The following is a 288,358-nucleotide window of genomic DNA, read 5'->3' on the forward strand; positions in this document are numbered from 1 at the left end:
ATTTCCTGACATGGGGGCTCATTGGCATTGAGCTCCTAAAGACAAGAATGCTAACCCTTGAACATGATTTTGAAAACATTTTACCAGCAGCCCTTAACGATTGTGCTGGCAAGAGAATTAAACCAGCAGTGATGCTGTAAAGAATCTCATTTCGGATGCAGAGAGATACATTTGAGGCAAAGACAAAACCGACAGAACTTAAGCACAGTCTGTAGTTTCTTGTTACTTGTTAGTACTTACAAAAACAAACCAGTCGTTTAACTTTCAAAAAATATCATCACAGAATCCCAAAGCTAACAAAATGTGCATTATCGGGCGTTGTCTGTGGTGTTCCACTGGGCTAGGTCCCTTGCTGGTCCCTTGCTGTTTTCATTATATATGCTACCGTTGGGTGACATTATCCGCAAACACAGAGTGAACTTCCATTGCTATGCTGATGATACCCAACTATATCTGTCCCTAAAGCTAGGATTTTTTTTTTCTTCATGGGTGTTATTAGCTACTTGTCTTACAGACATCAAGCATTGGATGTCACAGAATTTTCTAGTGTTGAATTCAGATAAAACCAAGGTTATGCTAGTGGGCATCATAGAACCAACTAAAGGGAAGTGTGGGATTACATGAGCTTGACCCTTGCAGTCTCTCATCAAAACTTAAACTAGCAATTAAGAGCTTGGGCTAATCTTTGATCCTGATCTATCATTTGAGACTCATATTAGGGAAGTTACTAAAGTATCTTTTAGACCAATTATTTCTGTATCTGATGCCGAGAGTCTAATGCATGCCTTTGTTTCACCTAGAATTGATTATTGTAGGATGTGTTTTTTTAATCCTCCACCAGTTTTATTGTCATTATTTAATACAGTTTTGTAAGTTCTTTTTAAATGTCTCCATTTTTGTCACGTATCTGGAGTTGCAAAACTGTATCCAACCGCCTGAATGTTACAGGAAGTCTGGTCCGAGACACGTTTTTCTTTCTGGCCAGGTGTGTGGAACTGCTCCTTATGACGTCATAATTAAATCGTCACGATGACCTCACAAGACACAGAGATTAATGTTAGTATTATTATTGTTGTTTTTCAGGGCCATTTTGGTTTCTTTAATGGTTGCTAGGGAAACACAAATCAAAGCCCGACTAATTAATATATAGATTAGCTCTGCTTGTAATTTTATTCAAATCAATAATTTTCGATTTTTATTTCGTTGGCTCTTTAGAAGTAAACTTAATTACTTGCCCCCACCTCATTCGTCTCTTTGCTTTGCCTTCACTGACTCGGGTAATATGTGTTTGCTGTTTGTATTGTATTAAAGCAGATACGACCTTAAAACTTGAGAGACTTGAGAAAAAATCCTTTACGCATCAGCCTACCTCACATCACCGGCGCTATTTAAACAGAAAGAGCAGAAGAAACGCATTGTGCCAGATCTCAAAACAGTGAATGATACAAAAACTGGAACTGGCGGGATTGGAGGAGACGCACCACTAGAAAACTCCATCTGCTTGAATTTCTACATAACAGTTCACTAAAAAAAAAAAAAAAAAAATTAAAAAAAAAAGTAACACAAAAACCCGACCGCAATATTCTTTAATAAACCAGATAAATCATGTGGAGCTTGGCTGTCAAAAAACGATTAAGACTAACGCTCTATTTCCCCAAGCCCACGGGTGTGCATTTAGATTGCGAAACTTTCTGACAGTTGGGAATGGGCTGAGAGGATTACAATTGAATTGTGGAGACACTTTCCTAACGCGTGGGCACCCAAAAAACTAACATGCACACGCACTCGCACACGCACACAAAATCACTGCGAGAAAAAAAAGATTTTACGTTATCGCCAATTTTTGTAGTATTGTGAAAAAAATCTTGACTTATTTTTAGTCACCGCTATTTAATTAGCCGAACTTAAAAGCCTCTTTAAGAATAGCCGCACTTTTATTTATTTGTAATCCTTGGCTACGTGTTCAGCTTTTCCCGGGTATTGATTCTTGAAACTGCTACCTTGACTTGCTGCAACCAAACCACCCACTTTATATTGGCAGTCTAGCTATAAAGGAAGCATGGCGTTTGTTAGTTGACCAAGCCAAGCGCTACACTTTATACACGCCTGTTGCATAGGAGTGTAATAAGACCACAGCACACGAACGCTGAAATGCTGCTGTGTCTGATAATGGTTTCTGGGTCCAGTGTACAAACATACACTGCCTGGCCACTGTGTTAGGACACGTCAACATGGCTGGATTTGGCATCGCTCTGAACTGAAGATGCCAAACAGGCTGACAATGGAATCTGGTTTCTGCAGCACTATGATGCTGTTGGAGCAGCACAACTGCAAACAGCACTCCAAAGAGGCATGATAGTGGGGCACAATGCCACGCTGCCTTAAGGCTGTGATCAGGGCAAACGCAACAGGGACCCAACACCATATTTAGTACAGGTCTTAATCAAGTGACCAGGCAGCGGCAGTGTATTATTATTGTTATTATTATTATTATTATTATTATTAGTAGTAGTAGTATTTATTAGCAGATGTCCTTACCTTACCCAAAAAATACATATCAAAAATTACAGCACAATTAAGAGCAAGCTACTAAATACAATGACTTAATTCCTAATAAGAGCAAATACAAAACACAGTGTGATTTGATATCGGGGCAGTTCAAGAGCAGATAACAGTGCTGATAGTTACAGCAGGGTTAGATACAAGTGCAGGTGAAATACAAGATACTACAGATTGGTTCAGTGCAGGATTAAATACAGTAACATAAGGAGCAGATAAGTGCAAGTTAGAGTGCATTAAAGGCAGAGTGCTATATTGTCCAGAAGGGAAGTGTTGCGTTTTCAAGGTGTTGTCTGAAGAGGTGTGTCTTGAGGAGGCCCCGGAAGGTGGTCAGGGACTGGGCAGTCCTGACTCCCGTAGGAAGGTCATTCCACCACTGCGGGGCGATATGCTTTGTTTTATTAAAGCTGCAATTTAGAAATGAGCTGAACAATTTATAGAGATAGAGAAAGAGAGAGAAAGTGTGTGTCCTTCTTTCCTAATGTTCCCGTATTCATGTTTTGTATTTATAGTTCCATTAGAGTAGTGTCATATGCTTAAATACCATATAACTCAATAGTCCTTGGTCCACCAGGCTGGGACTGTACCTCAGACACATTCCCCTGTAATGGAAATGTGTGATTGGTTGGAGTATGTACATTGTTAGATATACATGTCTGATGTGTTTTTAGAGACGGAGTGATCATTGAGTTCCACTGTAGTAAGTATAGGGATTTAGGAGCTCACTAGTACAGAAAGGCCCCAAAAAAAGATTTGTGGTTGACTTGGTAAATTCTTTTGGGACAACTAAAAAGAGCTCCTGTTTACACCTCTTCTTATCACAGCGGTGCATTGAAGCTTTTAATGGCCCAGAAACATATATTATTTCCATCAGGTCCCACAGCTTTGATTGATAACACCATGTAACAATTTTTTTTTTTTTTTTTTGGTTCCTGGGTAGTAAGTGTTATTTCCTAATTGCTTATGCCTCAAAAGTATAGAAAATGGCTATTATTCCCCACAAACTTTGCTTTTGTGACCAGGACAGTGATATTTTTAAATTTACCTATTTTCCAGAACATTCCAGATAGATTCAGTGCTGAGTAAACTCGAAGTAACTTCTAGAACTTTCAAGAACTTTCCAGTAATATAAATAGTAGTATAAATACAGGGACCTTAAGCCCACCAGTTCAGTTTAGTTCCAGCTGCCTAAGTGGATATATATCTGCATTTTTCTGAGATGGCATCAAGAGGCTGCAATGGTGGCATTCCTGATGGGTCTCCAAGGCGGTTTTACCAAGTTTCCCTGCTATCTTTGCCTTTGGGACAGCAGGGACACCAAGGCACACTACCACAGGCGGGACTGGCCACAGCGGACCGAGTTCTCTGTGGGGAGGAACAACGTCAAGTGGGAGCCACTGGTGGACCCCCGGAAGGTGCTGGTGCCACCACTGCCCATAAAATTGGGCCTTATGAAACAATTTGTCAGAGCTCTAGATAAGGAGTCGACAGTGTTTAAGTACCTTCAAGACTTCTTCCCTAAGCTGTCTGAGGCAAAGGTCAAAGCTGGTGTCTTCGTTGGACCACAGATAAAGAAGATCCTGGAGTGCAATGAATTCCCCATGAAGCTCACTAGTAAGGAGAAAGCAGCTTGGAACAGCTTTGTCTCAGTGGTTCGGGGCTTCCTGGGCAATCACAAGGCCGAAAACTATGTGGAGCTGGTTGAGACTCTGGTGAAGAACTACGGCACAATGGGCTGTAGGATGTCCCTCAAAGTCCATATCCTTGATGCTCATCTTGATAAATTCAAGGAGAACATGGGAGTGTACTCGGAGGAGCAAGGCGAGCGCTTCCACCAGGATATACTGGACTTTGAACGCCTCTACCAAGGACAGTATAACGAGAACATGATGGGAGACTACATTTGGGGGCTGATTCGTGAAAGTGATTTACAGTATAATCGTAAAGCCCGAAAAACTACTCACTTCTAAATCTTTTGTAGTCATTGTTGTATTACTTTAGTATAAATACATGTTAATTTCGATTCATATGTTGTTTTTTTCTGACTTTATGTGAATGAAAAGACACAAATTCGCCCGTTTTCTCATTAGAAATAGGTCCTGGTCACTATCCTGGTCACAAAAGCAAAGTTTGTGGGGAATAATAGCCATTTTCTATACTTTTGAGGCATAAGCAATTAGGAAATAACACTTACTACCCAGGAATAAAAATTGTGTTACATAGTGTAATGTGTGAGCAGGACAGGGCATTAATGCCAATGTGAGCTGCGGCACATTTTAAAAGAAACAAAGTTCATCAAACATAACATTTACTGCAAGTACAACTATTTTTAAGGTAAAACTAGACAATTCCAGCAATAGATGGTGACCTTCTTTAAGAATTGGAATGCAGATCTACCAACCTATTACTGGACACCCAGCAGGTTTGTAAAATCACAGCCAAGGTCTATGGAAAATGTAGCACCGCTTTAGAACTTTACAATAACGTGTTTTGTTTTTTTAAAGGGAACAAGTCTCCTGAACCACTGAACCACCAGCTGAGACCATCTGAGCTGAATCAGTGTACACTGACCTACTGGACTGAGCAGAAGCCTGTCCCACAGACCCTGTAACAGGGCAGTGGGCCTGAATGGGTTACAGCTTCTCAAGAGAAGACAAATGGTGAAAAGCTTCGAGAAGCACCCACACTCCAGAGCCAGCAGCTGCTGGTTATCTCTGCCTAACGAGATAAAAGGCTGTCAGAGGCCACCTTGTGCGCCGGAAGGAATGCTTGTGGGCTGCCAGTGTGGCAAGAGCTGGGAAAAACAAAAGCAGCTTTTCAAACAAATGAGAATTTCCTCCAGCATCCTCACCAAAATGGAAAAGTTGGAGAAACAAGATAGAATTTACTAAATCACTTTGTCTTTCTCATTTCCTACCTGGGAGCGACTGTGTAAAAGTGAAGCAGCTCACATTATCCTCCCTCCTCCCTCCTCATCTACCAAGAACCTCTGTGTCACCCTCGACCCCTCCCTCTCTTACTCTCAGCACTTCTACTCTGGCACTCTCCTGTTGCTTCTTGCTCAGCAACAGACTCAGAATTCGCCCCTTCCTCACCGATGACTCCATGCAGCTCCTAGTTCAGGCCCTGGTACTGTCCCGCCTTGACTACTGGAACTCCCTCCTGGCCGGCCTCCCTGCTTCTGCCATTCATCCATTCCAGCTCATCCAAAACTCTGCGCTTTGCTGGTTCCCTATCCCTGATTGCATCCAATTCAAAACTTGTATTTATCTATCGCTGTCTTGACCTTTCTGCTCCCTCCTATCTCCAAACTATTATTTCTCCCTACACCCCCTCTCACCCCCCTCCCCCCCACTGACAGATCAACTGTAAACGTCCCCTCCGCTCCTTCTCCACCCTCGCCCCTCAGTGGTGGAACGACCTACCCACGGATATCAGGACTCCTCAGCCCCTGACCACCTTCCACCGCTTCCTCAAGACACATCTATTCAGAGAGCATCTGTAAACCTCACAACTCTATACTGGACTAAATGGCACCCAACTGTACCAGTACTTGCATCAGCTTGTACTTGCACTGAACTGTTCCATACCTTGCTGTATTCTACTATTGCTCTTAATTATATCTACTTCCTGTATCTTGTATTTGATTTTACTTTTATAGGTATTCATGTTTTTTGTAATCGATTTTATTTGAAATCATTCTCATCCATTCATCATACTTACTGGACTTGTATAAGCAAATGTTTTTTATATAAGTTAACTGTTCTCAGTCGAACCCACTCTTGCATGAAATTATTTACTGTATTCTCTATTTTGTGTTCTTATTTGAATTTGATCTTTTGCTACTGGTTTTATTGTACTGTGCAACTACTCTTATCTGTAATATGATACTCTGCAAAGTGATATTCTGAAATGTGATTCTTCACAATGTGATAATGAACGATGTGATTTCCCATCGCGTACCTTAAACCCTGTAACTGTATGTGCCTTATTAGCAGCCTGTTTGGATTATAAAATAAAGCTTGTTTTTCACGAAAGGGTCTGTGACAGTTGTTGGTTGGTTTCTATTCTTAAACAATTGTCTAAAAATACATGTGTGCAAAGCTTTGACATTCAATAACAATGTTTAAAGGGGGGGTGGAGGGGGTTCTAGCAGTACTTCAGTATTGCACAGTCAGCTGATAAGAGAACCCCACAAGGGGAATTGATCAGATTGCCTTCTTCAACAGCAATAAAACACAGTCCAAGGAGATACTTTGCCCCTTTAAACAAACAGCACTGAGTTAATATTTACCTGAGATGAAAGGTCAAGGCCACTGGCACTCTTGCAAGACAGCAAGATCTCTGCGCCAACCCTCAGAGCTTTCTTTCTTTCTTTCTTTCCGTTTCTTGCAGGTAACAGCAATGGCAGACCTGGCGTTTTACCCAGCTGCAGCGCTCGTTTACTTTTTCTCTGTGCAGAAGGGAAGCCAGGAGAAGCGTCTCCTGTTGGAGAACAGTGCCTCCATCAATGTGTTCTGCCTGTTTGTGATAGCCCAGCCTCTCTGCCTGGTCCTGGGCGGCTACACTGGGATGACAGCCTTTCTCATCCTCGCACTCCTCTCCTACAACCACCTACCCTGGCAAGAACCACAACAGGCCAAGGAGAGGGTTGACAAGGAGAAGGGATTGTCTCCCAAACAGAGAAAGAAGACAAACTGATGTGTACTGAAATCATTATATGGGGCTGCCATGCTGTTAAATATACTATACTGAGTGACTGAGAACCAGACAGCCAAGAACAGATTTTCTTGTTTTCAGTTGTTCAGAGATTTGAATGCATTAATAGGGAAGGGCATACATTAGCAGTGGAACTAGGGGCCCAGAATGCAGATGCTCCTATGTCTCCTTGCTTTGTGTCATGGATCCGTGTGGTTCAGACCCTCTCTTCAGTTGCCTGAGGCTTTGCATTATTTGCACCTGTTTCAATTTTTTTTTTTTTTACGGCTTCCAGGTAACGTTACCTGCTCTTCTTTTGCAGAAGGACTTTGCTGTTTTGTTAAACCCTGCTGTTTTGTAGTAAGAGTAGGTGGGGAAAGTTCTTCTGATCGAGACTCAATATGAGTTGGGACATCTACAGTATGCTGGACAATCAAGATATAAGCAGCTAGACGGTAACCTGTACTTTAATTAAAGCATTCATTGTGACTAAACCCTTGTGATGCATTGTACCATGAGCCCTAACCTCAGCCCAGCCCAGTCTTACACAGATAATCACTGGCTTATGGATTCATACTGGTTACTGTGATCTGATTAGGAGAACCCAATACTGTACAAGCTGAATTCAGTGTTAATTGAATCAGATCTTTTCGATCAACCTAAACTACAGTGCATTTAAATTACAACTGTTTAGGTAATGAAAATTGAATAGACATTTAGCATTGATTTTTGTATCAATTAATACAAGCATTCTCCAGTGTGTGTATTTCAGCAGTAGTGTAATTGCAATGTTGTAGGTGTAATGCTATGTACAAGTGCTGCTTTTGACATCTCAATTCCAAATGAACTACAGTAATGCACATTTCTGTTCTTACACACCAGCAACCTCTTGTATGCCTTGCATTCATTCTGGAGTACTGAACTATATTCATGTGGTGAAGCATATTAATAAACATGGCAAACCTGCATAAACTATGGGGAATGCACAGTATAACCATGGGAAAAGTATGGGAAAACTGCAAAAATACCATGCAGAAATACCACGGTAAACTCATAAGGGGCCTCCCATCGTTCAAAAAATAAAGCAGCTCTTTAAAAAGCTGACCCAAACGGATGGCTTAGTATCCCTAACAGGAAAGTGTGGAATTCAAGCATTGAAATGTTTGACTGCTGCCCAGAGGCCCTAGTCAGGGATATAAAAGGATTACCTTCTTAGCATGTAATGTGATGTTCATAAACAAGGGATGACAAATGTTAAAACAGTAAATTCTAACTAATTGAATACGGTTATGAACAAACACACTCTAGGGAGGTGGATGGTTTCAAAGTTATTATTGAGCATGAATCCCTGCCTGGGGTGGAGGTAAAGCAAGGCAATCCTGCCTGCCTACAGAAGCCAAGCTCGGGATGCCTGCAGGGTGCCACTGCCGTGGTGCAAGTAGATCGATTGAGTAATTAAAACTGTGTTGTTTTGGGCTATGGAAATGAATTGTAATGAATAAAATAGCTATTAGCTGCTTGTCTTACTGGTTTCAAAGCTGTGTGTCCCTTCAATATACATATTCTGCGCAAACAGTGACTTGAAACTCTCCAAACCACACAAGCAGTCTGTTTTTGCAGTATACACTGGCACAGTCTGGCTGTAGAAAATGAAGATGAATGATTAATGAGATTTTTTTCTTTGTTTTCAATTTAAACAATGAAGGCGTGTATGTTAGAGCACGTGAAGTCTAACACCTGCCCCAGGGTATGTTTGCACAGCTGTATCTGTGGTTAAACCAATTTAAAATAAATAAACAAATAAATAAACACAATTCCATTTCTTTTTTTGAGCAGCAGCCAAACAGACAGACACATCCATCAGACTCTCAATATTCCAGAACTTAGACTCTGCTGTACATTCTGATATGAGAGTTCTCCCTTAGTGTAGAGGAGAGTTCTGCAGCTAAACCTATTATAAAACAATGGAATAGAAAAGGCTGACAGGAGCACTGAGGTGCTGTGCAGGTTAAGCTGCAGCTACACTCAAAGCCTCGATTTCACATCGTTTGAAAGGTTCATCTTGTCTGTTGTGTTTGCAGGAGTCCCTGGAAAGACATCACCTACAGTGGCATACCCGGCCACTCCCTGTCTGTCTATGGGTCATTTCTGTACTGTCTGCTGCGCAGGGTCCACACATGGACGCCTCAGAAATCTAATTTTGTGAGCAGGTAGTTTATACTATTTTGTGAAACATGTAGAAATAAGGCAGCCAAGATTCGCTATTTAGAAGCCTGCAAAGTGTCACCTTAAACACTCTACAGCACAGTACATTCAAGCTCTACACACCTGACTCCTGTACCAATAAGCAGAACACACTTCTGTTAACTCAAGGTGTTTTCTTTATTTCACATCAGCAACAATGAACATTCAAAAAGGTTTCACATTTTCATTTTTTTCTTCTTTTTTTTTTAAATAGGAGCTTTTTTACAACATTTACAGCTGTGTATGTTAAAAGGACAGTTTAAAACATTCTGTCACACGCACACATAAAAAAAAAAAAAAATCTTTACAAACATTTACATTCCTAAAACAATTCTGTGCAATAAAAGACACCTCTGACCCTGTTATTGTGACCAGTGCACAGCACTTAATCTGTTTACAAGCCAACGTGAAGTGCCCTCCATTAAAGAACAGTCTCTCTAGAGTGAGGGGCTGGGGCTAAACCGACAGCGGTGCCATAATAAATAAAGAATAGCGCCATAAACTGTGCTTTCATTCAGGCTGGATTGCTTTTTTTAATACATCAATGTTGCTGCAATAGCAGGACAGCAGCTATTAAAACCAGTGATTTCTCTAAACAAAGCTGGTAAAAAAAAAAAAAAAAAGGATGCCTTAATATACCAGAGTAAAACGTTACTGTCATTTAAAAGTACGAAAGAAAAACAACAGCTGCCTTCCCTGTTCCCGATGTTTGCGATCGCAGTGTCTCTCCTTGCTTCTTACTCTGAATCCCCTTGTTTTTTATGGTATAGTTTAGAAGCAGCCGGGGTCAACAGAGTGCAAAGGGCACAAGATCACATGGTTTCTCAAAACCATGAAGCAGAAAAAAATATGAAAAAAGCCATTCAGAACGACAAGAAACATCTTAGAATGGTAAAGGATTACACAAAGAAAAGGGAGTGCTGCAGCTGTGTGTCCCTTGAGTACTTTTACAACCAGTTAATATTTCAAATTGATCTGCAGTACAGTTACAAGCTTGAAAAAGACCCTTTCAGGAGTAAAAAGTTACATCATAATCTCCTCTAGACATTTTCTAGAGCAACATCATCGTTTGGAAACACGTCTAAAAGTGAGCATGCACTACAGGGATTGGAGAATGACAGCAGGTGTCAGTGCAGAAAAGCACACAGCCCGTTTCGAAACTTCACTTCAAACCCTTTGGGCAATGGCACAGTTCGGCTGTGAAACACACATGCACGCATGCACACACGCACACACGCACGCATGCACACTTCAACGCTGAGGTCCCTTGTTTGTACTGGCCACTGTCAAGCCCTGTCTTGTGTGTCTTGCACTACAGCAAGATAACTCACACCTTCTTTCTATTAAAGTATAGCAAAGACTCCATGTATAGATACAGGAGTGGCATTGACACACACATACACTGCTCTTATATCAACATACAGATTACATCTAGTTGTTCGGTTAGGGAAGCTACTGGCTCCCACTACAGTACTGGCTGATAACTGGCTCACTAAACAAACACAAAAATACTGAGATAACAATTCAAGTCTTGTACAGTAGGTGTTGCATTTGCCGGCATGTCTTTCAAGTTTTTATTATCATTATTTAGTATTTTGACTAAGCACCCACACATATGTAGGCATTAAGGTAAGAGATCAGCTGTTTGTGCCAATGGCTCTACCCCGCTCTTCTGGCATCCTGCTGACAATTCTAGCTCTTGATGGTGCCACTCAATGAAGATCAATGAATTGTCACACTCCTCTGCACCTGGCATGTTGAGCAGAAGCAACACTACAAAACAAGTTTTCATGTAAAATATCCATGTAGTTCAAGTTTCCTTCCACTGATCAGGCCTATCTAAGAATAATTTACACCAGCAGATACTGGAAGTCAGTCAACAGGCTAGAAAAAAACAACAAATCATTGCTCCAGGTGAGGTCATGGGTCAGTGAGTAATTTACTCTCCAATTTAGACGCCAGGTGAGTAAAAGGTATTTCAGGTGAGTAAAATGCAACACTACCTTGAATAAATAAATACTGTACCGATGTACGGGGTATGCATTAACTACAGCCTTACATTTGAACTGTAATGCTACTTTGAACTACTGTACAAAAACTTGGACTTACAATAAAAACAAAAACCATTACTATTATTATTTGCTTTATTTACCACAAACAATGTGGCTATGAAGCAAATAAACACAGAAACAGAATGATTTTATACTCGAACACTGCAAGTGGAATATACTTAACAAAAAGCCTGTAGGCACATCATACAGATTTCTAATGCAATGATACCATTGTGCTTTTGATTGATCGTTTTACTGTAGTAATATAAAAGCACTCACTTTAAACACAGAACAGTGTATATATTATATAGATTTACCTTCCACAAATTCGGTTGACAGATAGGTAAATAGCTAGGTTAGGTTGAGGGGGGACTAAGACGGTGCCTAGAAATCCAGAATCCAAATATCAAGAATCCAGTCGATTTTTCACTAGTCACAAACACACACCGCAAGTGAGGTGGTCTTTTTAACTGAAAATTGAGACTTTTTGGTCACATGTTTCTGGCAATTCCCAGGCAGGCTCCACTGGCCATTGAGATGCTGGAAACTATTGAAGCACAAGAAGCTTGCTCGCATGCGATTCACGCTGTGCAGGCAAATTGCTGCACGTGTTTGTCACGCATTCCATTTAAATATCATAAGGAATTCATCTTTTTTCAGTGTTTGTGCAGCACTGGTTGTGTGATAAAGCTACACTTATTGAATCTAACTGGCCTGTGTTCTCTACTGCAATCTGTTTAATAGGTGTCGTATTCAATATGTTAAGCATTTATTTTCAGTTGAAGAACAGTCTAGCCCAGGGGGAGGCAACCTTTGCAACTCCATCCCAGGTCTTTGTTCCAACCATGTACTAATTCATAAATTGAAGCAATAAATTCAGCCTGTTAAAACTGGAATGGAACAGCAATTCAAGATCGGAGTTGCATACCTCTGACCTAGCCAATGAGTTTAGTTCATGTGACAGCTAACACACCAGTGTGTTACTAAGAACATTTCAAGTTTGAGAAGGATCAGTACCTTATGGTTCATTGCCTGCTTGAGGCAGCTAAAATAAAAAAAGAAATTGCCACCTGGACTGGTTGTTTTTATTGTATTTCCAGAGTTAACTGTGAAAGTGAAGGCCTTTATGCTTTGCAGCTTTAAAGGGGGCCTGTACCCAAAAATAACAAAGCGCTCTTTGTGCTTCGCACATCCAATAAACGCTTCTCACTGCACCGATTTGGTCAACAAATCATGGTTTAGCGATATTTTCAATTTCTTTGTCCACTTTCTGGGTCAAGTAACACTTGAGGGAGCTGGTTTATGGGATACAGGGGTGAAAACCCACAGTGTGCAACATGGGGAGTGCAAAGCTTTCAGGTGCAAGAGTGAAAACAAGACGAAAAAGTTAGTGTGTGCCAAAGCCTATTAATTCAGAACGGGTGATCATAGCAAAAAAAAGGGCTACATAATTTGAGAATGAGGCATACACTGAAATTCTTTCAGGTGTCAGGACTGGAACCTGAATGAAATGCTAAGGAGTGTCTGGAATATGAAGGCAAGACGAGGTTAAAAGCCAATACGATGAGCACAATATTTACCATAAAACAAGAAGAAACGTCACACAGCAAAGGCTGGCATCATCGTTTAGCGAGGTGAAATCATCAGAAAGGTAGATACAATCGTATATAACTCAATTATATTTATCAACACTAAGGAATAAACTACATCAAAGTGGGCAAGATAAATGACGAGACCAGAGGGCAATGTCACCAGAAGCCTGAGATACTAGTGTTACAGGCTTTTTATTGCACACTTTGATGCACTTTATTTGTTATCAGTTGTACAAAATCTTGAAAAAGTAGAACACTTGTATGAATTCCAGAAAAAAAGAGAAGTATTGTGCTTTCTGTGTATTATCATTTTCCAATTTGGAAATTGTTAACTTCAGTTTGTCGCTGTTTTCTCATGTGTGTGCAGTGGCTCGCAATGCTGTTTTCTCGTTCGTGTGTGTGTGTGTGTCTGCAGTGGCTCACAATGTTGTTTTCTCGTGTGTTTGTGTGCAGTGGTTCGCAATGCTGTTTTCTCGTGTGTGTGTGTGCAGTGGCTCGCAATGCTGTTTTCTCATGTGTGTGTGTGCAGTGGCTCGCAATGCTGTTTTCTCGTTCGTGTGTGTGTGTGTGTGCAGTGGCTCACAATGTTGTTTTCTCGTGTGTTTGTGTGCAGTGGCTCGCAATGCTGTTTTCTCGTGTGTGTGTGTGCAGTGGCTCGCAATGCTGTTTTCTCATGTGTGTGTGTGCAGTGGCTCGCAATGCTGTTTTCTCGTGTGTGTGTGTGCAGTGGCTCGCAATGCTGTTTTCTCGTGTGTGTGTGTGCAGTGGCTCGCAATGCTGTTCTCTCGTGTGTGTGTGTGCAGTGGCTCGCAATACTGTTTTCTCATGTGTTTGTGTGCAGTGGTTCGCAATGCTGTTTTCTCGTGTGTGTGTGTGCAGTGGCTCGCAATACTGTTTTCTCATGTGTTTGTGTGCAGTGGTTCGCAATGCTGTTTTCTCATGTGTTTGTGTGCAGTGGTTCACAATGCTGTTCTCTCGTGTGTGTGTATGCAGTGGTTCGCAATGCTGTTTTCTCGTGTGTGTGTGTGCAGTGGCTCGCAATGCTGTTTTCTCGTGTGTGTGTGTGCAGTGGCTCGCAATGCTGTTTTCTCGTGTGTGTGTGTGCAGTGGCTCGCAATGCTGTTTTCTAAATTGTGCAGTGGCTCGCAATGCTGTTTTTCCGTGTGTGTGTGTGCAGTGGCTCGCAATGCTGTTTTCTAAATTGTGCAGTGGCTCGCAATGCTGTTTTTCCGTGTGTTTGTGTGCAGTGGCTCGCAATGCTGTTTTCTCGTCTGTTGAAACTGCCTGTTTGTGTGTTTCCTCCTTTCTCTTTCTGACTGGTACTGCTCCCTTTCTCTTCGTTTCAGGATAATAAACCTACACTCTTACTAGGTAGCCTTAAGGCTGTAAACTCCGGGAGTTCTAATAGATTGTATAATAATAATAATAGTATGGAGGTTTTGTATATAAACAATTGACACAGACAATTGACGCAGCGATTTTTCCATAAAACACATTTACTGCAAGTGATGAAGTATCTGGAGCCTTTTTGGTTCAGTTTTCTCAGATTAGGCTGATTGCAGCTCCTTGTTACTGAATATTCACTATCGCTGCCTGACAACGCTAAACTGGGGCAGTCGGACCTCCACGCTTCATATAAGTAACCTTCTACTGGACTTTATTTCATCCATAATAATCGGATCAATGCCGTCGCAAATAATTTTGTTAGCTGCAGCCATAGACTATCAGTGCTCTGAAACAGGGAAATCAACGACCCGACGTCATGAGAGACCCAACACACAGAAGCAGAACGTTGTTTTATTGCTTTTATATCGTAAACTGGCCGAGCTGGGGCTTTAAATTGTGTCAAAAGTTTTCAGCCACATGTTTTCTATTGAAATGATTCTAGATTCACTGCCACTACAGGTACCCCTTTAATACACAATGTTTGTAGGCACCAGCTTGAAAAGGTCAGCTGATTTCAAAGTGACAGCTCGTCAAAGTGTACCATGGCAACAGTCCAGTGACCTTGATCATGTCTATTAGTTTAGTCTTCTGTGCCCTCTGCTGGAACAAAAAGAAAGAAGCATTCCTTCCATTCCCTTAAGGGGTGTTAAGCTGGCAAGACCCAATCTTCACTCCTCTTTGAAACCTGCCTGCCTTCAGCCCGCGGATTCAGTATTAATAATAAACCAGGAGCTGCAACAGGGGTCCTCTGCAAGGGCATTATGGGAGCTCAACAGGCAGGATAAAAGCATGCAAAAAAAAAAAAAAAAAAAATATTTAAAAGCATGTTTTGGGACACTGCCCCTTTAAGAGTGGGATCACATGAAACCCAGACTTCCTTGTTGCTATTTAAACAGCCCTTTCATCTATTCTATGAAGCTAGCATGGGCACTTTTAAAGCATACAAATTCTAAAAGGATTTCCACTTCTCAGTGTTGGGTGTCTTTGCCTCTGAAAGAATGTCAGTCTGTATAGTTGACCACTGTTCAAGAAGCATCCAAGAAAAGACACACTTAGGTTGGCACTGATACATTTCGAAGGCAGTATTAACCTCCTCTTGCTGCAGGGAGGACGGGCACTTTGAGCAGGCACACTGTCCTGTAAACTAGACATAGAGCTTCACAATCACAATTGAAGCTTTCCTCAGCATTACAGTGCAGCGCCAAGCCCCCCCCCCCCCCCCCCCTCGCCAATTGTTTTTACTCCAGAGGCCTTTCATAAAATGCTAACAAGGCAACAGGATGGGCCTTGCAACATCAAAAGCAGCGATGTTCAGTTTCAAGTAGTTGATTGATCAAAGTGCTGCTGTGGGAAGCAAGATGAGGTGGATACTGCACCCGGCTGGAGCTGCACAGAGTCTGTGTCCGGCAAGTCCTGCACTCCTCCACCACGGCAGCAAATCAGCTAATCTTCCCGATTCTCGCATGCCAGATCTTCACACTCAGATCACTAAAAAGAAAAAGGAAAAGGAAAGGGTGGGGGGGGGGGGGGGGGGGGAGACATGGAGAGAGAGAGAGAAAGAGAGATACCATTCGCCAGTCAGCCAGTGATTTGAGGAGCACCTGTACATAAAACCCCTAATGAAAAAGGGTCCCTTAGAATCCATTTATAAAACCTGTTATAAATGCACCATTGAGGGTTCTGACGATTATTACAAGGAACAGCAGAGAATACATAAGTACAGTGTGAGTGCATGCAGCACAGTGTACATGAAGGACAGCATTCAGGACTCACCCGTGCATGCAGCACAGTGTACACGAAGGACAGCATTCAGGACTCATCCATGCATGCAGCACAGTGTACATGAAGAAGAGCATTCAGGACTCACCCGTGCATGCAGCACAGTGTACATGAAGGACAGCATTCAGGACTCACCCGTGCATGCAGCACAGTGTACATGAAGGACAGCATTCAGGACTCACCCGTGCATGCAGCACAGTGTACATGAAGGACAGCATTCAGGACTCATCCATGCATGCAGCACAGTGTACATGAAGGACAGCATTCAGGACTCACCCGTGCATGCAGCACAGTGTACATGAAGGACAGCATTCAGGACTCATCCATGCATGCAGCACAGTGTACATGAAGGACAGCATTCAGGACTCATCCATGCATGCAGCACAGTGTACATGAAGGACAGCATTCAGGACTCATCCATGCATGCAGCACAGTGTACATGAAGAACAGCATTCAGGACTTATCCGTGCATGCTTCTGTCGACCCCATCGGCTTGGAGTTAAATGACATTTTTAGAACCCCAAAATCTTTTTGTGTTCGGCCTGGGGTTGCCTTGTAACCCCATCATGAAGCACAAGATTTACTTTACCTATCCGCTTTTGTACTTTTGAAATGTAAATAAATGAAGACATTTGGTCAAGGCTACACAATTGGGACTACCCAGAGTATAATTCCAACTAGTCTCTCTTTTACATGAAGGGATACAACTGAATAAACATGGTCTATGAGTAGAATTGTACACAGTTATTGTTTTTTTTACGTGAGATTTTAGGTACTTCAGTGTTTAAAGCTGAGGATGAACATACTCTAAATACAATACAGTACATTCCTTTCTTAAAGTAAGCTAGCGTTCAATTCTCCTCATACCAGGATCATCTTCTGTTTTAAACAATATTAATAAATAAAGAAAGAAAGAAAGAAAGAAAGAAAGAAAGAAAGAAAGAAAGAAAGAAAGAAAGAAAGAAAGAAAGAAAGACGATTTGCAATTTTAATTAAAAAATATAGGCATGCAATGTATTCATTAACGTTTCTGGTTTGCTTTTTTATATTTCCAAAGTAGCCTAGTTTGACATATTTGGGTCTACCCGGGGAATAATTTAAACTATCAAATTCAAAACTCAAATTGATCATTCAAAGTAGTGTCACTTTGACATGAAGTTACTGTCGGATCCTTTGGTATCAGGCCTTCTTCTGCAGATCGGCTTCAGGTAAAGTGAATTTTCTGCATCGCAGTGGGGTCACTTGCAACACGACAAGATTTTGGGGTTCCCAATGGGGTCGTATTTTGGCTTGGGGGTCTTAACACACAGACATATAAAACCGAACCCCCAGATATGGTGTCACATAATATATATATATATATATATATATATATATATATATATATAATAAATATTATAATATATTATATATAGATATATAGTTTATTATAATATAAATATTATTATCTGGGGATATTTTTTTAGTAACAACGAAGCAACATGAACCAATATTGTTGATCTGTCATAATTATCATCTTTCAAATAAAATAAAATGAAATTAAAATACATTTCACGGTAAAATATAAATAGCCCAGGTCCGGCTGGATTTGTCGCTAGTGAGCTCTAGGGTAAAGAGGCATGCCAGAGAGAGGGGGACTGTACCGCAGAGCAGAGAAGCAGGGACAGTGAAGGAGGAGGCTCAGGGCAGGGTCGTGGCACGGCCCTTGATGGCTAGGACCCGGCGCGGGAGGCAGGGAGTGAGGCCAGGAACATAATTCCATAACTTTACCCAACAATCACTGGAGGAGCGAGAGAGAGAGAGAGAGAGAGAGCAAGAGAGGATGAGAGAGAGAGAGAAAGAGAGTGAGGGAGAAAGAAAGAAAGGTTAGTAGAGGAAACTAGAAAGACCTGGAGGAGTCACTTCTTTGCTGAGGTGCCACAACGGCAGGTTAAAAGCAAAAGCGAGATTCAAAAGAAATCTCAAAACCTGGTGTCACTTTAACACACAAGGGCTTCTTTGCAAAAATGTTCCTGCTTTAAATCAGCTCTCCAGGTTCACTAATCCAGTATTAGACTTCAAACATTCAGATGAATCTGGGGAGGGATTCAGCAGTGCTTTTAAAGGATGAAGGTAATTAGAGAATCTCGATACAGTCAAAAACAGTTTCTGGAGTCTAATTGGTTCCTCCTGCCCCCATTGTGGTGGCACCACTGCAGATCAGAGATCTGGTTAACAAGCGCTGTTAGCTGTTGATGGTTTTCCCAAGTGTTCAAGTCTCCACTTGCGATCTGAATGTGCTCTGATGAGCTCTGGGAGCTAAAGAGTTTGCAAGACTGTCAGGGATGGTTTACAGAATAACACTTGAGGGTACAGTAACCTGGCTGCTTTGGAAATGTTAAAACCATGGAGTAGAATTGCTTCTGCAGGTCTGGCAATGCACAATTCCTTGGTTACATCCAATGTGTTCACAGCACAGTAAAAGGCTGGTGTGGCAGTTTTACCGAATGATTACACTATAGATGAATTAACAACTATACTGCAGCTAATATAACCTTAGTCGGAAAATATAAGCATTAAAATAATAACTTGTGCAACGTCATGGATGCATTTACTGGGGGAAAAAGAGTTCAACTTTTCTAATTGCATTTAATGCAAAAGGTGATGCTGAACTGCAGCCTGTGCTATGAAGATCTGCTGAAGTAGGGACAGAAAGTTTTGCCACGAAACAGCTCTGTTTCTACAGAAGCCATCAAACATCAGCAGATTAAAAAGTTCGATGTGTCATCCCAGTTCTACTGCAGCTATCGGCGCATTTAGTTTTATGGCAGTTTTGCACTATATGTATTATTAATGGATTCTGGGAATGTCAAGGCAGGTTGATGAAAGCTGTGAGAACAGTAATATATAACTGAGAGGGAGATGGGCGCCTTGTATCGTATTCCCTTTCAAATAGCTACTCCCACACCTCACACAGATGAGATCAGAGGGTGTCACAGCTTCTGGCATTTATTACTGACAACTCCATCGCTTCTTTGAGTTGGAACCTAGCTTCCAATTTCGAGATCAATAATTACATTTCACCTGGGAAATGTGTCTTTGTTTTTGGTTATGAATAGAAAATATGACAAAACATGTAAGAGTGTCCTGGCTCTGGAGAGTCTCAGGACGTTGTCTCAACGGGCTCTACTTCTATCCTTAAAACAGCAGCAGAACTAAATACTGACACTCCCCTTGCCCCCCACCCCTCAAGGATGACAACATCCGTATTAATGAAAATAAAAAATAAAAAAACAGCACATCGGGGTACATGTGAGAGAAGGCTTAGAAAATGTTAGTTGCGGTATTAAAATCTGCCAGAGTTTAGATCATTAACACAGATAAAAGGGGTCCCTCTCTCTCTCTCTCTCTCTCTCTCTTCTCCCACTCCCTCTCCCTCCTTCCTTCCCTCCTCCACACCTGGATGCAGTGAAGATCTGCTTGGAATTGGTACAGATGGCGTTGATGGGGCTGTCATGCCCTTTGATCTCTCCAATGGGGGTGAAGTTGTCCACGTTCCACACCTTGAGCATGCCTCCTCGGCAGCCACTGAGAAGCATGGGCCGGCCGGGCACGTACGCCAGGGCACTCACCCAGTCCTTGTGAGCATTTGGGATTTGCTATGCAAAAACAAACAAACAAGAAAAACACAAACTTCTAAAAACCTGATCATCCTCAAATCGTGTCCTAAGCGCTGACAGTTGTGTTGGATTATATATATATATATATATATATATATATATATATATATATATATATATATATATATATATATATATAAAAACACACACACACACACAGTGCCTTGGAAAAGTATTCGGCCCCCATCTCTTTTTTCACATTTAAGAGTCTCAGATTCAGAATTTGAAATAGATTAAATTAGGATTTTTTCCCACTGATCTACAAAGCCTTGAGCACCATGTCAAATCAAAAGAAAAATTCCAAAAGCTTTCAACAATTTACTAAAAATGAAAAATAGAAATTATCAGATTAAAAAAAGTATTCACACCCTTTGTAATTGCAAGCCTAAATTTGCTCAGGTGCAATATATTACCTCAAAAAGTCACATAATTTGTTGATGGACTCCACCTGTGTAAGAAATTAGTGGATCACCTGCTTTAAATTAATCTGTGAGGGTTCGGGTAGGGCTGTAGTAAAGGCGAGGGTTAGGGCAGGGCTGTAGTAAAGGCGAGGGTTAGGGCAGGGCTGTAGTAAAGGAGAGGGTTAGGGCAGGGCTGTAGTAAAGGCGAGGGTTAGGGCAGGGCTGTAGTAAAGGCGAGGGTTCGGGCAGGGCTGTAGTAAAGGCGAGGGTTAGGGCAGGGCTGTAGTAAAGGTGAGGGTTCGGGCAGGGCTGTAGTAAAGGCGAGGGTTCGGGCAGGGCTGTAGTAAAGGCGAGGGTTAGGGCAGGGCTGTAGTAATGGCAGGGTTCGGACAGGGCTGTAGTAAAGGCGAAGGTTCGGGCAGGGCTGTAGTAAAGGCGAGGGTTCGGGCAGGGCTGTAGTAAAGGCGAGGGTTCGGGCAGGGCTGTAGTAAAGGCGAGGGTTCGGGCAGGGCTGTAGTAAAGGCGAGGGTTCGGGCAGGGCTGTAGTAAAGGTGAGGGTTAGGGCAGGGCTGTAGTAAAGGCGAGGGTTCGGGCAGGGCTGTAGTAAAGGCGGGGTTCGGGCAGGGCTGTAGTAAAGGCGAGGGTTCGGGCAGGGCTATAGTAAAGGTGAGGGTTCGGGCAGGGCTGTAGTAAAGGTGAGGGTTCGGGCAGGGCTGTAGTAAAGGTGAGGGTATCTGAGTGCACACACATTGTTAAAGGGGTTTGCAGACCTAAACGTGAGCACCCCCTTCACTCTCACCAACACAAAACTCTAATGAGTGATGTGCTACACTCAGGCTTGCTGCTTCCAGGTCATTACTGACAGACAGCTTTTGACAACACGGGTGGGCACAGCCAGTGAAGTACCACACTTTAACACACAGTGTTGCAAGAATCCCTTTCAGAATGCTAGCTGCAGTCTTCAGCAAAGCACCCGGACATGCAAAATACCCAAAACACATCAAACAGTGCAGACAAGCCTTTCAGCACAAGACTGAAAGAAAGACAAAATGACATTTCAGAGAGGGCTCTATTGATGTGCCGCTGTTCTGAGCAACTGAATAGATCTCTTATTCTATATATAGGCTGCCATCCAAAAGCTGTTACCAATACAATTACTCTCCACAAACAGTGCAGAAATAAATAAATGGCAAGATATATATTGAGGTTTGACTCAATTATTATCAACAGCATCTTGCCTTTGGTTTGTTTTTAACAGCTCTGTGTCAATCAAATCATTCAGTACACTCTGTTCCAATCCCCCGGGAGATCGTTACTGCGGTACCCATATCTCATACACTGTATACACACATAATATACATAGGGTTTCTTATCTGATGAGTACTAGCTAAAAAAACGAGATTGTCCCGAATATAACAACATCACAACATCCTATGTAGAGACAATCCAGGAATGAAAGCCAGGCAGCTGCTTCAATAGCCCGGGTGCACCAGCACAGGCAGTGTCTCTGTGTGTGTAGTGTGTAACAGCACAGGCAGTGTCTCTGTGAGTGCAGTGTGTAACAGCACAGGCAGGGTCTCTGTGAGTGCAGTGTGTAACAGCACAGGCAGGGTCTCTGTGAGTGCAGTGTGTAACAGCACAGGCAGGGTCTCTGTGAGTGTTGTGTGTAACAGCACAGGCAGTGTCTCTGTGAGTGCAGTGTGTAACAGCACAGGCAGTGTCTCTGTGAGTGTTGTGTGTAACAGCACAGGCAGTGTCTCTGTGAGTGTAGTGTGTGTAACAGCACAGGCAGTGTCTCTGTTATTGCTCTAGGCTGTGGTGCCGTTTAGTCTCCGAAGATCAAACCCCATACCTGTAGGAGCTCCTGCTGCTCCAGATCCCATTTCTTAATCCCGTTGTCCCTGGACCCGCTGAACAGGATGTCCCCCTGGATCGCCAGGCACTCAATGCCATCGTAGTGGGGGGGCTCGAAGTTGTGAGTGGGGCCCACGTTCCCCACTGTCCCCTCAGCGTTATCAAACATCTGCAATGAGAGCGACAATGACCGTTACTCTGACATCCAGACTTTACAAAAACAAAACAAAAAAAGACAAACGCAGAAAGTGTGCACTGTATAATTCCTACAAGGGTTCAAAAGCGTGCCCGGTTTCTTGTAACACGGTCTGGGGCATTAAGACTTTTTTAAGTTTTGTATTTTATGCTAAAGTGTCATTTATTACAATAAGAATGTGTAATGTTACACAACTAGTCAAAATAAACTGGCCACACACATGTAGCCTTCCCAGAAAATCCAGACCAATAGGAAGTGAGTGCTCACTGCACCTTGACATAGTGGTCCTTGGATCCAGTGATGACCTGGTCATGGTTTCCAGCTGTCTGGCCCACAGTCAGGCACATCACAGAGCCAATGTGTCCGGTCAGCTTCCCCATCGCCTGCATCCTGCAAGAGAAACAACCAATACATATCAATACGAACAGAACATATAGAGCCGGGTATCACAGGCAAGATCATCTATTCATCCAATCAGGGTGTTAAACAGGAGACAGCCCCGCGGGCTAACTGCACCCCACATCAATACCACCTTAATCCGTTCCACTTTGCACAAAGACATTTCACACCTAAACAAACAGAGACAGCCAATGAACCTATATACCTGTGATGCCCAACGCTCCCCGTACTAGATATCAAAAAAGAGCGGAAGATAATATAGTAAAAAAAAAACTATAGTGCAATATAGGGTTTATATATTGCAAAAATGTGTAGATTACTAAATAGCATATGCAAGAAATATATACAATACATACATATAAAATCCTTTACATCAGACTGGACCATCTCACCGTGGATTTCGTGGATCTGCTGCCCTGACACACATTATGTTTGCTTGTTTATACAGACTCTGCTGACAGAGTGCTCAATGGCAGCTTGCTGTAATGTACTGCACAGGGTGTGCATTTAACAAGGACGTGCTTTTATACCATCTGAATTGATTTAAACTGTCTACTTATTTCCGCACTGCATTTTGCCAACACAGTCAAAACCTTTCAATATATCTTCAGAGGGAGTGAAAACCAGTCAACAGCTGAAGCTGACTTTATCAGGAGATCAGCAAAGACCTGGCAAGATAAGCACTAAAACACAGAGCAGAAGGGTTCATAAAACAAAACAATACAGGTAGCCTGATCCAGTCCTGGATTTACTATGACTTTAAAAAGACACACCGTGAGTTTGCTGCCTATACACAGTGGTTATTCACGCTGGTATTAAGACCTGGAATGTGTGAAACTGCTGTGCAGTAGGAGTCTTATTTCCATCCCTGCACTGTACATGCAGTACACATTGTCGTGGGCATAAACACACTGTGTGCTGTATCATGCTACTTCATATTGTATATAAACTTCTCACTCACATGCAAAAAAGTGTCCAGTAGCTGTTGCATGGATTTCCTGAGTGATATTAAGTTGGGTTGCTGATAAATGCCTGCTGAATGAAAGTCTGATATCAGGAGTGTTACCTGTTGAGGTCCCAGGTGCGGACAGTGTTCCCCGCAGCAGCGTAGAGCATGGATCCGGAGGGGTTGAGAGCAATCTGGTTGATCTGGAACTCGCCCTGCGCAGTGGTGACGGTTCGAGTGGTGTTGCTGGCACAGGCGTCTCCCGAAATGACCTGACCGGACGACCTAGAACAGAAGCCAGGATACACATCACATTACAGCAGCCTTCAGGATACACATCGCATTACAGCAGCCTTCAGGACACACATCACATAGAGCAGCCTTCAGGAATCAGGTCACACTCACATGAGTGTGCGCACACACTTGGAGGTGTCCCGGATGTCCCACACTTTGATGTACGAGGTGGAGACGGTGAAGACCAGGCAGGCGCTGCTGCAGTACTTCACTGAGACCACGTTGTTGGGGTGGCCTCTCAGAGTGATGATCTCCTGTCCCGTCACCAGGTTCCACATCTTACAGGTCCGATCTGTAGAAAAAACGTTAATTCAGGGAAACATCACTCTTGCAAAAAGACCTGGCAATGGTTAGCGAACTTCTGTTCCCAATCTCTGTATTATTATTGAAATCCTTTCTCCATCAGGTATTTGAATCTGTGCATACTGAGGTTGACTTTTAATATTTCAGATTTGAGTTCACTAAATACCGCAGACGGCCCAGCGGCAATTGCAACCTTCACATATCACAAGATCTTACTTTGCAGAGTTTGTGTTTCTTCTGTATGTGAATTTCTATTTCTGTACAGGATGACAGAACCACTGTGTTACTGCTGTGCAAGCCAGCTAACAACGGGTTTCATCGTGTGTAGATTACTGCTTCAGAATCGTCACATGGTTAAGAAAACAAACCACTGCACTGCAGGATAAGCTGCAGACTCATCGTGCATAATTATTTTTAATTAGGTTCATTTGCCATTCAAATTCAAGCAATGGAAGAACAGGTGTTTGGACTGGTGCAGACTATCACACATGGAGAGAGCTAAAATACCAGTACTTACACACATACTGCACAGTGGGTTTATGGAAGGTCCTCATTTCAAACATCATTTCACCAGGTGGAGTGGAACAGACGGACACATGGATCACCATGTGGAGCGGAACAGACGGACGAACGGACGCTATCAGCACATAAGGGTCCCCAGTTTTTGAAAGAGGACCTCCCAAAAACAACACAGATTCTGAGATTCTCAGTTTCAGAGATATTCTTTGAAAATGAAGCATGTGATCTGTTTAACAGTTTGAATAATACTGCAGGTTTCCACAACTTCCCTCCCCTTCTAAAGGGCTGGCACTGCTGCCAGGCCACTGGAACACCTTCCCTCCCCCTTCTAAAGCTCACCTTTGGATCCGGTGAAGAGCAGCTCATCGGTGGCGTCCAGACACAGCACTGGTTTGGAGTGCCCCTCTGCCACTGACACACACTGCAGAGGGGCTGTCCTGGCACCTTTGATACCCCCAATGGGATTAATGGCACCCCTAGTGACACCAAAGACAATGCATTCAGTGACAGACTTCGAAAAGACTTTCCCTTGGTGTTCACAAATCTCCCATTAAAATACTCTGCTTGGGTATTCAAGAGGTAGGACAAAGTTAGGTTGTGCCCTAGTTTTTTTGTGTGTGTTTTTTTTAACTTCCCAAAGTGCATTACAAAGCCTGTTCAAAAAGCATGTATTTTTCTCCTGATAACAATTCAAAGGCAGGCAATGTTCTTGCACTGACAGGTTCCCTGCACTCTGCCTTAGAGGAGAGGAGGAGGGAGGGGAAAGGGAGGACGCTCTTCCCAATTAAACTGCAATGAGTTCTGAAGCCAAGTCCCAGCTGACACTTCAAACGCTTCCCAGAATCAATAGCTCTGCTTTAACATGGCTAACTGCAGAGCAAGGAAGATCTGCAATGACACACTTTCCAGATGTTTCTAGACCGTAATGCATTTTGAAAGGACTGAGGAGTCAGTACATTTACAAGAGAACGCAGCTTTCTATGCAGGGACAATAACGATACTGTTATGCAACACTTCCTTTGTGGCCTGACCTTCAAAGAAAACTACACTTCACTTTTTAGATTTTTGGTCATCATATAAATTACACAACTCATTAAGGGAAAGCCCAGAGCAAGTTTTTTGTAGATTGCACTTCCTTGGAAAGCAGTTTCAAAGAAGTCAATGTTTTCAGCATTCAGAGAACACGGCTCTTACCAATAATGCCCTCTACAGGGCACTGCTAGAACTACAACACAGTGAAGACCAGGCTCTGTCAGAATCTATATGCCGAATGGTGCCAGAGATAAGTACTGTAGTCACATCTGCCACAGCTAGGATAGGATGTACTATATAAAAAACACAGCTTTTATTTTTAGAAAGGGAGCATGTTAGTTGTGTCTCATCTTCTAGCCGATCTCGTCTGCTTGTATAGTGTGCGATTCCCTCTCGAGTTCGCCCCAGTGGAAGCGTCATCACGTTAACAGATAGCTGTCCCCTGGCTGGCTGCCCAAGCCTGGCTTTCTATTTACTGAGCCCAGGAGGCAGGCAAAACATACCTGTTCTGACATAAATAGATCTCCTCGAACAGGGGCATATTCCCAACTAACAATGTAAAAATAGTAAACGTACAGTGGTTGGATAAATAACCAGAAACACCTGCCATAACACTGTCATTAGGGAGTAGAGCCACCGATGCCTCTCTTCTACTGTCTTGCCTATCATGACTGAAACCAACAGTGTACAAATTCAATGGTACTTGCTTAACAAATCGTTATGGTGAAGGACATCCCATGTCTGTGAAAGTGTGTGCTAGACATGACAGGTGTTTTTTTTGTCAAACTGCTGTATGCAGCGTACTGCAGGTGTTTCCATTCTTCTTCACCCCTTCAAACATCCCTAAACAAAACAGTGATTTCACAATAAAAAATATACAAAAAATAAAGTTTCCAAATTTCCAAAAACTGAAAAGTATAAAAGCTACATGCAGGTCAGCCAAATCAAATAATCCAGACAGACGAAAAAAAAAAAAAAAGGATCATAAAATATCCAGCCCAAAAACAAAAGTACAAAAAAGGAGGATGTGTTCATGCAGCATCGACTCTTTCAGCTGATGTAGTTCATGTCAAAACTTGAAATGGCCGATGCTAGCATGGCGTCAATCGTTTAATTCGGTCCCTGAATCGCAGTTCAATCAAAGTGGAAGAAGATAAAGGGACCAATTAAGCAATTCTGTGTACCCTGAATGAACCTTCTCAGTTTCATATTGCAAAACGGCCCTAGCAGGCTTCCATAGTGCGCTACAAAGGAACGGCTGGCAGGACAGTAATCGAGAAAAGCTGCTGCAGCCTTCAGTCTCTGGAGAAAATGAAGCATGCAGTTCAGCGCCACCCTGGCAAGCACTGCAAAGGGTTTGGAACAAGGGATTGTGAGGAGCCCGTCACTGCTGCCTGCCACAGATAAAACCAAAAGGAAACATGTTTTACTCTTGCAAATGGGTTTACTTGACTGGGTATTGAGAAGGGACCCCTTCTAGATGTCAGGTTTCCAGGTCATACAGAAACAAGTTCAAATAAATAAATAAATAAATTCAAAAACAACCACATACAATAATGGAACTTAAATGTAGTGTGACCCCTCAAAACTCAGCTGAAATGTTTTCAGCAAAGAATTATTGTAAAAAAAAGAAAAAAAAAGAAAAAAAAAGAAAAAAGTCACAATACAGTACAGTAATCCATCGCGTATCCGACTGCGATGGGACCAGAGTAAGGGCGGGTATGTAAAAAGGCAGAAGAATGAATCCTGTTTTAAATCCCATTACACACAGCTATAGCAATTACTATATTCACACAATTCTTTTTTTGAGATTCAGCTTTTATTAGGGAGCTCCCCTAAATCCCTTGTTAATAATTAATACCCTGTATCTTTCTAATGACAGAGTAGCCGTCTGCCGTGTGGGTGCGTGCATTCGCTGCTGAGTGACAGGCAGGAGATCGAGACTGAGGCCCCCTGCAGGCGAACAGGATTTATTTACATATCAACATACTGAACAGCTCACGTGACACTACCAGCAATGGCAGAACACGGAGCACATACAACACAGTGTATGAAAACTTTGGTGGGATCTCCAATCTCTGAGCTAATCTTCTCTGTTCAATAATAAACTAACACTGCTGAAATGCTTGAGCATGGCAGATAAACTGTTATAGTGGATATGTGATGGGTGGATACTGTATATTCAAATAACTTTACCTCACCCTTTGATAATAATAATAATAATAATAATAATAATAACAACATTATATTTTACAATGTTATGGTAACCAATTTCAAAACTAAAATGTCGACATACAGCATGTTCAACAATTACAAGTTTGATGATAGAAATTGATAACTGGAACCACGGCTTCTTTAATTTCGGAAGTTCGCGCCTGCGCAGTAAGAGCGATATTTATTTATTTTTCCACGTTAAAATTCTTCTCTGTTTATCAATAATAACTAACCACTGCTGAAAGCGCTTGAGCATGGCAGAAAAAACTGTTATAGTGGATCTGTGATGGGGTGGTCTTGCGAAGGATTACTGTATCTCATAGAGATCAATAATAATAATAATAATAATAATAATAATAATAATAATAATAATAATAATACAAAGAAAACTAATAATTTAACAGACTCTAAACTTATGGAAAGCGTTCGAGGTCAGAGCCTTGCAGTAAGTATATCAATAGAAATTTTTTTCACTTTTGTCATCCTGAGGATTCTTTTATTTGTGAATGATGAAGGTTCATTCAGCTCGCTATCGTGAGAACACACACAAAACTGGTTAGACAAAACACAAAAGGTGAACATGCAAACAGCAATGCATGGGCAGAGCAGCCCTGGGAGGCTTTAACACAGGCCTGCACGGTGTGAGACAGTAAGAGAAATACCTATACCTCAGCACCTCCGAGAGAGAGGAGTCACTGTCGTCAGACCTATGGACAGAAACAGCAGCAGGGTTACAGGAGAGAAGCAGAGTCCTAACACAAGAGGAGGGGAGAGGGAGGGGGACAGGTCCAGCAGAGAGGAATCCCAATACAAGGAGGGGAAAGCAAATCCGTCAGGTTAGCAGCAGGTATGCTAGGATTAAGGACCAGACAGACACTGAGACAGCAAGTTCTACACAGCATCCCATCTCTGCTTTGTTGGGCAATAGCAACGCTGGCTGTTTCTTTAATAATCACTACAGTAGATAGAAAGGGATACAGGCACTGTCTGTACACAGCCCTGTGAGAAGAAGCTATGAGTCCGTCCGCCCCTGGATGCACAAGGCTTGCATATCCTTGTTGTTTTCTGCGTCGGGTCCCGTTTTTCAATTCCAATTCTTTTTTTAAACCAATTCCCAATTCAAATTCAAATTCCCTTTTAATCAATTCTAACACATCACTGGTCAAACTTGCAGTGGTCTGTTAAAAGGAGCTATTCAGAGTGGCAACAAAGTGCTTAAACTGAAAAACAGGCAGGCACTGGAGATCCCAGTCTGTGTGCTTTGGACACAGGAGTTTCTCGTGGCATACCCGACACGGAAAGGTTCCAACACAGCAAAGGGGGGCGACAAGAGAAATGCACAGAGACGGGACGGTTACAGGACGAGGAACAAACAAAAACACATCCAGGCAGGCGAGCTCTGAGAGGATTTCAAATCTCATGCTTCTCATCCAGCGGATTTAGATCCGAATTCTTGAACTCCGCCAACGTATGGAGCTGAATAGGATTGTTGATTTAACACATGTGTGTAATAGCTGGGACTGGTAGATAGCTACACATTAAGTGTGCAGAAACAGAACAGCCACTGAAGAGTCTGACTTGGGGACCACTTCAAGCACAGCACTGAAGAGCCGTTCTTTCATTGTCAACAGGTACAAATAAAAGAACCGTAAGCATTTAACAAGTGCATGCTATAGTTTTCATTTAGCAATGCACGGATATCCCCAGCCACTTTATCGTTTCTACATTCAATCTATTACTGATCCTTTTCATTGGCCCAATATCTTGCCACACAGGTTAATGATAGCAATGTGCTATAAGTGAATACTCATTTGCTACTCTTATGCATTGAAAAAAAAAATCTGCAAAAAAAGTGATGATGGTAATCAATGCATATACAGAGGGGTTGGAAGGTAACTTTAGCATTGCTGCTGTAGAACAAAAAACATGACTGGAGAACCAAGGCACATGCACTTCCATTGGCCTCTATTTATCAGGACCTGTCTGTCTGTGTCCTTGACTGGACTTGACATCGCCCTGGTGTGGGCTGCAGTAGCGCAAAGTATCCCAGTGACTTTACAATCTCGACACAGACATGAAACTGAAATCAAGAGTCAACAAAAACAAGTGACCAGGCGATCAGAGTCCCTCGCAGTGAGGGAGGGCCTGGGATGATGGTCAGACACATGGAGAGGGAGGGTGTGTGGACGATGGTCAGACACATGGAGAGGGAGGGTGTGTGGATGATGGTCAGACACATTGAGAGGGAGGTTGTGGAGACAATGGTCAGACACATGGAGAGGGAGGGCCTGGGGACGATGGTCAGACACACAGAGAGGGAGGGCGTGTGGACGACGGTCAGACACATTGAGAGGGAGGTTGTGGGGACGATGGTCGGTACTCACTTGTCCAGCGCAGAACCCTGGCTCTGGTTACTGGTGAGACGGGAGAAGACATTCCTGTCATTGCGGGGTCTCAGAGGGGGGGAGGACGGAGGGGTGTACCCCCCTTCTGGAGACCTGGTGAACAAAGAAAGCTATTCTTTAAAATGTTTGGCACATTCCCCAAGTACTGTACAGTATAAACCCAAGATAATATCACCTAAATCCAACTTACAATTTATTTTATATGTGAATAACATTAATGTTGCTGAACACATATGCATCTCTAATGCATCCTAGCCCATATCCACCACCTTACCCAGGAATACAATTCCCTGCTCCCTGTTACCTGTAGGGCTGTCCCCGGTCATAGGACTTTCTTCTGTTTAGTGGTGAAGTCTCAGGTCCCCTTGACTGCCTAGGACTGATATCATTCAAAAGGCTACATTTAAAAATATGTTTTATGTTTTTTATTATTATCAAGTGTGCCAAATGTTAAAAACACATGCAATTACTTTGAGCTTACTAGAACAGGGATCTATTGCATTTTAAACAGGGATCCATTGCATTTGAACTAAACAGATGACACATCAGTCTGTCAGCTTCACATTTTCAGTACCTGGGTACTTCTTTTTGATTTTATCACAGTCAGTTTGTGTCACAGGAGAGGTTTAGTTCAGTATAGTTTCTGTTATTTTATCACAGTCAGTTTGTTTCAGAGGAGAGGTTTAGTTCAGTATAGTTTCTGTTATTTTATCACAGTCAGTTTGTTTCAGAGGAGAGGTTTAGTTCAGTATAGTTTCTGTTATTTTATCACAGTCAGTTTGTTTCAGAGGAGAGGTTTAGTTCAGTATAGTTTCTGTTATTTTATCACAGTCAGTTTGTTTCAGAGGAGAGGTTTAGTTCAGTATAGTTTCTGTTATTTTATCACAGTCAGTTTGTATCAGAGGAGAGGTTTAGTTGAGTACACGTTCTGTTGCACAATTGTAAAGTGTCTTTGTTTGCTATGAACCAGTAAGAGGATGAATAAACAGGTTCTGGCGTCACTCACAAGGTGTTCCCCCTGGTGGGGAGGCTGATGGTGCGGGACACCTTGTCTCTGCTGTACGAGTCCCTGATGGAGAAGCTGACTCCGTTCTCTCGGATCTCGCTGAGAGATGCCATGGACCTGGCCATGTTCTTGGAGGACACGTCCAGAGGCGGGCCCAGGTACTCTGCAGAGACAGCTTTCATCTGGACAGACAGCTTGGGCTCAGTCTGAAATGCACAGGGACACCATCAGGCTCTGGGGTTTCACACAATCCACCCCACAGTCACACTGTGCCACCCTTCAAACAGTGCAGGAACATTATTTTTGACTTTTAGCCTTTGCTTCTAACACTCCATGTATAAATAAATACATCTCAGAAGCACTGGATTATTTAACTTTTGCAAAAAAGATATGTGCATTCCTATAATTCTGTAATAAGGATCACAGTCTGTGTGTGTGTGTGTGTGTGTGTGTGTGTGTGTGTGTGTGTGTGTGTGTGTGTGTGTGTGTGTGTAACTTAGATTGACAGTTTGTCAAACTAGATCAAGCACTAATGAACATCATCACATCCTGGTTTTTATAATATAGGGTCACACTGTAAAGTTCCTACCTTCCGCTTAAAATCATCTTGGCTTGCAGACACCTTCAAGGTGAAGGACTGTGAGAAACTGAAAGAATAGAATAGGCATTAGGGTCCCTGAATTGCAGAGCTTAGAATCCAAACAGACAGTATGCCCTGCTGTTAAACAGACACCCACCTCCCCTCAGAAGCTTGGCTGAACTCAGACACCTCCTCGTCTGTGCTGGCATATCCGTTTTCTGGCAAGACACACGCAAACGGTCATGGAATACACAGTCAACACATATGCACAATACTGTCACATATTTATAACCACTAGATGGCAGTGTTTCCAACTTGTTATGCCACATGGCGGCTACAGTACCATAGGTAAGTAATGTAAAGCCCAGAGGTGTGGTAAGTTGAATTGTACAGCATGGTAAACTATGGTATCTGCATGTTTTTACCATGGGAAAACTGCAAAAGGGATTGCACTATTTATTTGGTCCTGTTTATGAATTGTTGTATTTTGTATTACACTGGTTTCATTGAAGGCGCTGGTGCTAATAGAAATAACCCCACCTTGCTGCACGTTGTGGATGAGTGCTTGCAGCTCCGGCATGCACTCTGCCTTCTCCCGCAATGCGTCCAGGATCATGTGGTTCTGAGCAGAGCCGGTCATGTCCGTCTGTCTGAGCCGACCCTCCAGCAGTCTGATCTGAGTTTCCTTCTGGGCCACCTGCAGACCCTGAGCATACCAGAGGGGGGCAGCACTTACAATGGGACCAATATAAAACCATATCATCAGTGCTGTTCACCTGCTCTATACTATAAGACACCATGAATAGCAGGGCCTCACTAGCCAGTCAATGCTGGAGAATATATGCCCATGCAGGGCACAGAAATCCTTCAGTAATGACCTCCAGCAGCAGCTATATATAGATGCATGAGGCACATTACCTTGTCAATATACAGATTTGAGCAGTCTTACCTTCTCAATTGACGCCTTGAGGAAGTGATCCAGCAAGTGGCGCGCTTCTGCCAGGGAGCAGGAGCTGATGACAACCGAGGTGTCCACAGAATCCAGCTCGTCCTGCAAAACCAATCGATTCAAACAATCAGATCAGACCAAACACAGGGCCTGATCTCAAATCGGTAGTAACTCGTTCATTATAACCTTGTTACTTAATTATAAAGCTCAGGGATGCAAGCATTTGAAATAGTCTTCAAAACAGAACTAAAATCTGGCTCCTAATAGCATTCGTTTCCTCCTAGATAACTGGCCTGCAGTGCAAGGTCTGGTACCATGGGCTGTAAAGGGCATGCAGCAGATACAGTCATGACCACTGAATGGTATCACTGACCTTGGTCTCCTCAATCTGCATGATGGTGGCCTGGCAGTCAGAGAGGCTGTCGTTGATGTAGTCGATGTTGGCGTTCAGGACCTCGATCTCCTCATTCATCTCCTGCAGGGGCTTCTCGTCCTCCAGCGGGTCATTCAGGAATTTCTCCCGCTTCCTCAGCAGCGCCTCCTGCTGCACCGCCAGCTCCTCCCGTTTCTGGAAAGCACATAGTTTACACGCATCAGCTCTGGAGCTTCACAGCACCAGGAGGTGCTCAATAACAGGGTAGTCCTGGACAGAATCAGCTTTAGAGCTTCACAGCACCAGGAGGTGCTGAATGTGCAGGAGCCCTGAACAGAGACAGATACCTTGATGAGCCGGTCCATGTCTGCCTCCATGTTAGTTATGGTCATTCTCTGCATGACAATGTCCATGATCCGGCGCTCCAGAGCCTGCCACTTCTGCCGAGCCACTTTGGCAAAGCTGCCACCCACCCCCTTCCTCTGGAACTTCTTCCTGCAAAGAGGAACACAGGTAGAGAAAGGGGGTTTGATTCCTCTAACTTCATGCTTGCAAGGAGCAATCTTGGGTCATGTAAAAAATGAGCAAAGATCTCATGGAGGAAGAGATGGGAGAAATATAGTAATGGTAAAAGGAAATATACAAAAAGAAGGACTGAAAAGGGATAGGAAAAAGAATAAATAAAAGAAAGGGTTACCAAATGACAGAAAGAAAGGAGTGTTGAAAGCACAGAGAAAAAGACTGAGTGAGTGAGTGAGTGTGCAGGGCAGTCCTCCTGACCTGGGGGTGCGGGCTCCGTTAACTGCTCCGTTGACCGCTGGCTCGGGCTCCCCCAGGTATCCATTGATCTTCTTGTTCCACTGCCGCACGATGTTGGAGACCGAGCGCGCAGATTCGGGCTCTGAGGAGGTGGTGCTGGCAGACAGCTCCGCACCAGAGTCCAGGGTGTTGATGCGCCGACTGACACGCCCTGCAACCCGGTCTGACATGGGCTTGGTGAGCCGGCGCAGAGCGGAGACCTGCAGAGCAATCCATTCACACAAAACACTGTTAAAAAACTTAATGCAGTAGGTATTCATTCAATTAAAGACTGTCTTCCCTTTTGAACAAGCTTAGCGCTTGTTAATAGTTCAATCTCACCTCCTGAGTTTTCCTCTTCAGAACTATTTCTTGTTGCCTCTTTTGTGACTCCAGAGTTCGAATTTGATACTAAATAATAAAATCAGAAATGCAAAGTTAAACAGCTGATTTTGAATTCACAGTCAGAACATCAATGGCATTCACACATGCATTCCCAAGAGGTGGATAGGACCATGTTCTGCATGGGCCCCTCCAGGGCAGGCAGGAATACAATGAGTACAAATTCCAAAAAAGCTGCCCTCGACTCACATAAATTCTCACACTATTCTGCCTTCTTTTGAATCTGGAAAGTAGGGCTCAGGGGAGTGGGGCTCAGGGGAGTGGGGCTCTCTCAACATTCCCCGGGGGGTCTGTGAGCTCACCTCCTGCCTGCGCTGCTCCTTCTTCAGCTGGGCGATCTCACGATTTCGCTTGGCCTCGATCAGCCGCCTCCTCTGCTGCTCCTCCTTCATCTGCTTCATCAAAGCGACCTGCGTAACAAGCACAGCCGTTCAGAGAGCTCCCAGCAGCAGGCAGGGCTTGATCACACATCTCTGGAGCTCCAGCATTACTTCACTGGCTTTCAGTATGTTCACATTCTTTCTTTGAACTTATAATACTTTATCCTCAATCAATACCTAGCCACCCAGTCTCGCTCAGCCTCACCTTGGCTTTCTTCATCTCAGCCACTTCTCCCTGCAGCTTCTTGAGCTCCCTCTCGTAGCGGGTCTGGTTCTTGAGGAGCCGCGCATGCTCCTTCTGCGCCGCCTGCAGCTTCTGCAGGTCGCGGTTCATCTCCTTTAGCCGCTTCTCGTAGTCCGACTTGATCTTACTGGCCTTCTCCTCTGTGTAGTTCTCCATAGACACTGGGCAGCAGCAGAAAAACAACGCACATGTTAGAGACACCAGAGACCAGAGTTCAATGTGACTGTGACTAATGCAGCTAGAAGAGAAGCTTAATGTGCAAAGCACTCGTCTGGTCACATGGGGGGAGGGGGGGGGTGTCAGTACGTAGCATTATACTGAAGTCAAGCGTGCATCTTATAACAAAGGAGAGACACCAATGCATGGAGAGTCCATTGCTCTCCCTTATAATGCTGCAGTCAGGAGCCATAGTTAAGAGACTGTGCCTAACTAATGACAATTAAAGTGTTAGTGGAATGGAATCACGTTATGGGCAACTGGAAGCCACTGCTACATTATTAACCTGTTTTCAAAATCTGTACAACGAGCACTACACTTTAAACAAGCTTCTGCACGAGCTATTTAAGAGCCCCCCCCCCCAACCCACCCCGCCCTGCTCCCTCCTTCCTCACTGAGGTTGTGCAGCACCCGGTCCCTCTCCAGCTGGGTGTCTCGGATCTTGTTTTGCAGCATGATGAGTTTCTGCTCGTACTGCAGCTTCAGCGTGTGGAGCCTCTTCTGGCTGTTCTCCAGCTCATCAATCAGCTTCTGCTTGATCTCGATCTCGCACGTCAGCTCAGCCAGGTCCGCCTGGTAATTCTCTGGGAGAGACGAAGAACGAAGCACATGAACAACAGCCAATAACGTGACACGGTGCTCCGTATCAGTGTGGCACAAGGAACCAGCTACCGATCTGAACCAGACGGCTGTCCTCAAATAGCCTGAACGTCAGTGACTGCTTATTCATAGACACGCTCTCTTGGAGGAGGAGGCAGCACAAAACAGTGCAAGACAATCTCTTATCACCCACAGTTTAGGATGTCCTCAGTTTACAGGGTTCCTGTGTGTTTGGGTTGGGATTGTCATCCCACAGTAACTGCTCACCTTTCTCTTCGGAGTCGGAGTCGGAGTCCTGCAGGCTCTCCTCACTCTCGTACTCCTCCTCCTCTCTCCCCTCCCCATCTTCTTCCTCCTCCTCACAGCCACTCTCCTCCTGCTCTTCCTCCTGCGGGCAAAGCACAGCACACAGTTCAGGACCACTCCTCACACTAATGCTTTATTTTTTAAACAAACTGTTAAATTTCTTAATCACTTTAGAGGTTTCATTCAGAAAAAAATTGCGCTCATGACGATTTAGAGTAAATAGCTTTGAGAATCTAGCCCCACCTCCCCAGACGGTCCCAAACATTCTAATGGGACTGTCAAGGTCATGAAACTATTAGAAACAATGCAGGACCACCTGGAGCTCATTATGTAACATGCAGGACTGTTTAGTTCAAGGGAGTTGTGATAAACACTGTGTGTGGAATAGGAGGTTCACATGAAGGGTGTAAAAAAGGTTCTGACTGATTTTCTAGCATGTGTATCACTGGCAAGGCACTGCAGCGCTCCACCCAGACCAGTTACCTCCTCCGCTTCATCGGACTCCGCCTCCCCGTTCTCATGCTGGAGTTTAGCTCTCTTGTTGAATCCCTCCTTCTCCGGACTGCGGACAACAACATGAGTGACAGTTAAGCCCTGGGAACGCAAAGCCACTTCTTTACGAACAGTGGCTTGAAACCTGGCTCCAGGATTCTTCAGAACCGACTATAAACCACACCCACTGTATGATCTCACACAATGTTATCCTCTGGTAGATGTCTTCTAAGCTAACCGGGCTTAAAAATCTTTTAACTCTGCATATCAAAAACCTACAAAATGAAAAGGACAAACAAACATTTGGGTTCTTAGTAGCATTAATAACTTCAGCAGAGGGCATTACTAGAGTGACAACTGACCTTGTTTTTCTTTAACAACACTAAGCCAAAATCTACCAGCTACCGTGAGATCTTTAATAACCCTGAGCCAAAGTTTACCAGCTACCGTAAGATCTTTAACAACCCTGAGCCAAAATCTACCAGCTACCGTGTGATCTTTAACAACCCTGTGCCAAAGTCTTCCAGTTACTGTACGATTATTGTGCATTTAAAATATGAATAAACTGATATAGATCCTCCTCCAAGGTTACCATGCAAATTTCTTGCAATAACTTCATGCATGCTAGAATGTGCTCTTCAGGTTCAAGTAATGGAATGACAGTGCAGCCTGCAATAATCACTGACAGTAACAGCTCACAGATTTATGACAGGGTGTTGAGAATTTACCAAAGTCCAAACTGGATTCTCGTGGCTGGCAAGGGAGGAGACATGGCAGGTGATAATTATAATAACAGGCACTTTCAGGCTCACGATACTTTGCTGTGCTCGGCTGTAAATCTAAAATGAAATTGAGAATGTGTGACACCCTGAGAATCAGTTAAACCACAGGACAGTGTGGCGTGCAGCCCACTGTGCCAGCAACAGTCCAGTACACCACGTGGATATCCAGTGTCCATGCATAACCGAATCGGGTTCAAGCTACCAGTTCAATGAATGGATTCCCAAATCATCTGTATAGTCTGCATGTAAGCACTTTCAAGCTGAAATCAGATTGGAGTTATACTGGGATTCAAGTCCATAGAGGTTCAGAACGGCACGTGAACATTTCATTTCAGTTTCTAAACTATTCATTCCGAAAGGTTTGATAGTGTATCTTGCTGTTTCTGTTTCGCATCTCCAAAAAAAAAACGTACCTTTTCCTTCGCTGCTTCTTTTCTTTCTTCTTCAGCTTCTCGATGTCTTGCTTCGCCCTCCTGATGACGTCAGAGGCCTGTGTCTCCATGGAGACGGTGGGGCTGCCCGGGGTTCCTGTGGGGGCCAGTCCGGCTGCGTAGGGCGATCGGGAGGACAGACGAGAGACGCTGCGCCGCAGAGACTCGTTCATCGCCTCACTCTCCAGCAGTTTGCTCCTGCAAAACAAGTCCGCCCGGCGCCGCTTTCACAATGAATATCTCACGGGCAGCATGCTCGTGAATGTAGATGGAGGTAGATCTGACAGGCAACATGCTTGCGAATGTGCTTTAGATGGAGGTGTTGTTTACCTGAGCTCCTCGATTTCTCTGATGTAGTTCTGGATTAACGCACCTATTTCTTCATTGCCATCGCCTGTTTTATTTTTTTAAACGAGAAAGAGAAAACCTTTTAAAATGAAAGAAAAAAGGGAATTCATCTTTAGAAACTACTTAGAACTTCATAAAAAGGGCCCGATTCAATTAACTGTTGCATGTATAAATTGATACTTACAATGAAGAAAGCGAATGCAGAGCAAGACTTATTTTTTAATTAAACAAGATCCTATCTTACACGTCCATGCAACGTACAGAGCATTTCCTATAGCTAAGAGTTAATTGAGGCTGACAGGTAGCTCAGTTCAGTGAGGTTGGCAGGTAGCTCACCGGCTTTGGCTAGGACCTGACAGATCTCGTTGGACAGCAGCTGTGTGATGCGGTTGTTGAGTGCGTCGATGGTCTCCTGCATGGCCTTGACCCTCATCCTCAGGGTGTCGCATTCCTTCTGCAGCATCGAGTTCTCTTGGAACAGGTCGCTAAAACCCTCTGAACCATCCTCCCCAACCACACGCTTCCCCTACACAAGGAAGACAGCAGCGATGGGAATAAGACTCCTATTGCAGAGCAGCTCGTCCTAGTCCAGCTTTTAAAATTAGCCTGATTAGCCACAGTGTGCACAGGTAACAAGTTTAGGTGTGTCTTATTAAACTCATAGTAAAACCAGGAATGGATCAAACTGCTATGCAGTGTGGGTTTTATTTCCATTCCTGGACACGCCAAGGTTCTCTGTAATAGTTTAGAGCAGGGCTGTCCAGCAGATAGCTCTTGAGCCATATATGGCTGTGGAGCAGTATACCTCACCCCTGTGTGTATTTTTTGTTGTGTTGGGTTATTATTATTTAAATGCACAGATGTATTTCTGTATGGATGTTTTAGGTCGGCAGGGAAGGATTAATTTGCCTTCCTGCCAAAACAGTTCACATGCAGACTGTGCCTGGGCCGGATTGAGTGATTAACAAGCAATGGAGCCCAGGCAGAGCTGTGTAAAGGAGGCAGGGATCTCTCACTGGCGCCCAGGCAGAGCTGTGCAAAAGAAGCCGGGACCTCTCACTGGAGCCCAGGCAGAGCTGTGTAAAGGAGGCAGGGATCTCTCACTGGCGCCCATGCAGAGCTGTGCAAAAGAGGCAGGGATCTCTCACTGCAGCCCAGGTACAGCTGTGTAAAGGATGCAGGGATCTCTCATTGGAGCCCAGGCAGAGCTGTGTAAAAGAAGCTGGGACCTCTCACTGCAGCCCAGGCAGAGCTGTGTAAAAGAGGCAGGGATCTCTCACTGGAGCCCAGGCAGAGCTGTGCAAAAGAGGCAGGGATCTCTCACTGGAGCCCAGGCAGAGCTGTGCAAAAGAGGCCGGGACCTCTCACTGGAGCCCAGGCAGAGCTGTGTAAAAGAAGCCGGGACCTCTCACTGGAGCCCAGGCAGAGCTGTGTAAAAGAAGCCGGGACCTCTCACTGGAGCCCAGGCAGAGCTGTGCAAAAGAGGCAGGGATCTCTCGCTGGAGCTCAGGCAGAGCTGTGTAAAAGAGGCAGGGGTCTCTCGCTGGAGCCCAGGCAGAGCTGTGTAAAAGAGGCAGGGGTCTCTCACTCATGGTTGGGTTTTGTTCAGAGGAGGAACAGAAGTTAAAGATACACAAAGATAATAACAACTGCTACTCGTGCTGGATTTACACTTGTTCGCTGTGTTTGTCTGTTTGTTTTGGACGTCGTGCCCTTTTCTTTTGGTGTAATGTGTTTTGCTTTTATAAATATTGCATTTATAATGTAATAAACAGGTGCATCAGCGTTTCACACCCCGTAGAGTCTGTCTCTTCCTGGTCTGACGTCACCACCGAGCTATCCGTGACAAGGGCTCACTGAGTTTCAAAGCCTCTTTTAAGGTTTGTTACTGGTTGGTAACCTGCCTATCCGTTACAAGGGTCACCTGAGTTTTCAAAGACCTGATTTTAAGGTGTGTTACTGGTTGCGTAACCTGCAGTCTTAGGCTGAACTAGGTAAAGCACAACTATTCCAATTTGTTAACCATCGTGAAATAACCTTTTGGCATGGAAGAAGAACTCACTGGTCACGCGATTGCTGGTAATTACGTCACCACCGAGCTATCAGGCTGAAGCTAGTAAAGCAAAAATTATATTATTTTCCACTCGTGCTAAATCTACTTTTTGCATGGAAGAACTCCCTGGTCATCGATTGGGCTCTTTCATTCAGAACAGTTGGGAAGCTCTGGTTTAGAGTTCACAAACTGCTTCGGGAACAAAGCTGCATGTCCATGTGGTAAATATACTGTAATGCTAGTTTCCTGATAATTACACACCTCCTTTTATCTTCATTTAGGATCTGTGCCGACACTTCATCCATGTCCCTTCTTTGCTAGCGTGTGCTGCCCTGCTGATGGTAGGGCACACAGAGAAGCCCCATGAGGTGTGTGAGCAGTGTGCTGCTAGTTATTCTGGGGTCCCCTGTTCTGGCGTGTGCTACCCTGCTGATGGTAGGGCACACAGAGAAGCCCCAGGAGGTGTGTGAGCAGTGTGCTGCTAGTTATTCTGGGGTCCCCTGTGCTGGTGTATGTTACCCTGCTGATGGCAGGGCACACAGAGAAGCCCCCGGAGATGTGTGAGCAGTGTGCTGCTAGTTATTCTGGGGTCCCCTGTGCTGGCATGTGTTACCCTGCTGACGGTAGGGCACACTGTGAGCTCTGTGTCCCTGCGGAGCTCCACTCACCGCCTTGTACTCCATGAGCTCCATCTGTAGCCGTGCGATCTCGGCCCGCAGAGCACTGATCTGCTGGCTCGTCTTGTCCTGGTTCACTACCACCTTGTTCTTGATGTTGCGCGCACGGTTGGCATAATTCAGCGCATTCAGGGTCTCCATGAAGTCCCGGTCCGACGGGCTCACACACGCGATCATCACCGTCCGACTGCGGGGGGGGGGGGCGGTCAGAGCATGGGCAAGAGCATACTGTACACATACATACACAGGCACACACCACATATTTCACACACAAGCACACACAGAAGAGTACAGATTGTGTGCTAGGATATCTTAGGCACACCCACATTCACACATGTCAAAATCAAATACACAGATCCTGTTACACATTACTTTGTTTTTAAATCACTTGAGATGCAAGATCCCGTACTCATGGCAGGTACTGCACTCGGACGTGCACACAGCAATGCAGTATAAAGCTTTACAGTGAGACTGTCCAGTCGCAGATGGAAAATCAGCGGGTTTTGTTTCACGGTACCTGTTGCCGCCCAGCGAGTCCTGCAAAAGTCTCGTCAGTTTGGAGTCCCTGTAAGGCACGTGGCAGCTCTTCTTACTCTGATCCCCCAGCGCACTGATGACATTCCCCAGGGCAAGCTGGAGGGCAAGCAAAGTAGTTCAGTCAGTCAGCAGCTGCAGTGCTGATATGCAAACACCCTAACCCTCGCAGTGAGCACTCATCTTGGGAAGCTCAGCTGCCCCCACAGCCCCTTTCAGATATCACCACATTGTGAAGCTGATATTACTACACATAGTTACCAGCCCGCAGTTGATGGAGATGCCCTCCTTGGCCCGCTCTCCTGTAGCCCCGGTTCTTTTTAAGCGCTCCGATCCCGCCAGGTCCACGAAGTGAAACTTTGCGGTGAGAGTCTCGTATTCACTCACGGGCTGGGAGAGCGGGCCGTTCGGAACGCCATTCATCTCACCATCGGCCTGAAACAAAAAGAATGATACATCCAGCCCAATGTACAGGAATGGGAAAAGAAATAACTGCAATTATATGTTGCTTCCTGCGTGCCTGTGTGTCTATGTACAATGTATACAATGGTGCTATGTGTATGGTGTGTTCAATTTATACAATGCGAGTCTGTGCACAATGTGTGCTCAGTCCTCCTTGACTCTTACCAGCTCCGGCCGTTTGCAGACTCTCATCTGGCACAGCTGGATTGTGAAGATGGCATGCGAGCGGGAGCTCTGAGCGTTCATCTGCGTGCTGGCCGTGGTGCGGGACAGAGCACCTAGCTTCAGACACTGAATCAGCTGCAAGCAGGTTCAAAACAATAAGGCAAATATTAACAGACTTGTATTTCTATGGTTTGTTCTTATATAAAATTAACAGTTATTCTAAGAGCTGTTCTCCTTTAAAAAAAAAAAGTTATATATATAGTATATATATAATATATTTTTATTTATATATATATATATATATTATATATATATATATATATATATATATATATATATATATATATATATAAAAAATAAAAGTAAGTTATTTCAAGACTGGAAAAAATGAGGAAAAGCCTACATTTTATAATAAAAAACCCCAAAAGAAATAGCTATTTCTGAACAGCAGAGGGTGCTAGTGCCACATCAAAGGATGAAGTAGGTTATCCTGTTATCTGTCAATGAATCAATGTATATGTTATTCAAACAATGAGCAAGTCTGGGATCTGCCTCCTTATCTATTAGCGTGCACGTTCAATAAGACTTTTCTTGGAGGTCCTGTCAGAAACGTGGTGCTTGGGGAGCTGAGCTTTGGCCCTCGTCATGGCTCTCACAACGACACTCGCCTCGTCCTCAGACTGAACCAGGCGTGACGTCACCCCGCTGGTGTAGATTCCTCCGCTGCTGTCCTCATGGATTTTAATGTTGGACTTCCTGTGACGGGCATCTGGGTCCCGCGCACTGTCAAACAGGTCCAGGATCTCCTCATTGTAGAGCTGGCGGCACAAGAACGCCAAGGGAGACCATGAATATCCAGAGGAGACTGATCAGCATCACAATCAGCATTTATTCTCACTGCCAACATCCCCAAGCACGGCCATATTTTACAGGTTTTTTTTTTCTAGGGAATTAACTTTAGGGATATAGCAAAATTTCTAAATGAGGCGTCACCACTCTCATGCAACTTCCTGCACAAAAGCCTGCATCACCTCAAAACAAACTAAATTAAGCAGATAGAACAACACCGTGCTCTTCCACGCAAAGCAATATCTGATTAAGCAGAAAAAAACAACCCAATTTCTGAATACAAAACCCTGCTTTTCAACATTAAACTAATTATGCAGGCAGACTCCTAATCACACAATTACACCCCCCCAAACAAAAAACTGTAACAGCTCTAATTCATTTTTGTGATGGGCTAAGGCCCGCCATTCCCCATTTGCAGTGCACATTTTATAATGAGTTAATCCCAGCCAGCCTGGGTGTGGAGAGGAAGAAGAAGAACTGATCTATCTGACATGTCTGCTGCTTGAGAGCTTCTCACACAATAGAAACTGCAGCCAGGCACCTGCTTCCCCCAGGAAACCAAGGCAACGCAGACAGACCATAAACACAAGCAGTACAAGGACACACAGCACCATGCCTGTAATACTCAGAATTAATTGTCCTGGCAGAACTTGGACATGACATAGTGCTGTGTCAGATGCATGCCTAAAAGCAGGGATGAAAAGATGCTGAAGAAATACTAAATTAAGACACGTGTGACTTGAACTCTGACCCAGACTAATCCTCCAAATACAAGTCTCTATCCCCCTCTCTATTCCACCGGGCAGCACAGTAACCGTCTAAAGACAGCTGGTTCACTAAAAGGAAAGAAGAAAGCTACATTAACAATGGTTTTGTCTATCCATCCATATTTCCCATTAGCTTGCAAAGTGGAAACAGAGTATCAGTAAAACCCCCCACACTCAGGACTGTCTCTCTTTCCCGGTCTTACCTCTAAGAATTGCGCGCTGACTTTGAACTCGGGTGCCTGCTCCCCACGCTGCTGCGCCTCCCTCTTGCGGTGCTCGATCCCCTGGAACAGGTGCTTGATGGCCCGCGGGATGATGCCCTGCTCCTCTGCGCTGATGTTCATGTCAAAGCCCGTCCCCATTGTGTACGTCTTCCCAGACCCGGTCTGCAGAGGGAAGGGCAACAGTGAGAGGGCAATCCAAGGTTGGGAGCAGCCAAGAGGAAAATACCGCCACGAACCAGCTTATTTAACGCAGTCGTGATCACGTCAGTGGTGGCTGCTGACTGTAAATTGATACTTTTCATGACCTTGCTTGCACTGATTACATAGACCTCTACAATGATGCTTGTGATCTTCCTGTAAGTGTGTATCTTTATTCTCAATGTAATCATTTCAACCCTACCAGCACTGTAATGGCTGAATACAATTCTACTGAGGTCTGGTTTGCCACAGAGGCAAGTGCAGCTTTCAGCGCTCACCTGCCCGTAAGCGAACACGGTGGCGTTGTAGCCCTCCAAGCAGCCCTCAATGAGCTTCTCCACACAGGCACTGTAGATCTCATGCTGCTGGGAGTCCCGGTCAAACACAAAGTCGTAGGTGAAAGCCTTGTCCTTTCCCAGCAGCACCTGGGGCTCCCCTGGGGTTACCAGCGTACAGATGTGACAGCCTTCGATCTTCTCCTTGGCCATCTGAGGCCGGATCCTGAGATAAAGAACAGGGCTCCAGGTTAGGTCACACCCACACAGACATATATCATTCACTAATATTCAGACATGTAAACGATGCACAGGGCTTACAAGCTGCTCCTAAAATTACATACAGCAACGCAACAAAGACAGACTGAGGGGGTATACAGCAAAATAACATTGCCTGCCAATGCGGGACAGCTCTGATCACCACACACCTATACGCTTTACTCCAGAGCAACACTCCCACAGACAACTGTATCTCAAAATACCAGAGCCGAGTTGCTTTAGGATTGCTACTAGGCTCTCCTGTGCTTATGCAGGTGTTTCTTGGCTTGACTAGAATATCAAATGCAGTAGTGTAGAATCTTCTTTTATGACAAGTTTTGTTATTGAAACTGCTGAGAAGAATGCGTCTGAGAGAATTCGCCGTCATGTTTTGCCCATCCTGGGTTTACTGCTCCCTTGATCCCCTGTTGCTTTACTGCCTTCCTGCACTTTGCTGAAGCACTCTAATAATGGGGCTCTTTACAATATTGTCATCTGTTGGCAACTAATGAGATGCTAAGAACAGCAGAGCAAACAGAAATCAAACCAACACAAAACCCTCAAGAAACAGCGTATTTGATGTGTATGATCAGCTTATATTTGGACAGATTTTAACTGCAGTTAGCTTCTAAAATCCTATGAAAACTGGCAGTGTCTACGGAGCTCAATATATTGATCCCATCTCCAGCAAAGGGGGCTAAAAAGAAAAACAGAGTGGTCTAAAGGCTATCAGCATTTTCAAACAAGGTCACTTTCACTTGTCCAGATCAGGTCGTACTGTGGCTCACCACTTCGTTTGAGAGCAGACCAGACCAGACAGCCTGCATCTTTAAATAATTAGCGTTGTTCTCCGATGCGTGTGGTGCTCGTTGAGATCCGAGAGCACCACCCCGAGGCTCTATTATTACGCACAGCCAGCAGGTTACAGTGGGTTGCAAAAGTATTGACCCCCCCTTGGCATTTTTCCTATTTTGTTGCCTTACAACCTGGAATTAAAATGAATTTTTATTTGGATTTCATGTAATGGACATACACAAAATAGTCCAAATTGGTGAAGTGAAATGAAAAAAATAACTTGTTTCAAAAAATTCTAAAAAATAAATAACGGAAGAGTGATGCGTGCATATGTATTCTTCCCCTTTGCTATTAAGCCTCTAAATAAGATCTGGTGCAACCAATTACCTTCAGAAGTCACATAATTAGTTAAATAAAGTCCACCTGTGTGCAATCTAAGTGTCACATGATCTGTTACATGATCTCAGTATATATACACCTGTTCTGAAAGGCCCCAGCGTCTGCAACACCACTAAGCAAGGGGCATCACCAAGCAAGCGGCACCATGAAGACCAAGGAGCTCTCCAAACAGGTCAGGGACAAAGTTGTGGAGAAGTACAGATCAGGGTTGGGTTATAAAAAAATATCCGAAACTTTGAACATCCCACGGCGCACCATTAAAGCCATTATTAAAAAATGGAAAGAATATGGCACCACAACAAACCTGGCAAGAGAGGGCCGCCCACCAAAACTCACAGACCAGGCAAGGAGGGCATTAATCAGAGAGGCAACAAAGAGACCAAAGATAACCCTGAAGGAGCTGCAAAGCTCCACAGCGGAGATTGGAGTATCTGTCCATAGGACCACTTTAAGCCATACACTCCACAGAGCTGGGCTTTACGGAAGAGTGACCAGAAAAAAGCCATTGCTTAAAGAAAAAAATAAGCAAACACGTTTGGTGTTCGCCAAAAGGCATGTGGGAGACTCCCCAAACATATGGAAGAAGGTACTCTGGTCAGATGAGACTAAAATTGAGCTTTTTGGCCATCAAGGAAAACGCTATGTCTGGCGCAAACCCAACACCTCTCATCACCCCGAGAACACCATCCCCACAGTGAAGCATGGTGGTGGCAGCATCATGCTGTGGGGATGTTTTTCATCGGCAGGGACTGGGAAACTGGTCAGAATTGAAGGAATGATGGATGGCGCTAAATACAGGGAAATTCTTGAGGGAAACCTGTTTCAGTCTTCCAGAGATTTGAGACTGGGACGGAGGTTCACCTTCCAGCAGGACAATGACCCTAAGCATACTGCTAAAGCAACACTTGAGTGGTTTAAGGGGAAACATTTAAATGTCTTGGAATGGCCTAGTCAAAGCCCAGACCTCAATCCAATTGAGAATCTGTGGTATGACTTAAAGATTGCTGTACACCAGCGGAACCCATCCAACTTGAAGGAGCTGGAGCAGTTTTGCTTTGAAGAATGGGCAAAAATCCCAGTGGCTAGAGGTGCCAAGCTTATAGATACATACCCCAAGAGCCTTGCAGCTGTAATGGCTGCAAAAGGTTGCCCTACAAAGTATTGACTTCGGGGGGGTGAATACTTATGCACGCTCAAGTTTTCTGTTTTTTTGTCTTATTTCTTAATTGTTTCACAATAAAAAATATTTAGCATCTTCAAAGTGGTAGGCATGTTGTGTAAATCAAATGATACAAACCCCCCAAAAAATCAATTTTAATTCCAGGTTGTAAGGCAACAAAATAGGAAAAATGCCAAGGGGGGTCAATACTTTCGCAAGCCACTGTATCTGTGAGATTGATTAGCTGACCAGACATAAGCTGCAGTCTGGCTGGATCTGGGCTCTGAGCAAGAAAACAAAAAGCAAGGACATCTCTTAGAGCCGCTCGGGGGGGATTAGGAAGAGGGAAAACAAATAAAAAAGGAATGAAGCAAATACAGCAATAAAGAAACTTACAGCAATGTCAATGCAAGGCAGTGATCATGCCACCTTTGTTGAAAATGTGATGCTAAGTAGAGCGGCTCGGTGGCTGATTCGCTATCCGTTCAACCCTGGAGGCCCGGGATTGACACTTCATCAGGACAAGAGTAATACAGGTTTGGAGGTCTCATCTTAATACCATTTTATAATTTTTTTTTTTTTTTTAATTTCGCCAACTGTATTTTTACCCTCTTTTCTCCCCAATTTGAAATGCCCAATTCTTTTTTAAGCCAGGTTCACCGCCCCCACCCCCCGCGCTGACTCGGGAGAGATGAAGACGGACACACGCGTCCTCCGAAACATGTGCCGTCAACCGTCCGCTTCTTTATCCTCTGCAGGCCTGCCATGCAGCCACCTCAGAGCTATAGCGTCAGAGGACCATGCAACTCTGGGCCGCTTGCAGCGACCTCCAGGCTACAAGGCGCATTCCTGCACTCCACGCGGAGTGTCTTTACTGGATGCGCCACTCGGGAGCCCCCCTTAATCCCAGTTTAACCTGCAAGCAGTAGCCTACTGGTTGTGTTCAACAAAAGACATGAAAGGCAGCAGGCACATACAGTACAGAGTAAGGGAGGGTTATTTTACACGGACACAAGTACAGTCAAAATCATCAGATTTAATCAGTAAAGATCCTTCGGGAGCAGGAAATGACTGAGCCAGGGGCTTTTCTACTGTGATCTGCTGCCCCTGTACTCTACCCAGCTAATGCCCAACAACTTCTTCCAATGCCTATCCATGAATCACTGTTCATCAAGGAGAAACAGTAGAAACAGCTCCCTGTCTAGCACAGCCAGTGCCAGCCTAGAGCAGGAGATGCTGTTCATTCTTCATCGAAAGGGGACCTCAAAAAACAGACAGTCATCACATGCCATTGCATTACATGTAAATAGGCAGACACTCCCAGATAGGATGAATTAATCCCTGTCTAAACTCTCATTCTTCATCAATAGCCCTGTCTATCCTCCCATTGGCCTGTAGCGTCTGCCTCATTCTCTTATTCTACAGGGACAAGACAACAGACCTCCGTGCTTCCCTCTTACAGTGAATGAGAACATTCAAAAGAAGCAGGGGCTGCAGGTCGAGTTTCAGGAAGTCAGTGATCTACGTAAGAAATACAGTTCTGGAAGCACAAAGCAGAAATCATGTAATCATTCATTAACTCGTGAACTTCAAACTCTTTCTTTGCATTCAAACAAAAAGTGGCATGCAACAAAGAAGGGGAGGAACTGTAAGCTACACTAATCATTTTAAGACATGGAAACACCTAACAAGGTCAGTTTACTCATCACATCAACACACGAGGGATCCCGGGTTATTATGTGAGAAACGCAAAGTAAAGGAGGCCATCTCAACAGAGACTGGAAAATGTGACAGCACTGGCCTCCAGCAGCGAGTGTGCACGACAGAGCATTAACTGCAGGTGATGTGCTGGAGAGCCTCTCAATGAACTTCTGTCTCCTCTTGGCAAGACTCAAACGCTAGGTTCGGAGGTCAGAAAGGCATGTTCCCATAGCAACCAAAACAGCCACTCGAATATGCAAACTAATAATCCGAAATAGCCCAGGCTACACATCCGCGTTTATGCAAATATAATAACCCCTCCACCCCCCACCCCCATCTAACATCCCAGTGCTTCTGAGATACAATGCCTCAGTTGTGTGACTGAGCAATTACAAGCCAACATTTGGACAGAAGAGCTAACTGGGATGAGGTCCAAGGACTCAGTTCATTAGACTGCAAGCACTCAGTTCTCAGAGATAATAAAATCAGCTTCTTACATTGCAACCTACAGGAGATTCTGCATAAGAGCCCAACTCTTCCCATTCCTTTCTGCAAGTGGAGTAGACAGAGTCCACAGGCTGCACTGTCCATCGTCAGCCTTGTTTGCACTGTAGAAATGTACTGGTTGCACAACACAGTCTTGTGTCCCCCTGTTTGTGCAAACTAATCCCCAAGCAGTACACTGCAAATGATTTCTAATTACAAATCACACGGTGGTCATTATTAAAGTGTTACTCACAAAGAGAACAAAGGATTCAGAACAAGTGATGTACAGTGGCACTGACTGGGTAGCACCCCACTACCCATTCCATTCCCCGGTGCATTGTGATAACAGTCTACATTCTCATACCATTATAGCTACCCTTGCACAGGCACTGTCCCAGTACAGAACCATTGCACTGAAGCGCAGTCAGAAGCGTATTTATTTATTTTTGCCTTTCACGTTGATGCATTCTAAAAGGTTGTAATGTTAGTCTAGGTGACTCAAGTCTGATTGCTTTACTGCCATAGTGCTACTCGTTGCTGGAGGCATATTCAATGCAAGCATTGGTGAGTCAGTGTTCTAGTGCTGTTTATCTGTTTACAAGCCATTTCTCCTTTCAAACAGGTCCCCGAAGTGACATCTCTCTGTACAAGCATTACAACACTCCGCCATGCTGCTCTGCTACACTGTCACCTTCACTACAAAGCAGAAATACATTTTAAGCACATACTACCTGTGTGATTTTCATTTCAGAATGCTGTTACCAAAAGCTACATATTACAAAGAATGACATGAATGCAATATAGCACCCATAAAGAGCATCAGACAACTATGCTCAACATGTTCATATACAGTAACAGACAAGAAAAGCACAGACTAATTCACAGATTTATATATTATTATGACAGCAGCTGCAAACAGTGCTTGAATCCCTTAGATTTAGGCTTGCTTGAAGTGCCATAGTTTCTCAAAATGTTTGAAATCTGTATGCAGGCACTCTACACTGAAACATCTTGAGTCTCTCTTTATGACTCCTGCATTGAGCAGTTAAACAAACACAAGGACGTTCACTCAGTTTAAACCCTCATCACTAGAGAACAGCCAGTGTGACCATTTAACCACTTCCTGTAACAGTCACTACTGCACGATTCAAGAAAAGCTGCAATGTTATATTTGGAAAGAGTTGCCCCTTCCCACACCCCCTAAACCCCAGCTAGTGCTAGCAGATCCTAGCTATCAGTATGAGTTTGCATGAGCTAAACTGGACACACGACCCACCTGCGGTACAGGTTAACTCTTAAACCTGGAATGGCTCAAACATTTGCACATTCTGGAGAGCTGGGAGGCTCCTTGGAGCTGATGTGTGGGCATATGGGCCCCCCGATCGTGCAGAGACTGAGAGGCAGCTGCAGGTGAGGTCACAGGGAGGAGGGAGCACTGCACACGCCATCCCCTAGGGGGGTGCAGCGGCTCATCATCAGAACTGTAGCACTGGAAACCGTTCGCTGCTGGCTGGGAATTAAGAGTTATTAATAACAATAATAATAATAATAATAATAATAATAATAATAATAATAATGTTTATATGCTTGTTTGTTTACACAGTAGATCTGTAGCTTCAGCCATGATCTAGCTGTCCTTGAAGATATCAGGAAGCAATGGATATCCTGAAGGATTGAGTGACTGAGTGACTGATAGATTGTCCCCTACTCCAAAAACACATGCCTGGTGTTCACAAATCCAGATTAACACTAAATCGCGGGCTGCTTTACCTTTAGTTTATTACACATGAATGTCCATCATACCAGCTTTCCTCTCCTCAGTGTAAAACAATAAAAACACCAGACACTCTGTCCTACCCCCCCACCCACTGGTTTTATACAGCTGGCTCTGCCCAGCCCACAAGTTCCTGCAGTGCTTCACCCGTCTGCACCCTCGACCCAGTCTTCTCAGTCTTTACTGGGCTGCTACCCAGTGGCACCGCCCAGCACAGAAGCTGGGAAAAACAACATCAATCCTCGAGTGTGAAAAAGCTAGAGGAGGAAACAGGATTTCCTCTTCTAATTCCAATTATTTATCTGTCTGGGGAAGTTTTTCCACACAAAGCGCATTCTTCGCACCCCCGTAGAAACCGGAATCTGGGCAAAGCAAGATTCACACTTCACACAGAAATGTAAAGATCCGAAATAAAAAAAAGGCCATTTGTTATTCTCTCAAACGCAAATACAGAAATAGCTATGTGCAGCCCTTGAAAGAAACTGACCTTCCATTCTTCTAACGTCTCAGAGGAGAGTGACATCCCCCAACCCCTCTGCCCCTTCCTCCTGTACCAGTGCTCACCTCATTCTTTTTGAACAGCCACAAGCAATTCTTCATGACCAATAGGGCTGAGGAGTGCAGTCAGACAGTTCTTTAGTTTTATTTGAAATGGCACAGCTGAGACCCGTTTTACAGCTGAGTCATCTTGCTTGGGGGTCTCACACAGTGCTGGACTCTGATCCCAGGAGTCGAGACGTCTTGCTCAGGGGTCTCACACAGTGCTGGACTCTGATCCCAGGAGTCGAGACGAATTGCTTGGGGGTCTCACAGAGTGCTGGACTCTGATCCAAGGAGTCGAGACGTCTTGCTCAGGGGTCTCACACAGTGCTGGACTCTGATCCCAGGAGTCGAGACGTCTTGCTCAGGGGTCTCACACAGTGCTGGACTCTGATCCCAGGAGTCGAGACGAATTGCTTGGGGGTCTCACGCAGTGCTGGACTCTGATCTCAGGAATCACTGCCTCCTTTATCACTGCCTACCTTCCACATAAACATCATTTACTGTACCAGTAAACTGCCCAGATGCTGGAGTCCAAGCTGTTAACATCCAGCTAATTAAACACGTCTCTCTTCATTGTACACTTTACTGGCACTCTAAAGCCAGACTGAATTTCACTACATCCTGTCCAGTTTGTGTCACATTGTTTTTTTGTTTAGTTTTTTTACACCAAGCCCTATAAGCAAAAAGACGTACGAGGATCACTGCTTTTCTAATCAGTAATCAGTTCAATGTAACCCAAAACCTATGAGCCCCCAAAACACATTAAAACAAAGTGATTGATTAAGCAGTGGAGAGCTAACAAAAGGTATAGGACCCAATAGCAGTAGACCTCCCACAGATTACTTGTATTGCACGAATCTATCCTTATTCAAGTGACTCGATTTGATCACAATAACTCTTTCCTAGGTATTTTACATACAGGTCCTGATAAACAAGACTTACAGACCCTCTCTTTCCCTTCCCCAACAGCCTCATTCACAGCAGCACTATTGCAATGTGTGAATTTGCATTCTGTGCCACCTGCTGTATGTAAAATGCTTCAGCTTTGCATAAACCTGGGTTATTTAAGCCACACTGGATTAACAGAACCAGCACTGCAGCGAAGCTTTTGACATCAAGAGGGTCATTTTATCTTCCGTAGAAAGAATCAGTCAAGGAATCAACAGCAACAGAAACAAACCCTGCTTGCAGAACTAGCAGCTCTGATTGCACAGCTAGCAGCTCTGACTGCACAACTAGCAGCTCTGACTGCACAGCTAGCAGCTCTGACTGCACAACTAGCAGCTCTGACTGCACAGCTAGCAGCTCTGACTGCACAACTAGCAGCTCTGACTGCACAACCAGCAGCTCTCACTGCACAACTAGCAGCTCTGACTGCACAACCAGCAGCTCTCACTGCACAACTAACAGCTCTCACTACACAACTTGCAGGTCTGATTGTGAGAGTTCCTCACTGGTTAGTTATTAATTTATTTATTAATTTATTTATTCCATTTATATAACAAACCACAATACACTGGCGCAGCATGTCACCCTGGGATCCTTCAAGAAGCTGCTTGATGAGATTCTGGGATCAATAAGCTACTAACAACCAAACGAGCAAGATGGGCCGAATGGCCTCCTATTGTTTGTAAACTTTCTTATATTCTTATGTTCTTAACTGCCATAGTCAGACCATTTAAATAACAGATTTCAATAACAGTATAAACATAATACAAGAGCAGTAACTTGAAAGTTGCATTACAACCCACTAGGATAACAAAGCCATTTCATAAAGGTACGTGTTGCTTTTGTTGACTGTAGGAATAACCAGCAGCCCCACATCCTATCATCCCAGAGTGCTGTTAGGAAGATACAGGGTCAGTAACTCCTGCAAATAACTAGGTGCTAATCCATAACAGCAAAATCTTAAAATCAATTCTATGACCAGTGTAAAGAGGCCAAAACAGGGGTAATATGTTCACTTTTCCTGGTTTTAGTCAGAATTCTAGTGGCTGTATTCTGAACAAGTTGCAAGCAGGATACCACATGTTTTGTAAACTAATATTCATAAAATCATTACATATATATATATATATATATATATATATATATATATATATATATATATATATATAATATTTTTTTTAGAGGGGCTGAGCTTTCTCGGTTTTATAGATCAGAAATAACATGTAATTAATACCAACCCTCATCTGGATTTATCTTCCTAAAACATTTCATCCTCCAGTAGAAAACCCATCACTGCATGCAGTACTAAACTGACAAAAAAGTGAAACTTGCTTTTTCGCTTAACAGAAAATGTAAACCAATTACAAAAGACTGAACTAGCTATACAATGATACTGCAATGTAAATGCGCATTCTGTAGCCAAAACTTCACCTAGACTTTCCAGGATTTGTAAAACAGTGCTGCATGCTACAAATGGGTTAAAACCACAATGAACTGGTACGAGGTTAAAAGGGACCCAACACAAAGCTTTCCTTTTTCTGTTTCTTTTGAGTGAGAAGTAAACAGAGCCAGACTCTCTGACCATTTCCTTTGCCTCACAGATTCTATAAACACAGGAACTGCGAGGTTATGGGCCTTCTGATAAATATGTCTTTGTTGCTTCACTGAGTTCAGACTAGATAGGGCTTCCTCCTTTTCAGAAAAAAAGGGATTTTATAGGAACCCACTCTAGCAAACACAGCAGCGCGCTGCACGCAGCAAGAGGGTTTTGTTTGGTTTTCCCCAGGCGTAACGTTTCTGATCTCCTAGTTATTGCCCTATTGTCGGGACTCCATGACTTCACAGCTGAATAAATCAAAAAATGGTTCATGCATTTATTAGTCTGAGGTGGCGAAGCCTTTTAGACATAGACTTAAGGCAATCGCATTGGAGGCTGCGCACAGGCTGAAACAACCCACTGAATTAAACTCACTACCCATAAGATTGGTCTTGTTTAAGAGATTAGCTATAAAACTGTTTTGTTCATTTTGTTCACTGGAAAAATCTAACTCAGAAGCACTGGCACTGGCACTGCCTCACAACCCCCCACCCCACCCCCCCTCGTGCAAGGCATTCATTACGTAGGATTAATAGCACTAAGGCAAAGTATGTTAGAGCACGTGCCCTAAGCCTACCACATTATTGTGGCAATAGCAACAATCTGAAGTAAAGAGCTTTGAGAGTCTACCTACAATGTACCAAATGTACAAGGCAAGAAGAGATGGACTGTTTACCCAGCCTGGATTGTTTTATACAGCGGGTCAATCAGCAGAAACACATTCTGCCTTCCTTATGTTGGCCAGAGACCTTCTTTCTCATCGATCCTGCAGCCCTGCTCTCAGAATACAAACAGACAGGACCGCAAGTCTGCATTAGCTCCTGATTAACCTTATAATCTCCAGTGAATTCAACAGCAATCAAAGGAATCTGGCAATTGAGCACCATTAGGCAGCGAGTTGAGGAGGTCAGGCTGCTTGTAAATGCCTGTTACTCAATCTGCCAGGCTCCAGCTCTGCAGCAGACTTAAGATACTGAGCAGAGGTCGACAGTAGCCGCTTCCTTCAATCCACTCTCCACCAGATTACACAGTGCATCAATCAAGCACCGCATCGGCCTCTGACAAACTGACCAGTACCTAATAAATCAGGAAGTCACTGCCTCTTCAAAGTGATGTAGATAATGCAGTGCTCTCCTTCTTCATACTGCTGAACCAGTTATACTGCTGCATGGTCAGCATAGCAAGGATACTGTTGTGCACTGAGTGGAATACTGTGCTTAATCATACAGCACAGCTGCTATTGGACAACCTATTTATACTGTATTTAGGTGCTGCTGGCTGACGCATGTTGATAGCCCAGACCAGCTCGAGGTCGCCCGTCTGGAACTGCCGCTCACAAACTTCAGCAATGACACTGATGTCACTTTCACCAGGACTCTGCTTTGTTAACTGTACACTGAGCGTATTGCAAAGTGCTTTGGGGTTCCTTGCTAAAATGGTGTTCCATTGACTACAAGGAAGTAAACGCGCTGTCCTTTCAGCGCTCGGCAGCAAACACAGAAGGCCAGAACCAGGAACCTTTTGTTCATGGCTGTTATTTAAGAGCCAGTCGCTGAAAGACCACTGGTGAGAACTGTTTGTGGAAACATTAAGGTTAGCTTCTACAGGAGAATGAGAACGGCATGCTGCTGTGATGCCTGTACTCTCCCCCCTCCCTCTGCAAGCTGCTTCCAATCAGTACCAGCAACAGCCTGCTTGTGAGAAAATCATTTCTAACTGGCAGCCCTTCTGGCCACCGACTGGCATCGACGAGTCTCCAAAGCAGTGAGGAGAGGCACTGGAAATGCAAAACTGAGCCCTGGCGCGGTGGGTATAGCGGTGCTATAGATTAGGGCCCATGCTTTGTTGTGGAGAGCGGAGAGCTGCCTTTGTTGTGTTTCAGTGGAGAGCTGTCAGGCATTGCAGAGCCCTAGAGGGGAACTTGACTGGCAGGACTATGGACAGCTCAGAATAAAGAGGAGGGGGCACGGGGTTCAGTCTGCAGCAGAAATACCAGACAGAGTGTAATCCAGATGCAGGATGACAGGCGAACACTTTCACATTTAAACAGTCACTGCAATCTCTTAGCAAGCTTCATGTTGCTGTTATTAAAACAAAAAAACTAAAAAAAAGAGAATGACAATTTTAAGCTGCCTGAAATCAACCCGTGCCCCCCCTCATTACTGTGCACCCTCCACAGTTCTGCCACTCAGCCTTTTTCTTTACTCAAGACCAGTTGAAACACTTGAGATGGTTCTAGTCATTCGATTCAATTGCAATTCTTTTTTTCTGAACATTTCCCTGATTTTCATTAATCATTTTCTGTAATTCTGTATCATGTTTTATCCCATCATTCTGATCAGCTCTTGCCCAGAGCTGGATTAAGCAAGTGGGAACAAAGGCAATTCAGTTTTAGCCCCCAACGCTGATGTGCGTGACAACAGAGATCGCTTGAGGCAAGGTATACACATGCATTCCTCCCCGTGTCTTCATATTCTTCAATCAATTATCAAAAGCATTCTTGTGCACTTTCATTGCCATGCCCTAAGGCACAAAGAAAACCAGTTCAATTCATAAACCCTGTAAATACTTCTCGTTATTCAGATTCATGTGCACAGGTGTGCTGCAGGTACTGTATCACAGTTACTAGGTTTTTTTTTTTTATGAATCACAAAAAGACAGATATTAAGTAATGAAGGTGCCAATTAGTGCAACCATTTCTCAGAAACTGAACTCCAGATTGGGTTAAAGGATTTGTTCCTTATTCGTGTTATGATATAAAATCGTCTTCTGGGAAACTGAAAAGGGAGGGGGACCCCAGGGAAAAGGAGGTGACATGCTCCCTCTCAGTCTAATTAAGACTCCTATGCAAGGTGAATTATATTTAAAAAAATAAATAAAACATTAGCTGTATATAAATAATTACTTTAATTGTGAGTTAAAAGCAATGATTTAACCAGGCAAGTTAACCTGACTGTGAAATGTGCACGCAGAGAAAGTTTCTGCAGCTGCTTGTTTGATGTAAGCCCTGGTAGATATTTATACATGATCTATTGCTTCTCCTCGTTTTATCTGAATCTTCTAAAATCAGGACCCGGTGTGGTCTTGCTGCAGGCTCGGTGTAGCAAAGAAAGCCATTAACATTAGCATGTAATCCAGAGGGAAGAGCTCTTTACCCTGCAAAATAAAACTGCACACAGTTCACTCCTAACACCTCCCGAATGCCACCCAGAAAAACACAATTTCCTCAGTCTTTGTATAAGCAGACGTGAAGAGCAGCTCAAACGTGCACCGGCCGTGCAAGTCCTGAAGCATCAGAAAGCATCTCTTCAAGTTCGAAGCAGTAAATGAAGGGCTCGCTGTCTCCTCTCATCCTGAAACCCAGCTGCCAGCCAGTCGCTCCCTGAGGGATTCTGTCCAGCGACAAGGCGAGGCTGTGAAACCCCAGCCTGGTCACAGTAATGCTGAGTACAGGAGGACAGGAGTCACACAAGTCCTCTGCAGACCTGTGATATAACACATTTACTGATATCAGGGCTGTATTATTCAGATTAGTCATGAATAGATCATTGAAATACACCCTTAACCTTTCTACACTATATGTAACATTAATAGGACAACTACAATGTGCTATAAAATAGATTGATCTGAAAATTGGTATATAGTTTCTTAACATTTGGTTATTATTAATAAGGTCTACGTGCATAATCATCTGCCAGCAAGTGATGGTGTGATTTGCCTTGTTAGACAAACACTATTCCAGTTGTTTTGCTGATTGAAATGCTATCAAGCAGGACGCTATCCCTGTCACATTAACACCCACTCCAGTCCAATGGATTCATGGGCTGAGAATGAAAAGCAAGGCTATTACATTGTCCGGTTTCAATAGCCGGGCTGTTCATTCAGACTCTTATCTCACTTCAGCGCCAGAAAAAAGTGAATAGGCTTCCATTATAAAAGAAATGCATGTTAAAAAAAAGAAATCTCTCCACTTGCAAAACAAATTACTAGGCTGCCGCGTTAGACGAAGATAAACCCTGCCTCGATCCCTGCCTGTTATAATCACCCACCTAGGAGTAAATCCTGCTTCGATCCCTGCCTCTTATAATACCCACCTAGGAGTAAATCCTGCTTCGATCCCTGCCTCTTATAATCACCCAGTAATATTGCAATGTGATAAATGTGCAGCGCAGAATAAAGACTCCCTTTTTTTATAAGAAGATGGGCAAATCCCAGCCTTGCAACACAGCTCTTTGTGACGGCTGTCTGAAAGACGCTCTATAAAATGCTGACTGACATTGTAAAATGAGAGTAAAGCGATCCCCTCTCCTATCAGCAATACAGCAGGACCTTCACGCCTCACGCACATCAGGAACGGGGAGGGGGTTCATAAGTCTGAAATGTTTAAGCCCCTAGCTGTAAACACATCAACAGACGCTACCCTTTGACCTGCTGCTCTGTCTGAAATAATAAACCATCCTGACATTGTTTATGAGTGTGCTTTATTAAGGGAAAGTTCATTATATAAGTTCTCGTTTGTTGCACGTGTTTTAAAGCAGCAGTGGTTTGTGCGCAGGCTATTTGAAGACAGAGGTCCTATTCCATAGACGCAGCTGCAGACTCCTTGTCCTTCCACACTGTCTCTTTAATCCACAATGCTGTTAATAATACAGAAACAAAGAGAACTCGCCTTGTTGGGCCTTTCACAATTCATGTTTATTTTCGAAGTGGCCTTTGACATCGAAACAGAGGGAGTACTTCCTCCCCTCTCTGCCCCTATGAAAGCACAATCCCTTCTTTATTGTCATCTGCAGCACGTCCTATGCCAATTAATTGGTCACAACCAGAACACAAGCCATAGGCTGCTCTCTAGAAATAATTTCTAAAAGCTAAAGGATTTGAAATATATACACTTAACTCTTTAAATGTTCACCAAAAGGAAAGAGTTCCTTCTTCAGATTATCATTTATTGTTTAACAGCATTGCACAGGGCAGCCTGTCTCTTTTTCTTCTCATGATCTGCTCTACGTTTTCCAGAGCTGCTGAGCGGCACTTTGTGGTTTTCTTCTCTGATTCAAAGAACTCTCCAGAACAGTCTGACGCCCGAGACAGTCAGCTGTACGTACAGCAGTAACCTTTATCAGGATCACACACTCCAGCATGTTTCATCAAATTTGAACAAGTAGTTTACTGGATAGATGCAAAACTCTACAGTGCGACGCCCATACTGCTCAAGCCTTACCTACAAGCTACCCCTCCTCCACTCATCTGAAACCTTACTTAACATAAGAAAAACATAAGAAAGGTTACAAACGAGAGGAGGCCATTTGGCCCATCTTGCTCGTTTGGTTGTTAGTAGCTTATTGATCCCAGAATCTCATCAAGCAGCTTCTTGAAGGATCCCAAGGTGTCAGCTTCAACAACATTACTGGGGAGTTGGTTCCAGATTCCCTCGATTCACTGTGTAAAAAAGTGCCTCCAATTTTCTGTTCGGAATGGCCCTTTATCTAATCTCCACTTGTGACCCCTGGTTCTTATTTCTCAAGCCTGGGACAGACATGCGCAGCACGGCACGCGGGGCATTTTGCCACCTGTAACATTGCCCTTTTCTTTCATATGTTGTTGGACAGATCAGCGCGGGACAATACCGCTAGTCCCGAGGTGACGCTGAGCAGTACCACTCAAATCGAAACCAGTGTTTTTTTACTAGCTGCTGTGCGGTACCATCAGTGGATTAACCAATCACATCCAAGCGCTAACAATACGTGCTTGCCAGGAAAAATCATGAACGAAACTGTTGTCTACAGAAGTGTCCAAGCACCCTGAAGTGTTTGACCCATCCCAAATTTCAACAAGGACAGGCAGACAGGCAGGTCAGTATTTTATACATCGCCCTGATAAGCATCCTTTCTGCCTTTTTTATTATTATTTCTGTAGTTCACTACTATTTTTACTAAATAAGTGCCTGTAAAAGGATATCTTTTCTAACATTTTAGTAGTGGGCTACTTGCTGTCAGCAATGTACTGTATGTTTCTTTGTTAAGCTCAGATCGTTCATTTCATACACCTGCATATAGATGATCGAAAAAAAATGTTGTAAAACAAACCAGTGTTTTTATAGTAGATTATATGGAGGCCATTACAGCTATGGCCAAAAGTTTTGCATCATGCCGGTGTGAAATCTGGTCTCCTCTGGGAATAGACCCGTGGTGGTTGAGCCTGTTGCTAAGCAAATGACGCATTGAAGTTCCTTGCGTATTAAAATGGGGCGTGGTGTTGTTGGATTTCATTTAATTACCCTCACAGCAATTCTAACACTTTAGTATTGGGCTGCTTGCTGTTTTCGTAACACATGTAAAGATTATTTAATTCTTTAAAGTTAATTCTTAAGTCAAGGAACTGCCGATAGAAAAAAGTACTGGAGGATTTGCTGTGCACGCTTACATGATCACTAACCTACACGTTTGATACCAGTTTTATAGCAGTTAAGGAACGCAATGCGATACTCTGCAAATTAAGGTACAAGAAAATATGATGTGTTAGAAGTGACCTGCGTCTCCTGTATCAATTGTTATTTATAACTCTGAGCTCATGCATGGTGGTAGAATCGATTGATCATAAATATTGTCATTGTAGAGCTGACAGGAGATGTCACTACGGTCTGTAACCTGTGCTGATTATATATTGTAAGATAGCAGGGAGGGGGTTAAAATTCCACCCTGCTAAAACCATGTGAAAATGCATTGTGGGTGAATGGGCTAAGGGTTTTTGAATTGACTAATTGTTTTTATTGTTTAAAGATAATCCCCTGCACCTGGTGCTAATTGTAAATTGGAGCCAGGTGCAGGGTATTTAAGAGAGGCAGCCAGTTTGTTCTGGGCTGCCGAGGAAAGAGCCTGACTGTGTGTGTGAGAGAGCAGTCATATCAAAGAAAGGTAGTGTGTGAGACAGGTAAACGGCTTAGCCGTCCTGTGGATTAGTCAGGAAACTATTGATGTTTAGTCAGTGCTCCAAAAGAGAGCTAGGTGTTTGTTTTGTTTTTGTTTGGTGTTTATTAAAAAGTGTGCGTCAGCACCAGAAAACTCAATTTTCTGTGTCCTGGGTCTGTTTTAAAAGGGGCAACGAACGAGTGAGTGACGAGGATCTTTCACATATGGTGGCAGTGTGCTATGACCCAAAAAGAAATGGAGAGCATAGAGGAATTGTTCACAAGAATCATCCGAAATACCGCTGCTCAAAAAGAGCAGGATAAGAAGTGGAGGCAAGTGCTAGGGCTACCGGAGCGGGAGCCAACAGAGTTGGAGCTGCTGCTCCAAAAGTGGGGACAGGCCCCGCTGGCCCCAGCGCCCAGAGAGGAGGAGCCGTCGCTCCCAGCGCCCAGAGAGGAGGAGGTGAGGTGCCCACCTCCATCAACCCAGCGAACCAGTCCGGCATTGTCAGGTGCGGTCCCTTGCCCCGTGCTCCTGGACACCCTGCCGGTATTTTCTGTGTCCTGGGTCTGTTTTAAAAGGGGCAACGAACGAGTGAGTGACAAGGATCTCTCTCTCTCTCTCTCTCTCTCTCTCTCTCTCTCTCTCTCTCTCTCTCTCTCTCTCTCTCTCTCTCTCTCTCTATATATATATATATATATATATATATATATATATATATATATATATATATATATATATATGCATTTAAAAGAAGATTGAGAAGGAAGCGCTGCAAAATTTAATTTGCCCACGGCTGCAAAAATCCTTGCGCCGGCCCTGCTTAGACAACATAAATGACGCGATCAATAAATTGACGTGCTTTCATTATTTCATTAACCTGAATGCTTGCTGCGCAGTCGTTTTCTGAAAATGTTAGTTTTAATAAAATGATAATAACATGCTATTTTAATAGCATTGCAATGGGATTTGTATAATTATTAGTTTGCAAGATGTCATTTGAATATTGTCAGGAGAATTAAGTGGTGATCAGACATTGTATCATTGTTAGTAGTTATTTCTGACATGTATTAGTTGATTGTATATCATTGTCAGTACTTATTTTTGGCATGTATTAGTTGATTGGTGCAAGTGTAGTGTTGCAGTGTTCTATTACTGTATGTACAGTATGATTGGATAGTCAGATTTTCATGACCATTTAACCAACCCCCCCACCAGTACTCGCATCTTCAGAGCCCTGTGGCCCCCCAAGGTTTGGGCATTGCCTTATATGGCCTGCCAGAGAATGGAATTGAGCAACCCTGGCCTGCAGTGTGGTACTGACAACTACTGTACCACACAGTGCATACCTCTCCTGTGTGCCCGAGTGCAGAATAGCGGTGCCGCACCACGCCTGTCTGTCTCTGGCTTTACAAACCTATGTACCCCCCTCCTGTAATCTCCAACCTTACTTACAAGCCTATGTACACCTCCTCCTCTAATCTCAAACCTTACTTACAAACCTATGCAAAACCAGCAAGATGTGTACATTTAACCCTTATCAGGAGTGTTTAAAGTCCTGGACACTGTTCTAAAAACGATGCCCAACAAAACAGGACCCAGCAGCCTGTTGGTAATGGATCCTCAGCACCCTGCCAGGCCTGTGTTTTGTTATTTAATTGTTTCCCCAGCATTTAGTGGGTTCACTTTGTGACCTACATAAATACATGCCACCCATGTGACCGCACTTAAGGGATGCCTGCACCATTAGTAGCATGAAACAAACTAATTGGCCCGATAAAGCAAATCATTTCTTCATATGTGGTGTTTACAAAGCCAAATGAAAGTGGAGGTCCAAGTGACCGAGTTTCAGACTGCAGTGCTGTTTCAACATCCTGCCTGCTGTTCCACTTCCTGCAGACTCTCAGTGCCACGCCATCGACACAGCTTCCTATATAACAAGAACAATAATAAAGATAGGGGCCAGAGCTCCAAAACGAAATCCACGGCTTTCTGACGATGCAGGAAAATAATCATGGACTGCAGCATTGCTATTAACGATGTCTTAAGGTTTATCTGCCCGTTTCTTCTCAATTGCTTGCTTTTGCATTTCCGTACTTCCATCTGCGTGTGTCATCTCTTTCGTAACTTGCCACTACTTCCCTCCTAGAGTGCACTGAAATAGACAGGGCTCTGAAAGAGGTCTTGACTGTGAATCTGCACGGGATCCACTGAGGCTTTTAATCCACAGAACCATAACTAAGGGTTCCAAACACAAAGCATCAGATTACAGAACCTTTTGCTTTTCTGATGGGTTTGCTGTTCTTAGAAACTAGACAACAGTTTCAGACAAGGTGTTTGGACAGAAACACACAATCCCACTATCTTACAAGGACAGTGCGTGCAGTTATTCATCTTAAAATCCAATAGCTAATTTATGTGCAGCCTGCTTTACTGCAGCTCTTCTGGAACGCACATCACTGTCAGGTAAACTGGGTCTGGCAGAGCATTCAGGAGCTTCCCTTGTCTTTTATTGTGAAACATCATGAGCTGCTCTCCCACTGCAATCCGGGACACAGTAGATATGTTACAAGAATGTGTTGTTATTGTAGGGTCTATATATTCTATTACACTGGCACCAGGTTAACTTGCCCTTGTTCAGTCCTGCTGCAGACCTGTGTGTATTTGCCAGCAAACTCGACGCAGTCCGTCCAATAGTGACTCTTCAGTGGTCAATATTCTAGAATCTTCACTTCTGCATTAGTCAAAGTTCTAAAGGGATACCAGGTGGGTAAGTGGGGGTCGTTTAATCACTGGCCAGACATTTACCTCTCAAACATTTCCTTAAGAAGGGTCCCCACTGCGCACAATAACCAACACACATAAAAAAAATTCTTGCTGCACCATCGTAAATTAAAAGTATTGAGATGATATGTAATTAAACAGTTCATCTGAGATCACACAGAGTGAAGGGTAGGGTCTAGCTTAAGGAAATTAAGTAATTACAAGAACATGGTCTAATGACAGGCAAGACCGCAACAGCCCAGTTTCCCACGGAAACAAACAGGCTTGACAAATCTCCATCCTAATCTGATGTTGGGTATTGGCAAAACAAAAGAAAATAAGCTGTTTTAATTGTACGTACACACACACACACACACACACACACACACACTTCAGCAGTGGTAATGATTGTGTGTGTATTTTGAAAATTGCCACTCAAAATACAAAACTGCAACTATAATGCAAGTCAGTGTGTCAATCTCATGAAATAACAATCTGACACATCATGCCTGACCTTGGTTATTGTAAGTGATATACAGCATCCACACTCAAACCAGACCCTACCTTTCTTGTGAAGGTCAAACAGCAATACCTTTGTTCCTGTGTGTTCATGTGTTTATTTAAATATGCATTTAATCACATGTAGTTGACACAGAAACAAAAGAGGATTACTGTGGTTTTTGACAGCAGGGAGCCCTTTGTGTGAAATAAATACTGCAACGCCTGTCTCTTGCCACAACGCTTTTAGACTTTAAACAAATGGTGAACAGTACAGTAAAAGCAGTTAACACACCCTCTTCGTGGAACTACCCGCAAAGCAATAATATATTTATTGCACAACAATTATTCCAGTATAGTACCATTTCGGGGTGTAACTCAGTCAATGCAGGGGAGAATCATTGTCCAGACTGTAGCATGGCTTCTTCTAATCTACTGTGCACCTGTTCTGCAGAAAAAGATGTACCCTACGTATAACTATTGCTCTCTGTTACCACATTGAGAGTCATGTAGATATTTAAACTAGAGAATATCACAATGCTGGATCACCACCTAGCAAAGGGTGCTGTCAAACCCTGGGTGCATCTACAGAATCACGCCTTTACTGTACCTGACTCCGATGCAAGCCTTGTAACGGTGTGATAAACGCTGTACTAAAATAAAGACCGGTCACTACACATGATTTGGTGACATACATCAACAGAATATAAGCGAGCATTTCACCATCCTCGCGGTTGCACAGATCGTCCGATATCCTGCTTATATACATATGCCTGTTAGGTGTGATATAAACTTCAACAACACACGATTCTCCCTTTTTCAAAATCTAAAAAGGCACTCTGTTCTAAGGCAGACGCAGTTATTACTATATTATATGCCACTTACCTCAAAGATACCTTGACACAGCAGTCATTTTGATTAGTCGCCATTCCTTCTCACTGCAAGCCCTTTTAATTTAAAATGATTACCACGAGTAAAGTCCTAATGCTTCATTAAAAAACTCGACCGCTCAGATTTAAAACAGATATCGCCTTGGCAGAGCCGAATAACGTTAAATAGACAGCATACTTCATAAATATGACACTCTCTGAGACTGGGTAGAATAGCATGCTGGGGTTGCTGTTGGCTGCCTGGTAGCTAGCAATTTGAAACCGTGTTTCATTTTTTTTCCGCTACATCCGTTTGTTATGTATCAGCAGCATCTATTGTTAAAAAGAGAACTGCATACATGCAACTGCAATCATCGTTCCGGCTACGCACTCTCTCACACTGACAGTCATTGTAGTACTGAATTGTGGACGAAGGGGGAGGGGCAGCCGCGCTTGATTGATAGCGACCTGCCCATACAGAAATGCTGACCCGCCCCAAGTCGGATAATAGACCAATTATAGCAGAAACAGGCTGGGAGTCCTTGTTTGAAGGTGTTCTGCATGAACTGAACTCGTTGAATGGGTGCACCCTATCTGATACACGTTATATGGCAATGCAATGTAAACCGAGATGGCGGTGCAAAGGTATGAGAGGACTCCGACACAGGGAAGCTCAGGCCACACTCACTATAGGGATCGGATTCTTATTTTTTTCAACATAAGTAACAACTTGTAAAACAGAGACACCCACGTCAAATACACAGTTCTGGCTTGTGCCTTCATCAGTGTCAGCTACATGTTTTTTTTTTTTTTTTGTTTTGTTTTTTTTCTGATCCACTTATATTCTGTGTTTTATCATAATTCCTGCTATGACAAAACCAATACCCCTTGCGATGGTGGGTCATGCATGCCACTCATGAAGACACGTAGTCAATGTACTATCAGCCTCTTACCGCATTTACAATGTTCTGGGTCAGCCTCTTACCTCATTTAAAATGTTCTGGGTAAAGCCACACACCCTGGATTCCGATCTCACAACAGGGTCTGCTCAGTTGGATAAGAGGCACTGTGTGGACTCCATGCCCTGTAGAAGGTAGTGCTGGTGGCTCAGTCCCTGCATGGAGTTGATGGGGTTACTGGTTCATTCTTTGGGTGGGATGGTTGACAATATCGGGTCTTGTTTGTGGACCACCGTGGCACTGTTTGAAGATGACATGTTTAGAGTTTCTTTTTTATTTCGTATTACTGGAACACTTTTTAAAGTGGGGGTGCTGAAAGCCATTGAAAAAAACTGTAACCCCTGTATATGATGGAAGTCATACAAAGCCAGGGGGTGCTGCCGCACCCCTAGTTCCAGCGTTCCTAATTATTGCTGTCCAACTGAAACTCGCTAGCTTCACTGAAAAGCACATGAAAGAGATTCTAAGCGTTAACTGTAAAGGAAGGCGAGGGATTGCTGGGATGGAAATAATACTCCAAAGTCAGTTTGAGCCTCCCCAGATTTCAATTGCAGCTCAATCCGTGAAACCTGAGACTGATTAGACAAACGGTAGAGGTCCCAAGCCCACGTGTGTCTGATTCATTTCGTAGTAAAACCTTTAATGACTCAAACTGCTGTGCCATATGGGACTGATTAGCATTTTGTGGCAGGCTATTGGGTTTATACAACTTGTGGTTTGCACCACAATGCAGTGTTTTTGTGTGTATGATATTAGCCTGCTGTAAGGGGAGGGATGTGGAACGAACAGGCTTACACTCTATAGTAATACTCCTGCAGGCAGTGGGGGCTCTTCCTTTAGCCCAGCCCTTGCTTTGAAACCAGAAGGTTGTGATTTCCAGCGCTCTAGCTGACCTTGCCTGATAGGGTCATGCTGAAATCTGTCTGTTCTGAAATCTGTTTTTTCTTCCTGTGGTGTGTGACTCCGAGTCTTGCCGTTTTAATGATTGCTGTCGAAAAATAAAGAACAGCCCATCCCTGCCTGCAGCCATCAGCATCTCACCCTCGACTCCCCCGAGAGGAAATGAAAGTCACCTTCCTCGCTTACACTAAGCTGAGCCAGGCCAGGTTTCAGCAGCCTGTTTGCAGTCCTCAGCGTGTCTGACTGGTTTTTCACGTTGTGTCATAATGCATGTTTATGAAACAAGACAAAATGCTTCCCTTTTCCTGTCTCAGCTGATGTGGACTGGGCCCAGGTGACAACGTATTGCAAAGGGACTTGAAAGACTTTGTTTGAATGATTGCAACGTCATAAAAAGGTAAGAAGCTGGAACGATTCATGGAGATCCCCTGGTCTGGCAACAAGAACGTTTAGAGGCCTTAAGTGCGCCATGTCCCCATTGTACAAATCTGGAGAATCAAAGTGAAGTTTATTTTTGGGTTTAACATCAACACTCTTGAACAGATTAATATATTGATGTAACACAGATCAGCAAAATCCTCTTTGTACTTTCAAACTGCACATAAGCTGCTTTCATCCTAAGAAAACTGCAGTGCTATACAACAGAAAATGAGGTTTGAAACTTTATTCAATCACACCATTCGATTAAAACAATCCACAAGTGTGTGTGCATGTCTTTGTGTGTTTGTGTGTCTGTGTGGTGGGTGTGTATTTCACTGCAGCTACAATAAGGGGGTGGGTGCTTCATTGCATGTGTTTGTGTGTGTGTGTGTTTATGTGTCTGTGTGTGCATGTGTGTGTGCGTTTGTGTAGACAAAATTTGGGTGGGGGGTGTGTGTGTGTTTCACTGTCAGTAAGGGGTGGGTGGGTGGGGTTTCTGAACATCTTGTGTTTTTTCATATGCTTTGCCATACCTCTCTGTGCTTTACAATGCTTCCCTATGCTTTACCATGCCTCTCTGTGCTTTACAATGCACCCATATGCTTTACCATACCTCTCTGTGCTTTACAATGCTTCCTGTGCTTTCCCATGCCTCTCTGTGCTTTATAATGCTTCCTTATGCTTTACCATAACTCTGGGGGTCAAGAAGAGCTACTTCCTTGTAGTGACCCCTGGGCAACGTCTCTGACGGCAAAAAGCTCTTCAAATTGAACTTACCATGCAATGCTTAAGCAAAGCAATGTTGGGCTTGGTTAGTATTTGAATGGGAGACCACCTGGGAATACTGATTGCTGTAGGCTGCAAGTTAAGCTCATACGAATATATATACCATAACTCTTTGTGCTTTACAATGCTTCCCTGTGCTTTACAATGCCTCTCTGTGCTTTACCACACCTTTCTGTGCTTTACAATGCTTCCCTATGCTTTACCATACCTCTCAGTGCTTTACAATGCTTCCCTATGCTTTACCATCCTTACACGGTGCTGTGCTTTTAGCTCCAGCTTGATAAGAAACCCCTTTTCCAGTTCTGCAGACCCAGAGGGGCCTAATTTATTCACTCTGCAGACAAAGGGCTTCTCAGCAGCAGAAAGGCTCTGAGACAGCTTAACGTATCACATGCTGAGGGGTTTGTTCAAGACGATCAGCTCCAGAGGACCAGAGGAGACTGCAGGCAGTTCAATTAGCTAGTTCAGACAGCAACTGGGTCAGACTGTAGAGATCAGCCCCAGGGCCAGGTCAGCGATAACACTCAACATTGAGCCCCTCTCTGGTTTAGACTTTTCTCAACGCTGCCTTTATAACCACAGACTCTCTCGAAGAACAAGCATGCTGTTTCTGCAGCTTCAGCTACATTCTCCAATAAAATCAACAAACTCTAGATGATAATGCACTCTGAAGTACAAATGCAGCCAAGGGCTTGAAGCCCTTCATGCCCAAGCCGTGTTCTTGTTCCGGGTCATTTTGTTTTTTAAGTTATGGATAAATGAGGAGGATTGTCTTATTTGCTTGTAAGTGTGAATGAAGGGATGGCTTGGGTAAGCAAATCCTCAGATCCTGCCATCACAGAGCTGCAGGAATGTGTCAGGGGATGGAGGGGGGGGGGGGGGGGGGGGAGATCCTTCGGACTAGCTTATAGGGGACGGTTTGGGGATCATCAGAATTATCTAAAACCCAGATGTATTCCAATGACTGCCATCACTGCAAGGGGGCTGCATTGGAATGCACTGTAAGTAAGTGTCCATTGTTTTTATATGGGGTATATAAAAAATAACTCAGGACACTCCAGGTGAATTTGCAGTCTTTTTAAAAAAGCTTGTAGGTGACCTGCTTTAAAATACAGTGACAAAGCTACATATCTAGAGAGGAGTGAAATATGTTTTAAGAGTATAATTCTAGCAATAAAATACACACTAGGACTATATCAATAATGTAACGGCTCCTACCTGCAACTAAGCTTTCTTGCCCCTAGCTTTGCACCTTGTGAAAGATTTCTGGGGTGCTGTTTCTTGCCTCTAGTTTTGTATCATGACATTTGATTGATTGCTCTCCACTCTGTGCCTGTACTCGTCATTGTACATGTAGTCCTGTAGAGCTTGTTTTTTAAGCTCTACCCTTGTTTCCATGGAAACCAGCACAGGCCCAGTGGTGAAGGGGGGATAAGCAGGGTTGTCAGCAGCTTCACAGAGTAATTTTTAAGGGCAGATCAGCCTTCTTCCCACTGAGAGGCTGGGAGAGCATGCTGAAAGTCCTGATTGATTATCTTCAGGGCCACTCTTTCAACTGCACTCCCAGGCTCACTCCAGTGACTGCCACAGACACATTATTTCATAAGATCTCAGCCTCAAGAATGGAATTGGATTGTGGTTTGATCATGTGAGAATGCCAGACTGGGCTGTTTCCTAACTGGTTGCACTGTTGCACTGTGCAGGTTTAAAACCCTATTGATTAACACAAGAGAACTTAATGATGTGTGTTTGTGTGTGTGTCTATATATAGGCGCCGGGATGTGAAAAATCTGTTACTCTAAACTCAACAAAGTTGTTGCTTTCTGGTATTGTAGTGTAACAATGTGGTGGTTATTTTAACAACAAATGGGGCAAATACCGAACTGTATTACATAACTGTGGTGCATCTTGAGTGCATTTCAACCTCTATTCCAACACAGATTTAGGACAGAGGGTAGGAGACACTTCTGCACACAGAGAGTGGTGAGAGGGTATGGGATGGGTAACCTAGCCGTGTTGTTTGTGCTGAATCGTTGGGACCCTCTAAGACCCGACTCGATGTTTTGAGATCAGCTGCTAGGAAGCGGATAAGCAGCCAGAGCACTTTTTAGTTGCTGGCTGATTTCTTTTTTTTTTTTTTTTTTTTTTAAAGGAATTTTGTTTGTATTTTTTATACCAATTCAAAACAACATCACATGTACACTACACAAAACTAAAGCCTGTAGGGTATGTTCAAGTGATTTATATCTCGCTGATGGATAAATCATTAAAATCAGGTCCTTCCTGACACTTCCAAATACTTATAGATGAAAATGAAAGATGAAAATACACTGGAGAGAGGAGAGAGGAGAGAGGAGAGAGGAGAGAGAGGAGAGAGGAGAGAGAGAGAGGAGAGAGGAGAGAGGAGAGAGGAGAGAGAGAGGAGAGAGGAGAGAGGAGAGAGAGTCACATGCCCAGTTAGCCTGTGCAACACAGAGCCTCATTTGCATCTAAAAGGCATCTGTATATGCATCTAACACTGATTAAATTAGCTGCCTCCAATCCGGCAGTCTCTAACAGCTCCAGTATGAGGACCAGTGTGGCAGGTTACACAATGCATGTAACTTTGTGGAGAAAATTAAAATGAAGCAGGTCAAAGGTGATAAATCCTCAGTGTATAATGACCTCCAGCAGCTCCCTGAAGAAGGTTTAGGCAAGTGAGGGCTGAGAACCCTGCTGGAACACAGCTCACCAGCCTCGGCACCATCCTGCCTTTGCTGGGACGTCAGTGACGGATCCAACCCTTGTGAAACTTTTGAAGGACAGCTGAAGCTTTTTACAGTGTGGGAATAACTGGAGTTCAGGCTGAACTTATTCATTTGAGGTTTTGTACAGGGTTATTTGGTCCTATTCACAAGACGTTAAGGATTGTTCTAAGTAAAAACATTTTAAGGACTATTTCTTGAAGGGTGATCTCTCACGTTAAACAGCCCTTTGGAAAATGAGAATATTCTTTTAAACCTTTTTAAAATATAAAATAAGGAATTTACAAACATTCCCTGATGCAGTGGTACTCCTAATACTGATCCCTGTGCTACTGATCCCTGTGCTACTGATCCCTGTGCTAATGATCCCTGTGCTACTCCTAATACTGTTTCCTGTGCTACTGATCCTTGTGCTACAACTAATACTGATCCCTGTGCTACAGATCCCTGTCCGACTCCTAATACTGATCCCTGTGCTACTCCTAATACTGATCACTGTGCTGCTGATCCCTGTGCTACTCCTAATACTGATCACTGTGCTGCTGATCCCTGTGCTACTGATCCCTGTGCTAATGATCCCTGTGCTACTCCTAATACTGTTTCCTGTGCTACTGATCCTTGTGCTACAACTAATACTGATCCCTGTGCTACAGATCCCTGTCCTACTCCTAATACTGATCCCTGTGCTACTCCTAATACTGATCACTGTGCTGCTGATCCCTGTGCTACTCCTAATACTGATCCCTGTGCAGTGCTTAAAGGTTTGTGAATAAGAGCCAATGAACCTTTAATATCTTGAGTATTTAAATGCAAAAACGGCTCTGATTACCATACTCCATGTGACTGACACATAGATATTTTTGTTCCTATTTGATGTTTTGAATGCTGTTTCAGATGCTCCTTTTCATCTAGCAGCTCCATGCAGGAGGCAGTGAGGAGAGCTTTCCTGCCCCCTTGTGTTGAAATAAGATCATCACAACTCAATTATAGATTCGGAGCTCTTGTGTTTGATTAAATATGTTTATGCTATACAGTATTGTGAGACTTTGTAATTGACCCTCGTATCACTGGGGATTACATGACTCCAGCATAGTAATTGGTGCTTGTGATCTCAGGACCCAAGTGCTGAAATATGACCCTTATTATTGTCACAACATGTCATTCCTGATGGAGTTGCTCTCTTGGGCCCATCAAATCACTCTGTTAAACAGCTTCAGTATCATTTATAAACCATCAAATGAGTGTGTCCTGGGAAAAGAACACGATAACGTGTCTTTAGATAACCTCACCTTGCTCCCGATCACCTCCCCGATACAGTGTTTCCACCACATCTTGCTCATTTGCCAGAAAACAGTTTTTTCTTGGTAATATTAAGCAACATAATGTGAATCTGAAATTGTGGGATATATGTCTTATTTTTATTTATTTTTTTGTTCAGAATTCCAAACTTACTAATACAGATTCTAAATATAAAAAAAAAGATTGTAAATATAAAGAACCGATTGTAAATATAAAGAACCTATTGTAAATATAAAGTTTGAACAATGCCACACACACTCAAACTGCTGTTTTCTTTTCATTCTCAGTCTCTTCTAAAACCACATGAACAAGTATTTGACACAAAAACACAAATGTTGTATTTGATGATTATATTTAGTTTTTGGCTCCACTATTATGAAATGCATATTTGAGTATTTTAGCATGTCTGCCTGTGACGAAGTGCCCGCCCCTGTGTGTATTTTCTGTTATATGTTACGTGTTGTGTGTTTAATGTTGGTGTATAGTCATTGGTTCTCGGGATATAAACGGGTCTGTGTAACACGAGTGTTTAAAATGTATATTTATATTTAGGCACGAGGATTGCACAATAAAATGAAATATATGAGCATGGTAAATTGCACTTTATTAATTCATGTGCAGTTGTACCGAGACTCCAATTGAATGATTGATTAGCGGTCGAGTCTCGGTACAGCTGCATAAAAGCAGCATGTTTTCACTCACTCGGGGTTGTGTGTTCGGTGAGTGGAGAACGGGATTAGAGACGGAGGAAGTAATCGTAATAATAATCGGTAGTTAAAATATCTGCTCACCGTGTTTTGTTTAGTGTTAGTCCGTTTTGTTTGTCTCTTTTGTTTTGGCGAATGTGCCGTGTCCTTGTATTTTTGTTTGTTACAACCGTTTATTTTCTGTTCTGTTTATTTATTAAATGCTGAGCGAAAGCATACGCTCAGCTCCACCAAACTCCATCTCTCTCTCTGTTCTTGTTTCCTGTTTCCTGGCTCTGGTCTGATGTTACCCACTCCGGCCGTCTTTGTGACACTGCCACATTATATAAAATTATAAGATTAGACCTATTTTAAATTTTAAATTTATATATATAAAATTATATCTATATATATATATATATAATCTGATATATATATATATATATATATATATATATTTAAATATGTACGTATACATGCAAATACCCTTTCAATGTATCCTATATATATCATATTAATCATTTGGCTGTATGTCCATTTATTCAGTAGTCTATCATCATGTTATCTTTTTGCTGTTTCTCAGAATCATTTTGCATACTATTAATTTGTTGTTGTTTATCTGGAAAGCGATTTGAGGCATTTCTTCAGGAAAGGCGTATATAAGAAATAAAGACTGATTGCTGTGTTTAGAATACATTTTAAATATATAGAACTGGCAATTATATATATATTTTTTTTTTCCATCTAAATTGACACATTATTGACCCTGCAGTAACACTCAGTAAGAAAGAGCCCGGTGCCTGCACCATACAGTAACAGATGGCACTGTCACACTGCTGAGAATTGTATTGAATTACCATTAAAGACGCAGATGCGGCGCATTGATTTGCTTTGTGTGTGCTGCTGTTTTGTTAAACAGGAGATGGCGTTTAACAAGGACGCTGGGAAAACGGCCTTCATGCGCACCGCACTGGCACCTTTGAAGACCGCTCCCAATGCAACTGCATCGCTTATTGTGCAACAGAACCCTACACTGTGACCCGCAATACGATCGAGTGCAGGCCAGCGGTATTATAGTGGCTACATGTTTAAAGATAGCTAATAATAATAATAATAATAATAATGCTAATGCTAGCTTTGCAAAACTATTTTACATAGGGGTACTTGAGGTTATTTTTATTTCTGAGAACACGCTAGGCTTCAATGTGAGCCATTTTCATTCAGCGCACGGGTGTATTTTCTTTTGCTTTTTTAATTATTATTATTATTTTTTTTTATCAATCCGACTCCCTCTGTAACACATCTTTTCGTTATGTTTTATGCCCTGGTGTTCGGCTCGTGACATTTAACGAGTCCTACCCCAGAGGCGTCACTCTGCAGAACAGAATGTATGATTCATGCTTAATTTACGCATCCAGACGGGAAAGCCCTTGGGGTTCAGCTCCGTGAAGTTGCCCACCCTACAAACAGCACAAAATTATATATCATTCGTTTGTGCCGGTTTGTGCTGTTGAAACAAACGTTTGTGTTGCTTTTTAGCTTTTAAGATATTAGCTATTCAAAACGCTGGATTCACGAAGATTCCTGAAGCCCACACAAAGTGCAGCACAGGGCGGGGGTTGTGGACTGTTGTTTGCTCGCAAAACCACGAACACCCGTGGCGCTGCCACTGCATCCACTCAACTGCTGTTAACATCAAACGGAACATGAAACCAGCACCAGCCAGAACAGAGCAAGCCGAAAGCATTCTAATGATCAGCAAGGTGGGCTGCTTAGTTACAGCCATTAGATACGAAGGTGGCGTGAAGATTTTCACGCACGTTGCCACCCAGTGGCTCGCAGTCAGTACTCTCGAGTGGAACTGGAATTCAGAGCGCACTCCTTTCTTTTGCACGTCCTGTTTTCATTTGAAACTCCACTCACTGAGCGCGCAGGGGTTCAGCTCCACTCGTCAAACTCGGAGAGCTGTTCAGTCGCGGTCAATGGCAGAAACGTTTGGCCAAAATATGCGCAAAAACGCGTTAGGCGTGCTGGTCGGTGCAGGAGCCGCCTATTTATTGTATAACGCCTTTACGTCCGGAGGAGGCCAGCTGAAAGGTACTGCTCTGTTTTTAAACAATGCGATACACTTTAACTTTGTGCTCACAACAAATAATAATCCGGGTGCGATTTGACGACCGGAAAACTACAATACATTTGGCGCTTACAAAGTCTTTCTGCTGGAAAATGTAATTTATACAGATTATATTCATGTCCAAATACCTTAAGCTGCATGTCGTGCAGCGTACAGCCTCACTGGTTCTCATAGACTGTGGACTGTTTACTAGCAACCGCATATAATTGTGTTTCTCAGCACTTCGGACCACACACACCGAGTGAGGACGCAGTTTTTAAGGGGGCGCCAATGAGACTCATCAGAACACGTGTTGTTAAAACGTCAACACCCTGCCCTGATTGTCGTTTCTGTGTGCTTGGAGAAACAATCATTTCTTCCTGCAGAAAAAATAGATCAGCATTGAATCTTCTAAAAAAAAAAGTGACGTTAAAGACTCCTGAAGAGAATTAATGGGAAATCGACCTTAGGTTGTGGCATCTTTCTGTGGGATCATGATTATTGTTCAATCACTGTCTGTGCAGGTGTGACAGTACAGTTAATACAGTACTACAATCTATACTGAACATATTTTTTGTTCTCTTAATATATTGTATGTGTATTTCAAACATATCTAACTCTCTCAAATAGAGTAGAGTATGGGGATATATTGTGTTTGTTTGTTTTTTCACATGTATTAGAGTGCGCTGGTAAAGTGAAGAAGCTGAAGAAAACTCACAATCCTGAACAATTAAGCAGGCTGTTTGAGCAGCTGGAGAACAAGAACAGCACATTCAGCAGGGCAGCTCTCCTGTGTGAGATTCTTCAGTATCTGGAGCTGTCTGATCACAGGGTGAGGCTGCAGGTGTGCCTCCTGTTAAAACCGGGAACCTGTTCACAGCTTTAAAAAGAAACCAACGCTTACGTTGGTTCGTTTTACACTATACTGTAGATTTAGCATTTAAATCTCTGCTTCCTGGTATGGTATCGCTTCCTGTGCTGCTGGTGAGCCTCACTCTCAATGTCCCAGCCTCACTCCCAGGGTCCTAGCCTAACTCCCATGATCCCAGCCTCACTCCCATGATCCCAGCCTCACTCTCATGATCCCAGCCTCACTGCCAGGGTCCCAGCCTCACTCCCAGGGTCACAACCTCACTCCCAGGGTCCCAGCCAAACTCCCAGGGTCCTAGCCTCACTCCTAGGGTCCCAGCCTCACTCCCATGATCCCATCCTCACTCCCAGGATCCCATCCTCACTCCCAGGATCCCAGCCTCACTCCCAGGGTCCCAGCCTCACTCCCAGGGTCCCAGCCTCACTCCCAGGGTCCCAACCTAACTCCCATGATCCCAGCCTCACTCTCATGGTCCCAGCCTCACTCCCAGGGTCCTAGTCTCACTCTCATGATCCCAGCCTCACTCCCAGGGTCCCAGCCTCACTCCTTCATCCCAGCCTTACTCCCAGGGTCCCAGCCTCAATCCTTCATCCCAGCCTCACTCTCATGGTCCCAGCCTCACTCCCAGGATCCTAGCCTCACTCTCATGGTTCCAGCCTCACTCCCATGATCCCAGCCTCATGTTCAGTGTAACAAATTTCTTAATTTTCATGCTGGTACTGTTGTGCACTATTTATAGACTATGTGCTTTTGTCAAGTTTATATTTTTGAATGTTCGGAACTCACTACGTGCAACGCAGGGTTAAGAATAAGAATGACAACGCTGCAGTTGACTGTTCCTCTTTTCTCCATTCAGGAAGTGGCATTGATGCCCGCTCAGATTGGCATCATTGCTGCATTGCTGGAGGATGAAGACATGGTGGTTACAACAAACTGCTTCCAGGTTCTCAACAGCTTGGCAGGAAACTTCAGCAACCAAAAAGAGATGCAGGTACTGCACAGCAATAGAGAAAGCAAGGCTTGTTGAAATTGACAAACCCAATATTGTAACCACCCCCCATGGTAAACCACCAGCTTAAAAATGAACAGCCTCTCCTCAGATAATGTGTAAAAGCAACGTTAGTAAAGACTAAAGTTTCATAGCTGGTGCAGCCAAGCTCTGGAAATAAGGCTGCCTCTGTGTAAAGATGGCTTTCCCTTGCTTTCTTTCTGTGTGTTTTTCTAGAAGTGCATCCCACGGATCATTTATTTCACAGCCCAGAGTGTGTGCCTGGAGCAGCAGATAGCTGGCCTCGGGCTGATCAGCACACTGGCGCTCTGCAGCGGGAACCATCCCGAGATCCTGAAGGGCATTCCGGAGTACCTGCGCATCCTGCAGACAGCGCGCTACACTGGCAGGGTCTCGGTAGGTGCCAGTAATAGAGATGAGGAGATGCGGGTTACAAGGCAGTCTCCTCAGTGAAATCGATGCATTACCACACATCGCTTGTTACAATTTATGTAAGGTTTCTGTTTCTTCTAATAGCCCTGTTTTTAATAGTAATAGTATCATTGCATGGTATTTTTTTGCTGATTTCCAGTGCTATTCCATTGGTTATATTATGCATTTAACATAGTGGTTTGCCATGTTTATTTATATGCTTTAGCATACCTCATTATTTATTGCAGTGCTTCCCTTTTGCTATGGGGAAACGTTTATAAGTGAAGACACCTTTTGTTTTTAGATGATTATTACAAGAATCCTATTCAGTCTGTCTACAAACCGAGGCCTCGCTTATGTTTTGCTGAACTCCAAGGTTAGTTTTGTGTCTTTTTTTCTTTTGTAAATTGTTTTGCAGATAATCTACCAGGTGACTGCGGGTGTTGACCCTCTCTTAGTGAACCCTTTCTGCATATGTAATCTCTCCTGCTTGTATTTCATGCATGTAACACAGTTCAACATGATTAAAGGACTGATTTCGGGCAATCAGTTAGGCTGCATGAATTATTGACATGTCACAAGTCTCTTAAGTGTATTTTAGCTTTGTAGCGAAATCCAAAGTTTGGTCCTATTTTAATATTCAAACAGTGGCGGTATTTAGACCCACCAGTAGTTTAGATCAATTGAATAACCCCATCTTATCAAATCGGTGCCCTATACCCGTTACTGACAGTGCTGCTTGCATGTGTGTGCGTATGCATGTGTGCATGTCTGTGTGTGTGTGCGTGCGTGCGTACATATGTGTGCACGTTTGTGTGTGTGCGTGCGTATATGTGTGTGTGTGTCTGTGTGTGTGTGTCTGTTAGTTTTGCTTTACTCTTCCATCTCGTTGGTGTAGGTCGAGCCTGCGTTCCTCCACCTCTTCAACCCCTTTGTGAATAAAGACATCATATACCAGCTCCTGGCCTTCGTGGGCAACCTGAACGAGAGCCGCATGAGCGAGAACTACTCGTGTGTGCAGTGGGAATACAACGAGGAGTCCCTGTATGTGCTTCTCTTCAACTCCGACTCCCGGCTCCTCAACAAGCTGCTGCCACTCATGAACCACAATGACTCGCAAATCAAGAGCGCAGCCATCAGCATCATCAGCAAGCTCGTGTAACACAGCGATGACTGTGCGATACATTACTATTGCAAACATAGACTCCAATAAACCAAGAAGAATGCTTACTGCTACCACATTGCTGCTCTAGTTGCTGCTCTAGATGCAAGCGATTGTTCAGCGTCACAGTGTATCAAACACAAAACTAAATTAACCTGGAATAATGTGTTTTTTTTTCTTTGTTTCTTTTGCATTAATGTTCAGTCCTATAGAAGTGCCAGTATGTCCCCCCTTTCCTTTTATACATTGAATGTACTGAGAGCTCTGTTGTTACAAATAGTGCAAATAAACAGATATAAAGTACTTTATCGTGTAGCCCTGCCAGGTAAGTACAATATGAATTATGAATATGAATCATGGAATGGAAATCCTGATTGTGTGAAACAAGAAGCATGCAGAAGGTATTTTGCAAAGTGCTGATTTATTAGATAGAGTGGGGGGGGGGGGGGGTCACTCCACTCTATTGCCATTGTTGTGGGTGCATCAAGCTGTGTGGTGTTTAAGAGAAGAGCCGTGTGCCAGTGTTAGCAGTAGAGTGCTGGGGCTGTTCAATGGGACAGGGGGTGTCTGTTTAAGGGCACCTCGTTACTGGGGTCGTAACAGACTCCGAAGTTGGTGTTTGTGATGGAGCCACCTATGCTGATGTCAGTCTTACACTTGAGACCACTTTCACAGGGACAGCGGTAGTAGGTCCCATATAGAGTCTGAAAAACACAATACAGCACGACTGTAACTCCACAAATCACATGCATGCCAGTCTTAACTATCAATAGATACATCATTTTTTGCTTATCATTGTGAGAATTACAGTAATATACAGTTATTGAATATATAATTCTATTATAGCATTCTATTCTATGCAAACTTATGGAAACTATAATAAGATCCAAAATGGAAAATTACCTATATGGTAACAGGGTCCTGGGAGACAGTCAACATGGTTTTAGGAAAGGGAGATCGTGTCTAACTAACTTGCTTGATTTTTTTGAGGATGCAACATCGATAATGGATAATTGCAAAGCATATGACATGGTTTATTTAGATTTCCAGAAAGCTTTTGACAAAGTCCTGCACAAAAGAATAATTCTCAAACTGAACGCAGTTGGGATTCAAGGAAACGCATGTACATGGATTAGGGACTGGTTAACATGTAGAAAACAGAAAGTACTGATTAGAGGAAAAACCTCAGAATGGAGTGTGGTAACCAGTGGAGTACCACAGGGATCAGTATTAGGTCCTCTGCTATTCCTAATCTACATTAATGATTTAGATTCTGGTATAGTAAGCAAACTTGTTAAATTTGCAGACGACACAAAAATAGGGGGAGTGGCAAACACCGTTGCAGCAGCAAAGGTCATTCAAAATGATCTAGACAAGATTCAGAACTGGGCAGACACATGGCAAATGACATTTAATAGATAAAAGTGTAAGGTACTGCACGCAGGAAATAAAAATGTACATTATAAATATCATATGGGAGATACTGAAATTGGAGAAGGAATCTATGAAAAAGACCTAGGAGTTTTTGTTGACTCAGAAATGTCTTCATCTAGACAATGTGGGGAAGCTATAAAAAAGGCTAACAAGATGCTTGGATACATTGTGAAAAGTGTTGAATTTAAATCAAGGGAAGTAATGTTAAAACTGTACAATGCACTAGTAAGACCTCATCTTGAATATTGTGTTCAGTTCTGGTCACCTCGCTATAAAAAAGATATTGCTGCTCTAGAAAGAGTGCAAAGAAGAGCGACCAGAATTATTCCGGGCTTAAAAGGCATGTCATATGCAGACAGGCTAAAAGAATTGAATCTGTTCAGTCTTGAACAAAGAAGACTACGTGGCGACCTAATTCAAGCATTCAAAATTCTAAAAGGTATTGACAGTGTCGACCCAAGGGACTTTTTCGACCTGAAAAAAGAAACAAGGACCAGGGGTCACAAATGGAGATTAGACAAAGGGGCATTCAGAACAGAAAATAGGAGGCACTTTTTTACACAGAGAATTGTGATGGTCTGGAATCAACTTCCCAGTAATGTTATTGAAGCTGACACCCTGGGATCCTTCAAGAAGCTGCTTGATGAGATTCTGAGATCAATAAGCTACTAACAACCAAACGAGCAAGATGGGCCGAATGGCCTCCTCTCGTTTATAAACTTTCTTATGTTCTTATATATATATATATATATATATATATATATATATATATATATATATATATATATATATATATATATATATATATATATATATATAAAACTTTTTTTAGAAAAAACTTTGTTTATCTACACCAACTGACAGTCTCATCGGCAACCTAACTGTAACAAAACCCACCTGGGTTAAAGCTTTTTAAATAGATCCCTAAGCATTGGAAGTTCCAGAGATAAATATATATCAAACAAACCACTAGAGGGCACTCTAGCCTTAATTTGCCAGGATGTGCAGAAGCATCTGTGCTAGAAGGCCCTGGTAAACAATTTGGGTTTGAATTGCAAACTGAAGTATCAGGATGTTCCAAAGCACTGGATCTGCATCTCTTGACAGCTTCAGTATAAGACTGGCTATTGATTATCTGACTGGTGTCCAAGCCACTCAGATCAGAAGGAATTCGAAAATGATTACATTTCATAGGTTATATTGTATTTCTTACCAGTCTTTGAGAATATAGTGAATATTTGCCCCATAAAAATCTCTAATAACTCACTCAGTAGATGTACCAGCATTGTATTGTATTTTATCTTTTAAAAATTAGAAAGTGTGTGTATGTTACTTCCTTGAAGCTGGAAATAGTATTTCCAATCCTAGAGCAGTTCCCTGATGGAAGAAATTTCTGAAACAGAGAGAAGTTGATTCATGGTTTAAAAGACACCAAACTTAACCAGCTCAAGGAAATCAGCACCTGTGGCTGATTTCACAAACCCAGATCTCGGACTGCCTAATGTTAGGTTATGTAATTAGTGTGAATAGTGGTCTCTGAAACCATCTGGGAACTTTCCACTGAAGCGTGAATCGGTTTTATAACCGAGAAAAGCGTTGCACCCTTGGATTGATGCCAGCCCTTATCTCCACGCTTGGCAAGATGCTCAATGCTGGTGTTTTTCTTTTATTTGATGTATTATTTAACCAGCTCCATTCCCACTGCCTGTGTGCAGCTACTGACCTGTGCCCACAGCTTTGACTTGATTTCAAGACTGTTTTAATATTCCAAACTGCTTTGCAGTGTTGTATAAAAACCTTGCAATGCTATCGGGTGGTAAGAACATGTTTTGGGAGTTACTATACCACGCTCTCTTCTACCACAGTCTTGGTTATCAGCGCTTGTTCAGCAAAGTTTACTGGTGCCCAATCAGAACAGAATTAGTCCTCCAGCCCATGTACTGGTGCAACGTGCCAGCCTAACTCCGGTCCTCACATTCAAACTACACGACATGCTGGTACAGCAAGCCCAATTTTCATTTAGAGATCTCTCAATATTTTATTATTATTAATAAAATATAATTTAATATATTTTATTATATTATATTTATTTAATATCTAAATCATTTTTTTTTTAATATTTCAAACTTTTTAAAGATATCTTAAAATACCTGAAGATATTTCTAAATTATTAATTATTTATTTCTTAAAGACACCTTTATCCAGAGCATTTTTTACATACAATTACCCATTTATACAACTGGATTTTTACCTAAGCACTCTAGGTAAAGTACCTTGTTCAAGGGTACAGCAGCAGTGTCCCCCACCTGGGACTGAAACCAGGACCCTCCTGTCAAGAGTCCAGAGCCCACTACTCCATAGTGTTGCCCATGCTTTAAACATATCTAAAATACATTTAGAGAGATCTGAAAATGATTTCCAGATATCTTTAAATGGAGCTTCAAATGAAATATCTAAAATGCATTTAAATTTAAGATATCTCGAAATGACTTCCAGTTCATTTAGAGATGTCTTGAAATGAACAGGAAGTCCATTCACAACATTTTCACAGGAGGTAATTTAGAGATATCTTAAACTAATTTAAATATATCTCTAAATGAATATGAAGTTATTTTGAAATATCTGTAAATGACAGTTTGGCATATCACGCTAGCAAAACATTGTTTAAAGATATCTGTAAATCAATTAGAGATCTCTATTTCATTTTTAAATATCTCAAAATGAAATTAAGATATCTTCAAAATGGTTTATTTACAGATATCGCAAATTCATTTACAGATATATGCATATGATTTACAGATATCTATAAATATTCTAATTTGAGATATCTCTGAATGATAATTTGGCTTGCCATATGTTGGCTGGGTATTGGCACGCTGGGGTCTTGGGGCTGTGCGCTAAGAGCATACATTCCTTTAGGCTCCGTTAGCGGACAGGTGAACTAGGTTTGCTTACCTTTGTTGAGCATTCCTGTTTGTCGGCAGCTAAATGGATACATCTAGCCAAGCTGACCCCTGAAGTCCTGTGACAACAGGAGCTTTTACACTGGAGGCTGTTTAAACACAACTCGCCGTTCTCCTGCAAACACACAATTAATCAAACAAAGCATTACAGATTGGAGATACAGATTAATCTTATTCTGAAGTTTATTTATTTGACAAACAAATACACAATGTACCACACTGGGAACAAGCTGTTCACAATATATAACGCTGATCAGGTCCAAAGCACACCCGTGACCTACATTCTAATACCACATACTGTACTGCAAGCAAGTTCAGGCGTTTTATGTAGGCATTGGTGTCAGAAATGTAGAACAAGCGACTTTGATCTACAAAAGAAAAGCAGGTATGAAAGGACCCTGTCTTACCAGATTAATGATAATGCCTTTGTTTTGAGGAGGAGCTGCCATCACAGCAGCCAATGAGCAGGCGAGGAAGACGAGGAGAGTTCTCATGGCGAAGGTGCTTCGGGTATCCTCTGGGGTGCTGTGCTGGGGATAGGATGATGTGAAGTATCCAGTTCCTCAAACTTTATCTTATATAATGTACCTGCACGTGGTAGCGCCTCTTATCTCACAGGGAACAGAAGTTTAAAACCGTGCACGTCTTATTAACAGCACATGTTGAAATCTCACCGAGAACAAACAGGATCCTTCCAGGGTCTTCTGTTTGTTGAAATTATTATTCTAGCCTATAATGTATTCCCAGTTTATTGCCATGCAGTTGCTAAGTGAATACTAGGCAAGGTAATAGATGTTAGATTACTTTAACAAAATCGACAATCCCAGGCTTCTATCTTTAATAAAAGCTTTTCCAAATGGGAACACAACTTCAATCTGATAGGAGTGCATATTTTTATTCTAGTGGTTCTTTGTTATTATTATTATTATTATTATTATTATTATTATTATTATTATTATTATTATTATTATAAATTTATTTTAACATATGAATGGAAACAGAAATGTTTGGGGTTAGGGTTTAGTTGAGCAGTCATTGCAGTTCATCCCTTTTCACTGTGTATGTAAAGAGAATGACGCGTGCTTCTGTTGCTACTCTTTTTGTACACCGACACAACATCTAAGAGACATTTAAAAATGCTCCCCTTGCATAAATACAAACTCAAATACCGGCACTGTACATTTAATTAGTAATAGCACTGCTCATTCAATTAGGAAAGCACTGCACATTCAATTAGTAAAGCACTGCATTTTCAATTAGTAATTGCACTGCACATTCAATTAGTAATAGCACTGCACAGAACACGAATGAAAACACCTGCTAGCACTACTTCCTAATGAAAACACCTGTTAGCAATGCTTCCTAATGAAAACACCTGTTAGCACTGCTTCCTAATGAAAACACCTGCTCATACTGCTTCCTAATGAAAACACCTGCTCACACTGCTTCCTAATGAAAACACCTGTTAGCACTGCTTCCTAATGAAAACACCTGCTCACTGCTTCCTACTGCTTCCTAATGAAAACACCTGCTCATACTGCTTCCTAATGAAAACACCTGCTCATACTGCTTCCTAATGAAAACACCTGCTCACACTGCTTCCTAATGAAAACACCTGCTCATACTGCTTCCTAATGAAAACACCTGCTCATACTGCTTCCTAATGAAAACACCTGCTCACACTGCTTCCTAATGAAAACACCTGTTAGCACTGCTTCCTAATGAAAACACCTGCTCATACTGCTTCCTAATGAAAACACCTGCTCAGCACTGCTTCCTAATGAAAACACCTGCTCATACTGCTTCCTAATGAAAACACCTGCTCATACTGCTTCCTAATGAAAACACCTGTTAGCACTGCTTCCTAATGAAAACACCTGCTCAGCACTGCTTCCTAATGAAAACACCTGTTAGCACTGCTTCCTAATGAAAACACCTGTCAGCACTGCTTCCTAATGAAAACACCTGCCAGCACTGCTTCCTAATGAAAACACCTGCTCATCACTGCTTCCTAATGAAAACACCTGCTAGCACTGCTTCCTAATGAAAACACCTGCTCAGCACTGCTTCCTAATGAAAACACCTGTTAGCACTGCTTCCTAATGAAAACACCTGTCAGCACTGCTTCCTAATGAAAACACCTGCTCACACTGCTTCCTAATGAAAACACCTGCTCATACTGCTTCCTAATGAAAACACCTGCTCAGCACTGCTTCCTAATGAAAACACCTGCTCACACTGCTTCCTAATGAAAACACCTGCCATACTGCTTCCTAATGCACTGCTTCCTAATGAAAACACCTGCTGGCACTGCTTCCTAATGAAAACACCTGCTCACACTGCTTCCTAATGAAAACACCTGCTCATACTGCTTCCTAATGAAAACACCTGTCAGCACTGCTTCCTAATGAAAACACCTGCTCATACTGCTTCCTAATGAAAACACCTGCTCATACTGCTTCCTAATGAAAACACCTGCTCACACTGCTTCCTAATGAAAACACCTGCTCATACTGCTTCCTAATGAAAACACCTGCTCAGACTGCTTCCTAATGAAAACACCTGCTCACACTGCTTCCTAATGAAAACACCTGCTGGCACTGCTTCCTAATGAAAACACCTGCTCATATTGCTTCCTAATGAAAACACCTGCTGAGCACTGCTTCCTAATGAAAACACCTGTTAGCACTGCTTCCTAATGAAAACACCTGCTCATACTGCTTCCTAATGAAAACACCTGCTCATACTGCTTCCTACTGCTTCCTAATGAAAACACCTGCTCATACTGCTTCCTAATGAAAACACCTGCTCACTGCTTCCTACTGCTTCCTAATGAAAACACCTGCTCAGCACTGCTTCCTAATGAAAACACCTGCCAGCACTGCTTCCTAATGAAAACACCTGTTAGCACTGCTTCCTAATGAAAACACCTGCTCACACTGCTTCCTAATGAAAACACCTGCTGGCACTGCTTCCTAATGAAAACACCTGCTCACACTACTTCTTAATGAAAAGCCTGACATTTCAGTTAGTCCAGATAGGGCCGCTGTTTGACCGTTCCTGCTGACAACCAACATCGTGCAAGTCGTTCTAGCCTCCAGACAGCAAGACAACTTTATTATGCAGAAATTAAAAACAGTCCCTAACAAAACTTTACTGAGGATTTTATACAAACTGTGCATGGTACCAGTACACAAAGAACAATAGTACTACTACTAAAGAATAATAATAATAATAATAATAATAATAATAATAATAATAATAATAAATCGTGTATTGGCCTGAATGTAAATGTTAATTATACACTAATACAAGTTTATTTCTTGTTTAACTTTTTTTAAAGACTCAGTAAGTGATAAGTTGCACTGGAAGCGTTGTTAAAGAGGCATCCTAGCCTCAGCAGCTATTCGTGTAACATTATTGTGAATGAACAGCATATTGCGTGCGGTGCAGGTGCGTGTATATTATGTACATGGGATTGTTATATACTGTAGTTGTTTGGCGTTTCAAAGACATGGATCCTGCGGTAACTCTGGAGACAAGATCTCCTGTTGACAGGCAACTTCTTCCGCCACGTCGGGAAGACGTCATTAACTATAAAAAGCTGTCCAAGGGACTGAATCGTTAGCCGACTGAGGACAGAGCGAGAGAGAAAGAGAGACAGCAAGGAAGCACGCCATTAACAAATGGCCAGTTATTATTAGATATCGCATCCCGTCATGTAGAGACATTACCAGATATATGGTGTATCTGTTGACTTTGAGAGTTCCAAGAATTAGACAAGGCTACTTAACATCTGAACTCTTTAATGAGCTTGTGAAGATACGATATGTTTTCAACTGCGGGAAGAAAAGAAGAAGATATTGTGGTACTAAAAAAAACCGAACCAGCGACGTGTGGTTCAAAAGTGGACAAGTAAAGCTGGGCTTTGAAATGGGGTGGGGGAAGTGATAACTTTTAACAGAGTCAATATAAACACACATCAACGAGCTGTAATTGTGCTGCTGTATTATTGTTAATGATATTGCATTTCATAGATTTTTATGGATTTTTCTATTTTGTAAACTCACGACTCAGTCACGTTTTCTGCCAAGATGGAAAAGATGCTACCGGCCAGTGAAGCTGCCAAGATCTACCACACTAACTACGTAAGAAACGCCCGGGCGATAGGCGCCCTTTGGGCGATTTTCACCGTATGCTTTGCCATCATATTGGTAGTTTGTTTCATACAGCCCTACTGGATAGGGGACAGCGTGAACACGCCTCAGGCGGGCTACTTCGGTCTGTTTCACTACTGTATCGGCAATGCCCTGACCTCGGAGCTGACGTGCAAAGGAAGCCCGCTGGACTTTGCCACGATTCCCTCTGCCGCGTTCAGGACCGCTATGTTCTTCGTGGGGATCGCCATGCTCCTGATTGTGGGCTGTATTGTGTGCTTCGGGCTCTTCTTCTTCTGTAACTCAGCCACAGTTTACAAAATCTGCGCCTGGATGCAGCTAGCCTCTGGTGAGCACTGGGTGTCTTTTTCTAATTGCACTGCAAATATCCGTGATGGCAATACAAGACAGAATAATCTGATTAACACATTTTCTTTTTTCCCGTTTATTTAATACTGTATATAATTTTTTACAACAGTCTGAGATTAGTTTAAGAGACTATCAAACGCCGGCTTCATTCTTAAAACGTAATCACGTGTCTTTTGAGGCACAGGATCAAAATAACCTCTTTGGAAACACTCGTATTCGCTTTCTACTGAGAAAAGTCATTATAAATAATACAAAATAGCCTGCACTGTAAATATTTATCACGTTATCATTTACTTCCCAAATCAGGATAATTATGGGGTGTTATTCAAAATGTTTACAGTGTCGAAAGCATTCACCTAAAGATACAACTATAACAACTAATAATGATGAACTTTTTTTTAAGTCAGCATAAAAATGATCTGTATAACTTTCTGTCGCTTTGCACTTTCTGTCCTCTTGTGTTTTCTTCCTTCGTTTTTCTTTTGCAAGTAAAATATATCAAACACATGTTAAACCAGCCGCTATTACTGTTACGAAAATGCTGCCGAGGTAATAACTAAAACAAAAAAACGTTAAAATATGAGTATTGTGGTTACTATGTATGTTTACCGGAGCGTTTATGCTTAAATAAATGAATAAATGAATGCAGAAACACTGTGCTTCGCTGACAGGACAAGTTAAAAACACCCAAAGATCACGAGCAGCACAGGGTCGTCATCAGAGTGGAAAGCCACGCAATCGAAATCGCGCATGCCTACAGGTGGAAAATATGGAGGATGTGATAGATTATTTATTATTATTTTTTTTTTTCATCAGCCGTTCACTTTGAGTTGCTAAACAAAAATTAAATAATTATACACAGTGGTTTAGAGAACATATAATACCGGTAAAAAATCAATTAAACATCATTATTTTCTTTTATATTCATATTTATTTCTGCATTTCTGAGTCGTCCTGCGTAATCCGTATGGCCCTTAGAAGTACCCCCAGGGGTTCGCGTACCCCCGGTTGAAAGCCCCTGCATTAGTACACCTCGACATTTACTCATACAAGGACTGTGCTTTTCCCCCCAACACGACCAATAGACCCAGGATGTTCCAGGACCCAGCCGGCCTTTGCCATTGTTCTCCGTGTCTGAAGCTCTTCTGCCAGTCTTATATTCACTTTGTTCAAGGAGAAACTCCACGTTTATATTCAAGATCAGAATCGAGTTACTTGAAATGATGTCATTTGGTTGCCTGGTTCTAATTTAGTAAAACAATAAAACAGATGCATTCGTCTCTTTTCATAACATAAACGCTTTCAAACTTATCCCACATTTATATTGACAACGTTGTAGAATTCCAAATCAGAAAACACCTAATTCAGAGTTGTTATTATTATTATTATTATTATTATTATTATTATTATTATTATTATTAATAATAATAATAATAATAATAATAATAATAATAATAATAATAATAATAATTATTTACTAATCTATTACCGCAGACGATTCTTTATGTATAAATATAAGATTATTTATATATTATCTATTATTATTATTTATTCATTATTATCTGAGGCCGTTTTATCCAAAGCGACTTACAGAGACTGTTGAGCCGCCAAGGTGATTAGATAGTGCATACTGACTGTGTAAGGGGATCCAGACAGGCAGATAGACAGACTGCAGCGCTTTCGTGAGCATTTCACCACGTACAGTCTTACAGGGTCATGCATTTTTATATTTAGGAAAATGAAAAGCAAATGCGTCAGGATAACGTCACTAAGTACTCGGAGCTGTCCGGGGTGCTGAATCGTTAGGAGCGCTCAGACACAAACCAAGAGCGAGGAGGCGCGCTAGCAACAAATGGTCAATTATTATTAAAGGCACATATGTGTTATAGAGAGCTATTACCAAACACTAAAGTGAGTTTTACAGTCGAATCAAGACGAAGACAAAGCTGCAAGAGATGTTGACTATTTAGTGAGCTTGTGGAGATTAAAGACGTCTTAAGGTCCTCAGGAGAAGAAAAGCGACGAAAGAAGAATTATTTATTTTATCAAAAGCATCGAATCAGTGGAGACGTACACGTGGTTCAGAAGAGGACGCGTACAGCTGCGTTTTGAAATGGAAAGAAGAAGCAATAAGATTTCATAGTGGATACAACGACGAACGGTAACTGTGCTGCTTACTGCTAGTGTAGTATTGTTATTGCTGTTATTTTTCACGACTCGCTCAAAATAGACAAGATGTTACCGGCTCGTGAAGCAGCTGAAATCTACCACACGAACTACGTGAGAAACGCCCGGGCGATAGGAGTCCTTTGGGCGCTTTTCACCGTATGCTTTGGCATCATTACAGTGGTCTGCTTCATACAGCCCTACTGGATAGGGGATAGCGTGAACACCCCTCAAGCGGGCTACTTCGGTCTGTTTCACTACTGTATCGGCAATGCTCTGACCTCGGAGCTGACGTGCAAAGGAAGCCCGCTGGACTTTGCCACGATTCCCTCTGCCGCGTTCAGGACCGCTATGTTCTTCGTGGGGATCGCCATGCTCCTGATCGTGTGCTGCATTATGTGCTTCGGGCTCTTCTTCTTCTGTAACGCAGCCACAGTTTACAAAATCTGCGCCTGGATGCAGCTAGCCTCTGGTGAGCACTGGGTGTCTTTTTCTATTTGCATTACGCATGAAAAAAAGTTAAATGTTAACGTCCCATTCATCTATAAGCGAGTCAGTAACAGTTACTGTCCACGAGTTTCTGGAGTCATGTACTGCAGTTCATCACTTCTCAGCAGTCGTGAATCGGATTGGTAGACAGAGACGCGGGAACGAATTTCAAACTGGGGGTGCTGAAAATGAAAGGGAGGGGGAAGGCACCTTTGGGCACTATTTAAATATATACAACATCGTCATTTTTGGTGGAGTTCACCATCAAAATATGCATACACCGAGTAAGTTTCATAAGGAATAAGACACAGAGGCACAAAGTGAAAAATCAGAAACAGGAGTCTACATTTAATGTAAGATTCAAAGCAACAAGACAACGTTATTATTATTGCAAATCAGAGGTTACATAAATAAAATGCAATGACATACCAAACACTGTGCGCCTTCTTTGGATGTGTTTTAAAAATAGTAAAATACAAACAAACTACATTATAATCTTCGGGACTAAACTGCTTTCATGCTATTCGACAGGTTTAATAGGTCTATTCAGAAACTGAACTGTTGTATAAATGCCATTGCAGACTGTACTATTAGCAGTTACTATGAAGAATATTCAGAAACAACAAGCATTTAAATACCTGCAACAACTATATAAAATATCCTGAAAGCTTACATTTTGATTTCGAACACATCAACCAAAACATCAACCCATCCATAACTGTACATGACATAGTTAACTATAGGAAGCACAGTATTCAAATCATCAAGCACATAAACATTATACATTGTCCTGGTCTCTACTGTAACACAGACAGGACTTGAAAACATGCTGCAGACACCTACGAATCGGGGCAGTTCCTCCTCCTATACCACAATCAGTAGATTCGCTCTGTAGACGCATCAGGAAGTAAAGGCTAGCATGAAAGCAGTGCACTACTAGAGGCATTTGGTAACAACTGTTACTTATTAATATAGTTTTGTAAGTATTTCTGTTCTCTCTACCTGTCTTTAAAGCTGTAATAAGCATTGTTAAACCCTGGGCTGGATTAAATAAAGCTCAGATATTTTGTAGCTCTGCATTCCTTAATGAAAACTAGCGGCTTTCCTCTCACTGTAAGGAAGATGTAGTCTGATGTAGATGTAGGCCTACAGATATTCTCTCTGGATGCACATGGCTTGTTAAACTTAACAAATAGCAACAATGATGCAAAACACATATTTTGGAACTCCCCCGTTCCCTTGCGATCAATTACAATACATTCAAATCAATGTAACGATCAACAACGGTCAATGGGAAAACTATTCAGTATTAGAGGCTAAAGATGAAAAGGGCAATTTTTCATGCCGTGGCAAGAAACACAGTTATACATCCATTAAAACAGATGTAAGCTTGTCTTGTTAATTTGACGACGTTCATCGTTTCTTGAGTTCTTACTGAAAACATCAAATATCACTTCTACTCAAAGCCATTAGTAAAATCATAAATTCCAAATACAGTACTAAGAGTCTACTAGTACTGGAAATGATTGTGCCTCACTTGCCTGGGCTGTGATTTAAATAAAAAAAAGAACATGACAGAGAAGACATCAGCACTAAAAATACAGAGTTAGAGTATGAGTTCTTTGATTTAATTAAATTAAAATAAGTGGCATCCGCAACGTGGATTGTTCCTTACTACTATACAGAAACACAGGAAGGTTATGGTTTGTTTATTAAGAAAGATATTGATATATGTTAACAGTTAAATATCCTTTATTCTCAACTGTTTTAAATGTGGTTCTGGAAGTTACAGAGATGTATTTTTAATGTTTTGCCGTCCGACATCATTAAGCACACTTATCGTAGCGAAATTAGCTGCTAGGTCAGGACCCATAAAGTAAAAGCTGTCTCTCACATGAGAGTGCTTGGTGCTGATACTGTCAATGATAGGTTGAAACAACGAATGCCCGCCCTCACATAACAATGCTTTGTGCTAATTGGTTGAAACACTAAATACCAGCAGCGACAAGGCAGTACTAATTGGTTGAAAGAATTGTTTGGTGATTTTCTTGGAGGCAGTGCAAATGTTCATTCATAAACTAAAGTTAATGAGAAAGTTGCCAGTATGTCCACACTGCCATCTCACCCCTTCCCTAGGCATGTGGGGGTGCACTGCCACCTCGCTCCTCCCTAGGCATGTGGGGGTGCGGCGATGAAAGAGAATGATTCACATGGTCTGTGGAGCACCCGTACACCTCTCGGTTATCAGAGCCAACACCCAGAAGCTGTAGCACTGGACCAGGCAGAATGTATAGCACTAGTAACTGAAGTAATTCAGAGCACCCACCTCTGCACCCCATTTATTAGACATCACAGCAGCCGTATGCACCTGCCCCCTGCCTCAGCAATGCTCTTAGCACCGACACTCACTTCAATACATTTGTAACGGCTCATTAGGACGTCAAGGGCTGCTGCTACTGTGTGTGCAAACGAGGCTTGTGGTTTAAATTATTTATTCACCCAGTGTCCTGAGGAAGTATTCGCAGAAATAAAAGTGTAGCTCTTTTCTATTAATATGCATCTTTGAGACTCACAAATTATCATCAAAACAGCTAATTAGCCTGCATGGACAGTGCTCTGTATCTGCGTTCGTGAAAATCCAGATTTAAACCAGTCAGACAGGCACTATAAGTTTCTTGATAATATTTCACCACCAGCTTCTGCAAGGTCACACATTTTGTATGTGAATCCAGCAGTTCAATATGCAGCGTATTGGGTATTATGTCTTATGCAGTGATTTTTGGATTTCTAACTTTCCGCTCGCTTGATGCGTCTTGCGTTAATGAGAGGCCTCCCCTGAAGGTAGGTATTCTAATTAAAGGTGTGAAGACGCTCAGTTAAATTGTTGTGAAATACATACACAGCTAAATAGCAGCTATTCTTATCTCTTTGAGTCATTACTCATCTCTCAGTTGCACTCGCGTACGTTTCTTCTAAATGATAATGGTGGTAGTGGAGTGGAGTGGAGTGGAGCAGGATTCTACTTTCGAGCGATTAGCTCAAGAGACCCATGTCCCATTCTTGATTATCAAGCAGTGTTCCAGTTAAATTGAAGTGTCCAGCGCAGGAAGTGTGGACAATGTGGGCGCTGACTATTTCCTAATGCAGCCTTTAGGACAACTAGATGTGCATAGACCCAGCTTAACCTAAAGGGAAAGCACCAGCCTGGAACATCAACAGAAATAAACACTTCAAGGAGGTGGGACTGTTTATTTTGTCCAGACTGCTCCCTGAGTGTGCTAACATCAGCACCTGGACACCCTCCTCTCCTCAGAGTTATTATTAAAAGAGAATCAGTTTTTCTTATAGAAAAGCTTGACATATCTGTTGTAGCTTACTGTAGTTTAACTCATAATTACATGACTGAGAATGCAGCAGGTAGCCTTTATCAGAGCTGCTGACCTTTCTAATGGGGAGTGGCATTCCCTGCCCTTACACAGAAAAATCTGCTGCCAAACACAGTGCTTTACTGCCCTCCCTATCTGCTTCTTTAATACAAATATCAAAGACTGTGCTAATGTGTTTTAGAATGGAAACTATATATATATATATATATATATATATATATATATATATATATATATATATATATATATATATATATTGGTTCCCAATTTCCCATATTTGCATATCCTATTATTCATTCCACAGCTGCTTACCCTTGAAAAGTCAGTGAAAGGCCAAGCTCAGACAAACAGACAAACAGAGGTAAAATTACCATGATATCTGAGCTCAGACAAACAGAGGTAAAGTTACTGTGATAGCTGGGCTCAGACAAACAGAGGTGAAGTTACTGTGATAGCCGGGCTCAGACAAACAGAGGTGAAGTTACTGTGATAGCCGGGCTCAGCTGTATCAGAGTGACTTTGGAAAGCAATCGTTTTTCTCTTCTCTTGGCAGGATTGAAATGGATTGATTTATCACATCACCTTCCTGCCTTGAAAGCAAACAGCAGCTTAATGCTTGCGTTTGTGACTAATCAATAACAATAGTTAGGGACCCATTCTTTATGGATTCATTATATAATCTTTATACAGCGCCTTTCATATTTCATACAAAATGCTTACAAGATATGAGACTAGGGCATGTGAACTATGCATCATCTGCAGAGTCACTTACAACAACATCTCACCCCAAAGACAGAGCACAAGGAGGTTCAGTGACTTGCTCAGGGTCACACAATGAGTCAGTGGCTGAGCTGGGATTTGAACTGGGGATCTGCTGGTTATAAGCCTGTTTCTTTAACCATTGAACCACACAACCTCCTATTTCACACTTCCCCAGTGTGTTATTTAATCTAACAAGTACCCTCAATGATTATGTATAATTTCTTTTTGACTGGTACTGAATGTAGCAGCTGCTATAATGTCACTGAAATGTTTGATGAGTTTTGACAGGACACATCCCTGTTGTGCGTCAGGACGATTTTGTCACCACTTTAGTTTTTAATCTTCTGCTTTATTTATTTGAATGTAACTGTTGGGTTAACATTCCTGTTGGTAACATGTGTTTTTTTTTGTTGGGATCAAACACCCCTGTAAAGAGATATCAGCTGTTAGGCGAGCCAGTCTGTATAAGCATTTGAGCTCCATTACATCCCTCTCAATCCAAGCCTCTCTCGATTCAGTGCAGGTACTGTTTGCAATCTGATATCGCCAAGGGGCCAGGCTTCCCAAAACAAAGGCTTTGTTCACTCTCATCTGCTGTGCACCATTTGGTTAAATATTTAAGCAGAGTGCTTGTTCAAAGTCCTGTCACAGAACAAATGGTTGATTGCCTGCCTGCATTTTATATTCCTAAAAACAGTTTGTATTATTTAATGGAGAACCATTTTAGCAGTACCGAAAAAGAAGAAAAGAGAGCAGTTAAATGATCCCTTGTAGAAAGAGAGTGATCACGACTTCTTCTCAGTGTCCATGTTGTTCACTTAGTACTGTGATGAATTGTGTGTTTAGTGCTACGGGAGATGCAGGTTTTATGGTCTGGTGTAATAAATGAACGGGTTTTGGCTGCATACTAACCCCAGTAAAGATGCTCCTCAGAATGCAGCTGCAAATCCCACCTGCACTCTAGCAGGCAGCACAGAGGTGACAAAGAGAGGTGAAAGAGTATAGGAAGGTATTAGCGTACAGGTTTCTGGAGACAGGGGCCCATTCAATTACTGTCAAAGTGACTTGGCCTTTTCCTAGCACCAGCATAACCAGCCTGAGCTGGTTCAGTATGACCAACTCTGAACTGCCTCGAGCCAGCGCTGGGAATGGCAGAATTCCTAACACAATATTGGTTTTCCTGTGTCTGAGCTTCCAAGAGAGCTCAGCTTCCTTGCAAAGGGCTGCAAATTATATTCCTGCAACTAAGCTCCATAAAACTCCTAGAGACAGCCGCCGGAGGTAGCAGCAGCATTCTTTGAGGAGCTGGATGTTCAGTTTGACAGGAGGCACAGTTAACTAGCTTGGCATTCTCTCCATCCATGCTGCAAGCAGACTTTGAGGAATCACATCAGCCTAGGAGAAGCTTTAAACTCTGATTTGCATTATAAGTGCCCCATTTGAAATACATATTGAAATGGTTGTGCCCAGTCCATTGAGCGATATTGAGCAGGCAGTCAATCTGTCTCGACCCAATGAACCCAAGTTGTTTTAGTTGCAGATGGAAGCTCAGATAGTTAGCACTAATAGACAGAGGCTGATCTGTTTCAGAGTAGACTAATGGAGCAGTCCGCCCTGGTATAAAAGCCTCTTAACCCTGCGCTCCCTTGCTCATCGTCTCTCTTCGTCCGAGTGTGTAATGAGCCAGAGACACTCTGGAGACACTATTACTGACAGCACAGGAGCATTCAGACAAGGCCAGGCAGTAATGCCTGCAGATTGTGTAGGATCTGTTCAAGGGCATCTGCTTTAAAGACACGCTCAGCAGCTTTCCAACACAACTGTTTGTTCACATATTACTGTTGCAAATTATTTTTCCTCGGGATTACTGTTAGCTCTTTTCTCATGACATAATATAACACAGCAACTTCATATCTCTAAAATGAAGAGAGAGAGAAGCAAGATTTTGCCCGTGTTTTAAAATGAAAGTTTTTTAATGAAAGTTTTGAGATAGTTTGCAATGTTCTTTTGTTATGTGACTGTAATTTCTCACAAAGCAGGGTAACAAAAGTCCAGTTCCATGCAATGCGTTGCAGTCATTGTTCTGTTGGTGCTTTTCAAGAAAACTCAGATTTTCGCATTTAAAGCCCATTATTGTGGTGCATTTAGAGTTCTTTAAGTGCTAGGCTTATTGTTGCCGGAATCAATCTATAAATCCGTTTCTAATGCATTAAAAGGAAGGCAATCGATTTATACTGCATTTGCTGTCTAAAACAGATTTGTGTTTGATTAAATCAGACTGTAATGGAGTGCTGTTTACCAGATTGCTAAATGAACAGCAAGGAAGAAAAAATACTCATGCTACAGAAACAGAAAGGGGCCTGTAAAAAATCTTTAACGACCCTTGTTTAAAATGAGTTTTCTTTTTCTTAGCACTGGGATGGACACATTTGCATATTAAGTCAGTAAACCACTTTCAACAGTGAGGTTAGAAGAAAAAATAATTCCCAACAGTGTGTTAATTAAAAGACTGTTTAACTCAGAGCATATTGCACTCAGGAACAATAAGAATACAAAGATCAGTAAGAGAAAACAATGTGAAAGTCACACATGTTAAAGGGGGATTGTCAATTTGTGCCACATCATGTTTGCAGTCACAGCCTAATCAAATACTAATAACCAAATGATCTCGTCTGAGAGGCTGCTGTTGCCAAACGACTGACAGGTGGCACACAATTGGATTACAGTGGTGTTTCCAGGAGGGTTGCCATCATTAATGAACATGGAGCTGGTTCCCAGTGCAGAAGGAGGATTAGCAGAGTGTCACGTCTGCTGCGTTTCGCAGATTCTCACGTACTCTTTTTATTCGGTCTTCTCACGTACTCTTTTTATTCGGTCTTATTTATTTTCTGTTCACTCTGCACACACTCTTAACTCAGGGGAGACGTTAGGAGGACAGAGATGTTATAAACTCCTAGTGGTTTATGTTCGAGCACTGGACGAGCTGCAAGTATGTCCATTTAACCTTTATTTAATCGGAAAGAAAGACACTCAAGACTCATTCATTTTAAGTTTTACGAATCAGAGCAATGCTCTTTCGGTTTATTAAAATGCTTTTAATATTGGAAGGGTAGGTTGATCAGACCACCAAATTCCAATACACGCGGTCTACAAGCACCCACTTCTATATTTCAGTTTCATTCAATATAACACTCTCCTAAAACCAAAACATAATTTCAAAACCTTATAGCAATACAACCAATATATGTAAGATATAACAATGTTAGTAATATGCCTACCTCCTATTATAAGGAAAAGTAGCTTGAACAAAGGAATCAGTCTGGTGGAGATCTGCAAGTGATGGACCACTTCACCCTGTCAAACAAAGGTCTTGATTGTGGTATCCCTTTGCGAAAGGTGTGAGTTTTTATAGGATTCGTCTCCATTGAAATACATGGAGAGACTTTATCAAGTCCAATTCTTATCTCTTTGGCACACAACAGCCTAAAAATTTAGAGCCTTGTGTCAGCAATTTTTCAAGATACGACACCTGGTCTACACATCCAATCATGATCTCACCAGCTCATTTCTCGACCCCTCCTCTATCTAAAAAACTAGGTGAAACAAAGAAAATAATATTATTTTGAATATATGAGTGTTGTTTGAAATATATACAACCTATTAGTTATGATTATATTGATTATATGTATTAATGTCTAATAATATATTGCCTCATGCCATTCTATTCTTCAAATTAGTTTTCCTTCTCTCTTTACAGGCGTGCGCTTAACAGATATTTTAGGGAACTTCCATCTTATGTTTTTCTAATATAGAGTTTCTCCATGGATAATCTATTTGTTTTTTATTTAAGTGTAAGATTGTAATGTCTCTGTCCTATGAGTTTCCTAACAGCACGAACTCAGCTGAACTGCGGATGACCCCCTATTTTTTCAGCTGCACACAAACCAGCTAAAACCGGCTCGCTAGCTGTGCACTTAGCTTTCCAATTTCCAGCGATAATCAAGGTTTTTTCCAACTTTTCTATGGTGAGAAGACACTCTAACCTTGACGCTGTTTGATAAGAGAACTCCGCTCTTCATGCCAACTATCCCTTCACTTTCTGGCACGACTTTAAGACAGGCTCACAGCAAGTTATACAGTTTTTAATTTCTTAAAACCCATCTTCTATTCTTTTTCTTAAAATTACTTTTTTATGTTTCAATATCATAGTAAGCACATCAGGTATTTCATTCCATTCATCTTCCCCATTCCCCAACTTCTCAATTTAGGAATAGAAGAGATGAACTAAGAGAAACCTCATAGTTGTTTAAATGTGAACTTTTCCTGATGAGAAACTGTTTTATGTATATTATTATAACAGGCTGTGTTAAGCATATGGTCTTACACGCACAAATAGTTTATAGTAAAAAGCAAGCATATTAAACCTTATTTCAACATTTAACAACATTTTCTTAGGCTAAAAAAGGTGCTGTAGAAACTTAGCATTCAATTCTGGGAATCAAGCCCATCTTGATAAGAAACCGCCTAAAAACTGGCCACTGCCCAAAAGATGGCTATGTATCAAATTATACCAGTTTCTTACTGCATTATTTTATACCAGTTTCTTACTGCATCATTTCATACCTAAAGAACGCATGATTTTCACAATTATTGATTAGAGCAGCATCAAACATTACATTTGATTACACACTTACATAATTTTCCTAACTAAAGATTATACAAACAATACAAAGGATTATAACACATATTATTGCATTAATACATTTCATTTTAAATGCTCCAATGCATGTCCGGGGTTTCAGCTCACTCCCAGCATGACTCCACTTCGGTCTCAGGTTCCTCTCAGGTTGGCTCAGCGAACACGACAATAGGCTCTTGAATCTATCGTCTCGCATCACAGGTGTGAGTCGCCATGGCCTTGACTTCGTACCTACAAGACACTTGTACACGCTTAGTAGGGACACTTACTCACATTCTAATTTTCCCAGATGAGCCCATTTTACTAAGTGACCTTTTCACAACTCATGCATTCAATCCTCTTAATATCTTTTTGGGTTTACATTTAAATGAGAGAAAGAAACGCCTACAGAATCATTGCATTCAAACAAGATTCTACAGCGTTTAGCCAAATGACTGCATGCCAGACAAAGTCTGGGCCCAGTCACTGATGACTTGCTTTGGCACATATTACGTGCACAATTCAAGAGGATTATGTTTTAATTTATGTGTCAGGGTTACATCTGCACTATGTACAATAGTTCTGGATCTGTACACATTGTTACTATACATTTATTTCTGCTCAAATAGAGACACTTTAGAAGGGATGCTATTCATCCAGAATACAGTAGGGGGCCAAAACTCACTGTTTTTCATATCAGCAGGCACCTAACTTGTAGTTTGTTTATCATCATCAGTTGGCAGACACAATACAACTGAATCTGAATCAGTCGATGAACCATGAGCCTTAGGTACTGAGATTCTCTATACAAAAGGATTCAATGTTTTACTGACCAGCCTAGCTGATTCAGCATTATTTGCGACGAGAGAGAGAGAACCAGACACCACCCTCATTCCCATCGTCGCTTCCCAGTATGCGTTCCATTCTGATATGAAATCACTGCTATCTCTCTACCCTGAGCAGTTCACTTTGCCTGCATTCATGCAGGGCTAAGTGCAGGGAACACACTGGGAAATGTCATTAGCGTTTTCAATTTTGTTTGGACAGATTAGGCATTCAGTGCTGCTTCCCAATCCTCATCCCAAGTTGTTCTCTGAATCCCTCAAGCGTACTTGCTGTCCGGATAAGGCACTGTCATTCCTCCCATGCTTTACTCTTGACTTTGGAAGGGTCTTCTGAGATAAACCCACACTTGTCCAGCTACCTCAAAAACCAACACACTGCATTCGCCAATTACCTTATAAAGCCTATAGAAACTATACTTCACCACCTCATGCATAATGCCTTGCAGTTTGCAGTTGGACATGCTTTTAACATGCTCTGATGACACTTCATACTGAAGACAGTTCACAAAGTATTTATTTAGGAGAGGAGATACTGAAAGAAACTAATAATAATCACGTGACGGGTGTTTCACCTAGAAGTGTTTGTTAATGTCTGTGTTGTGTGCGTGGTTACAAAAGGGTGATTCTAATTAATCAAAGCCTTTGCTGTGATAGAACTGCACAGTGTCAACTCCTTCCAATAAAGCCTTGGAGAATTACTGAATCTTTGAATGGTGTAGCATTGTAAGAGCTCTGGCAGATACTGGGAGAGTGGGAGCCTGCATTGAACAAACCCATTTAAAAACATTGCAAAGTGTAATGAGGCAGAGTGAAAGCATGGTAAAGTTATGGTAAATCACCAAATCATATATAAAAGAAACATGGCAAACCATGGGAAGATGCATAGTATATTATGGAAAGCATGGGAAAACTGCAAAATGACTGTGGTAAACTTTTATAAGGGAAGTTATACACCAATGTGTGCATACTGAAGTCTGACTGCTTTTTTGGAAACCCACCAGCTGTCCCCTTATTAATGTAGCATTGCTTGTTGCTGTAATTAGCTTATATATTCTATGCAGCAGACAAGCCTTTGAGAGTCAAGTCAGCTTGACAAAAAATAAGAAGCTGTTAATCTTTGGAAGAACAAATGGCCGCTCCTTCTTTCCATCTTACACACAAGACTGCAGACTCGAGATCAGTAAACAATGACCACTAGCACCCTGACCCAAAATCTCTTTAAAATTCAAAGACAGCACGGCTGCTGCACCGACAGTAATGTTACTCTGTTTCAGTTTATTCATGTACTCCCCGACAATCATCTCATTAGACATGTTGAAGTAAACAGTGAGTCACTCACACACTGTGCTCATTGTGCCATCTGGAGACTCACCCATGGAGATTGACTCTGGAGACTCACCCATGGAGGAGATTGACTCTGGAGACTCACCCATGGAGATTGACTCTGGAGACTCACCCATGGAGGTTGACTCTGGAGACTCACCCACAGAGATTGACTCTGGAGACTCACCCACAGAGATTGACTCTGGAGACTCACCTACAGAGGAGATTGACTCTGGAGACTCACCCACGGAGGTTGACTCTGAAGACTCACCCACGGAGATTGACTCTGGAGACTCACCCATGGAGATTGACTCTGGAGACTCACCCACGGAGGAGATTGACTCTGGAGGCTCACCCATGGAGGTTGACTCTGGAGACTCACCCATGGAGATTGACTCTGGAGACTCACCCATGGAGATTGACTCTGGAGACTCACCATGAGATTGACTCTGGAGACTCACCCACGGAGGAGATTGACTCTGGAGACTCACCCACGGAGGAGATTGACTCTGGAGACTCACCCACGGAGGTTGACTCTGGAGACTCACCCACGGAGGTTGACTCTGGAGACTCACCTATGGAGATTGACTCTGGAGACTCACTCATAGAGATTGACTCTGACTCACCCATGGAGGAGATTGACAGTGCCAGGCTTGATCAACATGCTGTACATGCACTGTTGCACCCGGCCATCTGCTCAGGAGAGCAGCAAGGTTATCAGGAGCAAGAGCTTCACTGATCTCCTGATTGGACCCATTCATCACACATGGGGCTGAACATTCCCAGAGGTTTTGTTTTTCACAAGCTGAAAGAAGAGATTTCTACGAGTACAAGCAAGTTCGGACACTGATAATGACTCCTCTATAAATAGGGTAGTACTAAGTGAATAGGTTCACAGTGTTGGTTTTCAGCACTGCATGGAAATTCTCAGACAGAATCGTCACAGGGTAATTCTCTTACAAGATACCAGTGCTCCGATATAGAGCATTCTAGTTCAACACTTTTTAAAAATACTTTTAAAACAATTCACTAAGACCATGAGAAAGCAGCCACATGCTCATGTAAGCATTAAACCATGATCTGGAAACCAGAGAAACCTGCACAGTTCTCATTGCAGAGTGTCTCTCTTGCTCTCTGCAATTTTAGTGTTATTGTACCTGCATGTAAATCATGCACAATAATGTGCAGCACAGTGGAGATGGACATCCTCCCAGCCAATCAGGGAATGCTCTTTCTGGCCTCACTAATTACACTGAAGATCACTTGCTCCTGAAAACTGTTGCCAGGCAACAGAAGCCTAATGCAAGATGAATGAGTGTGCCTGAAAGCAATTGGAGAAGATAAACCCAATTTATTATTCACCTGAAAGCCTCTTCAAATGTCTCCAGCTACAAGTGACAGGAGCAGAAGAAACTGGAAAGCCACATTGTTCCGAGTGGTGATGAGAATTTGAATGCATGTATTACAGCACGGCTTTCAGGCTTTACCACAACCACCTTCGTCTCTAGGCCACTCTGTAGCAGATTGCATTGCAATATTGCAATTGCCTGCAGCTGCAGTAGCAAACATTGTCCTTGTTAATCAGCTGGCTTACAAAGAGCTTCTGAACATTTACCGTACATTACATCATAGTTAAACACGCACACTGGAGGAAAGAAGAGAAAGTTGGGTTATTACTGCCACGACACGACTGCACCCTACTGCACACTAATACATATTCTAGGAGTCAGACTGTAGTCAGCTGCAATGCATTAGACAATAAGATATGAGCCACTTCATTATTAAAGCCAGACTTACTTTACTTCAATTAGGCTCTGCATGAAGTAAAAGGCCATTAACAATGCATGTAAAGACTTTGTGCCACTTAGACAGTAAACTACTCGGTGCATACATTACTGCGCTAGAAAAGGGGCGCTCTCTATCTTCTGAACTGACCCTTTTAACTCCATTTGTGTCTCTGCCAAATTTGAAACGGTGGGTTAGATTCATCCATAACTTGGCTGTACCTGGGGATTGTGAATGCTGACTAAGGAAACTAAATGATGTATTTGTGTGTGAAGAAGTGCACACAAGAAGGATTTAAACACAATTGAACAGGTATCCTTTATTGATTCCAATAATCATAGTCACACTTTTACAGCTTAATCATTATCATTAATGAGGCCCCTAGTTATTAGCAGAAATGAAGCAGTAATTAGTTACCTATCCCTAGGAGGGCACCGAACGCAGACGTGTGTTCTTGAATGCCCTCTCAAAGTACTGTCGTGAGTGTGAAGCTAAACCTTGCTTTTGCAGCTTAGTTTATCTTTGTATCAGTAATGTTCCAATGCAGGTCAAGTTGTCCCCTAACCCTTGCAGCTGTGTGGAGCAGTGTACTCAATAATACTGGCTTCAGTCCCTTCCTTGCCCATACATAGATTCTAACTACAAACATGTTGCTTTGTGTAAAAGCGGCGGGTCTGGTGATCGGGTGCCTGATCTACCCGGACGGCTGGGACTCTGACGAGGTGAGGCGCATGTGCGGGGACAAGACTGACAAGTACACCCTGGGAGCCTGCACTGTGCGCTGGGCTTACATCCTGACCATCATCGCCATCCTGGATGCACTCATCCTCTCCTTCCTGGCCTTTGTGCTGGGAAACCGGCAGGACAACCTCCTGCCAGAGGACTTCAAGGTGGAGAATAAAGGTAATCACAGCACGGGTTTCTCTAAAGAGGCAAGGTGGCATCATGACCACAGCATAAAACAGCCAGGGTCAGAATCCTTAACAGCAGTGCATCATACAACTCTGCAGTATTGTGATCACATCAGTATTTAACAAAGCAGCTACTAGACCGCTAACCAGTGTTACAGAACAGGAATTGAACATGGGCTGCAGTCCAACTTCAAGAGACCTTTTTGGATTAAAAATACATTTAAAAAACGAAGAAATCTACAAAATGTAAGCAGTCATGAGATCTCTAACCAGCCAGATCTTAAATTATAAACCTCTGCGTTCTGTATCTCAAAGGAAACATTCGAAACCCTTTGGGCACATCTGGGAATTACAGACTGCGAGCACTTATTTAATCATTGCTACTGGAGACAGATTCCCCTCTATTCACAGCGTTGCCCAGGTTCGTTTGTTCGCATGTAAAGCCGCACATTTCTAAATGGGAATTCAGAATGATGGAGGGTCATGTATATACTGAAAAGTTGTGTTTGATTTTTTTTTTTATAAGGATTAAAAATGAGTTTAAATGTTTTACTAGCTCTCAATATATAGACCACTGTCAAATATATGCATATCAAACATGCAAGCCAACTGCAGTGTTATACGGTAGGGTCTTTATTCCAAGTTTAACAACATGGGGACAAAAATACGAGAACATCTTTATTTAAAAACCAAGCTCCCCTCCCCTTGACTAGCTTCAGTTCTGCCTTTATTCCAGCATAAAGCTGGTTAGACTCCCATCTAGTGGAAAAGTGCATCACTACACTGAAACACTAGTGCAGTCAATGGCGTCACCTGACTCATTCTTCGGTATGTGGTGCACACATTACTCTCTGCAAGGTCAAGGAAGTTATTTTTATTTATTTATTTATTTAAAACGCATTTTAGGGTTTGTACTGTCCTAGTTGGTAAAGTATGGTAGTTTCTTAATTAAAAATCACATTTTTTAATTTTTTTTTTTTATTAATAACAACCAACCTGTCAGTTAAGCATACTGTAAGAATCTCTAATATTTGGGGATTTATTTTTCTATTGCAGAAGGCGATCATGCTTAGAATCCAGTTGCTATGGTAAGTACAGTAATATGTATTTTTTTTACAAAGACTAGTCAAAGTTTAAAATGTCTCTCTTCCTCAAACGAGGGCTTGCGACATCCAGATGTGTGTGGAAGTTGAAAGGCTGTCAAACAAAAGCTGCAATGAATAGTGTAGTGCAGGCATTGGCATAGGGCTATGCACTGAAAATACAATGTTACAAAGCTCTGCAATAAAAACACTGTTTAGAGAGGGCTGGGGAACTGCATTCCCACCTTCACCTGCTGATTTGATTTCAGGATTACCAGTGAATTGGGTCCGAATGTCTTCCAGCAGGCTGCTCTTCCACCACAGACCCGCTTCACTGGCCCAGGGGCCGAGCTGGTGATCCTTGCTTCATTATAAACCGGGAGGCGAGCCTGTCCCGTCCCAAACGGAATATTGTGAACGAGTCAGACAAGTTTGAGAAAAAAATGTAGGTCTGTCACCTGCTCATTTGAAATGACCTTAATATCAATTGCAGAAAGAATGTAAAAATATGTGTGTGTGTGTGTGTTTATTTGTTATGTACAAAGGGTGTTTCAAGCTCAACAGCACCACCTGGTGTTCTGTGGCAGGATTGAAATGGTGTTTGACTTGGTTACAGCACACCACATTGTATTTCATGGTAAGTAAAAGTGATTGCTCTTTATGAAGATTACAGGTGTGCATACTGGGTCTAAAATGTGGATAAACACTGAAGTAGAATTATATCGTTTACAACTTGAGAAATCAGTGTAACAGTTGTCAGGGGGTAAGTTATGTGCAAGTCATCTCATTCCAGTTTTGATCAAGTTCCTTGAATTGTAAATATTTAACTTACCTGCTAAATCAAAAGTATTATTAAAATGACAGGCTTACAGGCATAAACTGGTATACCCTTGTGAATATGCAGAAGGAACACAGCAGGCTTATTTTTTCCATTGCCCCGCCAGTTCTGGAGACGAGGTAGGGTTCAGGCTCAGGCCCGAGCTCAGTGTTAAAGCAGCAGTGATCAGCAGTATTTCAGGCAAGTGCAACAGGATCTGGATCAGCATCAGCTATGAAGGGCCCCTTTTAATTTACCATTGAAATACAACATTCCAGCATTCTATTCCAGCTCATTTCAATTGTTGTTTTGCTCAAGTTAAAACAGCTTGAATGTGACATTGATAACTTTACACTCCTGCTGCTGCTTTCAGATTGAGACAGGTAGATCCTGCTTTATTATAAAGATGAACATATTTGCCAGGGCCACTGCATGTTTGATGAATAATCATTAAGAGATTTATGGTGTATGCAGGTTATATATCTCTTCACAGCATCAGTCTGATCAGAACTGGAAAAAGGATCTGCCCCTGCAGCTGGGAGAGAGAAGCTTCCATATCAGGGCTTCTCAAACTCTGTCCTGGGGACCCCCTGTGGTTGTTGGTTTTTATTCCAACCAAGCTCTCAATTACTCAACTAGACCCTTAATTGAACTGATAATTTGCATAATTAGACCTTTTTACTTGTTTCCAGCTTGTAAACAGTTGCAGTTCAAGTTACTTATCAAATGTTATAGCTAACTTGATGTATGCAATTGTTCAAGAGCTGAAAAAAGAGTAAAAAGGTCTAATTAAGCAAATTATCAGTTTAATTAAGGGCATAATTAAGTAACTGAGAGCTCAGTTGGAACAAAAAACACCGCGACAGGGAGTCCCCCAGGACAGAGTTTGAGAAGCCCTGCCATACATTCACAGCCATGTTGTTTCGTTACTGTTAAGATTTAGATAAGATTTTACCAGAGCTAAGTCAAATTTGGTTTTCATGGACGCATTTACATTTGCAGTACGAGTGTTGAAAACGGGACCACATGTTGAAATTTGTGACAAACGTTGTTTCGCTACTATCCACACACACTACTGTCACAGTTGTCGTTTTCCACCAAATCAACAGTACGAAGGTCACTCTTTAAATCAGGACTGAAAGGATGTGTTGCAGTAAGAATACCTCTGTTAAGGGGAACAAGACTAAAAGGCTAAAATATGCACAACAACAAAGAAATTGGACTAGGGAACAATGGTCAAAGGTACTTTGGACTGTTGATGGATGGACAACGACACCTGTGCCTTCTGCCAGCTCTGTATTAGTTCAGTGTTTGTCTTCTTTCTATTCCTTAAGGCCATTATCTTCAAGTATTGCTCATCTTTGTTAGACAGCTTTTTGGGTCTTCCAGTCCTGGGTTTGTCAATTACAGATTATGTTTCTCTGTAGTTGTTGATTATGCTTCGGCTACCACACCTTGAAAATCGAGTGATGCAAGTTATTTCACTCAGTGCATTTCCTTCTTTATGCGAGTCAAGTTTGTTATCATAGTAGAAGGCTTTGAGTAAAGTGTTGATGCTCATAATGCAGAGTAGAAAAATGCAACATCCAAGACTTTTGCACAGCAGTGTGCTTATGTATGTATATATTATATACACACACACATATATATATATATATACACACACATATATATACACACACATATATATACACACACATATATATACACACACATATATATACACACACATACATATATATATATATACACACATATATATATATATATATATATATATATATATATATATATATATATATATATATATATATATATATATATATATATACACACATATATATGTAAATAAAGCACAATATGTATTTATGTCAAATAAGTTTTGCTTGTACTATTTGTGGAGGTTTTTCATTAAACTATGCCATGTTGTATACAGTTCAGAAATACACGGATGTTAAAAAGCATAATAAAAGCATGTTCCAATTTTATTGAAATTAAACTTGTAGAATTTTGACTGTTATTTTGCATCTTTTCCTGCATCATGCGTGACTTGTGTCTGATCACTCAAGTGAAGAATTTGGATCACTTCATATGGGGTGACCCAGGGGAAAAAAAAAAAAAAAGAAGGTTCATTATCACCAGCATCGCCATTGCCAGATCACTGTTCAAACTGCTAAAAACTCACTGACATGTACGGTAAGGGACTGAATGCCCTTCCTTGTTAATCCAGCATCCTTTACCAGTACTGTACACCAACACTAACACTGTGCTGCATGCTCACAGAACAAGCTTCCACGGCCCGTCTCCCAGGTCACACTGAACATTTGATCTTTTATAAACAAACAGAAAGGTGAGGCTCAGGAACTCCGAACATGGAATAAGCACTCCCAAATATCAGACTATTGGGCTCTTCATCTGGTCAACCGAAATGTGCGTTCTTAATGTCTTCACCAAGCAGGCTCCGTTTGTGTCTTGAGAACTGAAGCATGCCTAATTCTCGCAAGGTCATTGACACAAAGAACGGTAACCTTCAATGGCAGAGCATGCATTTCCGTAACAGAAAAACAAGCACACAATGCTCACTGCTAAACCAAGATAACCAAATCAAAATGAATTCTCTGCTCATTAACAATTAATGAATCTCTTACATCACCACATTATTACACTAAATTAGACAGGAATTACATTTTCCTGCTCCAGTGTAATCCCAGATTTTGTTCTTTATAAAGATTTAAAACTAACCCATTACATATTATAACAAAAAATAAATATTTAAAGATAGTTTAACATTCATGCAAACATGGTTTAGAAGGAGGACCACCGGAGATGAAAACGGTTCTGTGAAGAGGCCGAGGATAAAGGGCCGACAGTTGAAGAGTAAACAAAAGCCTGGACCATAACACAGCCAATTGTTTCAAAATTCTCTTTATTGGGAACTAAGGAAAAGTCAACTCATTTCAGTTAGTTTAGCAGTCATGGTCAAGAGCATGAAAAGAAAACTGCTGAAGACAACAGTGCTGAAAAGGGTCCTTTAAAAAAAACAACAAACAGAAAAGTGCTCTCTTACAGCTGGGCTATTGAGAGTTCAAGCAATAACTACAACAGCGTTCCAGTCTCTTCTCTTTCCTTCTTGTTTTAAAGCTACAAGAGAAGCATGGTCAGTATGAAAACAAATGTTAAAAAGCAGACTACACAGAGAAAAGCTTCCATGTTATTTAAAACTTCCTAAGCACTACTCCACTAATTTCTTAGCTAACACACACCAATATCTGGAATTCTTTACTGTACATAACCAATATACAGAACAAGGCCAACTCTTTGGTACGAGTATAAAGTCTTCATTCCCCCCTCAGCAACATCTTAACATCTGTTTCTACAGTGGTATGTAGAAGTTCTTAGTCAAAGTGTATACTCGCACGCAGGGAAGAAATATGTTTGCATGAAACAGTTAGAAACACTACTGCAGAATGTAACGTTCAACATACAGGCAAGAGATCTCTGCTAGAGATGTCACAATATGCATTACAGCAAAATCCAACTAAGAAAACACCCTTTCTTGCCATCCTGCTGATCCCACAACAGATACCCCCCCCCCATACAAAAGAACGAGGCACCTTGAACAGCAGCCATAAAAGGGCTCAGACCCCAGATTTTCAGAATAGAAAAAAAAAAAACTGCCATGCATTCCTCAGAGTTATAGGAGGAGCAGTGCAGATTTAGTAGTTCACTTTTTTTTCTCTCTCGTCTTAGTTTGGCTGTATTAACAAAAATGCTTTGAAAAGAACAAGCACTTTCATTTAAAAAAAAAAAAAACGCAGTACCCCTCACCCTAATCCTCAAATGATCCGTCACAAGTTAGTTAAAACGCATCTCACAGGACTTCAGTACAAAACAGGACTTGCACTCTCCAGTACTATCAAGTAAAAACCATACAAAAAGCAAAATCAGCAAGAATGGAGTATTCATCATATTGTGTCATCTCTAGCCCACCCTCCCCTCGCCCCAGACGCACACACAGAGCGGGGAGCTGCGGCAGGGCTGTGTCCGGAGCGGTGCTGCAGGTTGTTAGGAGTTGATCCAGGGGTGTCGGAGGCACTCTGCTGCCGTGGCCCTCTTCTCCGGGATCAGCTCCAGCATCGGCAGCAGGAAGTCCGCAAAGGTCTGCGCTTCGTCCCGCAACCACTCGTACTTCTCAACCAGGACCTCCAGCAGGCCCCAGGGCTTCAGCTTGGTGATGTGCCTCAGATCACCTGGACAGCAAGCCAAAACGTTAGGACCAGCAAGGAGTTCTCCGAGCTCCTCAGACACAAATTATACAGAAATAATAAGTGACAGAGCTGCCACTAATGATAAACTGTGCTGGATAGTTCTCATTCGATAATTCCCTACCTAAGTCAAGGTTAGGCCATCTAAGACCTACATCTCCCTGTACTAGGACCCCTTCACTAACTCACGTTTTTATAACGCTAGTGAGATGGAGAAATAAGGAGGGAGCGCTGTACTGAAATTACTCTATACTGTTATGCAGATAGTGTGGGAACTGAATAATACATCTGTATAAGCAACTTCTACATTTAATATAAAATATGTATTTAAAACTTGCAGTTTTTTTTTTTTTTTTTTTTTTTTTTTTTTGAAGGCAATGTAGATCTTTGTAGAAAAGCAACACTGTTTAGCTACCACTGCACCATACAAAGCAGCGAGAGCAATTCTACTGAATTCAGAACTTTCGCACAGCTGCAGACAAATCTAACTTCAGCATGACAGATTTGAAACCTTGCTTGTGTACTTGCTTACAACTGTACCTGTCTATCTCTTGCACTTCGCTCTTACACTGTCGAGGGAAGAACAACAGAAACTCCTGTCGGCTACAATCCTTTACCTTTCTTGGTGAAAAACTCCTTGGAGTACTTTCCTCCCGTTATGAGCTTGCGAGGTATTTTCCCCAGCAGTTCAATCATCAATGCAATGTGATCTGCGTGTTTAAAAGGTTTCCAAAAAGAGGATGGGAGGAGGAGGAGGGAAAAACATGCAACCATTTTATCAACAAATCCATGTGCAATAACCAGCAATGGGGCACAGACAAGCAGGTTGAAACAGAGCAGTGGTTGTGTAAAACTACAGAAGCTTGCTGGACATGCAAGTAACACGTCTACCGTGCTGGACATTTCTTTAGTTGCAGGTTGATTTTAGAATTGGAGTAATCGTGATTTATTGCTCATAATTTAAATGGAATTAAAAAAAAGAAGTCGGCTGGCAGAAGACCACGAGCCTGTTAACTAGTCCAAGAAAATCAACTTCAGATTTGAAATCAGTCAACAGCAAGCACTCAAAGTAGTTATGACACAAGACTCTTGTTTTGCACTGCTTGTGTTTGTGGTCCCACAGCTGCACAAAGGGAAGAGGGTTGTACCTCTGCGACTGAAGTATTCCTGTGAGTATTTCCCACAGAGAGCATAGTGGCGTGGGATTTTGCCAAGGAGCTCTACAATGAGAGCAAGGTGGTCTAAAGGAAAAGAGGGAGAAAGAGACATGGCCAGGGTATCAAGGTAAGAAAATGGGAGAATGCAAGATGACAATTTAAGTGAGGAGAAAATAAGAGAAAAAAGGGAGAAAAGAATAGTTTGACTAATGTGATATCCAAGCAAAAATACACAATTCTTAAACAAAATCAATTATTAATTTTTACATTTTGTGGGCATCAAAAGGCATAGTCCAGCATGCCAAATGCATGGGTAGCACATTGCTGTTCATGCAAGGACAAGAGAGACAGACGGTGCAGTTGGGGAGCTACAATGCATGGGTCCATGAAAAATGAAAAGCTGTCTCACTTGTTGTACAGACACCATCAAGTGTATACAGTCAGGCTTCTAAATAAAATCTACAGAAATGTGACATGAGATTACTTTATCAAGATCAACACGATGCCATTGGCAGACGCACCTGAATTATAGACCTCCAGTAAACACTGGGGTGGTGAGTGCGAGCGATGAGCCACGGATACAGATAATAATTGGGCACACTAAACTGGGGAGAAAACCAGGGTAAAAAACTGGAGACGACTAAATTAAAAATAAATTTAAAAAAATGGTGCAACTAGTGAAAATGGACGGGCTGGTAAAGGTCAAAATACCTTAGATGGTCATTGGGCTGCCCATCCAGAATTCAAATTTATAATTTATTTTAAAAGAGAAGAGGAATCCTTTGCTGGTGAAATTGAGCTCCTCACTGAAGTGGGGCTTGGCAGTGGGAGGCTTGGCAGTCAAACAGCTATGGTGAGATCTGCAGCTTCATGAGAAGAACGAGGGAGGAGTCTGCCCCACTCCCTCTCACTGCACCATTCCTGAAAGCACTGACTGCTACCTCAACACAGCTAGCTTATTGACCTGACCTTGACCCTTCTGGAGGCCACACACTGACGCAGCACCACACCTTGACCCTAGCAAAGGAGGAAGGGTAAAAAGGAGAATTTGCAATGGCTTTTAGTACTTCTTCACTCCCCCACCCATCACCGTGGAGCAGAAGTTCATAGAGCTTTGGGTCCCTGACTTGTGTCAAGCGCACACTTTTCAGATTGTTGCTGTACAATCCAATGGGGATGAGAATTTTAAACATCTAAAAATGTACAAATTCTAAAGAAGTAGTTAAATGCTGAATAATATGCTACATGTATAACCGGTCACTTGACAAAAACTTCACCAAAATGCATATTTTTTTTTATATATTAATTTTATTAAATTTATTATCACATACAGTCAGTCTGTCACATATCCTACTGCTGTGGTGCCAGAGCAAGGGCTATTATAAAAAGGAAGGGGTTTGGCAATTGCCTCCAAGCAGCTTTTCTAATTGGTGCAACAGAAAGACTGACATTGGAGTGGGTTTCATTCTCGGTTGATCTGATGCTTCATTGGTGCACTCTGTGTTCATGCTGCAGTAGGCGTGGTATGGTATCCAGTCCACGGGGTAAGAGTAAATGACAAGCGTTTTTTCTGACGTTTGTTTAGAGATGCCAGTTTATTAAATAACAAAGAAGCGAAGCCACGTTTGGAAGTATTTGAAGGAACCAGCACTGTGGTATGTACATAATTACGCCAAACAAAATTGCTGTACCACTAAAATGTAAGTTCAATGCTTCACCATTTGAAATGAAAACATTCAGAAATTACTGTGGTTGGAGCAAACATCCATAATAAACAAATACTCTAGATGGCATCTGACATTTATTAAGCACTTACATCCATGTGAATACGTATAGCATAATTTTAAAAAGGAGGGTTTTTTTTTTTCAATATTAATTTCAGGAGAACGCATAAGTGTAAATAAATTACGAAGGCTTTAATTAACCAGTACACTTTTTTGTAAATAAAAAAAAAGGTTTAATTTTGTTTAGTTTATTCACATTGTGCCCACACAATTTATTACTATGCAGGACAGCCGCTATAAGATAGTTATCTTTATTAAAAATGTGCATGGATTAATGTATCAGTTATTCAACTCGTGACAGCCCTAATTTCATTTTATACTTGGGTGTGTACTAATTTTTAATTTTTTTTTTTTTAACTTTGTAGTTAAGTCTTTGCGATGTTAAAATGTTATTTGCTTATATTTTGGGGTTTCTTTGCTTGGAAAACAGTAACCGGGGGTGTCAGTATACATCAGAATGTAATATCAAAGCGAGTGCACGCAGACATGGATGAAAAGCACACACCTGCATAGCATTTAAACCTTCATAAAAATTTGCCAAAAGCACATCCCTACAGTCTAAGGCAGGCGAGTTCAAGTGTTTGTGTTGGAGGCAGTCAATTCCTCTGCAACGGCGTGCCACGCTCTGCTGGACAGAGAAACAGGAGGAGTAGAGAGGCAGCAGACTCAAGAGAACGGGCTACATCCAAAACACATACTCTGAAGTTTAAGGATTTGTGTCTTTTGGAAACAACTTTCACAGTGGCTGAATGGAGGAGGGAAACCGGTACTAAAGATAATGAAAGCAAGCACTCCTTCAAATCCAAGTACAAAAATAAGTGAGATAGTTAGATTTCTCATCTAAAATAAAGAAATTATCAAAGTGCAATGGAGGCATGTGTTTTGGTGGGGTGAAGCATTTAGTAGGAAACACAGGATTACAGGGGCAGTGAAGAGTTTTGCCAAACTGTTCTTTTTACCAAGGGGGACAAGTGAATCTGTTTGGTGGTACAGTACACAAGTAGTGAGATGGGGGAAATACACACAGGAATGGTAGTGCAGGCATGTAAAACATCAGGTGATAGGACTCAGACATTGTAATGAAGAACAGTGCAGAAATACAAGCATTGGTGTTGCAATGAAATATTTAAAGCCAACACAGCGGTAATGAACTTGGGTCACCTAATCCCATCTGTTAATATTTAAACAGATATTTAAATTGCATTTCAAGGTGAAGTCATTGATAGCTTTTTTTTTTTTTTTTTTTAGTAATAAAACCTACAAGCTTTGCGCAACACTGATTTGCAAATCATTATTACTTATCCAACCAGAGATGGGAATAAGACTCCTATTGCACAGCAGTTTCACCCATTCCAGGTTCTACTACTAGTTAGATTACTAGTTATTAGACACTGTGTGCAAGTAACAAGTTGAGGTGTGTTGTATATATTAATAAGCTACTAACAACCAAACGAGCAAGATGGGCCGAATGGCCTCCTCTCGTTTGTAAACTTTCTTATGTTCTTATAAACGCATCGTAAAACCAGGAATGGATCAAACTGCTATGCAATGGGAGTTTTATTTCCACCCGTTTAAAACCAATAATATTTTCACTGAACGGTATGCAATATAACCAACCAAGTTCACAACCAGTTCAGTTAAATGAAAGGACTAAAACACAACTGTCACACAGTCACTCCCAAACTGATCAGTTCATTCATTGAATCATACCTCAGCAATACATCATGTGGACCTGTTGTGTCAGCTTAAGTTGAAAATGGTATCATTTAAACAGAAAAGCGCTTATCAAATTATTACAATTATTGCCAATAATTGTGTATGTTTATTGCATTTGTCCAGACAGGCTCTATACTTAACCAGAGCGGGGAGGTTTTCAGCAGTGTGAGCTCATTAAGTGTACTCTGAGAGTCCCCTCACATCAGTACTGATGGAGCACAAAATACATTTCAGAACTTTGTTTTGCAGACAACGCACTTACCTCTATAAATGCCAATATGTCGTTTTTTAAATCCAAGATTTGACCAATGCAATTTTGCAATGTGCCATCACCCTAAGGTAATGCAACATTTTTTAAATAGCGTGAATGTAAATGATCTGTAGGCCAGCACTAAAATCAAGAGAACATTATTTCCTGTTTTTGAACAGCTAAAATACAAAAGCCTACACGCATTCTTCGACATCTACTGTGAAGCTGTTTTAAAATAGCCAATTCAGCACAGCAACAGGGAATTTGAGGAAATCTCTGTGTACACAGCATATTCTTATGCACAGTGCCACTTCTGTTCTTGACGCTGGTAAACAAATTTCACAAGATTGTTGTCTTAATATATCATGTTAAAAATATCCTTGCAAAAAAATTCCATAACATTCTTCCTGACCTAAACCTAAAACAGCTAGCTTGAAGTACTATTGATTGTTCCAAGGGCGAGAAAAATGTGTATCCCTCCCTACAGTTAAAAACTACCTTTGGGTGAAGTGTAAAGAAACTGGACTGCCAAGGTGAGGTTTCTGATAAAGCAGAAAGGGAAATCCATGGAGGAATGCAGTAACAGACATCGTGTGAAGTGCAGCCTGACTGAGCCACACTCCTGCTTTAAGAAAGGAGGACTACAGCAAAGCCTGGTAGCAGCTTATTCCGAGTCATGTCCGTCAAACAAACCAACCAACCAATAGGGCAAGCAGAGAAAGAACTGAGGAAAAGAAAATACCTTCGTCTCGCGAGTAATCTTCACCAGAGTGGGGCTCGAACAAGTAATCTCCTGTCACCAGCTCAAATGCCTGCAAAGGAAAACCATTTTTTTTTTTTTTTTTTTTTTTTTTTTTAAAACATCCAAAACAACCTCTAAAATCACGGTGGTGGAGTAGCAAGAGACCCGATAAGTCTAAACTGTTTATTATGGCTGTAATTCTACACTTAACAGATTCAACGTTTAAATAGCTGTTAACGGTTCAGTAATTAAAAAAAAAAAAAAGTACACTGGAGTATGTCGTACTGTATTCATTTCATGTACAGTATCAAAGTACAGTGGTGTACAATGTATAATTTGCAGTGAGGGTGTGAAATTACTTATTGCAACTACTATCACCCCATATACTCAAAACAGACATACACACTTATTAGCTTCTGTACCGTTATCTGTTCCTCTGTGATTTTGAACTTTTTAATTTCCAACATTTTTTGTTTTTAAAATCAGAAAATTGTGAATGCCACAGAGCAGCCCTGTATTGAACACAGAATTGAACAGACATCGACACGCGGCTATTTTTAACATGTCTCAGTACGGACGATTTAGCTGGAGCGTGTCCTGCAGCAATACACTTGCAAACCCAATCAAAATGTAAAGTCTTAGGTGGATATTCTCTATGGGTTACTCAGTCCCCTGTGGGCAGAAGCATTAATTATTATGGACTAGTCCCCAACGAGGTACACAATTTTTTACCCCGGTTTTCTCCCCAATTTAATGTGCCCAATTATTATCTGTATCCTCGGCTCACCGCTCCCAACACCCCCACTGACTCAGGGAACGGAGGCTGGAGCACGCGTCCTCTGAAATGTGCTCCTGCCAATCTGTCATTTTTCACACTGCGGCTCTACAGCGAGGCCACCAGACAACACAGATCTGGAGGCTCCTCTGCAGAACCACAGGCGCCCTATCGGCTACAGGTGGCACACAATGTATTTTATTAAAGATCCCACACATATTAAATTCCAGCACAGGCCAATAACAACATGCAAGCCAGACTAAAACAGACACCACAACGTTTTAACCTCCCACAGCCCCCCCCTGAAAAAGATGTAGCAACATTTCCCTGGATCCATACTGCTTTAGATAAACACATGGATAAGCTTTGATTTCTTACCATGCAGGCGGTACTCCAGATATCAGCAGGAGTGCCGTAGCTCGCGCCGATTAACACCTCCAACGATCGGTACTGTCTCGTCTGGATGTCTTCTGTAAAGTGTTTGTGCTACAAAGTGACAAAACTCATCATCATCATCATCATCTCAGCAACGCTAATGCAGGCTCTCAAACAAAGTGACAAGAATCATCATCATCATCATCATCTCAGCAACGCTAAAGCAGGCTCTCAAACAAAGTGACAAGAATCATCATCATCTCAGCAACGCTAACGCAGGCTCCCAAACAAAGTGACAAGAATCATCATCATCATCATCATCATCTCAGCAATGCTAATGCAGGGTCTCACACAAAGTGACAAGAATCATCATCATCATCATCATCATCATCTCAGCAACGCTAACGCAGGCTCTCAAACAAAGTGACAAGAATCATCATCATCTCAGAAACGCCAACGCAGGCTCCCAAACAAAGTGACAAGAATCATCATCATCATCATCATCTCAGCAACGCTAAAGCAGGCTCTCAAACAAAGTGACAAGAATCATCATCATCTCAGCAACACTAACGTAGGTTCTCAAATTGCGTTGATTACCCCAATCAGGAGTACTTCAACAGCATAACCCTAAAAACACTCCAGTCACATTGTGATGTTTGACAACTGAAATGCACTTACAACCCAGCAAGCGTTCCCCAGGTCAGCAATCTTTACTTGTATCTTGTCTGCGTTCAGGGGCTCCAGTGGATTCACAAGAAAGCTGCCTGCATCAAGTTTTGCTGTGAGAAAAAATATAAATAAAAAATTCAACCCAACTTTCAGAAAAATGGGATGCATTTCAATATTCAAAAAGTGATGATAATAATAATAATAATAATAACAATAATAGCAACTAGATTACATACTTTAAGTTCTACACATTTATCAAGGACTGGCTAGAGTGAAAAAAAAAATAAAATAAGGGGGAGTAGCAGTATGAACTGACTGTTCTTTATATTATCTGCTTCTCCGGTCTCTTTTTCCACGTTGCTCTGCATATGGTTCATCTCTTCATTGTCATTGACCTCTTGCCCTTCAATCTGCAAATCACATGAAACTGACTCCAGCCTGCCATTATTTAAAGGTCCATATAAATCTGTAACATTGCCATCCCGGACGGGCTCTTGTGCGTTCTGCAGCATGCCATTACATTTGAGGTGCAGCTCGTTCCCCCCCTGGCAGCGGTCTCTGGGAATACAGTCATTAGCGTTGTGTTGGTCTTCCTTCTCCTCCTCCTTTTCCTTCTTCATCATGATCTCCTCGTTGCTACATTCAGATAGCTCATCCATAGCGACATGTCCATTACAGTTCACCTCCCCTGGAGACTTCTTGCAGTCATCATCTGGTGTGCGTGTGTGTTCCCTCATTTCATTTTGTTCATTGTCATCTTTATAGCAGGAAAAAAAAAAAACACATTTTGGGAGGTTTATTTATTTAAAACTGTTTTTCCACCGCATGTTTCTCGTTTATGTCTTGGAAACTACTGAGAGCAACTTGCTTACACATTGGTTTAAAAAATAATAAATGACCTGTTGGCTAATGAGAGCATGTGTGTGTGGGTGTGAAGAGAATATTTTAATTCAAGTTTGACATTAATATAACATTTTATTTTATGTTGCGCCTTTCATAGTGGACCGCCATCATAAAGCGCTTGATTTAACATCTCATTCGCAGGATGGAGCACAAGGAGGTTAAGTGACTTGCTCAGGGTCATATAGCAAGTCAGTCAGTGGCAGAGGTGAGATCTGAACTGGTGACCTTCTGGGTACAAGCCCCGGAATTTAACCACTGGAGCACACTGTCTCCATATTATAATTTTGTTAAAACATCCATTCCCCTCCACTTGGTTTCTTTAAGCATCACTACAGAGAGGATGAGCGCTCATCATACCCACATGAAAGTGTGCAGTACAGTCCCTCCCGCTCTCACCTGCGATTAACTCGTCGGCCATGTCCTGCAGCGATGCCTCCTTGAGCTGGACGCAGGGCTGATTGTCCTCCTCGCCCTCCTGCTCGTTGTCCTGCCCCCCCTCCTCCTCTTCCTCCTCTTTCCCTCGTTCCAGCTCCTCGATCTCCAGGATCCTCTTCTCCAGAAGCTCCGCCTGACGCTTCTGTTTCTTCTTCAGCTTCTTCTTCTTGTTCTTGGACATCTTCACAATCTAGCAAAACAACATCAGAGTGGGAGCAGTTCAAACTCGCTGCACAGACCCACTTCCCTGCTTTTTACAGAAGGTCAAACTGAGAACCTCGTAGTGAACTGCTTAGAGATAGTAAATAAGAGTACTAAGAAAATTACATCTTTGTTCAGATACCGAATCCCAGGTCACCCATACATCACAGTTAAGAATATGAAAGGTATTCAGGAATAACCCTTACTGAGAGAAAGAAGGGAATACTTACTTGCTTCGGCTGCGGGGCAGTGCTCACTGCAAAACAAGAAACGAAAAGTGAACGTTCTCTGCAGGAAACGAGGAATCCGGGTTTACACATTGCAGTTTGGTATTTCACTGATTCCGTGCAGACTAAAATGATCTTTCTGTTTTCAAAGTTATCTTGCTGGCATGCATTGTCTGAGTCATCGAAATGCTTTAAAATCCATTCTTACCTGTTTATTTTTACATGTAAAATCTATAGATAAACTGGTAGATGTAGGTTGCATGGTGTGATTGCAGCCAGAGCACTGGAGTGAGTTTGAACTAAAGTGCTATAATAGATTGGGCTCCAGAAAGCAGCAGCAGCCACTTCACTAAAAGCACTGTGTTTGAAATATCAGCGTACTCCCAACCAGAAGGAAGGGGGGGGATAGGGATGGGACAACAAGCATCTAGAACAATGTTTTATATTATATATAGAGAGATAGAGATATATAATTTGTATTGTATTGCAGCAACATTGCTGACAAGTGTTGGTGAGATGTGATCTGATCTCATTAACAAGCCAGCATTTATTTTTCTGGTCACACGTGCAGATTTTGAATCCCGATTAGCAGGTGTAGCAGACTGCATTCATGTGCAAGGTACAGCAAGTACAGCTACCACACATATAGCTGTTGTGGTTTACCTGCAGTGAAACCAATATAGCAATCTTCCCAACAATGTAATTCACACGCCCTTGCAGTACCCAGGCAGGGTTCCTTCTCCCACACTGTCCCAAATATTTTCCCATGTGTTCAACTGCCTACTCAATTTCAATCAACTCCAGTTGTCTCTGTTTGTAATTAGCATGCTTTCCTCAGTCTCATTAAATGCTGCCAGCAAGATTCACAGGTTTGTGGCGCATCTAAAATTCTTCCATACTGTTACACTAATCGGTGCAACCTGGCTTCCTCTCAGATTCTTCCCAGCATCACACAGGTAAGTCGCACAGGACAGATCAGCAGATGGGAGGCAATTCATTGCAGCCTCCTTGCTTGTGGCAGACTTTAGGAGGTGGCGTATATTACTTGTAAAACAAGCAAACATTTTTAAATTGAATGAAATATGCAATGAAGATGACATTACCTGCAGACCCGGATGGAGGGGGTGCCCCTGCTTTCTGCCACTCTGTCGCCTCGGCAGCTAGACGCCGGACATAAGGCTCATTGACACACAGAAGGATATTCTCTGGCTTTATATCAGTGTGGATGATCTTGCACTTGGAATGTAAGTAATCCAGGCCTTGAAGAACCTTAAATTAAAATAATATATTATTAGGGGTGGGCACCAATATGGGAAACACTAGGCAAACACTGCATATGGCGTAGTCCCATAAAAGACAGTAGCAAGTAATCTGATGAACCAAACACTTTATTAAATGAAAGCAAGTAAATTGAAGGCGTGTAAGGCAGCCATTTTATCCAACACCAACTCTGACGCAATCCTGCGTTCCTATATGTAAAATATCCTATAGATGGTGCTATACTCATTTTTAGGTACAAGGTTAAGACCAGGGATCCTAGTTTTCCGCAATAAAAATAACGAAATTCTTCCACGTTATTTCGCAATTAAAATAAAAAGCTGAAATGGAGTCCTGTCCATCCCTCGTCCCTCTACAAGCAGCACTCGGATACACGACACTCAGATACACGCCAGTCGTGTTTTACCCTCCTTGTATCAAGAGTAAAACAATCCCCATTATACATACGTAACAAATTAATGCACTTGCCCGTCACACGGGGTTTCAGACTTCGTCTCCTTTTTTTATGATACAAAGCCCATCTCTTCAATGTTACAACTGACTTGTTTAACAGCATCAGCCCGCAGTTTTTTGTTTTTGTTTCTGGGATGGCAAATCAGCGTGTCTATTGTGCACTGCAGTTACACAGCACTTCCTCCAAAAAACTAAGCGAACGAGACAAGGCACGGTAATGTAAAAGTTAATCATTAAACAGTTTCAGATACTGTAATGCATTTCTTTTTTAAACTGTGATCTTTAGTTTCACTCGCAAGTGAACTGTGACATTATGGCTTTATCAAGCACTATATTCTGTAATTTTGAATACTGACTGGATACGGTTTTAGTTCTGTAATTTTTTTAGTCTTTTGCTAAATTGCATTGTGTTTACGTTTTATACAGTTCTGTGCATGGGTGACATTTTGATTTCATTTTGCTGTTGGGTCTTTAACAGGAAATTTTACATGCTGCTACAATAAGTACCCGATTTATATGTACTGTATTACAGTCCACGTGTTCAGTCGTCTCTTTTGGCAAGTGATATTTTCAGAAGTGTATCGTTCTGAATTAAAATTCTACTTCTGTTAAAAAAAAATAGTACTGTACCAACAAAACCAACTACAGTACATCTAAATGGAAGCCTACTTATTTTAAAAAACAGTCCTTTCAGCTTTGTATGACACTATCTTTGTGTTCCCTGAAAAAACAGGACACGTTTGTTTTTTACTGCTGTTATTCCCAACTCGTGTGCTATCAAACTTCAATGAAAGAATCAACGTCTCCCTGTACAGTTCCTCAAAACGCAAGTCATATTTTTTCTTTGTAACAAATGTGTGTGCGCACGCAGGGCAGGGGGTTGTGTGTGTGGTAGGAGGCAGGTTACAACGCGCTAACCTAAATCAGATGAAATAATCAGGTGGTGTAGCGTCATCTGAAACACACTCTAAAGGAACAGACTCACCTGTTTAATGATGCTCTTTACACAGGGAATGGGGAGACCCTGGTAGTTGGATTTGATGATCCACTTGAGAAGATGATGTCCCAGAACCTCGAACACCATGCAGACGTCTAGGAATCAGGTCAAGGACGACGACGAGAACAGGATTTGCAGATCACAAATCCAACAGCCACTCACACTTCCAGTCATACAGCCAGACACACTTTTTGAGAAGGTCATTATAAATTTTAGCTCTGCAAATTCCTACAAGTATGATAATTATTGCAAATGTACTGCCGCCTTCCCTCCTGCGAGAAGAGATTGGATAAGCCCAGACGGGTACAAATATTTCAGAGCAGGGAGGCGTTGTCATACAATGCCATAGAACAGAAAGCAAAAAAAAAACAAAATAAAATTGTTTACCTTAACACAAACTAGTGCTATAGGTATTTTGTAACTAACACAATTCATTTGTATTATCTTATAGCAGAACTTATCAGAAAAAAACATTATTTACTTCTGAAAATTAACAGAACAACCTAAATTGTACATGTTAAAACCAATTCATTTGATTGTTCAACTGCTTTCATTTAAAGCCAACTGAATTGACTAACAGTGACTTCAATTTAAGTAACGCGTTGTCACTGTGAGAAGCAAATTAACAGAATACTACCAATTGCAATTTTGATCAATGTGCTGGAATTTATTTCGAAAAGCAGGAATGGTCCCGACCCTGCTGCCAACCTCACACAATAAAAACCCGTCAAGGATACGGGTTCCATTGACTCCGGAAATTTTAAAGTCGTCCAAAAGCTGAACCACCATCTCTCTGTTGGGATCATTAGGGTCTGTGTTTCGAACCTGCCAAGAAAAGAAAAAAAAAATACAATAAAAATAATTGAAATGTTAGATAACTTCTTGTTTTCACAGGGAACGCAATTCAAAAAGATAACTAAAAACAGCTATTAACAGTTTGGAATACCACAGCAAAACAAATCCCGATTTAAATCTTAAAAATCAGAAACAACTGTGCCTGAAAAACCTCTCATACAAAGAAATAACATGTTTGTTATGCATTCATCACAGTGGCTTCAAAAGGGACCAGTGTGTGAATGAAGTTATGGATGACCTACTTTTAGTGCTGCAAAAGAAATACAGTGATAGATTTACTGAAATTAGGTTTTGCTACAACTGCCAAAGAAATAAACTACCATTCAAAAGTTTGCATTTGTGATTTGGTACCTCTAAACAGCTGAAGACACAGCTGCATGACAGTTCCAATTCAATACAAGCCATTATGTCCACTTCATGCCATTACTCACCGAACTGAGCAACTTGATCTCATCCAGGGCGGTCTCTGTGTAGTGCTCTGCACTCTTCACAACCTTCATAGCGACAAACCTCTTCCCCCTGTGTCAGAAACACAAAGCAACCTGTGAGCTCTCCTCCTTCCCAGCCAACACTGCCCTACGTGAAGGGACTCCAATCCATCCTTCTGACAGCAATCCGTTCTAGCGTGTATATTCATCGGGGCAGCAGCTGTCCTCCTGTCACTGGATTTCAATGAACGTTGTGATTATAGTGGGGCCTCCATATTCATTTAAACTGATGCAAGGAATTAGATGAGACTGAAGTCAACGCCTTTCAAAATATGTGCTACGGAGCTTTGAAATCCGATTTAAGCAAGTTACAAATATGAAATATAAATAGAATAGCCGAGATGACACTGAAGAGACAGTAAAGCAATGCATTAAAAGTGAATTCACCATAGGTTACAGTACATAGAGGACACTATATTGTGCACTGTATAAATACAAACAAGCATTTGACTGTACTGGTGGGTCAGAAACTTTGCCCAGGTTTGCACTTACTGAATGTCCCAGGCTAACCACACCGTAGAAAAATGGCCCCATCCCAGCTTCCGGATAACATGGTAGCGTCCGTTAAACAGGTCTCCGATTTTAACATGATGATATCCGCCTGAAATTGAAACAGTGTGCGTGTTAAACAAACAAGCCATGATAAAACACATGTAAATGACACAAACCGATGAATTCAATATTAGGGGTGTAAAGTGGATAAAAAAAAAGAGCCTACCAAATAAATAAACAACAAGTGAATGCATCAGTTTAGTATTCCTCTAAAGCAGGGCTGCCCAAAGTTTACAGAGTAGAGGGACGCATAGCAAGGCTACTATGGGACAGTGGGACGCAATGTGACCAAATTGCATGGATTGCAAATTTCAAGCACATTTTTCAAGTGCATTTGTTTGTGTTGCTAGCCATTTCAATATTTCAGCTTAATAAATTACAAACAAATACATTTAAACCATTTCTCAGCATTTACTCCTATCATAACTTGTAAAAACTTTAACCCGTGGCATTAGCATGTATTCCTGTTGGCAGTGACAATAGCACTCAATTCAATCAATCAGTTAACAAGTGTGACGCATATCTGATCATTTCATTGTAGCCCATTCCAACCCTTGTTCATTTTTTCAGGGGAAACAAAAAAGATAATGTTAAAAATACAATTCTGAAAGAAGTGTATTTATATGTACAGTAATTGGTTTTATTGGTACAGTACTATATTTTCTATATTACAAGTGGACTGTAATACGAGGGGGCAGCTAATTTGCAAGACAGAATGTGGTAATGGACCTGATTGTGGACTGGAGAAAGGGAAGAGAGAACTCTGTAAATAATGTGTGTTTGTAAATTGTGTTCCTCTTGTTCAGATCTGTTAGCGTTCTCTGTGCATTTTGGTGCTTGTGTAACTTAGAGCTGAGCCTGGCATGGGAGAGGACGTGTTGGACTAATGCGTAACGAAGGGGAAGGGACTTGGGCGGGGAGGGGGAGCAGGACCTGTCGGCAGGAGAATTGAGAGTTGAGAGAAGCAGGGTTGCCAGATTGGGCGGGTTCATGCCCAATTGGGCTTTATTTTTTTTGATTGTGCCTAATTTTTGGGCTAGTTTTGGGCATCTGTGTGGGCATTACATTGATATATTTTGCATAGTTTTAAAAAGTGTTAACAATATTTTAAAGCAAAACACTAAGCTATATGATACACAGACCTTAGTGTTTACATCAATGTTGCCAAACACTGTTGCTAAAAACTAACAATAATATTTGGGGCTATGACGTACATTGCATTGTGGGCAACATATATTTCAGGCTCGCCTTGTAACAGAAGATATATACCGATACAAAATATATAGTGAAGTGTGGAAGTCTGATTGTTAATTAATCATAGATGGTGTTCTCTCGGAAGTACTTTCTTAAAGATGAGTTGAAATAGAATGGAAATAAAATTGCTGTCAAACACATGCTCCACATTCGATTAGGACTGCAAAGAAACAACCGAACTCCAGCCTCATTTACAGCAGGCCACTTGGAAGTGGTGGCAACGTTAGCAGCAGCATGTACAACACGGCTATGCAAACCATTGCAAGGGGACTGCACAGGTACATAGTTTAATGGAAGTTTAAAGAACATTTCAGTTCATGAAGGGAGCGTTCCTTAATTTTAAGAAAATATGCTGTTGGATATATATCTTCCTCATTAGTGGCCTAACTTGGGTTTCAAAAGTGGGCGGGACAGTTTCTGTAGCTTATGCATGCAAAAAGATTATTCTATCTGAAATAATGAAAGTGAGGGGGACATGTCCCCTATGTAAATTATGCCTATACTCCCTCACACAGACCTGTAATCAGAATTCAGGTAGCAAGGTTTATTGATGTATAGTATAAATTATAATATGGAAAGCCATTGTATTTAATTAAAAATAGCTGTGTAGCTTTACTTCGCTTAACCCTGGTTACAAAACGTTTTTTTCTTTCTTTGAAGACCCTTGCTTACGCAGTTCCAAATGCACTAACCACTCTGCTACCGGCAGCTACACAAAGTGCGTGTTTGTGCACTGCTGGGTTCTGATCCTTCTAATACCTGAAGATAAAAATGTAGCATGCATTATATAGATACCATAACACCAAGAGAGACAGAAGAGAAAAATGTGAAGCAATTTCTAAAATTAAAAGACATGAAGCAGTAGTTAAGTAAATTTGAATACAGAAAAGGTCAGCCACACAGGACCAATTAAGTTTCTAAAAATATTCATGGAACCAACCAGTCCTTACATTTATTTTTAGTCTTCCAAGATTCTGAGTAAACATACTTTCGCTGTTTCTCATTAATTATCAAAAATGTTCAATTACTACTACTATGAATGATTTTTTAAAAATTAGGTTAGCTAATTTTACCAATTTTTATTTTAAGTGCTTCGATAGGCATTAATGGATTAAGACATTCTGTGTTCAATATGCATTATGTTGTAAAATATAAAAATATGCAGAGTTAAATCAGTAAACAGTCTTTAACAAAACGACGGTTGATATAGCTAAAGGAGGAACTTAAGCTGCTGACAACAGGATTCAATTGAAGTCAAAGAAAAGACTGGTATGTACCAAAATACTAAAACAAAAACAGCGCTTCATTTATAATCGAAACAGCAAACTTTTTCAAAAAGAAAAAGAGCAAAACTTGAAAAAAAAAAAAAAGGATTCCGGTTTTTTTAACATGGAAATCTGGTGACCCTAGTTTTGATGGCAATGAGAGACCGTGCAATCAAAGAGAGTCAACGCATAAACTTACAGCTGCTGAAAGTTTGCAATAAAATGACAACTAGCAGTAAGTTGCGGTATTACTCATTTACACTGTGGGAGAAAAAAAGTGTAAATTAATGATTGATTTGATAACCGCTTCATCGTTCGGCCTTCATCACCAACATTGCTTGTAAGCTCAAAACTGATTGGACTGTTGCCATTCACGGTGTCCATGGAAACTGTCAAATTCATGCAGTATGTCACTTTGCTTGCTTTGTCATCATTACCTGAGGAATGTATTTTGGTCCAGTCTGTTTTGCTTACTAACCCCTGCACACCAGGCTGCTCTAATGTCAGTGCCTCAGCACCAACGACGCAATCTCTCTTCCGGGAGGCCTCATGGCAATAAGACAACATGGGACAATCAAAATCAGTTTTTCTGAGTCTTGTCATTTAACAAGGCTAGGCACTAGGAACAAAAAACAAATAATGGTATCCCTACATCCCAATTTTGACAACACACTTAGTCTGGACTACTTCCATAAACTAGCTGACAGTGCTGAAAATAGGGCCTTTCAGGCATTTTGTCACACAGACCATGGCTCAGACAAAGTGCTGTAGCTCCTCAATGGTAGAAGACATTTTAAATCTAGTTTTTAAAAATATTATACATTTTGTTATGATTTTTTGGGGGGCACAGTTTATAGATGAAAAAAAATTCCACTCCATAAAAAAAAGACTATCTCACTGGAATCGGCTACGCAAGGCCTTTCTGTGGATATATTGGGTTTTAACTTCCGATTTAAGTTTGCCAAACTACAAGCGCTAAAACACAAAGTGGTCATATTCATGCCCGTATATGGTCATTCTGTTTAGGCAGGAAAGGGTTAAACCAGGAGGTCTGTTTAAGTGATCTGGAATGGACACGGTTTCTGAAGGGGGGGGGTGTTATGTTATTTTTTTTATTGCTTCCTCTTTGCGAGTTCAGCACAATCAGCAAGTGGCGAAGTGTAAACAGTGGTTTGGTTTGCTGCACATCTCTCTCTAACGGCGGAAGCCCATGTTCGCTACGCGTGATGAACACAAAGAGCCGGTCACCTTTGCAGTAGTCATTGGGGTCCTCCTGCTCCTCGTCGTCCGATCCCAGGATCTCCTCCTCCTGCTCCAGGGCCTCTGACTCTGATGTGTGAGCTGCGCCTCTGTGTTGAGGCTCTGGCCTGCGAACAAAACAGATCAGACATTGGTAGGATCACCCAATATATAATGCTATTGACTCTGTCACATGCCACATACGCCAGGTCCTGTAAACCGAGCACCCACGCATCCCCCCCCAGCAGCTTTTAGAAGATACATGCTGAGATTATCATCTGAAATTGTAATGCTGTAACCCTTGTTTACATATGCCCATAGCAGTGCTTGCACTGGTTTTCTAGTTACTACACACACACACACGTTAGAACAGTCCCACAGATGTTGACTTGGCACCTTGCACTTCTGGTGGCCAGGACTAACCAATGAATGAATGTCTTTCGACAGGCAGGAGGATGAAGAGTTCTAAAATAGGCCTTTGACACAAAGCCCTACCCAGAATAATGAAAAGAAATCTCCTATTTTGCAGATCTAACTAAAGTCAGAAGAGAATAAAATAGTGCTCAGACAAATATGCAAACAAATATTTTGACATGCCATGTGCGACAATAAAAAAAAAAAAAAAAAAAAAAAAAAAAAAAAAGAGCTCTGTATAACATGCAGTTAACTTCTGCGATTATTGCGTATTCTTTTAACGCATGTTAATATCAATATTATTTCTTGACATTTACTTTCAAATTTATTGTTTTATTAATACAACAGGCTTTTATCAGCATCTAGTTTGTTTGCGCGCTGCACCGACTGCTTCCTAACTTTCCCTGGAAACAGAGGGACGGGGAAGTCTGTGCAAAAAAAAAAAAAAAAAAAAAGGTCAGGCCGTGATATGCAATGTAACAAAAGAGTCATACTGAACGTAGCATCGCCTGTTTCATACAGAATATTCATCTGGCTCGGAATTTTAGGGACCACCAGGAGATTAGCATTTTCCAACCTCGGAATGACCAGGGACATAAGGGATTTTAAAGAGAAGAAGATTCACGACCATGCAAGGCCTTATAAGTAATAAAAACTTAAATAATACAAATCATAATAGCACCATTAATAAAACAAAACTAAATGACATGAATGCAGTAATTATATCAATTAAACATGCAATTAAAACCAAGATGAACTAAGAAATTTTAAATAGCAAGATTAATCACGATTACTTCATTATTATTTTTAATACTATTGTAAGAGATCTAATGGTTTTATGTATAAATATGTATATATATATATATATATATATATATATATATATATATATATATATATATATATATATATGTATATATATATATAAAGTATGCATATGCACTCAAAGAGCCAGCTGCCCAACATTTCGATATGTTGTACATACCTTTCTCAAGGGATAAATATATAAAACAAACACAGGTTCAACACAGCAGCTCTTGAGCCTCTACTTAAAAGTTTTAGACGGCAAAATGTAAACAAACTAGATTATGTGCACGCATGCATATTGGTCTCTATGGAAAGCCACCTGGGACCAGGGTGTCCTCGGCTCACCACTCACCAGCGACCCCTGTTCTATGGAAAAAGTCTGGCCGGGCGCCTGTAGGCTTGCCTGTTAGCTGCCCGGGAGCTGCGTTGTCCTCCACGCTGTAGGCTGCGCGGCTGCATGGTGAATCCGCAGCTTGTAAAGAAGCGGTCCGCTGGAGGACAGCGTGTGTTCGTCTTCGCCGCTCCCGAGTCAGCACAGGGGTAGTAGTGGTGAACCGAGCATAAATAAATAATAATTGGCCATTTCAAATTGGGAGAAAATAAAAAAATAATTGGCAACGACTAAAATTTTTATTTTTTTTTTTAAAATCAGTTTTCATTTGCTTGTTCAGCTGCAAAAAGGCACAAGTAAACCTCATGTTTATTACTTTATGAAAACGTGTCGATGGCAGGTGTTTACTGTGCAGAAACGGCAATGGCAAGGAATGAAAAAAAAAGAAAGAAATAAAACGTGTCAACGTTATGTACTATCTATTTCAGAAATAAACAACATTTAACTTGAACAGCTACTTGGCATCCTTTGTTTTGTAGTTAATTCACTGGGGTAAAGCAAGTCCTACACAACTTATTATTTACTTCTGGGATGTTTTTCTATTTTAATTTGTTACATATTGTAAGGTCTTGCTGTAAATAAAAAGGCACACACCCACCCTGATGCTAAGATGTCTGTTTCTGCCTGCTTTCAGGGCAATATAATGGCTTTTATTACTTTTTGAAAAACGAACTTACATCCGAAAGGATATTTAAATTACGAGAGAATAGCCGAACATGAAAAAAAAAAAATCACGCTTTTGTCCCAGCACTAGGTAAAACTGAATAAAAAAGGGACACATTTAAATACTTAATATTGGTATGCATCTGGAAGTTATCACTGTGCATCTGAAACATCCAGGGATCAGTCTGAAATAGGACAAGAAAACAAGTGTGGAAAGAGTTCAGAGAAGAAGTTATGAGGAACACCCAGAGAGGCTACTTGGATGAATCATAAATATAAATCCCTTTTTGAAGTATTGTCGTCGTGCGTTAAAAATAACTGGCTTTATATAGGACACAGGAAGACATGGCCAAATCTGAGCAAAAAGTAAAAGTAGGCTGTGCTGTCCTGATCTTACCCAATATCAACTTGCCAAAAGCTTTTCTCTCTAGTATGTAAAGACACTCCAAGCTTTTGCAATTAAAATATAAAACTTTTAATGATATTGATCTCCGAGTCATTGTTGCTTGACTTTGCCTTTCTAATTTGGAAGCCGAGGGTGGAATGCACTGAATAGCAGACAAATCTTTTTTATTTATTTTTTTTAAATCACTTCAAAATAAAATGCTGAGGTGACTCATGACTTGAGACCTGACTAATCACTGCAGTAGTATTGAGTATTTTGAAAAACAAGCCGTCATTTGACAAGTGTATAAATTCTACTATAAAATAAAAGCATACCAAAAAAAAAAAAATTAAAAATAATGCATCTACTCAATATGAGAATAGTGAACAAAAATGACCCAATTAGACTATCAATTTGCTTCAGAATAGTATTGATCTATAAAAATGAAAAGTACAACAATGTGATGTTTTCTGGGCTCAAGTGGTTTGCTTTGCATTAACTAGCACTCCTTTCTGTAAACAGGTGATATTTGGAAGACTGCATTGCTACTTTTTACTTTCCTAGTGCTTCCATTTATGGTACAGTTAACCATATAGCCACTCAAGCGATACACTGAGCATAAATCTATTCCTACAGAATGTAACCCACAGAAAAGTGGATACCCCGATATCAGAAACCAGTTGTTAGACTTGGTCAGTACTGGGACCTCTATTTATATTTAAAAACAAAACAAAACACACACACACACGCTAGGAGATGCAATCTTCTTAAAACCAGCCAGCTCCTTGGCAAGCTGTTGGGAGCTGTGCTGCTGGAGTCGCCATCCTTCAAACAGCACGTTAACAGGCACTTCTCTGGCAATGTTTTACATAAGAGTGAGGGGGGGGGGGCGGGAGTAACCTCAGTTTCCAGCCGACTTTTTGTTACATAGGATAGCAAATTATTTCAATGTATTAAAGGTGTACATTAAATGTCTGTAGACATATTCTGTTTAAACCTCCCGGATACAGACATTCCATCAGGCAATTTCTAGAACTCTCCTCAAACTATACGCAGCAAAACAAAACACATGGAACCATTTTTCCAAGACACATTTAAGAGAGTAGCCGTGGTGTTGGCTTGCTATCTTAACTCTCTGCAAACCTTTCCAGAATGAGTAAATAAAATGTTAAGTAGTGTTCCTCATGCAATTACATGCAGCTACACTTCCTACATGCTTTCAGACTCTGCCCATGTTAGACAAGCATCCACTCAGCCCCGAAGCATACCTGACTGGAATAAAAAACACATCTATAAAATCTGCAGCCCCTCTGTTTCCAAGTCTAAAAAACAGCACGGAACCCACACAAAATCCACAGCAACATGTACATGAAAACAAAGGAATAGAAAGATGGACAGCAAAACAGGATTTAGCAACAGAAACAGCAATTTAAAAAACACCCACAGATAAACAAAGTACACACGCAGCCATCTGAATTCATTCTGTCTCGCTGCAGCCAGATGCTTAACATGTTGCTTTGAATTGAAATGTTCCCTGTCAAGCAGCATCCATGTTTCACACTACATGCAATTTTCCCCAATTACAAATCAAGCCGCTGATTCTCTCCCCCAAGCAAGCATTCAGCAATCTGCATTTACACTGCCCTAATTATTGTGACTGTATTACAATATTACATAACAAGCAAACATAATCTGTACTCGTCTTGAATTTGCTTTACTTACCAGAAAAAAATATATATTTTAAAAAAACTGACTCTCCTATTGATTATTTCTGTTGATGGCCTTTTCTGATGCCACTTAGATGTTTTAAATCCAAAGATTAGGATTGAAATCGCAGCAGCAGCAATAACTGAACAAGCACCACGTTATTAAAGCACAGCTGCTCTTTACATTACCTGCTTGAAGCGCGGATACCCATTTGAAATGGTAGCCCTGAAGACAGCCCGCAGGTTTTGGACAAAGCCATCTCAATGTGTTTGGGATGCCAAGCCCCAGAAAGCTCTGCAGGCAGCAGAGTATCCAGCTTTCCAACCGACAGCAGTGTCGTCAACACAAGAGCTTCCCACCTACTGGAGTGCTGGCTGCAGAAGCTCAGCTCAGCACTGCACTGCAATGCAGGTGATGCAAGGGAATTCAGTTTCACAGCTATTTACACTACTGGAGTTCAAGCCTCCGCAACAGGTTTCTACGGTAATACACCAGAATTCTAGTTAAAACTGCAGTACTCACAAGCATGTTCCATTTGTGACGTGTGTGTCCGTTTTACATACATTACCACTGTTTGACCTCATAAGATTAAAAAATAAAAATTCACCTTGCTCATGAATTGTTTTAATTACACTTCACACTTAATATTCCTAAAGTATCTTAAGATGTATTGGTTTTAACAGATCAGTTGCTGTTGTCTGTATAATAAATCTTACCAAGCCAAAAGCAATTTGTATAATAATGTAATTATACAGTAACACCGACGCGGACAAAGCAATCACAGTCCCATAGGAAAAGGGACACGTGATCTTTTTGCTGTTTCAAATTAAAAAAAAAAAAAGAGTAAAACCTGCCACTTAACCATGTGACTTTCCAGGCCACAGACTGTTCCCTTCTTCAGACAATCTGCTATGTTACCTTAAAATATGCTCCAAGATTACGCCCCCTAAAAGTGTTAAAAACGAGAACAGTGAGGCTTAGCTTTTTTTACTTAATATACCATATGAGGTTAGTTAGAAAACATTCAAAATTTCCCTGGTGCCTGAATTAAATCGACGTTTATGGCTCCCCCAATGATATACATATAATGGCTATTAATCCCGGCTAGGTTAATTTCAAAGAATACACCATGTTGTAATGTTTTTCTTCTTCATCATCACTGGTTGTGTGCACAGATCTGAACTGTTACAGTTTCCTGGAATGCAAGTGAAGTACTACAATAAAAACAGCATATAAATGTATCAGTAATACAGCAGTAGTTCTGTATGCCATATCCAAAGAAACAAAGTCTTGCACTGGGGCTCCCATTAGCACACCTGTACCCACCTAAAAATAGATCTCTAAGGGATGCAGAGAACAGCCTTCAGCAGGAAAAATGCTCAGCTATTTTTAGAAAATGTACTTAAAATGCAAACTTGCTGGTTTTTATTCCAGAGACCCCTGCTATTGTTGCAATTTCCCTTGCCACATGAAATGAAATCTTAGCTACATCTCAGCCTCTTTAAATTGACACATTAATGGCACATTAATGAAGAAATGAAATGAAGCTGGTCCTTTGCCTAGATGAAGCGTATCCTAGGAAACGGGTCAGCTGCTGAATCTTTGTTTCGGAGGTCTCTTCTCCAGTGACGTACATCATGCAGAAATACATCAAAGCGAGTATGCTACAGTGCTTACACCAATCTGTGGAGATTTATTTATTTATTTTTTTTAAACAAAGGGACTCAGTTTTAATGTAACCTTCACAATACCATTCATTCTCTGCTAACAACCTAGCCCATACACTTGTATACTTAACAATTAACATTCGTGACACACAACATAAAACAAAACAAAAGCCACAGTGGAAGTGGAAACCTGGAATTCTACAGTAATGCCTAAACCTCAGGGCGACTGTGTAACGTGTGGATGTGGGTGGAGCGAATTAATGTTGGTGATAGGGTTAGTGATTGCGAGTGCTATGCTGTGTACAATTGAACGATATAGGCACAGCAGTTTTTTGTGTTGTTTGTTTAAACAGTTTATTTTGACCACTACACCCATTTGTTTTGTTTGTTAGGGTTTTTGTTTTTAATTAAAAGTGCGTAACTGCGCTTAAAACCAGCAGCTCGTGTCTCTCCCGGACAGAAACAGTCTTGCCAGTGACGCTACCCTGTCACACGTGGGGTCAGTGTGGGATAGTGCCCCTGGAGACAGAGGCAGAGCTGCCGGTTTATTAAAGGGATTAGAGAAAAAGGGAAAATTGACCACAGCAAGGAAAACAGGGACAAGCAGCGGCACCAGTTGGGGCAGAAGGGGCTCCTACGTGTGAGGAATATGGGGACTTTGGACACGTCTACAGGAGGCCTCCTCATGACATGAGGTGGAGTCCTGTGAGGAATGGCTTTGCTTGAAGGCTCTCCAAAAGTTGGATCCCCCCTCCTTCCCAGTGCTGTGGGATGGCGATAGCAACACCTATCTCAGCTCTCAAGGCCTCAGGTTGGTGCCTCACCTATTGGGGTTGGATCATTTCTAGGAAGAGCAGCTGCCAGCCTTAGTGCCGAAGAAAAGGAGGGGTAGTCATTCCCGAAAGTCAGCAGGGAAGCTGTCTCCAGCAGCCAAGAAAGGGGGGGGGTGGGGGGGGGGGCCAAGAAAGGGGGGCCCCCCCCTGTCTCCAGCGGCCAAGAAAGGAGGGGGGCTGTCTCCAGCCAAGAAAGGAGGGGGGCTGTCTCCAGAGCCCAAGAAAGGAGGGGGGCTGTCTCCAGAGCCCAAGAAAGGAGGGGGGCTGTCTCCAGCTGCATGACCCGAGGGGCCAGCATTGCTACTGTCGGAAGGGCCCTGGGTCACTGCCAGCACTTGCACTGCCAGTGTGCCCCGCACCGCTGCCAGCAGTGCTACTGCCAAAGGAGGAGGCGAGGGGACCACCACCCCTACCTTCTGATCCGGTGCTAATGGGGTCAGAGCCCTTAATCAGGGCTCCCAGAAACCCGCCATTTGTGTCTGGATTTTTGGTCGCCACATCACCAGGCACAGTTGGTTGCCTGGTCTGCTTTGCTCCCCCTGATGGGCCAGACATCACTCCATGGTCAACTAGGCTCGCACCTCTGCCGGCTGCTTCACCTGTCCGGTTGCCAACCTGCGCTCCCAAAGCCCAGCCCCGCCCTGCCCTGTCCACGTCGCTTGGGTCCCCAAGGAGACACCAGGGTCGGGACCAACCCACCCACAAGAATCCACACTGGGAAACATGGAAATGAGGGGCAGGGTGTGTGTATGCTGTGCACAAGAAGACGTATGTGGCTGTGCAAGAGAGGAGGTCCTGTGTAACTAATCTAAAACCCTGATCTGCCGAGTCGTAATCAGCAGAAAGATCAGTAGAAACTTTTTCATAACACAGAATAGGCATTTGCTGTGAACTAGATCTGGACAACTGGCTCCACAGGACATGGCAATGTACAGAGAACTTAAACATTATAAAGATCACAGCTGAGCTGTAGCAAGAGCTGGTGAAGATATCATTGACCCATAATGTGATGCAGTCCAAGACTGGATACACTGGCAACACCTTATGAATTAGTTCTATACCTGTAACTACTGTGCAATCAGAAATACCAACGCATCAGCAAAGGTTCTTAAACCCTGAATCAATCAATCCACCACTTAGGCAGCTAAAGAGCATGCTCTTAAATTTAGTCAGATCTGTAGTAAACTAACCTCATGTAGTTACACTCATAGTCTTCATCAGCATTTGCCATTAAGATTAATTTGGTAAAAGCAAAAAACTGAAATCTGCAGCCTTGTGGGCATTACAAAGGCAGAAATGTATACAAATCTCATCAAATAATAACACTTGAGTATTACTGAAAACATGATTCAGGGAAAACAATACCACTCTTCAATGAAAACCTAAAAATAAGCAAGGAAAAGGAAGATGCCAATTAAAATGAAAATACATCTGAGAATGACAACAGGCACAGGGCTGCATGCAGCACTGGTTAATACACTGATGCAAGTTTAAATACAGCTCTCTCACCCTGAAGAAAAATTAAATTAAAACATCTCATTTATACCTACTTGTACCTTAAGCCACTGGCAAGTTTAACCACTGCTGAGTTTAAGGACACTATCCAATCCAAGAGCCACATGCTGACAATCTGCACAGCATCAGACTGGCAGAGGACTTAAAAATAAATAAATAAAGGATAAACAAAACAACAGAAGTCTTCCACCACTGCCAAAAACAGACATTCAGGTGCAGAACTACAGACGGTCTGCAGCTCAACTTGCACTTGTCAGCAAAAAATAAAAATGTTTGAATCAACTGTTTGGTTATAGTGCACATCTGTGTGTGTGTGTGTGTGCTGTGTGTGTGTGTGCCTAAGGCGGAAAAGCTTTAGATTCTCACTAGCCTGCCGCTTTCCGTTCAGTCAGATGTTCTCCGGTTCTGACCACTGGGCCTTGGAGCAAAGCACGCTATCTTCCATTTTGCTTCCTCTGCGATGGCAGGCTTATATAACAGTCCCACAGGAGCATGACTCAGTCAAGCAGATAAAAATCATGAGCAATAGCAACAGAAATTTCAGTAGGAATAGTGCTGGTTTGGTCCTGCCCCCCCCCCCCCCCCCCCCCCCCCCCCACCCCCCCCCACCCCCCCCACCCCCCCCCCCCCCCCCCCCACCCCCCCCCCCCCCCCACCCACCCCCCCCCCCACCCCCCCACCCCCCCCCCCCCACCACCCCCCCCACCCCCCCACCCCCCACCACCCCCCACCACCCCCCCACCCCCCCCCCCCCACCCCCACCACCCCCCCACCACCACCACCACCAAAAACTGGGATCAGATAAGACAGACAGAAGTAAATTCAGGCTATTAGACATGCTTACTTGCAGCAATGCAGCAGATCTAGTTAAGGGTTGCTCATGTTGTACTAGTTTCAATCTTCTTAAAAAAAAAGAAAAAAACCTGCTCACAATGCAGCTACCATAAGCAAGCTTGGTCCTGACTTCGCAGAATGTCTTTGCTTCTAATCTCCTGAGAAAAAAAATTACTTCATGGACATATGTTTTTCAATAAACAGCTGCCGTGCTTTTTTTTTTTTTTTTTTAAACTATACCTCTCCTTGATTTGAGCAGGTCACAGTAAAGAAAAAACTTGGAAGGCTTGAAAGATCAATTGAACCAGCTGTATTAAGTAGCAAGTCAATACAAGTTATTAATAAGACCATAAGATGATTGGCTTATAATGGACATTTAGAGCAGCAGCTTGGAAATAAAACGCCTGTCTCTCCAAGTTATTATAAATGGCATGTTTGTCAATAGTCAAAGACACGTGTGCTGATCAGCTCAGAGGCTGGACGACACCAAGGTCCGCAGCACAAACCGCTCGAATGCAGGTTTAACTGTGAGAGCGCAATTCATTCTTCCAACTCGGACATAAAAAAATCACTAAGATTTGTAACTACAAAATGCTACAGTGCATATCTTTAGGGCAGCTAATACTTAACCCAATTACAGAGCTATCTGTGGCACACGCATTCAAAAGACAGTACTTCATCTAACGTAATTAAATTTGCAGCGTCAGTGCGATACCTCGAAAATATGCGCTGAGCCAATAAAGAACTCTGTAGAACACACGTGTGGTTGTGCAGGAGTTCAAAGTAACACTGCAGTTAAAATGGAAGGCTCTTTCTTAATGCAACCCCATTACCATTAAAGATTGTACAGTATTTATCGATATTACTCATGACTTCAAGCTAGTGTTGAATTTTACCTCCTGAAAATACACTGTACTCTCTGTGTTAAAGTTACTCCCAGACCCAAAACCTCATCTGGAGTGCTGCATGTAAATATGATTCTCATAACTGTGCTGAACATTCGGTTTTCTGAACTGTTGTAATAATTCTTAGGTTTTCCTGCTTATTTTAATGCCAGCAATGAGCCAAGTGATGTTTATAAACATTATGACATGTTTGAAGTGTCTTCAGATGCTTTACTTACTATTACAGTAACAAGAGTTAACTGCAACATTATATGTCATGTTCAAATGCCATATTTAATTATTAATACGTTGATAAAAACTGGTACAAATTGAATTGGCCATTTTTTAAAATAAGGAATTTGGTATTCCCAAAAATGGAACAATTAGTAGTCCTAGCCCATAGGGTCAGAGAATGCTTCAAAATCAGAGGCACAGCCACAATAAATGCCTTGTTTAAATTTAAAGTAAATTGTAAAATTGTTGATGCTTGTGTTGGAATATTGTTTCAAAATTGTATAATGCAACAACAATATATTGAAAGGGTTAATGTGTGGCTGAAGGTTTCTCACTGATAATTTACCCTCTCAGTCAAAATGGCAAGTTTCTCAGTATCCAAAAAGCTTAGAGGGAAAGCTGGTCAGGACAGTATGCACAATGCCAACATAACATATGCATATGAAGATTACTCACACCTGTTTTTCTCCCAATTTGTGAACTGTGGTATTGCTTGGCATGTCAAAAATACGGGGTTCTGATCAGCATTTCCGATCTGTCCAAGCTGGTACTGTTTGTTAGAAATGCTGAAATTATAAACGCTTCTCTTGGAATGCCTCAGGAAGCTTGGATCACTTTTTCTCAGCTGTAAGTTACGCTGCTGTTTGTGTACTCTGGTAGTCATGTCTTTTGTTAGTGATTTTAATACATGCATCACTATACTGTACTCCAATTTAAGACGCAGGATATTTTTGGAAGCAAAAAATTGTTCAGAAAGTACATCTTAAATTCAAAGGAATACGGTAGTTTTTGCATGTTATTTTTCATTTTATGCATGTCAGGTAATAATTTGTTGTGTGTTATAAATTTTAAAGCACAGAAATCCCTTTGAGGTTTCTCTTTTTTGTTACCTGCCGAAATACTTGTCTGTAATTGTATGCATCACTTCTTACAGGGAATAGGAAAGCTTAATTTCAATTAAACAAACAAGTCACGCAAGTGCAGGAGAGCGTGTCCCCTCATCTCTAACCACTATCACTGCTGTTAATCACAAATTCTGAGAGCACAGAAAGACGCCAGACAAACTGGAACAGCCTTATCAAGCCACAGAGCACTGAAAGACGCCAGACAAACTGGAACAGCCTTATCAAGCCACAGAGCACTGAAAGACGCCAGACAAACTGGAACAGCCTTATCAAGCCACAGAGCACTGAAAGACGCCAGACAAACTGGAACAGCCTTATCAAACCACAGAGCACTGAAAGACGCCAGACAAACTGGAACAGCCTTATCAAGCCACAGAGCACTGAAAGACGCCAGACAAACTGGAACAGCCTTATCAAGCCACAGAGCACTGAAAGACGCCAGACAAACTGGAACAGCCTTATCAAGCCACAGAGCACTGAAAGACGCCAGACAAACTGGAACAGCCTTATCAAACCACAGAGCACTGAAAGACGCCAGACAAACTGGAACTGCCTTATCAAGCCACAGAGCACTGAAAGACGCCAGACAAACTGGAACAGCCTTATCAAGCCACAGAGCACTGAAAGACGCCAGACAAACTGGAACAGCCTTATCAAGCCACAGAGCACTGAAAGACGCCAGACAAACTGGAACAGCCTTATCAAGCCACAGAGCACTGAAAGACGCCAGACAAACTGGAACAGCCTTATCAAGCCATACGGTAAAATGAATTATGGGTTTAAAAAAATAAAAATAAAAAAATCACCAGGAAATTAAACATTTAAAAAGTTTCAATTACCTGGATTCCCAAGAGCAGATTTTAAAATAGACCAGGATTAATGCAAAGACGGAACGAGAGTGAAGGAGTAAGATAGAATAATACGGTAAAAGGACTTTTGCTTTACTTGCTGGGAACACAGACAGACAAAGAAAGAATGCAAGCTTTTGTTTGGTTTGACTTTCTTTCCCCCTCCAGAGGTAAAAAAGCTGTGTCTTTACACGATAAGAACGCAGCTAAATAGCGTTTGGCAGGTTTGCCTAATTTTAGTTAAAGGGGGGGAGGGGGGGACGGGACGTGACAGAGGCTGAATTGGCTGTTTCAGGAACAAACTGTAGCACAGTAAATAGTGAACAATTCTGATTGATTGCTTATCTTCATTCTACAGTATTTCCTGTCAAGGGCACTTCGAAAAACTACTCTATCACTGCATACAAAACAGGTCTGACGTCAGGCATGTATGTCTGTGTTTAATGACATCTGCATCATTAAAATATAAAATGATTTCACCTAAACAAGTAAAGAGGGTTTATTTATTTATTATATATATTTATTTATTTTGTTTTTTTAAAGTGGAATGTTCCCATCAGAAGAAAGGCAGCAAAACACAAACAGGTGACTCCCCCTCCCTTCCCTCTTTAATTCTGTTCTGCTTGCTTTTTAAAGGTTTAGTTCTAACCAGCTGCTGCTGCAGTATCAGACTCATGTATTTGGGATCATATCTGAAGTTGCAAGATGAGATGGCGCCTCCTTTGAGAATTGCAATATAGCAGCACAACACAGGTTGCAGAAGGTTAAACAAAACAAAAACACAGGAACACTTTGAATTAGACTGGACTAAGTAAGCATGCCCGTGGGTCACTGCAGCTTCAGTTTCTTTTCAGTTGGTAAACCCTTACCCAGGCCACATTTCATTTGTAGGCATGCAGCTGGCACACGATACCCTTAAACTGCAATGCACAGGGGTCAGACACAGCATTCACAATGTAATGCCCTAAATATTGTCAATAGGTGCAAAACAGGTTGCCACAAATCAATTTTCAGCATTCCTATTATTATTCAGTCTGAAACCCAATCGAGTCCCCCTGTTGTGAGGGGAGCTGAATTATGCATAGCAGGGAATCTGACAAAATAAATGTCAGTACCAGAACTTTTAAAAATGTCACAGGTCAACACTTTTACTCTATACATCCAGGTTGAGCGAAATATTTATCAGCTGGCTTTGCGTGTTATGTATGTGTGCACCACAATACATGTAGATGGTGTATGCAAGTAGCTGATGTGTTTTATCAGTAGCATTCATGACACGAGAAATAGTTAGGAGTACTGTACTGTACAAACTATACAACAGGTCCTGCATTCCCAGCAGACTACAGCTCTCGTTACTGTCCTTAAATTACAGTACCCTGGTCAATCCAGAAATAAAGTATTTATTTTCACTACTAAAACGGGTACAGTTGTACTTCTAAATCATAAGGATTAGTAGTGCGACACGCGCCTTCCTAAACTGTCAACTCTGCTGCGTAACAGGTACAAGACACACACATTGCATAGCGATGGAAAAGCCAAACAACTGTTATTTCTATAAATAGGCACGATTTTCATGCCGCGCTGTGCAGCCTGTACTGTAGCACAGCTGTATTGGTCAGAAATATATGAATTTTGAAAGGCAGTTTCCATGTGGGAGCGGCCTAGCGCCACCACATTCATCCCCGGGCTCAATTACACACAATGCGGCACCAAGCCCGGTGGAAGGAAGGAAGGAAAGAAAGAAAGAAAAAGAATGAAAGATTAAATCCCACTTACTTCTTACTGGCTTTTTTGTTTTTGGTCCGCTTCTTTCTGGCCTGCAGTGCTAAAACTGGATCCGAATAAAAACAAAAAGAATCGGAAAATATTAATTTGTAAGACAATGTCGCGCCTCTGGTTAAACTTTCGTGCTCAAAAGAACCTTTGTGTCCCAAACGAGCAGAATTAATATACGAGGCTTCTTTGCTTTATATAAAAATGTGCACTACTTTTAGTTTTAATTTTTTATTTGCATTTACTTGGGATGTCTTAGCAGCATGTACAGTACTACAGTGGTCTTACCCGGTACTAACAATGATAATAAACTCTTGACGTGGTAACTTCATTAACCAGGCACACAGGGACAAGAGGCTTTTGTCTACAACCAAGGAGATCATGAAGACATTCTCGCCTTGTAAAATGTAGTAACAGTAAGTCAGGGGAAATCTGAAAACAGCAAGTTTCTTGAAATCTCTTAATATAAATGCATGCTTATTAGTAGGGACAATAACAACAAAAGGTAATAATTCATACACACTTTTAAAGCACAGATTCGTCACACGCGGAATGCACACCCCAGGCGTGTCTATATGGTTGTGATTATTTTAATTTAAATGTAATTACTTATCAGAATGTGCCTGCTCACCTTTTCTATCCATGTTTAACCGGTACCTTCGGGCTGCTGCTCAGCGCTGGGTGCCTTGCGCCTGCGCTCTTAATCAAACGTCCACAAACACAATTTACAACTAACCACGCCCACGCGATTTTAGCACGCCTCTATCCACGCCTTCATGTGTCTCATCGCCCCCCCCATTTTATCATTCGTAAGCAGACTGTTATGTAGCAGGTAACGGTATGTAAGTACAGGTATACAAACACGTTAGCTATAGTATATTTGAATGCAAAACATAAAGGGTATTTCAGATTGTACAGCACATTAGGTCGTTTCAACCAATCGGAGCATAGCTAGCCATTCATGTAATTATCACCTCACCATGCAGTCACGCTGTTTAACCGCGTCATGCAGTCACGCTACAGCCGGACCGAACCCGAATTCGACGCAATGTGTGCGCCATGGTTCAGTTCGCAGCAGTACTCGGTTTCGTTACTAAAGTAACGTGGCTCCGCAGAAGGAACTGTAAAGAACCATCCAAAGCTTTGCACAAGTGATAAAAACATGCAAGTGTAACAAACTGGTTTTATCCGTCTGCCCCTGGATTCACACAAGGTCACAGTGTAGGAGCCTGCCTCTTGAAGGAAAGTGCCACCTTTCTTAATGGGGGGTCTGGACTAGACTAGACTAGATTGGACTATACTAGACTGGAATAGACTAGACTAGACTAGATTGGACTGGACTGGACTGAACTGGACTGGAAAGGGCAGCAGCAGCACTGTCTGAAGAAAAATAATTGGATAAACTGTGGGCTGCACTGGTCCCTGAGTGTGTGTGCTTTGCTGCAGAAGGATCGGGAATGGCAGTGATACATCTCAACGCAATTTGACTTGGCGGCTGTAACCATTTAGGCATGTGTTAACTGCAGGTGATACCAATTGCATGCTGAGACAAGGGCATGCTTTCTAGAGTGGGCGCACCAAGGGAGAGTTGGATCAACATGGGCAAGGCTGTGCTGGAGCTGTGAGGTACCTGAGGAACTCACACTCATAACTGGGGCTGGATCAGTGCATGCAGGACGGGGAGAGTGGAACGACCTGGGCAAGGCTGTGCTGGAGCTGTGAGGTACCTGAGGAACTCATGCCCATAACCGGAGCTGGATCAGTGCATGCAGGACGGGGAGAGTGGAACGACCTGGGCAAGGCTGTGCTGGAGCTGTGAGGTTACAGAGGAACTCATGCCCATAACCGGAGCTGGATCAGTGCGTGCAGGACGGGGAGAGTGGAACGACCTGGGCAAGGCTGTACTGGAGCTGTAAGGTACCTGAGAAACTCACGCTTATAACCGGGGCTGGATCAGTGCGTGCAGAACGGGGAGAGCCATGAAAAAACATGCCAGTATATTACCAGGGCTGTAGCCAGCGTTTAAATTTCTGGGGGGTTTTTTGGATGAGAAATTGAAATGGACACAGCAGATAGACAAAATAGTTGTTAGATGTAAAGGAAGGATGAGTTTGTTAAGGAGTATATCAGGGAATGTATGGGGAGCAAGTGTGGAAACTTTGCTAACGATTTATAGAGCATTGATTAGGCCTATACTGGATTATGGATGCAATGTATGAGCAGGATTTGGGAAAATTGGATGTGGTACAAGCTAGGGCTCTTAGAGTATGTAGTGGAGCACTATGTTAATCTCTGGTTCTAGCACTGCAAGTAGATACTGGGGAAATGTCACTTTATTTAAGAAGGAAAATGGTGAGAATTTGGCACTGGGTGAAGGCAATGAATGGAGGAGATGGAAATCCTGTACAAAGTATTTCTGAGCCTTGTTGGGAGTAATGATTTCCATTTCCATTAAAACTTCATGCTCATTTGAACTCGGCTCTCACCAAGATAAGCACCAACTATGATGTAGCTTTACAGTAAACTAATGTGATCCATTTGAGTCTCCATCCATTTGCGTTTCCTTCCATCTGATGATGTAGCTATCCTTCTGCCTGATGTTGATGGCTGAACTGTAATGTTGGCTTCAGGGATCAGTTTATTTTGCTTACCCAGTGCATCAGCACACACAACGGCTGCGATGCTGGCTCCGGGGATCAACCACAGTGCGGTCTCCCCAGTGCATCAGCATGACAACCATCTGGATTGAGCTAAGTAGGGTACATCTCTGGTGTCCACAAGTGGGTACCTTCCATCCTCGGTGTTTCGTTGACTAGCCCACGACACCTCAGTAGGGCTCAACAGTGATTCTGGCGTCCCAGCATCACCCCCTCCATCCCTCACTCAGCTCAACCCAGCTTACTTACCTGTACATCAGCATTTCTTTCTTTCTATTGTGCTTGATCTCCCCAGCCAGAATCTCAAGCACAGAAGCTGCTGCTCCTCTCTGCTGCTTCAGATAAGTTATTGGTAATGAAGAGAAAATGTGTGTGATTAAACTATTGGGGTAAGAATTCAAAAAGATACTGAGGATCAGGAAACACTGAGATATTGTCTAGGAAGGGTGAGATTAAAAAGAGCATATTCTAATATGAGTCCATGGTGTCTTAGAACTGATTGATTGATTCTTATTGAAAGAAAAAGAGAAAGGGACGGACAGGGGTGGATTTTGTAAAGGGCATTGAGAGGGGTAAATAATGAGTGGGAAAATTATTGTAAGTTGTTTACAGGTCGGTCAAACAATACAGGTAATGACAGCTTATTATATACCAGAATTTGAGGTGGGAAAGCATTTTCTTAATACAGATGATGTGTCAATTATGACAGCAGAATTGATAGGGATTATTTTGGCATTGCAATGGATTGTAGATGTCAAGGTGCAAAGAGCAGTCATCTTTTCAGATTCCTTATCGGGATTACAGGCGATTAAAGATGGAGGGGAGGGTGATAGAATAGATTTAGTGCACGAAATAATGTATTTATTATCAGAATGATGCTGTTTATGTTTATATGTAGTTTCAGTATGGGTTCCGGCTCATATAGGAATAGATGTGAATGACAGGCTGGATAAGTTAGCTAAAACAGCAGTGAAGAGAGAGGAAGCGGACATGGATGGGCTGTGGTTCAAGTGAATATTATAGAATTATTGAGAAACAGTTTATTAACGCATGGCAGAATAAATGGGATAAAGAAAAACGGGAAGGACGTTTTCTAAGGCTCAGAGTAAGGTTACAATAAGGGAAGGTGGTAAGGGTGGAATAGGAAGGAGGAAGCAGCATTAACAAGGCTTCTTATAGGGTATTTAGCATTAAAGGAACACCTGTATAGAATTGGAGCGCATGAGAATGGGTTACATGTGGAATGTAGTGTAAAGGAAACAGTGGAGCATCTGATGGTTGAATGTGTTGGATATAGGAAGGTGAAATTCCAATTTTTTTTTTTAAACGGTATAGGTGATGGAAGAAAAATAGAAAAAGGTATTATTGGATGTATTGTAAAATATATCAGGAAAACTGGAAGATTCAAGAATATTTCACATGCAGCGCAGTGGCGTAGCCACGGGTGGGTCTGGGTGGGCCACGGTTCACCCAGTTTGCATGCAGGTAGGCCCACCTAAATCTACGTCTATGTGAATGCCAAGTTTAAGTACATTTATAAAAAAAAATAATAATAAACTTCATTTGTGTGCTCCGAAGGCAGGTGTTTAAATTTAGGTCAAATAGGCTAATTTTTAAATTCTCAGGCTTTAGTCAATCAAATCAATGTAGTAATTGTGATTCAATATTTGGGATGGATCTTCCTCTCACATAATGAATCATGTGGAGGTCACGTTTGATTGACAGCTTGCGAGGCAGTTGGCGCGGATTTATTCAAAATAGAAGTTTATTTTAATGTGCATTTTTAAAGTAAGTTACTAGCAGTGCGGGGGTCAACATGGCAAAATATATATGCACACAATTTTAAGAGTTTAGTTTAGTAGAAAGGCTCGAGTGAACAGGATTAATACAGCTGACCGAATGCTGACAAATAGCTTACAATTGTTTGAAGAGATATGTGCGATTTTCTGGTGTCATGACTATATAACTGCAAGCCCCGACGCTTTATCCTGTTGCAAGGAAGGTGGCGCGGAGACGGGAGGATACTTACTAGGCAATGGTAAGTAATTGACTTACTTTCATTGTATTTAGTAATTACTCATTGGTTTGGTGACGCTGCCTGTATGACTTTGTAAAGTACATTCACTACGAGTATATGTAAGTACATGTATTTATGTCTAACATTTGAAATGGTTGACATGGGAAATACAGTAGTTGGGAGTGATCCATATAGACAGTTTTCCGTCTGTATGCGGGCATTGTCAAAAAAAAAGTTGCTTTCAGCTTCTTGTAATTTACCGTGAAAAAATAGGCATTTTATTTTCCTTCGAGTATTTCACATTGTGAATTCATACATTTATAAGCGCCGCGCATTTGGTTACTATGCAACGTCAAACAAACACCGATTTCGTGATTGGTGTTCGGGTCACATTACTGTACAATGACGTAGCGAATCAGTGATATGTATGATTTTACAATTTATTGATAATTTGAAGGTATCTATGGTTTTAAAACCTCATAATTATTTCTACGTAGTAAAGCAATACAAAACGTGTGTTTTGTCTTCATGTTTTGCAGTTAACTTTTCTCTCGTGTATAAGATTTATGGAAATTGCTTCATTAGCGTATCAACATAAGTTTCAAAGTTTTACAAAACTTGAAAAATGTTGCTGAATGTGTCACTCAAGGCTGTTTAAAAAAAAATCTATTTTTGTCTGCTTGTTACGTTTTTTTGCAGCCAACGCAATGTCTTTGTTTAGCTGTACCTGAGAAAGTGCAGTAAAAACGAAAGCAGCCGTATTTAGCTGCAAACGAGGTATTCTCAACACAGCTAAGATTTTAGTTTTGGTTTGAAGGCAGCAGGAGCTTAGCCTGACTTGTAATTTTTGCTTGTCATACGCCGTTATGCATGGCGAGTTACAGAGGTAACACGTTATTACAATATAGCTATGAGATTACAGTACAACTAAGAAAGCTGTGTTCGCAGCTTTTTTAATAGCCAAATCTGAATAGTAGGTGGCGACATTATGTTTCGACAGAAACTTGGTGGACAACATTAACACATCCGAAGAAGTGAGGTGGGGGCTATACAGAGACAGACCTGTCAACTCTCCTGTATTCACCGTGAGTAAATCCCTTATTTTGGGCCCTTCTCCCGGTACAGATTTAATCCTGTATTTTGGTCAAAAGCCTACTGTTAAACACCCTCATGTCAGCAAACCTTTAATGTTTGCAAAGGTCATTGAGGTTACAATCCCCGCCTGTACATGGCAGGGTTTAGGACCCAGGGGAGCCCTGTGGCAGGCATGCATTCAGTGCGCAAGGCAAGTTCACATACTTAGCTAGTCACCTGCACCCCCTGCTGTTGATTCGCCTTTAATGGGACTACCGCAAGATATATTTTCACAATTGAACTTCTGTATTTTCACTTTGTTGTTTTTGACACATGTACTTAAGGTACATGTGTCAAAAACTTATGGAAGCGACTTATGGAAGCGTCCTTGTGCCAATTAAAAAACAAAACAAAAACTAGCGCAAGGACGCTTCCGTAAGGACCACTTGTGCAGTAAACACACATTCTGACTGTGCTCCATCTTTAAAGAACATTATTAAATATTTAAATATGGACACAAAGTAAACTGACCTTCGAATGATCCAAACATAATTTGATAGATTTGATTGAATGCTCAATACACTCATTTAATTAATTATACATAAAATAATAAATGGAATTAAACTCAATAATTAAAATGGGAAGTTAAAATCTTAAATAAATTGATTACAGTTCAAATTTCCAACCGATTTCTGTTTAATCTATTCTAAATCAATAGCGAGCACTGTATTTCAAGTTAAGCACTGTACCTTCTGTTCTGGTCATTCTATTCCACAGGGACTTCTCCTGTCATGGCAAATTTGACACGCTAAAGAGATGCTCTGCACTGTTTCTTAAATCAAGCGGCCTCGAATAAATTGTGTACTTTAATGCCTGCTTAGCCTAGCTATCAGAAAATTGTAAAAATAGACAATTGACTTGTGGATGTTAACATCAGAACTCGAGTTGCCATTATCATACCTTCAATCTTGCGCAAGCAACACTTGTACCTCGATTCCTGCATGAGATAAATGTGCTTCTTCATTTGCGCTGCTTCTTTTTATTATTCCCTGGTGTTTGTTTACTACCTTTCACATAGCTGAGCCTTTGTCAGACAGTCCATTTTGTTCCGCAGGTACTTCTCTGCCAAATTTAAACTCAAAGTATAATCTTCTAAATGGGTTGTAATATAATTTTAAAAGTATTATTATTATTATTATTTATTATTATTATTATTATTATTATTATTATTATTATTAATTATAATAATATAATAATAATAATAATAATAATAATAATAATAATAATAATAATAAACGTACTGATTGAAAATTAGAGGACTAACAGCTGCATGCATCAATTGCAGCTAATCAGCTCATATTGGCACCTGAACCTATTTATAAACTCATTCTGCACTAAGGAACACCAAACTCAGCTACTGCCTGGTTTTTCTTTTCTATTCTTTAGAGTGAAAAAAAACGTTCACGGTTTTGGATTTAATGACGCCATGTTGTCCTAGATTTGGGTAATTGATCTTTTCTTTACTTTAGAAACGTTAATTTTATTGTGTGTATGTCTCACTTTTTTGTCTATTTTTTTTCCCAATGCAGAATAACATTGCTATTGCCAGCGTTAGCAACTGAAGTTTGGACGCAGAACCCCCCCCCTCTAGGTATGATAATGGTAGCTTCAGCAGAAATGTCCTTTTTTAGCTTCTTATTCGTCGGTTGTATTTTTCAAGTATCGTTGTCTTCTGTGAGAACAGAATGTCAAGGTAGTGTTATGATAATGATATGGATAAGTCTTTTGTGGGGAAAATATTCCCATAGAAGTGATTGGTGAGTGAGCATTTTTTCTTTTGAATGGAAAGCTTTTGATGTACAAAGCCTGTTGATTTGTAATTGAATGACCTAAATTTAGAGTACTCCTGCACTGTATGGCATCAATCAGGCTTCATTTTTGCAAAATGCAGGGTAGAAAAGGCTCTTGCGTTGGCTTTGAAAGCATGTTGCTGATCACACTAAACATATGCTGCTACAACCTTTGTTAGATTTGTTGACTGCAAGTTCCCAGGAATAGGAACCATTTACTCTAAACTTACTGTTCTGCACAGGTGTCTATTTCTACTAATATAAATCGTTCTTACCAAATTGCAAGCAGTGGGGGTGTTAACTTTGTTATCTCTCTACCTTGCTTGATGACATGTACAGTTTCTTAAAAAGCCAAGAAAATGTCTCTTTCCATAAACAGTAAGGGGGCGCTTGTGTCCCTCTCCCCAAGACTGGCCAAACAGTGTGGATATAGCTTAACCGTTGACTTCTTGGGAAATGCCAAGTTCCTTACTTCTGTGCTCAGCTGCTTTGCTCGGAACACAGGAAATCCATTTTTCTTGTAAACTTGTTTCTAATGGTGACATGTTGTGATTAACTTTAGCCTTTGTTTCCAGAATGATGAGACCTACAAGCTGACAGTACAAATCAGTGTCTTCTCAAACAGTGCTATGACTTCAGCTTCCTTCTATGTTCAGAGCATGACATGCCCATATTCTACAGGAGCAGAGAGGGAAATTCTGTGTGAAAGAAACTACATGGAGGTAAGGGCTTTCGGGGTTTGAGTGTTGGGTGTAACTTGTTTGTGTGGGGGTTTTAGTATTTAATTGTTACTACAGAGGTGTTTCATTCCTGACTAATCTCAATTCTCTTGGTTTCTGTGAGAAGAGGGGGGCCACTTATTGAGCCAGACTTTGTTCAAGATGGTCCTGATTGGTCCCTTGCATTCCTGGAGGTAAAATAATGTAACTTTGCATCCGATTCATTCATGTCCCCTTGGTCATGCCTACTGAGGTCTACTCTGTCATCTAGTTGAAGCAAAGTCTAACGGCCCCCTTAACTAATCTGTCTCATAAAAGATGGCTGCCATATTGAAATTGTGTGACATTTTAAGGTCTTGGCTTTGTGTACATGTATTCTGTGATTCCATTGGTAAAATTTGATTGTGGAGAAATGAACCCTTTCTGCCAGTTTTTGCAATGCTGTCACTGCCAGTGTGTAGGCCTTGTATTTCAACCATTGAGGTAGTGACTTCATATGTACAGGGTCTAGAGACATATACACACACACACCCACACACCAAGTCTGTGGTCCTCTTTGTCAGATGTTCTTCACAGAAGAGATGATTACATGGAACGTTCCCAGTGTTCTACAATCCAACCTGTTCAACCATCCAATTGCCCTTTTAAAAATGCTTGCTTCCTGTGGATGTTAGCTGTCTGACTTTGGGTTTAATCTCCAAACCCTTGCTTGGTTTCTTTTCAGGTAACTCCTCCAGACACCAGAACCTAGATTCTGCCCCTGACCTACTTGCTGAATAGTGCCAGAAAATACAACCTGTACTCATCCTGCTGTAGTTGAAGCCATTCTCCAATAGTAAGTGACTATTTGTGGTCTACAACTACCCTTTTCTAACCAATCCAGTCCATTGCAATGACAACTGCTCTTCCTCTTGTTGTTGCTCGGACAGTAAGTGGCTAGTGTGATGGTGCTGCATTCTATACTATGGTAACATGGCAAAATGGGTCGCAACTGGATTCCTTTTGTGGGCTCAAGAGAACTTGGAAGTCTGCTTGCCCTGTACAATGCCAACTCAACCCATTTCTGGATGACTCTGCCATACAATTTAATTGATGCCACATATAAAGTAAGTAATCTAGCAGTTTGGGTTCAACACATTACTGACCTGATGTATTGTCTCTATAGGTGATCAGTTCTTCAGGCATCAGAAGCAGACTTGACTTGACTTGACCTTGAAGGATTTGCATGCATTTCTTTTGTTTACTAGACTCATTCCTCCTGTAGGTCGCAGTGCTGAAGGGAGGGCTGGTGGTGCAGTAAAGGCATTTGTCTTCTGGCCCAGTTGAGCTGAAGAGAGATCAATCCCTTCACTTTATGCCTAGAAGCAGTAATATGCATAATGTGAACATGATTGTAGTTCAAGTAAAATGAACTTTACATGGTGTGGGTTCACTTTGTACTCCTGTTTTTGTGTTTAACATTTTTTTTTTTTTTTTGTTCTCTTGCAGCTCAGGTCAATGTGTGGTCTCTTCTGAGCGCTGCAATGGGAGTGTGTTCAGTGGCTGCCTTTGTAACAGGAGTTGTATTTTTTTTTTTTTAAAGTTTATTAAATCTTGTTTTGTAAAGCTGTTTGGGTGTCTTTTTTTTTTTTTTGTAGGTCCCTAAATAGTAAATGTGTTAATGGATTCTCACCCATTGCTGCATTGCTTATTTCCTCATTTGACAATTCCTGATCAGGCCATGCTCCAATATGGTGTCATTTCTAAGGACCCTTCACTAATTCACTGTGTGAACCCACAGGCAAAGACTTTCCTCCTCTATTGAGGCACAACCCTATCTTTATGAAGCTGTTTCTATTGAACAATAACAGGGTAATTGCTGTACTAAAATATAATGAACACCCCTGCCCCCTGTGTCCCTTTTAAAATACATTTTAGGTAATATATTTTTTCTTTAGTATATATTCCACCACAGTATACAAATGTAATGTATTGGCATGACCCAGGCTTTAACAAGAAACCAACCAGAGCCCTACTTTTATTGATTTATGAATAAATCTTATATATTTAACTTATTTGACAACCTCGTGTGCAAATGAGAATGAGGGGATGTCCTGTTTGCATGTTTAGGTTTTAAACTTACTTAATTTGAAAACAAAAGCTGGTGCAAAGTGTGTGTTTATATATGATTTTCTTTATTTTTCTAAAAATATATATATTGTTATATTTTAGGGTAAATGCTCTGTCACTCATCCCTTATTTTGGACCCTTCTTTATAAATTTAATTTATATATAAAAAAGTAATTCTCTAACATTTCAGTCTCTCAAATCATTAATTTCTTCCTGCCGTGCAATTCCTGTTTATCATACTTTAGGACCCAAGGGAAGCCTGTGGCAGGCATGCATTCAGGTTACCATGCGACTCCTTGTTCATTGGGATCATTCAGGCTTTTCCACTTGCAAGGCACTCTGGTACGTATTTCACCTCAGGTCTACACTTCCCAGAATGTATTGTGGTGTGGATTGAAGCTCCTAAACTATCCCAAGACTGTTCTAGTGTGCATGAAGTCATGTGGTAACCCTGCCCGTGAAGGCCTGTTTTCGAGTTCTTCCCCATGCAGTCTCCCTTATTTTGAAAGCTCAGTGTTGACAGGTATGACAGAGACTCGACATAAGTAAATAGACACCATGTAAGCGTACAGTGTCGAGCTGCACCCTGCTGGACTCAACACGAAACGACAATGATTTTAACCAAGGCCTGTGCCTCAAAGAGTGCTACAGATTTTTTTTTAAATGTTTTTTTTAGCAGAAGAGTATATAGAGTGTGTTTTTTTCCCTCTTGCACCATCTAGTGGTTACATTGCAAACCTGCAAGATATTTTATTAATAGAAAAAAGGTTTTAATTTATGTGTAAAAGATGTATCCAGTGTGACCGAGGCCTCATTTTCAAGGGGGTCCTGTTAGATAATAAAACAAATACAAACAAGACAATAAGTATATGTGTGCTTCAAACTTATCCAGCAGCCTACACACAAAAACAACACAAACAAGACAGCTATGTGTTAATGTGGACTGAAGTAAAAACAATGGCAAGAGGTTCTAAGCAATTCCGTAATACGATCTTCATAGCCAGAAAAGGAGAGCGTGCCAAACTCCCTCTTCATACTATAAGAGTTCTACTTTGGGAGCTGATCGGTGAAAGGTAGTTCTCCTAAACGTGCGCGAACCCCCGGGCTACCAAACTAACAGAATCCTGGGAGCGTAAACTATAGCCAGCGTTAACCCTTTCCACCAGAACATTCAGATACCAAGCCTTTAAGAAACTGAAAAACTAAATGGGGCCCAGGAAAAAGCTTACGATTAATGAGAGCCAGCCTAGTTTTATATACATGTGACAATGGTGTGTCAAAGAGGGACAACCTAGAGCAACTCTGCAGCAGAAATGATACATTCCGTCCAATTTGTGTATGGACTGCTTGAAAGCAAACTGATAGATATAGTCACCATGATCTAGGATAGGAAGCATAGTAGCGCCACTAACTTTAGTCTGCGAGACTGAGAAAAAGCCTTCTTATTCCTAAAAGGGAAACCTGATTTAGGTCCTAATTGAAAAGCCAATGTATTAATATTGTAGTTAAATGTAAATTGCTCATCAATCCATGTGCCTCAATATTTCTGAGAAGAAACTTTCTTAAATATCTCCATGCAAGGCAACAATAACCCAGGGCAGATTTCTAACCTTCTTCCTATCAGAACGGAACAGCACTGTTTGTGTCTTAGATACATTAAGTAGGAATCTATCTTGAAATAGTTGTTGCTGTCCAATATCAAATGCAGTCTGCAGATCCATCTGCACTGTCTATATAGCACACCCTACCATGTTCAAAATAGTGTCACCAGCATATACATGGATATTTGTGTTAGCGTTCCCCGAATCAGATCTTAGGTCATTAACATAAGTGTAAAGAGGATTGGTCCTAGGACTGAACCCTGAGGTATCTCTTTGCATAGAGGTAAAAAGGTTGAAATAATGCCATCCGCTCTTATTGCTTAAGTACAATTTGTTTGGTAACCCTTGAACCAATCCACAGACCTCACTACATCCTAAACAGCATCATTTTGCACACATGACTGTATGATCTACTGAATCAAAGGCTTTACATCCAGTAATAAGGCTAGTGATATGTCATGAATCAGGATACGAAGAGCAGTGTGTGCTGTGATTGGATTGAAATCCTGACAGGTGATCTACTAGGATGTTGTTCTGTTGTAAGAAACTCTTTAATTTACTAAACTCTCAATTATTTTAGCAATAACTGGTGAAACAGATATAGGTCTATAATTATTAAGACCTGAATGATCGCCTCCCTTGACAACAGGGACAATGCTTTTCCACATTGATGGCATTTAGTAAGAGAGATTCAATGAATTAGCTAAAGGCTGAGCTAATGGTTGAGCAATAAGCCTAGTTGCTACTTAACAATAAATAAATAAATAAATAAATAAATAAATACAGCTCCAGACTATCTGGACCGGTTGACTTTTCATGACCAAGATTCGTTAAAGTACGTCTGCTGTTTTTAGACAGTAGTATGGAAGTACAAGTAGTCTAGTGCTATCTTAGATTAGTTAGAATCAATATGTAACAGAGTCCAGTGTTACAGAATGTTCAAATGCTTGGCCAGCCCTAATAAAATGCTTTTTAAAGCAATCAATACCGTCTTTACTCTCAGTATAATTACAATCATTAAATGTCACGTGTTGAGAGCTGATGATAACCCAGCACATTGTATACCTTTCACGTTTCCAGAATGTGTGTGGGTCATTCACATTGCCAGTAGTTAGTCTCAAAACGTAATCTGATTTAGTTTTCTGAATTAAATACGTACATTTATTCCTCAAAGTACGAAACTGCTTTCAATCACGTTCACATTTTTTGATTTTGGATGAATGCTGGTTGTTGTACTGTCGTTGCTCGGAAACAGACCTGGCAGCGATAGCGGATTTGGGGAGTTTGCAAAAATTCCTCATGCGTTTACGCTCGCAGGAAATTCCCACATTGCAGGCTTTTAAATAATTTCCCTGTTCATCCTTACTCCGCCCAGGGAAGCTTTGTATATGTCAACCATCGATGAGTTAGTGGAGCTCCCGCGAGAAGCGCTTTTGTACGCGAGAGTGGCGTGTAGAGGAGCGAGTTCCACTGGGAGCTCCAGACCGGCTGTGCGCGATAAAGGCATTGCAGCAGATCAGCTGCTGACCGAGTGGACAAACCAGAGATAAAAAAATAAATAAAAAAAAAAAACACACAAAAAAACAAAAATTGGGCTTCGCTGCAACCACCGTCTATCCGATCTACTGTTTGATTTTCAAACGCGCGTGGATCTTTGCAACTGAGGGCGCCTGCATGTAATTTTTTAGGTTTAAATTGTTTTAAAAAGCAGAAGTTCAGAAGTTGGCGTGTTACTGCTAGTGCAGGGGATTCGTTTCTGTAGGAATGTCGCACAAGGAGAGACCCACTTTTTACCGACAGGAGGTCAACAAAACAATCTGGGAAGTCCCGGAGCGGTATCAGAGTCTGTCTCCGGTTGGGTCTGGTGCTTACGGAACAGTATGGTAAATATATGTTTTATTGCATTTAGCGATTGGGTTATAGCACAAGTCATTGCGTTATGTTGGCATTGCAGGCTTGCTTATGTGCAGGCCCGTGTTCTTGCTCAATCAAAGCTGACACGCAAACCACGAACAGGCCCGCCTCGCTGCACTGAGACACGCTCGGTCCAGTTGTTCACTCCATACATATAAATACAGCTATGCCTGCAGAGAAGGTGCGCCAAAAACGAATGCCTGGACTGAACAACAGGTTTGCAGTTGTGAGCTGCAGCCCTCTTATAAAAATAGTGAAGGATGCCAGTGTTGCATGCAGTTGTACCCCTTGATGCTGTGTAAATGTAAAACAAACATGCTTTGCATTGAGGCACGGTACATGCTGTTTTGTCCAGAGTTAGTGTGTCAGTCGCAGCCAGTTCTCTTTTGTTGTACCTATTTGCTTACTCAGCAATATAGACCAAAATGGAAACTGTCCAAATTCATTTTTATAAGTGTTTTATTACATAATTAATATATGATTTTTAGACAACAGGCATGTCCTGTATGCAGTTTCTCCAGTCATTTTTATTTTATTTTTATTATAGATATGAGGCTAGATTAGCATTCATGCATTTTGGAGCTGCTGTGTTTTCAGTTGTATCAAAAAAGATCTTTTGTACTGCAGACTACTGTCTCAAGAGATTCAAATCCTGTTTTCAGCACAACAGCTCGTAATGTGTGTTTGTTTTAAAGGTGAAACATCGTGTTAACCTGTTGCTTTATCGAGTCTGCCGGGGTCACATATCAAGCACAGCGGAAAATGCAGCAAATATTATAAACGTCTCATTTAACGATACATGTGTTTGCTGGGATCTGATGATCGTTATCGTTTTTTTTTTTTTTTTTTTTTTTTTTTTTTTTTTTTTTTTAATGATGCACCGATCATTTTGCCTTCTGCAGCCCTAGTCAAGTAGTTTGGCTTGAGAAGGTAACAGGAGTGAATCAGCGATTAGATTTCCAGACTTTTAAAGAATTAACTGTGCATTGTACTCTACCAGCTCTATACTTCGTGACAGGACTACACTTTGTACATTTATAGTTTCGAAACATATTCTGCGTCTTTAAAAAATACATAAATACAAGTAAAATCCCAGTAAGTGTTGCAAGTGGTTGTGAGACTCCTCGTGTGTTTGGCAAGATGGTCTGCTCGCCAGTACAGTATGCGCTTGCTCCTGTGCCCCTTCATTGCTGTTCTGTACGATAGTGAGCATCTGTTGATGTAAGACTATGTAATGATGTCATGGCATTATCGCCAGTTATGACTCAGTAAGGTGGATTAGTTGGAGCTCTCAAACTCTCCAAGGTCCTCAGCCCATGAGTCATCATACTGAAACACATCAGTTAGGATTTGCTACATGTTTTTTTGGGTGTGGTGCCCCATATAAATATGTTCCTTTACTTCTTTACTTGTGTTTTGTCCTCTGATCAGTAACATGTCATTAGTATGACAAACAGCATTTTGATATGTTTGCTGATCAGAGCTGGCTGTTGTGTTTTAACCTCCTCCTGCTGCAAATATAACCCAAGCACACTGATTTCACCAAGGCTGGTCTTGTGTCCTTGTCCTACCCCTACAGCTAAAACTGCTAAAAGGCTGTGCAAGTTGCGCAGGTAAGTATGGGAGACTGCAGAAAGCAGACATTCATTTTATTTGTGAACACTACTATTCACACATGCAACACAAATTTTTATTTTTCGTGTTCTGGACGGGCACTTCAGTGATCCGAGGGCATGCAGTTAAGTGTAATCGTGGATAGTGTTGAAGCACTCTGTTTGACCCGTCTCTTAGCTAGGTGACAGGGCTTGTGCAGGTTTACTTTCATCTGTTACTGTCAGACCTGTGGTCCGCTAAGGCTGACAGGGCTGCTAATTCCTTTGTGTTTTGGAGACAGTGAAGCAGTAGTCTTGTGGGATAGCGCACACAGCGAGTCCTGTAGGAAGCAACGCAGAGAAAAGCAGCAAACTAATAGCATCCAGGCCAGGGAATGTTGTGCTCTGTACAGCACCAGAGAAGGAAAGGGGGATTCCGACTGCATGGGGACAGGCACTGGAGGCATTCTGAAATGGAAGAATCCAGAGTTAACAGCAGGACTGTGGGATGCAACTGTTTACTGAATCACCTCGGGGGCGTTTAGTGTGAACTTTTTTTTTTAATATTTCTTCTCTTTCATTTTCCATACATGGTGGTTCCATTCTGTGTGTACAGTTAATGCAGTTGTCTGAAGGCTGTGGCTTGGAGAGCAGGTGAAGTGTTTTGCAGATGCTTCAGTGCACAGGTTTAGAATGTGTTGACTGTGTGTCCACCCGTACAGTAGTTTAATCTTTTCTGAGCACCATGAAGCTACGATCTGTACTTGCATGCCCCAGATGGATTGTCTTCCTGATGAGGCTGCAGTGAACTCTGTGCTTGCATGCCCCAGATGGAGTGTCATCCTGCAGTTCCTCGAACCCTGCTTGCCGCTCCGCTCCCCTGTCGCAGTGCTGTGAGATATTTGCAAAGCAGATGCACTCTTTCCATTGCATGTTGAGAGGCACCTTTCTCATCGCTGGAGGAATTAAAAAACCCTTCCAGCTGCAGCACTTAAACTCAGTGGAGTTACAGAAGCTCAAAACTTTATGGAATGCTTTACCCAGGCCCGTGTGGTGTACTCTACACCTCAGTTACCACTGCACACTTAACAACTTGACTCCAGTTTTGCGTGGTGTACTGTACACAATGAGTATACAGTTTGAGTGTAGTCATTTTCACAAGATGTTTCAGTGTGTAATTATATCAGACAAACTCATGGTGACTCGACTAGCAGCTGAAGATAACAATTAAAAAAAAAAAAAAAATCAATCAATCAAAGTTCCCTGAAGAAGACAGTTGTTTGTGCTGGTTCAGTAACACTGCAGGGTTTCACTGGTAAACACAAGCAGGGCTGTTGACAGCAACAGCAAACATTTGTATTTGTGAGCTGAGTGAGAATACCGCCACAGCTCTGTGGTGTGTCTGGTCAGATGCAAGGCATGTCTTTCACGTGACGCTGCCCAGATTCACATGCGCTCACAGTGCAGTGTTCATTTTGAAATCCTGCATCTTGCAGCTTCACTGAAAGGCTGTCAATCTATGCTTTGATAGATGAGCTATTTGCATTTTCTGTGTAAACGATCCTTTTAGCATTTGAAGCGTCATTTCGAAAGCGCAGCTTGATTTTATAATTCATAATTCTCTTTGTAGTTCCCTTTTTTTGTATTTTTCAGACTGTACACTGATTGGGTTCAGTCACAGTGGCTTGTTTACAAAGCATGAAACTACTTCAAATGATGAAACCTTTTGAAATAATTAGAAAATCAATGCAAGATCCTTTTAAACCTTTACAGCCTTAGTTGAGTGTGCTTTTTTAAAATTGCCTTTTCCTTGTACTAGAACATGAGCTGAAAATGTTTATTCTGCAAATGAATGCACTGGAGAGCAGTCTGGACTCTGTGCTATTTCACCTCCTCTAGCTGAGCCCTGTTCCCTAAAACAAAAGTGTATTAAGCAGGAAATCTACAATATAGATTTTTTTTTTTTTTTTTCTTTTTAAATAGTCAAGTACTATATTTTTTACTAAGCTGCCATTAGCAGTACTGTCTGTTCAAAGCAATGAACTCTGCTTTTTTAAGTTGACTTTGCTGCTTGCGTAGTGAAATCAAGCATGTGCCAGCGATAACTGGAGGGTATCTCATTGCATACACAAGTTCAGACACGACGCCGCAAGTGGAGACGTGCTGGGATGCAACAGCAAAGCGAATCCTGCCTTTTAGGGAATGTGAACAAACTAGACTGGCAACCAAAAGCACAAAAGGCTGCTTGAATTGTGATAATGTGTCATAGGAATCTCGTACAATGTGTCGGTAGAGTTGATGTTTTTGTACGTTCAAGGTAGCAACCACCCCAAATATACAAAGTGTTTTAATACACAGACTGGCAGTGGGCGCTACGCGCTCACACTGTTGTCTTCATGATGACCCTTGTACTTCTGTTGGCTGTGCCATTGGCAATACTCTACCAGCCGTCTTTGGTGGCTGTGGCCCCAGCTTGTGCAAATATCACTAATCGAATAGAAACTACCTTGTTATTTCAGCAAGGAAACATGATATTTTTTGGCTTGTTGTCAAAGAACATTTTTTGTTTTGGAAGAATGTGACTCCCAGTACTGTGCCTGGTTTTAACAGCGTGTTCCAGGGGAAAGGGCAGGCCGCTGGAAAAGTGTTCCTCTAAAACATTTCTTTTTTATCTCCTCGAGGTGGAGCTGTGAAGCCTGTGATATTCTATTCTTTGGACTGTAAAAAGGGGCTTATTTTAAATATGAGTAATAATAATAATAATAATATTGTTATTTATTATATAATTATTTCAACAACCTTTTTTTACAGATTAATACACATTACTTCTGTATTGCATGCACTTGCACGCATTTGTGCCTTTACCAAATCAAAGTAGTTTTTTTTTTTATTTCTATATCTTCCCCCTAAGATGTATTCTGAAAATGTCTAACCCTGCTTCTACAGTCACGTTTATCATGCACAGGCTTCTGAACTTGGTTCACAGTTGCATGTAACCCACCCACCAGCCCACACAGCATGACAGAAGCTAGTTATAGTTGGACAGTGTGTTTTGCAGACGCTTATGGGCTGTAAGTGCACTCAGTTTAATGGTTTTCAGCAACGCAAGTACATTCAGTAGGTTCAAACCTGCTGTGGTGGGTTGAGGTCATGTGTTCTGTAATCTTTAAGACTGAAGTCGGGTGGAGCTCAGTGCTGGAATATGGTTTGCACAGTGTCATGTGGGGGTGTTGGTGTGATACTCGTGAAATGGTAGTGTTCGGAGTCTGAATGGCTTTGCTTCACTCTGGGTCTCAGTTTGCAAGCTGTTTCACATGCTGACTGACCGCAAGTTACAGGGGCTTCTGTTTGTTTCTGTCTGATTTTTATCTAACCAGAGGAAACTGAGAGCTGCTTCTGAACTTAGCTGGTCACCCACTGAGACAGTCCCACTGTGCAGAGCAGCAGTCTCACTCTGCAGCACCCAAACACGTTTACCCAACTGCTAACACTGCAGCACCCAAACACGCTCGCCCCACTGCTAACACTGCAGCACCCAAACATGCTCGCCCCACTGCTAACACTGCAGCACCCAAACATGCTCGCCCCACTGCTAACACTGCAGCACCCAAACATGCTCACCCCACTGCTAACACTACAGCAAGCAAACATGCTTGCCCTACTGCTAACAATGCAGCACCCAAACATGCTCGCCCCACTGCTAACACTGCAGCACCCAAACATGCTCGCCCCACTGCTAACACTGCAGCACCCAAACACGCTCGCCCCACTGCTAACACTGCAGCACCCAAACATGCTCGCCCCACTGCTAACACTGCAGCACCGAAACATGCTCGCCCCACTGCTAACACTGCAGCACCCAAACATGCTCGCCCCACTGCTAACACTGCAGCACCCAAACATGCTCGCCCCACTGCTAACACTGCAGCACCCAAACATGCTCGCCCCACTGCTAACACTGCAGCACCCAAACATGCTCGCCCCACTGCTAACACTGCAGCACCCAAACATGCTCGCCCCACTGCTAACACTGCAGCACCCAAACACAGTCCTGCACAGACCTATGGCCTGGCATTCCACAGTTACTTTTTATAGTATTGCCTTATCCTCTAGTCATTTAAACCAAACACAGAAAACTTTTGTCAAAGACAGTTGTCCTTCCGGAAACCATTAATAACACACATCATGCAACCCAAAGCCTCTTCGTCTACAGCCGCTGTGGCCAAACGTTTTGCATCGCCTATAATTTTTTTATATATGAATGAATTAGAACCATAATTGAGATTTTATTTAGCGTCATGTAATCAAAGAAACTACAAAATGATCTTACAATTGTCTACCAGAAGTCATAATAGTACAGTATTTCATGTTAAGTTCTGAAATGTCACATTTGTCAGTGTGTCAGTTTTTCATTATGTATATGGACTGTGCAGGAGGTATTTGAGGGACTGCTCGGGGTTCAGTGCAGGAGGTATTTGAGGCACTGCTCGGGGTTCAGTGCAGGAGGTATTTGAGGCACTGCTCGGGGTTCAGTGCAGGAGGTATTTGAGGCACTGCTCGGGGTTCAGTGCAGGAGGTATGTGAGGCACTGCTCGGGGTTCAGTGCAGGAGGTATTTGAGGCACTGCTCGGGGTTCAGTGCAGGAGGTATTTGAGGCACTGCTCGGGGTTCAGTGCAGGAGGTATTTGAGGCACTGCTCGGGGTTCAGTGCAGGAGGTATTTGAGGCACTGCTCGGGGTTCAGTGCAGGAGGTATTTGAGGCACTGCTCGGGGTTCAGTGCAGGAGGTATTTGAGGCACTGCTCGGGGTTCAGTGCAGGAGGTATTTGAGGCACTGCTCGGGGTTCAGTGCAGGAGGTATTTGAGGTACTGAGGGGTGAAAGTCTAACCAAAACAGTTCCTTTTTTGATTTACTTGTGTGTGTCAGCTAAGAGTGCAGCGTTTATTGAGTTTTATTTATTTATTTTTTTTAAAGAGTGAAACCCAAGTAATCTGGTCAACAAAGAAACTTCAGTTACTTATGTATTTATTTTGCTGTGATTAAACATGTTTGTTTTATCTCTCTCTTTCAACAGCTCCTCCACTGATGTCACATCAGAACTCAAGGTGGCTGTAAAGAAGCTTTCCAGACCTTTTCAATCCATCATTCATGCAAAGAGGACTTACAGAGAGCTGCGTCTGCTGAAACACATGAAACACGAGAATGTAAGTGTGGACAGCCACCCCGCTGCATGGAAATGTTCAGTGCAGCGCCGCTGCGAAGCTAGTGGAAGCCCCCTGTGCAAGATCATGTCATCTCAAGCACTGCAGTCACAGCTCTCCGCTCTGCAAGCGGGTGTGCTCTGGGGTTAAAAAAGCTGCCACTTGTACTACTGGTGTAAAAGATTGCATTTAATTAACACAAAGTTACAGAAGGAATATGTTCTTGTGTGGCTGTGACAGGCGGCCCAGTTTTGGCCAGCTACCTGCAGACTCTCTTTCTAATTCTCCCCCTGCACAATGCTTTGCTCCCTGGAGTAAACCCTGTCACAAGGTCTGCTTGACTTGAGCTGTGACTTCATCCATGTAACTGCAAAACCTCTCTTTCCAGCTGCTGTCTTTCTGAAATTTGCAAGATGAATGTGGAGTTGTCTGTTTTCTTTTGAAAAGGGTGCCAGTTTTGTGGCTGCTTTAAATGCATGAAATCAAAAGCGTTTGGGTTGTGTTTTTTGGAGGTTTCACAGAGCACAGGGTGCGCACTTTTCCATGTTTCGACCTGGGATTTTTGTGTTGTCTTTTAAATGACTTACTCGTGTGCTGATGCCAGAATGGATTTTAAAACAGAGCTTGAAGCCAATATCCATCTCTGTCAATCTACCTATCTGTCTGTCTGTGTATCTCTAACTCTCTGTATCTATCTCTATCATATATTTGATAGATAGACCTATATTAAAATAGGGGGGTTATATATATATATATATATTATATATATATATATATATATATATATATATATATATATATATATATATATATATATATATATATATATATATATATATATTGTAAACGATCCTTTCACTTTTCACGTTCGTTGCCCCTTTCAAAGTAGACCCAGGACACAGAAATGGAATTGATTTAAGTGCTGACGCGCACTTTTAATAAACACCAATCAAATAAATTAAACAAAACAAACAAACACCTAGCTCCTTCTCTGGAGCACTAACTATACCGTCTGGAACCTAACTGAACCAGGCCAGCTAAGCTGTTTACCTGTAACCCAAACAGAACTCACAAGGTTTAACACAGCACTTTACCTTGACTGCTTGGAAGCAGACCACACCTTCTGCCTCCTTAAGCACAGCAGCCCCGAACAAACTGCCTGTCTCTCTTAAATACCCTACACCTGGCTCTAATTTACAACTGCCACCAGGTGCAGGGGATTACTAAACAATTAAGCAATTAAACAATTAGACCCAAATATGCATTCTCACAAGTTTTAGCAGGGAAGGATTTTAACCCCCTCCCTGCTACCTTACTATATATATGTATATGTGTCTATCTGTTTGGTTTGTGATTAATTAATACATAATGTTTTAATGCTTTAATAATGGTGGTCAGAATGCCGTGTGTTTTTGTTCTTCGTGATATTTAACACGTTTTTAAACAGCAGAGCTCATCACAGGAGTGTAGTGGCTGCAAACATGTTGCATTTACATACAGTAGACAGGATAATTACATTAGCAGGGATGGGAATAAGACTCCCTTTGCATAGCAGTTTGATCCATTCCTGGTTTTATTATGAGTCTTATAACAGAGCTTATTACTGATACACTATGGATAATCAATTAATAGCAAAACCTGAAATAGGTGAAACTGCTATGCAATAGGAGTCTTATTCCCATTCCTGTTCTTCCTGTAACATTGCTAATCATGAAGCCAGCATTCTATGACAGTACTGTTTCTCTTCCCCCAGGTGATTGGACTATTGGATGTTTTCACACCTGCAACAAGCCTGGAAGAATTCAATGATGTGTAAGTTAAACTTCCCGTCCATCTCATAGCTACATTCTAACAATGTAATCCTCTATTTCGTGTGTTTTACACAGTACAGTGTTACTCGACGCATAATGAAGAAAATGAATTCTGACTGGGAAATAATCAATAATAGGATGACTGAGCTAAATTGAGATCTGAGCATATCTGTACTGCTCTTCTGGACAAGAAAGTAAGGACTGGCTTTCTCAAAGCAGTTCATGTCAGTCAGACGTTAGTTATTTCAGAAGTGAGACTTTATTATCTTTAATAATTATCTTCAATAATCATCTCCCGTGATAGAATGCTTAAAATCCATTAGCTAAAGTAGAAATAGATTAGTAACAGCAGCAGTGCATTCTCCGCACCACACAAGGTTGTTATTGTTTTTATAGATGCATTTCCACTGAGTAAACACGGCTCATGAGCTGGCTGAAACAAAGAACATTAAATCTTGTTTACCTTCCTAATGGAGAATCCAGCGATTCTCAGCAGTGAGCTGCATCTATCCTCTCCTGACGACAAACCCTAAATGTGCACAAGCTAGAATAATGCACAGTTAATTATGACTGCGCTGGAGACAAGGAGATGTGGAATTTCTTCTGACTCCACTGGTAATACTTGAATTTTAATATGTAAAAATTGACAACACATAAGAATAAAGTGCAATAAGAGATTCTGATGCTGACCTAGGTGTTAACCCTTTCCGGTCCTATGTCGGACCAATTTTCCCTTTCCAGTCTGATGTCATCAAAACGATATAAAGCACAGGTCTCTAGTTGTTATTTCTCCGGAAAAAGTCAAGAAATCCTTTCAATGGCCGAGTGAGATGGATAGGAGCCGAACAAAGCCAAAAAAAAAAGCGTCTCTCATAGCCCCATCCACTACAGAGATAACATGGACACAAACAAAGTAGATAGCTGCTTTTGCATCCAGCACTCAAAGAATATCACGGACATTTGCAGAGATTTGAGATGTTATAGTAATGAAATAATGACTTGGATCGCATTCTTGAGGAGTTTGGTGATAAAACGAGTGATCAAGAGAGGATTTATCAGTGTGCACATCTAATAAAGAGGTATGTGAAAAATATAGCAAACAAGGGGTGGGGCTTGGCTGGAGATACATTACTAAGTGTCCTGTTGATATGCAGGGCCTTTTAAACCTGTTTTACTCTCGGGGGGGGGGGGGGGGGGGGGGCGGGGGCGGGATTTAAATTTTGGCGCGCACAATTTTATTGGACCTGGACTGGACGTCGCTGAAATAAATGGACCGCTAAGGTGTTGAACGAGTTCACTCGCATGTGTCCTGTCTGCAGTGAGACCCCTGCAGTGGGTCTGTTCTGCTGTCCCAGAAGAGGCTTTGTAATGCTGTTGCTCATACCAAGCGAATGGGAAGTGGATGTTCCGAGCTGTTTAATCTTTTGCGGTCCATTTATTCAGCGACTGTCAGGCGCATCGGGTCCAATTTATTTACACACGAGCGGTTTATTTTACACACGCTGTTTAAAAGTAATTTTATTCACAGTAAAACAGGTTTAAAAGGCACTGCACATCAACAGGACACTCAGTACTGCATCTCCAGCCCTGCCTCGCTTCTTGTTCGCTGTATTTATCACCTATCTCTTCATAGTAGTGCATACTGATAAATCATCTCCTGATCACTCGGTTTATCACCAAACTCCTCAGTAATGCGATCCAAGTCATTATTTTATTACTATAACATCTCAAAAAGCTCTGCAAATGTCCAATTTTCTTTGAGCGCTGGATGAGGAAGCAGCTGTCTTGTCTGTGTTATGTCTGTGGTGAAGGGACTATGCGTATTGCTCAGATCCGCCTCCTGTTAGTTTCTTTTTCAGCCTCTCTCGGGCATTGAAAGCTTTTCTCAGCTTTTTTTGGAGAAAAAGCCACTAGGGACCTGTGCTTGACGTCTTTTTGATGTCGGACAGGGTCCGACACCAGACAACAAAGGGTTAAGGGCTCCCTTGTTCTCGGCTGCCCAAGCTCGCAGTCGGATTAGTGCTTTCCTCACTCGAACTCCTACGGCGTTAGCAGGAAATGAAATCCCGCTCTTGCGTGAATGCCATGCAGTGACTCTGGTTGGATTGAAGAGTTTTTATTATTCTAGCTAACCAACACAGGCTGTAAAACCAAGTAGAAAGAAGCAGGACTCCGCTGTTTATAAGTCATTAATTAAGCTCAAATTTAAAAAAAATGAATAAATAAGAGAAAATCAGTGCGCAGGATTCATTCACTGCGCAGGTCTACTAAACAATGAGCAGCACACATCAAGGGCAGATTTAAGACTCCCTGCATAGCAGCTTGGAACATTCCTGGTTTTTCTATGAGTTTAATAAGACTCACCTGAGCCTGTTACCTATACACTGCAGCAAATCAAGCTCGTAGTAAAACCTGGAATGGGTCAAACTGCGATGCAGCAGGAGCCTTATTTCCATCGCTCCACATGGAACTCTTTCGAACAACAGGAAATGTCCTGGCCTAATGCAATCACCAAACTGCCATCTGACATTCTTAAACTGTGGACCCTTTGTGTACAGAGACCCTGTGTCCCACATACTTGGATATCAAGAGACAACACTGCCGAGATGTGCAGTGCCTGTGATTGAATTCCGGATCAGTCACTTTCTCAAGTTTTTTTTTTTCTTTTGGATGCAAGAACTATTTAAGTCTTTGAAGGAAGTGTGTGTTTTGGTTTGTTCGTTTTTGCTTATAACAAAATGGCTTTTGAATGGATGTGTTTCTTGGGTAACTGCAACTCAGTCCTGCTGTGTATGGCATCTTTCTTGGCGAGTATTCATTGATGTGGATTCGATGTTCTTCTGCCAGACAATTACTTCAGTGTTTAGTTTGCCTGTCTGCCACCTCTTTGGGGCCCCATTCCTGCTGCCCCGGGGATCAATGAAATAAAATGACAGTAGCGAGAGAAAAGAAAACAATGATAATTAATAAAGATTAATGATATTAACGAGGATAACAAGTTCTTAATGGAAGCCAAGCCAGTGATGCCATGTCTGCCGAATAATTCTTTGTTATCCTAGTAACAGGCAGGCCCCTCTTGGTAGTGCATTGAAAGCAGAACCTCTCTTCCTTCCGGGGAATTGCAGTGCGCACACACACGCACACCCGACACGCTACATTTTTAATAACAGGTTCAGTCTTTATGAAAGATGCACAGATACAGCATATATATATGATGTTCTATTCCAGTATGTGCACATTATTGCTTTGAATGACTGTTAACACACTGCTCCAGGTACCTGGTGACCCACCTGATGGGAGCAGATCTGAACAACATTGTGAAATGTCAGAAGCTCACAGACGACCACGTGCAGTTTCTAATCTACCAGATTCTCCGAGGTCTCAAGGTAGGCAGCTGCAACGCTTCTTTAAGTTCAGGAATGCCTCTTGGTGAATTTCCGGTTCGACGTGTTTCTATACAGTCCTGTTAGTACCGCTTTCTCATTGGATAAGATTACATTGACTATACGCACTGCACCCTGCCTCTCTACAAAAATGGATTAACCTTATTAATGATCTAAGACTACATTTACAATAACGGTTACTGTTGGCATGCATCTGTGTATCACACTTACATTTTTTACATATTTCCAGAGAAGCGCTTATCCAGTTGATGCTTGGTAAGGATATCTATTAGGACAAGTTAAAGAATGTGCAGAACAGAGGGAGCCACTTCATTGGCAGATGCATGTTCCAACCTGTTCAGATGTTGCCATGCCAACAGCTTGGATTTGGGAGGGGCAGGGTGGTGTTCTGGTGCAGTGGTATACGCCTGCAGTGTGTCACGAACACGCCTGTATGTGTGGATATTGTACCAGATCTGCTTCTTATTGTGCTTCAGGATCACTGTGTCGTGACTGCTCTTAACTTGTGGGTTGCATGGCTAAGAAAAAGCAGTTCACCTTCATTTCATGTACTTCTGTTTCCAAGAAGCTATTCAACTCGCTGTCAATACATGTCAGCCAGTCCCTATGTTTTATTTTTGACTTAAAACTTGCTAATTACTCATCGAATCAGTGGTATAGATTATGAAGACACTGGCTTATTGCACAACTGTAAATTGTTCATTGTCGACATTTATTTTTTTTTCTTTTTCCCCCCTTTCAGTACATACATTCAGCTGATATAATTCACAGAGTAAGTATCCCTGATGCCTTCCTAGTGTAATCCCTGTGGAGCCGCAAGTATTTTTTAGGCACCTGTAAGTGTACTACAGCTGCGCCTATCTAAAGTGATATGAGACTAGTTAGTTATTCATGCAGTGCTGAGTTACAGTATTGAATATTGGAGAACCATTAGCATGCAAACAAAATTTATTTTTATTGTCGTCCCTTCTGGCAGTGTGACCAGCCTGGACTGGAAATGAAACATGCTTGTGTAAATATTGAATTGAGTGATGTAAAGATTCCACTGCGCTGTGTTTGGGTGCTTGTTATGCATTGCTGATTGAACTCTGGTAACTGGGTGCTTATTGCTGGTGAGGGGGAAACACAAGGAAAGTTAAAACAGAAACATTAAACAGCCTCTTCACCCGCTTTCAGGATCTGAAACCCAGTAATTTGGCAGTAAACGAGGACTGCGAACTGAAGGTGAGAAACTCTACATGGATTCTGAATTTACAAAGAATATAGATTCGATTAAAATGAGCTTTTATAACTGATTGAACACACAAACTGTAAAGCATGCTTTGGGGAAGGAGGAGCTGTACCTTCTGAGCACAGAATCTTTCAGCATTCCCAGATTGTGGCATACAGAATACATGCTTAAACAAAATATCTGTAGAGATGTCTTATTTTTTGTTTTTTAATTTAAGTAGAATGGTGCTCTTCAGCTGTGCAAATGTCTTTCCCACAAGCATTCTTCTGCCCTGTTCTGTTGCTGAAAATTAGCAAACTGACCGATGCCCATCGTATGCAATGCTTGTGTGTGTGTGGTTTTATTCATGATGCCCTTTTGTTTTCCCAGATTCTGGACTTCGGTCTGGCCCGTCACACGGATGATGAGATGACAGGCTATGTAGCTACGCGATGGTACAGAGCCCCTGAGATCATGCTGAACTGGATGCACTACAACCAGACAGGTGTGTGCGGCAGGGATGTGACTGTGCGCTGTCTGTGCAGTATATGTATATGTTTGCATGTTTACTCTTCTTTTTTTTTTTTTTTTTAAATATCTTTTTCTTTTTGTAGTTGATATTTGGTCGGTCGGGTGCATTATGGCCGAGTTGCTCACTGGAAGGACCCTGTTCCCCGGCACAGATCGTATCCTTTTTTTTTTATTTCCTTTTTGTTTTGTATCCATGTCTTCTTTAGAAGGGCTCATTTTCTTGGGTGTTATTCTGCATTCTAACTGCAGTAGTGGTATGCTGGATTCAGTGTTTCCTGTTAAATCAATACCTGGATTGTTTTAGTTGGGCTGCAGTTGCCTGCTGTAAAATGAAGGGCTTTTAATACAAATTTTCTGTTTTTATTTTTTTTTAATTGTTACAAAGTGTTTGTAATTAAAAAAAAAAAAAAAAAAAAAAAAAAAGAAAGAAATTGGATTCAATTTCCCGTCAAAGATCCTTCCTGCAGTTAATTAATTTGACCACCCAGGTGTTGGCTACATTTGTGCCCAAAAGTTAATTGTGTAAAACGTATTAATTGTTGTTTGACATTAACCTTGCAATGGCCAAGTATTTGAGAAACGTTACTATATTAATGTAAGTAGACTATGGGCCCAATCCCCCCCCCCAACTGTGGGCAAATTGCCCATATAATGCATTTATTATGGAGAAGCGATTTGCCCATTGGGGAAACATATGACTCGGTTCATTGTACCAAACACAATTCAAGATCTGGCCTGTAACTCGTAGAGGATGTGCTGGTTAAAAATACACCAATTTTATGACAGACATTCACCCCCCACCCCCCCTGTAATTCTTGAGTAGGGGTGTATATCTCTCTCCATATGTAAACTACAGTGCCATTATGCCCCAATATATGCATGGATATCCCATAAGCTTTCACAATATGTGGTTCTGTCATGTGATTGTGAAAATGCAGAGTGCATTTTGCAGTAACATTGTTGCCTTTGCATGTGATGCTAACTCCTTGCTTTCAGTGATTCTCTGTGCTCTCACTACGCTTTTGCCTTGTCTTGCCTGTTCATCGTGGAGCAAGAAGAGCTTGAATTTGCATGTGCCATGGTGTTCGTTAACCTCTCGTAATCTTTTTTCTTACTAACTACTCGCACGGACTGGAATTGGAAAATACGTGTGTTTCATGTTACATCTGATTTTATAAATGGGCTATTTTCCAAAAAATCTTTTAATTTGCAAGACTGGTAACTCCTATTCCCTGTTATGTAAAATGAGAAGAAATGATTGCTAAGTTGTAATCTTGCCAATGTTGCAAAAAGCATAATTTTGAAAAATCCATTTTGTTTTTAGATGGTGTCATAAAACCAAGCAGCTCTGCCCCTGTCCCTGCCCCTTCATAAACGAACAGCTCTGTCCGTCCCTGTCCCTGCATTAACAGAACAGCTCTGCCCCTGTCCCTGCATTAACAGAACAGCCCAGCCCCTGCCCCTGCCCCTGCATTAACAGAACAGCCCTGCCCCTGCCCCTGCATAAACAGAACAGCCCTGTCCCTGCCCCTGCCCCTGCATTAACAGAACAGCCCTGCCCCTGCCCCTGCATAAACAGAACAGCCCTGTCCCTGCCCCTGCCCCTGCATAAACAGAACGTCCCTGTCCCTGGCCCTGCATAAACAACACATGTAAAGAATCAATAGCAATAAAATAGTGACTGGTTTAATTTGCTCTTTTTCAAATCTTTCAAGTGCACAGAGAACTGGGCGGAAGATTTATGAAATTAGGTGTAACATATCTAACATAAATTGTCTGTGTCTCTGCAACAGAACACAGAATAAAAAAGGATATTACCATGGCATGCTGAATCATGTGGTGTGTGTGTGATTTTTATTTTTTTTCAAGTTCAGATGCAGTTTTATTGTTAGCACAGAATTTGAGTTTTAAAAAATAAATAAATAAATAAATAATTGAGTTGCGACAGTTTTAGTAGAACCAGGATCTTTGTGACGACCCCCCTTTTGTTCTTAACATGTTTGTCAGAGTTGAGAAATGAATTTGCACACAAACGTTTCATTTTGCTTAAATCTCAACTTGATGACCCCTAAACGTGATCGGAGCAGTAGGGATGCCGAGGTGATTGAGCTTTATTTGGACCAGTTTGATGCAAGACGTCTTACTCTGCTAGTGAAATTCCATGTGCTCAGGCTCCTTATTAATTGATATTCAGAAACAGTTTTTCACGGGCTCCGAGACAAACGCAGCAGCTTCACGTCAGTCTGGCGCTGTCGTCGTGAGCAGCCTGGGCCTTGATGTAAAGGTTATGCTGTTGATTGCAAGTTTAATCCCAGCAGACAGTCAGATCTTTGTGAACACAGTAGATGCAGCAGTCACTTGCACAGTCAGGGCTCTCTGTAGCAGTCAGCTTGTACAGCACAGTCAGGGCACTCTGTAGCAGTCAGCATGTACAGCACAGTCAGGGCTCTGCAGCAGTCGGCTTGTACAGCACAGTCGGGGCGCTATGTAGCAGTCAGCTTGAACAGCACAGTCAAGGCTTTGTAGCAGTCAGCTTGTACAGCACAGTCAGGGCGCTCTGTAGCAGTCAGCTTGTACAGCACAGTCAGGGCGCTCTGTAGCAGTCAGCTTGTACAGCACAGTCAGGGCTCTGTAGCAGTCAGCTTGTACAGCACAGTCAGGGCGCTCTGTAGCAGTCAGCTTGTACAGCACAGTCAGGGCTCTGTAGCAGTCAGCTTGTACAGCACAGTCAGGGCTCTCTAGCAGTCAGCTTGTACAGCACAGTCAGGGCTCTCTAGCAGTCAGCTTGTACAGCACAGTCAGGGCGCTCTGTAGCAGTCAGCTTGTACAGCACAGTCAGGGCGCTCTGTAGCAGTCAGCTTGTACAGCACAGTCAGGGCTCTAGCAGTCGGCTTGTACAGCACAGTCAGGGCTCTCTAGCAGTCAGCATGTACAGCACAGTCAGGGTGCTATGTAGCAGTCAGCTTGTACAGCACAGTCAGGACTCTGTGGATACCATAGATTAGTCACTTGTACAGCATCTCTGCTTGTTATGCTTGTTCACTGCTTTCTAACTGACTCTTTGACAACTTTTTTTTTCTTTTTTTAATTAACAAAAATAAAAAGCACTTTTGCATTTACATACAGAACTCGAACTCAGATGTCAGCGAGTTGCTCTGCATTTGGGTGGAATAAATAATTTCACTGGAGAGAGTGTGGAAGTGGGTGAATTGACAGATTACTTTTCTGTTCTGTCACCTGTATTGCTGGCATTTGGTATGTTGGGTACATTTAAACTTTGTGGCATCGATGGGGAGGGGGGGGTCGGTCTAGAATATTGAGAGAAAGAGAAGTTGGTTTGCCAAACCTGGATTCTGTCTGAAAACACTGGCCTGCAGGGTCAGTACATAGTTAGTACATGTTTATCTGAGGAGTCTGCCTCTTGCACTGTACTGTTGCACCATATAAAATCTACAAGCAGGGTTATTAATGGTGCAGCACACCTGTCGCAACTTTAAGTGGGTTTATCATTTTGTGTCCTGTAGCCTCTTCCCCAAACATTTTCCTTTATGCTAACCTGTTAGATATTGATCAGTTGAAGCTAATAATGCTGCTCGTCGGGACCCCAGGGTCAGAGCTCTTGATGAAAATATCTTCAGAGTCTGTGAGTTGTCTTTGCCTGTGTTGTTGGGCTGCTTTTTTGTAGTGAAAGGCCTAGTGACCTTGCTTATCTTTTTTAAACTTTTATTAAATACGGGGATGGCATGAAGTTGCTTGGCTTGGGGGTATGTCAACATGTGCCATGGCTTTATCAAGCTGTTGTATCTCGGTACAGCCACAGAACACAGCAAGGCCGATATGTTCATTGATTCTTAGCACTATATCTGGTTTGAGGCCTCAGCTCATTCGTTCAGCATTGTACCACTCTGTGCTGTGGGCTTCAACAACACCCCCTATGGGCCAGTATCAGAGTTCTGGGTATTACTTTCAAATAATGACACAATTTCATAATGAATTCTGACTGAACACCACAGGAGAACACCTGAATATCTTGGGCACTTCCTTGGCGTTCTGGAGGAATGCAGTATCCGTTATTGAAGTGTCACCCGGCTCTGCACTCTGTCGGCTAGATAAATCACAGCATGCGTGGAAATACCTGCTTCATGCCAACCCTGTGCGCTTTGTCTCGTGTGTGCTCAGACAGCATGAAACTCTGTGCCTTCCTTGACTGTTATGATGCAAACTTGAAACACCTGAACATGATCTGCTCATAACTTTGGGGGGACGGGGACGGAACATGCAACACACAAGCTTATTCACACTAGGTGCTTTTTTTATTAAGCTTCATTACAAATACTGTAACTGTTATATTACAGTAATTGGGGGGGGGGGTAGTAAAGAAACTGGGTTTCTAACACATTTTTTCCTTCACAGCTTCAGATTTCTTCCTTGCAAAGGGAGTTGTCAGGAATTGAAGGGGTGGGGGTGGTGACCTTGAACTAGAGAGGGAGATGCCCTCTTACTGTAACCCAAGCAAGCTTCAGAATTGCCTGAACCAGACCCCCACCGCAACCTAAGAATTTTGTAGCCCCCCCCCTCCTCCAAATGGGACCTTCCAAAATGTACCACTAATTTCTGACCACTCCCCTAGTTTTGGTTTTCTAATAAGTCTCCCAAAATGCTGCATTAATTCACATGTATGTTTTTCTGTTGCACTTTGACCCTTTCCACTAACTTTCAGCCTTGCATGGTGTCCATTTCTCCCTTTCTCTTACACCTAGGAGTGTTTTTTTTATACAAAAACCTTGCAGTGATGTGAAAAAAGAAGTGTGCTTGTTTTTTTGTGTGTGATTACAAACCCCTTGACCCGGGTATATTAAGATATAAACCAGCTACAGCAGATTATGCGTCTGACAGGCACCCCTCCTGCGACTCTAATTAGCAGGATGCCCAGCCATGAGGTGAGACACCCGTCCAATGCCATCATTACCCCCATTTTGTTTGAGATGCTCCCAAGCCATATCTTAATCTATAAATCTACCCATTATTGTAAACTTCTGCTGCAAGTAAGATGGTTCTTGTTTTTTGGTATGGCTGGTTTTTAAGATCCAGATTAGCACTAGTCTTGCACCACCTGATGTTAGGGGAGCTAGTCAGTGGCTTCTGCTAATGAAGTGAACCTAGGCATCAGTGTGGTAAGCAGGAAGCTTGTTTCCCTGAAGCTGGAACTATCAAGGGGGATGTAAAGTAACTGGGCTGGCCACAAGGTCTGCTGAAGTAAGCGTGCACAGAAGGATAAACGTCACAGCATTTTGTAAACTGGCACGAGGAGTTGTGTCTTGGTGTAATGCTATGCACGGTTACTGTGGGATGCTGCAGCTTTGTAGAATGTATACTAAAAAGGTATCTCTAAAGCATGTGTTTTGAAATCAGCATGGCTTGAAGGCATCAAAGCCAGGCTTAAATAATAACAATAAAAATAGGAAAAAGAGCTCATTATGTAAAGTGTCTTTTGTTATATGCAGTCGACTGCCTTCTTTCTCTAAGCGGATCAGTTTGGATTAGGAGTGTAAATTCTGATGATTTGATTGGAAGGATACCTTTGCATGCTGAAATGTTTTTGTGAACCGTGCCAAATCCAGAGCAGGACTTTAAGAACACTGCTGACTTGCATTCAGTAAAGTAGTGCTGGAAAATCCTGTATCCTGAAGGATAGAGCTCTGTTGTTTATCAATGTTAAATTTAATTCTGTTTTTTAAATCCGAGCATCACTTTAGTATTTATTGTGCTTTAACCTGGCGGTTGTTCTAATTAAAGGGGGAGTAGACCGCAGGTGGGGCTGTTTTGGAGGTTCCCCTGCCAGCACCACCACCCTGTAGTGTGCTTTTTGGGGTGTATGCTGTGCTTGGAACTCTAATTGCACCCTGTCTGACAGGTCTTAGGAACCAGCTAGTTGCACTTTCATTTTCTCAGTCTGTCCTAGAATTCTACAATCAAGGGTAATTACACAGACATTTTGCTAGTCTTGGGCTTCTATTACAGTGGTGTAAAAATGAGCCGGCTGCTTCTGTTTAATCATGGTCCCTGTGCCAGTAATGAGTGAGACTTGTGTGCTGTGTGTCATGTTCTGACTTTTTTTTTTTTTTTTTTTTTTTTTTTTTTTTTTTAACCTGTTTCAACAGGCCAGAAATTACATTAACTCTTTGCCTCACATGCCAAAAAGGAACTTTGCTGATGTGTTCATTGGAGCCAATCCAACAGGTAAGCATTGCTAGAATAACAACCCCCTGTTTTAGACGTTCCCCCAGTCATGATAACAAAGCACAAGGTTATACAGTTGTTTCAGAACAGCTTCTCTAGAACATGTTTGTCATTTCTAAATTCTGTGGAATTGATGCTTTAGCTATTGGAGATGAACAGGAAAAAAACAAAAACACGTTTTAACAGTGAGAGTGCCTTATTGGTCATAAAATACTATTCCGGTTTATGGATTGAAATGTGTGTTGTTGTACTGTATTTACACATGAAGTTGACACCTTGACAGTGTATCCTGTACAGTACAAATACATTGATTATTGTATTTCTAAAAATGCAGTATTTTGTCAGTGTGCAAACTATGGTTTGCAGTCCCTACATTGACTCCCACATTACCTGGTGTTTTGTTTCTCTGCTGCTCAGCTGTCGACCTCCTGGAGAAGATGCTGGTTCTGGACACGGATAAGAGGATCACGGCAGCCGAAGCGCTGGCACACCCCTACTTCACACAGTACCACGACCCGGATGACGAGCCGGAGGCAGAGCCCTACGATCAGTCCTTCGAGAGCAGGGAGCTGGAGATCGAGGAGTGGAAGAGTAAGCACTTCACAGCATTTCTGAAACCTGAGCAACTGTCTTGCATTCTAGTGTAAATAAATAATTTATCAGATTCGTGGTCTGGCTGCATACCCTGAGTCCAGTCATTGTCCTGGAGGGCCATTCCACTCCAGGTTTAACAGGTAAAATGATAGCATTAACTGCTTTAGGTTCTGGATGCAGGTTTAATTGGGTCAGTTGAGCAATTTAGAGCCAGGTTAGAACGAAGACCAGGGGAGGAAGAGCCAGTCTTGGCCCCCCTTTCCTAAACTCTCCCAGGAGGGGTTTCGCATCTTGGTATCGCTGCATGAGACTTACATATAGACAAGATAACTGCTTCACATGTACTTGTGCTGAAGGCTTCTCCAGCTGTCTTGTGTGTATCAAGTCAGTAGTTTAGCTCTGTTCCTCTTCTAGAATCATATCTGGGAGTGGTGTACAGCCGCTTTTTGTATAGCGCTTGAGTTGTTTCATGTTGTAAATGTTAAAGAAGGAACAGGGTTTCGGGGTCTGTGTGGGTCCTGTGATACAGGGACCAGGTATTACTTGTTTTAAGGATTGTTTTGTTATCTTTTTTTCTTGTGTTTATCCAATTATAACAAATTAATTCAGTGCAGCAGCCCAGGGCTGCAGCAGGTTGCTGACGGCAGTATTTGAAGCAAAGTCCCTTGAACTTGATGTGAACTCAAGAATGTTGTAAATTCAAGCGATTTCCTCACACTTGGACTGTTTTAAAACATCTAATTGATATTTTCTGTTTTTCCCAGGGCTAACCTATGAGGAGGTGATCAGCTTTGAGCCGTCTCCTTTTGATGCAGATGAAATGGAGTCTTGAGTTGTTGAAGTGCTGCTGTTCTTTCACACGCGTTTCGTTTTCCTGTCGCACTGCAAGGACTTTCTCCCTTGCCGGACATCTTCTAAACATCATTCAAGTGCCTGCTGTGTGTCAGCTCTGTCTGGGTTAAAGGGTTCAGAAGGTTTCTATACAGCTTGGACTGGGTTCTTCCTGCTTGTGGGTTAAACACTTGGCTTCTGTTTCAGGACTGGGACAAAGTATTTTATTTTGTATTTTTGTTGTTTTCTACCATAAACTTCAACTAAAGGTTTTACAGTAGAGAGAATGATTAGTTTATATATTTTTTAAATGTAATTGAATTCGGTCATCTTTAAAGGCTGATTAGTTGCTTTCTGATGGAGCATGGCAGAGATGAACACCTACAGTAATTAGGCGGTTCCTTTACCATCTAATGGTGTTTTATTTGGAAAGAGCCGGAGTTGCAAATAAGATTAGATACCATGCCAGTAGATATGGCAATCTGTGTGACTTGTGTAATGTGCACCACACCAGGAATGTGGCTCTGAACACAGTAATACACCACAGCAGTAATACTGTACTTCGATCTCTAGAAGATGATATATCCTGTTCTGGTATGCAAGCCAGTTCATACTGGTATTGTGTTTTTATGATTTTGCGCTGTTTGGAATTGAAACAGTATTATAAATTGAATGCACGTGAAATACTTTGCAGAATAGTGCTAGGACCGATCTTAAATTGCAGTTTGGAGGGAGTTTATTTTTTTAAATGCAGATGATCAGATTAAAGGGTAAATGGTAGAAGGAAACGTGCGTGTGTGTGATTGTTGTGTTTTTTTTTTATTTATTTAAATATTGTGCAGTTCATCCTAAACAGACTCATTCTCATGTCTGAGGTTTCCAGTTAAATTCTGATTTTAGAACTGTGAGAGGGAGCAAGAGAGAGTAATCTTTGTTAAGGAATATGCTGTTTTCAAAGTAAAACAATTTGTCCCAGTTTCTTTTTTTTGTGTGTTTTACCATGTCTGGTCACTGTGACTGTGTTCAGTATTTTCTATGTTAAGCTTTTGCCAGCACTTGTAATTCAGATGTTTGTAAGCCTTCATATCAATGTAATAGTGCATGCCCACTGTACACAGACCTGAGGAGCCCTCTTGTAATCGTGCATGCACACTGTGTACACAGACCTGAGGAACCATCTTGTAATAGTGCATGCACACTGTACACAGACTTGAGGAGCCCTCTTGTAATCGTGCATGCACACTGTGTACACAGACCTGAGGAGCCATCTTGTAATTGTGCATGCACACTGTGTACACAGACCTGAGGAGCCCTCTTGTAATCGTGCATGTACACTGTGTACACAGACCTGAGGAACCATCTTGTAATAGTGCATGCACACTGTACACAGACTTGAGGAGCCCTCTTGTAATAGTGCATGCACACTGTGTACACAGACCTGAGGAGCCCTCTTGTAATTGTGCATGCACACTGTGTACACAGACCTGAGGAGCCCTCTTGTAATCGTGCATGTACACTGTGTACACAGACCTGAGGAACCATCTTGTAATAGTGCATGCACACTGTACACAGACTTGAGGAGCCCTCTTGTAATCGTGCATGCACACTGTGTACACAGACCCGAGGAGCCATCTTGTAATTGTGCATGCACACTGGGTACACAGACCTGATGAACCATCTTGTAATTGTGCATGCACACTGTACACAGACTTGAGGAGGCCTCTTGTAATGGTGCATGCACACTGTGTACACAGACCTGAGGAGCCCTCTTGTAATCGTGCATGTACACTGTGTACACAGACCTGATGAACCATCTTGTAATTGTGCATGCACACTGTACACAGACTTGAGGAGGCCTCTTGTAATGGTGCATGCACACTGTGTACACAGACCTGAGGAGCCCTCTTGTAATCGTGCATGTACACTGTGTACACAGACCTGAGGAACCATCTTGTAATAGTGCATGCACACTGTACACAGACTTGAGGAGCCCTCTTGTAATCGTGCATGCACACTGTGTACACAGACCTGAGGAGCCCTCTTGTAATCGTGCATGCACACTGTGTACACAGACCTGAGGAGCCCTCTTGTAATCGTGCATGCACACTGTGTACACAGACCTGAGGAGCCCTCTTGTAATGGTGCATGCACACTGTACACAGACCTGAGGAGCCCTCTTGTAATCGTGCATGCACACTGTGTACACAGACCTGAGGAGCCCTCTTGTAATAGTGCATGCACACTGTACACAGACTTGAGGAGCCCTCTTGTAATCGTGCATGCACACTGTGTACACAGACCTGAGGAGCCCTCTTGTAATCGTGCATGCACACTGTGTACACAGACCTGAGGAGCCCTCTTGTAATCGTGCATGCACACTGTGTACACAGACCTGAGGAGCCCTCTTGTAATAGTGCATGCACACTGTACACAGACCTGAGGAGCCCTCTTGTAATAGTGCATGCACACTGTACACAGACCTGAGGAGCCCTCTTGTAATCGTGCATGCACACTGTGTACACAGACCTGAGGAGCCCTCTTGTAATTGTGCATGCACACTGTACACAGACCTGAGGAGCCCTCTTGTAATCGTGCATGCACACTGTGTACACAGACCTGAGGAGCCATCTTGTAATAGTGTATGCACACTGTACACAGATCTGAGGAGCCCTCTTGTAATCGTGCATGCACACTGTGTACACAGACCTGAGGAGCCTCTTGAGCGTGAGCCAGGGTGCACCTCTCGCTTTATCTTAGAAACGTTTGTTATTTGAAAGTAAACCCTTTTATTATTATTATTATTATTATTATTATTATTTATTATTATTATTATTATTATTAATTAAATATTAGCAGCGGTTTGAAGAACCTGAAACTTCATTTTGGGGTGGGAAATAGAAAGAGAGACCAAAAATCTAACATTGCAAACAGAGAAGCTGAATGCATTTCTTTATATAAACTGGTGAAGCGATTTAAGGAAAGAGTGCTTTGCTTGTTTCCACGATCACGCACTTTCACCGTACCCTCTCCCAGGCTACGGGACAGGTCTGGTGGTCTGCTTCTCAAGTGATTGTTAGACTGGAGGGGTTGAGAGGTACCTTGTACTCCACCAGTGCAGAACAGCAGGCTCTTATGTGAGTGCTAGGACTGGAGTTCACAGCCCTTGCAGATGTGTCTCCTCAGTTTGGACACGAGACACACCCAATCCCAGCAAAATCCGTTCAGGTATAAATAGAATTATTGCAAAGTGCAGTTCAGGATGCACGTAGCTAGATCAGTTATTTGGGGAGGGAGGGTAGTTTTTATTGTGTTTTCATTATAAGATGTCCTTTACTCGATCCTATAAAGCAATATCTCTGACGAGCATGTCTTTTCTTTTGGTGTGTGTGTGTGTGTGTATGTATACGGGATTTGGAATGGGAATGTGAAATGGTGCAAATGTAAAATAAAATAAAAAAAGTTAAAATACAATAAAATGAAAGTTAGCATAACATATTTATAAATGGGTGCATCATCACAAGTGTTTTTTTTTTTTTTTTTAAGTTTTTTAATACACTTCCATTATACAGAGATTCAAATTCCTGTTCTATTGTGTGCTCTTAACGATTCGTCGTTGTGTTAAGTGATGCAGTCTAGAGTAACCGTGCAGTACCACTGTTTCAGACAAAATAAAGGCAATTATTTTTCAGACGCTGTCGGTTTCTTATTGGGAAGAGATTGTAGCAGAAGTAGTAAAGAAGTTTGCTGGCAAATAAGCCAGTGAGCCTTCGACAAGAACTACACACGCTGTCCAGCTCTGTGTTTAGCCCATTGATTTTATTGTATGTTTATCCTTTATTGTTTTTTTTATCTACCACAAAGAGCTTTCAGATACTGTGCACTACCTGCTGTTTTATTGCTGCTCGATGTCTGATTTGAATCTCTTTTCTCTGCACCTTTGTGCAGCGTGGCATTCTTGCACTGGGCTGGGTCGTTTGGGGTTTTTCTGCACCTTTGTGCAGCGTGGCATTCTTACACTGGGCTGGGTGGGAGTGCTGCAGGGTATTTCCTTTGTTCTAGAGTGGTGCACTTTGCAGGGTCTGCTGGCCAGTCCTCAGGCAGGTTCAATGATTTGTCAGGCTGTGACGTATGAAACAGAGTCTGGAGACCTGAAAACCAGCATGACGACAGGAACAGCAGCTTTTATTGTTCAAACTAATGTCCTGTTTAAAATATTCATAAGCAGTACCTATTGAAAGCATGTGACCTCCCCAGTCTTGCTGTGATGCTGTACCATGCGAGTCCAGCCTGCTCCTGAGCTGGTCGTGAAGCTGTTGCGGTACTGGGTAGCTGGGCCTGCTGCTCCGGGCTAAGCCCCTCACAACTGCAGTGCCAGAGGGCGGTCACTGCGGGTAGAGTAGCGTCCTCTGCCGGGGGCGGCTGGGTTGGGCTGGGCTAGGCTGACTAAACCGTGATGGAAGGGGGTGGTGGTTTCGGGTTTTGTATTGCATATTAATTCTTCTAAGCCTCTACATTAACAAATCAGACTTAAGCTAAAAAAGCTAAAAAAAAAAAAAGAAAACCCAATACACTAAATGTGCTTCGATTAGGCACCCCTTGCACTTATCTGCAGACGCCCATGCCCACAGGCATAGACAGTCCCAGTGACTAAGTGTTTGCACAATGCTGACACATATATGAATAAAAAACATGTACAGTGCTGCCAAAACCATACCATAATAACTAGAGAGCTGTCCATCGAGTACTAATACAACTCACTGTAGTACTGAGGGGCCATCGAGTACTAATACAACAGGCAGCAGTACTGGGGGGGCCATCGAGTACTAATATAAGACACTAGCACTGGGGGAGGGAGTCCTCGAGCTTCTCAAAATCACAGAATCATCAGAGGTATAGATTTATGATCATACCGTGTATAGAGATTCAATACGTTTTGCCAATTCAAGTTGCTAGAATCCTTTATTTGTACATTCTGTATAGACCTAATCAGCCTAGTTCAATGAGACTAGGTTGAACAGCTGCACATCTTTGAGAAGCTACACTTGCTCATTACTATTTGCAGCTTACAGCAAGAAAAGCATCCTTGGTGGTGTCTAGTTTACATTAGGCCGTCAGCAGAAGGTGAAACGTGGCTAGAAAATTACTTTCAAGGCAAACTAGTTGGGGCTGTTTTTTTTTTTTTTTTTGCAGTCTTACATAGCCTATAATATGCCTGACTGGATAAAATGCTCTCCATGTTTTATCCTGCAGTTTTCTGTCCCACCCGCTTGAATGTGACATGATGTTAAAAAGGGCGTTTTTTGAGCCTGGAGCCATGTTTGCCTCTCAATAACTCTCAATCTAAAGAAGCCTGCCTTCTAGTACTAGACATTACTACTCTCTATTGATCCTAAAGAATCCATTCATCTAGCTGCATGGATGATGATATGGCATAAACTTGAAAGTGTCATTTTGTTTATACAAACAATCTCTCACACCATCTTTGTGTCACCATAACTAAATCTTTGATGATCACAGAGCACTTAAAATGGCCACACAGCTAGGAAAAATTACTTTTAGTGGATTGTAAAGGTTTGGTATATCCAGGCAATTTGGCTACTACACAGCAGGTGCCTAAAATAGGCATTTTTTCCAATTACTGTTACTGTACTTATTTCCAATTATACTGTTGTGGGTTTAGTACTAAGGTCCAAACACAAGAGTAAAAGGAACATAAAACCATCAATATTATTGAAGGATGCACATTACAAAGTGTTTACAGATTATGCCAGTCCAAGACACAGGGACTGGTGTCTGCTTTCGACCTTTATAAGTGAGGTACACAATATTTTATCAGAGCGAAAACAGCTTCACATTCACATCATCGGGTACGTCGACATAATTTGCCAGCGTGGGTTCATTAGTTGCTCCTACCATCCAAGCAAGAATGTGGTTCAGTTCAACAGGAATAGCTGCCTTTGCAGAATCCACAGTGAAATGATTAGATGTAGGAGGCCATGGAGCACAGTGATGCCAGGATTATTCTCCAGGACATTTCTCACCATTAGAGCAGCATTGAAGAGAGTCCTGGTTACACCAGCATCAGGAGTAGAGCTATTGAAAAGAGTGTGACTATAAAGACTGATTAAATCTTGGAACTGGCATTCATAAGAATACTCACATACTCCTGTTTTTGCTGTTGTAATGTGCTGTTTGTTACAAAATATAAAATTGATTAGACCAAAAATATACATACTGGCATAAAAACAAATGTCTCATCTGAAATTTGATCCATCAACACCTTCATTATCTTTCACCATTTTTATAAAATTCTCCACAAGCCGTGACATGAGTAACACTTTCTGTTGTACAAGCAATTTCTTTTCAATTACGTTTATACAGAACATTGTATGTTTCTCATGATGACTTTCATGGACACTAAAGCAAATGCAGTAAATGCAGTGCGAATATGGATGCATTTGAAAGATTAATTTTTTCAGCTATCTTTATGCCAGTTAGACAAAATGTAGGCTTATGTAGCTGCTGAAGCATCACCAACTTCTCTCCCAGATCTAGTCAAACCCTTATATAATCTTTGAAGCAGCTCCTGTGATAACAGACCTCTGGTGCAGCACAGTCCTTTTCTGGGGTGTGTGTGAAGATGCTGTCATCCTTTCATCTGGGCTGCTTTGAGCAGCCTCCCTGCAAAATAAAGTAAATATGCCATATTCCTTCATTTGTTTTTTTAAAGATATGTATATATTCATTAAAGCTGACTAGGACTTGGACTAACACGATTTTCAGTAGATGAACATTTCCATTTAACGCTTTGCATCATTATTAGGTGGTAAAGGTTCAGAAACGACACGAGTACATAAAATAGTTTAATTACGGTTTTTATGTTTCACCATTCAACACTCAAATATCAGTAATTTAAACTTGACAACAATCATGTGAATCTTTTTTTTTTCTAATGAAAGGTCTACCTTTTCTAAGCCAGAGTTAATTCGTTTTTCTAGTGTTAGCATGATTTTTCCTGAAGGCTATCAACGCCCACAATTAATGAAGAATGACTCACACAGAGCATCGATAAAATAAACATTGCGAACTGTGATGTGCTGCATTTTAACTTTCAATTGTATTTTATCCGTTTTAGAAAAAGTCTAATTTATGGAAAACGCCTTGAGTAGTAACCCCATGATTTCCTATATGTACACAGCCCTGCGTGCACAAGCTCTTACGCATGACTTCTACAGCTTGTACATTTATCCACCTCTCTCTCTCTCTCTCTCTCTCTCTCTCTCTCTCTCTCTCTCTCTCTCTCTCTCTCTCTCCCTCTCCTGAATTTTAAGCCTGGTTAACGAACAGCACCTTTATTAAATGCACTCAGCACTTTTTAAAAAGTGCAATATTGCAGTTTGCACTGTGGCGTTTTGATAAATTTCGCGAATAAGCAGCTGGAATGCGAATAGGAAGCTAGCCGAATAACAAGCCAACTTCAGCATCGTTAACGAACTGATTTATCGACGCTGCATTATATGTGTATACCGTGTCCAAAGCTGCACATTATACATGTGCTAGTAGTATACATACTGGTATCATGCTTTTTAAAACATGTTCTTTCATGAACATGTCCTCTGTGAGTTCAACACCTCCCACTGCAGACAGCGCAGAATGAAACACACCGACACACCAACAAGCGACAACTGGGAAAACGTGTTCTGTACCAGTATCAGTGTTGTTCAGGTGAAGTCTGTCGGAAGTGGGTGGGAGCTGACGTCATTTGCAGTAACTTCAGCACAGCGCAGGCAGCTGCAGGAGTTCGTAGTGTGGGGATCTTTTCTTCCTGTGTTTGTTTATCTGAGCTCTGCACACAGAAGCATGTATTGTTATTGATCTGCATTACAAGATAGCATAATGAACCCCAAGAGGCTGTTTTACAGAGAGGAGATCAATAAAACAGTTTGGCAAGTCCCCGAGAAATACGTGAACTTGAAGCCAATTGGAAGCGGAGCTTACGGCTCTGTTTGGTAAGTTTCACTGCAGTCTGCTGCTGTTTGGATTTGTATTTTAAGACGAAGCTGATTTGCATGGGTCCTTTTTACTTTGGAGGTACTGTATTGCATATCCTATGTTTTTTTGTTTTTTTGTTGTTTTTTGTATATTTGTTTCGAGTTCACAACAACATCGCTTTTACATGCGCTTAATTAAACGGCACTGTACATTGATGTTGCAGTGTTGGAGATCATTTAAAGTTTGTATACTTCGTTGTGGGTACGGCACTTGCCACAGTACTTAACTTTATTTGAACAGCTTTATTGGTTTGCATGATTTCTACCTCAGGGCACACCCACGCAGCACAGACACATCTGTGTGTTTTCTTCTGTAAGGCTGCAGGAATAATTCAGATAGATAAATAAATATCAGCCCACACACCCTGCTGCTTGCGCAAGCAGCTTTGTGCCGATTTGAAAGCACGGTTCTTGATGATGGCATGTCTTGTTGCGCAGTATCGAGGGTTGCTTTATTTAACAATGTAGAATACTATACACACTAGAATACAATATCCTGGTCATCCCAAATTACATTGCTGTACCCGAGACATGCCCGCTTTCAACAGATGCCAGTTCCGAAACACAAATCCTTCTCCACGTTTGCGCAGTTTATTGCATCCTGTCCATGCAGTTTCAAGTGCAGTAGTATGAGTAACTGAGTGAGCTCCAAGCCAGCGGGTAAGAACATGAGATTTACATTAAGGTTAAGTACAGCTGAGATCTGGAAGACTAATATTAGGCTGTTATCAAAAGTGACAATTGTAGTTGTATGTGAAGCATTTACGAGCATGCAAGGGTTTCACATAGATCCAATTTCGTTCAATATATAAGTACATAATTACATTACAGCTATCAGTCCTATTGGAATGTAACTTCCTCTATTGACAGCAATGGCGTTCTTGTAACAAGACAAACAGAGTTGTAAAAACACCTGGCAGGACTTTTTAATTTTTTACAGAACAATGACTTCCAGATGAGAGGGGAGCTTAGGCATTACCAGGCAATGGAAACTTGTTGGAATTCCAGCTCTGTTTATGCGAAGTAATCCAAACACATTAAAGCAAATAGTCTATCTTCCAAGTTCTGCTAGTACTACCCCCAGAGTATGAGCACAGAGCCCTGCCATCTGTCTCCACCATTTTTGGACACTGCACCGGTTAATGACACATGAGACAGATTCTAAAGATCCGAACTATGCTGGATCGTAATAGAACTGCTTGGTGCATTTAGCGTGTAGTGGTTTCATTGTGCTAGGTGCATTTAGCACAGTGTTCAGAGTGGTTTCATTGTGCTAGGTGCATTTAGCACAGTGTTCAGAGTGGTTTCATTGTGCTAGGTGCATTTAGCACAGTGTTCAGAGTGGTTTCATTGTGCTTGGTGCATTTAGCACAGTGTTCAGAGTGGTTTCATTGTGCTAGGTGCATTTAGCACAGTGTTCAGAGTGGTTTCATTGTGCTTGGTGCATTTAGCACAGTGTTCAGAGTGGTTTCATTGTGCTTGGTGCATTTAGCACAGTGTTCAGAGTGGTTTCATTGTGCTTGGTGCATTTAGCACAGTGTTCAGAGTGGTTTCATTGTGCTTGGTGCATTTAGCGCAGTGTTCAGAGTGGTTTCATTGTGCTAGGTGCATTTAGCACAGTGTTCAGAGTGGTTTCATTGTGCTTGGTGCATTTAGCACAGTGTTCAGAGTGGTTTCATTGTGCTTGGTGCATTTAGCACAGTGTTCAGAGTGGTTTCATTGTGCTTGGTGCATTTAGCACAGTGTTCAGAGTGGTTTCATTGTGCTTGGTGCATTTAGCACAGTGTTCAGAGTGGTTTCATTGTGCTTGGTGCATTTAGCACAGTGTTCAGAGTGGTTTCATTGTGCTCACAGTGTTCAGAGTGGTTTCATTGTGCTTGGTGCATTTAGCACAGTGTTCAGAGTGGTTTCATTGTGCTTGGTGCATTTAGCACAGTGTTCAGAGTGGTTTCATTGTGCTTGGTGCATTTAGCACAGTGTTCAGAGTGGTTTCATTGTGCTTGGTGCATTTAGCACAGTGTTCAGAGTGGTTTCATTGTGCTTGGTGCATTTAGCACAGTGTTCAGAGTGGTTTCATTGTGCTTGGTGCATTTAGCACAGTGTTCAGAGTGGTTTCATTGTGCTTGGTGCATTTAGCACAGTGTTCAGAGTGGTTTCATTGTGCTTGGTGCATTTAGCACAGTGTTCAGAGTGGTTTCATTGTGCTTGGTGCATTTAGCACAGTGTTCAGAGTGGTTTCATTGTGCTTGGTGCATTTAGCACAGTGTTCAGAGTGGTTTCATTGTGCTTCATTGTGCTTGGTGCATTTAGCACAGTGTTCAGAGTGGTTTCATTGTGCTTGGTGCATTTAGCACAGTGTTCAGAGTGGTTTCATTGTGCTTGGTGCATTTAGCACAGTGTTCAGAGTGGTTTCATTGTGCTTGGTGCATTTAGCACAGTGTTCAGAGTGGTTTCATTGTGCTTGGTGCATTTAGCACAGTGTTCAGAGTGGTTTCATTGTGCTTGGTGCATTTAGCACAGTGTTCAGAGTGGTTTCATTGTGCTTGGTGCATTTAGCACAGTGTTCAGAGTGGTTTCATTGTGCTTGGTGCATTTAGCACAGTGTTCAGAGTGGTTTCATTGTGCTTGGTGCATTTAGCACAGTGTTCAGAGTGGTTTCATTGTGCTTGGTGCATTTAGCACAGTGTTCAGAGTGGTTTCATTGTGCTTGGTGCATTTAGCACAGTGTTCAGAGTGGTTTCATTGTGCTTGGTGCATTTAGCACAGTGTTCAGAGTGGTTTCATTGTGCTTGGTGCATTTAGCACAGTGTTCAGAGTGGTTTCATTGTGCTTGGTGCATTTAGCACAGTGTTCAGAGTGGTTTCATTGTGCTTGGTGCATTTAGCACAGTGTTCAGAGTGGTTTCATTGTGCTTGGTGCATTTAGCACAGTGTTCAGAGTGGTTTCATTGTGCTTGGTGCATTTAGCACAGTGTTCAGAGTGGTTTCATTGTGCTTGGTGCATTTAGCACAGTGTTCAGAGTGGTTTCATTGTGCTTGGTGCATTTAGCACAGTGTTCAGAGTGGTTTCATTGTGCTTGGTGCATTTAGCACAGTGTTCAGAGTGGTTTCATTGTGCTTGGTGCATTTAGCACAGTGTTCAGAGTGGTTTCATTGTGCTTGGTGCATTTAGCACAGTGTTCAGAGTGGTTTCATTGTGCTTGGTGCATTTAGCACAGTGTTCAGAGTGGTTTCATTGTGCTTGGTGCATTTAGCACAGTGTTCAGAGTGGTTTCATTGTGCTTGGTGCATTTAGCACAGTGTTCAGAGTGGTTTCATTGTGCTTGGTGCATTTAGCACAGTGTTCAGAGTGGTTTCATTGTGCTTGGTGCATTTAGCACAGTGTTCAGAGTGGTTTCATTGTGCTTGGTGCATTTAGCACAGTGTTCAGAGTGGTTTCATTGTGCTTGGTGCATTTAGCACAGTGTTCAGAGTGGTTTCATTGTGCTTGGTGCATTTAGCACAGTGTTCAGAGTGGTTTCATTGTGCTTGGTGCATTTAGCACAGTGTTCAGAGTGGTTTCATTGTGCTTGGTGCATTTAGCACAGTGTTCAGAGTGGTTTCATTGTGCTTGGTGCATTTAGCACAGTGTTCAGAGTGGTTTCATTGTGCTTGGTGCATTTAGCGCAGTGTTCAGAGTGGTTTCATTGTGCTTGGTGCATTTAGCGCAGTGTTCAGAGTGGTTTCATTGTGCTTGGTGCATTTAGCACAGTGTTCAGAGTGGTTTCATTGTGCTTGGTGCATTTAGCACAGTGTTCAGAGTGGTTTCATTGTGCTTGGTGCATTTAGCATGTTCAGAGTGGTTTCTTGTGTTCAGAGTGGTTTCATTGTGCTTGGTGCAGCACAGTGTTCAGAGTGGTTTCATTGTGCTTGGTGCATTTAGCACAGTGTTCAGAGTGGTTTCATTGTGCTTGGTGCATTTAGCACAGTGTTCAGAGTGGTTTCATTGTGCTTGGTGCATTTAGCACAGTGTTCAGAGTGGTTTCATTGTGCTTGGTGCATTTAGCACAGTGTTCAGAGTGGTTTCATTGTGCTTGGTGCATTTAGCACAGTGTTCAGAGTGGTTTCATTGTGCTTGGTGCATTTAGCACAGTGTTCAGAGTGGTTTCATTGTGCTTGGTGCATTTAGCACAGTGTTCAGAGTGGTTTCATTGTGCTTGGTGCATTTAGCACAGTGTTCAGAGTGGTTTCATTGTGCTTGGTGCATTTAGCACAGTGTTCAGAGTGGTTTCATTGTGCTTGGTGCATTTAGCACAGTGTTCAGAGTGGTTTCATTGTGCTTGGTGCATTTAGCACAGTGTTCAGAGTGGTTTCATTGTGCTTGGTGCATTTAGCACAGTGTTCAGAGTGGTTTCATTGTGCTTGGTGCATTTAGCACAGTGTTCAGAGTGGTTTCATTGTGCTTGGTGCATTTAGCACAGTGTTCAGAGTGGTTTCATTGTGCTTGGTGCATTTAGCACAGTGTTCAGAGTGGTTTCATTGTGCTTGGTGCATTTAGCACAGTGTTCAGAGTGGTTTCATTGTGCTTGGTGCATTTAGCACAGTGTTCAGAGTGGTTTCATTGTGCTTGGTGCATTTAGCACAGTGTTCAGAGTGGTTTCATTGTGCTTGGTGCATTTAGCACAGTGTTCAGAGTGGTTTCATTGTGCTTGGTGCATTTAGCACAGTGTTCAGAGTGGTTTCATTGTGCTTGGTGCATTTAGCACAGTGTTCAGAGTGGTTTCATTGTGCTTGGTGCATTTAGCACAGTGTTCAGAGTGGTTTCATTGTGCTTGGTGCATTTAGCACAGTGTTCAGAGTGGTTTCATTGTGCTTGGTGCATTTAGCGCAGTGTTCAGAGTGGTTTCATTGTGCTTGGTGCATTTAGCACAGTGTTCAGAGTGGTTTCATTGTGCTTGGTGCATTTAGCACAGTGTTCAGAGTGGTTTCATTGTGCTTGGTGCATTTAGCACAGTGTTCAGAGTGGTTTCATTGTGCTTGGTGCATTTAGCACAGTGTTCAGAGTGGTTTCATTGTGCTTGGTGCATTTAGCACAGTGTTCAGAGTGGTTTCATTGTGCTTGGTGCATTTAGCACAGTGTTCAGAGTGGTTTCATTGTGCTTGGTGCATTTAGCACAGTGTTCAGAGTGGTTTCATTGTGCTTGGTGCATTTAGCACAGTGTTCAGAGTGGTTTCATTGTGCTTGGTGCATTTAGCACAGTGTTCAGAGTGGTTTCATTGTGCTTGGTGCATTTAGCACAGTGTTCAGAGTGGTTTCATTGTGCTTGGTGCATTTAGCGCAGTGTTCAGAGTGGTTTCATTGTGCTTGGTGCATTTAGCACAGTGTTCAGAGTGGTTTCATTGTGCTTGGTGCATTTAGCACAGTGTTCAGAGTGGTTTCATTGTGCTTGGTGCATTTAGCACAGTGTTCAGAGTGGTTTCATTGTGCTTGGTGCATTTAGCACAGTGTTCAGAGTGGTTTCATTGTGCTTGGTGCATTTAGCGCAGTGTTCAGAGTGGTTTCATTGTGCTTGGTGCATTTAGCACAGTGTTCAGAGTGGTTTCATTGTGCTTGGTGCATTTAGCGCAGTGTTCAGAGTGGTTTCATTGTGCTTGGTGCATTTAGCACAGTGTTCAGAGTGGTTTCATTGTGCTTGGTGCATTTAGCACAGTGTTCAGAGTGGTTTCATTGTGCTTGGTGCATTTAGCACAGTGTTCAGAGTGGTTTCATTGTGCTTGGTGCATTTAGCACAGTGTTCAGAGTGGTTTCATTGTGCTTGGTGCATTTAGCACAGTGTTCAGAGTGGTTTCATTGTGCTTGGTGCATTTAGCACAGTGTTCAGAGTGGTTTCATTGTGCTTGGTGCATTTAGCACAGTGTTCAGAGTGGTTTCATTGTGCTTGGTGCATTTAGCACAGTGTTCAGAGTGGTTTCATTGTGCTTGGTATATTTATATATAGTATTCAGATATTCATATGCTTATTTATATATGTTCATAGTGGTTTCATTGTGCTTGGTGCATTTAGCGCAGTGTTCAGATTATTTCATTAGCTTATGTAATGTTAGTTAAGTTACATTGTAAAGAGGTGTTTCATTGTTACAAGCACAAGAATGTGCTTGGTAAGTTTAAAGCTGTTTTATAAAAGTACTGCTGGGCAGGGATAAAATAATAAATACGACTTCCCACAAACACTAACTGAGGGAAAAAAAACAAAGCCAACAACTAGATTTGTTCCCAGAGAAAGGAAGTGGTATCATAATATGAAACCTTGAAAATATATCTCACTTTACTGACGCTACCGGTGTCACAATGCAACGAGCACACGGGCGCGCAGTGTCTTCTGGGAGTAGTAGTTTATCTGGTACATGCCGAAAGGTGTTTCCAATCAGCAGAAATGCAGAGGAAAACTACAACTCCAGTCATCCACGCGTGGGAACAACGCCGGCATCGCATTTAGCTTTTTGTTTGGATTTCTTTTTTTCTGGTCAAAATCGCCTTCCACTTCACTCATAATCACACATGCTCATTAAAGCAGTGCTTCAGCAGGGGGCGGGAGGGTTTGAGTTGCTCCTCCAATTAAAACCAGGGATCAGATTACGTCATCTGCCGTTGATAGCACTGTACTTTGTGTGATTATTGCAGATCGGAGTTTGTAACAGAAGCTTGCCTCCTCTAAGGCGCTGAACTGCTGTTACTGTAGGAATGTTGAATTAGGGTTTAGGTTAATTTTTTTATTTTTTTTTCATTTTAGACAATATTTTTGTTTTATTGATCATTATTATATAATACTATCTATCTATCTATCTATCTATCTATCTATCTATCTATCTATCTATCTATCTATCTATCTATCTGTCTATCTATCTGACATTTTGAGGAAGCCTTCCCTCTTCTAAGGCGCCTCCTTGGGTTCAGAGGGCACTTGTACTTGTGCCGGGTGGATTAAGCATGGTGTTGTTTGCCTATTGCTTTCTCCCAGTTCAGCCATCGATCTCAAAACGGGAGAAAAAGTGGCCATCAAGAAGCTGCATCGGCCGTTCCAGTCAGAGATCTTCTCCAAGAGAGCTTATCGGGAGCTCAGGCTGCTGAAGCACATGAAGCACGAGAATGTGAGTGAGGTTTCCATGGGAGTTGGCTCAGAGCTGGGAAACAGGCAGGCTCTCTGCCTTCAGTCGAGCAGCCAGGGAGCAATTAGAATACACAGTGTTCAGACACACTGACCTGTTCCATCTTGCATTGGAGTGCTGTTCTAGAATGTGGGGGCGGGTGATTGAACACTCTGCTGTTCAGCCAACAAGACCATCGTTGCCCTTTCTTGCTGTAAATTTGAAGTTTAGTCTGCTTTTCCATGCTAACACCATGCTTTCCACATGCTTGAACCATGCACTTAGCAAATGTTTTTTAGCAATGCTTCACCAGGCATGTCTGATTTAGCTGTGCTTTGTTCTACTACACTTGTATGCTTTTGTCACAGTACATTATCACGTGGTCCATTTCTTCAGCGCCTGTCAGGCGCGTCAGGTCCAATTTATTTTCACTCTTGCTGTTTATTTTACACACTCTATGTTTGTTGTTTTATTCACAGTAAAACACGTTTAAAAGGCCCTGCATATCAACAGGACACTCAATACTCCAGCCAAGCGCCACCCCGTGTTCACTGTATTTATTACATACCTCTTCATAGTCGTGCCTACTGATAAATCATCTCATGATCATTTGTTTTATCACCAAACTCCTCAATAATGCGATCCAAGTCATGATTTTATTACTATAACATCTCAAAAAGCTTGGCAAATGTCTGTGATATTCTTTGAGTGCTGGATGCGGAAGCAGCTGTCTTGTTTGTTTATGTCTGTGGTGAAGGGACTATGCGTATTGCTCAGATCCGCCTTTTTTTTTTTTTTTTTTTTTTGGCTCCTATCAGTCTCACTTGGGCATTGAAAGGTTTTATCATCTTTTTCCAGAGAAAAAAACGACTAGGTACCTGTGCTTGCCATCTTTTTGATGATGTCGGACAGGGTCTGACATTGAACCGGAAAGGGTTAATGTCATGAGTTCATGAGAAGCATTGATAAACATGCATGATATCCACCCCAGAACCCTGAACTGCTCTCCATCAATATTGAATCTAAAAAGCAGCTGCAAGAGCAGTAATAGTGAGTGTGGAGTATAGCGCTATTGTAACCCTGCGGTGTGGAAAGTGTTAATGCGTCTCACTCCGTGCATCAGGTAATCGGGCTCCTGGACGCCTTCACTCCTGCTGCCACTCTAGAGGACTTCCAGGACTTGTGAGTCTCTTCCCTTTCATTTGTTTAAAGCTGATCCTGCTTGTTCCATTGCCTGTAATGAGTACCGTGGACAGGCGTGCCTTCTGTTTCCCAGCTCATCCCTGCTCTTCTCCCCCAGCTACCTGGTCATGCCTTACATGGACATGGACCTGTCGAAGGTCAAGGGCGTGCTCTCTGAGGACAAGATCCAGTTCCTGGTTTATCAGATTCTGAAGGGACTCAAGGTGGGTTGGGTTGGAGACTTGTAAGGACGGATGGATTTACTTTTATTGTTGTTTAAAATTTTGCTGCAGCACAAAGTTACTTTGCTATTTTTTTTAACCATGTTAAAAAAAAGTTAACTAGGAACGTTGTTGTAATGTACAACATAAATGCATGTAGCCCTTATAAAAGTAGTGGTAAATGTATAGTGTAACCATGGGAAAAGCACAGCAATAATACAGTGGCATGCTTTTATAAAGGGGGAGCTCTTGAATTCCAGTTCTGTCAGTGCCCTGATAGAACTCTGTACTCTTGTCTGTGTTTGTGCTTGCTTGTTGAGTGGTGATATTCTTTAACTCTTGTCTGTGTTTGTGCTTGCTTGTTGAGTGGTGATATTCTTTAACTCTTGTCTGTGTTTGTGCTTGCTTGTTGAGTGGTGATATTCTTTAACCCTTGTCTGCTCTTAAATGAAATCTGGAGGCCAGTCCTGTTTGTTTTGGTTCTGCCTTCGATGGCGAGTTTGAACTGAGTAGGTTTTGCAAAGCCGAAGTGAGAACTAAAAAACACTGACAGCCACTGAAAGCAGTTTTAAAATGGAGCTGCATGAGATACAAGCTGCACTGGACTGTGAAGAAATGTTTCATTGGTATTTACTCATCTGTTATGAAGGAATAACACATCGAGTGTCTATTTGGCTACTGTCCACTCGTTTACACCTGACAGGAATATTTATATTCTGGCTTGGGTAGCCGCTCTAAAAATGCTTGATGTAAAGTTGGAATTTCAGTTTCAGTATTCCAGTCCTAGCAGATGCAATCCCAGCTTGGATAGTCTTTATTATCCCACCCCAGGAGATGCCTATCTGAAGGACGCTTACCTGTTTAGTTATATCTTCAGAACTGCTGCTTCAAGTGTGATACACTTTAGTATAGATTTAGATTGGCACACATTCTTGAGGGGATCTGAATTCGGGTCACGGTGATCTACTTATGCAAGAGTTCTGGCTTCCAATTGGTTAGGAGTAGTGAGGGCTATAGATTGAGAACTGCTTATTTATTTCGCTGTCCCGTGGGGCAGGTCATTGTAACCCTGCTTTCATAGTTTTGACACCAGGAGTGTGTTGTGCTCATTGTGTCCGTTTTGAATTGTGTGATTGTCTGTGCATCTCATTGCTTTCCTCTTTCTCTTGCAGTATATTCATTCGGCAGGAATTATTCACCGGGTAAGTTCAACTTCACTGGCTTATACAGTATGTATACTAGGGGTGAACAGAGCTTTTCCATTGACATCCTGCTGTGCTTACAACATACAACCACTAGGTTGCACTGTGTGCTAAGCAAGAAATCTCATTTTCCAAGGAAGGAGAAATGAGAGGAATTGATTGCAGCCCTTTCCCTGCTGTCCCACAGCCAATAAGGTTTATCAGGTATTTCAAAATAATTTACTTTGATGTATTTCATTCACGGGAGTGTCAGATTTTCATTAATCTGAGGTTAGTCTGCTCTTTGATTTTCTGTATCTGTGCTTCAGTCTTTCTGCAGGTCTGATATCAGCCTGTGTTATGGTTGTCTGCTCTGTAAGCAATGGCTGCCCCCCTCACTCTCTCTCTCTCTCTCTCTCTCTCTCTCTCTCTCTCTCTCTCTCTCTGTGCTTCAGTCATTCTGCAGGTCTGATATCAACCTGTGTTGTGGTTGTCGCTCTGTAAGCAGTGGCTGTCCTCCCTCTATCTCTCTCCCTTACAGGTTCACTTTCACACTGCTCTGAGGTCTTGGGTTCTGCTTCCACCCTTCCTGAAGCAAGCTTACAGCAGCAGCAAAGCCTCTTCCCTGCAGGCTCCACGTTGCTCTGTGTGACGTGCTTCTAGTGAAACTACAATTCCAGCACAGACATGCTCGCCTCCAGCCCTCGTACATTCACTGCCTGTTCCTTTGAGTCCTGGGAGTGATGGGCGACTCACCCACTTTTATCAGTGAAGCAAAGTTCTGAGAGTAACTCATTTTGCTAGTAGCTCAGTAGCTCGCATTTTAAAAGCCTGTCTGCTCCTCTGCCTTGTCTAGGTTAATTGATACATTTGAAAGGATTCCAGTTCTGACTCTGCTAATGGAAGTCTTTGGTTTCAGTGTGTCTGTGTGTGAGCGGGACGGGTCAGAACGTTTTGGCATCACTTCAAAAATATTTGGTTTGTTTGGAAGCCTTTATGAAGGTGAACACAAGACAGGGCTGGAGCTGAGGGGCTGCTAGGAATCAGATCCGCTGCCCACAGCCTGCTCTGACCCGCTCCGATCTGCCCAGAGTCTGCTGCTGCTGGTTACTGTCACATCATCAGAACACCTTGTTCAAGACCGGGTACATTGTGCACTCAGGCCTGTCTGGCTGCCTGCTACATCTACAGGCATAATTACTCCACATTACGTCTTCTGAAGCAAGAGGGAAACAAACCGACTTCTACAGTAACAACTCTCAAATGGAATTCACATTTTTCCTCCCAGTTGGTGCAGAAGCAATGAATTACACATGAAAGGCTGAAAATCTTTATAAATTTGTGTGCATTCTTTGTCGTAATATTATTGCAGTCTTGACCAGTCTCAAACTGATTGCAGGAAGAGTTCTGACTAGAATTGCTACTCGCAGTGTGTAATGGGTGTTCTGATTTGAACTAGCAGCAGCAGTTTGTATTTGAATGAAAGCTATGAATGTCTTGAGGCTGTATCTGTGGACTGGTACAGGGAGACAGAGTATATGTGGACTGGTGCAGACAGAGAGACAGAGTATATGTGGACTGGTGCAGACAGAGAGACAGAGTATCTGTGAACTGGTGCAGACAGAGAGACGGTATCTGTGGTCTGGTGCAGACAGAGAGCGTATCTGTGGACTAGTACAGAGAGAGAAAGAGAGAGACAGCTTATCTGTGGACTGGTACAGAGATAGAGAGACAGTGTATCTGTGGACTGGTACAGAGAGAGAGACAGCATATCTGTGGACTGGTACAGAGAGAGAGACAGCGTATCTGTGGACTGGTACAGACAGAGAGACAGTGTATCTGTGGGCTGGTACAGACAGAGAGACAGCGTATCTGTGGGCTGGTGCAGACAGAGAGACAGTGGTAGTTTTAATTGAAGGACGGTTTGTTGAAAATCCTGTTACCCATGATTTTGACAATTTAATTGGGAAGTAATTGCTTAAGTTGCAAGATCCTGAAATTGCAGTCTTGCAGGCTTGTCTGCACAGTGATTGTTTGAACTTCCGGAATCAAAATCAAACCCACAATTGTGCGCTGCAGCGTGCGCTATTGCAGAATTATGTTCATGAGATATGAGGGAAGAGGCAGCGTGGGGATCCACATGGATTATAAAATCACTGGCACAGCTGCTTCTGAAAACCAAACTAGCTTGAGGAAACACATGGCTAGAATGTTAGGGCTCGGTTACTGCCAAACACTGAGAAAGCAGTGGACTACAACCCCTGTTTTGAATCAAGAGTTCAAGAGTCCTCTCAGCACCTCTAAATACACTTTAGCAATCTGCAGTGTGAAATGAAAACCCTCCTCAGGATTGTTGGCTGCTAGTGGCTGGCAGCTCCTTATCAGCACATGTGTACTCAGTGAAGCAGGGACCTTACTATTCTGGAAACGTCTCAGCCTTGCTAGTTGCTGTTTGCTGTCTCCTCTACACATCCTGTTCAAAAAGCCAGTGGCAAAGAAGCTTTAATTCACACCAGCTGCAAGAACCTAATACACATGCACACAGACCCTGTTAAATGGAGCATTTTGTTTTAGAATCTGTTTATAAATCCTAGGTAAATGTGTTAACCATTATTACCAAGCAAAACCAGTTGAGTACAATAACATGTTAATGCCACATTGCTTCTGTAACGCTTCATGCTGTGCTAGAAAGGAATTCTGAGGTTTTGAATGCCTTAGTTACATATTCTTACAATGCTGTATCATTAAACTAAACTGTATTGTTTATAACATGCTTTATTTACCTCTGAATTATTCCTTGTTTAGTACAGATCCTTAAACCTAAAGTGTTATCAAACCATATGCCACGATCACCATGCAATAACAATCCATGAGATGCTCACTGTTTGCCTCCTTGCTATTCATGGTTTTTCTATTCAGCATTCGGTGTACCTTATTCAGGCCCCGTTTCACAACCATCACACCTGACACCTCTTTTATAACCTGCAGGATCTGAAGCCAGGAAACCTGGCCATTAACGAAGACTGTGAACTAAAGGTAATTCTGCTACATGCATCCTAAATAATACCCTGGTGTGGGAGAGCGCTGTGCTGCTCTGTACACATTTAAACAGCACTCCATTGACAAGAATGAATTACTAAGTGTGACTTTTAAAGATAGATATCTATAGTTAGTTAGTTAGTTAGTTTCTTTCTTTTGCTTTTTATTGCCCAGGCAGATTTTGTTTCTTGCTTTTCATGTGGGCAACATCTGAAAACATTCCACACACATGTGACAGGATGCACATGTGTCAAACTTTACTTGTTTTTACATGGTGCATTGCAGTAAAACTTAATTATGAGGATGCCAATAAGAGTGTTGTGAATTGTTCATTCCTTTCATGTTTTGCTTCCACTACTGCTATTTGTGTTTTAATGTTTCGCCTGGACGATTTGATTTCAGTGTTCCAATCTCACTTTTTCAAGCCCCAGTGCATACAGCAGGCATCAGAGTCTCATGTCACAACAGACAGTTCCAGCCACGAGTGAGATTTCTGCAAGCTCTCTCCCGCTGCCCTTGTGAAACTGTGAAAATCATTTGTCATTCCAAATATACATATGAAATAGTCAAACCCCCCCCCTCCACACACGATAAACGCTGCTGGATTCTATCCCCCTGCCCCTCCTAGATCCTGGATTTCGGTCTGGCAAGACATGCAGACCCTGAAATGACCGGCTATGTGGTGACACGTTGGTACCGAGCTCCAGAGGTCATTCTCAACTGGATGCACTACACCCAGACTGGCAAGTCGCTATCTTGTCTTTCTTTCTTTGCAATACTTGTAGTTGTTTAAATGAACCAACTCATTCTACAGACGATATTAAACCTGGAGTGGTTTTGCCCCTCAGGGCTGGAGTCACCCATCTTCTCTGTGAGCTTGGCAGGCAGTCTTAGCTGGCACTGTCTCTGTTTATGACCGGAAAAGCCACGAGGCTTATAAACAAGTGATACAAACTGCATCCAAGGACAGCATGACACTTTTATATATCAATATAATAAATGCATTGCAGACAGTAACAGCCCTGTGTTACAGCCAGGGTTCTGTAATGCAGGGCTGGATCGTTGTCTTTGTAAGGAGCACTGGGGAGGGAGTGTGGAAGAACATCTCCCTGAACAGTGATGTCCGTGTGTTATTATCGAGCACTATATTCTGGAATTTGAAATACTAACTTTGGATACTGTTTGAATTCTGGAAACTGGTGTTGTTTTTTTTTAATCTTTTGCTAAATTATTATTATTTGTTATTTAGCAGACGCCTTTTTCCAAGGCAACTTACAAAGACTAGGGTGTGTGAACTACACATCAGCTGCAGAGTCACTTACAACAACGTCTCGCCCGAAAGACGGAGCACAAGGAGGTTCAGTGACTTGCTCAGGGTCACACAATGAGCCAGGGACCTGCTGGTTACAAACCTGTTTCTCTAACCACTGGACCGCATAGCCTAGAAATCACAAGTAGAAATGCAATGGTATTACATCACATGTTCCTGTACTAACCCACCTACCTTTCTTTCCTACACAGTGGATATTTGGTCTGTCGGCTGTATAATGGCTGAAATGTTAATTGGCTGCACCCTCTTCAAAGGAAAGGACTGTATCCTTTGTTTCCTCAGTGTTTCAGCTTGAAAGGAAAGGACTGTATTGTTTGTTTCCTGAGTGTTTCAGGTTGAAGTGCACAGCTGAAGTGCATGTAGAGAGGGGTGCTTCCTTTCTGTTCATGGGGAGGGGGAGGGATATTCATTTGATATGTTCCAAGATCAGCATCTGATCGATGGGTTTCTGTGAACCTGAGAGACAGCTCTCCTAAACCTCTGTGTGTGTAATCAGTGATGTTCACGGCCCTGCACTGGGGTTTCTGTCAGAGACAGCTCTTCTAGACCTCTGTGTGTGTAATCAGTGATGTTCACTGCCCTGCACTGGGGTTTCTGTGAGAGACAGCTCTCCTAAACCTCTGTGTGTGTAATCAGTGATGTTCACGGCCCTGCACTGGGGTTTCTGTCAGAGACAGCTATTCTAGACCTCTGTGTGTGTAATCAGTGATGTTCACTGCCCTGCACTGGGGTTTCTGTGAGAGACAGCTCTTCTAGACCTCTGTGTGTGTAATCAGTGATGTTCACTGCCCTGCACTGGGGTTTCTGTGAGAGACAGCTCTTCTAGACCTCTGTGTGTGTAATCAGTGATGTTCACTGCCCTGCACTGGGGTTTCTGTGAGAGACAGCTCTTCTAGACCTCTGTGTGTGTAATCAGTGATGTTCACTGCCCTGCACTGGGGTTTCTGTGAAAGACAGCTCTTCTAGACCTCTGTGTGTGTAATCAGTGATGTTCACTGCCCTGCACTGGGGTTTCTGTGAGAGACAGCTCTCCTAGACCTCTGTGTGTGTAATCAGTGATGTTCACTGCCCTGCACTGGGGTTTCTGTGAGAGACAGCTCTTCTAGACCTCTGTGTGTGTAATCAGTGATGTTCACTGCCCTGCACTGGGGTTTCTGTGAGAGACAGCTCTTCTAGACCTCTGTGTGTGTAATCAGTGATGTTCACTGCCCTGCACTGGGGTTTCTGTGAGAGACAGCTCTTCTAGACCTCTGTGTGTGTAATCAGTGATGTTCACTGCCCTGCACTGGGGTTTCTGTGAAAGACAGCTCTTCTAGACCTCTGTGTGTGTAATCAGTGATGTTCACTGCCCTGCACTGGGGTTTCTGTGAGAGACAGCTCTCCTAGACCTCTGTGTGTGTAATCAGTGATGTTCACTGCCCTGCACTGGGGTTTCTGTGAGAGACAGCTCTTCTAGACCTCTGTGTGTGTAATCAGTGATGTTCACTGCCCTGCACTGGGGTTTCTGTGAGAGACAGCTCTCCTAGACCTCTGTGTGTGTAATCAGTGATGTTCACTGCCCTGCACTGGGGTTTCTGTGAGAGACAGCTCTCCTAGACCTCTGTGTGTGTAATCAGTGATGTTCATGGTGCTGCACTGGGGTTTCTGTGAGTGACAGATGTGGGTGAGGTCAAGGGGTGAACTGAGAGGCTCAATGTTATTGAAGCTCCACCTCAGGTCACAGAGTTGTCCTTGACCTACGATGACCAGACATGGATCAGCTTACTGAGATCGTGAAGGTAACGGGGGTCCCAGGACCGGAATTTATTCAAAAGCTGGAGAGCGTCGAGGTAAACCATTATGCTTGCAAAATCAACCCATGTTGCACATGTTGTTATTAAAACTTCCTCCTGTCACGCAGTAAGTACACATTTTAAATAGAAAAAAAAGATTGAAGCGAAATAAATTAAATAAAAAATGTAATTCAAATTCAATGATGTAGACAGAGAAAAGCACCACTGTGCTAACAAATGAGAATCAGATCTGCTGCAGTACTCTCGCTCTCGTTAGAGGGCAGTGCTTGTGACCGCTTCTCAGAGCAGTAGCTGTAATCTGCTGTTGTGTGGCACCATTCCAGGATCTCAAGCCTTGCCCTCCGACAGCAGTCCCACAGACTCCAGGTACTCTTTCATACAGTGTCTCAGCTTCATACTTAGTCAAGTCCTCAGGCTGACACACTGACGGTGAGACACAGTGAACTTCATTTCACATTTGGCTCAGCAATGTGATTAACAGCTCTGAAGATGTCGGAACACACTGCATTTAGTAGTTTAACTGCAATATGCTGGTGTTCATCACTAGACAATTCTAAATGCCGCATTTAGTGTCTCTGTGGATTGGGTTGGATTCTAGGTTTATTAAGTCTCTAATTACTGTGTGTTTACACAATAGTTAGTAAATACACGTGAACTTACACATAATTACAATGTTATTATGCATAGTTACAATGTACAATTTTCACATTAATTACATTTGCTAAGCAACTACTATGCAAATCCACAGAGACTCCTTGTAAAGTGTTAGTGGATTCTGACCTGTGGTGTGAATAGGTCTTCGTGCCTCTCCTCTAAGCTGAACTGCATGCTTTATTTGAACAGCTTTCTTTTTGTTTATGACTAACAGGCAAAGAGTTACATCAGATCTCTGCCGCATTTCCCAAGAAAAGACTTCTCCCTACTCTTCCCTAGAGCCAGCCCCTCTGGTGAGTCCTTCAGAGAACATAAACCAAGTGGAATATCCACCAGATCTGGCTGTGAAGTCGAATGCACGGGAGGGTAACCTCCAGAAGAGCAGTCGTGTTTCATTGTGAAGTGGAACAGTTCAGGGGGGAGGGGAGGGGATGTGCATTATATACTGTGGAGAGCTTCTCAACAGCACAAGGGGTTTAAATGGAACAATTCAGGGGAGGGGAGGGGAGGAGAGCTGCATTATTTACTGCATTGTGTGCATTACAGTTCATCAGGAAAGGAAATGTGCGAGGTATGCATAGAGCTGTTTATTGGAGGGGATTCTGAAGCCCATGTGAAAGGGTTTGTCTCAAACCCCCATAGACAGTGGAAGGGTTTCTGTGGAGTTGTTGACAGATCTTTATTGCACTGTACTGTATTATGTCTTTTTCAGTATGAGCGGCTGGTGTTTGATTGGGGAGATCAGTTTGCAGTAGCACACCCAGCCCAGAGATGGGAATAAGACCCATTGCATAGCAGTTTGATCAATTCTTGGTTTTGCTATGAGTTTAACAAGATACACCTGAGCTTGTTACCTCTACAGCTATGGCCAAAAATTAACTCATTTTGCTTCATAAAGTTGAGTGAAACTGTCTGAATAATGATACATTAACACTGAATTACATACCGCATTGTAGTTTTCCATATACCTGACCAAAAACTGACAAATTGATGTGTTTGTACCCACCTCAGCGGTGAACCTGCTGGAGAGGATGCTGGTCTTGGATGCAGAGCAGCGCATGACGGCCGCAGAGGGGCTGGCTCACCCGTACTTCGAGCAGTACCGTGACCCAGAGGAGGAGACGGAGACTGCACCATACGACGACACGCATGAGAAAGCAAAGCTGACTGTCACCGAGTGGAAGAGTAAGGGACCAGCATAGCGACCAACGCGCCAGACGTAGAGAGAGGACGTGGGACTTCCTAGAGACACAGGGACAATGATGGACAGCCCAGAGACCCAGGGAGAGGATGTGGGATAGCCCAGACCCAGGGGGAGGATGTGAGACAGCCCAGAGACACAGGGAGATGACGTGAGACAGCCCAGAGATACAGGAAGATGACGTGAGACAGCTCAGAGACAGGGAGATGACGTGAGACAGCCCAGAGATACAGGAAGATGACGTGAGACAGCTCAGAGACAGGAAGATGACGTGAGACAGCCCAGACACACAAGGAGAGGACATGGGACAGCCCAGACACACAGGGAGAGGATGTGGGACAGCCCAGACACACAGAGAGAGGACATGGGACAGCCCAGACTTCCCTTAACAAAGTCTGTACTCACCACTGGCTTCTGAATATCATACAGGGATGGAAAAAATACTCCTATTGCATTGTAGTTTCACCCACATGATTAGCCACAGTGTACAGATAACAAGCTCAGATGTGTCTTATAAAACTCATACTAAAACCAGGAATGGATCAGATAGCTATGCAATGCGAGCCTTATTTCCATCCCTAGTCTAGTGCCTCTGAAATGGCAACACGATGCTAGCTCTGCTGAGCCTCTCTACCTTCTCATTTTGTTACAAAAAAGGACACTTAAAACATCACCCCCTGGTGGATGACAGTGAAATTGCAGTGGGAAATGAAGTTTCAGTAAATAGGAAGGGGGAGAATTAATCTGACCAGTCTCATAGCACTGGCTAATTTAAAAAAAAAAAAGCCTCCAATGTCTCAAGTTCAGCTTGGCGTAGATGTGCAGTATGTGAAGAATGTGTGGATGGAAATGATACACAAAGTGAATCCAACAAGAATCCAATAGTTAAGATCACTTTAGTGTTTCATACCTGTGTCAAGTTACTCAAACTTGGCCTGCTTGCTAATGAGGTTTCTCTCTCTCTCTCTCTCTCTCTCTGCCTCCCTCCCTCCTCTTTAGGGCTCTGCTTCCATGAGGTGACGAGCTTCATCCAGTTCCCACGCAGGGAGTCCAAGCGGAGGAACACTTTGGTGCTGACGTGACTCGGACCGCGAGAGGAACGACCTGGCTCCAACATTGCTGAATATCTGCACCACCGAGTAACTAAACCCAGAAAAACAAACAACCACAGAAATCTGCGACTGACCCAGAGCCAGTCCGTGAGGAACGTCAAATGACTTCATTTCACTTAGAATTTCCACTTTGGGAGAGACAGTACACCTGCTGCAACACTAAATGCAATGTGTCATCTTAAGAGTGAAAATTCCAGTGCAGCTGACACAGTGTTGCTTCCAAGGCAGAGTTTGAAATGGCACATTTTGGTTTATTCTTGAGTGATCATTACTGTGATCTAACTCGATAAATACAATTTCGGGACCAAAACTACAGTCTACTGCAAAACCAAAAAACATTTCTTTAAACTTCTGCTCTTGTTGCTGAACTATCCTTGCAAGGAATATATTTAGGTTTACTTGATAAATGCAGTTTTAGCCTTTATCCTCCAGCTCTTGGAAAGTTTTGGCCAAATCTTAAAACGTCCCCTACAGCTGGAAAAGGATCCGATACCTGTCCTTCCGTTGCACATGCTCGACGTCTCCTGGGCTGCTCTCTGCCATCGTGGATGTGAAATATTCAGCAATAAGGGGTTTTAATATGTGTCCACCTTGTCATCCTCTCTGCAACACATATTTAAATAATGCATAATATAGCTTTTTGTATTAGGGATGGATAGGTGAAATGGTAGTCGTATCAGCCCAGAGACGATCCGACAGAGAGGAGAGGTGATACATTTATTGGACAAGCCTCTTCTTCAGGTGAAAGCAGAAAAGAAGAGACCTTTGAGGTCTTCAACGCTTGTGATTTAGTCCAATAAAAGGGATCCCCTCTCCTTTTCTTCGTATTGTGATGTATTTCTGTGCTTTGTAAAGCTTTTTCAGGTTATTTATTTTGGCCACAATTGACCCATACCATATTTTGTCAAGCACACAGCATAATTCCCTGCCAGGTCTGTGCAAGAACACCGCAGTCTTCCACTTCATTACCACACCAGAGGGTATGGCCCACGACCACCACCAGCCTATAGCAATTGTGTGAACCAGGATCATTATAACTTTTTATACTCATTTAATGAAGGTTTTATCTGCCACAGATGTTCTCTAACATGACTCTAAGGCAAGAGATTGCCGAGCTTCAGAAACAAATAGAAATTCTTAGAAGCATATACAAAACCGAGCAGTTTCTTGATAGTAGCTTTAACCAAATTAATAATAACAACTGCTGTGAAGTTCTGTGAAGTATTAAATGTATTGCCAGGTACTATTAGTATCAGTAGATGAGTTGGTTAACATCTCCAGCACCGCCATGACTAACATTTTAGAACACAGATGGAAGGGTATGAATCTGCGTGTTCATTACTGCATGGAAAAGCCATCAAGCTAAAGATAGGAAGACTCTGTCCCACGCTAGATCTTCATACTATTGCAACAAATACAAATAATCCTAGGTTTCTTTTTAATTCCATAGATAAATTAGTAAATCCACCTTCTAATATGTCTACCCCCACCATTGATTGCAATGACTTCTTAAAGTATTTCCAAAATAAAATACTGGACATTAGAGATCAGATTTTACAGACTCCATCTATTATGGACCATTCTTACTTACCTGAACCAACTAGACCTGATAGAGCGACGCTGGAGGCTTTTTCCTTGATTACCTTAAAAGACCAGACAGTGTTAGTTCCGCATGTGAAACCTGCTTGTTCCCTTGATCCTATCCTGACCAAATTATTAAAAGATGTATTCTGTGTTATTAATGCACCCATTTTAACAATTCTAAATGAATTGCTTTCCTGTGGTGTAGTCCCCTCAGCGTTTAAGGTTGTGGTGGTAAAGACCATGCTCAAAAAAAAACAACCTGGACCCTAAAGCCTTTAACTATAGGCCAATCTCCAATCTGCCCTTTTTGGCAAAGGTTCCAGAGAGAGTTGTTGCCAACCAATTACACAAATTTCTAGCATGTAATACCATATTTGAGAGTTTGTCAGGAGGTGTCCTATCTTGGTTTAGTCCTTATATTTCTGGTAGGTTTCAGTTTGTCTATTGGGGAGATGAAGTCTGATTTGTCAGATGTTCTGCAGGGCTCTATCTTGGGTCCTTTGTTGTTTTCATTATATATGCTACCATTATGTGACATTATCCGCAGGCGTGGCGTGAACTTCCATTGCTGTGCAGGTGACACTCCTCAGCTGTACTTGTCTCTGGTTCCAGGCAATCCTTCTACTGGGGTGCTATCAGCTGCTCGCCTTGCTGACATTGTGTTGGCTGTCACAGAGCTTCTTAATGTTGAATTCTGATAAAACAGAGGCTGTGTGGGCTCACAGCACCAACTAAAGAATATCAGTTTACGTAAGCTAGATCTTAGCAGTCTCTAATCGGAACTAAAACTGGAAATGAGAAACTTGGGGGTCATTTTTTGTCCTAATGTATCATCTGAGAACCATGTTAGGAAAATGATTAAAGTATAATGTTATCATTTGAGAAATATAGATAAACTTACACCTATTATTACTGTACCTGGCGCCAAGATGCTAATGCATGCCTTTGTTTCATCAACAATTGACTCTTGTAATGCACTTTTCTCTGGGATTCCAAAATGTTTGGTATCATCAAATGCCACTCCAAGAATACTAACTAAAACCAGAAAAAGTGAACATATCACCCCTATCTTGGCCTCTTTGCATTGGCTCCCTGTGCAGTTTAGAACACATTAAGACTTTGTTTTTAATGTATAAAGCCCTCAGTGGATTAGCACCCAGTTATTTCCAGGAGCTGTTGACCCAGTGCACTCCTAGTCGCACTCTTAGGTCCCGGGATGCGGGCTGCTAGTTATTCCAGGGTGAATGAAAATGGTACGGGAGGAAGGCTCCAGCACTAGGGAACTCTGCCTCATTCTGTCAGAGAAGCTAGGACTCTTACTGCCTGTAAATGAAGACTCAAAACTTATCATAGTTTTTCATTGTACAATATAACTGCTTTTTGTTGTCCTTCTGTCATTTCAAACTGTATTCATGTTCCTACGCTGTTGTTTTTGTTCATTTTATATGAACTGGTTTTCTTTCTCTTACCAAATTTTGTACTTAACTGCCTTACAGCGGATTGATTTTTTACTTTGTGTAAATGCCTTGGGGTCCATGTGACAGAAGGTGCTATATAAATAAATAAATGAATAAATAAACCCTGACAGGCTCAGACTTCGACCCCAATGCAAGTGCTACGAGGCTGGTTTAAAAACTGCGAAGGCACTTGGCCTGGACAGTGAGCCATGCATGCAATGCTTTGTGCACAGACCAGGCTCTGTACAGGGTTGTGATGATATCTCTCTCTCTCTGACAGACATCAGCAGTGTTGCCAAAGCAATTAAATTACATATCATGAACAATATATTTACAATAATAATAATAATAATAATAATAATAATAATAATAATGACCACTAGTATATAGAATGCAATGCACAGTAGTGATAGAAAAGCAATACCCCCTTGCAGAGTGCTCACTGTTTGCCCCTCAGGTTGTGGCATGCTGCTACACACTGGGCAGCCAGTGGGGCTGTGTGTCCCTCTCCCAGTAGGACGGACAGTTTTTCTGGAAATAATTTTTAAGGAATTTGTCTCTTGTTTGGGAGTATTTCACACAGTGTAGGAGAAAGTGCATCTCTGTCACCCTTATATCTGTTTCTCTATGGAGATAATCTACAAAGTCTAGAGCCTTAGGGTTGGACGAGTGGATTATCCCTTACATTCAACGCTACCCCAGTGCAAACACTAACAGAACCTCCATCCTCTAAAGAAAATAAATTGGTGTATTCCCTGAAAACTAGCAGAAGCATTAGCTGACAACAGCATTTTCAGCAATGGGAGAACAACAGTTCGTTCATATAGGCGCTCCTGGTGCAGCAGCACACGAGGTAGGGGTAACACTGCACCATCATGGGACTGCAATGAGAATCACCAGTGCGCATTGCTTTGTAACTTGGGTGTGTCAGGTATGAGAAGGGCTCTCACTGTGGTACCAGTCTACTAGTGGCCCATGCTGGCCCTGCCATTGAAAGGCAGATATATCACTGACAGTAAGATTTGGAAAGGTTTGCTGTTTCCTTCTCTGGAACACTCCTAGCTCTCCAATAAATGCAATGCAGACCTGTGTAGTACTCACTGTAACTGGGACTGTAAAAACATTAATTTGTTCATATTTAATCATCAATTCCCCACCCTATCATCAAAGACCCAAAGAAAGAGCGTAAAGACTTTTTTTTTAAAAAAGAAGAAAAGTCTTACTAAGGTTCAGTGCTTTAGAGGGCAGGAAAACAAATATGGGAGGAGGAGGGAGCGAACATTGGTAGTGAAGGGTAAGGAAACCGCTGAAAAAACAACAACATTGAAGGTATTCTTGGGTCTTCATTCTTGAGATGTGTACTTTTAAATAAGAACATAAGAACATAAAAAAGTTTACAAACGAGCGGAGGCAATTCGGCCCATCTTGCTCGTTTGGTTGTTAGTAGCTTATTGATCCCAAAATCTCATCAAGCAGCTTCTTGAAGGATCCCAGGGTGTCAGCTTCAACAACATTACTGGGGAGTTGATTCCAGACCCTCACAATTCTCTGTGTAAAAAAGTGCCTCCTATTTTCTGTTCTGAATGCCCCTTTGTCTAATCTCCATTTGTGACCCCTGGTCCTTGTTTCTTTTTTCAGGCTGAAAAAGTCCCTTGGGTCGACACCGTCAATACCTTTTAGAATTTTGAATGCTTGAATTAGGTTGCCACGTAGTCTTCTTTGTTCAAGACTGAACAGATTCAATTCTTTTAGCCTGTCTGCATATGACATGCCTTTTAAGCCCGGAATAATTCTGGTCGCTCTTCTTTGCACTCTTTCTAGAGCAGCAATATCTTTTTTATAGCGAGGTGACCAGAACTGCGCACAATATTCAAGATGAGGTCTTACTAGTGCATTGTACAGTTTTAACATTACTTCCCTTGATTTAAATTCAACACTTTTCACAATGTATCTGAGCATCTGGTTAGCCTTTTTTATAGCTTCCCCACATTGTCTAGATGAAGACATTTCTGAGTCAACAAAAACTCCTAGGTCTTTTTCATAGATTCCTTCTCCAATTTCAGTATCTCCCATATGATATTTATAATGTACATTTTTATTTCCTGCGTGCAGTACCTTACACTTTTCTCTATTAAATGTCATTTGCCATGTGTCTGCCCAGTTCTGAATCTTGTCTAGATCATTTTGAATGACCTTTGCTGCTACAACAGTGTTTGCCACTCATCCTACTTTTGTGTCATCTGCAAATTTAACAAGTTGTTAAATGTATTGGAGCTAGTCCTACCTATAAACCAAGTTTAAAATCAGCTACAAGGTTCGGTTATTTACTTTAATGCATGTACACTAGTTATCCCAGTTACAGGGGCTACTTCAGACAGGCAGATCGAAGGGTTAAAACACTTCACTAATGTGAGAGAACATAACCAAACGCTGGGGGTGACGGGCACCAGCAGCTGTTTCGGTGGATTCTGACGTCACGCCGAAGTTGTAAGCCGCTGCTGCGGTGGAAAGCAGAATGGGGTGGAGGGGTGCTCTAGTACGTCACGTTCCACTCGTGCCTGGTCAGGTAAGTCCCGGTTTGCATGTATTTAATATTGATATTAACTGCTGGGTTTCGACTAAGTAGACTACAAACATGCAGTGTTTTCAGCCACGCAATCTGTATTAATTGTAAGCATGTGTTACTACCAGGATGTTTATTTGCGTTAAGGCAGCTGATTTTGCTGAGCTCTCGGTAGTTTTACAAAAATACCTACTGCCCTTTCTCTCAGCTTAAGGCCACTAAGATAATTTACCCGGCTAAAAAAAAAAATAGTAAAAACCACGTGATGAAAACAACAACAGCACTACTTCTATTGTTGCTTTCATATCATATCATATATATATATATATATATATATATATATATATATATATATATATATATATATATATATATTTATAGAATGTAGAAACAAAGAAATTCGATAACGATACAGGCAGGTTTAAAACGATCCAACTTGCTGTTGTAATATTGATTTCGTTTGTTTCGCTTAACAAGCAAGCAGTCTCGTTTAGCTTCATGCATGTGAAGTTCCCTTTCAAGTTTAAAGAGCAGTCGGGGGGAGTATCAATCAGTTAGCTTCCTTAGGAACCGTATTCATATTGACACAATCATTCTGCCACGTGTGTGGGAACTCGTCCAAAAGACGAGTGCAGTAGTTGTACCTGCTGTACCATTGCCTAGGAGACACAAATACAATGCCGTCTACATAGTTTCGCAGTGCCCAGTAAGCTATGTATGAATACTGAATATATATATATATATATAGTGTGTGTGTATGCACTGTTATTGTTTAAGTGTAGTTAGTAAGATTCTATTGGCAGCACACCTGGTTTATAAGCCATGCAAACTCCTTTTTAAATTTCTGGTTATTATTGCCAATCTAATTTTTTTGAGGTTGTGTTATTATAACACACCGGTAATAATTAAGTGTAGTGCAGACGTAGGTTTACGTGGGCTTGAATGGAGTATGAAGACAGCGTTACTGCCAGCACCTACAGTGGGCCTACTACAGTAAAACTGTATATCGCAGGCGCTTACTCGGAACGTAAGGAATAGTTTGTCCGTACAGCACTGTGATGCACACACACGGGTCTCTCTCTCTCTCGTTGGCTTTCTGTTGTGATCTCAGCTGCGGCTAGTCTGTGTGTAATGCTTAAACGGACGGGTCTCTCGTTAGCTTTGTGTTGTGATCTCGGCTGCGGCTAGTCTGTGTACGGGTCTCTGGTTAGCTTTGTGTTGTGTGATCGCGGCTGCACTGAATGTACAGCACGGGGTTTCCATGTTTGCCAGCAAGCCCGGTCATCTTGTGTGTTTTTTTTTTAAGGGGCGTGTTCTAACTGTCTTGATTGAAAGCAAAGGCTTCTTTCCCTAGCCATTGCTGAAAAGAAAAAAAACTCCATTACCAGCACAGGGTCGCAATCTTCTCGGGTTTCTCTTAAAAACCTTAACGTTACAGACTTTCCGGCTCTTATGTTTCTCTAGGAAAACGTTTAGTCGAGACCATTATGGAGGTCTAAAGCCGGAAAATAGACGTTTTTGCCTCCAAAACAGCTGTTTTTCCGGCCACAGCAGAGCGACGACTGGTCCTTTTTTTAAGCTGCCCTGTCTTGCTGCATTCAGTTTGCGTTTTGAGATCAAGGTAAACGTGTAAGTTCAACGATTTCTTTTCTGTTGCGTCCTGTTGTCATTGTAATCTGCTGGTAGTGTGTGGTGTTTTTCATGCTAAGAATGTGGATTGTCATTTACCACTTGTCATTGCTCAGCAAAAGGAAAATAAAGGTTACAAAAAACCGACCACGATTCAGTGGGGAGACGAACCTGTTGTATTAGAGGAAACGCGCAAGTCTGTCGTCGTGGTGTTCACTGTTTTACTTGTGCTTTTATTTATTTTTTAATAAAGGTTTTATTCGGCAAGATTTTTTGGAGAGAAGATGGCCGCCATCTTCTCGCCTTCTGGAAACCATTCGATTCAACCAAGCACTGTTGCTTAAGCCCGCCCCTTCTTTGTGTGGATTGGTCAGGAGAGTGGTAGTTCCGAATTAGTGGTTGCTGATTGGCTTCTTGAACTCAGTTGCGTGGTTTGGGGTTGGGGTGACCCTGGCGGCTCGATATTGAAGAATTTCCTCCACATTATGTTAAAAGGAATAAGACTGCATCAAATAAATGTTTTTAATATAAATATTAGAGACACGTTCCGGAAATAACGGTGTGTGGCGGCATGAGGTGTCTTTTTTGCGGCATTAATGGGTCTGTTTTATCACTGCAGCAGGCACTTGACAATTTTACACGTGGACCCGCCCCCTTAAGAAAAATAAAAACATTTCATCTGAGTTGCAGTTGTGAAAGTAAATATTTTTTAGCTCGACCCCCTGACCTAGTACTGCCCCACTTTTCTTTCCCTTTTGAAGCTTTTCAAAGCTGTCATTTGCAAACGGTGCCAAGATAAATATCATATTCTAGTCTGTGTTGCTGACTGGCGGTTAATATAAACACAGCGTCACTGCCAGTGTCAGTTCTCTACAGATTAGTTATGCGGGCTTGTTTACCTGACCTGCGAGTGTTTCTTTCGAGTGTGTTATCTTGTTAATGCCAGGTGGCTGGCATTTTAATGGGAAAAAAGTCAGACTGTTTGAAGTCTTGTCGCTGTTTTCATTACCCGGCTTTTTTTTTCCTCTCCTCCAAATCACGTGGCAGCAGCTGTGCTGTTACAGTACTTCGCGCAGGCCAGTAGTATCACGTGGTCTGATTTAAGCAAAGCTGATTTTTAGTTTGACACTTAAAAAAAAAAATTGTTTTTACCAGGGTTGCCGTCAGTGATTTTTTTTATTTTATTTTTTATTTTTTGTAACATGCCCGGTAAATTAATATGTAGTGTTTGTGTTGTCATAATAGGCTAATTTTATGCACAGACCTCACTAGTTGCTTTTGACCGGTGTTGTAGTAGGATAAGTATTTCCACAGGTAATAAAAGACAAAAAAAACCCAAACAAATAAATAAAAACATGCAGATTGGATAAACAATTTAAGTGTTTTTTCCCCTTTGCTGCTGTTTGTACAATTTTTAAAAGGTAGTAATATATATATAGTGTGTGTTGTGTGTGTTTCCAGTACTTTTGCATACAGTGTTGTACTGCTGCATGTACCAACAGTAAGCAGTTGTCTCACAGTAAGCAGTTGTCTCAGTGTTTTTGCAGTTGTCTCAGTGTTTTTGCATTTGTCTCACTCACAGTAAGCTAGTTCTGCCCCGTCGGGGGGAATGTAAACAATCAAGGCAGTCAATAAGTCCTGTTTGTTGCTAGTGCATAGAGGCTCCGTTTGTATAGACAATTTCACCGTAAAACTGAACGTTAATATTTGCACATGTGGTATTGTGAAAGGGGGTCATTCTAAATGAGAACTGGTTCTTAGTGGACTCCTGGATAAATAAAGGGTTTGATTTGAGGTGGTACCTGCATGAGCCAGACTTGTAGCCGAGTCCGAGTCCTTGAAACAAAGTCCATTTTCATTCAGCTAGTGGTAGTAGTGGGGGAACAGCTTACCTAACGAACGTTGTCTGAGATCCCTCAGGAAAAAGGCACAAAAAATTATTTGATTTATTTTTTCTAGCTGGATTATTCTATTCACATGCCTTTGTCACTATCTTGTTTTCTTTTGGAATTGGGATACTGTTTGAATGTACCTGAAGTTTACAGATAAGCTTAAGTTCAAGTTTGTGGACGTTGTTTTTCACTTTGATAGAAGCCGTGATCTGGACTATAGAGCTGGTGTAGTGTTAGAAAGTGGTACATCGTCGGAATCTGGTATGCGTACCAAAACTTGACTCATGTAATGTCAGAAAGTGGTATGACGTCAGATTGCAAGTCATGCGCTGTCACGTTTTGGTACAGGTTCAATCATTTGTGATCTAATGGGTGTTTTCCTGTTTTCTAGAGGTACGTTTGCCATTAATTATATATTATTTTTTTGCAAACTCAAACTGGCAACAGACAATTTTTCGAGAAGTCCACTACAAAGTTGCACAAGTAAAAAACAATGTGCAAGAGCCAATGTGTAGATCAGGGTTGGATGATTTAAATCAAGTAAATTTTTTAAATCATGATTTAAAAAAAAAATAAATAAAAAATAAATAAATAAATAAAAATAATTGATTTAATTTTCATTTATACCTATTTTATATAGTTTCTCAAGGAAAAGACATGAAAAGTATGTTTTAAAAACCTTTTATTAACACAAACATCTTAGTCATACTGTCTATAAACTAAAACTTGTAGGGCTGTATTCCGATCATAGCGCAGATGCAAGTGCATGGTGGAACAGTTTTTGCCCCTGATTCTGAGGCACATAAATGGAGCGAAGACGTAAAAAATACTGCACTGAAATGGTTTTCTGAAGACGTGTCTTGCCCTGTTGTAGAGTGCCTTCCCCATCATTAACATATTAACTGGAGTGATTCTGATGACCGCGCAATAGGGTTCCAAATAGACAATTGAGCACTGTGTTAAGAAAGACCCGTTGAAACCAGGTTTATTTAGTAGTGCAATCAGGAACTTTAACAATTGAACACACTATAAAAAGCAAAGTAGTCCTGAGTAACAGCTGTGTGTATGTTTGGACTGACACACAAAGAGGAAATCAAAGAAAGAAAAGTAAAGGAAAAGAATGACTGGGATGAGTGAGGGCTGACTGGTATTTTTCTCTGGCGTACTCCATTGCTAGATTCTTGTAGTTTACATATTGTAGTTCACATTTAGAGGATGCCACAATGATGAATAATTTGCTTTATTCGTGTATTCATTTCAGATTGAGTAATTTTGTTTGGTATGTAACAATTCACAAACCACCATTGCTAACATTCTTAAATTTAGTTTGGAGGTGCTGTAGAGCTACAACTAAGGTACTACTACTTTCCTGCTTTCTTAACTGAAGCTGTTTAGGCATGTGTGAGCAAGCGTAGTGTGCCGAGTACCACTGCACAGGTAAAAAATTAAAGTGACTTTCACCTCTGACTAGAGCATCTACTTTGACTTCAGTTCTGGTAAAACCTGCCAATCTCACTTAGACATTGCCAGAACTGTGTGTGTGTGTGCCATATATATATATATATATATATATATATATATATATATATATATATATATATATATATATATATATGTATATATATATATATATATATGTATATATATATATATATATATATATATATATATATATATATATATATATATATATATATATACACACACACACACACACACACACACACACACACAGTGGCTTGCAAAAGTATTCAGACCCCTGACCAATTCTCTCATATTACTGAATTACAAATGGTACATTGAAATTTTGTTCTGTTTGATATTTTATTTTTAAACACTGAAACTCAGAATCAATTATTGTAAGGTGACATTGGTTTTATGTTGGGAAATATTTTTAAGAAAAATAAAAAACTGAAATATCTTGCTTGCATAAGTATTCAACCCCTGTGCTGTGGAAGCTCCCAGTTTGCACCGATGAAAGAAATTGCCCTAACGAGGACACAATTACCTTACCATTGGCCTCCACCTGTGAACCATTAAAGTTGCTGTCACATTTTCTGGATAAAAACCCCACTGTTGAAGGATCATTGGTAAGGCTGTGAATCTGAAGGAAAATTAAGACCAAAGAGCATTCTACAGAAGTTAGAGATAAAGTAATACAAATGCATAGATTAGGGAAAGGGTACAAAATAATATCCAAGTGTTTGGATATCCCAGTGAGCACAGTTGGATCAATAATCAGGAAATGGAAGCTGCATCACACCACCGAGGCACTGCCAAGAAAAGGCCGTCCCTCAAAACTCAGCGTTCAAACAAGAAGGAGACTTGTGAGAGAAGCCACAGAGAGGCCAACAATCACTTTGAAGGAACTACAGAGTTCAGTGGCTGGGAGTGGAGTAATGGTGCACCAGTCAACCATATCAAGAGCTCTGCATAACACTGGCCTGTATGGGAGGGTGGCAAGAAAGAAGCCGTTACTCAAAAAGTACCATCTGAAAGCACATCTGGAGTTTGCCAGAAAGCATGAGAGTGACCCAGCTGTGATGTGGGAAAAGGTTTTGTGCTCAGATGAGACCAAGATAGAGCTTATTGGCCAAAACTCAAAGCGCTATGTGTGGCGCAAACCTAACACTGCCCATGCCTCAAGACACACCGTCCCTACAGTGAAGTATGGTGGTGGCAGCATCATGCTGTGGGGATGCGTCTCATCAGCAGGGACTGGGCATCTTGTTACAATTGAAGAATGGATGGAGCAAAATACAGGAAAATACGGCAAGAGAATCTGCTTCAGTCTGCTAAAAAACTGAAGCTTGGGAGGAAATTCACCTTTCAGCAGGACAATGATCCCAAGCACAAGGCCAAAGCAACACTGGAGTGGCTCAAGAACAAAAAGGTGAATGTCCTACAGTGGCTCAGTCAAAGTTCTGATCTCAATCCCATTGAGAAGCTGTGGCACTATTTGAAAATTGCGGTCCACAAGCATCGTCCAACCAACCTGAACAACCTGGAGCAAATCTGCCAAGAAGAATGGGCCAAAATCACTCCGACACTGTGTGCAAAGCTGGTACATACTTACCCCAAAAGACTTAAAGCTGTTATTGCAGTGAAAGGTGGCTCTACCAAATATTAATGTGTGGGGGTTGAATATTTATGCAAGCAAGATATTTCAGTTTTTTATTTTTCTTAAAAATATTTTCCAACATAAAACCAATGTCACCTTACAATAATTGATTTTGAGTTTAAGTGTTTTAAAATAAAATATCGGACAGAATGAAATTTCAATGTACCATTTGTACCATTTGTACTATGAGAGAATTGGTCAGGGGTCTGAATACTTTTGCAAGACACTGTGTATATGTGTGTATATGTATGTGTGTGTGTATATGTATATATATATATATATATATATATATATATATATACACACACACACACACACACACACACACACACACTGTGTTCTTAAATAGTATATGTGGTATTGTTTTTATTATTTGTTTTGCAAAACATAACCGTTGTTTCACTTTCATTAAGTCTGTAATACAATGATGCATTTCTGAGATTGTGCTTCAGTTCTTTTGATTTCAGTTAATGTGTGTTTTATTGTTTCTCTTTTACACAAAAACATTATGCTTGTGTATTCCTCGGTGGCCAAAATGTTTGTGTGTTCACACCTGAGATGCAGGTGAGGGGGTGGGGTCCAGGGTGCCAACCGCAGTGGTGAAGCACTGCCCAGCCTGACGCGGCTATCAACAAGATTAAAAAAACGATTAACATTAAAGTATTATATTTAATATTAAAATAATACAAATATACTGTACAGTGTATTTAATAGCCAATTACCCTAAAAAGATAGTAGTGGTCGGTAAATTAACAAAAAGAAACATTGCCGAACCCAGCAAGATATTGCTTAGCTTAAGTTAAAGCACTGCTGAAGGGCAGCAGCCTCGGGAGGGAAAAGGGACAGACGGTGCAAAATAAAGATTTCAAACTGTGAAAAGACCGAAGTTGAACAAATAAGACAAATAGCATTAATTTAAATTTAGAGGAAGTTAGTCAAAGGTAATTACACTTGTGAATTTTATTTTCATATTTAAACAGCTTAAATGTTTTCTGTCTTTACGCAGAGTAACACACCGTGCAAGACTGAGAGGAGCCGAAGTCTTGCTGCTCGTATTTATAGCCTTTGTTGTCTTGGCACATGCGCGCTGATCACCCTGTTTGCTAACCGGCTGCGCTCCATCCAGACATTTCTAAGCCAATCGTAACTAGCCCTGGCCGACGGCTGGCTGCTACTGTGCAGGTGCACGGTGGATTTGGGAGCTAGCACTTCTGAGTGAGCACGGACCGGCTTCAGCCCATTAAACAGATGGGATGAACGTCATTGTTAATGCGCCAGTGTCACGTGAGAGGGGGGGGGAAAGGAAACGCATATCACCCAGGAGAAGGGGAGCGCAATTCATTAAGAGACTGGTGGGTGTTCGGCGAGCAAGCGAACACTGTTAACCAGCCATCCCTGGTATTTCCCCTTTGTGTAGGTTCAAAATGGATTTGTGTGGGGGGGTGTTTTACCCTTCTATTAACTCGCTTCCAGTTTCTTATTCTTACTGTGATTGGCTGCAAAGACAACAGGTTCTAGCCAGTGATTGGACAATGTTTTTCTGGGTGGGTTTTTATTGTGCACAGGTTTCCTAGTAACTATAATCTTATTTGTGTAATAAAAAGGAAGAAAAGACTATCTCCGAGTCACAGAGCCCAAATGTCTGAGTCACACAAGGTCGAGTCCGAGTTTGGTGTGTGCGTGTAAAAGTGTGACAGTATAGTGTTTTGTTATGAGTAGCATTGGTGGGTGAAGGGGTGTGTGGGACCCCCCTTCTATTCCTGTTGCAGTAGGTAGTTTTTCAACTCCAGCCCCATCTCTATGCCCCCCACCCTCCACAAGCCAGTATTTGGACAACTGTCGCTGCTGTCACTTGATTAAGTTGTTATGCCTATTTCCTGGCCACAAGATGTTGTTTCGGGCTGATCCAGTTGAATCCAGCACAGCCCCCTCCTCCCTCCCTCACCTCCCTCACCTCCCTCACCTCCCTCCACCTCTCATGGGCAAGAGAAATCCAGACACCAGAGCAGAATAACAAGTTTAGAAAAATAAAACGGTACGCTGCAACACTGTAAATTGAAACTGTATTGAAACACTTAAACCCACTGGAGGCTCTGCAGTCTGCTTCCTTCTTGGCATTTGGGTGGCAGCTCAGTATGGTAACCCCCCCCCCCCCCCCCTCTATTTTCTTTCTGATTTGCTGCTGTTCTGAAATTGATCTGCATGCTTCAGGGAATTGGGTCTTCACCAGGTGCTGATTTGCTTGTTTACTGCCCAACCTTCTAATTATCTGCTCTTCTGAATTAATGGAATGCATCTAATACACTGTTGCTTGCTGGGTGGTTGGCCTGGTGCAGCGCATTGATATTTTTGGAACCCTTTCATGTGCTGTTATCTGAGAGACAGGGCTGTAATTGTATAGGAATGCTAACCCTCTGTGAAAGGCTTTTGCTGGAAACTTGTGTGTGTTTTCTCTAGGAGTTTATGTGAAAATAAAAGTAGATTTCAGACTAAAAAAAAGGAAGGACTTTTCTTTCTGTGCTTGCCCCCATGTCACCTCTTTCACAGCAATAATATAAGCAGCAATACACACGTGTTACTGGAACTGCCAAGAATCTTTTGACTTTGAATTGCATTGTCACTTGATCAAACTCCCGACTGAGATGCAAACCAGATGCTGCTGATGATTGTCATTGCATTATTTTGCGTATCCCAAGATTCATTTTCATTGCATGTCAGAAATTAAATTGCTAGTTCCCATGGTGAGACATCTGAGTAAAATGTATAGTAATGCTTAAACAACATTTATTTAAACATGTGATTATTATTCATTCTCAGTACAGCTGAGCATGGATCTTCTGTTTCTAACAGTCTTTCCTCTCTGAACGTTCTCTCGCAGCAGCTGGCGGCTGGGAGATGAGGAAGCCTCGGAGGAAGTTGAGACAGGCTGCCGAGGGCCCGCGATCCCCGTCCCCCTACCGCTTGAAGTGCTCGCCCACCCGGGAGACGCTCACCTACGCCCAGGCGCAGAAGATGGTGGAGGTGGACATCGACGGGCGGCTGCACCGCATCAGCATCCTGGACCCGCTCAAGGTCATCACGGAGGACGAAATGATGGCGCAGGACATCAGCGAGTGCAACAGCAACAAGGAGAACAGTGAGCAACCGCTCAGCCCTGCCAAGACTGGCAAGAAGCCGCCGACCGCCAAGGGCAAGAAGAAAGAGCCCGCCAAGAATTCCTCTTTGGGTGTGGGGGGCGGAGGAGGAGGGGGGTCTCACCATCACCACCACCACCACCACGCCCTGCCCAAGCCCACCTTCAAAATCCTGGAGTCCTTCACTCCGACGGACGCCCCGCCCCTACCGGCCGCCTATTACCGCTACATGGAGAAGTCGGTGGATGAGCTTGACGCCGAGGCGGAGTACGACATGGATGAGGAGGACTTCGCCTGGTTGGAGATGATTAACGATAAGCGCAGGTCCGACGGGCACGCCTCGGTCTCCCCGGACACTTTCGAGGTGCTCCTGGACCGGCTCGAGAAGGAGTCCTTCTTGGAGAGCCGGAGCCAGGGCCCCTCTCAGACGGTCATCGACGAGGACGCCTTCTGCTGCGTCTGCCTGGACGATGAGTGCCACAACAGCAACGTCATCCTCTTCTGTGACATCTGTAACCTGGCTGTCCACCAGGAATGCTACGGCGTGCCCTACATCCCCGAGGGCCAGTGGCTGTGCCGCTGCTGCCTGCAGTCGCCTGCCCGGCCTGTGGACTGCGTCCTTTGCCCCAACAAAGGCGGGGCCTTTAAACAGACGAGCGACGGTCGCTGGGCGCATGTGGTATGCGCCATCTGGATCCCTGAGGTCTGCTTTGCCAACACAGTGTTCCTGGAGCCTGTGGAAGGGGTGGAGAACATTCCCCCTGCCCGCTGGAAGCTGACCTGCTACATCTGCAAGCAGAAGGGGGTGGGCGCCTCCATCCAGTGCCACAAGGCCAACTGCTACACCGCCTTCCACGTGACCTGCGCCCAGCGGGCTGGCCTCTTTATGAAGATCGAACCTGTGCGGGAGACCAGCGTTCATGGGACCACGTTCTCTGTCAAGAAGACAGCCTTCTGCAAGGCCCACTCCCCGCCGGGCACCGCAAGGAAGAAAGGGGCCGCGTCCAACAGCGAGGGGGAAGAAGAGGAAGAGGAGGAGGATGAGGACGAGACAAGGGCCCATGCGCACCACAAGCGCACCCTCAAGAAGGTGTCCAAGCTGAAGCGCAAAATAAAGAAGTCGATGGAGGTGGCAGCCAGGCGCTCCGCCATGCCTATGGTGATGGTGCCACAAATCCCTTCGCACAGGTGGGTGAGGTTCAGGCTGCAGACTTACTATTTTCTTTGGTTTGGGTGTCTGTTTAACCGCTTGGTGTCCTTCATACTCGACAGAGTCAGAGTAAAGGTCTTAGTCTGTATGATAAGATTTTGGTTCACAATTTACAGTAAGCAGCATAATTGTTGCAGAATGCTTTCAGCTTTGTGGTAAATTTCACAATTCGTTTTGACGGTACATTGAACATGCCTGTGTTTTACTGAGTAAGGATCAGCCCCTAGCTTTCTAGCCTAAATGTGAGTCAGCTATTGAAATGATAGGTAATGACACGGCAATGTCTTTTAAATGTGTATGTAAGCACAATACTGCTGTTTCTAAGGAAAGATTTGTAGTTCAGGGGCCGTGTTGCAGAACAATTTCCTAACTTGCTTTCCTCTTATCTTTCATGGCTAGGATAGGATTTTTCCTAACTTGGTATTAAAAAAGCATTTCCTAAGTCAGCAGTGTCTCCAATTTCCAAAGTGTCTCCTTCTATCCTAACATTAGTTAGGAAATCCTAATTAACTAAAATCTAGTTAACAACAATAAATTAAGTGCCGCTATTTTAAAAAAAAAAAAAAAAAAAAAAAAAGCAGCGCAATTATTCTATTTCAGTCATAAACACCATTTTATTAGGAATGGCAACCTACTGCAATATCTCACAGCTAAAGTAAAGCTAAAAATTAGAATAGTACTGTGATGTTCGTGCCTCCTGTGTGAAAGACAGTGTGTAATATAATTGTGTACATTAGAGTCCAAACTTGTATTGTTAGAGTTACATTACATATATGAGCCACTTGTTGTAGTTCAATGGAGCGTCTCGCTGTGTAATATAGTAACATGGCAGAATCAACACAGAATACTTAATATGTTACTTCTCAGTAAAGTTTGAAATATCAGTTATTATAGTGATCATAATCAGTGACTTGTGAGCATGTCTAACACCAGCTCCTTGCTGTCCCGTACATATGAACCACCTTCTCTCACGGGAGGTTGGGCTGGATCTAGGTGTTACACACAGCTTAGTGTTAGAGGTGCACGTCCCAAAATATACAAAGGGATCATTATGGTTCGCTGTAGAATATGCTGTATATAGTAAGACCTGAATGTCCAAAAATGTGTGCAGTACAAAACTTAAAATCTAAAGCATAACAACAGTAATACATCTGCATAATTTTCATGCATGGATTGTTCACATCTTGCAAATTAAGAATTTTCTTTTTCTAACTGACAGATAGGAAGGGTTACCCCGAGTCCTAAATGTCAGGAAAGAAACTTAGCAAATGACCAAGTTAGGAACGTTCTGTCTTATGTTATTTCTTATCTTAAATTAAGACAGGAAAATAAGTTAGGAGAGCATTTTCAGTACTATCAACTCTCCTAAACTTCAGTGAGAACATTCTATCCATGAAGATAAGAGTGTCACTTAGGATGCTTTTGTAATATGGCCTTATGTTAAAAATGCCTACGTTTTGAATGCTCTGTGAGTGTCTGAAGTGTTGTAAACTGACATGTTCGCTCGGTCGCTGGTGCCAGAGTTGCTTAAGGTGGGTTTACTGCAGGGTTATTTTGTCAGCCTTACTCTTTTTATTATCCTATGTGGTTTAGCACTGAGGGTTAACAAGGTTTTAAACATGGTTTGTAGAAACTGCAGTATATCTGTCCAAAATATTGCTGTTTTTTGTTGTGCGATCGTGATAAACGGCTAAAAACATCAAACAATCGTAGATTTAAACACAGGAGCTGCTAGCAGATTACTCTGTGGGAGACCTGAAGATAAATCTCATTGATTTTTAACTGAAGAAAAGGAAGTCTTTATATTTTCCGCTACCTTTAGAGGCAGAGGTGGCACTCGTGGGGTGAAGAAGCTTACCAACCCCTCCTTGATCTGAGATCAAATAAAACCCAGAAATAATGTTTTAGTGCAGCATGCACACTGAAGAGTCAAACAGGCTTTTAAAGAGGGAACAAAAACTGTTTGGACAATATGAAACATTATCCAGTCCTGGTTTCATAATAATATAACTCTAACGATAATGTAACGATTTCAATTTTTTGCACAGGTTAAATAAAATCTGCACTGGTGTTTCTGTTCAGAGGAAGAACCAGTTCATGCAGAGGCTGCACAATTACTGGCTGCTGAAGAGGCAGTCCAGGAATGGCGTTCCCCTGATTCGCAGGCTGCACTCGCACTTGCAGTCCCAGAGAAACACAGAACAGGTAAGGGTGGTGGGGGGAGGAGGGACGGGTCTCCTGTCCTGACAGCCACCAGCAACCCCTTGGATCGACAGACAGTCGCACAACTAAAGGGGGTAGAAATCTCTGCAAAAGACGCAGCTGCAGTTGGACATGGCAGTGTGTTTACTGTGTTTCAGTATAGACCTTTTACACGTGAGCCTTGTGATATGATAACTGTTTTTTTTCTATTTTTTTTCCTTAAAGAATTTAGTCAGGTGTCTGCCTGCCGCTGCTGACACTGCTGTTCTGTTGCGTTCGCAGGCGGAACCGGACGAGAAGACGAGCGCGGTGAAGGAGGAGCTCATGTACTGGCAGAAGCTGCGGCACGACCTGGAGCGGGCGAGGCTGCTGGTGGAGCTGATCCGCAAGAGGGAGAAGCTGAAGAGAGAGCAGGTGAGGGAAGGGGTGGTGCGGCGCAGATACAGCTCCTGTGTTTCAGCTCAAATGAAAGTCTGTCCACTGTCGGGAAGCTGAGATGAGTTTGAAAGCTTTAGCGCCATGAATCCAGGCGAGCATGGCTCTTTTGAATTGTGGTTGATGCTCGGTTGAGGTGTGTGTGGTCACTGGTTCCAAACACAGAAAATTGCAAATAACCTTTCTTAAGTTTACACAACTAAGTTTTTGCGCAAAGAGCCAACTTCCCAACGTTTCAGTATGTTTAACATACATTTGTCAACATGTCTGCCATTCACTATATAGCTAACGATGTAACAATCTACTTTTCCTTTCTGTTTATTCTTTGAGCAAAAACTTAACAGATGTTTACATATGAAAAGCAATAACTTACCTTTAACTTAGTGTTGCTTTCAGTATTTCCATACTTCACTGCACACAGACTTAATTTTCTAGACATTCTCAAATCTTAAACTTCTCTGCATATAAATGTGGACTCACCACACCTCTAAGTATTAAATATGGTGTCATGGCGAAGTGTGCATTATTTTGAGATGTGTTTTGATGTCAAAGTACATCTCATTTTATAATACAGAAAGTAAAAATGTAACCACGGCAATTAAAATATTTATAGCATAAGTAATGATGCAGATAAAATGCAATGAAACACGGACATGTCTCAAAATAATGCAAAACGGACAGCCGACCGCACCCAACTTAATGCCGCATGTAATAGTGTGGAATTTGTTGAAATAAAAAAAATAAAAAGGCATTTTAAAGTTATTGTTGCTGTTCCACCAGTATTGTGCACCTGTCCTGAATAATTAATCTCAGTCTCTAGAGATCGGGGGCGGATGTTTTTAAGACTGACCTGGGTCTTTTATATTTACCTGTCTGTGGTAAAGTCCTCTCTGCCCTGTGCTTGTGGGTTGGATCCAGCCCTGTGCTTGTGGGTTGGATCCAGCCCTGTGCTTGTGGGTTTGATATAACTTGTACACTAGTCCACTCCTACTTGCACCTTTATTTGTTTCTGAGGTGAGACCGTATCCAGCAGAAAGGATGCCAATGTTTAAATAATTACACTTGCCATTGGGTTTGCGCTCAAACAGGACAGCTGCTGAATGAAACGTTCCAGCCTCTGACAGCTGTATTTAATATGAGCCACCTCGTACAGATCAATAACGTATTTCTGTGGAGGATTTCTCTGCTGCTAAAACTATGACTGAACTCCATAGTTTTCCAGAGTACTCCAGAGTTTAAAATGTGTTTCTTGTCATTGTTGTTGTGTTTGCAGGTTAAAGTCAGTCAAGCTGCAATGGAACTGCAGCTCACTCCCTTCATCGTACTCCTGCGCACAACCCTGGACCAGCTGCAGGAGAAGGACTCGGCACAGATCTTTGCAGAACCAGTTGACCTGAAAGAGGTACCTGCTGGCCTGACGGAGACTGCTGCACTGTTTTTATGTAGTTGGCTAATGATCTGACTCATGCAGTATATCTTCTTGGAACAAACTGAACAGTCACATGCATATCTGTTTCCTTTCTTTATGCTTGGATGTGAAAGGAAAAGGCTTTCACAGCCCCCGATTTAACACTAGTCTTGGAGTTAGTGTAGTTAGTGATAGAGATGACCTTACCTAAGATAACATTGGGCAGGGTTCGTGCTAGTCTGCTGTCTACGCATTGGATGGTGGGTCTCGTGAACTGAGTCGTCCAATTTGTCTTCATGTTTAATAAATTTATTCCTTCAGTTTTTATCCTGATGAATGATTTAGAAATCAAAATGACTACACTTAGAGGATAATTGGTGTTAATTGGGCTAATTTCCCATTCCATTTGAGAGCAGGTGTCTGAATGTGTGTTGGTTGTGTGATGTCATGTGGAGAGAATCTTCTTCTAAAAGAAATGTACCCATAACAGAATGTTCTTGAAGGGCCTGTGAAAAACACTTATTAGAACTTCCAGTACAGCGCAGCTACAGCTGCTTTCATGTCTGCAAGCTCATATAACTTGTACATTAAGCCAGTTCACAGTATAAAGACACTCCCTTTATCCTGTACATAGTCACATTATCTCCCCCTCTCCTCACTGCAGGTCCCAGATTACCTGGAGTTCATCTCCCACCCGATGGATTTTGCCACCATGCGAACGAAGCTGGAGTCTCATGGGTACAGGACCTTGGGCGAGTTTGAAGTGGACTTCAACCTCATTGTCAGCAACTGCTTGAAATACAACGGCAAAGACACGATATTCCACCGGGCCGCGGTGCGCCTACAAGAGCTGGGCGGAGCTATCCTGAGACACACCCACCGGCAGGCAGAGAACATCGGCTTCGACCGGGAAACGGGCATGCACCTCAGAGAGTCTCCCAGAACAGAGGACTTCTACCGCTTCTCCTGGGAAGACGGTCAGTGGAGCCCAAAGATTCAATAACCATGTGTTTTCCTATAATTATTATTTAATAATAATAGTAATAATAATAATAATAAATATAAATGTTATGGCTGTGGGAGGGGAAAAAAAAACAAACAACAAAAAACAACTTGTGTCTAGATAATTTTTAAACACCTTTACTTTTACAAACTTAGCAGGGAGAGGGAGAGGGAGAGAGCGCGCAAGGCGGGGGGTACAACGAAAGCTCAATAAAAGTTTGTAGAAGCCAGGATGTCCTTTTTTTGTTTCTGTTTGTTTTTTTGTTTTTTTTAACTGTACTCTTAATAAATAAATGTATGGGATAAGTAAAGACGGTGACATTTAGCTGCAAAATGACTTGGGTCAAAACTATTGGAAGGACCCTGGCTTGACCAAACAAGATCTTCTTCCTGCTAGCATTTCTAATGTTCTGCTGTGTTGTGGCGATGAATAAAAATAACTTTGATCAAAAAATATTTAGCTTCAAATCGGTAACGTTTCCTTTTCCATTTGCCTCTGCCCCTCTGCTCTCCTCTGAACGCAGTGGACAGCATCCTGGTCCCGGAGAACCGTGTGCACCTGTCCCTGGAGGATCAGCTGAAGGAGCTGCTGGACAAGCTGGACATAGTGAGCTCCATGCGCTCAAGCGGCGCCCGCACGCGCAGGATACGCCTGCTCCGCCGTGAGATCAACAGCATCCGGGGTAAGAGACTGCTGCACAACGGGGAGCGTGGCCGACACCCGCGGGGGGAGGAGACCGACCGGGAGCACAGCCAACACCCGCGGGGGGAGGAGACCGACCGGGAGCACAGCCAACACCCGCGGGGGGAGGAGACCGACCGGGAGCACAGCCAACACCCACGGGGGGAGGAGACTGACCGGGAGCACAGCCAACACCCATGGGGGGAGGAGACTGACCAGGAGCACAGGCAACACTCGCAGGGGGAAGAGACTGACCGGGAGCACAGCCAACCCCAACGGGGGGAGGAGACCGACTGGACGCACAGCCAACACCCGCGGGAGGAGGAGACCGATCGGGAGCACAGCCAACACCTGCAGGGGGAGGAGACCGACTGGGAGCACAGCCAACAGCCGCGGGGGGAGGAGACTGACCGGGAGAAACCCCAGGGCGAGGAGCGAGGAGGCAGCCCTGACAGAGCAGGTGTGTTTTACCCAATAGAGCCTTTAACTGTTTCAGAGGGTTTTACAGATCCCTGATTGTTAGCACTGTTGCTGGAATATAATTCTACTATATTGCTGCTGTGGCACATAATTGTTCTTTTGCCAATACTAGAAGAGTCCCGTTCCTTTGTAAATCTGCTTGGGCATTTGGAGATGGTAATGTCTCCACCATGTAGCTCATAAGCCACTGAATAATGTGTACATATCACTGATGTAAAGTACGAATCACTGATTTAATGTGAGGGGAGTGTGAATCGATTTCACCTGGGTTATCTCATGGTCCTGTGATTTGTCACATGATAGGGCTGGGCTGTATATAGGGCACACTTATTATTATTATTATTATTATTAAGTAATAGTAGGTATCCTTCACATGATGTATTGTGTTGCTGTCATCTTGTGCAGTGAGAGCGAGAGACGTGGTTAGAATTGTCTTGGACTGGTTCTTGTGTCCTAAATTTTTTTTCCCTTTATTACAGGTGACACAAAATCCACCCCGCCACCCACCCTGGAGCTCACGGGACCCCCACCTTCCCTCACAGATTTTGATGCCCATGAAGAGCCGCCCACCCTCAAGCCTGTGGGAGGGGGGGTCGAGGGCAGGGCTCAGAGCCGACTGCATAAGCGTTTGAAATCGGACAGCGAGGTCCTGAACAGCAAGCGGCTCCAGAGGGAGAGGGAGCACGACGGCGGAGCCGCAACCCAGCGGCTGCTCAGCGACAGCGGCGTCAACGGGCTGAGCGGCAGCCCCATTCCTGGTGTAGGCAGGCGCACCTCCGTCCTCTTCAAGAAAGCCAAAAATGGAGTGAGGCTGCAGAAGGGCTACGAGAGCCCGCTACACAACGGGGACGAGCACGGACCCCCAGCCCTCAAGAGTGGCACCTCGGACAGCGATGGGGAGAAACCCTCACGCAGGGCGGCAGAGGCAGGTGAGGGGAGTCCCACCGGCTAATGCAGTGGTCGTCACTGTTTTTTCTTTTTTTTTTTTTTTTTTTTTACACATTTTGCTTATTTCTTGCAAGGTCACAAATGAAAAATGACAGATTTATTAAATGGCGCAAGAGTCGGAGAACACAGGGTATTGAACTGGAATCACTTGTAGTTCCTTTGCTGCTACGTCAGTGTTCAGGATCGTTGGTGCCTGTTGTGGGCACAACACTGGTCTTCCGGGCGCGAATTTGCCAACATGTGCAGTTTCGAGGGCCACTGGGCTGATGGGTTAGGTCTGAGGGCCACGTTTGTGTAACTTGGCATGGAGGTGCTGGCTGGATTAAAACTGCAATGGATAAAATTTATTAATGTGAAAGCCAGGACTAGATAGATTAAAAACAAAATCTAGCGGCTGCCACCATAGAGTTTTAAGACTAAGAGGCCCATGAGTAGATGTACTAAAGTGTTGCGCCTGTCTAGGGTGAAATGTACTAAACATGCGCAATGCTGTTTCCTTTTTAGGGAATGCTTTGCGGCAGCAGTTTTTCATTGCGGTTCAAATGAGAATGTAATCATGAGTTCTCCTTCATAAATTCGAAAGAAGGGGCGGTGATAGTGCAAATGAGGGTCCTATATTGTAATGAGATGGACTAAAGCTACCAGCAATTGCAACACTTACATCAGTTTGTTAAAAACTGAAAGCATGTTTTAAACAGTCGCAATTGTTGCTGGCATTTCCCAGTCAGCTTTTTGACTTGCATTGCCAGTTGTGTTCAATGTATTTGAGGCGAACACCCAAATACCTATTCTCCCTAAAAGCAGGGTGTGCTTACAAGCCTTGAAAACGAATTTCTATGATGTTTCAGGTTTCCCCAACGTGTTGCGAGCAGTAGACTGCACACATTTATTTATTTATACATTTATTGCATTTATGTAGCGCTTTTTATACAAAAGTATTGCAAAGCACTGTAAAGTGCATAGCTGAAAAAAAAAAAAGAACCAACCACAATGCACATACAACTGCCACGATCACACCATTTTTTTAAACAACATATTTTAATTAACTGTATACATAATACAAAAGCAGCAATTTTAAAGTTACATTAAAACCCTCTAAAATAAGAAAAAAAAAATTTAAAAGTGCGTTTTTAGTCTCGACTTCCATTTCAAGTAAGGCAGAGCATCCCATAATTTTGGAGCGCTACAAGAAAAAGCCCTGCCTCCTCCCATGTTGCTTTTGTTGCCCCTCGGAGTAACCAGCAGCCCCGCATCCTGTGATCTCAGAGTGCGGTTTGGAAGATACAGGGTCAGTAACTCCTGCTAATAACTAGCTGCTAATCCATTGAGGGTCTTGTAAGTTAACAGCAAAATCTTAAAATCCATTCTTGATTTGTGCCGCTAACCCCTCCAGCTCATTCTGAGCATCTGTGTAGGAATAGGAAACACACCTATACTGTTAATGTGCAGGTGGTTTGTAATTGTGCCCAGTTTAGCACTGCACCCCTGACTAACTTAAATAAAAACTGACTCTATACATTTGGCTTGTAGACTACGCATGATAATACAAATTAGTGGTACAATGCAAAATTTGTTGCTGGTCCCTTGAAATGCATATTGACGAGAATTGACTGTCCTCCTCTTAGCATCATAACTTGTTAGTGCAGAGCCATGATCTATTTTGTGTTAATTGACAGGCTACTAAGTAGGCCAAGTTAATAATAATAATAATAATAATAATAATAATAATAATAATAATAAATGCTAAAATCATTGTTTTCAGTTTAAAATAATCTTATTTGCAGTGCACACCAATGCGTACAATGCAGCAGCATAATTTTATTCTGATTTACCGGTAGCCTACAGGCTAAAGAAAGTGCGCTAGCTATTCATGTGATTGTACTACTGTACTGTATACTATATAGGTGTACTGTACAGATGTATACGTTTTTCAATAATATAATGTGTAGCCTACCCAAAGCACATTTAGTGTTATTTCAGCTCAATATACATTACAAATGATTTATACATTAAAAGTACATTGAGCACTATATATATGTGTGAGATTTTATTGCATTTTTTTAAAACCCGACACCTCCTAATGTCAGACATATTGGGTTTAGCGAGGGGCTGCTGTAGGACTACGCAAAGCTTTTTGATAGAAACCCATTTATTTGCGGGTGAAGGTGGGGCCCCCACTATAGAATCTGATGGGATTAAACTGCCTTTCATTATTGATTCAAGCAAACGTGGTACGGCTCTCGCAATGCCAGAGATCTCACTTGGATGAAGTAACGCATTTAAGTGAGTAGGTTGCGGCTCTCTTTTATTAGCATGTTTTCTCTTGGTGCATACAACGAAATGTATACTTTTCGAATTTTTTTGTTGCAACAGAAATGCAGATTGCGGTATGTTTGCGCTGCGACTGGCCCGTTTTGGTAATCCTACCCTTCGCTTTACCAGAGTACCTAAACCACCATAGACAAAGACAGGTTTATACAATAAATAGATTGGAAAGACAGTTCTCCTGTGCAAGCTTCTGCTGTCACCTCTGGGTGTCACCCAAGAGCTGCTACAGAAGAGCTCTGTGCAGCACTGCACTGCCCATTTCTTAGGGAATTAAATAGTTACAAGAAAGATCAAAATGCAACATAGGGTATTCAGTGTGTGTGTGTGTGTGTAGTGCTGGTTGCAGTAATGATGATGTGTTGTGTGTGTATGTGTTTAGTGCTGGTTGCAGTAATGATGATGTGTTGTGTGTGTAGTGCTGGTTGCAGTAATGATGATGTGTTATGTGTGTAGTGCTGGTTGCAGTAATGATGATGTGTTGTGTGTGTAGTGCTGGTTGCAGTAATGATGATGTGTTGTGTGTGTATTGCTGGTTGCAGTAATGATGGTGTGTGTGTGTGTGTGTGTGTGTGTGTGTGTGTGTGTGTGTAGTGCTGGTTGCAGTAATGATGATGTGTTGTGTGTGTGTGTGTGCTGGTTGCAGTAATGATGATGTGTGTGTGTGTGTGTGTGTGTGTGTGTGTGTGTGTGTGTGTGTAGTGCCGGTTGCAGTAATGATGATGTGTTGTATGTGTGTGTGTAGTGCCGGTTGCAGTAATGATGATGTGTGTGTGTGTATGTGTGTGTGTGCTGGTTGCAGTAATGATGATGTGTTGTATGTGTGTGTGTAGTGCCGGTTGCAGTAATGATGATGTGTGTGTGTTGTATGTGTGTGTAGTGCTGGTTGCAGTAATGATGATGTGTTGTATGTGTGTGTGTAGTGCTGGTTGCAGTAATGATGATGTGTTGTGTGTGTATTGCTGGTTGCAGTAATGATGATGTGTGTGTGGTGTGTGTGTGTGTGTGTGTAGTGCTGGTTGCAGTAATGATGATGTGTGTATGTGTGTGTGTGTGTTGCAGTAATGATGATGTGCAGTGTGTGTGTGCTGTGTTGTGTGTGTGTGTGTGTGTGTGTGTGTGTGCTGGTTGCAGTAATGATGATGTGTTGTGTGTGTAGTGCTGGTTGCAATAATGATGATGTGTTGTGTGTGTGTGTGCTGGTTTTAGTAATGATGATGTGTTGTGAGTGTGTGTGATGTGCCAGTTGCAGTAATGATGTGTTGTGTATGTGTGTGTGTGTGATGTGCCGGTTGCAGTAATGATGATGTGTTGTGTGTGTGTGTGTAGTGCTGGTTGCAGTAATGATGATGTGTGTGTGTGTGTGTGTGTGTGTGTGCTGGTTGCAGTAATGATGATGTGTGTGTGTGTGTGTGTGTGGTTGCAGTAATGATGATGTGTTGTGTGTGTGTGTGTAGTGCTGGTTGCAGTAATGATGATGTGTTGTGTATGTGTGTGTGTGTAGTGCCGGTTGCAGTAATGATGTGTTGTGTATGTGTGTGTGTGTAGTGCTGGTTGCAGTAATGATGATGATGATGATTGTGTGTGTGTGTGTGTGTGTGTGTGTGTGTGTGTGCAGTGCTGGTTGCAGTAATGATGATGTGTGTGTGTGTGTGTGTGTGTGCTGGTTGCAGTAATGATGATGTGTGTGTGTGTGTGTGTGTAGTGCTGGTTGCAGTAATGATGATGTGTGTGTGTGTGTGTGTGTGTGTGTGTAGTGCTGGTTGCAGTAATGATGATGTGTGTGTGTGTGTGTGTGTGTAGTGCTGGTTGCAGTAATGATGATGTGTTGTGTGTGTAGTGCTGGTTGCAATAATGATGATGTGTTGTGTGTGTGTGTGTGCTGGTTTTAGTAATGATGATGTGTTGTGTGTGTGTGTGATGTGCCAGTTGCAGTAATGATGTGTTGTGTGTGTGTGTGTGTGTGTGTAGTGCTGGTTGCAGTAATGATGATGATGTGATTGTGTGTGTGTGTGTGTGTGCTGGTTGCAGTAATGATGATGTGTGTGTGTGTGTGTGTGTGGTGCAGGTGATGGTGTGTGTGTGTGTGTGTGTGTGTGTGTGTGTGTGCTGGTTGCAGTAATGATGATGTGTGTGTGTGTGTGTGTGTGTGTGTGTGTGTGTGTGTGCTGGTTGCAGTAATGATGATGTGTTGTGTGTGTGTGTGTGTGCTGGTTGCAGTAATGATGATGTGTTGTGTGTGTGTTTAGTGCTGGTTGCAGTAATGATGATGATATGTGTGTGTGTGTGGTGCTGGTTGCAGTAATGATGATGATGATGATGATGTTGGTGTGTGTGTGTGTGGTGCCGGTTGCAGTAATGTGTGTGTGTGGTGCCAGTTGCAGTAATGTGTGTGTGTGTGTGTGTGTGTGTGTGTGTGTGTGTGTGTGTTGTGTGTGTGATGTGTGTGTGTGTGTAGTGCCTGTGTGTGTGTGTGTGTGTGTGTGTAGTGCTGGTTGCAGTAATGATGATGTGTTGTGTGTGTAGTGCCTGTTGCAGTAATGATGATGTGTGTGTGTGTGTGTGTGTATAGTGCTGGTTGCAGTAATGATGATGTGTTGTGTGTGTAGTGCCGGTTGCGGTAATGATGATGTGTTTTGTGCTTTGCACAGGGTTAACGAATGGCTTTGGAAAGCACACGCAAAGCGGCTCAGACTCGGAGTGCAGTTCATCATTCACCGCTGCTGTGCCGTTTGAGAAAGACGGGTAAGAAACCTTGCATCATTCAGACTTCCACAAAGGACCATCTGAAAAGGCTGTTTCACTGCTTAGACTGTAGTGTATTCATGTTTATTATTATCGTTGTTATCATTATTGTTTGTGGTATTATTGCATTTCTAAGTGAGACAACCAAGTCAAAAGGTAAAGCAACAGCTTTCGAAATTAATATGGCTAATTAGTTTTCCATTTTACTTTGTTAGTTGTCAATACAAAGTTGGTTACGGGGTTAGATTACCATTTCCAGCACTATTTGGCTATTGAATAGCAAATTTAAAAGCTAAATACATTTTGTCTTGCAGGAGCACGTCTCCTCCCAAACGCAGTCGTGGAAAGCCAGCACTTTCCAGGGTTCCCTTTCTAGAGAGCGTCAATGGGGACTCTGATTACACCTCCACAGGTAGGAGCGAACTTTTACCTGTCAGTGCTGCGCTGGGTCCTCTGGAGCCCGGGCGCTCAGCCCCGCCGAGTGCTGCGCTGGGTCCTCTGGAGCCCGGGCGCTCAGCCCCGCCGAGTCCACATCTAGACACCTGCATAGTATACACACAGTAGTGATGCAGTTCTTTCTTACCTGCTCCCAGTAAACTGCATGCATGAGCAAATCTTGGTAGAAGCCCAGTTGCAGGGAATTAATTAGTCTCATTTTATATTTGCTGGAGTTTAAACATCATGATTAAACCCAGATATGATCTAGAAACATGCCCCCTAACAATAGTGTGTGTGTGTGTTTAACACACTGAATACATTTATCACATTGTTTCTGTTTTTTTGATAGGCAGAAATATCTTGATGCCATTTGAAAGCAATGCAGAACTGGAGACTTTGGACCTTGTGTGGGCAAAGTGCAGGGGGTACCCTTCATATCCGGCGCTGGTGAGTTCATACTTGGGGGTGGGGGTTAAGGTGCTGTATCTACATACTTATATACTACCTTTTATTAGCTTGAGTGTTCATGAAACCTCTCAGCGGTTTTTTACAATGTTGAGATTTTATACAGCTGCCCTATTTTTGCATTATTCTCACTGCTGCAGCTCCCTGAAGTTTGTCTGTTTGTTGAATTATTGTCAGATTATCGACCCCGAGATGCCGCGGGAAGGTTTGCTGCACAATGGGGTCCCGATCCCGGTCCCTCCTTTAGATGTGCTGAAGCTGGGGAAGCAGATGCAGACCGAAGCAGAGGACAGGCTCTTTCTCGTCCTTTTCTTTGACAACAAGAGGACCTGGTGAGTGGAGAGAGAGAGGGCGCGCTGCCGCTGCAGTTTCTGCCGTGCCATTTGCGACTCCTTTTTTAAAACTCCGTCTCGTGTTCCTGTTCAGTTTGTACACAAATGTAATTCCTTGGTGTTTTTTTTAATTGACTGCATCCTTCCATGCTCTATAATATTCCTTCCTCAGTTTTTACTGGCTATTGAAAGGAAAAGGTGCTGCTCACAAACAACAAGTTACACAAGCAAACTGCTCTGCAGCTATCCACTAGCGTTTAGAATAAGAAAGTTTCAGAGATTAAACATCTTTTGAAAATTAACGCAAGATCCTCAGAACTTTTTTGGGAGTAGCGTTTTTTAAACATTTAAAATCTCCACAGCCCTGGGTCACTTTTTGTAATGTTTGTTTCTTTTGACCCCAGGCAGTGGCTTCCCCGTGACAAAGTCATGCCCCTGGGAGTGGAGGACACAATGGATAAGCTGCGCATGATGGAGGGGCGGAAGACTAGCATCCGCAAGTCCGTCCAGGTGGCGTACGACCGCGCCATGATGCACCTGAGCCGTGTGCGGGGGGATCACGCCTTCATCACCTCCAGTTACCTCTAGAAACACAAAACAAGGCTGTGTTTGTATTAAAGGACAACCAAAACTATTGAAGTACTGTTCCGCAAAAACGCCACAAGAGCTTTTTTATTTTATTTGAGTTCTATTCATTTTTTCACATCTTTCTAAAGAAGGAAAGTTAAGAGGAAAAAAGCATCACTGCCATTTCTTGTAATATAATTGCTTTTTACTTTTAATCTTTTATGAACCACTTCTTGTACATGGAAAGCACATTTTCATGGTACTCCTTGTTTTTGCAATGAATTTTCGGAGGGCACTACGGGCTAGACAATTATGTAAATACTTGTAAAATAATGTTATAAATTATTGTTGGCTGCACCATTCATTACGCTTCTCTGGTGCTTACAGCTCCCTTTTTTTAAACCACAAAAATGTAATTTATTTAAAAGAAAAAACCATGTCGTTTTGACAATTGAAAATACTAGCAAGTTATTATATATATATATATATATATATATATATATATATATATATATATATATATATATATATATAAACAAAAAAGACAACGAATAAGCAGTGGACTTGTGTGACCTTGTGTAACGTTATAATAAGGTTTTAAAAACATTTTTATTACATTTCATTTGTAATGTTTTTGAGATGTTGATATGGGACCTAAATGTTGCTGGTAGTCCACTGTAAAGCACAGGATGTTGTATTTATTGTAGAAAGTGTTTATTTGCTTTCTAGATCTGTTTATAACATGGCTATGAGAGAAATGAGAGAAATTATATGCTTGTACAAAATGCAGATTTTACCTACTATATAACCTGACTGTCTGAAAGTATATTTTCTCTCTCGAGAAATAAATGTTCTAATCTACATTTTCTGCTTTCTACATTTCTTTTATTGCTTCCAGCTTTTTTGTTTTTAAGAATTAAGAATTCTGGTAAAAACTGCACTTTATATATATATATATATATATATATATATATATATATATATATATATATATATATATAATATATTTACACCACATTTATTTATTTTTTACTCAATATCCAATAAAGTTGTTTTGTTATTATTCTCGTTATTATTGCTAGCTATTCTTTTTAATCTGCACTTTGATTATTAAGATGCTTATGGAGGAGCAGGCATAGTTGACTTCTTTTTGTATTGATTTTTCTTTGAATTTCCATTCTATAAGCTTCATACTCCTTGCTTAAACTACAAACTGACGGGGGTGAAGCTGTAGTATATGGTGGGTGTAAGCACAGCCCTCTGATCCAGCAAGCAAAAGAACTATGAGGAGCCATCTTTAAAGGGTTAAACCTCGTAACTATTGTCAGTGAGCCCTGACACGTACATAATTGATTCCCCTGCTACATTAAAGCTCTATTCCTCTTTCCTGGTAGTTTGTAAAAGTAATTGCTGTTCATTATCTGACAACAGCAATACTGGGAAGTGGACCTGGCGTGAGATAAAATTACGAGGGAGTGTGTACTTTGCTGCCGGTTTTTCTCTGTTGAATAAGCAAGGTATGTGTTGTTTTTTGTATAATTGCCAATACAATATATAGGTATTCATTTGAATGGAGAGTTTTCAAATGGGAAACATTGCTGATGGAAATGATGACAGCATTCACTAAAATAAAATGGAAAGTTCTGCTGTCTAAACCCCCCAGTGTGACATCCATACGAAAAGGTGACCTTTTGATAAAGGTTAGTAGTGAATCAGTAGCATGCTTTGGCTCCAGATGCTGCCGCTGCTCTGAGTCTGGGTGCTGTGGTGGATATGCCAGCACAGCTGTTTGCACTGACCCTGCACAGCTGCCATTCAGGTAGAACTCAGTGCAGGGAGCCACATGTCTGATCTGATCATTGCCTAACAGGGCCTGTTCTATCAAACCAGATTGCCTGTGCAAGTGATTGAGATGTTGAGACGAGTCCAGGACCTTTACTTTCTCATTATAGCCATGTGGCTCGTTGCTGGGCCGAAGCCTGAATATTCTATTCATCCCCCAGTGTGTCTTGCATGATGATGAAGATAACCCAAAGACATTTCACAAACACCTATTAAACTTGACATTGTTTCCAACACCCCCCCCCCCCCCCCCCCCCCCTTCTAGTATTCTATAATTCACCTCTGCTGGGAGGGACACATATAAACTGCAACTGTTGGAATTTGTGATACAAACACTATGGTTACTGAGCTCCACAGAGTTCACATGCAGTAAGATGAAGACAGCAGTAGAGGGCAGCGTAGTGGAGCTCTGCAGGGTTCACACTCGGTAAGAGGAAGACACCAGTAGAGGGCAACATAGTGGAGCTCTGCAGGGTTCACACGCAGTCTTCTCTCACTGTTCCATTCTGCCAGTCCCACAGCCAGGGAGATGACCTCGTTAGTGTTTGTGTGAGCCAGGTGGACGCACGTCCAGGACTCAACAGTTCCCAGTATTGCTGTGCAAAGCGTTCTTATCAACGGCAAGTGAACAGGGCGTGTCTTCTCATCTGTCAAGCAGGCCAATGAGTTAAGACGAGAAGAATCAGGGCATGTCTTCTCATCTGTCAAGCAGGCCAATGGGTTAAGACGAGGAGAATCAGGGCGTGTCTACTCATCTGTCAAGCAGGCCAATGGGGTTTCAGATGATATATGAACGTTAACCGCAGCGACAGAACATCACAACCTCCCCTGCTTTGGATTAAAAGTGGATCTGGTTTGTACCAGCTCATCATGCACTTCAGGCTCTTAGGTAGCTTTGCTTGTGCGAAATTTTAAAAAGGTGAACAGATACCCGGGGACTACCTTAAATGGATTTACCATAGTAACAATTCAACTTCACATGCTCCATAGACTAGATTAACCAGTTCCTGTACTGTAGGTCAGAGTCATGCCAGTGTTCTCACTGCAATCAGAGAGTGTGGCCCTAGAGCACTATAATGCAGGGGCGGTGATGATACAGCTGAAAAGTCTTTGCATATTTCTTTCTTGCCTTGGCGATTCTGTACTTCAAGCTGTGAAATTAATGGCAGGCACTTCTGGTGGGATCTTGCCTGTTCTAGGGCTCTCACTGATTTTTTTTTTTTGCTGGACAAATTGGAAATGGACTGTAGAGAAAAGAGAGGTGATGAAATGCATTAGAGTGGTGCTGATTAATTGAAGGTGCCATGCTGAATCCGAACACCTTAATTACTGGTGCAGGAGGGAGATTTATTGGCAGGGGAAGGAGGGTGGATATTGGAACCGGCGTGTGATAGAATGAGAAAGAAAGCTAGTTAAGCCTTCTCACTGGAAACATTTTGGAAAATGTAAAGTGAAGGTGTCTGATTCAATAGAGCTGCAATGCACATGTGCCATTAAAGGCATTTAAATAAAGAAAGAGTCTGTGGATCGAACATGAGTTACAGAACAAATCAGTCTGTTTTACTGTGCAGTAAAGCAGCGGCTGGGTGTTAGGAACAGAAAGAGTGCTAATCACCTGAGGAGAAATGATGCTTGCCAAGTTGACATCAGGGCACCACGTATGTCTACTTGACTTATTGTAAGTTCTACCTTAGATTGGAATAAGAGTTAGAAACAATATCTCTTCGCATCTTCCACAGCACTTTTTCCCCATGCCAAACTGAGCATGATTCACTCAAACACTACAAATGAATGTCTAACATTGACATCAGCAGTAATAATGATAAATGGCAGGATCTCAGGAGCATGTTCCTAACTGGCCCTTCATGCTGAATGCAAATACAATGCAGTCACAGTTTAACCCTGGGCTCTGCTAATATACTAGATGTGAATGCACTGAAAGCTCTGGTCCAACTGGAAAGCGAATGATGAGGGATTGAGGCATATGTCCTCTGCTGTCGTGTATTTGTAAAGTACTGAAGCTTGTTTTGATCTGCACAGACTTTTTGCACAGCACAATACGTCTGCCTGCATTGTCCCACAGGCAAATCTGCATGCAGGGAATTGATCAAATAGACACACAGCCACAGACTACATGGATGCTGAAAAGTGGAAGGTTGTGCCAGTGATGAATGGGGTCTGCCATCCAACCGATTGGAGATAAAAGGAGAAATCCTGCAAGAGGTTAGATTAAAAGGCCCGGCAGAGTCGGGGTGAATGCTTGCCAAAACTTGAGTACACAGGTCCGGTGATAAGGAGGACAGCACTCAGCCTGGCGAGGCAAATGAAAGCCTCCATCCTCATTTTGTGAAATTAAAGGGACACTTCATACCATCCACATTTTTAGAGCTGCGTTCCTCCCATGGTCAACTTTCAACTTTAGGTCATAGAAACAGGTTGAAAAGGGACACGGGCTGGAATAGTTTGTTTTAATGTTATTTAATGATCTTTGCAGAAACAGCATTAGAGAGCGATGGAGTTTCCCTGTAAGACTTTATTTGTTGTAAAGCTGTATCTCCTTTATTTTGCTCTACCCCAATCAGAGCCTGTTTATTCCCTGTGTTACAGATGAAAACAGCACTCACAGGTTTAGAGGGGGAGCCACATCCAAGGTGTTAAAAGCCTTTCAGTTTGCTCTTAACTAAAACATACTTGCAGAGCACTTGAGCGACTGCCTCACACCTGCTTTCACTTTAGGTAGGGCTCTCTGGAGCATGTCTCATTCGAGTCTCTCTCTGTTGTGTGAGGGAAACAAGGAGTACGTACTTAGGGAGCCAGTACGGTGTTTCACAAATAGCCAATTGGGAAAATAAAAGTGAAAGAAAAAGAAAAAAAGCAGCAGAGAGAAAAGTGGTTCTAACTGAAAAGTCGATCATTTTAAATGTTACCTCCTCCAGGGCGCCAGACAATAACTCAACCCAATGAGCCCCATCTTCACACAACACGATCTTTCAGTATTAATCACGCTTCATAATGCTGAACAACATGCAGAGCACTGAAGCTGTTTAAAGACTGTGCTCACGTTAAAATAGAAGGAGCTTATAGTGAAAGTGGGGCTACATCATATTGATACTCTTAAGAACATAAGAACATAAGAACATAAGAAAGTTTACAAACGAGAGGAGGCCATTCGGCCCATCTTGCTCGTTTGGTTGTTAGTAGCTTATTGATCCCAAAATCTCATCAAGCAGCTTCTTGAAGGATCCCAGGGTGTCATCTTCAACAACATTACTGGGGAGTTGATTCCAGACCCTCACAATTCTCTGTGTAAAAAAGTGTCTCCTATTTTCTGTTCTGAATGCCCCTTTTTCTAAACTCCATTTGTGACCCCTGGTCCTTGTTTCTTTTTTCAGGCTGAAAAAGTCCCTTGGGTCGACACTGTCAATACCTTTTAGAATTTTGAATGCTTGAATTAGGTCGCCACGTAGTCTTCTTTGTTCAAGACTGAACAGATTCAATTCTTTTAGCCTGTCTGCATATGACATGCCTTTTAAGCCCGGAATAATTCTGGTCGCTCTTCTTTGCACTCTTTCTAGAGCAGCAATATCTTTTTTATAGCGAGGTGACCAGAACTGCACACAATATTCAAGATGAGAAGAAGAAGTCAAGAAGACTTGAAGTTGATTAATGGTAAAACAGCTTCCATTGTAAAGATTCGAGTTTTGGTCGTCACTTGTGGCCGCATTCCCTTCACATTGTTATCTTTTACTGAACTGACTTCTGTGTCTTGTAAATCTGGACGAAGGTTTATTTCATTTGTTCATGTTTTAATCTTGATGTTGCACAAATAAAAGTTATTGGTGAACAAATTACGAGTGTGCATACTCTTTGAATATATATTATCCAGCACTGGATTCAGTGAATGGCGCGAGGTACCTGGACTTTATATAATGTATGTCTAAAATATCCTGCCCAGTGCATCCTGCAGCGGGAATCATCTGGTACTGTTTCAGGGCTGGGGTCCCAAAGCCATGTAGTGGAAGAGCGGAGGTTGAGAAGTGGGAGCTAATGCACAAGTAAGGAGCCATACAATGAATGCAGTCAACAGCAACTTAATATGTAAATAAATATCTATCTGTGTCACTGGGAATATTCAAACTTGGGGCTTTATCTTCAGCTAAGTAGACTGCCAAAGCTTTATCTCAAATGGTAAACAAATTAAGTTAGCTGGCACGAGGTGGGCAAGGAGGAACTATTAGCTCTTTTTTAATCAGCCTTATTTCTATTTATCAGCTGTCAAACCTAATGCAAATTATTAATCACATGGTGCTCGTACAGTGTAACATGATTAGAAATTCAGATCACAGGCTATAGCAACTCTAGCAAGCAAACTTTTTGAAAAATGTTGCGATTATTGGTGCTCGTTTAGCTGTTGGTAATTAGAGATTGTTTAAGCTTTTGGGCAGCGTTTGACCTAGAGCAGTTTCTTCGTCGAGGTAAAGTTTTATTAAAGCTCATTTAGTGAGTCAGCACCGCCATGTGCAAATGTTTATGACCTGCCTAATTGGGAGGAGAGGAGTCTGAGGTCCAGCTCTGTCACTCAGTGTGAGAATGTAATTGGTATTCAGTGACAGGTCATGTGGCACTGTCATGAGCATTAACAACAGCCTGCACAATCACAGTCCAGCAGCACTGCCACACTAGAGCATTAACACCAGCCTGCATAATCACAGTCCAGCAGTACTGCCACACTAGAGCATTAACAACAGCCTGCACAATCACAGTCCAGCAGCACTGCCACACTAGAGCATTAACAACAGCCTGCACAATCACAATCCAGCAGCACTGCCACACTAGAGCATTAACAACAGCCTGCACAATCACAGTCCAGCAGCACTGCCACACTAGAGCATTAACAACAGCCTGCACAATCAATCACAGTCCAGCATTAACACCAGCACTGTCCACACACTGCCAGAGCATTAACACCAGCCTGCACAATCACAATCCAGCAGCACTGCCACACTAGAGCATTAACAACAGCCTGCACAATCACAGTCCAGCAGCACTGCCACACTAGAGCATTAACAACAGCCTGCACAATCACAGTCCAGCAGCACTGCCACACTAGAGCATTAACACCAGCCTGCACAATCACAGTCCAGCAGCACTCCACACTAGCATTAACACTGCCACACAGTCCAGAGCATTAACATTAACACCTGCCTGCACAATCACAGTCCAGCAGCACTGCCACACTAGAGCATTAACAACAGCCTGCACAATCACAGTCCAGCAGCACTGCCACACTAGAGCATTAACACCAGCCTGCACAATCACAGTCCAGCAGCACTGCCACACTAGAGCATTAACACCAGCCTGCACAATCACAGTCCAGCAGCACTGCCACACTAGAGCATTAACAACAGCCTGCACAATCACAGTCCAGCAGCACTGCCACACTAGAGCATTAACACCAGCCTGCACAATCACAGTCCAGCAGCACTGCCACACTAGAGCATTAACAACAGCCTGCACAATCACAGTCCAGCAGCACTGCCACACTAGAGCATTAACACCAGCCTGCACAATCACAGTCCAGCAGCACTGCCACACTAGAGCATTAACAACAGCCTGCACAATCACAGTCCAGCAGCACTGCCACACTAGAGCATTAACACCAGCCTGCACAATCACAGTCCAGCAGCACTGCCACACTAGAGCATTAACAACAGCCTGCACAATCACAGTCCAGCAGCACTGCCACACTAGAGCATTAACAACAGCCTGCACAATCACAATCCAGCAGCACTGCCACACTAGAGCATTAACAACAGCCTGCACAATCACAGTCCAGCAGCACTTAGAGCATTAACAGCCTGCACAATCACAGTCCAGCAGCACTGCCACACTAGAGCATTAACAACAGCCTGCACAATCACAGTCCAGCAGCACTGCCACACTAGAGCATTAACAACAGCCTGCACAATCACAGTCCAGCAGCACTGCCACACTAGAGCATTAACAACAGCCTGCACAATCACAGTCCAGCAGCACTGCCACACTAGAGCATTAACACCAGCCTGCACAATCACAGTCCAGCAGCACTGCCACACTAGAGCATTAACAACAGCCTGCAGTCCAGCAGCACTGCACACTAGAGCATTAACACAGCCTGCACAATCACAGCAACACTCCAGCATTAACAACAACACTGCCACACCAGAGCATGCACTGCCACACTAGAGCATTAACAACAGCCTGCACAATCACAGTCCAGCAGCACTGCCACACAAGAGCATTAACACCAGCCTGCACAATCACAATCCAGCAACACTGCCACACTAGAGCATTAACAACAGCCTGCCTCACAGCCAGCAATCACAACAGCCTGCATAATCACAGTCCAGCAGCACTGCCACACTAGAGCATTAACAACAGCCTGCACAATCACAGTCCAGCAGCACTGCCACACTAGAGCATTAACACCAGCCTGCATAATCACAGTCCAGCAGCACTGCCACACTAGAGCATTAACAACAGCCTGCACAATCACAGTCCAGCAGCACTGCCACACTAGAGCATTAACACCAGCCTGCACAATCACAGTCCAGCAGCACTGCCACACTAGAGCATTAACAACAGCCTGCACAATCACAGTCCAGCAGCACTGCCACACTAGAGCATTAACACCAGCCTGCACAATCACAATCACAGTCAATCACAGCAGCACCGCCACACTAGAGCATTAACAACAGCCTACACAATCACAGTCCAGCAGCACTGCCACACTAGAGCATTAACAACAGCCTGCACAATCACAGTCCAGCAGCACTGCCACACTAGAGCATTAACACCAGCCTGCACAATCACAGTCCAGCAGCACTGCAGCATTAACACCAGCCTGCCACACTAGAGCATTAACATTAACAGCCTGCACAATCACAGTCCAGCAGCACTGCCACACTAGAGCATTAACACCAGCCTGCACAATCACAGTCCAGCAGCACTGCCACACTAGAGCATTAACACCAGCCTGCACAATCACAGTCCAGCAGCACTGCCACACTAGAGCATTAACAACAGCCTGCACAATCACAGTCCAGCAGCACTGCCACACTAGAGCATTAACAACAGCCTGCACAATCACAGTCCAGCAGCACTGCCACACTAGAGCATTAACACCAGCCTGCACAATCACAATCCAGCAGCACTGCCACACTAGAGCATTAACAACAGCCTGCACAATCACAGTCCAGCAGCACTGCCACACTAGAGCATTAACACAGCCTGCACAATCACAGTCCAGCAGCACTGCCACACTAGAGCATTAACACCAGCCTGCGCAATCACAGTCCAGCAGCACTGCCACACTAGAGCATTAACAACAGCCTGCAGCCTGCAGAGCAATCACAGTCCAGCAGCACTGCCACACTAGAGCATTAACAACAGCCTGCACAATCACAGTCCAGCAGCACTGCCACACTAGAGCATTAACAACAGCCTGCACAATCACAGTCCAGCAGCACTGCCACACTAGAGCATTAACACCAGCCTGCACAATCACAGTCCAGCAGCACTGCCACACTAGAGCATTAACAACAGCCTGCACAATCACAGTCCAGCAGCACTGCCACACTAGAGCATTAACAACAGCCTGCACAATCACAGTCCAGCAGCACTGCCACACTAGAGCATTAACACCAGCCTGCACAATCACAGTCCAGCAGCACTGCCACACTAGAGCATTAACAACAGCCTGCACAATCACAGTCCAGCAGCACTGCCACACTAGAGCATTAACAACAGCCTGCACAATCACAGTCCAGCAGCACTGCCACACTAGAGCATTAACAACAGCCTGCACAATCACAGTCCAGCAGCACTGCCACACTAGAGCATTAACAACAGCCTGCACAATCACAGTCCAGCAGCACTGCCACACTAGAGCATTAACAACAGCCTGCACAATCACAGTCCAGCAGCACTGCCACACTAGAGCATTAACACCAGCCTGCACAATCACAGTCCAGCAGCACTGCCACACAGAGCATTAACACTGCACAATCACTCCAGCAGCATTAACATTAACAGCCTGCACAATCACAGTCCAGCAGCACTGCCACACTAGAGCATTAACAACAGCCTGCACAATCACAGTCCAGCAGCACTGCCACACTAGAGCATTAACAACAGCCTGCGCAATCACAGTCCAGCAGCACTGCCACACTAGAGCATTAACAACAGCCTGCAGCAATCACAGTCCAGCAGCACTGCCACACTAGAGCATTAACAACAGCCTGCGCAATCACAGTCCAGCAGCACTGCCACACTAGAGCATTAACAACAGCCTGCACAATCACAGTCCAGCAGCACTGCCACACTAGAGCATTAACACCAGCCTGCACAATCACAGTCCAGCAGCACTGCCACACTAGAGCATTAACAACAGCCTGCACAATCACAGTCCAGCAGCACTGCCACACTAGAGCATTAACACCAGCCTGCATAATCACAGTCCAGCAGCACTGCCACACTAGAGCATTAACAACAGCCTGCTCAATCACAGTCCAGCAGCACTGCCACACTAGAGCATTAACACCAGCCTGCACAATCACAGTCCAGCAGCACTGCCACACTAGAGCATTAACACCAGCCTGCACAATCACAATCCAGCAGCACTGCCACACTAGAGCATTAACACCAGCCTGCACAATCACAGTCCAGCAGCACTGCCACACTAGAGCATTAACAACAGCCTGCACAATCACAGTCCAGCAGCACTGCCACACTAGAGCATTAACAACAGCCTGCACAATCACAGTCCAGCAGCACTGCCACACTAGAGCATTAACAACAGCCTGCACAATCACAGTCCAGCAGCACTGCCACACTAGAGCATTAACAACAGCCTGCACAATCACAGTCCAGCAGCACTGCCACACTAGAGCATTAACAACAGCCTGCACAATCACAGTCCAGCAGCACTGCCACACTAGAGCATTAACACCAGCCTGCGCAATCACAGTCCAGCAGCACTGCCACACTAGAGCATTAACAACAGCCTGCACAATCACAGTCCAGCAGCACTGCCACACTAGAGCATTAACACCAGCCTGCACAATCATGCTTATAAACTACTCTGCAATAGCATTTAGTGTCTTCCAGTTGGCTCTCATATCCTCTTTAATGAGATTTAGATGGCTCTGCTACTCCCAGTATAAATAATATACAAAGTTACTGTGTGTATTTCTGGGTATTCCCCTAAGTGCTGAATCCATTATGATCACAATGCTTCTTGATTCCAGTGCTGCTGTTAGGCTGTGGGACTCCACTGACCACTAGGTGTAGCTATTTCCCAATTTAGTGTTACTCCTGGACTGGGCTCAATGGGGTGATCTTTTGCTGGTGTGTTTTGTGTTGCAAGCAGGCATGCCTGTGTATTTTATGCGATGCCTGGAGTTCAGGGAAAATAGAGCACTCAATAACTCAATCCTCTTTACTGGCTTTGCTTGTTTACAGTCTAAATTCCCCAAATATAAAGATCTTTAGGATGCATTCAATTTTTTTTATGTAGAAAGCATTACGAAAGTGTTATAAAAATATACCGGTTTTTGCACTAGGTCTTACAGAGTATACTTATTTGTGATCAGAAGCAGGAAGTGGGTGAGAAGTGGAATCCTGTCGTGAAGATTCTGATTGGAATTCAAGATGGCAATGCCCAGCGAGGGAGGTAAAGATTACATTTTTATACTATTAGGACAGAAACTACAGGAGTCAAACGAGAAGAAAAAAAAACACCATCATTAAACCCTGTGATTCAAGTCAAACTACACGTCGGCAGCCCATCTATAATAATCTTTAGCAATCCACGTGACAGAACATAATCCGAGTTAACAAACGGAAAAGAATAAACAAAAACCTGCTTGAGTTTGAAAACCAGGACTAAAATAGCTTCCAGATTACTGCTGAAGCAGTACTGGGGATGCTGTATATCAAAATGCCCACAGCCGCAGGTAGCCGGGGCATGACATTCATTATAGCAGGATTTGCAGGTCTGTATTACAGAGTGAACTCTCCTCTTGCCTGTGTATTACATACTCTGAACTAAGTTGACTAAGCCTGTCGCTGAGATGATTACATCCCTGATGAATTAGTCTATAAGGGTGTGCTGAATTTGACCTGCAATGCCGAGATGACTTATTATCAATGCTCATTACAATCTATTAAGAATGGAATTAAAGCCCTCCATTCCAAAGACTGTGGAGGATGTTCTTGACATCACTATCAGCCAATCAGGCAGCGACAGTGTGGCATTCCAGAACTCTGGAGGAGAGCTAAGTGTGCTGTCATTGATGCTTCAGGAAGGAGTGCAGATGGATTGCCATATCTAATATACTGAAGGACTTGGTGCAAGATAATGCGTTTTTAATTATTTTACTTAATTCATACCAGCAGGGTTCAAGACTCATTAGAGAGAGTATTAGTTAGAGGTATCTAAAAATGATGCAAAAGAAAATGGTATAAGGTCCTAGGTTTTACAATACATGAAAGGAATTCCTAATAAAAACACTGCCCTTTTGTTGAGGTCTAGAACGCAGCAGCTACCATTCTGCCACTGTCAATGCCTAATTTACAGGTCTCTCTAATTAGGGAAGGTTCACCTGCAACCATTGCTTATTTACGATACTCACAACTCTCATTAAGAGAGACAAATAATTAAAATGATTAAGCAAAGACTGTCAACCTTCACTCTAAATAATCAGGCATGGACACAAAAAGAAGATTCCAGCTGAGACGAACTAGCTAATGAACAGAAATGAAGAGCGGCTGATGGACATCTGAGCCGTGGGAGCTGGGTAGACAAGGGGCTAAGAGTTAACAGCGCCATAGTTTATATTACAACAGAGGAGGTCCATCTTAACGCTTTTGTACAAGAGAAACTATGTTTTTAAATCAACTTCTTCCATCTTATTAACTTTAGCAATACTATTAGACTTAACACCGATGCTTAACACTCACCAAGCACGTCTGTCTAATGTCATTCTGAAAATCGCCTAGAAGCTGCAAGGATTATGAGAAGTTTTAATGCATGAAGAGTGACTTGGTAAGACTTTATGTTGCAAATCCTACCCTAATGTACAACCCCAACCCTAACCCTACCCACAACCCAACCCTAACCCTAACCCTAACCCTAACCCTAACCCTAACCTTATTACCCTTTAACCACAACCAGAACCCTAACCCTAACCACAATCCCTAACCCTTTCATTAACTAACTGAATGTATATCATTGTTAAAGAAGTAGATTCTAGGTTATAGGGTGCTGAAGTGAATATATGAACAATATGCAGTATCCTGTTACATGCACACATGTACAATATGCAGTATCCTGTTACATGCACACAACATACACTGTGCTTGTCTGCTTTAATACAGCAGCTGGAAAAACAAATCTTTAGGGGTGAGGTGGGGGGTTCTAAATCTAAATGCAGCATAAACTCCAGTGGGGAAACACCATTGATTTTAATTATGTTCTTAACTGAGAATTGGTCCCCAGACCTTTGAGCATAATTATTGTTCTCTGATATATGGAATGCATATTATATAGTATATGTATTCATCAGCTCAATATAATACTCTAAAAAGCAAACTGAAAATGATTTACAGGGCAGTTAATGAGTGTGTCTTCATTGCTGTATACATTGCCCTCTGTTAGGTAACCACCTTTTCTTCTCTGCATGGCTTCTCCTCTGCAATATGCTGGAATTGGAACAGAAGAAAATGAAATGTCAAAACTAGCTCACTGACCCTCATTGTCATGCCCAGTAAGACCCTGGACAACAACCAGCCTCATTACATTTATTACTGGAACTTCGACTTTGTTGGATTAAACTAAAGCTTAGCTTGCTCCCTGGGTCAGTGCATTGGGAAGTGGGTTAAAGCATTGTGCCACCTTTGCTGAGGGAGTGCAGAATGTTGCCTGGTTGTTGTATAATGATGCTGCAATTAGAAGCTCCTGTTTGGTTTGAGTGTGCATTGGCGTGCCGAGGTATTGCCCTTCTGCATGGGACATGCTCAAGTCCACACTGTGCTGTGTTAGTCAGGAAGCTATTTGGTTTGAGTGTGCATTGGCGTACCGAGGTATTGCCCTTCTGCATGGGACATGCTCAAGTACACACTCTACTGTGTTAGTCAGGAAGCTGTTTGGTTTGAGTGTGCATTGACGTACTGAGGTATTGCCCTTCTGCATGGGACATGCTCAAGTACACACTATTAGCCAGGAATACCCTGTGAACACACTCACGCATATACATCTTCACTAATTCGAAAAACAAACTGATTTATACAATTAAATCTGTCAAAAAAATACTACATTTCACAGGCTCAAAAACAGACCAGGTAAAAAAAAAAAAAGCTATAAGCTATATTCAAAAAGGGGTCAGCTAGAAAAGACACAATTGGGATAAAGGTTCTCCAAATGTAAAACATATTCACTTTAAAATTTCAATTCATCATGATCCGAAAAAGAAGGAATGGTGCAGAATGATAGCTGGGCTGAGTTGCTATAGTAACAATGTCAGAGAAAAGAGGAAAGCTAGAAGCAGAATAGCATCTATTGCAAACCCGGAGAATTAACCGCTCTGTTCTGCTGATCTCAAGACAACAGCTAGAGAGAAACAAATAAGAAACTTGACCTTGTATTGATACAGCAATGGTACAAAATAAAAGAAATGCAATAAATGCTTGCGGAGGCCTTGAGTTCTGTATACAACTGATAACACTCGGCTAAATAAACTGACACGCCTGTGTGATTGTCATAGCCTTGTACACAAAGGGATCTGTATAACCCTTTCATGCATGTGCGGAACCCTAAAAAATAATAAGTATTACAATGTTTAAGCAATGAATACTTTGGATATAAAGGAGGTGAAAGGTCAGATTTGAGAAGTGGAGTGAAAGAGTGTACGCTAGTGTTAACAGAGACTGCACAAGAAACAGAAAGAAAATCCAGCTGAATTACTGAAAGGGATACGGCTCCATAGAAAGATCTCTGTGAGTAGGAGAGAGTGTGCTGTCTGGATGTAAGCAGCCTTGCTTTATTGAAAAGTGAACCTGAACTGGGAAGAAAACTGACTTGTGACTGTTTCTTTTAAGGGTGTAACCCATGCTGGCCTCATATAGGGATAAACACTCTCTTCTAGTCTCTGTATGGAAGATGCAAATACATATAAAAAATACATATGAAGGTGACAGTTTTTCAAAGCAATGAAAAAATAAATACCTTTTCAATTAAAAATATATTTATTATGTGTCCAAAACTATTTTTTTTCAGCAATTTTTAAAAAAAATATGTCATGCATGAAAGTGTTGAGTTCCGTGACTATTTCAAGTTCTGTTTCACGTGTGCCTGCCTGACTGGCTTGCACCCATGGGGCTATAAGTCCATCACAGCCTTCTTTATAACGCCTTGACTCTGTACTGTATGTGACCCATAAAACACCAGCCCATGCCTTATTGATGGTTGATGGTAATAGCTCCACATATCCCATTTCAAGCGAATCTGCATTCTGGAGTAGACTATACCAGCTCACTGCAGTTTACAGCTGCACCCCCTGAGCAGTAATTCAAAATCCTGATGCACTCCTGATTTATTTGAATGTCTTTAAAATATAAACACAGAAGGCTGTGCGTATGTGAAGTCTGTTGTCTGGAAATGAAGGCTGTGCGTATGTGAAGTTTGTTGTCTGGAAAGGAAAGCTGTGTGTATAGGAGTTTTGTTGTCTTGAAATGAAGGCTGTGCGTATGTGAAGTCTGTTGTCTGGAAAGGAAAGCTGTGCATATGGGAGTTTTGTTGTCTTGAAATGAAGGCTGTGCGTATGTGAAGTCTGTTGTCTGGAAAGGAAAGCTGTGCGTATGGGAGTTTTGTTGTCTTGAAATGAAGGCTGTGCGTATGTGAGGTCTGTTGTAGCTGTCTGGTGTTCAGTGCTTGCAATCACTTGGCAGGGTTTTGAGCTCTGTTGTTCCAGTACAGTTCAATGCCGCCCCCTAGGAACTCTACGGTCGGCAGTGGAATAGCCTGGGCTATAGGGCACATCCTACACTCCACTCAGAGTGCCTTTATTGGATGCGCCACTCGGAAGCAACAGTGGTAAACTTTTATAAGCCACTGACAAGCAATTAATATTCTGTAGTTATTTTAGAGTTAATATTATTATTGCTTTTTTTGGCTTCTGAATGAAACACACAGCACATTTATTTACTTAAAAAAAAAAAAAAACTTAAGACTACTTACAAGCCTCTAAATGAAACTTCTCAGTTGCTTTTCTTCTGGTTGGCTCATTTTAATGTTTTACATAAAAGCAGCATGCATGATACTGAGATTGCGCAGATATGTGTGTGGGCGCCATGGTAACCGAAAGCAAGATGACTTACATGAGAAGAAAGAAGACAGACTGCAGGCGCAGCACTGCTCTTTCAATATCACTGGAAGAGTATTATTTGAATTGCTTGGAAGCATGTTTTGAGCAGAATGCTCTGTAGGAGAGCAAAGCCACTGCTGCTGCAGGACATTGTCTGCTGGGGCATCAACTTTCCAATTCCTTCAAACGGGTGCACCAGTGCCCTCTGTCCTATAGTGGAGTTGATACAGTGCAGTCAAACTGGTGCACAAGAGCCCTCTGTCCTATAATGGAGTCGATAAAGTGCATCGATTCACTACAAAGAAATGACTGTTTGAGAATGGCAGCATGGTCTGTGCTTGTATTGAGCAGGGACACACGCACATGCTCACATGCACACACGCACACACACACAGGCACACACACACTTAGCAAATTGATGGAAAAATGACTCTCTGCTAAATTTATTTAGAGCCTTGTCATGGTTTGTTAGAGTGCATTTAAGGCTGAGTTGATTTTTTTTTTCTTAAAGCTGTATTCATTTAATTTCAATATGGTAGGATTGTTGTCCTCAGCATTTTTTCTGTTATATTTTTTACACAACACAGTACGCTATTTAAATGGCTTCCGCTCTTCCTGAAGCTATAATCTCACATCTATCTTTGAATGGATTACAGGATTACCTATACACCTGTATAGGTATGGCATTTAACATAATCCAACTTGAGACCTACATGAACCGTGCAGGTTGAAGCTTTATTCCATGTCAGCTATCTCATAAATAGAGGAAGCTGTCCTGTGTTGCTCATTGCTTAACAGCAATAAACCCTTATTAATTTAAGAACATACAAATTCAATTCATGGCAATTGTTTTTTGGGGGTCTTTTTAAATTGTTGTTGAATCATTTTCTACATGGCTTTGTAAGTGGGTGGTTGCAAACACCAGCAGTAAAACAGCAAGAATTGATTTCTATTCAGAAAGACAGCTTTTAAGAGAATTGTTCATATAGTAAGGAAGGTTCATATTTTCTTGCAAGGAAAAATAGCAACAAAAGCATGTACAGCATGAACACCCACTGTCCACAATTAATAAGTAGTGTCTATAGAGGTTAATATAATGCAGTTTTATGAATCATTATGCCAAATTAAGCCCTGTGTCTCCTATGACTTGTACTTATGGATATACAGGTGCTGTGCCACACAAGAAACAAAAAAGTTGCAAATCCACTGTGTTGCTCGTAATGCTATGTAATCGGTAATTGTCAATGTCATATGCCGGTATAATGATATTTGTATAATGTATATTTTCTGAAGGGAATAGCCTGCGCTGGCCTTTAAAGGGTTAACTACTCTGCCAGCGTTGCTGGCTTCTGCGTTAAAGGCTAATTCAGTGTAATCTACTCCATCCACTCAATACATAACAATGAGCTGCCTCAGGTGCAGAGCTCAGAGAAGAGCTGCTTGAGATCTCCATAGAAATAATACATTTCCGACTCTGCAGGAATAGACTTCTCATATAGATTAGCAACACTTCTATAGACTCATCTGCATTTTAAAAGCTGTTGCATTTCTACAGTCCTTTCCATAGATACTGTATGCTGTCACTGTATTCATTATTTTAATGACATTTTATTTTAAGGTTTTATGTTGGCATGTTTGGTAAAGGGAGTTAGATTTAAAAAGGGTAATATTATTGAATGTCTCCTCACTCCTGGAACTCACTTACTGAACAGAAAGGTAGAAAATGAATGGGCCCCTCCATTTCCTCTGCCCAGCAAATCACCTTTTTTTTTTTAGAAGGGACAAGTGTAACAAGCTACTGAACTCTGAAGATGAGGGCACGGACTGGGAAACCTTCATCTGGAGACGAAGGCTTGGACTGGGAAACCTTCGCCTGCAGATGAGGGCCCAGTCTGAGAATCCTCCTGGAGACGAGGGACCAGTCTAAGAAACCTCCTGGAGACGAGGACCCATTCTGAGCAACCTCCTGGAGACGAGGACCTGGCCTGGGAAACCTTTGCCTAGACTCAAGGGTGCTTCACCAGTGGCCCAGATGATTGTAGATGATGGTTTTCATAACCTGTTTACACAGACGGTATTACTTTAATAATATAAATGCCATGTTGTTGTGATTTATAATCCCTGGTGTGCAGGGATTTTTAAAAAGTTTTTGTTTTCAGTACATCTTTAAGTAATTTAATGAAGAAACATGTTCAAGTTCTTGAACTGCTTCCCTGCAGGATTCCTCTGCTGATTAGTAGATTAGTATTTTAATGCAGTGATTCATTTGTATCTTGTAAAGAAGCACTTAAACCCAGACTGCAAGTTGAGGAATTGGATGGGTATATTGAAAAGGAGAACATGGTGCCAGTTCACAGGTCTCTAAAGCGGGGCCCCAGAGATAGGTGGTGCTAGCAAAGCTAAACCTGGGAGCTGCTGTACTTTACATGTATTTTAAGAGCATCGTTCATCTTATGTGTAATCTTCTGAACTGAAAATGCAGCCTATCAACAGATGTCTGTTTTAGAAAAATTGTCATTAAATATTAAATGAAATAAGCTTTCAGATGTGTTTATTTAGCTGATTTCATCTGTTGATAGGATGCATTTGCAGTTTAGCAGATTACACATAAGATGAAAGATCTCCTTTTTATTTGTAGTGAAATCAAACACTTTGCATTTTCAAGTTGGTAAAATGCAGCGTTCATCACTTCAGAGCTGATCCTGTAGATATGGGTAACGTTTTCCATTCAGGAGGTCTCTGCACTGCACACACACGTGCAGTGGGGCATGTTGTTTCACATCAGTATGTTTATTTACAGAATACACATTCTGCTAGTTGTTAGTGTACTACTAAGGTGTGTGTGTGTGTGTGTGTGTGTGTGTGTGTGTGTGTGTGTGTTATATTATGTCTACAGGCTTGTGGTATTTAGTATAATGACATTGGGAAGGTAGACTGGCTCTATCTTAAAGGAATAATAATGTAGGCTGTCTTGTGCAGATCACTTAGTCTTCAAGGGGAGCTTCACATACAAAACAACAGCCAGAGAAAATGATGAGGTTGTCATGCTGATGTGTGGTAAAGCATGAAGGGTATATGATTTAAAAAGGAACAGCGTAATGGGGTTCTGTAAACAGAGGCAGTAGCAGTTCTTTGGAAATTAGTGCAGGCTTTTATTGCAAAGATTTTTTTTTTTTAAACGCTGCCTTTTGATGTGATTGTTTTCTTGATTTGTAGGAAACACCATGTTGTTTGCAATTCCAACAGAGGACTATACAACTGCATTGACAAGCATGTGCAACACACACTCTTACAGAACTCAGCTCACTGCCACAGTCAGGTCACAACTTACTCCAAATGTCCTCTAGATGGAGCACAAGGGATTGCAAACCCACAACTCTGGGCTTCTCGCTCGCTGCAAAGTGCACAGCAGAAGAATCGGCTGAAAAAGCACAGAGACGTACATCATTATATAAAATAATAAATCAAGCAAACACGGGGCAGTACAGCAGGTAGAAATGTATCAACAAAAAATCTGGGCAGGATAGCCAGGCAGATACAGCCATTCACAATGCATACCCATAGGCATTCAATGGATTTTGCAGAAATGTTGGATCACAAGTTTTATAAACCCTGAATGTTTCACAGTGATGACTGTTGCCAGGTAATGCTGTGGTATCTTACCACAATCACTTGGTGCTGACTTTAACCCTGACAGCTATCACTGCAGAGCAGGAAAAGGAAATCAGACACTTGCAATGGAAGTGCATTGAATGCATCGGCAGTTACACTGCAATCTTTGTTTGTTATTGTCAGGGTAATATAAATCACAGCCTACCTGTATGTAATAACAGAAGGGTCCCAATTGAAGTACTGCTTCAATCTGCTGACCTGCAGGAATGCCCCAACTTCCATATTCTCTGATGGGCATACATCCCCCCGTATCTACCTCCAACTCATACAGGCTTCTTCCAGCACGGCTCTTCTGCACCCTGTACCTGATTCTTCTTACACAAGGTGCTCTCACTGCATGTGCACTGCAGTTCTCGTTACATTTCATTGATTTTGTATTTCTGATCTTGTGTTCATGCTTCTATGGGATTTGGGGAGTCTCATCATCGAAGCAGTTTAAACGGAGGATGAAAGTGCCACAAGTAGAATAACATCTTTATAAACCAACCAATTTACGATGCAATTACATGGATCACAAAGATTAGTACATGCTAGCACCTTTATCTCTGCACACTGTACTGGCGCTGGTGCTTATGTGACTGATATTATAAGAAGTGTGACTAGTTACTGCACTGGGAAATGATCCATCTGTATTCTGCGGGTCAGATTCAGCATCTTCGTAAATATCAGAAATGTCCAAAGGTTTGGTGGGGTGACAGGCCTGTTCTTAAACTGGCTAAAATGATAAGAAAATGTTTACTGCAATGCCATCACTGGGTGCCACATCTTCTCATCCTCAATGTGAAGGATCAAGGTACGCTTCAATGCAGTGGCAGCCTTATCAAAATGAAATAGGACAGATGGAAAAATAAGCTCTATAACGTGTGGCACTGCATTTGCAAAAGGTTCTAGCTAAAGGTCATTTGCATTATAAAGGTTTCTCCTAGTAAAAGCATCGCAAAGTGTGATAAAGCACATTGACAGCCTGATAAAGCATAGTTAAGCATTGTAATGCACAGAGAGTCATGGTAATGTGTATTAAAAGCATAAACACCAGGGTACAATAAGTATATTGATGGGAAAAGCATGGGAAAGGTGCAAAAATGCTGCATTTGCATATCTTTGAGCTAGAGTTGAGTTCGACAAGTGGAAAATATATTATTAGCAGTTGGTATACACGGTACAGGGTATTGGGAATCCCTTCTTAGGATAGTACATTGCCGTAGCTAGGACTGCTGTAACTGTCCCTCTGCTGTGGAACTGATATCAGAGGCAATAGCAGTTTCGACTAGAATGAGCAATACACCATCATCAAGCACAGGATAACAGCAGCAACTGAGTTTCCTAAACTGGCAAATATACTTATTCAAACTCAAAAAATACAGTCAGCAAAACCCTATTCAATGACTGCCGATACCATTGGGGTTTTGAACACATCCTTTTATATTGCTGAAGGAGTCCCGTGAGATAATGTTGAACCCAAAAGGATCATGTAAATCCCCAACAAAGATTCTATATTACTCTTAGCTGGACATAAGCTGGCTTTACAGGAGTTAGAACATAAGAACATAAGAACATAAGAACATACATAAGAAAGTTTACAAACGAGAGGAGGCCATTCGGCCCATCTTGCTCGTTTGGTTGTTAGTAGCTTATTGATCCCAAAATCTCATCAAGCAGCTTCTTGAAGGATCCCAGGGTGTCAGCTTCAACAACATTACTGGGGAGTTGATTCCAGACCCTCACAATTCTCTGTGTAAAAAAGTGCCTCCTATTTTCTGTTCTGAATGCCCCTTTGTCTAATCTCCATTTGTGACCGCTGGTCCTTGTTTCTTTTTTTTCAGGCTGAAAAAGTCCCTTGGGTTGACACTGTCAATACCTTTTAGAATTTTGAATGCTTGAATTAGGTCGCCACGTAGTCTTCTTTGCTCAAGACTGAACAGATTCAATTCTTTTAGCCTGTCTGCATATGACATGCCTTTTAAGCCCGGAATAATTCTGGTCACTCTTCTTTGCACTCTTTCTAGAGCAGCAATATCTTTTTTATAGCGAGGTGACCAGAACTGCACACAATATTCAAGATGAGGTCTTACAAGTGCATTGTACAGTTTTAACATTACTTCCCTTGATTTAAATTCAACACTTTTCACAATGTATCCAAGCATCTTGTTAGCCTTTCTTATAGCTTCCCCATATTGTCTAGATGAAGACATTTCTGAGTCAACAAAAACTCCTAGGTCTTTTTCATAGATTCCTTCTCCAATTTCAGTATCTCCCATATGATATTTATAATGTACATTTTTATTTCCTGCGTGCAGTACCTTACACTTTTCTCTATTAAATGTCATTTGCCATGTGTCTGCCCAGTTCTGAATCTTGTCTAGATCATTTTGAATGACCTTTGCTGCTGCAACAGTGTTTGCCACTCCTCCTACTTTTGTGTCGTCTGCAAATTTAACAAGTTTGCTTACTATACCAGAATCTAAATCATTAATGTAGATTAGGAATAGCAGAGGACCTAATACTGATCCCTGTGGTACACCACTGGTTACCACACTCCATTCTGAGGTTTTTCCTCTAATCAGTACTTTCTGTTTTCTACATGTTAACCACTCCCTAATCCATGTACATGTGTTTCCTTGAATCCCAACTGCGTTCAGTTTGAGAATTAATCTTTTGTGCGGGACTTTGTCAAAAGCTTTCTGGAAATCTAAATAAACCATGTCATATGCTTTGCAATTATCCATTATCGATGTTGCATCCTCAAAAAAATCAAGCAAGTTAGTTAGACACGATCTCCCTTTCCTAAAACCATGTTGACTGTCTCCCAGGACCCTGTTACCATATAGGTAATTTTCCATTTTGGATCTTATTATAGTTTCCATAAGTTTGCATATAATAGAAGTCAGGCTTACTGGTCTGTAGTTACCTGGTTCAGTTTTGTTTCCCTTTTTGTGGATCGGTATTACGTTTGCAATTTTCCAGTCTGTCGGTACCACCCCTGTGTCAAGAGACTGCTGCATGATCTTGGTTAGTGGTTTGTAAATTACTTTTTTCATTTCTTTGAGTACTACTGGGAGGATCTCATCCGGCCCAGGGGATTTGTTTATTTTAAGAGCTCCTAGTCCCTTTAACACTTCTGCCTCAGTTATGCTAAAGTTATTTAAAACTGGATAGGAACTGGATGACATGTGGGGCATGTTGTCAGTATCTTCCTTTGTAAAAACTTGTGAAAAGTAATCATTTAATATATTTGCTATTTTTTTTTCTTCATCTACGATTTGGCATTTGTATCTCTTAAACATTCAATCTCCTCTTTGAATGTTCTCTTGCTGTTGTAATATTGGAAAAACATTATGGAATTGTTTTTAGCTCCCTTAGCAATGTTCATTTCTATTTCTCTCTTGGCCTTTCTAACTTCCTTTTTGACTTGCGTTTGCAGTTCTGTGTACTCTTTCTGCGTACTTTCTTTTTGGTCCTTTTTTAATGCTCTGTAAAGTGCCTTTTTTGCTGAATATTTTTTTTTAATTGATCTATTAAACCATTTTGGCAATTTAGTTTTACATTTAGATTTGTCTACTTTAGGGATGTAATTGTTTTGCGCCTCTAGTACTACATTTTTGAAGAACAACCATCCTTCTGTGGGTGTTTTCTCTATTTTACTCCAATCTACTTCTGTTAGTCTCTGTTTCATACCTTCATAGTTTGCTTTTCTAAAATTGTAAACCTTAGCTTTAGTCATTACTTTTGGGGTTTTAAAAAACACTTCAAATGAGACCATGCTGTGGTCTGAGTTTGCTAGTGGTTCTCTGACCTCTGTTTTAGTTATTCTATCTTTGTTATTTGAAAAGACTAAATCAAGGCATGCCTCCCCTCTAGTGGGTGCCTTGACAAATTATGTTAGGAAGCAGTCATTTGTCATTTCCACCATTTCAATTTCATCCTTCGTGCTACCCACCAGGTTTTCCCATTTTATTTGGGGAAAGTTGAAATCCCCCATTAGTATGGCTTCTCCTTTGCTACACGCATTTCTAATGTCATTGTATAACAGATTATTTTGCTCACCGTCTGAATCTGGCGGTCTATAGCATGCTCCTATTATTATGCCCTTTGAATTTTTGTCCGTTATTCTGACCCATATTGATTCGGTTTATTTTCTTTGTCCAGGTTTAACACCTGGGCTTCAAGACTGTTTCTTATGTATAGCGCTACCCCTCCTCCTCTTCTGTCCTGCCTGTCTTTCCTATACAGTGTATACCCACAAATATTATATTCGTCCCCATCACTCTCAGACAACTACGTTTCTGTAACACCTATCACATCATAGTTACCTGTTAGTGCAGTAGCTTCAAGTTCTATAATTTTGTTTCTGATACTTCTAGCATTTAGATAAATACATTTAATGGTTGTCTTACCTGAGTTGTTGTTCTTGTTTTGATGCGGTCTCCCTTCTGTTTTTTTGTTGATTTCTCCCCCCTTCCTTTCTAGTTTAAATGCTTCTGAACCTGCTCGAGGATCTTTTCTCCAAGTAGACTGGTTCCCTTGTTATTTAAGTGCAGTCCATCCCGTCTATACAGATAGTCCTCGTTGTAGAATGTGGTCCAATGATCAAGATAGGTGAAGCCTTCCCGTGTGCATCACATCTTCAGCCATGCGTTTTGATTAACTATTTCCAGCTGTCCATATGGTCCTTTGCAAGGTGCGGGTAGTATACCAGAAAATACCACAGTTTTGGTTTTCTCTTTTAATTTCCTTCCTAGCTCTCTGAATTTGTTTTGCAGGGATTTTGGTCTGTCTCTTCCAGTGTTGTTTGTACCGATGTGGACGACTACTACAGGGTCGTCTCCTGTTTGTTCTAGGAGCCTGTCCACGTTTTCAGTGATGTGCTTGACCGAGGCTCCCGGAAGGCAGCACACTGTTGTAGTAAGGGGGTCCAAACTGCGAATTGAACTTGCTGTGTTTCTCAATATGGAGTCCCCAACAATCATGACCTCTCTTCTTTTTGCTGTCTTGTCACCACTGTCAGTGGGGTCCTGGATGTTGTTCCTTTCATTCTCTTGTTGTTGGTTCTGCTCATCAAAATTCTGAAGTGACTCAAATTTGTTGGTTGTTTTGATTTCTGGTGGTTGTGTTTGAGGAAGTTTCTTTTTTTCCCTGCTTCTGCCTACCTGAACCCAGCTGTTCTGACCTTCTATCTCCCTGGTGGCTTTCAGTCTGTTAGGGGTGATGCAGACTTCCATGAATTGTGGGTGTGCCAGTTCCTCGAGATCCTGTTGCTGTCTCACTTCTTCCAGCTCCATTTCTAGCATACTTACTAGTTTATGCAAATCCTGGATCGTTCGGCACTTTACGCACACTTGGTTTAGCTCCCCTAGGTTTTCTCGGATTTCCCACATCAAGCAGGTGTCACAGATTACTGACTTGAAGACCATGTTGAGGGTTTTTTTTTTTGAAGTTTTGTTTCTTTTGCAGCCGTCAACCTGATTTCAAACTGCTTCTAAACTGCTCTGTACTTTTCCACGCCTGTACTTCTTCCACTCGCTGTCGCTGGGAAGACTGCCTTGTTTAACTGCGTTGTTCTGCTGTGCTGTTGGCTCCTCCCCTCGCCCGTGTCTCAAAACGGCGCTGAATTTGAATCAGCTGCTCCGAGTTTCAGTTTGTTTGTTATCAGAAAAACACACATGGCTGTTTGACTTTGAGCTGCTGCTGTGTTTCCCCAATGTCCTGTATTTTCTGGTTAAAGCAATTAAAGATGAAATTTCTCCTTACTGCTTCTAAACTGCTCAGTACTTTTCCATGCCTGTACTTCTCCCACTCGCTGTCGCTTCCACTTGCTGTCGCTGGTAGTTACTCTACTACAGGGGATCAGTATGCGTTTGAGTAACTCTACACAACCGATCCACTGTATGTGTGCACGGGGGTTACTCTACTGCAGCGGATCAGTATGTGTTTGAATAACTCTACACACCCGCTCCACTATATGTGTGCACGGGGGTTACTCTATTGCAGAGGATCAATACACACCCTTGCTTCCGTTTCCCCGTCATTTTATTTATTTTTTTGCTTTGGCAGCATAAATGAAAGACCTTCTAATTCTTTTCTAAATATAAGCTTGTTAATGCCGATAGCTGTGTCTGCTTCTTCTTTGTCTCTATTATGAGCTCTTTAATCCACTGTCATATTATATTGAGCTGAAGGGCAAGCGCTGTCACAAATGGGTTTGCAAAACATTTACATGAGGCAAGTGTAGGCTGGGAGGCTGAAGGACAATGACTTACTTGCAGGGTCTGTGCTAAGTGGGGGTTTAAGAAGACACTGTTGAATAATAATAATAATAATAATAATAATAATAATAATATAATAATAATAATATAATAATAATAATAATAAAGCGTTACCATGAAATACACTTAGCATTAATAGTCTCTAATTACACTGTAATAACATACTATTTCACATATTGCTGTGTAGTTACATTGGAACAGTATGTTTAATTACACAGTGATTAAACTGTATTTACAAATGAGGCTGTGTATATACAATACAATAACTACATAACCACACCTGAAATTACAATGTTATTACAGTGTAGAGACACACTGCTGAGTGTTACCATACAATACAATGAAAGAGAGGGGGCTGTATTCATGAGCTTTAGACTGTTGGCAATTCGTTCTTCTGTTAGTTCATTCAAATAGACACCAACATACTCTCAGCTATAGTCTTATATAAAGCAATGGACTTTCTTTTTCAGCATATTTGCATTTTAATAGCATTTACTGTAGGATGATTCACCCTGAGGCATTTCCGGCATGACACCCAGGCGTTGCATTAAACTAATGCTGTCTAATAATAATAATACTGATAAAAGCAAAACACTTCTATGCCAAGACTGAACCCTTTAACTAGTTTTCAGATAACAATAAACTCAATTGACTGAATTTTGACATTTAAGGACAATGTAATTTGAGCTTGATTTTTTGTGTCGGACATTTGCTTCTGCAAAGGTTGTATTCAAATAAATAATAATAATAATAAAAACAACAACAACAACAAAAAAAAGACAATGTCCCAAATATGAAATAGGGTACGGAACAAAAAAAACAAAATGACTTTTCAGAATGCGCTGGTTAGTCCTTGAGTTAGTTTATTTGAATGTATAATTCCCCTGATGAAAGCACAGAAGTGCAGAGTATGAGCCTATGGGCAGAGTGCATACTGGGAGAACACTTTTATAACTGTTTCTGTTTAGCCAAAGGCACATGAGATGCTTACAAAAGAGAGATAAATAAACACACTACATGATAAATACACAAAACAAACAATACAACAGTGGTACATTAATATTCATTGTAGTTTCAAATGAGACTGAGAGATTCATTCATTCAGAAAAGGCTCCCATATAGTTGTAGTCAAAAGTTTACATACCCCAATGGAAATTTATAATTTGTAGAAATTTCTTGAAAACAAAGAATTTTTGGAAAAATCTTTTGTAGCAAAAGTTTTGCTTTTGTGGATGAGGAAAAATAGTACAAGAAAATTTCCAAGCATCTGAGTATCCCAATTTCAACTATTGTTTCTATTATCAAGAAGTACAAGACTCATGGTACTGTCACAATGCTCCCTCGGTCTGGAAGAAAGAAGGTTCTTTCATCAAGAACAAGTAGAAGAATTGTGAGGAAGGTTAATAACAATCTAATAACAATGGATTCCATAGCACACGAAAAGTTACTGGCCAATCATCTGAAACCTTCCGCTACAAAACTTGTTCTAAAGCGCAACTGGACATTCCAACATGATAATGATCCTAAGAACACATCAAAATCTACTTCAGAATAGTTAAAGAAGAATAATATCAAGGTTCTGGAATGGCGTAGTCAAAGACCCCATTTAAATCTGTTTGAGAATCTTTGGTATGAGTTGAAGAAGACTGTGCACAAGTCCTCGGAATTTGAATGAACTGGAACAATTTTGCACTCCCCCCCACCCCTTTTTAAAAATGCCAAAATATTGTTTCTTTAACGGTATGTTTCATATCAGTCAGTCTTAACCCCCCTGTGACGAAGTGTCCACCCCGTGTATATTTTCTGTTATGTTGTGTGTTTAATGTTGGTGTATAGTCATTGGTACACGGGATATAAACGGGTCTGTGTAACACTAGTGTTTAAACTGTATATTTGTATTTAGGCACGAGGATTGCACAGCACTTCACGTGCAAGTAAAAAGTAATAATATGTGAGCACGGGGAATTGCACTTTATTAATTCACGTGCAGTTGTACCGAGACTCCAACTGAATGATTGATTAGCAATCGAGTCTTGGTACAGCTGCATAAAAACAACATGTTTTCACCCACTCGCGGTTGGCTGTTCGGTGAGTGGAGAACGGGATAGGAGACGGAGGTAACAGTGAATAATTGTGCGAATAATATTTAAAATATCTGCTCACTGTGTTTTGTTTGTTAGTCCATTGTTTGTTTTGTTTAAGTCCGTTTTGTTTGTCTATTTTGTTTTTGTCTGTTTATTTTATTGCCAGATGTGCCTTTTCTGTCTTCAAAACAATGCTGCAAATAACAGGTTGACAAGTCAAAATTAAACGTAGTCGTTGTGTGGTTTTGGTTGGGGGAGCAGTAAGTAAGAAAAGGGACAAGACTGCGGCGGGTTTTCTGTCGACCGGTAGAGACACTGGTGGTGTTGGTGAGGTAGTGAATAATTGTGCGAATAATATTTAAAATATCTGCTCACTGTGTTTTGTTTGTTAGTCCATTGTTTGTTTTGTTTAAGTCCGTTTTGTTTGTCTATTTTGTCCTATTTGTCCTGTTTTTTGTATTGTTACAGACGTTTATTTTCTGTTCTGTTTATTAAATGCTGAGCGGAAACATTCGCTCAGCTTCACCAAACCACCCCTCTCTGTCATTCATTCCTTTTCCTGGTTCTGACGCCGCCCACTTTGGCCATCTCTGTGACACCTCCCCCCACTTCAAAATAATAATTTTCTTTCTAGAAATTATACATTTCCATTGGGGTATGTAAACTTTTGACTACAACTGTATATTGAAAAGCATTTCCTCCTGTTCCATTACATCCCAGTAAGTAACCTCATATTGCCCTGTAACACCTGTTAGTTGCCTTGGATACAGATGTCTGCCAAATAAACTAGTAATATTAATAATAAATAATAATAAGATGCATATAAAGAAATCCAGATCACATGATGATTTTGAAACACTGGTTTGGAATCACAAAACACCCAGTAGACAAAACCGTGGGTGAAATACATGCATTCTTCTGTTCTGATAATCTGCTGATCAGATTTGCTGGTATCAATGCATTTCAATCCCTATGCTTGGCTCCCAATATCTCTTAGAGATCAAACCTGTTGATTACATTGTTTGCAATGTGGCCGGCAACCTAATTACCCTCTATGATCAAAGGAAATCCAAGAGCTGGTCTTTTCCCCTGAACACTAAAGGCTGGTTTCACAGACCCTTATTGGCACTAATCATTGATTGCCTTACAGTCCAAGATTAACGCCAATCATAGTTTGCAAAACCAGACGTAATTTATTTTCAAAAACTTTCATCTGATGTCTGTTGCCATTTGACCAGGTGCCCCAGCAGAAAGACACCGCTCAATATCTAAGTATAGCGCTTTCATTTCATTAGGGTTAAAAGTTCTAGCCATAGTTAGATGTTTTGTTTTTAAAAGCCAGAAGCTGGGAGCTTTTGCAGTCAGCCAAGGGGTAAGTTAGAATAAACAAACCTTTATCTGCGTTCTGCTTTGAATTGCAATCTCTAAGCTAAAAAATAACAACAAAAAACACTGCTGCATTGGAATCACTGGGTCTTCTGGGACTCCATATTTTCACCTTGTCTGGGAAAAACTAAAAAAGAAGCTTTGGCAGACCTTTTAAAGTCAATCCAAGTGAAAGCTGAATGTTTCCAGCCCTATATGCAGAGGTGTCAGTGCAGACCTACTCTCAGCCTCCAGTACTCAGCTCCTGTGGATTTGCAGGTCAGCAGGTGCACCACTGGAAGAGATCAATAATGTGTATAGCTGCACATTTAGAGATGGAGCTTGCTATAGACAAAGCAGCAAACGTTACCCACTGAAACAGGATGCTGTATGCAGCTAAGTTCTCAAGCACGTTGACCCGCAAGTCTTTATTAACCTCATCCCTGACTGTTGGCAAGTAAATATAGCTCATTACTGTAAGGAGTAAGCTGTTTTGTTAATATATCAAAAATGATCCCTCCCCACTATTCCAGTGAAAATTTGCAGCTACAAGAAATCAATGCGTGCTGTTTAGCAGCTGAAGCGCTGGCAGCTTTCCCTTGGAATATCCAGTCAATGCTTGTCTCTTTTATTTGTTTATTTATTTAATGCAATGCTGCGTTTAGCATACATTATAGACTGGTGATAAGGTTGGCTAACTGTGAAAGTCACGCTGGCTGTATTAGCACTGTCTGTGTTTGCAAGGTCAGGGCACAGGGGGTGTCCCAAGCTTATCAATACAGAATTCAGACAATGATTAGATATTTAAATAAACAGTCAGACATTAGAAATTATAAGACAAAGAGGTGCTGGCCATTAGCTTTTGTAAAAATACAGGCAGGATGTTCTTCAGACAGTGTGGTGCAGGGGTGGAGGAGGGGAGGAGGAATGAGAAAACAAAATGACAACAAACCCTGATTGAATACTTTGTCTGTCTGAAAAAAACCCATATGCATCCTTATTCTGTGTCAGTGCAAATAGACATATTTTATAAGCCTGGAAGTCATGGATTTATCCAGTGAATCTTTGTAGAGGTATCTACTGCATTGGTGACCCCCCAAGAACTGCTTCAGGTAGTGACTTGATATCTGTGCTTTCATAGCTTTTAAAACATTGTAGGGATTGTTTTGATTTTTTTATTCACATATCCTTAAATCCAGGGGACAGTGGAAAAACAAAACAAAACAATACATAGAACTAAGTTATGATGTCGAGATCAAGAGATAAATAACCTCACGATCTCGACATTTTAAACAGTTATGTTGAGATATACTGATATCGGGCTATTCAACCGGCCTAATTGTGAAGAATTCATGTCAGCGTCACAGCGCATGCAGTTTCCTCCAGGACAGACACTGCAGTAGCCAGAAGCAGCTGGCAATGTGTTTTGCGGTTAACTCTTCAGCTCTGCTCACTAACACTTTAAGTATGCTAAACCAATATGCAGTCTATTCAGACTGCTTCCTAATTTATATTCTTTTTTTCTGTTTCTCATGTGGTTTCAGCTCTTTATTAAAAATGCATCTGTTTATAAATCCTGCATGACCAGCCTGCCGGCTGACTTTTAGAACACAGATACGCCTCTCACAGGAGAACTTCACAGATACGAATCTCACAGGAGAAATTCACAGATATGCCTCTCACAGGAAAACTTGCCTGGTTAAACATTACTTAATAATCGAACACAGGGATTTTTCATCTTTTACTGTAGTCTGGGTTTCTATTTTTTTTTTTTAATTTTCAAAGTAGCAATAAGACTGGCACAAGCAAAGCCGAGGGGTACTGAAGAAAATCTCCTTCACGGTCGTGCTGCACAGCCTGCAGTGCTATAATAGAGCAGACAAACCATTTCTGCAATTTCTGTAGCACCCAGACCTCATTTCAGATTAGAGATTGCTCTCCTTTGTTCTGAAACCAAGTGCCAGTATGTTCAATTTCACTTTGTGTGTGTGGCTGAGTATTTGTATGTATGTGACAACTGAAAAACCTGACAAACAAACTGAACCCTAAATTACATTTTTTTTCTTTTAGCACACACTGGATCTCAGTAAGCTTATATAAGAATCATTAATCACTCCCCTTAAGCCCCCCTATAAAAAAACACACTAAGTGACATATTGTACCTCTGCTACAGGTACTACTGACTCCTGTGGGTGAGTGAAGGTACTAGGATGTGCAAAGTCTTTCTTTTGGGAACTGTGTAACCTGTTTTTTCCATTTGCCCCGTCAGCCTCCAGGGTTAATAGTTTCTTTGTCTGTTTTTATAGGCTCTTGTTTTTTCTATTTTCACATGGTCTGGACTAAAAAGAGCGTGGAAGAGGGCAGAGGCTGTGCACAAACCGATGCCACAGCAGACAGCATCTTAACCACTATGCAAAAGAGCCAGGCCCATCTGCCGGGGTGGTTATAGAACTTTTAACCTCATCTCACCGACTGAGTCAGAAACCGTAATGGCAGTGCAATCACACCACACTGCCCGTAACAAAGTATCCCCTGCACTACAGTACACAAATTAATCCTTCTCTTTCCCCTTTGATCCTGAGATCCATTAGTGCTGGTTCGAATGAATGGCTGCAGCACAAGCCTCGATTATTGCCCCATTTCCTGAGCAGCACTCTGTGTAATTGTACTGCAGCTCTGACAAGAAGTGCCTCTAAACCACCACTTGAAGTTCACCTGGATAACATCATAGGCTGCAAAAGCCAGGCCTACTTTATTTGTAACTTCATTTTAAAAATCTGGAACAGTCTGGCCTTTGGAGCAGTCTAGCCTTCCGCATTGTGTTGTGTGTAAATGGAGTCTGGCACAGATCCATGCTCTTGGAATCATGCGTCTAAACTGTGGACGGCTTCCTTTACTTCTTTATTATTGAAGTGCAGTTTAAAAGCCATGCATTTGCAGCCTGACATTAAACAAAACACAAAGAATACAACAAATACAGAGAACAAAGAGAGAAGAAAATACAAAGAACTGTTTTGATGACGAAAATCGCGTCTGGATACAGTTGTTAAAATTTTCTCAGAAGCAGTTTTCTTTCAACACATTCGCTTATCTTAGGGTAAAGTCAGCAAGAACTCTTGCAAATAGTATTTAATACATTATTGAACATGTCGAACACGACATTTTAACCAGTGTGATTGCCCTTGAAGAGCAAGTCCTCACACACATTGAATGTTAATTATAAAAGGCGTCAGAAGCTGTCACTGTGGCTTGCTTCGTAGTCATAAGGAAGGGAAGAGAAGCTGACAGCCTGGATTGAGTAATTGCTGTGAACTCTTTCTGTGTTTCAGTTAGTATTCAGTGTCTTGTGGTGTGTGTTTACAGCTGAAGGCATTCATCTTGTCTACGTCTGAAGACAGTTAACATCATTTGAATTAAAAATTAAGAGGAACATTCATGTCAGTAATCCCTAAGCCCTGGCAATGATTAATGTCACTTTCTCACTATTATGTCTCAAGCTTATATATGACTATTCCAAATGAGCTTAAAGCATTACAAGATTTTTTATCTAAGAGAGAGAGGGATGATCCACCAAGTGATTATTTGATGCAACTTGCCAAACTGATATTATGAAAAAAGGATTTTGAAAGGAATGCCAATGAGATGAGATCAAGATTTCGTGATCGTGGTTATCCTGAAAAATGGTTACAATCAGCTTTACTGAAAGTATAAAAAGAGGACAGAAATAATCTTTTAAAACCAAAAATGAAAAAAAAAGAAAACATTTTCTGTGGGTTTTTTGTCTACATTTGGTCTACTTGGTAGAGATATACGCTCTATTTTTAGCAAACATTAGCAATCGGATAACTCTTTGGCAGCTCCCTTTCAAAATCCCCCCTTTTTATCAAAGAGGAGTGACTTGAGAGACTCTTCGGCACGCGCGGGTGATTGTACTCCTCCAGATCCCTTCATTCCTGTTCCCCCCGGCTGTTTTCCATGTCAGAGTGCTTCGTGCAGTAATATATTGAAAACAACAACACTTGCACATCCAACTTCTGGAAAAAGATTTTCAATTCCAATTGGCATCACTCGTAACAGCACGCATGTTGTTTATTTATTATCATGCCCACGTGGTAATGGGTATGTGGAGAAAACATCTCTCCAGTTGAAAGTTTGTCTTAGCGAGCATAAAAGCTCAATACGACTGTGACAGGGTCTTCCACGGGTCACACGCGTGGGTAGCCGCTGTTCAAGCATACAGAGAGACTGAGGTTGGTGTTGAAACGCCGGCACAGGCGCGCAGGATTTATTAACAAACAAAAAGAAAGTGAAAGTAAAATAAAGGCGGTCATGTGACGTTACCAACGATGGTAACGCACAGAGGACAAATACAGAAAACCGTACAAAAAGTGCAAAATAAGACACAATACCCCAAACTATAACTCAAAAGGTGCCGTGAAAACGGCAGGCCCTGCAGCAGCCCCGATCACAGCGATCGCCATGCTTTTATACTGACTCTCCGCTGAGACACGCCCACCTGCCTGCTGGAACAGCTGATTGCTTTCAGCTGCTGCTCCACGCAGACCGGTAATCGTCCCCAGCGGAGCTCCACAGCAGCTAAACAATTAAATCAATTGTAACAATTAACACAAAAACATACAATAAACTACATATTTCACTGTGCAAGGCTTACGCTTTGCCACAACGACATACAGATCAAAAATCAATGGCTGCTAAACATTTTGACGACTTTAAACACAGTATACATTCCTTAAGATGTGTGGGTATTGAAAAAGCATTAGTATGTAGAAGAGGTGGTGATATTAATAAGAAACAAAAGGGAATCTTTCTGGATACAACTATCCTAAATACAATGACACCGAATGGTATGAATGAAGAGTTTGATTGAACTTCCTTTTTTGGGATGATTAATTTGAGAGATATAATACTCTGACGTTTTAAATCATTGTTGTGATCAATTACGTTTTTCCTGAAATGATTTGTTTGTTAATTGGACACACCAGCATCCAGTCATGTAGACAACTATATTAAGAGTGGTGATTGTTTGCTTTCTTTTAAACTCTGAAGGCGGCTTTTTGTCGATTAGTTTTGTTCTCTGTTTTTAATTAATAAATATGAATTAACTTGAACAACGTAACGTTGTATTTCTTTGTGTGCGGATCTGTACTTTTGCATCACTATTATTTCCTGCCAGGGGAAAAAAAAAAACTCTTTTAGAAAAAACAGCAACAAAACTTTTTTAAAAAAGGAAAGCTATTGTTATGATTTTTAAAAATCATTTGTGGAGCAAAGTGGTAATTAGGGATCTGCACAAAAGAATAGGTAATTATGATTTAATTCTCATCCTTTTAAAAATATTTTTATGCACCTCTGTGGTGGGATACACCCCCTGTATGTACTTTGTTTTTTTCTGTTCTATGATTTCAGTGTATGTGTGCATGGGTGCACGGGTGTGGTTTTATTAGGGTTTAAGTTTGAGGTATCTGTGCACGGGTGTTTTAGGTTGATGGCTTTCCCTACCGAAGCAGCTCACGTGCAGAGCGTGCCTGGGCCTGATTAACAAGCAATCGAGCCCAGGGACAGTTGATAAGAGGCACAGATGGCTCACTCGGGGTTAGGATGTGTTCAGAATTCGAACTAGAGAACTGAGAAGAAAGATAAATATTAACAATTGCTTCTTGTGCTGGTTGTACACCAGCATGCTACTGGTTTTTGTTCTGTCTTTGTGTTGGTTTTTTTTTGGCCATCGGGATGTTTTGTTTGGTGTTTTGTTTTGTTTAAATGTTTTGTTTTAATAATAAATACACACACCAGTGCTTCATCCGCAGTATTGTTGTTTATATTTCCTGGTCTGACGTTACCCACAAGTCATCTTGTTAATAACCTCTTATTTAAATTCAATCCTGATTTTGGTGGCCAAAAGTATTCATGGCAAAGAATAAATAAGGTTTCTTTGCACACAATATGTTAACTGCACCCTACTTCTTTGAGATCTGCTACCATTTGTATGATAGATCAAATCCAGTGTATTATAGAAAAAGATGTAACCCGAAGCAGCTTAGTCATGACCATTGCAAACAGGGTGTGTGTTATATAGTGATACTGAGGTCATTATAATGCTGACCAGGCACACACTGGGACTAGGTTTAGCTGGACAGCCCCACAATAAAGGACCACCACTCCTCCAGAGAGGAGGGCCAACATGGGTGGGACACCCAAGATTTGAGTTGGAGTCCTGTGGTAAACTGTGGTAAAAACATTATCAGTGAAAGCATGAGCAAGCAAACACACGCTTGGTAAATCATTTGAAAAGAAACATGGAAAAGCACTACCGTATTGTATAAGCATGGGTTTAAAGCAAAAATCCTGTGCAATATACCATGATAAACCTATGAGCTGCAGGAAAGTTTTGCCCTGTAAAGCCTGTGAGGCCAGGAGGGAATATGGAAAAGGCAGAACTGGTGTGCCGGTTCACCATGCATCTCGGAGTGATTTAGAACTGGTGTGCCAGTTCACTCTGCATCTCGGAGTGATTTAGAATCGGTGTGCCAGCTCACTCTGCATCTCGGAGTGATTTAGAACCGGTGTGCTGGCTCACTCTGCATCTCGGAGTGATTTAGAACCGGTGTGCCGATTCATTCTGTAACCTTGGAGTGACTTACTTTGAGAACCCCTCCTGCCCTCAGCTATCAATGTTCATCCCTACCCCTGTGGAAATAAGCTCTCAGATTCATCAGCATGATTAAATTCCAGAAAGGGCCCTGCCTCTCAAATGCACAGTGCAGTGAACTGGGCAAAATATAGACAGCAGCTTGACAACTGCTCAAAATGCTTGCTATTCTTCAGTTTTTTTTGTAGTATTTAGCAATAACATAAAATTAAATTACATTTAAATAACATACACATGAGTGCTCCTGCCTGCAGATGAATTAAAATAACAAAAAACATGAGTGCTACTCCCTGAAGATGAATTAAAATAACAAAAAACATGAGTTCTCCTGCCTGCAGATGAATTAAAATAACAAAAACTTGAGTGCTCCTGTTTGCAGATGAATGAAAATAACAAAAAACATGAGTGCTACTCACTGCAGATGAATTAAAATAACAAAAAACAGGAGTGTTGTTGTCTGTAGGTGAACTACAATAACAAAAACATAAATGCTCCTGCCTGCAGATGAATTAAAATAACAAAAACTTGAGTGCTACTCCCTGCAGATGAATTAAAATAATAAAAAACACGAGTGCTCCTGCTTGCAGATGAATTGCCAGTGTTAGAGAACTGCACTTTAATCAGTTCTAGTTGTGTAGCATTGAAAGCAGCTCACATGTTGCTGCAGAGTGCAAACCTGTGTATATACAATATAATGTCAATTCCCTATTTCTCATCTGTGACCAGTAACAAACCCAGAGCACATCCAGAAGGAGGCTCTGATATTCTGGAGCTTGTTGTGCCTCAGTACCCCTGGCTAACGAATGAAACTGTTTAGTAGAGACTTTGTCTTGGACATGTACACACCAATAGCGTATTTCTAATTATATTCTAGTTACACTGTAATTACATGTGTGGTTACATAGTCATTACACTGTAAATACACCACACCTGTGTCAAAACAGTGGAATGACAAAAGACCTGAGCAACTGTCAACATGTTGTATTTTGTAATGAAGCATTGTAACTGCACAGCCATGAATGTAATGCCTGTGTTACTGAAGTGTTATACAGTGCTCTTAGAGACACCTGATGTGAAGGGTCACCAAATCAGCATATAGTGAGTTGCTGTGTTTTGAAGTGCTTTGGGAGGGCTTGATGTTAAACTGTGTATTCTTCCACGGAGCTGCTTGGGGGCTTGTAGGAGAGCTGCTGTTTGTTCTTAACAATCTAACATGATAAATGCATCAGGGACTGAGAGCACCATGAGCTGCACTGAAACATTCAGACATCCTGTTTTCTCCTCATCTCTTTCATATCCCTTGAGATTCCACCTTTAAAACAAAGCTTCTTTAGTTCTCTCTGCACCGCCCGTGTGCATTTCCACCTGTGAACAGATGGAGAGCTGAGGGTGGAGTGCTCTTCAGCCATCATGAATCCCTCCTTCATACCCCTCCCCCCCCCCCACCTACATTATCTCTACTCAATTTTCTGCAGTAAACCTTACTTCAGTGTATCTAATTTAACATACAGTATGGAACATTAAACAATTATTCACATTGTGCGTCTGCTAAAGGTAACACTGTGCCTGATCATGACTCACTTTGATATTTCATACAGACACCTGGTGACAAATTCAACTGGATTCACTGTCACTTGTCATGGAACTTGTGACGTCATAAATAATAAATATTTATTATGCACGGCTATATACTTTTCATTCACTTCTATATTCTACAGTTCATACATCATCAGCTTCATCCCATCCAATACTCATCTGTTCCAGGTGAAGTGTACCTCTGTTTAACCCCTGGGGTTTGCTCAGTTGCACTGAAAGGGGGCCGGCATGTGGGCTCAGTTTATTGGTTTGGATTCATTCTTATTTGAATACGTATTTACTTCTATGTGAAAAGAAAGAGTACGGCCTCCACAATTGTAAAAATACATATAAATGTAATAGTAAAACTATGCTCACCTGTGTTCAGAGGTGGAGCAGTGGGCCCAGTTCCCATATACATCTAGTAAAACCCGTCGCTCCTGAAGAACTCTGTCCTGGTTCCAATCTCTCATGGAACTTAATAAAGGAACTTTAGTGTTTTCATTCCATAATCTTACACATAGAGCTTCAGGTCTTGAATCAACTAAATAAATGAATAGAAATGAATATGCTGTTGTGAAATTAGGGGATTCTAAAGTTTCATACAAGTATCTATTTTTTTTTTAATTACATTTAATTCCACTGTGTTAATTAAAAACTAATTAGAGAATTAAAAAATAATCCCTCGAAAAGAACAGGTTTTACTACACAGATCACTCCTCAAGAATACATAACTAATTAAAAATGATCTGAATTTGATGTACATCTTGTGATTATATTAAGTTTCCAAATATAACCATATGCAGCTCTACAATGTGAAAAACAAAATGATGTAAAATTAACAGTGTGTAACGCTAAGCTACTGTTTTTTAAATGTCTGTACATTTACCAAAAACTTTTTTTTATATGAAAATGTACCCATGTGCCAGTGTGTCCTGCCCCTGCGTGTATTTTTTGTTTATATGTTGCGTGTGGTGTATTAATGTTGGTGTATATGTATTGGTGCGTGGGATATAATGCAGGTTTATTTAGCCTGAGTGTTATAAAGTGTATATTTATATTTCGACATGAGGATTGCACAATCATTTCATGTGCATGGGTATTTGTATGGAAGCATGGGAAATGCACAAAGTAATTCACGTGCAGATGTACCGATATTCCAATGAAATGATTGATTAGCAAGCCAATCTAGGTACAGCTGCATAAAAGGGTGAATGCTTCACTCACTCGGGGTTGTGTGTTCAGGGCGAAAGAATGGGAGAGAGTTAGTAGTAGTCTATTTCTTTCTTTCTTTCTTTCTTTCTTTCTTATTAACTGTCAGGTTGTATGCTGCTATGAAGTCAATGTGGTCTAGGGGTAATGAGAGAGTAAAATATATTTTCAGGGGGTAAAATGCAACATTACCTTGAAATCATGTGAGCTCAATAGATACTGGACAGTCATTAATGGTAATGGAGTAGGCATTAAATAAAAAAGAGCCTTCCATTTTAACTGCAATGTTACTTTGAACTACTGTACAAAAACTCTGCATTAAAATAAAATCAGAGACAACAGCTCTTCTTCTTCACTTTATTGACCACAGCCAATATGACTTGGAAGATAAGCACAGAAACTGATCATATATATGAAGGTAAGCACAAAACAGAACTTCTATTTTAGCATTACATTCTTAAACTCAGTGAATATTAAAACTTCAGTGTGAGGCGAGAGTGTATTAAATGGAATGTCCAGACAGTAATTTATGTGTACAGAAATAAAATAATTTATTTTTATTATCTATACACAACAAAATAATTAAATAACAAAAGAAAACAAAATGGTGTGAGGGAAGGAGTTCAGGGGTGAAATCCAAAATAAACCGTGATAACTCGTCTTTAATCGTCTTCGTGGCGAACCATACATAAACAAAAAAAGACAAAAGAAATGTTAGTGTTTTTTGTTTTAAAAATCCCGCTGCACCAACCTAGTCTCTCCCTCCACCCATTACTCCTCCTATTTTACTTTCGGACCAACCCCGAACACAGTAGTACGTTCCCTTTAGTATGTAACGTCCCGCCTCTGTAGTCAGAGGAACACCAATCCCCAACCGACACGTGTCCTTATCCTTCACTTGACTCCAGTGGCTGGAATTTACATACTCGTACTTCCTCCCCTCACCAAGGTGCCGCCCCTCAAAAGAAGAATTTTGCCATGGTCACGAGATCTTGGTAAGGGAAGTCCCGAGTTGGCTTGATGCCATCTACTGTCGGGAGGCTGAATCACAGACCGAAATCCCTTTGACTCATCACATTCAGTATAAAGCTATATAGATAAAAAATGGCATGCATTAATAAATTATAAAACAATTTGTTTAATATTATAGGCACCTTTGCCGGTTGCCTCTGAAAATCGTTCCAGATTGTTTACGCTTCAACCTGATTAGCTTTGAATTTTTCTTATTCTTACTGTGATTGGCTGCAAAGACAACAGGGCTAGCCAGAGATTGGATAACGTTTGGTAGGGTGGGTTATTGAGCAGTTTCCTAGTAGCTGAAAACATTGTATTCTGACAAGCTGTGTAGCAAAATTGCTACATGCATTTTTATGCAATTATTCAAATTGATTGCGTATTTGAGATTTTTTGATGTGTAAAAACGGCAGGTAAGCAGCACCTCTGGACCGATGCATGTGAGTTGACACTTATAAAGACAAATCAAAGGTATGCACCTTGTTAATGCTTACCATTGTGGCTCTATCCTTACCATTAAGAGGAAGAAACGCCCCTGCAAACTGCCTACCAATCTGGAAGCTGACAACACAACACTGAAGAGTTTCTGTCTCTTCTATTCATGAATGTAGACCTCATACAGGTGGCGGGTGGTTTGCAGTTCATATGTCGTCCTCACTAATGCAGTGGGAGTTCAGGAAAGAGTCAGTCTTGTTTATTCGCAGCAGTCGGACGAGTCTGAGAGCTCTGTGCAAACACCAGAGTTGACTGTGATCTTTGTGCAAACACGGGAGTTGACATGGCTGATATTTAAGCAAGTGATGCAGAAGAGTTGTGTTTTCTTTTGAAGTGGCTTTGGGGCCAATGCAAATCCTGGTCCCTCTGGTTTTCTGAGAGTACTTTAAAACAGCAGCTTGAGAAATGATGGAAGATTTTTACCGGCAAAGTGAACGGATTTCCAATCTGTACCTGGGTTTTATGTGGACCTGGTGAATGATCATGCTTACAGCTGCATTCATCGGCACCCTTTCAGCTCTCATTGTTCCATCTTAAATTAATGAGATTAATAAGAAATGTGTACAATCTTAAATGGCAGGCCTCTTGGACCTGCGAAGATAGGACCATCCCAAAATGGGCCAACTCACAACGGGCTATGTTCATTAGGTATTTAATTATATTTCTAGCGATATTTCTGTGCTACGGTTGAGATTATGTGTCTGTTTTATACCAAGTTTCTTCATGTTCCAGCTCAGGGTAACAACAGAAGTCTGTATTTTTTCTAGTTTATTGTTCTTTTACCACTTATCATTTAGATGGCAGGAAGATGTCAAACTTATTTGGAAAATTACTACTGGCAAATTGGCACCTACTCCAAAGATGTGTTGTTGTTGCATGAAACGAACACAGAAAACAAAACAAAAACCCCATCGGCTTCTAATGATGTGGAATAATGATATTCAGCGATGCTGCTCAAAGCCTGGCCTTCAAGAGTCCCCTTGTTTAAAAACAGAACCCTCTGTAACTGCATGCCGTTAGTAGGTTTGCTAGGTTACCATCTGTTGTCTTCCATTGAAAGGAAGGAAAGGAATTAGAGAGCTTGCTTTGTGCTCTAACTAATTACAACCCACTGAGCATGTTAGTCTCCTTAATACAATGATACCCGTGCATTCATTTCAAACTAAAAAGTTTTAAACGTAATTCAGTATGGAAATGAAGACATTTTCAGGTTGCTATACGTTTAATTGGGCATCATTATTACATGCCAAGACTAGCATATTTCTATACAGTATGTACCCCCTGGATTGAAGAGGAATTATTTGTTTGGACAATGTAGCATTTCTCACTTACCTTGCATGTAGCTACACATGGACTTTTTACCTTTACAATGCAACCCATTTAGCCTTATCCCAGGTCGTAATCAATTAAATATTCAACGGTGCCTATAAAACACAGGGGACTTTGTAGATTCCTGGATGTGTGCACCACTGGTCTATGTGCCTCACTTTTGCACAGTATTACTTAGATGTTTTAAATGTCTCAGTGCTGCTACAGCTTTAAAGAGTAAGTAGCTGAGCCTGTGAGCAGAGTGGAGCGCTCATAAACGCTGCTCCTTGCTCTCTTCCTCTTTGAAATCGCTTGCTCCAAGGCTTTAATTTTCCCGTGCCGCTGCGCTCCGGTGCTTCGAATTTTGCAGCCAGCTCCAATCCCGCTCCGCTCCATTGCTAGTGTAAACCCCTTCCAAAATGTAGAGATGTGCGGTTCCAGTGAGTACTACTAGTTTTTAGTAAAACTGATTATTAAAACACTAATTTCTGTCACAAAATACATTTGATAACTATAATTGACATGTTCAGACTTTCAAATCATTTATTACAGCAATAACATTATTTATTTATTTATTTATTTATTTATTTGTTTATTTATATTATGTATATTTTCCCAGGAGAATAATTCAATCTTACTTTTACATGAAGTGATGAAAATGCTTTGGGTAAAGTGAATCTTCTGCACCTCGATGGGATCATTCGCAAGACAACCCCAAGCCGAACACAACACCATTTCAGCTATCTAAAAAGTTCTAACTTGTTTCACTAGTGAATCCTCATTATTAATCTTACTGTTTTCAGTTCTGATTGGTTTCACTAGTGAATCCTCATTATTAATCTTATTGTTTTCAGTTCTAACTGGTTTTACTAGTGAATCCTCATTATTAATCTTACTGTTTTCAGTTCTGATTGGTTTCACTAGTGAATCCTCATTATTAATCTTATTGTTTTCAGTTGTAACTGGTTTTACTAGTGAATTCTCATTATTAGTCTTACTGTTTTCAGTTCTAACTGGTTTTACTAGTGAATTCTCATTATTAATCTTACTGTTTTCAGTTGTAACTGGTTTTACTAGTGAATTCTCCATATTAATCTTACTGTTTTCAGTTCTAACTGGTTTTACTAGTGAATTCTCATTATTAATCTTACTGTTTTCATTTCTGACTGGTTTCACTAGTGAATCCTCATTATTAATCTTACTGTTTTCAGTTCTAACTGGTTTTACTAGTGAATCCTCATTATTAATCTTACTGTTTCCAGTTCTAACTGGTTTTACTAGTGAATCCTCATTATTAATCTTACTGTTTTCAGTTCTAACTTGTTTCACTAGTGAATTCTCATTATTAATTTTACTGTTTCCAGTTCTAACTGGTTTTACTAGTGAATTCTCATTATTAATCTTACTGTTTTCAGTTCTAACTGGTTTTACTAGTGAATCCTCATTATTAATCTTACTGTTTCCAGTTCTAACTGGTTTTACTAGTGAATCCTCATTATTAATCTTATTGTTTCCAGTTCTAATTGGTTTCACTAGTGAATCCTTGTTATTAATTTTACTGTTTTCACCAGTTCTAACTTGTTTTTTTATAAGTATTGAAGTTTTTGGCAGTTGTTATATTCCCTTCTTCTTTACTGAATTAATAATAAACAGTTGAAACTTTAAATGGTAATTTCTTTTGTTCTAAAATACGAACATTACACTGAGAAATGCAAGACTGTTATATAATTAGCTTTTTTCCGTCTGCAATTTATAATTCATAATCTGAAATGCCAGGCCATTAGATTTTGAAACATTTAAAATCTTATACGAAAATTGTATTATATAGGTGTCTAGGCAAAATATAACTATTGCTCTGACTTGTAGCCTGTTGCATTGAACGGCATTCACTTAAACGGCTTAATCCACTAAGAAATTATTTTGAGGACGGCTTGAATTGTTTTAAGGAGGCATTAACATTTATTAGAGGGCAAGTTCAGTTGGAGAAAATAGGGTGGTGTGCCACAAAAAAAAAAAAAAAAAAAAAAATATATATATATATATATATATATATATATATATATATATATATATATATATATATATATATATATATATATATATATATATAATATAGACGGTATGCTGCTTTTCCGAAAAGATCTAACTGGTAAATTTAAAGTTATAAGTGTAAAAAGTTGTCAGGATGTTAACAATGTTGCAACACTACTTGCTCTTTAAGAAGACATGCTCCCCCATATTAGTTTCCTGACACTGGCAGGCAGGGACTCATCAGGCTGCTAAAACTTTCGAAAGGTGCTCAGATGCAGAGCAGTGTCAAGTCTGATTGATACATACTTGACACAGTAGAAGCCTCTCATTCCCCAGGCACCCTTAGAAGACAACAGCAGCAGTACCCAATTACAAGCAAATAATCTGAGCATGTCAGTGCATTTACAGTGTGAAGCAAAGCACTGGTCCAAGCAGCCAGCTCTCCTCGATAGATTGGTTTATAATAAGGGGGAGTGCATCTGTGTGCTCCGCAGGGTGAGACTGGATGTATAATAATGTTAAGCCTATTGGCCCGATTCATAAAACCTGTATTAAGGAAGTATTTTTTAAGGGCCATACTTTATAAGTGTTTATATAACATTCTTTCGGGTTAAACAGTGCTTTGAAAAATGGGAATAAACCACTATAAAACGTTCAACAACAGGTTGCACAGACCGCAAACCGATTCAATAAATCAAAATGTGCTTTAAAAAATGAAACAGTCCATAATGTTTTGTAAATACGGCTCAATACAACGCCCATAATATCAGCTACATTGATAAAATTATAAAATATGTTTTGATTGCTTACTGTATTAACATGTGTTTTTCATTGATACTAGGACCCCCGACTTCACATGCACGTCATTTGAAAATGCTACCAGCTGAGAGTCTTACACCAGGCTTGCATGTGTGGGGCAGTGCTGTGCTTCTCGAGGCTCTGTCCTGAAGGAGATGTTGGTTGAAGCTGGGGTCCCATCTGCTTTGGGACGATAAGCATCCCACCCTGCGGGATGTCGCAGTACTCTGTGACCTCTTCCCTCTTTCCAGAGATGCAGCTCAACTTTCATCTTGGCCCAGCTTCTTGCGACAGCAAACGAGCCAATATACTGTAAAGCAGGGGTTCAGCTAATTATAGAGCTATCTCTGAGCACATGTGGTTGCAGGTGATGATCTTTCACCTGTGCAGAGCTGGGCTGCGGGGAAGGTGTTAGATTCTGCACGGCGGGCTCCTTTCACACTTCCCCACCTGTCTCGGGAGCAGAGATCCTGCGTTTGATTTCAGAGCTGCATGGTGAATGGCATGAGATTGCACATGCTGCCCCTCACCGTGCATCAGAGATTACACTTTGTGGGGATTTGAAGGTCTGCTGTACTGTAGAATATGAGAAAGATTCCCCTTTCAGTAACTACTGTAAAAAAAAATGTCACAAATTTTGGTTGCTGTGGGGGTTGGTCTGTGTTGACTCCATAAAGAACAGGCTCCTCTTGAAATCCATTGCTATGTTCACTTGTGTGCAGATGGGATGTCCCCTCCTATGGTTGATGCTGTAATCATTTTTTACTTTTTCTTTCATTCCACTTTCAGTCAAGAAGGAGTTACAAAGTAGGTTCTTATCCAAGGCAGCAGAAAAATAATCAGTAAACTCGTTGTGCTGCATATTTCTGCACCCAGCAGTTATCGAGGATCTAATAATTAAGTCTTGTCATGTCGGTAACACTTTACATTAAGTGTCTCTAATTACTGACATAGTAGTTATAGTAAATACATATGTACTTACACATAATTAGAGTCTTATTATGCATTGTTACAATGTACTTAATGTGTACATCTTTTAATACATATATATATATATATATATATATATATATATATATATATATAAACAATTGCATCAGAGAAAAAGGTATAATAAGAGGATTAGGGTTAGATAAAGGGTTAGGGTTTTATCGTAGGGTTTTACACATGGAGTACATTGTAACTATGCATAATAACTATGTTACAAAATTACTATGTTACACGTGTATTTACTAAGTAAAACAATGTAAATACACTGTAATTAAAGACTTAAGTAGAATGTAAAGTGTTACCGTAAAGTGTTACCGTCACGTCATGTCATGTCTTCCAGTGGGGGCCCCACACCTTCTTCAGTGTCCTGTCTCCCTGTGGGGGACCCACATCCTGGTCACAGTGCCCTGGCTGCTCTTAGGACCCCACACCCTGTTCACTGCTGTGGCTGCCCATGGGGGCCCCACATCCTGTTCAGTGTCCTGTCTCCTTGTGGGAGCCCCACACCCTGTTCACAGTGTCCTGGCTACCCATGGGGGCCCCACATCCTGTTCAGTATCCTGGCTGCCCATGGGAGCCCCACATCCTGTTCAGTGTCCTGGCTGCCCTTGGGGCCCCACACCCTGTGTCCTTAGAATTATATTAGTAATATTAACTATTACACTCATCATTTTTGTTCTGAATGTGTCATTGTTGGCTTGAATGTTTTGCTTGAACGTATTTCTGTTTTGTTTGTGTAAATAAACACATAAATAAAACTCACTGTAAATAGAGAGAAGTTGGAATGTAATTATTGTCATAGTTTTTTTTATTACATAATTTTAAACATAATTTCTAATTATGCCAGGTGAGGATTTTTTCTTTCTTCTACAAATAAGATATCGGTAACTGTGTAACAATATTTGCAAGTTGCATCTGCTGAACTGCAATGTTCAAAACAAAAAGTAGGACTCACTTTATCCACAGACTATGAGGACCTGTCCACACTATGCCTTTAAACCATTTTAGTTGCCTTTAAACCAGCTTAAAAGTGCTAAATATGATTAGCATCTACACTACGCAACGTTTAATACCGTACCCGAGAACCGGACTTGAGACCACCTCAGGGGATAGTCTCGAGTCAGGTTCTAAATTAGATTGTATCCTCCAATATCCCACAATGCTTTGTGATGTGTTTGGTTAAATACTCATGGTATGAGTGTACATGAGTGTGCACCAGGTATTCATTTTTATGCTTAAATCTGTCTGGACATCAATGATTTACTGTTGGGGAAAATAACAAAAGCACAACGTTAAATTAGGTGACTGTAAAAATTAAATGCAAGTTAAAAGTAGGAACGGGGATAAACAATTCATGTAATTTGTCAGCTCTGTTTGAAATTAATTAAGGGCACCACAGTTAGGTTCAGGCAAGATAATGAAGGTAAAGGCAAAAACTGTTTTGTAATTAACAGCTTTTTCTGAGTTTAATTATGAAACAGAATCAGCTTAAAAATAAAACCCGGAAGCTTCAAGCCCTACGTGTGTGTGTGTGTGTGTGTTCACATTTACTTTTTCAAAAATACTTGTTTTATTTCATAGCAATATGGACCTCTGTTAATATGGGGCATAACACATTATTTTAAAATAAAATACAGTGCATGATGGGATACTATCGTATTAATTTCCACTGTTCAGATGCCCCGTTAGCCAATGGGGTCACTAGTGTGCGATGAGCTGTGGTGCTTGGTCAATTGTGCACCACCCCCTGGGAACTCCCGGTCATGGTCGGCAATGATATAGTATGGATTTGAACCTGCGATCTCCAGGCTAAGGGGCACATCTTGTACTCCATGTGGAGTGTTTTTGCTGGATGGGCTACTCGGGAGCCCCCTAATTAAAAAAATTTTGAGCACAGTTCTCATGATCGGTTATGTAGTGTAGACAGGGCCAATATGACCACTGAGAACAACTTCAGATCTTAACATAACACATCTGCTCTAGACAAAGAGAAGGAGATGTGATACCTCACTGTTAAAATGATTGTTGTCTAATAAAATGGTATTTTCTGCTAAGTTGTTCTGACTGTTTTTTTTTTTGACGAATGAACAGTTTTATGTGGATTCGTAGCACTAAATGTGGATTCATTAATCAACGCTATATCTGCCCTGCACTCCCCTTCTCTTCAAAGCCACTCAAACAGTTTTAGTTAGAAGATTCGTTGAATTAATCAATCAAAAGAACAAAGGGTGACGTCACAGGAAAATTTTAAACCCAGTAGAACCATGTCTTCAAAAGTGTTAACAGTGTGCATTTTCTGCAGAGCGTCACAGTTTCCCCAGTGCACTACTTCTTTTTCTGTAATTAGGATTCTTAACTGTTATCAATCCTCCTCCCTTTTCATACACACACACCTTCCTGAGATAGGGCTGGATTAAGCTTCATGGATCAGTGGTCTCCAAATCAGCCCCCGATCTCCTATGATTGGTTAATCAGAATCCGCCTGGAGGACTTCAGAACCCTGCAACCTTGAACAGAATGAATTTCTCTCGGCGGTATCTTATAAAGCAAATCCTTAAAGTTTCTGGGGTGGGGGGGGGGGCAGAGATGGAAGACCAGGGCACGGTTAATCCCCAAGGAATTAATAACTTACTTTGGCTTGATGATGTATTGAGACATAGGTTACCAAAAAAAGGCAAGCAAGGAGGGATGGGGAGGGAGGCATTGCATTGCTGCTGCAGAAGGTAAGGAAATCCTTTTCTTTCAATATCTCTGGTTCTTATTAGCAGCTGGTTTGGACTCTAGCTAAAGCATACAGACCAGTGAAACACATAGACAAACCAGATTAATTCCCAGACAATACAAAGATAGACACATTTTAAAAGGAGAGAGACCACAGTGGAATCAGATCGAGGCTGCTGATACAGTATGAGTTATAGACTCAAATATTCCAACCAAAAGGACATCTCCGGCAAAACAAGGGGGCTTTGTCATCAAGGGCCCAATTCACGTACATTCAATTTCAGTAAGGAAGATAATGATTTAGGCTGCCACTAGTAAGGCGCTAACTGGATCCAAATGTCACACAGCAAGTCAGTCTGCACTTGTTTTTGCTTGGTTCAAGAAGCTCATTGTTTTGTTCAGGGTTTTCATGGCTAGCAAAGGGAAAGAAGACTGTGGGCCATGATACAAGTACTGTACTTACTTACTGTTACATTTTGTGACTGAAGGTTTATTGCTGTTTTGCAAATACTGTAGTGACTGTTCAATTTTGTGAATGAACTTTTACTTTTATGCAAGTATTGTACGTGATGCATCATTATTGTTAACAATTTCTTGTTAAAAAAAATCACGAATTTCTTACAGCCTTTTATATACAGTGCCTTGCAAAAGTATTCAGACCCCTGACCAATTCTCTCATATTACTGAATTACAAATGGTACATTGAAATTTTGTTCTGTTTGATATTTTATTTTTAAATACTGAAACTCAGAATCAATTATTGTAAGGTGACATTGGTTTTATGTTGGGAAATATTTTTAAGAAAAATAAAAAACTGAAATATCTTGCTTGCATAAGTATTCAACTGTGGTGTGGAAGCTCCCAGTTTGCACTGATGAAAGAAATTGCCCTAACGAGGACACAATTACCTTACCATTGGCCTCCAACAGTGAACCATTAAAGTTGCTGTCACATTTTCTGGATAAAAACCCCACTATTGAAGGATCATTGGTAAGGCTGTGAATCTGAAGGAAAATTAAGACCAAAGAGCATTCTACAGAAGTTAGAGGTAAAGCAATGCAAATGCATAGATTAGGGAAAGGGTACAAAATAATATCCAAGTGTTTGAATATCTCAGTGAGCACAGTTGGATCAATAATCAGGAAGTGGAAGCTGCATAACACCACCCAGGCACTGCCAAGAAAAGGCCGTCCCTCAAAACTCAGTGCTCAAATAAGAAGGAGACTTGTGAGAGAAGCCACAGAGAGGACAATCACTTTGAAGGAGCTACAGAGTTTAGTGGCTGAGAGTGGAGTAATGGTGCACCAGTCAACCATATCAAGAGCTCTGCATAACACTGGCCTGTATGGGAGAGTGGCAAGACAGAAGCCATTACTCAAAAAGTACAATTTGAAAGCACGTCTGGAGTTTGCCAGAAAGCATGAGAGTGACCCAGCAGCGATGTAGGAAAAAGTTTTGTGGTCAGATGAGACCAAGATAGAGCTTTTTGGCCAAAACTCAAAGCGCTATGTGTGGCGCAAACCTAACACTGCCCATGCCTCAGGACATCCCTGCAGTGAAGTATGGTGGTGGCAGCATCATGCTGTGGGGACGCGTCTCATCAGCTGGGACTGGGCATCTTGTTACAATTGAAGGAAGAATGGATGGATCAAAATACAGGAAAATACTGCAATAGAATCTGCTTCAGTCCGCTAAAAAACAAGGCCAAAGCAACATTGGAGTGGCTCAAGAACAAAAAGGTGAATGTCCTACAGTGGCCTAGTCAAAGTCTGTGGCACTATTTGAAGATTGCGGTCCACATGCGTCGTCCAACCAACCTGAACAACCTGGAGCAAATCTGCCAAGAAGAATGGGCCAAAATCACTCCGACACTGTGTGCAAAGCTGGTACATACTTACCCCAAAAGACTTAAAGCTGTTATTGCAGTGAAATGTGGCTCTACCAAATATTAATGTGTGGGGGTTGAATACTTATGCAAGCTAGATATTTCAGTTTTTAATTTTTCTTACAAATATTTCCCAACATAAAACCAATGTCACCTTAGAAATTGATTTTGAGTTTAAGTTTAAAAAAAAAAAAAATATCGAACAGAACGAAATTTCAAGTACCATTTGTAATTCAGTAATATGAGAGAACTGGTCAGGGGTCTGAATACTTTTGCAAGGCACTGTATATATAAGGACTGTCAGTTAAGCCTGCAAATATCAGTCGATTAATTGGGCAAACAAAATCGAATCGTTTGAATAAATATTGATGATTGTATCGCCCGCATACATTTTCGCTCCATTACTCCATATATATTTTGAGCGGGTGGGTGCACACAGAGAAAACCAACAGCGGTTTCCAAAATAAAGCAAGTTTTTTATTAAAGTCCTCAAGGCATTCAATAAGGCTCACTCTTATACTGAAATGCCAGCTGCGTTGGGGAGACGTGTCCAAAAAGAAAATGAACAGTTCAAACAGCATTTCAGACAAAAAGTAGAACAACAGGGACTCGGAGACGCAAAGAACCACAGCATTATCCCACACGGATTCCAGTTATTCCATTCCGGCTCTTCTGCAGATAAACCCAGGATGCTCTCGGGTCAGAAAACAAAACAATCAACCCACCAGACTGGAGGTACATGTTCTCTTTTACCAGCCAGGCATTGGGCTGTTACAGGTTACAGGTGTGGGCCAATTAAGGCTAATGATACTCTAACAACGGTGAAACCATAATTGCCTACCTAACCACACCTGCAGCCTGTTAGCCTGTTAACTCCTTGATGTTATGGCAGGCATGTATGCTGCCCACAGGTCTATCTGATCGTTACTGGCAATACCTGTGGGCTCATACCAAGCCTGCCATGAATGCCTCCTCGAGGTGAACTTGTGAGCTGGCTCACAACATATATATATATATATATATATATATATATATATATATATATATATAGATATATATATATATATATATATATAAGCCTTCATGGAAGTGAGACATGGTCAGAGAGCACAGTCTTATTACAGAACATTCTTGTCTGATCATTTTTATCACAATCAGAACTGCAGGGGCGCTTAGCTCTACATCATTTGACTGAGCTACTGAGATTAAGACTGGTGAGTAAATTGCTCGATCCAAATAGCCTTTGCAATAACAATAGAGCAGGATAATGAAAGGAATGTTTTCTCCAGATGAGTCCAAATCTTTTATTACTGAGAGATCGCTGGATAATTATTTTAAAAAATGCCCCAGGTAAAACGCGGCAGTGCTTCTGACTGACTTCCACGATAAGTTTAATGATAATCAGACTCACTCTCCCAACCCTCGGCTGCTATATCTTTGTCAAGATGACCCACACAAGATTACAAGTTACATTTAAATCTGATCTGAAATACAATATGTGTTTGGGAACAACTTCAGGAGTGACAATTAAGTCTTCTACCCTAACCAACCTAAAGGATTTTGAAAATTGAAAAATAAATATTTAAATGAATAAATACGTATCATGCTTTGATTTCTGTATTACATATATCCTTGAACAATTGCTAGCTCAATGTTTTTATAAGAATATAAGAACAAAAAAGTTTACAAACAACAGGAGGCCATTCGGGCCATCTTACTCGTTTGGTTGTTAGTAGCTTATTGATCCCAGATCTCATCAAACAGCTTCTTGAAGGATCCCAGGGTGTCAGCTTCAACAACATTACTGGGGAGTTGGTTTCAGACTCCCACAATTCTCTGTGTAAAAAAGTGCCTCCATTTTCTGTTCTGAATGCCCCTTTATCTAATCTCCATTTGTGACCCCTGGTCCTTGTTTCTTTTTTCAGGTTGAAAAGGTCTCCTGGATCGACATTGTCATTACCTTTTAGAACTGAATCAGATCGCACAAACCTTTTTTGGAGGGGAAAACCTTTAAAATGATGAATCCTTTGAACCTGACCATGTCCTCTCATGGTCTAAGAATTGCCCCTTTGCAATGATTCAGAACAGGAAGTACCTCAACTAGTTCTCTTTCAGTTCGAAGATGACCAACAACCAATATTTTTGGGATATGCCCCCCCCTGCCACAGGTCAGGTATTTACTGAGCATTTTATGTCAGAGCTGCCGATAGGCCCCTCTGGGGAGAGAAGCCCTTGGTCGGCCTACAAAGGGAATAAGCAGTCACGGGAGGCTTCGCCCCATCTTAGACCTGAGACACCTCAACGGGTTCTTGAGGGAGAGGAGGTTGCAGATGGTTACACATCGCCACATCCTCCAGTCTGTCCAGCTAGGTGACTGGTTTGAACTGTGGACTTAAAGGACTCATATTTTCATGTCCCTATTCATCCCGTGCACAGGAAATATCTTTGCTTGGCCTTTCAGGGAAGCGTTTTCAAGTTTTCCATGCTGCCCTTTGGCCTCTCCTTAGCCCCCCACCACACATTCTCAAAGTGCGTTGATGCCATTCTAGCCGCCTTGCGGCTGCAGAGGATCAGGGTGTTGAACTACCTGGTTGACTAGTTTATCTGTTCCCAGTCGCAGGAAGGAGCAGTGACCCACACAGCGATCATGACACAGCATCTAGCGAAACTGGTTCTCACTCTCAAAGATGCCAAAAGCCAATTAATACTGCACATAAATGCACTGGAACTGTGAGCGGTTCACCTCGCTCTCCAGCATTTTCTCCCAGTGCTCCACAGGAGACATGTCCTTACCCGCACAGACAACATATCTGTTGTAGCGTATGTCAACCACCAGGGAGGACTTTGGTCCATGGGGGCACCACATAGCCTTTCAGCTATTGACCTGGACAAAGAGAAACTTGCTATCCCTCCGGGCTGTTCATCTTCCTGGAGTGGTGAATTGGGTGGCAGACCTCCTCTCAAGGGAAGGTTCTCACCCGCCAGAATGGCAACTCCACCCTCTGCCCCCTTGGTTCTCCTTCCACCGCTGCGACGATCCACTAGGTGTTGACACCCTAGCCACCAGGTGGCTCAGGACACTCTTGTACTCATTGACTTGTTGTCTCCCAGGTGACCCAAGAGAATCTGGTTTGCAAACCTTTGGCAGCTGCTGCAAGGCCAGACCTGAGAGATCCCAATGCGCATGGATTGCCTCAGTCAGGCGAGAGGCACTCTCTGGCACCCAGAACCAGGCAGACTCCAACAGTGGGACCATCTGTCCGCCTTAGGGCTCTCAGACGCAATTGTTATTACTCTGCAGAATGCTAGGGCCTCCTCCACAAGGTCATTGCATAAGTGGAGGTATTTCCAAAACTGGTGTATGGACAGAGGTCATGACCCAATTTATTGCCTGATAGCAACTATTTTACAATTTCTGCAAGACTTGCTAGAGGAGGGTAGATTCCCCCTATGCTGAAAGTGTATCTAGCAGCCATATCTGCATGCCATGTCCCCATTGACT

The 288,358-nt window shown here is 41.9% G+C and overlaps 8 protein-coding genes across 17 annotated transcripts; 5 read left to right on the forward strand and 3 right to left on the reverse strand.

Annotated features, from left to right (window-relative positions):
- Positions 1-14,375: 14,375 nt before the first annotated feature.
- LOC121300345 (kinesin-like protein KIF21B) lies at positions 14,376-65,793 on the reverse strand. The gene is made up of 36 exons (XM_041228907.1): positions 65,417-65,793; positions 44,706-44,928; positions 44,209-44,391; positions 43,058-43,207; positions 42,390-42,524; positions 42,024-42,197; positions 41,746-41,861; positions 41,220-41,415; positions 38,835-39,024; positions 38,481-38,544; positions 38,133-38,348; positions 36,929-37,007; positions 36,407-36,527; positions 35,935-36,123; positions 35,285-35,484; positions 35,002-35,109; positions 34,640-34,708; positions 34,280-34,518; positions 33,847-33,994; positions 33,500-33,694; positions 33,127-33,228; positions 32,718-32,883; positions 32,335-32,395; positions 32,187-32,244; positions 31,598-31,803; positions 30,896-30,970; positions 30,571-30,684; positions 28,855-28,893; positions 25,280-25,416; positions 24,230-24,410; positions 23,945-24,109; positions 22,752-22,869; positions 22,282-22,452; positions 19,808-20,007; positions 18,013-18,149; positions 14,376-16,078 (listed from the first exon to the last, which is right to left on the reverse strand). The coding sequence occupies exons 1-35, from the start codon at positions 65,458-65,460 to the stop codon at positions 18,050-18,052; spliced, it is 4,932 nt and encodes a 1,643-aa protein (XP_041084841.1). The 5' UTR covers positions 65,461-65,793; the 3' UTR covers positions 14,376-16,078; positions 18,013-18,049.
- An 8,725-nt stretch (positions 65,794-74,518) lies between these two features.
- Positions 74,519-79,065, forward strand: LOC121300297 (armadillo repeat-containing protein 12-like). The gene is made up of 6 exons (XM_041228811.1): positions 74,519-75,291; positions 75,988-76,139; positions 77,035-77,169; positions 77,404-77,583; positions 77,903-77,974; positions 78,497-79,065. Exons 1-6 carry the CDS (start codon positions 74,901-74,903, stop codon positions 78,758-78,760), a joined length of 1,194 nt encoding a protein of 397 aa, XP_041084745.1. The 5' UTR covers positions 74,519-74,900; the 3' UTR covers positions 78,761-79,065.
- A 118-nt stretch (positions 79,066-79,183) lies between these two features.
- LOC121299571 (colipase-like) lies at positions 79,184-89,360 on the reverse strand. Its single transcript, XM_041227362.1, has 4 exons — positions 89,275-89,360; positions 83,565-83,682; positions 83,150-83,272; positions 79,184-79,464 (listed from the first exon to the last, which is right to left on the reverse strand). Exons 1-4 carry the CDS (start codon positions 89,310-89,312, stop codon positions 79,309-79,311), a joined length of 435 nt encoding a protein of 144 aa, XP_041083296.1. The 5' UTR covers positions 89,313-89,360; the 3' UTR covers positions 79,184-79,308.
- On the forward strand, positions 86,761-106,556 carry LOC121299570 (LHFPL tetraspan subfamily member 5 protein-like). Of its 2 annotated transcripts, none has more exons than XM_041227360.1 (4): positions 86,761-87,663; positions 103,784-104,020; positions 105,085-105,116; positions 105,380-106,556. In XM_041227360.1, exons 1-3 carry the CDS (start codon positions 87,252-87,254, stop codon positions 105,099-105,101), a joined length of 666 nt encoding a protein of 221 aa, XP_041083294.1. In that variant the 5' UTR covers positions 86,761-87,251; the 3' UTR covers positions 105,102-105,116; positions 105,380-106,556. The 2 variants fall into 2 exon arrangements, with proteins under 2 accessions (XP_041083294.1, XP_041083295.1); XM_041227361.1 differs by lacking the exon at positions 86,761-87,663 and adding an exon at positions 89,488-90,321.
- Positions 106,557-108,841: 2,285 nt separating this feature from the next.
- LOC121299773 (SRSF protein kinase 1-like) lies at positions 108,842-142,382 on the reverse strand. Of its 3 annotated transcripts, XM_041227815.1 has the most exons (16): positions 142,299-142,382; positions 141,671-141,725; positions 127,817-127,935; positions 123,990-124,098; positions 123,441-123,528; positions 122,892-122,979; positions 122,143-122,249; positions 120,530-120,695; positions 119,430-119,455; positions 118,960-119,188; positions 117,977-118,417; positions 117,670-117,770; positions 116,995-117,102; positions 115,842-115,911; positions 110,810-110,902; positions 108,842-110,177 (listed from the first exon to the last, which is right to left on the reverse strand). In XM_041227815.1, the coding sequence occupies exons 1-16, from the start codon at positions 142,309-142,311 to the stop codon at positions 109,993-109,995; spliced, it is 1,998 nt and encodes a 665-aa protein (XP_041083749.1). In that variant the 5' UTR covers positions 142,312-142,382; the 3' UTR covers positions 108,842-109,992. The 3 variants fall into 3 exon arrangements, with proteins under 3 accessions (XP_041083749.1, XP_041083748.1, XP_041083747.1); XM_041227814.1 differs by lacking the exons at positions 110,810-110,902; positions 141,671-141,725; positions 142,299-142,382 and adding exons at positions 111,341-111,433; positions 132,363-132,517; XM_041227813.1 differs by lacking the exons at positions 141,671-141,725; positions 142,299-142,382 and adding an exon at positions 132,363-132,514.
- Positions 142,383-155,115: 12,733 nt separating this feature from the next.
- On the forward strand, positions 155,116-180,710 carry LOC121299883 (mitogen-activated protein kinase 14A). 2 transcript variants are annotated; one of them, XM_041228077.1, is made up of 12 exons: positions 155,116-155,577; positions 162,275-162,404; positions 164,155-164,213; positions 167,487-167,598; positions 168,359-168,388; positions 168,793-168,840; positions 169,217-169,331; positions 169,441-169,512; positions 172,921-173,000; positions 175,519-175,597; positions 176,015-176,188; positions 176,956-180,710. In XM_041228077.1, exons 1-12 carry the CDS (start codon positions 155,459-155,461, stop codon positions 177,021-177,023), a joined length of 1,086 nt encoding a protein of 361 aa, XP_041084011.1. In that variant the 5' UTR covers positions 155,116-155,458; the 3' UTR covers positions 177,024-180,710. The 2 variants fall into 2 exon arrangements, with proteins under 2 accessions (XP_041084011.1, XP_041084010.1); XM_041228076.1 differs by lacking the exon at positions 172,921-173,000 and adding an exon at positions 174,218-174,297 and having other exon boundaries at positions 155,117-155,577.
- Positions 180,711-184,778: 4,068 nt separating this feature from the next.
- mapk13 (mitogen-activated protein kinase 13) lies at positions 184,779-206,609 on the forward strand. Of its 2 annotated transcripts, XM_041228074.1 has the most exons (12): positions 184,779-185,031; positions 192,071-192,200; positions 193,321-193,379; positions 193,498-193,603; positions 194,773-194,802; positions 197,770-197,817; positions 198,449-198,563; positions 199,342-199,413; positions 200,900-200,979; positions 201,812-201,890; positions 202,609-202,782; positions 203,798-206,609. In XM_041228074.1, the coding sequence occupies exons 1-12, from the start codon at positions 184,919-184,921 to the stop codon at positions 203,878-203,880; spliced, it is 1,089 nt and encodes a 362-aa protein (XP_041084008.1). In that variant the 5' UTR covers positions 184,779-184,918; the 3' UTR covers positions 203,881-206,609. The 2 variants fall into 2 exon arrangements, with proteins under 2 accessions (XP_041084008.1, XP_041084009.1); XM_041228075.1 differs by lacking the exon at positions 202,609-202,782.
- A 2,826-nt stretch (positions 206,610-209,435) lies between these two features.
- LOC121299893 (bromodomain and PHD finger-containing protein 3-like) lies at positions 209,436-235,392 on the forward strand. Of its 5 annotated transcripts, none has more exons than XM_041228103.1 (13): positions 209,436-209,517; positions 219,035-220,478; positions 222,549-222,705; positions 222,985-223,116; positions 224,411-224,539; positions 225,210-225,522; positions 226,072-226,689; positions 227,189-227,638; positions 232,634-232,727; positions 233,042-233,139; positions 233,515-233,612; positions 233,808-233,962; positions 234,367-235,392. In XM_041228103.1, exons 2-13 carry the CDS (start codon positions 219,052-219,054, stop codon positions 234,548-234,550), a joined length of 3,855 nt encoding a protein of 1,284 aa, XP_041084037.1. In that variant the 5' UTR covers positions 209,436-209,517; positions 219,035-219,051; the 3' UTR covers positions 234,551-235,392. The 5 variants fall into 5 exon arrangements, with proteins under 5 accessions (XP_041084037.1, XP_041084033.1, XP_041084034.1 ...); XM_041228099.1 differs by lacking the exon at positions 209,436-209,517 and adding an exon at positions 210,847-211,143; XM_041228100.1 differs by lacking the exon at positions 209,436-209,517 and adding an exon at positions 210,847-211,135.
- The last annotated feature ends 52,966 nt before the right edge of the window (positions 235,393-288,358 follow it).

Source organism: Polyodon spathula, chromosome 25, assembly GCF_017654505.1.
Source record: "Polyodon spathula isolate WHYD16114869_AA chromosome 25, ASM1765450v1, whole genome shotgun sequence".
NCBI classification, from domain to species: domain Eukaryota; kingdom Metazoa; phylum Chordata; class Actinopteri; order Acipenseriformes; family Polyodontidae; genus Polyodon; species Polyodon spathula.

What these genes read in the sequence shown, in the direction of transcription:
- LOC121300345 (XM_041228907.1), bottom strand. Translation starts at nt 65,460, where the DNA reads ATGGCGACTAATCAAAATGACTGCTGTGTCAAGGTATCTTTGAG. An exon ending in TGCAGATTGAGGAGACCAAG is followed by an intron (nt 33,229 to 33,499) that starts GTCAGTGATACC and finishes TTGGTTTTGCAG; the next exon opens with GACGAGCTGGATTCTGTGGA. An exon ending in AGCCAAGCTTCTGAGGGGAG is followed by an intron (nt 32,245 to 32,334) that starts GTGGGTGTCTGT and finishes CTATTCTTTCAG; the next exon opens with TTTCTCACAGTCCTTCACCT.
- LOC121300297 (XM_041228811.1), top strand. Translation starts at nt 74,901, where the DNA reads ATGAAACCAGCACCAGCCAGAACAGAGCAAGCCGAAAGCATTCTAATG. An exon ending in TGGAGCTGTCTGATCACAGG is followed by an intron (nt 76,140 to 77,034) that starts GTGAGGCTGCAG and finishes TTCTCCATTCAG; the next exon opens with GAAGTGGCATTGATGCCCGC. An exon ending in GCTACACTGGCAGGGTCTCG is followed by an intron (nt 77,584 to 77,902) that starts GTAGGTGCCAGT and finishes TTTTGTTTTTAG; the next exon opens with ATGATTATTACAAGAATCCT.
- LOC121299570 (XM_041227360.1), top strand. Translation starts at nt 87,252, where the DNA reads ATGGAAAAGATGCTACCGGCCAGTGAAGCTGCCAAGATCTACCACACT. An exon ending in CTGGATGCAGCTAGCCTCTG is followed by an intron (nt 87,664 to 103,783) that starts GTGAGCACTGGG and finishes TTTGTGTAAAAG; the next exon opens with CGGCGGGTCTGGTGATCGGG.
- LOC121299571 (XM_041227362.1), bottom strand. Translation starts at nt 89,312, where the DNA reads ATGCACTATCTAATCACCTTGGCGGCTCAACAGTCTCT. An exon ending in TTGGCGGCTCAACAGTCTCT is followed by an intron (nt 83,683 to 89,274) that starts GTAAGTCGCTTT and finishes TCCCCAGCACAG; the next exon opens with CACCCCAGAGGATACCCGAA. An exon ending in AACAGGAATGCTCAACAAAG is followed by an intron (nt 79,465 to 83,149) that starts GTAAGCAAACCT and finishes TGTGTTTTTCAG; the next exon opens with ACTCTATATGGGACCTACTA.
- LOC121299773 (XM_041227814.1), bottom strand. Translation starts at nt 132,433, where the DNA reads ATGGCTTTGTCCAAAACCTGCGGGCTGTCTTCAGGGCTACCATTTCAA. An exon ending in AGATCAAGTTGCTCAGTTCG is followed by an intron (nt 122,980 to 123,440) that starts GTGAGTAATGGC and finishes TTTTCTTGGCAG; the next exon opens with GTTCGAAACACAGACCCTAA. An exon ending in GGCCGACGAGTTAATCGCAG is followed by an intron (nt 118,418 to 118,959) that starts GTGAGAGCGGGA and finishes CCTGCTATAAAG; the next exon opens with ATGACAATGAACAAAATGAA.
- LOC121299883 (XM_041228077.1), top strand. Translation starts at nt 155,459, where the DNA reads ATGTCGCACAAGGAGAGACCCACTTTTTACCGACAGGAGGTCAACAAA. An exon ending in CAGCTGATATAATTCACAGA is followed by an intron (nt 168,389 to 168,792) that starts GTAAGTATCCCT and finishes ACCCGCTTTCAG; the next exon opens with GATCTGAAACCCAGTAATTT. An exon ending in CATTGGAGCCAATCCAACAG is followed by an intron (nt 175,598 to 176,014) that starts GTAAGCATTGCT and finishes TCTGCTGCTCAG; the next exon opens with CTGTCGACCTCCTGGAGAAG.
- mapk13 (XM_041228074.1), top strand. Translation starts at nt 184,919, where the DNA reads ATGAACCCCAAGAGGCTGTTTTACAGAGAGGAGATCAATAAAACAGTT. An exon ending in CTAGAGGACTTCCAGGACTT is followed by an intron (nt 193,380 to 193,497) that starts GTGAGTCTCTTC and finishes CTTCTCCCCCAG; the next exon opens with CTACCTGGTCATGCCTTACA. An exon ending in AGATTCTGAAGGGACTCAAG is followed by an intron (nt 193,604 to 194,772) that starts GTGGGTTGGGTT and finishes TTTCTCTTGCAG; the next exon opens with TATATTCATTCGGCAGGAAT.
- LOC121299893 (XM_041228103.1), top strand. Translation starts at nt 219,052, where the DNA reads ATGAGGAAGCCTCGGAGGAAGTTGAGACAGGCTGCCGAGGGCCCGCGA. An exon ending in AGGCAGCCCTGACAGAGCAG is followed by an intron (nt 226,690 to 227,188) that starts GTGTGTTTTACC and finishes CCTTTATTACAG; the next exon opens with GTGACACAAAATCCACCCCG. An exon ending in ACGCAGGGCGGCAGAGGCAG is followed by an intron (nt 227,639 to 232,633) that starts GTGAGGGGAGTC and finishes TGCTTTGCACAG; the next exon opens with GGTTAACGAATGGCTTTGGA.